The sequence below is a fragment of the Numenius arquata genome, chromosome Z (genome assembly GCF_964106895.1).
Source record: "Numenius arquata chromosome Z, bNumArq3.hap1.1, whole genome shotgun sequence".
NCBI lineage: Eukaryota > Metazoa > Chordata > Aves > Charadriiformes > Scolopacidae > Numenius > Numenius arquata.
The window spans coordinates 79,713,674-80,002,031 of record NC_133616.1 but is presented as its reverse complement, the minus strand read 5'-3'; positions in this window follow the sequence as shown (position 1 = coordinate 80,002,031).

Below are 288,358 nucleotides of genomic sequence, written 5' to 3'. Positions count from 1 at the left end.
AGTTTGTAAACCATGTACAGGTTTTAAATCCTTTATAAATGCGAAATAACTACTTCACTTTTTGCTGGATATTGTTATAATTTTTATTTTTCCTTTGTAGAGCAGAAACGTGGAGAGTCTCCAAGAAATAACTGGAATTTAGTAAACCTGTGCACTGGTTTATATTGCAACAGGTAGTTCATTGCAAGTTTATCTTGCCTCACATTCAGAGAGCGGTGCTTCCTCCTCTCCGTTATGAAATGAAATGGAAAATGTCCAAATGAAAATGTTCCAAATGTTTAGATTAGAAATCTCTCTGCATCACACTGAATTATGAGGGTTTAATTGGAACCTAAACACCTTCTAGTCCAGATCAAGGATATTGCTGTCCATCTCATTTCCTAAAACAGGTTAACAAGGGAAACTTGCTTAGACTTTGGTCCATTGCTGCCTCCTTCCCACAACTGTGCCCTGTTTCTTAGAAAAAATATTGGCCAAATGAAGATGCTTACATACTGCAAGACAGGCTATATAAAATGAACAGTAGCTATTTTTACTCATTTCCTAGGTTACACTCCACATTCCTTCACACCAGCCTCCTGCAGCTGGCCGTCAGAGTCCTGTTCTAAGAGTCAGTGACAAGCACCCAGCCACACATGTCGGAAACATGGCAATTGTCTGCTTCTTGTTTGTAATGGAAGCATATTTTATGAAAAATGAGTAGCTGGCTATATATCCTTTTTTTTTTTTTTCCCTGATCACAACTGTTGTAGTAAAGTGGTTTTTGCCTTCAATTCACTTCTAACTTTTCTCAATTTTGATGTCTATTACTAAAGGAGAAGGTGTGATTTAGAATTTACAGTATGAAAAACAGATTGATGCTATAAGCATGTTCAGTATTGTTTTTCTTTCATAAAATGCCACTAAAGCAGAATTTCTATTTGTCTTACAATTTGTTTTTTAAAGCTGGACATCACAATTTGATCAGCAGGGAAATCTACCAATACAATTTTGATATTGTAGTATCACTTCAATAGGCACACTCTGGGATTGGCTTTATTTTCTTTCAACTTATTATTCATAATTTCATCTCCATAGACTTGCAATGACATTGTTTTGTCTTGACATTATAGCATAATCTACATATATTTGCATAAAATAATCAGACACTGGTTGAGAGTCTCAGGCAAAAATTGTGCATGCTCTGAAGTAGCGTCTCAGCTTAAAATGTCTACAAGGTTTATTCCAACTGTAATTCAAAATCTCTGGATCTTTAATTGGTAGCTCCTTTGTGTAGGGATCACAAACCGCAGAAGTTGAACCTAAATTTCTAAAACGTATGTTTTATACCATCTATGTAATCTTTACCGAAGTTATTAAGTGCTATCAGGTATAACCCCTACCTGTCTCTGAATAGAGTAAGTAAGCCATATATGCTCTGAATCTAATTCTTCAAACTGATAACTGAAATAATACCATGTGCATGTTTGAACCAAAATTTTCTTCATCTGTTTGGTTGTTTCTGGGATTTTTTCTTAGAAACAGAAAGCACTCGTGCTTTTTATCTCCTGGTCAGAGCTATCCTGCCCACCCCAGTAAGGTTTCACAGAGTTTTTAGGGAGGCAATATTTACCCAGACAACTGTTTATGCTGAATCTTCAGAAAAAAAAAAAAAAAAAAAAAAAAAAAAAAAGCTTTATTGTGGAGCATTAATTCTGTACCTGTATTGAAACATGAACTCGCTGCATTGAAAGAAAAATTGTTCGGAGTTGCATGTTATGGTAAATAAGAGATATAGGTATGACTCTATATGGTAGTATATTCTACATTTTTACATTTGCAGTGTAGTGACCAAACTGGGACCTATTGGTCTAAATCAGCAGTAACACAAACTTTACAGTGCTGTCATTACATTAAACTGCCACTTCAACAGAGGTGAACAGATTTTTTGATTAATTTACTAACTTGGGTTGATGCAATCTGTGGAAGTGGAAAATACAGTCAGAAATATAGTCACAGGAAACCTGATATCACAGCTCCTATCTCTTGCTGGAGATCATCATGGATATTCAAATTGTCAGTGTTAGTGTAGAGTTAGTTAGTGTAGAGTGAGGTTTTGGAAGTGAAGATTCATAGTACCTGGTTAGTATTTACAGGTGACTAGTAAGACCAACATTTGCAGCCGTTCCATGAAAGTACCCAATTTCAGACAGGGTGGTAGCACCTGAAGGAGAAACTCTATTTTGAACTTATGGCAGAATCTTTGAGCTTCACTCCATGAACGTTAAATGAGACACATTTTTCTTTTTTTCAAACTATCAAGACTAATTCTATAATTTTACACCTCTTAATAAGAACAGAACCTCTGAAATATTTTTAGTTGTTTATGTGTGGACCCATTTGCTAGAAAAATATAGATTTCTGTCTGTTTCTCCCTTTTTTATACATATCTATTTATATAAATATAAGCATAAATAATAAATATAGATATGTGCACATCACAGTATCAGTTATCCTCTTCTTGTTTTTTTGGTCAAAAAGTGAAGGAGTTCAGGTATATGAAGTCAGACTACTTTCTCCATGTTGGATCCGAAATTGATTATTTTTATGTAGAAAAGGACCTGAGACTTATAGGTCTTTTTGCTGACTGTCACATCATAGTAAAAACTATTGCCCTGAAGTTTCTTTGTAAGGAGACAGACAACATGAAAACAGACAAAAGTCTGAAAAAAAGAACATTCTAACACAGGGAGGAGTTCGGATAAGACACAGAAGAATTTTGTCATTTTTGTGTCCTAGAAAACTTTGTCTTTCATCTGCCTCAATGCAGACTTAAATTGTCTTCAAAGAAAGGTTTTAAGAAACATCAGCCCAGGTCACCTTCCTTTACTCCCAGCTGCTCTAACTCAAACTTTTTACTGACATCATTACATTAGACAGGTAGAAGGTGAAATTCTGTGATGAAAGGCAGACTTGAGATAAAAAGAAAAAAGTCTATGTTTGTACTGGTGTGACCTCGCAGCCAAAATATCTGTTTGTAGGAAAGATAAAAATAAAAATTAAAATGGAAGCAACTCACCACATCTGATACTTAACATTTACACTTAATTAACATCACCATTACCTGGGCAAATTCAGAAAGAAAGAAAAAGGAAGAAACAATTTTAAGGGTATTTTGAGCATCTAAGTACTGATGATTTCTTTTTTCAATAATCTTCCAGCACCTTCAGAAATTTTTGTCCTTTTCCACCTTCATATTGCAAGATCTTAAACTATGCTAGATTTATGTTCCTCTGGGTCAAGTGCCACCCTATTGATCTATATTTGTACAGTATCTAGCACAATGCAGATTCTGTTCCATGGTTAGCATTTCTAGGTATCTGTAATATAAATAATGAATACCACTATAATGCACACAAAAACAGTCTTTTTTATGTCTTCTTTTTTTTTTTTTTTTTTCTTTTTCCCTTGAGTATTTTTGGTTGGTTGATTGGTTAATTGGTTGTTGTTTTTTGTCTGGGTTTTATGACTTGTCTAAGAAGAGGTTCTAAAAGGACATTCACCTTCAGTCGCATCTTCATAACAATGTTCCTGCAATTTAACCAGCCCAATGCTGAAATGCATTGTTTGCAAACATAAAACCTTTCATAATCAGGAAGGTAACACTGCAGCTGCATGTGGACGGATCATTGCATTTTCCAGGTTATGAAGAGGCAATGGCAAGTATACAATTCATTCAGGCTGCTTTTCTTGGAGAAGATTTTACTAAGTTAGCTGTTTTGGGGGGAATAATACACTGCAAATATTCTGTGCTTGGTGCTGGCTCTCTAAATTGCCTTTAGATGGGATTTCAGTGATTGCTACTTACAAACACCTAGGAAATGCCTAACTTAAGAACTCTGAAGCTACAGCTGTGGTCATCTGTCATCTGTGATTGCTCTGAACTATTTGAAAACCCTGTTGGTAGTCCTGTGGTGGTTTTGTGATAACATTTCTGCAAGACAAGGTCATGTGGAGATATCCAACCCAACTATTTTCAGGTTAGTTCATGACTTTCGCAATTATTTGCTATAAGAAGAGCCATGATGGAATTCAAAAACTTTCTTCCAGTGCAAGGATGTACAATCCAAACCTGCTGGACAATGTGTTTTATCATTATTGATTTATTCATAACATTTTGTTCTTAACCTCATGCAGGATAGCAGCATGTACCTACTAGCTCTATTTCCACAGCTGAAATAAAAAATTTACGCAAGAGTTCATGAGGCTGTAAAATTGATTAACCACAACTATAGTGGGTTTTTTATTTATTTTAATAAAATCCCAAAAGTTAAATAAGGTAGAAGTTAATATGGCCAAACTATGCTACACAAACATTATTCAGCATGCAAAATGACACATATAAAAATAGGGAAAAGTCAGAAATATGATTACGTATTTGAATGTAACTTAGCCATTTTTATACCTATATTTTGATGCAAATTTAATGGAATTTCTATCTTTCTTGTTATGCTTGTTTGTAGGGGATCAGCACCATTGCTCTAATGTGTGCCTGAAGCTGGAATGGACTTCCTGACAGACACAGGTGACTGAAAGATCAATAAAATGAACAGTGAGAACTGCTCCCCATTTCTTTCCCTGCCACAGTTTTCCTGTGACTCTAAGGTAGGTCCTAAATTCCCCATCCTCAGCTTACGTGAGATCCTGAAGACTCAGTCTCAGGAGCACTCATCAATTAAAGCTACAGCCCATGCTGAGCACAGAAGCACCCAGTTTAGCAGATTCGGGAGGAAAGAGTCGTAATATTCTCCGAAATTGTGACTAAACTTCAGGAAATGGGGAACCATGGCTAAAACCTTGGCTCTTGGCAGAAAATGCTAGGTGAAATCCTGAAGACAGATCATTAATCTGGTATCAGAATGCATCCAGTTTCTTCTAGCTCAAGTGTTCCTTATGAACTTGTCCTTCAGATCTACTTTTCCCAGTGACTGATGTCTGTCCCCACTTTCTTATTAGTGCTTATCATAATCATGCTTTTTTTACTTGGTTGTATGACTAAAAAAACACACTAAAAGTATGTGTGAGACATCACTTACATTCTCTAGTCTTACTTACTTAGTTACATATACATATGCTCTCTCTATATATATACTATCTTATCTTGTTTCCTTATTTATTTAGTACAATCCGCTCAGCGTAGGACAAAGATGTTGAGGACTATATGTTTTCCAGACATGTATCCATTCAGATACACTCAAATTTGAAGGATTTGATCTAAAATACGTTGAAGTGATTGGAAATTTTGTCATGTTTTTCTTTCTTTTAATCAGTGTTCTACAAGATAGAACTCATAAATTTTGCTGACAGATTCCTATTTGCATAATTTTTTTTTTTCCCACATGGATAGTAACACGTTACCAGTTTTCAAATAAAGGTACAGAACTTGGTCATTTCAAGGGTCCCTTTAGTTGCTGTTTCCAGCAAAGGTGTGGCGTGTATATGGGGAATGATATAGACCTGACTTCATAAATTTTCTTTCATTTTATACATATATATACACATAGATTTATATATGTATGTTATGCATTTCTCATTACAAATATATAGCAGAGTGGAACATTTCCAGTTTGCCTTTCAGTTTGAGAGAGAGACACTTTTTTAAGCTGCCAGATTGCTTATTGTTTCAAAATAATCAGCTCTTACAGATAAGGGAGATTTCCATCGTTGCACAATTAATTTTGCTTTAGCAATCATAGCACCTTTGAGTAACTATTTCCCATTACCACTATCTAAGTCATTTAAGAAGGAAAGGTTTTCTAATAGATATCTGGAAGGCTAATTTGGAGAGCTGAAAAGGAATGCATACCAGTCCTGTTGTAATAAATATGATATTATTTTGTAATCCCAGAGCATATGTGCACTGTTTCTTCACACATAATCTATTATTTGTTTCTACAACACCTGTTCTCCCCAACATAGGTGCATATGAGGGCTAAAATAATTTATATTAATCATTTCCTGATCATCCTTTTTTATATTTTTTTTTTTATTATTTCCTACATAGAAGACATAGATGGGCAATATACTGAATTTTCTAAATATATAAATACTTTGACTAGCTTCATTTCCAAGATAAAGTCTTTCATCTAAGCATTTATATACACTTATATGTAAGTTTTAATATATATACTCTACAAGGACAGGTTTGGGGTTGTTTTTAATGAAAGATACATGGACTTTTATCTCTTCTGCCTTAGTCCTTTTCATGGTAACTTTCATCTGCACCATTTCTGACAAAGCTCTACAGTACTGGCAGGATGGAGGACCTGAAATTTATTATAGTATTTTAATCTGGAAACCCAGTTCTAACTGCTGCACATCTTCTTCCATATTCTCTGTCCTTTTTGCTTACTAAAGGACAGCAAACATTAGTGGTGGTAGGTTAGAACCAGTGATACAACTTAACCAGGTTGTTTGGGGCAGCGACTCCTCATCAGGTTGTCTCTACTGCAGGTGAGAATCTTCGCCTGGTTTGCCAGACTCAGCCTATCCCAGCCTGAGTGAATAATCTGATTTTCAATCAACTGTTCATTAAAAAACCAACCAAAACCAAAATCAACTTGGGGAAATCAAAGCAGAAATAGAACTTACAACTAGATAAGTAGGTAATTGTTTAATCAGATGTTTGTTTTTGTGAACTAAATTCTTTGTTACCAGCTGTCCCACACATTTTTTGTGGAGGCAAATATCCAACTTAGGTCATGAATTTTACCAGAGGGCATCAGGATGAAAAATTTACTCTGAAAATGCAGTCATATTGCAAGGTTCCTGTAAACACAGGTATCTGTAAAGAATAATTTCGTACTTTAAAGTCCTGGAACACTTAATAGATTAATATCTTAATTGCTATCTTTTTTACTTATATGCTTCTTTTATTTTATTTTACATACAGTAAAATTAAAGGTGGGCAGAGTAAAGATTGGAAAAATTTGGAAAAATGGAGACGAAAGTGAAGTGGAGAAATACCAAGAATATATTTTCTTTAAAACCAGCATAAGAGTTAAACAAGGGGAAAGCACAGGACATTTAGAAAGCAAAGGTCAACAGAGAGAGTCTTTTTTATTAAAGTCTGTATTGCAACTAGTATCCTGGGGTCCTGATTCATGGAGATACTCAGGTACTTTTGTAAGAGTTATTGACAAAGAACATCTCAGTTCACAGGAAAGATAAATAAGCAACTGTTAGAAATTGCTCTCCCAACTCCTCTTTCCCTCAAAAAAACCACCCAACTATTAAAAGAGGAAGTTTAATTGTCATGAAATACTGCCAGAAATGTTATGCACTCTTCATTGTTAGTGGTAAGGAAATAAATCTCAATTTTTGCTTTGTTGTGTTGTGAATTATTTTCCTCCTTTATATCAATCCACCACCCTTATATATGCATAACATCAATTTAAAACTTTTGGCCAAAAATCCCCCAAAAGATTCAGAACAACTTTTAATGGTTTTTATTTAGCAGAAAAAATGAAAAATACATGCGATGCAAAAGTGGTTTACACTATCAATCTATAAACTGTAAAACTCAAATAACTCAACCTTTCAGAGACTTGTATTGTATAGCTTCCTTTTTTGTATGTTAAATTGAACTGCACTTAATTAAACACCAGTATTAGAATATTAATTTATTTTATCTTTTAACTAAATCTGGGGGGTTTTATTTAAAGACTTCTCCATTCAATATGTATATTATTCGATGCTTTTTAAATTAGTCTTGAAAGCCACTGAGTGTGTGTAAAGAATGTCTTTACATAACTTATTGCGTATTCACATCAAACCCATGCAGATAAAATTAACAAAGAAAACAAAACACTTGTAATTTTTAGACATTATTTTAAAAGCCTGATTAATGAAAAATTAATTCTATTAGATAGAATTGTTCCAATTTCCGTCACAACAAAAATTGTGCAATCTATATATTCAATACACTTTGCCCTCTCTGATGTAAATTAATCAAACTACAGTTTTCAACTATCCCCTTGGGAAACATCTGAAAAGAGTTCTTTGATGATGAGACATTTCCTCATGAACAGGCTAAAGCTTGCTTTCTTTCGTTCTTTTTTTTTTTTTTTTTTTTTTAATTATTCTTCAGATTCTTATTAGCTTCAAAATCTCCGGTCTGCTTGAAGTTATCCTTTTCCTCTTTCACAAGTAAAGCCTAATTTTAAGCTTGTTAGAGAAATGGGGAACTATTTCTTTCAAAAACAAGGTTTAGATTGGGGTTTAACAGGTTTCAAATACTTGTATATAAGTCTCAGAATGAGATTATGATGACTTGGTAGCTAAAAATTAGCAAGTTTCTGAAAAGACAAATGTATAGCTGCATGTTGCTTCTCCCAGATAAATATTGAAATGGAACATTGGGGACATTAAAGAAACACAGTTCATGTTTTTCCTGTTGTGAAATGAAAAGGAATTTGCAAATCTCTAAAAGGAAATAGAAAAGTCATCGGGAAATAGGAAAAGAAACAACCATACAGCACTGCCATCATCAAAATATCAGATTTGACTAATGGTGGTTTCTAAATGAGCATAGCACATAACAAGAATGTGTGATTACAATATATGAATGTGTGTTGATATAATGTATACATGTATCGATATAGGTAAGGCAATAGAAAAAAATAGTGGAGTTGAATCTCATTAATGGAGTGATGGAACTAGATTTCATAATTCAGACATATCAATCATTTTCAGTGTCATCATAAAACAACAACAGGGACTCTGCCTCTCAAATCTGGACAGCTTACTAAAGTACTATGAAGTATTTTAGCATGTAATTTGGTATTTGAGGTTTTATTTGTGCAAAGAAATGCACATAAAAAAAGGTCTGACTTATACAAAGACATTTATGATTAATATGTATTGAAGTTTAAGAGACAATGCTTAAAATTCCAAATGTGTTAGCATATTTACAGGTCTTTGGGTTTTATTTCATGATCCTGAAGACACTTACACACTTACATAGCTTTATTCATAGAAATAATCTTATTTGAATTCTGAAAGTAAAGAAATATCTATGCTTAACATTTGCAGAAGCTGAGCCTTGAGCAGTGGCTAAGGTCTGATATAAGAAAATAAGCAATTTAAATTAATTTGAATCCTAAACCCTTCAATATGTGTCCTAAATCCACTTTGGACTTAGGAATAAATGGTGTGATTTTCAAAGCTCTTGATTTTTCACAGTGTTCAATGAGTTTAACATCTATGAAAAACAGTAGGTGTAAATTTTCTTTTTTGTTTTGGATTTTGATTATTTCCTAAAGGCCAAATATGGCATGTATGTTGGCTCTTTTTCTGATTCCCGTGCTATCAGTACAGCAACATTAGTACATGTTTAGAGCTATGAATTGAAGGCAGAGGCTAGATATTGGAAAAAAGGTGCTCTAAATTAAAAATGTTACAATATTTTCACAACTATTTATTTCTAAATCCTTTCTCTAACCAATTGAAACATGTACAATTCTTACCAAATAATAAAGATAAGATATTATCTATTACAACATTGTACAGAAGATAAGCACTTCACTGTTTTGAATCAGAAGACATTAACAATCAAAAACTGCATATTGGTCCACACGTGATCTATCTTTCTGTTTCATTGTTATGTTTTTGCAGCACAGACCAGAAGAGTTTCAATAGCTGACTAAAACAGAGTTTATCATTCAAAAATCCGTTTTGATTCTACATTTAAATAGTTATTAGAGAAAGAGCTTTACAGGATTTATATTGTATGAAGTAGTGCTATATTTGACATTTCTAAGACTAGCGAAAATTAAACTCTAAATATTTCTAGGATTTTTCTTCAAACCTCACATTATATCTAACTTTTGGGGAGGAGGGGAAAAAAAAGTAAAACTAACAATAGCTTTCATTTAGAGTCCAGTACGAGCTAGGTCAATAGAGGAAGTACAAAATTAAAGAGACCATGATAATGAAAGGATACCTGTGCTATGGAGCCCTTAACCAATATTCTGTGTAAGATAATAATAGTATTAAGCCATCTTATGGCCGCTTGTAGAAGGAATTTGGCTTGGTGGAAACAATAGAAGTATGAGTAGGTCAGGAAAGTCAGAGGTCATGTTGTCACTGAGAAGTCTCTCTGATCATTGAACAGGGGGAACAGAGTGAAAAAGTAGCTCATAAAAAATAATAACTGAGAACTGATAACTCTGACAGCATATAAACACATTTACTCCTCTGAGAATTGTTAATCAATGTGCAGATAAGTATTTTTCTGCAAAAACCCTAACAAAAGCATGGGAGCTTTAACAAAGTCATGGGTAATCAGCTGACCTTATCTATAATGAATCATTCTTTGGATTCTGGGACGATAAGCATATATTCAGATTATTTTTATTCATGCAAGTGATCACAGTTTATCTCATGTCAACCATTGTTTCTTTCTTGTCTGATAGATAGCCTGATTAAATATACAGTTCGGTCCTTATTTTCTAGTCGAAACTTGCCCTTCAGTTTAAGGTTCTGGAGTTGACCTTAAATTATCTCAGGAGTTATTTAGAACTGCAGAATTTCACAATAATATTTCAGTGGGATGGATTCCTATAACTTGTTTACAAATGAATGTTTGTAAAAAAACAAACAAAAACCATCACACCACAACAATACACCTATGTAAGCGATGCCATCATTCAATGATATCTGCTCTTTGAACTGCAAAAACTCTCTTCAATAACTTTTAGGTATGGTCTTTTAACATGCCTGATGGGAATTACGAGGTTGAACTTGGACATCTCCACTATAGATATCTAGTTACACTCTTTTCATGACCCTTAGGGTGAAAAAAACACTTTTAAGGCATGTTTAATTTCTTCCTTATGATGATCTCTAAAGTAAGTTGGGTAAATCAAAAAATCAATCATTCTCCACTCATTATGAAGGGTGGCTTGGCTAACAAGCTGGGCAGTAGACATCTCCAGTGTGGAAATTCGAACTTAACTAACTAACTTAACTTAACTTAACTAACGTAAGCATTGGCTAGAATCTCTATCCCTTACTGGATGCGGGGGGAAACATTGTGACCAAGGACGAGGAGAAGGCTGAGATATTTAATGCCTTCTTTGCCTCTGTCTTCAATAGTCCGACCAGCTACCCCCAGGGTGTACAGCCTCCTGGGATGGAAGATAAGGATGGAGAGCAGAACAACGCCCCCCACCCCGTAATCCAGGAGGAAGTAGTTAATGATTTGCTTATGCACCTGGACACGCATAAGTCCATGGGGCAGGATGGGATTCACCCAAGGGTACTCAGGGAACTTGCGGGAGAGCTCACCGAGCCTCTCTCCATTATCTATCAACAATCCTGGTCAACAGGAGAGGTAGCAGATGACTGGAGGGTGGCCAATGTGAAGCCCATCTACAAGAAGGGCCAGAAGGAGGATCCGGGAAACTATAGGCCTGTCAGTCTGACCTCAGTACCGGGAAAGATCATGGAGAGGATCATCTTGAGTGAGCTCTCATGGTAAGTGCAGGGCAGCCGAGGGATCAGGGCCAGCCAGCATGGGTTTATGAAAGGGAGGTCCTGCTTAACCAACTTGATCTCTTTCTATGACCATGTGACCCGCCTTCTCAATGCGGGGAAGGCTGTGGATGTTGTCTACCTGGACTTTGGTAAAGCCTTTGACACCGTCCCCCATGGCGTTCTCCTGGAGAAGCTGGCGAATCATGGCATAGACAAATGTACTCTTCACTGGGTAAAAAACTGGCTGGATGGCCGTGCCCAGAGGGTTGTGATTAATGGGGTGAAGTCCAGTTGGCGGCTGGTCACCAGTGGTGTCCCTCAGGGCTCAGTTTTGGGGCCAGTCTTGTTTAATATCTTTATTGATGATTGAGGTAAGGGGATTGAGTGCACCCTCAGTAAGTTTGCAGATGACACCAAGCTAGGTGGGAGTGTTGATCTGTTTGAGGGTCGGAAGGCTCTACAAAGGGATCTGGACAGGTTGGATCAATGGGCCCAGGGCAATGAGATGAGGTTTAATAAGGCAAGTACCGGGTCCTGCATTTCGGTCACAACAACCCCAGGCAATGCTACAGGCTTGGGGAAGAGTGGCTGGAAAGCTGCCCAGCAGAAAAGGACCTGGGGGTGTTGGTGGACAGCCGGCTTAACATGAGCCAGCAGCGTGCCCAGGTGGCCAAGACAGCCAACAACATCCTGGCCTGTGTCAGGAATAGCATGGCCAGCAGGACCAGGGAAGTGATTGTGCCTCTGTACTTGGCACTGGTGAGGCCTCACCTCGAGTGCTGTGTTCAGTTCTGGGCCCCTCACTACAGGAAGGACATTGAGCTGCTGGAGCGTGTCCAGAGGAGAGCCACCAAGCTGGTGAGGGGTCTGGAGAACAAGTCATATGAGGAGAGGCTGATGGAACTGGGCATGTTTAGTTTGGAGAAGAGGAGGCTGAGGGGAGACCTCATTGCCCTCTACAACTCCCTGAAAGGAGGTTGTAGAGAGGTGGGTGTTGGCCTCTTCTCCCGAGGGAATAATGGCAGGACCAGAGGAAATGGTCTAAAGTTGTGCCAGGGGAGATTTAGATTAGATGTTAGGAAGAATTACTTTACTGAGAGAGTGGTCAGGCACTGGAACAGCCTGCCCAGGGAGGTGGTGGAGTCACCGTCCCTGGAGGTATTTAAGAAACATGTAGACATGGCACTTCAGGGCATGCTCTAGTGCCCGAGACTGTTGGTTTGCGTCTGTTTGTGGGTGGGTGTGGTGTGTGGTTGTGGGTGTTTGTTTTGGTTTGGTTTTGGTGTTTGGTGTTGTGGTTGTTTTGTTTTTTGTTTGTTTTTCTTTTTTTTTTCTTTTTTTTTGTTGGTTGGACTCGATGATCTCAAAGGTCCCTTCCAACCAAGAAGATTCTGTGATTCTGTGATTGACTGCTTCAGGTGTTGCTGGGCTCTTCTCATTTTAAAGCAGCATCTGCCTATTCTTTAAATGAGGAAAACTTCTGGGTCATCTTTTTAGTTCATTTATTTTCCTGTGATCCATCAGAAACAGCAAACTTAGCTGTTTCTGTTGAAATCTTCATCTGTTAAACACCAAAGGAGGATTCTTACATTGTATAACCTATTCTCTACCAACAGTTATTAAAACCACGAAAGGCGAAGGCTTTATCCTGTTACTCATGATGCAGACTTTACCTCAGGTAATACTGTTTTACATTCTAAGTTTGAAACAGGTTTTTGCACTAGAATTTTTTGCCATAGTGTTGGGGATAGAGAATGTCTTTTCAGTGTTTTGGTCAGTTCATAATTTTTCAAGTATTTATGAGAAAATTTAAACTTTCCTAAAGTAATAATCTTGACATTTAAAAGAAATAAACATCTTAAAATTGTTAATTATTTCAACATAATCGTAAACTAAAAACTGTTAACACCAGTGATCTCTCTATTACAGACTCTCTCTTTTAAGCTTAATTCCATCAATAGTAGTTTCTGCTTCAGTGAATAATTACTCTCAAGGAGAAACAGTTTTTCTTTAACAATTTTTCAGACATATAAAAATTCAAGAAAAAATTCTTATAAAAATCTAGCATGTAACCATTTCTAATGATAGCAGCTATTTACTGAACACATAGAAGGCTATCTAAATTATTGTTCATATTATGCACAGTCTTAAAAAAGAGGAAAAAGTAGCATATCATAGCATGTCAGAGAATTTATAAGCTCAGGAACAGGCACAATCTCCTAGAGAATTTTCTGTTCTACAGTGCATAAAGTAAGCTAAATTCAGATGAAAACATGAGTTTGTCCAAGTCAATGGGTAATTCATTGCTACCCTAACCTCTGGAGAAAGTCAGGATTTTATTTGACTTCTCTTAGTTCCATGATTCAACAGGAGACATTCACAGTGCTTTTCTGATTCAGCTGGTATCCAAAGAAAAGGGTTTGGTATCAGTTCTGTGGGAGGAATTAAACCTACCCTCAGGGATTTTGAAAGCCCTAAAATGAGTGTGATATAGTTGGAAAAAGGACACTAAAAATGTTTTCAATAGATGTATTTCATTTTTGGGTCAACATTAACACAATGTTAGATTCTTGCACCAACATCTCAATGGAATAGAAATTAAGTACATTCTTTTATTTCACACTATTGCATAGTGTACTAAGTCATATATCCTAATACAACTTGGAAACTTTATCTTTGAATACTTTATCTGTTTAAGATAAACAAAATACAATTTTCTTCTTTCTAAAATTATTTTTCATTTTTGTTATGTTCTGTATTTACCTCCTTCAGAATGGCATGGCCCTGTTTGATTTGTCACATATGAAAACCAAACAGGACAAAGGTGAATCTGTGTTTCATAAAAACTAGATTTATTTTTTCTAAAACTACATATTGTCAACAAAAAGAAAAGGTTATTTTGACAAACCATATGCTACTGTATTGGTATTTAATGAAAACTAAACCGGCAGAGTATACTACAGGTACTATAGGATGCAACATCCTTTAAAACAAAGAAGGGTTTATATAACTGGAAGAAAATCTGTATTTATAAATTGCAATACAGGGTTGCTATTGAATGGGTAAAAAGGATGGCTGAACAAAGATGAACACCAATCTTCCGGCATACCTCAAAAACATGTAGCAGGTACATGCATTTGCCAAACTTAAACAGTCTTTATTGATTATATGATTTCTACAAACTCATCATTAGCCATATCTGAACATATTTTCATAGCAATAAGGAAAGCTATACTTAACACACGAGGGTCATGTCCTTCCACTTTTCAGCAAGATGCTGGAGATTCTTACTGATATATTCAGCAAAGGCAGAATAATGTATTTCCATTTAATTTTATCCTCAGATTCAAGTCTGGGGTTTTTCTGTTGGTAGTGGTTTTTTTTACTATTCAGTATGTGACACTTTGGAGAATTAATGTTTATCAAAAGAAAAAAAAAAAAAGTGTTCCAATGAATAGGGGTAAACAACTCTGTTCTGATAAACAGACAAGTAAACAGATGTATTTTATGTATTTATTTTATTTTATTTACCTAGCACCCCATCAGAATAAAGACTCCATATAAAAGGACCATTAAATGATATTATGGGCCAGTACAATTTCTTTTTGATTAATACCAGTAACATGAGTAGAAAAGACACAACAGTCCAAAAATATTATTTTGTCAAAAATTAGTCTTGGAAATTCTTTTCTAACATCATTTTTTAAGTCTGAGTAAGAGTAACTATGTAACTTCATACCAGATTTCCTAACTTCAGGCTTCCTCCTTTAGTTATACAAAAATTGCTATAGTTATATGAAGGCAAAATTGAAATAATTTGATTTAATAGCACTGACTACCAGTAAAATATTCTTCTTTGTGTATACTTCAGCAAATCCCTTCAAAATTTCTACTCAGAAACTCTTCCATTTTACTTATAAGAGAACGCTATTATTTATAATTGATTGGTAAGGATTAAGTAGTTAAAGTTTTCTGAGGGTTCTGAATTTGTGACATTTTTCACCTACTTGAAAGTACTTGAATATAGTAATGATATCACTTCCTTGCTAAGATACTTACTGTGAATTTGCCTTTCAGGTCCTTATTTCTTTCATGTTGTCTCTGCTTCAACTGTTAAAATTAAGTGTACTGTTCGTTATAAAAATTATGATCTTCCCACTTCCTTCCCAACCCTGTTTTTAAGTACACTTATTTCTGAGTCAGGAACTGGGTAGGGAGTATCTTTTTTAAAAGGCAATTTAGTGGGTAGAAAGTTTGTGCAGAAGGAATGCCAGTGTATACTGTTATTTCCGGTTCGCCATCTTCCAAATGTCTTTATTAAAAAGCCTTTTAATAAAAGTTTGTTCTTTCATGCCTTTTCACTTGAGGTACGACTACTGAATCAATCTGAAAACAGCTCTCTGTTCCTTTTCTTCACTGCTCTTTCTCAAAGGGACATTCATTCCTACAGAGCATCAGTGAAATACAGACCTGAGGAACTACCAAGCCACGCTGTGAAGGAGACGTACAACAAGACACCTCGCTGTTTCTCCTACACATTATAAGCATGTTCTGCTCTAATCAAGGTATATGGATAGCTATTTATGTCATGTGAAATCAGCTTTGAAATACAGAATGAACTCAAACCCATAGAGACATTAGCTCATTATCAGGTGTCTCAAGCATCCTTTCTAATTAGAATGGGTACAGGGAGAATATTCATACTGCCAAGTGTGAAAATATATGGAGCAAACAATGTGTAATGTACATGCAACAAGAGATATGCATATTAATGAAAAACAAAAATGCTGTTCAGAGGTGAGGTTTTATAATCAAAGTCAATTACAGTAAGAGAGAGTTTTAAGTTCAGCTTTTGTTAATTATGCATGTTGTGTGAAAGAACCAGAGGTTAATTTTAATTACATATTTGTGTTCTATCTAATCTATTCTAGCTAAAATTTGAATACCATCACCACAGAACAGATGCTGTCCACTGTCATAAGGTAAGCTTTCATTTACTACCTTGGCATTTGAAATTTATTAGTGTTATGATGACTGACACTTTGCATTTATTTATGAGATTGATACAGTAGGAAGATAAGACTTGGCAGTACATTTTTTAAAAAAAGTATTTAAAATTTCCCAGTTCATTCAAAACAAGCAAGTCAGATTCAGAGGTCTGCAATTTTAAATCATAAGAGTGTACAATTATCGGAAGACATGTAAGTATTACTTTAAATCAGAAGAGGAAAAACAATGTTAAAACACAGTTACAGGGAACATAACTGTGCTTTGTATAAAGCTTCTTCTTTTTCTTTTTTTTTTTTTTTTTTTTGGTAATATTGTTTAGAACTTTACAATATGAGTTACTTATACATGCCCAGACACCAATAACTCTAAATTACCTTGTTTGGGTGTCACCTTGAAACTGCGCAGAGAGTTAGAGGAAGTGTTTAAAAGTTAGTCTGCGTGAGCACAACAGTGTCAATTCTGTGTTCAAAACATGCTACCAACTGTTGTGCCCAAATTGACAGAAATCAATAGAAGTGAAAGGTGAAAGTGATAAGAATAGGTCCAGTCAGGTTCACACTGGTCACTATCTCATTTACTTGATGTAGAAATGCTAAAGTAAAAAACACTATAGTTTTAAAAAGTGACAACAAGAGCCAACCACACTGAACAAAACAGGGAATAGTGTCATTTTAAATGCTCACTCTTTGCTAATTACAGTAAGTGACAAAGTTGCTACTAATTTCAGCATTGGGGAACAGAGGTTTTAAAAGAGAACCAAAGTCCCCATCAGGTTTAGTTTTACGGACCTGTTAAGTATAAGGATATACATCTGCACAACACACACATACACGTACACAGTATGTTGAATTGAAAATTTGCTTGACACAAAGATCCTCACTAAGCCTACTGATTTGTCAAAAATGAAAGCTTTTGTAGAAATGTTTTGATTTTATTAAAATCTATCCTAAAATAAAAAAAAAAGAAAAGGAATCATATGGTACTATTTTCCATTTTGATGTGATTTTTAGTAATTATTTAATTCAATTCAATTTCAAATTGAAACCTAAATGTTTGGTTTTTTCTGTTAACTTAAATATTAAGTTAAATATTAAGTTTATGCTAGAAAAGAAAACATCTTATCAGAAAAAAAATTTCAGTTTTAGCACAAAACCGACAGAAGATTAAAGTAGTGACCTACTAAAGTTTTTTGTCATGCACATCTGTATATGTTCATAAATATGCATTAAAGTTCTCAAAACTTTGATCTGAAGATGTTGATTCATTATGTGCTATCATATTTGAATTCACATAACTTTAGAATACTTATTTTTTTTTATTTATTTTTATTTTGGGTGATTCTTATGTTTTGGTCTTGTTATGAAATCATCATATTGGGGGTTTGTCTTGTAAAAACTTATTTCTTGGATTATTAGATTGTATTATTCTTCAAATAAATGATAGCTTATATGAATTTTTTTAAGCTGAAAAGGATGATATACTAAAAGATCTGAAGAATTTTCTACACTTTAAGGAACGTGTAAATAAGGGTATGTAGGAGGCATCCATTTGTTGCAATTATGATTTAAGCATCTGATAGCAAAATCTTGAGCAATTCACACATTTTTAGTTCTCTGGTTTTCTTGCAAGGCCTTCCTTCTCAAAGATTACTATTATTGTTTTTTTTAAGAATAATGTTAATTTAATCTGTGTCTTCTCCATGAAACACTGACTTGCTTTTTTTGTTTGTTTGTTTTGCTTTGTTTTGTTTCTAATCCAAAAGGACAAATGTTAACATGAAAACTTTCAAAAACACTTTTAATTGTAAAGAGCTCATCTTCACTTCAAGGGATCAGACACAGAAAAACTAATTAGGATGCCCTTAACCTTTTTTCTAAAGAAGGACAGAAGCAAAATCTTCCCACAAATTCCTTGCAAAACAGTGGAAAGAAAATTTGGTAATACTGTGAGTGGATTATATTATGCTTCTCTTCCCCCAATACTGCATCACTTTCCTTTCAAATAACAATTATCGTGCTCTCCTGTTGCTAAGAAAATATTGGTGAAGATCTTTTCCCACTGCTATTGACCATTCTCAGCTTCAATTTGCAGATGATCAGACTCTTCAGTGGCATCACTCGCTTTAGAAGGTAAAATTGCTTTACAGGTAGGGCCCCACTTGGAAGAGTTTGACCCATGAACTGGTGATGGAAATAAATAATTATCAGAGATGCATGAGATTCTTCATCGAAGATTAAACCTGTGACAAAACAAATTGATGGTTTTTTTTAATCCCAAGTTTCCCTGTGCTAGCTAGAAAGGCAAAAATAATGACACTGATATGCAAGCAATCTGTAATCAGACATAATTTGCAAGGGCTAGAATATTAATTACACTACCAATATAAGAACTCTTTTATGGTTATGTCCTCTTGATTTCTCTAATAATATTTATTGTCATAGAATCATAGAATCATTCAGGTTGGAAAAGACCCTTGGGATCATTGAGTCCAACCATCTACGCTATTCTACAAAGTTTTTCCCTACACAATATCCCCCAACACCACATCTAAGCGACTCTTAAACACATCCAGGGATGGTCACTCAACCACCTCCCTGGGCAGCCTGTTCCAGTGTCTGATCACTTACTGTGAAGAATTTCTTCCTAATGCCTAGTCTAAACCTACCCTGTTGCAACTTCAAGCCATTCCCTCTTGTTCTATCGCTAATTACCTGTGAGAAGAGACCAGCACCAATCTCTCTACAATGTCCTTTCAAGTAGTTGTAGAGAGTGATGAGGTCTCCCCTCAGCCTTCTCTTCCTCAAACTAAACAGTCCCAGCTCCTTCAATCGTTCTTCATACGATTTATGCTCCAGGCCCTTCACCAGCTTCGTTGCCCTCCTCTGCACTCGCTCCAGCACCTCGATATCTCTCTTGCATTGAGGTGCCCAAAACTGGACACAATACTCGAGGTTTGGCCTCACCAGAGCTGAGTACAGGGGCACAATCACCTCCCTACTTCTGCTGGTCACGCTGTTTCTAATACAAACCAGGATGCCGTTGGCTTTCTTGGCCACCTGGGCACACTGCCGGCTCATATTCAGCCGCTTGTCAATTAGAACCCCCAAGTCCTGAGAGTACAATTCTTTTTCTCTGTCAGATATTTAACATTTTTGAAAGTTATGCAGTTTGTCTTATTATCCTGTCCTTCTTATTAATTCTGCCTTTCCGGGAGAGGACAAAAATAGTGATTGTCAACACAAAAAGGAAGTAACAGCTACTTGATAGTGCAAAAGAAATAACATTTGGGTGAATAACCATCTAAAACTCTTTCCCGCTCTGAGAACTAGCTGCCATCATCTGCTCCTGCAGTGAGTTGCAGTTAAATATAGTCCCTGTCACATCAATAAACCCATTTACAGCCTGATTGTCAAAGGTACCTTCCAGAGGTGTTACCAATTTGTAGCATCCAAGTAACAAAACAGACTGCTTGAACCGCCACCAGCTTGTTACATTGAAATTCGTCTTTATGGGCAAAAGCAACACCTTGTGCATGCAAAGCCAGGAATTTATTATTAGGCTAACTGGAGCCTTAACAGGATAATCCATTATTAGTCTGGTCGAAATGACACTAACACTTCTATAACTCAGACTAGAGGCAGTTGAAATGATACATGCAGAGACCTTCCAGTACCTATCTCTTCTCTTCTGGTGCTATGCTCGCCGCTGGGACCTCTGGTAGATGGCCTCTGCCTGTTGAGGGATGAGGTGTCATCATCACCCTTCACAGAGGCATTTTGATGTGTTTTCCAGCATGCTTTACACTGGCTTTTCTCTTTTATCACAGGTTTGCAGTCCCACCCTATATCCAGCTTTCTATATAAAGCGAGTTGTGTGTTTCTATGCATTGAGTAAATGTTCTGCATCCTCTCTGCTACTCCTGGTTTGCCCAGCTCTCACGGTTACATTGCTCTGCTGACCACCAGCTGGCTACTGATTAGCTTTTTATATCCTTGGGACCTCCAGTATGATCTTCAAGTCTTCTGCTGTCATCCCATGCCTGTACTCCTCCATGCTGTGCACATAGTCTTCAACAGTCTTCCAGATGTTCAGACTAAGCATAGTAGCAAGAATTGGACAATTGCTTGTGTAGCCAAATAAGACAAACCCAGATATAGTCCCTGGTTACCTCAAAGCAAAGCTCAAGGCTTCCTGCAAGCAATGGCAATGCCATATTTTCTGGGCTACAAGGCCATAGAGGTGAGTAGTTGCTTCAGTGATTAAGAGGTAAGAATACACTGGGGAGCTGTATAAGCAGGGTAAGTGGAAGGATTATTTCGGCTTGGGTCTTTTTGTAGTGCTCTTACTTTTCCCTTCTATTCCTAGACCTGCTCAGGTATTAAGCTAATTGAGAGAAGTGATAGATAGAAGTGAAGGAGCTGGTTCAAAGAGTTGCAAGGTTAAGTTAGACATCTCTATCTTGTTTTGAAGAGTGTGGGATGGAAGATAACAAGGGCGTGCAGCAGGAAGATCATGGGAAAAAAAAATAAAAATAAAAATAAATAAAATCCCCTGAAACAACCCATAATTAAATAGAGCAAATAGAGAAGACATGACTGTGAAGGCAGAGAAGGGAAGTACAATCCATGGGAATGACTGACTAGATAGGCAACAGCCTCTGCTATTTTGGAGACAACTTCATGAAAAAATATTTTTCCACCTCCAAAGCCCACCAGATATGTATGTTTCCTCTGAGCAGCCCTGCCTAACCTGTGGGTAATAATCCCTTGCAATACCTGCCAAAGGTAACACAAACGCTCTGCAAGAAGGCATGCTTGGTAATGCGAAAGGCAAGTTGGCAGCTTTCTGTGTCATATCCTGACTGCGAACCTGCCCAGCTGGAGGTCGTCCCACAGTATTCATTTGCTTAAAATCCTTACTCATTTCTAGACAGGATTTCATTACAGTGATAATTCACTGATACTGTAGAAAAATCATGATGTTTATATAGAGTGATTTTCATGTAGGAAAAAAATAATTTCCAATAATTATTTTTGTATTTGAAGCTGCACAAGAAAGGCTCAAGATATTCTTAACAACATTCCCCAGTTATGTCCCTGATTTTAGTGATTTCAAATTGTAATTAGTTTTTTTTTTTGGTGGTGTGGTTTTTTTTTGTTTTGTTTTGTTTTGGTTTTTTTTTTTTTTTTTTAAGTCACAGTCAATATTCAAGTGTTGATGTTTAAAATTGGCTTATGTGGCCCTCACAGTTTGGCAATTACAGTAAGTATAATTTTAATATAGGGATAGAAATATTGACAAGTATTTAACCATGTATTGATCAGAGTTGGGATTGCTCACTAGTAACATTAAGCTTAATATTGCTTTGGGGGAAATGCTTCTCAAAAGAAAAACCCCATCCTCCAGAAAGAGTCACTGCTATGGTTTGCATTACATTTAACGGCAACTACAATGAGAATATTTTGACAGAAATCACATCTGTCTAAACATTTTCTGCATCCAGCTGGATGCTAGAAGTTTCCAAGGAGCAACTGACTGCTTGTAAAAAATCAGGAACAAAGTGAATTCTCATGCAACTGATGATATTTAACTCATTTATGCTGTGCATTTCAATTTCAGGATGCCACAGAAACATTTAAATGACAGCACAAGGAAAGCTCCAGTATACACATGATGATCCTAAGAGTCTGCTTATTTTTTTCTCCAAATGTAAAACAAACTTGTTTTCATTTTCAATTATTTCAAAGTCCTTTGCAAATGTAGAACTAATGTATATCATGCTAATATAAATAAAAGAAGTATAAAAGGCTTGATCTTCTTATTCGTACCTTCTGTGGCCTGGGAGCTTGGTTGGGTTTTGCGTACAATGATCTAACCAATTTTTACTAAGTACCCAGTCTTCTTTCTTAAAAAAACCACCTTTTAATAACGGGGTGATTGAATGGACAGAGAGACATTTTTGCTACTCTTGGGAAATAGACTGGTACCTAATTGGTAACCTGGAAATGTATCTCTATAGAGGTCCTGTTGGGACATAATCAGGTATGACAAAACCATCTACTTAATGGAAAAAGTTGTGATTTTCTCTAAGAAATAGGAATCAGCTTTATCTTTACTTACAAGGGAAGAAGCTATTAGGATTAAGACACCTCTCATTCCACAATAGTCAGGACTAATTTACTGAAGTGATAAGAACAAGCCATTGCAAGAAGGTGTCTGCAAAATGTCTTTGCCCTTGCACAAACTTCTTGCACAGTCTGTGTTCCATGGAAATACTACTCAGTTTTATTTCACTTGAGGGTGGGGAACAATTTTGTTTTAGGCTAATTTGAGTTTGTACTACTTTGTGAGATCTCTAAGTATTTGAAAAAACATTTATTGGGAATTTCTCCTTTCCTTCTTAGAAGGTCAGCATCATTTTCTTTAAGGGCTGCAGTGGGACTACCTGGCTAGGCTATCAACAGGGTGCAGAAGATAGCTCTGAAATCAGTGCTGTAGAGAACAGACAAGGAATAGAAAAAGATAAAAATGTTCATAAACTCTGTGTCACTCAGTGCTCTCCCCTTCCAGTTCATTCTATGGATAGATTTTCTTTGGTACAAATCTTCCAAAATTATTTCTTCAAACAGGTACTCCTTTTCATGTCTATACAATAAAAACTTTGCTAATATGTATAGATATTTTCACAATCAGAGTCCATTTAAGTAGATAAATTATGTCCAAAACACTTGTCCAGAATCTTATTATCATCCTTTGATTAATGTATGCTATTATAATGACAGCCTTTTTCGGAAAATGTCAAAGATAAGCTCTTTTTGAATGTGCTGGAACTAATATTGATTCTGTCTGATTAAGAAACTAAAAAGTTGTCTCAGAAAAATCCAGATATAGGGGCAATACAGTTATAGAATCAATACATTCTGGTAAAGAAAGAATATAGATAGTAAGATATTATATAGATGCTTAGATAATGTTGTCATCATTCTTAGAGATGATATCAGAATTCAGTTTACTTTTCTAAAAGCAACTTAAATGAGTAATAGTAACTTCAGTGGTATGTAAATTCACAGCACATTTTCTGCTCTTTCTTTTGTGTTTATTCTCCCTTGGTGCCTCTGCATGACAACACCACCGAGGATCTCAATTTTGGTAAAAAGCAGGTGGATCTGTGCTGTTAAATCATAATGCAACCTGTTGATGAACCTGCCAGAATTACAACCTTAGAGGAGTTCTGGCTCGAGACCAGTTTTTAAGTTACCTATAAAAAACTCAGCAAGTGAGAGCTGAGGGTTTGTTGAGCCCAAAGGCAAAAGAAGTGAGAGAGAAATAAAAAAGCTTGCTGGTATTACAAACTAGGTAAGGAGGAAGGCATATGTATAGCCTAACTCCTCTCGCCATTTAATCATGCCGCAGTTTGGACCACTTCTAACAGGAAAGTCCTGTACTGCTGCCCAAGGCTCCAGCAGAGAAGAGGCTGAAGTCTGAACCCAATTCTTCCTAACTATTGGGAGCCAATTTTCTGTAAGCTTTTTAAAGAAAAAATGGGAATGACATTTTGCCAGCCAGTGAAGCCCACATACTTCAGTCTTCTTGTGAGACTGAGATCAGTCTATCAAAAATGCCCTTTAAAACCCTACCAGTCTGCCATAAGGTCTTTGTCTCTGTCATCAAGACTAAAGGTAGTCCCATACTAGCCCACTACCAAAAAGAGACTACAGTTAAGTCACAGCTGAAAAAAAAAAGGCTTTAGGAGACCAGTGACCTTTTGTGCTTTTATTTAAACACTTCATTCTTTGCCTTCCTTAGTTCTTTTGTGGATTTATCCCTTAGTAAACAGCTCTGAACCTTTGTCACCTTTGAACATGCACTTACACTCCTTAATTACTTAGAATCTTTTGGAACTCATTCATTAGCACAGGATAGAAAGTGACAAAATATAAAGAATATGTAAGAACAGTTTTGCAATGCATCACACGCAGTTCAGTGTCAGGGACCTACAAACAGTTCCTGTGAAAAAATAATTACATGGAAGTGAATTTTAGCAGAACAAGAGATATAATTTACAAAGTTATTTTGAAGCAAGACACTTTCAAGATCAAAGAGCTATCTTTTTATAACTTTAAATATTTAAAAGAAAAAATTAATAATTTATTTTCTAAACTTGTATTTTTGAATTATAGTGCATAGCTAAGCCTATGCAGAAACCGGTTTGTTTTTTATTTTTTTTTTCTTTAGAAATAAATTAATAAAATATATTTAAAAAGTAATTTTCTTTGGAAAAAAAATGAGAAAAGGAAAAAGAAACTGCTGATATCTAAGTGAAATTTAATCTGTGAAATCATTATTTCCTACCATGTCATTTTTCCTACCAAAATTTCTACACTGCATGAGAAACACCAGGTATTGTCATGAAAACTAAATCTGTGCTTTTAAACAAAATGGGTGTGTTACCCAATGCTAACTACTGTCAGCTTTAAACCCACTGCGTATCCACTCTGACTTAACTAAACTGTCCTTCTGAAACCTACACCCCACTCCAAACATTACAGATTGTTGCAAGTTTTGCCAGACCATAAGATAAGTTATTTTATCATTCAGGTCACATTAGAGAGCTTGCCAATTTTCCCGAGTTGTTGATACTTTTGAGAAGGGAGTAGTTACAGACCTCAGTGAAAATGTGTAAAACTCTGAAGTAAAAATAAATAAATAAATAGATCGATAGATAGTTAAATAAATACAAATTAAACCTGCCTTAAGATGGTCAAGCTGGCAGCTAAAAACTACCCCAGATTTACAGGGTGATTATTTTGCCGCTTAATTCTAGCAACATAACGGGATGTTGACGCAGTTGTATGAAGGCAATGAAAAAATGTCACAACGTTGCAGGATACTATGGGCAATTATTGGTAAAGTTGATAAACCTTCTGAACAGTTTGAGCCTGCACAGAGGCAATAAACCCCAAATAGTCCATACATTGCAGGGAAGTGAAGGAAAATACAATCTTTTTATTTCTCAAACACTTATTGCACTCACTTCAAAGGTTAGTATTTATTGTCTTGTCCTATAATGTCTGTCCGAAAAAAAACAAACCCCAAAACAACCAACTAAAAAACAGCAAAAGAAACAAAAAAAAAGAAGAAATCTTTACTTTGCTAACCTAAAGGAGTAAGGCAGGACAGTCTGGAAACAGTGAGTTACCTGGACCTTGTGTTTTTTCTTTTTTTGGAAGAGGTGTAGAAAGAGACAGCACACTGCAGAAAAAAAAAAAATGTAAATGCTGGTTTATATGGCCTTCCAAAGAGTTTAGAACACAGGTCCTTGATTACTTAAAGAGTAGTTTAGAAAAAGAAATAACAAAATACCAAATCAGGCTGACCAAAGTAGCTTTTATATCTTTATTTTTCCATACATGACAACATCCTGTATATTGCTGTTAGTGCAGGGGGTTTGAGGCACCTGCAAATACATGGTGGTTAGTATTGCCTAAAGGAGATTTTATCCCACTGATATGTTATTTACTTAAAGTTGGCAACAAGCATAGAGAACATCTAGTGTGCATGGGGCTGACTGCTGTTTGGTATTCATGCATATGCAATTAATGCAGGAACATTCTCCATTACAGGCCCCACGAATGGATGAAATACCTGCCAATGCTTGTAATTGGACTTCATTTCCCAACACTGCTAAAGTGGCTGTAAAGTTAAATATTTAACCACTCTATGATTTCCAGAAACATGTAGGTCAATGAGAGGAAAACTCAGGCAAACAGTAAAAGATTATTTCTACATAATTGTATTTAAAACAACAAGCTGCTTTTAATCTTGTGCTTGCCAGCTCTGCCACGCTGCTTATTGGCTGTTAGATTTCACAAGTTTCAAGTCACATTATTTATTCATCGTAAAAACATAGTGCTCTGTACCTGCTTGCCTGTGTTGGTACTGTGATATCTCACTGCCTTTGAGTTGTGCATAGTACATGCCCATCAGAAGGTGCAGGACTGACACGCTCAGGTGTTTCTCAGCGCAACTCGGGGTGTGCTTTCCATTTGTTGCGGTGACGTGTGATGTGCTGCATTTTAAACCTCCTCTTGCTGTAAGGGAGGATACCAGCACAGCATCTAAACAACCATTTCTTCTACTTTGTTAGCCTCTCTTTAAGGAAGAGCTTAGACTTCCTGTTTATTTTGCAAGCTTCTGCCAGTCTGATGGATGGTTTGCTTTTCCATTTGGGGATAATTTCTTGGATCTCTCATGTCTTTACTCCTCTTTTTCAAGTTCTGAAAAAGAGGAACACATTTCAGAAATTTACAGTCGACAGATGGCAGGAGAAACCGGAACAGAAGGAGAGTGAAGTGATCAGAGGAGCAGCATAAGACCTCTTTGTTATAACACAGTGCTAACTCACCTTGGGATGCTGTAGCTCTTCTTTATCCTGTAAAAGTGCCCAAAAGCAAAGAGCTGCCACCTCAGTGTTATGAGCAAAACAGATATTCCTTACCTGTAGTCTCTCAGACTTGGGAACCTCCAGCTAAAAATTGCCTCTGAAAGGTGGTGAGCAGTCTTTTTGTCTGGGAAAAAAGCCAGCTGTGACAGGCAGGGACTGCAGCAGCCCATCATCACTGCATGTTACAGGCTTTCTGCAGAAGTAGGCACCATCCCAGGACTGAACAGGGTTTACTCTGCAGGTGCTGTCCATTCATTATGTACAGGATTTGAGCACAGGATTTGAATCTTTATGGGGAGAAACAATGCATTAATTAATGATAGTAATTAATCTTTCCATTGGACAGAGAAAAGATCCAAGGAGAGCATCAGATCTGTCAGATGTGGATGGTTCCCTTGTCCAGGAGGCACTATGAGGCAGCAGGAAACGGGGACTTGACCAAAGCTAGAGAAGGAGAATATTTGCAGAATATTTCTCAAAAGAAGTCAAAGGTCCCATACAGTCATATCCTTCTACTGGATCAACATCAAAGAGGATTACACTGTCAAGGCACTTTTGTTACTGCTGACATTAACACAAAAGAACAGAGCACTCAGTCGTGGATTCCTCTACAACTATACAACTATAGTTGTAATAACAACTTCTGGGCTGGGTGAAGTCATGCCCCACCAGGGAGGTGAATCTGCCCAAGCTCTGAATTTGGGTGCCATTAGCGGTTTTATGGAGGAGAAAAGTGGCTACTCCAGGGTGGGAAATTTACTGACAGTTTCACTAGGAATTATTTGCTTTGGGTCAGAAGATGGGCTGGATAAACTAGGGATGTTTATTCTGGATCTTTGAATTGGATCACATCATTACATTACATTATGACAATTAAGTCTCTGTTCATCTCCATCTTTTTATTAGAGAAAGAGAGATAAATAGACCAGCTATCAACTGGTAACTACTGAATTTCCCAATTGTGTTCATGACTTCAACGATTATCAAAATTTTAGGTATGCTGTGCACAAGTAATATGACCGAAAATGCATTTTTTATTCTTATAAAGAGGCTTTATATATAATGAAATCTTTCATCAGAATACTGGCAAGGCAGTAAAAATCATTAACAGAAAGTGGAAGAAGTCCAAGATATTAATCAGATACTCAAAAAGAGGATAACATGAAGGAAAATGTTACACTGGTTGGGAGGCTATCTTGTTTAGAAGAAGTTTTGAAACCTTATATGGATCATTTTAAAAAATAAGCGTGTAAAAAGTGGTTATTGGATGGCAATGTATATCAGCCACAAAAATCAACAGAAGGAATCAATGAAATAGCAATAGTGAGTATGAGTAGGATAATAATAAGACATTGTTTTAAAAAATGGTAAGAAGAAAGCCAGTTGTTAGTATGATGTTCTGAGTTAACTCACGGGGAGGGAAAGAAGACTGAGAGTCTGTATTGGAGAAGCAAAACAATATACCATTTGCCACTTTCTGGGCAAGCATTAGTTTCTCCACCTTGTAGGAGCACACGAAAGCTGGCACGTATTTGAACACAGCTCCAGTTTTCTGCTGGTAACTTTTGCAGATGTGCAGTAATAAATAACAAAGTGAAGGGGTTATTGGTAGAAGAATTTGAGCCATCTGGTTGAATGAACACAATCTGATAAGATATAATATTAGAGTGAAAAATAACAAAGAATGCAGACTGGATACTGCAAAAGCAAGATTCTGGAGGGGTGGCTTATGGACTTTCAGAAATCTCCTGGAAAAGAAAATGGCTTAATACAACTGAAACTTTAAAAAATGGTGGTAGACAGTGGAAATGGGGTATCAGCCTCAACCCAGGCATGGGAAGAGGTTTTAACTGGCACTCAGGGAGGGTGACTACTGACACTCGGTCCCCAGTTCCTTGTCATCCTGTTTGATTTTGCTGCTGTGTCCTACAGGTCTTGTTTCACTTCTCATTTTCCTTTTGCTGAAGTTTCATGCTTCATTTTGCTTTTACGGTGCTTAACTATTTACAGTGCATGGATAAAGAAGACCAGAAACCGGTGTGGAAACATAATACACAATGTATGAGTAGTAAAACAATTAGAAAACCATATTATGGTTTTTCTTTGTACAGAAATACTCAAATGTCAGCTAATACCACAGTCTTCCTCAGGGAGATTTTTTACATGATGGACATCAGTACGAAATGCCTTTAAAAACCAAATGTTTACTTCTACTTTTGGTAATTACCCAGATTACTCACGTTTCTATAAGTATTCTAGTTTTTTTCTGAGTGCCTGTCAAGAAATGAATTTTTGCTTTATTGTAAGCATTTAACTTGAACAATACTTTTCAGCCAGGAAAGTTTTCTTTTGTTTTTCCTTTGTGGAGCACTCACTACTTCTTACACTGTGAACCTTTGATCTCCCTCCCCCCAGTTTCTCCTAATTACTACACCAGCTAGAACAAACCAATTTGTTTTGTTGCAGGCTCTGTGTGATTATCTTCCATGGGCATGCATGTGAACACAGCCAAGCTACACAAAGGCTGATAAATGAGCCATTTATTTGATACAGTAATAATCAGATTTATCAAAGGCCTGTGCATTGGCTGTATTACAGATATATTAATCAGAAAGCTTGAGCTGAACTTCCTCAAGGTGACAACTTGCTAGGTCCTTCCTAAAAGCCTATTTTCTTCTGTGCTAAGTATAATACTTTGATAATTGTAATCTCTTGTGAACAACATTTAAGCCACCTTGAAAAGACTTTACGTTTGTCTCAGACCATTTTTTTTAGGCAGCATTCAGGTACTGTCTAGTGTTTTCCAGCAGAGTGTTTTTGTCTGTGTGGATGAAACTTATGGAGTGCCCTTGTCAGCATTTGCCCTCTTAACCTGCCATTTTAAAAGGGATGAGAAATTAGCACAGTATTCAAAAGGAGGAATGTGCTTGCATGAACCTTGCTTTACCTGCTTGTTTTTTGATACCCAGGTGATCAAAACCCCTTCTCTTGTGCTCAGAATTTTTAGATTATTAGTATGGATAGCTCCTTAGTTGGTACGCTGGGACTTTTGCTCCTTCTACCCAAATGAGTTAGAGGAGACTGCACACCTCACCCAAAGCTGTGGATTCTGCTGTGGCACCAGGTGTTGAAGGAACTCCTGGAAGGATCCTGCAGCTTCCAAAGGAGACCAGCACCTTGACTGCTTCTCCAGCCATCAGGTTTCACTTCTTTCATTTGGGGAATCTTGAAAATTTTCCAGTTTCTGCTGGGAGGCAAATTTAGATGTCTCTAAACCCTTTTGAAGTAGAATAACCTTGTCTGATTTCTTCTATGTAAGGATGAATATTTTATTAGTTGGTAACTAAAGATATGCATCAATTCGAATGCTGACCCTAATTCCACCTGCAGTTGTCCCACAAGGTTAGTTTCCTTAAATTTCATAAGATTAACTGGAAATATATCATATACTGAATGCCTTGCAGTATGTCTAGAGAAAAATCAAAGATTATATGTTGGGAAAACTTTTCTCTTGTAGGTGACCCTCAAACTAAATAGGCATGGGACTACCCTCATATTTTTATATAGACAATAAACTAGTTTATTTAGTATTTTACCTGTAACACTTGCAATTTTTGCCATTGTAAAAGGTAGTCTGACTTTTCATTCCAGTGATGAGTTTCGAATACCAACAGTGAATATGGAAAAGCAGCTTGATGTTGCAGTGAGAAAACAGTATTAAGGTATTTCTGTTTTTATGGGCTGTGTATCTTGCTAGCTCACTCTGCTGCATAAATTGAAGAGCTGAAGGAGGTTTCTTTTTGAAAAAAAATCACATTATGCTTCATTACTTATATGCAGAGCCCTTTAATGTGTCAGAACTCTTATTTAGCATCTCTAATATGATGCATAGAAAAGAAGAATACCTGCACCTGAATTTATTAGGTGAAATGTTAAGTTAAAAGGACAACTTTTTTTCAGTATCTTATGGCTTCTGTTTCACAAAGCTACATTATATTCGTAAATTCAAGTGTACATTTATTTTTCTTCAGACGGAGATAGTAAAATTTGACCAAGAATAGAAGTTAATGTTTAAACATTCTAACCTTAATACAAATGTGCAATTGCCAATAAAGTGCAATTCATAATGATATACTGTCATATCATATAATTTAGAAGACAGCTTAAGAAAATGAAGGCCCCGCTTTTAGAGAGTATATGGATCCACAATATAAATAAATAGTAGTTAAGGCTATTTCCAAAAGAACAAATAAGAGCCTAATGCACAAGTCTGGGATTTGAGGCATGTGAGCCTAAAATTGTGGTCTCAAACCTTTCCAGCTACTCCCTAACCTGTAAACACTTTGATTAGACAATTTCTTTGTAGGGTTAGGTTTCTGCTTCTACATGTGTGCGGTGCTGACCCTGTTTAAGTTTTACCTGAGATCCAGTAAAGTCAAAAGCAGCCGATCATTAAATTCTCTATAGTCCTAACTTATAGGCACCTATGTCTTATACTGGAACTTGCTTTAGTTTTTACCACATAGATTTTTATCCAATTAATTAAAGCATTTTACATCTTAATCTTGACTTTGTAGACAGATAAGCTGAAGAATAGAAAGGAAAAAATATTATTCAAGTCACTCAGAGAACCAGTAGCAGAACATGACTTGCAAGACTTCAGTATTACGTATTCACTTATTGCTGTCTACTATATTACTCTACTAATAAGAACATTTCTGTCTTTTGCACACAAATTAGGTACAATAATTTGACTGTTCTCACCACGGGCTGTATGGCAGAATATATTTCTAAGCATAGATGTGACAAGTGGAGTTCTGAAACTGCAAATTGTAGTTAATGAATGCTATATTTTCCTCTGCATGGAACTTGTTTAAAGGCAGCATTTTTAATAGCTTGTATGAGTGTATTTGAAGGTCAAAGTGTATATTTGAACCTACTCTCAAAATGGCTGGGTAGAAAATTAGTGAGCTGGTATAGGAACATGTATGAATATGAAATGTGTCTCCAGTACTCTGGAAGACTAACTGTGAAGGACATTGATAGATTGCCCTGGAAGTCTGAAAGCTAAAACAATAACTGTGCTCTGTAATCTTCACTGGAACTATTATTGAACTTTAGCATGGGTTTTCACAGATTAATAGGAACCACAGCCAGGTCACTTTCTGACTTTGTTGTGTCTTTCTTTGCTAAGCTACAGCGTAGTGGCAGCATCATTTTATATGAAGACCATGTGCTTCTGTTTTGCATACATCAGTTTTATTAAACATATGGTAGTAAAAAGGACCCACAATGCTGTACGTGGAGACTTGTTAAATGAACTCATCTTTGTTTCTTTCACTACTCAGTTTTAACATCTGGTGTTCATACACCGACCCAAAAGAAGTTGAAGTGAACTTTTTTCTATCACCTGAAGAAAATTAGTTGCGTAATGACAGTAGGTTGAAAACAAAACCAGAGAATTGATTTGTTCTGAGTGCCCAAATTTCCTAAAAGATGGGATAGGAGAAGTATGGTAATAGTCTTATTGAGAGGTTGGGGAACTTCAACAACCGGAGTTTTAAAAAACATGCTTTTGTTTGCACTTAATATAAAAATCATCATTCTTGCCTTCACAGTTGCATCTAGATGGCCTGGGTGACCTTTTGTGTTTCCTCCTAGCCCTGTTCTCCTAGGATCCTAAGGTCTCTACAAGACTTTTCCTTCCACCTGCCCTAACCCTACTCAACAGCTGCGCAAGGCTGCCCCTGCCTTGCTGCTGGCTGCAGACAGTGCCGTAGAGTTGACAGGCACAGTGCTCCCTTGTAATGGTAATTGGTTGTGCCAGCTCAGGATGGCCAAAACATCCTGCCTGTATCATGCCAAGAAGCAGAGCATGCTCTCCTGTTGCTCGTGTAGCTCATGGCTGTGTGCTGAGCCTGGGCACACAACCACCAAGATACACCAGCTTGAGTCATTTTCTGCCTTCCTCAGATATCTTTAAATCATAGAATCATAGAATGGCTAAAGTTGGAAGGGATCTTAAAGGTCATCTAGTTCTAACTTCCCTGCCATGGGAAGGGACACCTCCCATTAGAGCAGGTTGTTAAAAGCCCCATCCAACCTGGCCTTAAACACCTCCAGGGATGGGGCAGCCACAACATCTCTGGGTAACCTCTTCCAGTGTCTCATTGTCCTCACAGTCAAACATTTCTTTCTAGTATCTAACCTAAATCTCCCCTCTTTCAATTTAAAACCATTACCCTTCATCTTATCACTGCATTCCCTGATAAAGAGTCCCTCCCCATCTCTCCTGTAGCTCCCTTCAAGTACTGGAAGGCTGTTATAAGGTGTCCCCGGAGCCTTCTCTTCTCCAGGCTGAACAACCCCAGCTCTCTCAGCCTGTCTTCATAAGGGAGGTGCTCTGATCATCTTTGTGGCCCTCTGCTGGACCCGTTCCAACACGTCAATGTCCTTCCTGCGTCGAGGACTCCAGAGCTGGACATAGTACTCCAGGTGGGTTCTCAGGAGAGCGGAGGAGAGGGGCAGAATCACCTCCTTTGACCTGCTGGCCACGCTTCTTTTGATGCAGCCCAGGATGTGGTTGGTTTTCTGGGCTGCCAGTGCACATTGCTGGCTCATGTCCAGCTTCTCATCCACGAGCACTCCCAAGTCCTTCTCCTCAAGGCTGCTCTCCAGCCATTTTCCACCCAACCTGTATTTCTGCCTGGTTTTGCTCTGAAGCTCTAAAATCTCATAATAGAACAAACACAAATGGCAGAAATGGTTAAAAGACATTTTTTTGAAACTTAACATGTAATTAACTTTTTACAAGAAAGCCAAAAATTTGTGTTGCTTGTCTGATGAATTAAGAGATTGAATGCAAAACAATGTTATTTCTTACCCTGAGATATATGTGAAAAGTTTCTTCTCTTGGAATTCAACATAGTCCTTCAAACAACCTCACATATAATCACAGGCAATTGTCATTAGTGACCGCACCTTAATCTTTCAAGTATTCTAACTGTGATAAGCTTCTGTATTGTAAAGGTTTTGAAGTCCTTAATATTATATTATTCAACTAACTGCACTTAAGTCATAAAATGGTCTACTTTAACCTCAATAATCAAAGATGTTCAAAGTTAAAATCGAGAATGAAGGATACAAAAGAATATGAAAAGACCATTTATGCAAGCTAAAAAATCTGCTTGCATTTTCGTTTTCTTTCTGAAATACTTTACTTCATTTTGGTTTTAAGTCAGACACTCAGCAAAATTGTAAACCTGGGCATCTGAAATACTCAGAAAAATAGATGTGCATATATTTAAATAAATAATAGCACTAAAATATAACTGCATTCATGCAAAATAGATTTTAAGACACAGTCCTCCCAGTTTGCATAAAACAGTGTCTGTGTTATCTGAACAACATTTTTACATATGAACAGATATGAGCAGACTAGTAACATGGCTTCAAAACCAGGTACTCACAGCGCTCCCAAGCCTTGATGTTGTCCTGAGACAGTGAAACAGCTCTGCTTCTAAAGCTGTTACGATATGTTCACTCTGGTATGGACCTAATAAGTCCAGGTGTTTTTTGTGAAGAAAAATGACCTGATTTAGACTCCTACTAAAAGAATTCAGACCTTTCGGTAGAAGTGAAGGAGCATGTCTGATTATCTTTGCAGAACCACTTATGCACAATATCCTAACATTGTCACAAGGAACTCCAACATGCCTTGCAGAGTCCCCATCCCCTGACTGTCCAGAGCAGGGGTTGCCATGGGCCATGCTCTGCATCCTGCCCTGATGGATCAGCATGCTAAGGCATGTGGGGCTGGATGTGCCCAATCCCACAGTCCAGGTAAAGTCCTGTCAAGCCATGATCCAGGTCCCAGTTGTATGGAAATAAGTGAACAAGGAGCCAAGATTATTGTTATAATTTTGGTCTTCCCTCAAGGGAGCACATGGGTTCCGAACCTTTGTTAATTCAGAAAGCAGGAACAGAGAAAACCCAGGCTGCTGGACTGATACTGCTTTGTAAAAGTTGAGAATAAAGTAAAACTGTCAAAGATACAGAGAAAAAACAACACTGATATGATAAGGTTAAAAAGCCCTGGGAAAGAGAGGTGAAGATAACAACTCAGCAAGGTGGAGATTTGGCCCATAAAAAGGTGCAGTATAAGTCAATCTTTCCCTATCTGGGTGACAGCCTTGATGGCAGAGATTTAGTGTGAAACTGCACAGAGGGTAGTGAGTACGCTGCTGGTTCACTTAACAAGTTAGTCGCAGCTCATCACTAGGTGTACTAAGGATAAGTAATTGTTTCATGCTCATGATCACCCTTTCACGTCTCTGATCCTAATAAACGATACCCACATAAAAGATACTCATATATTTGAGTACAGCAAAGTGACCATTAATTTTCTTTTTCTTTTTGAGATGTCCGTTAGCTATAATTTGCAGTCCCAAGCTTCACAAGGCTCATTATCTAGACCTTATTATCACTGTAACTATCTTGGTCATATACTTACCTTTCTTCTGTTAAATTATCTATTTTTGTTTCCTTTCTTTCTTCTGACCTCCTGGAAAAATCTTTGAGAGCTTTTCTAAGATCTAACTGTAAGGAAAGTAATATTTCCTATGTATTGTTTGACAAATGCTGAGTATTTCATGACCTATAAAAATTTTGAATATGTGTTTAACTTGAAGAACATAAATGACTTAGCTGAAGTCAAAGGAAAGGTGAACCCTTGTTTAACTGCTTTGCTGTACTGAAATCAGCATTCTCAGGACATTTCTCAAGTAAAATAGTTTACACCTTGGAAGCCAGAACTTTCAGTGTACCTATATAGAAAACTTAGCTGAAGCAGGAAAATCTATATTAGCCTCATATATATATATCACACCAGGACACAATTTATTTTTGTTTTCCTTTTTTTCTGAAAAAAACAAAACCCCCAAAAACTACAAAAGGCATGCAGATGGGAAAAAATATCAGAATTTGGGAAGAGCTTGTATAAAAAGATGAAATTCATTAAGACTTTTCAGTCCAGAAAAGAAGACTGAAACAGGATGTGGTAGAGATAGGTAGAATGATCAATGGTACAGGGAAGGTCAATGAGTTACAGCTATTCTGTTTCTCATAATATAACAGCTGGGGGCATCAAATGAAATGAGAAGGCAGATGGTTTAAAACAAAAAAGAAGTTTACAAAATGCATAATTAAATTGGGGAGTTCATTGTCACAGGATGTTGTGGATACCAATAATATTAATGTCTTCAGAAAGCCATTAGACAAATTAATAGGAAAATATCCATTAGAAGATGTAAAAGCGCATAATTTGCATCTGTGTCTGGTTGCAGAAGTACCTTATCACAAATTCTTGAGGGTGCAGAAGATATATATGAAAAACATACCATCTGTCTTCCCCACTCTGATATAGCCATACTCAGGTTTTTTATGTTCTACATACATTTTAAAAATATATCATATGTAACCACAAGACCATCTTTAATTTCATCTGGTAAAAAGCATTTCATTGGTTTATTTGCAAATATCTAGTAATTCAAAAAATTAACAAGTTTCTTGATGTCAGGAAACTGTAACAAATTGACCAAAATGAAAAGAAAGCAAAGCATGAATGTCTTCCTGTAGCTACTATGAGTAGATAGCAATGAATTTAGCTAAGTTATTTTCCTGAATATTCCTTGAATATTTTTTTCTTACTGAACAGATGAAAGTAGAAAGATCAGCAATACTGGAGATTCACAGAACAATTGGCTAGGAATACTGAACACCAGATTAAGTAGAAACTCAGTAAAAGGGATTTTGCTTAAAATTATGCATGTTTTTAACAATTACAGGTTTAAATGATGGCAAAAAAACACCTATTCACAGATAAAACAAAGATTAAGTACTTTTACTCTGTTCCAGTATATCATTTGTAAGTAATTTCTTTCTCTGAAATGGGAATTATTGAGTAATTGCTAAAGAAAAAATAGTTACTACTCCAGATCTCTAGGTGGCCATTGTTGGTTTTTAAATATGTGCAATAAGTTTAAAAAATTAGATCTTCTAAGGTATCTGCTGTCACCACACCTAGAGCAGCATTTTCATTCTCTTTGAAAGGTGGTGGTGTACTGAAGCACAGGATGGAGAGTTGTGTGGTTATGAAATGTTTGTCTCCCCTCTCCAGCTATCGTATGAAGATAGCTAGGAATTTTGTCTAATCCTCTTTGTGAATCACACATTATGTAGTTCCTTCAGTTCCCACTCCTCTCCCCAGATGATCCCAGTTGTTGTTTTTCCACCAGGTGACACAGGAGTCTCTCCTTGTCTGGTCTTACTGTTGGGCTGGCCATTAAAATTAATCTGTCCCAGCAGAGGACATGGAAAAGGGACGAAATGCCAAGAGTCTGTGTGCACATCCTAACCTGAAATATAACTCTGTAATTGAAAGAATACCATATAACTCTAACATTCACAATATGATATAAAATATGCTATTATTAATATTATTTTTATGCATTTTAAGGTCATTCAGGAGCTCCTGGTAACAGAGAACTGGCATTATAATTGTCCTTATATCCTGGCAGTATCACATTTGCTAAATGGCTGGTATGTTCAGTCATGTAAGACAATAAGGTACTTAAATAATTTTTTATGGGCTGCACTTCCTTCCCATTTGAATCTTGCTGAAATTCAAATTGTTGATTTTCTCAACTATAAGGTTGTTTATAACCTGGGTCCCTGTTGCATATTCTCTCTCTTTGTAGTTGTTATTATAGTCATTAAAATCTATATCACGAATTTGAGCTAAATAGGTCTACAAACAGAGTGTCATGTACAGTCCCAGCATAATTGGCTACCGAAGAGACAAAGAAGCTGCCAATAAGGGTCTGATTTTTCACCCTGGGGCCTCTACTTATGTATGTGCAAATCATACATCCACACTTTGACCTGGGGAGCTTACTGGGTGGATATTCTGAGTGAAAAGAGTGGGTATACTCAGACAATTCAGCTGATATTTATGTATATAAAATTGTTTATAGTCAGTGAGTCAATTCTCTCAATATACAAAAGAACAAGATTAACAAAAAAAAAAGAATAGTTGAAAACGTGTTTGCACTGAAATAATTATTTTTTTGTCCTTACTTTTCTTCAATATTTATGATAACACAGTATATCCATCTGGAAAATTATAATAAAATATTAACATCCATCTATTTAAGTTGTTTATTGCCCAAAGACAAAATACCCTTGGTTGTTCACTGTCTCATGAGTTTAGGTTAATGGGATGGTACATAGGTTAATGAGGTATGTGTCTGGGGAATACCTACCTTTACACATCTTTCGTAATTAAAAAAAAAAACAGCTTTTCTGTTCTGAAATCTCCCTGTTCACCTATTCATAGTTATAAAACAAATTTGAATCCAAGACAAATACAATTACAATAAAGTAAACATAATATGGAAATTAAGATTGATAAATTATCTTTTCTTATCTGTATTTGTATCTGAATTGACCTCTTCTTGTTATTCAGATCACTCAGGTATTAATTTTTGCATTATTCAGAATACTCAGATATTAATTTTTGCATTAAAAGCACCTTCTCTTATTTTCCCTTCCAGTTGTGAGTCCAATGCTCTCTGAGCAGGTTCTTTTAGATATTCTGTATGAGGAAGGTTTAATGTTTAATCCCAAGTTTACTTACCTGGAGAAATTTGACATTATAGAGGATTTTGGTTTAGCAGAGTGATACAGCAATGCACTGAGATCACAACAAAAGTACAGTACATATAACAATTGCAGTATACACCTGGGTCACAACACAAAAGTGATTCCCTTTACCAGTCTCTATATGGCCACCATCATGATGTTGCGTGTCCGCAGTCACTGGGATTGAAGTCAGCTCAAGCCCATTGCTCGCTTCAAAGTTCATTTTGTTGGCTGTTTGATTTTTATACTCTATGTTGGACTGAGCCACACATACGTGCTAGGTCTGGCTGGTTTAGGATTGTAACACTATCTACTGATTATTGTAGGGAAGGACATTTACACAACCAGTTGACCCACGCAACAGATATAGCCTTTTATCTAAAACGCAATCCACCCTTGGGTCTCCTTCATATTAAGTTCAGCTTCTTTTATGACAGCTCTTTTGAGCTTCATGAGCACATCACCCTTGTCTGCCTTCTCTGAACCTTCTTCTACTGCACACGTTCTCTGACTGGTCACATCAGTTTATGCTTCATCCTTTTTCCTCTGTCGCATCTCCAGGAGATGTAGCAGGGAAAAAAACAAAAAACAACAAAACCAAACCAAACTAACCAAACAAAAAAAACTAAACAAGTACCAAAGACAACCCCAAGTACTGAAATTTCTCAGTCTGTTCCTGGGGTTTCTTATTGTCCTGAACTTATTAACATATCAAAAATAACATCTGAGACCCAAAATTAGCACAAGCAGAGTAGACTCTCCATTTGGCTGATGTTTAGTAGCACACACACAGGCTATTTCATGCTAGTTAATCTCTGTGCCATAAAATAGTCCCAGGAAATGTTAATTGACTAGGTAAGCACTTGATACCTCTGAGATTGTTCTTTCATGCCAAATGCATTTGAAATCTGCACAATATGTTGAAAAGAATGCTGCGTGGAGAAATTTTCATATTCTTACATATGTCACATAAACTGTATTACTTTTTTAAAAATTAAATACTGTAAAATACCACCCTGTCAATTTCAGCCGATAAGTAGAAGTTACTTTGTGTTTTCATTTATTTGCTAGGAAAACAAAACCAAACCAATTTGGAAGAAGGACTTCAGTGGGAGGAAAACCGAAACTATCTTACAAGTTTATAAACTGCTTCTCAGGTGCTTTCTATGTATGCTTATGGAGACATAGTTTTAAGCAATTAAGAGAGGATAAATTAAGAAGTTGATTGATTTCTAAAGTATTGCCCCTTTTCTGTTGCCAAATGTATTTTTACACCTTCCATTCCTCAAACCATCATTACAGTTACACTCAGCTGAACAAAATCTCTCTAGAAACTGTCTTCAAAGGGATTCAGTCAGAAAGTATCAGACAACAAAAGCAAAAAGATCAGTCTAATAAGACTCTGGGCCTCAGAATGCCACTAGCTTTTTCCCCACCTCATTACAAAATTAACAGTTTTATTACAATGGATGATGAACACACATCTTTCTGATATTTTTTATTGCTTGCTGATGGCAGTTCGAAGGAATACCTCCTGCTCACTCCCAGAGATGAAATTGCTAGTCAAGAATAATAGTGTATGCTAACTGAAGTCTTACAGGAGAAAAAAGAACCAAATTATGTTAAATATAAGTCACAACTTTCGACCATCAGGATAGTTATTAAACAGTGTCATGACTTTACACAATCAAATACAGTGGTTTCCAGACATTAATCCTGTTGAATATGACTGTACTAGGATTAGCTGTGATATTAGGAACAACTAATATCCATTGCTAATGTTTTCAGCCTACAATTTCATTTCATCTTTCATCCCTATTACAGATTAGACTGGCAAAGTAATTCACCCAGTAAGCTCATTTTGTTGGCATTTGTTCCTTATTCCTGTAGACATTATTTACAATGTACCAATTTCTACCTATATTATACTCTTGTTTTTAGTAGCCCAACACATTATAGCCAGTCATGTTTCTTTTCCTAAAATTTTCAGGTTTTTTTGTTTTCATAGAGTTTCCAACAGATTGCTAGAATTGCCATCATTTTAATCCAGTTCTGATACTAACATTTGAAAAATAGGTATTGAAACATCCATATAATATATTTTCTTGTTTGTTTGTTTGTTTGTTTTCTCAAATATAAGGCAAGTGTCTAGTAAATACTGATATAGTTCAGATGTGTATTAAGATATTTCATGTATGGTGTTACTTCTCATCCTTCCCTCCCTTGCTTTTCTTAGTTCAATTACCTAAATTCTCTTGCTCACAATGATTGAATTTTAAAAAGTCTTGATATGCTCACTCGGAGGATGAGAATCACTGCTTAAAAATTGCTAGGAAATTTTTAAAAAGTCAATATAAAGTCTAGCACAGGTCTACAACATTATTTATGTCAAGTATGAACTGTTGGAAAATCAGTAGAATTCCTTTCCAAACTATTCTGAAATTTATTCAGAACTTATTTAAATATTTTATTTACTACAAGGCATTGAAGAAAAAAGGATTTACTACCAGTAAAAATACAGTATTTCAGACACATATAGGAACTAGTTTTCCACTTCACTGTGCTTTGTTCACTATTTGTTTTTTCCAGAAAGCAGGATACAAATACTTCTTATTCAGAAAGGTATCATTTCTCCCAAATGAATAGTGGCAGGACCAGAGGAAATGGTCTGAAGTTGCGGCAGGGGAGGATTAGATTAGGTATTACGAAGAAATACTTTACTGAGAGAGTGGTCAGGCCCTGGAACAGCCTGCCCAGGGAGGTGGTGGAGTCGCCATCCCTGGAGGTATTTAAGAAACGTGTAGACGTGGCACTTCAGGGCATGCTCTAGTGCCCGGGATTGTTGGTTTGCATCTGTTTGTGGGTGGGGTGTGGGTGTCGGTGTTTGGTTTGGTTTGGTTTTGGTGTTCCGGGATTTTTTGGGTGTGGTATTTTTTTTTTTTTTGGGTGGGTTTTTTGGTTTTTTTGTTTTGTTTTGTTGTGGTTTTTTTTTTGTTGTTGTTGTTTTGTTTTGTTTTGTTTTGTTTTGTTTTGTTTTTTTGTTGGTTGGACTGGATGATCTCAAAGGTCCCATCCAACCAAAAATATTCTGTGATTCTGTGATTTGACAGCTGTTTCTCATGGGTGGAAATAATTAAAAAAATTAAAAAGGTATGAAGGTGAGGAGAAATCACCTCACTTAAAGGTTCTCTGATTAAAAAAAAAAAAAGTTTTATTGTGTGTTATGTTTAGATCTGACACACTAGTAAGAATAAACACTCTGAGGAGGAAAAAACAAAAAAACAAAGCAAAACAAAAATTGAAAGAAAATGTTCATGGAAGAAAGACAATATGAATCTTGAAATATCTCTGACTATGTCTGAGTACATACATATGTCTTGGATGAAAAATGTAAAAGTAAGAAATAATTATATTTAGAACAGGTGAGAATTCACTTGTATTGAATTTAACCAGCTTTTTTTATTCAATGAAGACCCGTGGCAGGACTTGTGGCTACATACTGGAAAACAAGCCTCTTAGCAGCCTTTAGTTTTCAGAATTATTCCATCTCCCACATCGTAGGAATGAAATGCACAGATAGATTTAATGTAGAGAGTACCTACGAGGTCAACTTTCAGAAAATTAAGTCCTCTTCATTTCTGTTTCACTGAAAAAACTTAAATTAGAGTTAGGATGGCTCTGAATTTTTTTTCGTCTCCAAGGGAAAAATTGCTTCTCCTGAAGCAAGAAAGTATTAGATTATTGTTGTGATTTTTTTCAAATGAATTATAGTTAACTGGTTATCCAAATTTATTGAAATTCAGAGTAATTTAGATTCCCCAAACATTTAAGTTTCTTTGAAAATCACAGTTATTTACTTCAGCATATTATCAGTCTCAACCCACTTCTTTCCTATCATGATACTGAGTTATTACAACCAAAAATATTTTGCAAATCAAACTGAAGTACACAGGATGTCACCAATGCAACACTGTGAAAAATTTAAACAGTGGGTCATATTACTGTGAACGGAAGTGCAAAATACTGCAAAAAGTGTGTGGATGAAGGAGTGAGCTGCTGTGGACCGACTGCAACCCCCATTCCTCACCCCTCTATGCCACTTGATGGCAGGCAGTAGAGGAGTTAGGAACGAAGAATGAAGTTGAGCCTGCCAAGAAGGGCAGGGGATAAGGTGCTTTAGTTTTTTGTCTTTGTTGCTCAACATCCAACTATATTTTTAATTAGCAACATGTTAAATTGATTTTCCCCAAGTTGAGGCTGTTTTGCTTGTGACAGCAATTGGTAAATGATCCCCCTGTCTTTATTTAGACACATGAGGTTTACATCTTATTTTCTCCCTCTGTGTTGTTGAGGAGGGGGAAGGAGAGAATGGCTGGGTGGATGTCTGGCAGATGGGCTAGGTCAACCCATCGTAGTCTTCCATGGTTAACAGTTAATTGATACTAGATTTACATTCAGGGCTTTTAAAATAAAAGAAATTTTTGCCTTCTATAGCTCTTCTAAAATTAATCACAGCAAATCCCCTGGCATTTCTAAATTTATGAAAACAGAGATATTTTTATCTATATTCCTAATGTGTTTTATAGGGATATGAGATAAGTCAATTTGGTGTTTAAGTGACCTCTTGCAATGAGATTCTTTTTATTTGAAGAGGGAAATTGCATTCTTTCAATCATACATCTGTAAATAAGTCCAATTTTAGATACTACCAAGTAGCAGTATTCAGGTGAGTGACTGCAACAGTGGAGCTTGAATTCTGCTCTGGGTACACTTCTGTACCACGCTACCTCTTTACTGACCTGAAAAACAGAGCGATAAAGGGTAATGGATGGGGCACAAGATAACGACAGACATTTGATATATAGTTATGATTTAATACCTATGTGCATAACTCCAGAAATATAAGCCTTGATATCTTCCTTTAAGACGCAGGCAAGCACTTTCCCATTCTGTAGAAAAATAGAAAGTATTGAAACATATTTCTATCCCAAACTTTCATAAATAGTATAGAGTTCACATTCTCATATACATTTTTCTCCAGTGCTAATCAACAAAATTGCTGGGGGGGGAAGAATTTTTGTATATTTAAAGTAATTTTCTCTGAGTGTGACTTTTTTGGTCAGTGTTTTTGTCTCACAGCTAACAAAAGCTGAAGTTATGCCGACTAAAAGACTTTAATAACTTTGCACAAAAAAAGCTGAACATGAGTTTTTCACACATTTTTAATTCATGGAGATGTAGAAGAACCATTAATACTGATTTCATTTTAGGACTATTTTTAATGTTTGAAAAATTGTGAATTGGGTGGGAGAGGAAGACAGAGTATGAAAAATTCCAAATACACTTGCTGCTCTGGTTGTGCAGGAGCCTTCCATTGTAATCCTTTCACATCAGAGGAATGGGATAGATATGAGGCAGAGCTGCTGCCTTTACAAAGAATAGAGATATTATTAGATATTATTCATACATTGGAAAGAGTTTAGTAATTTCTTGCATATCGTTGAAGAAAAACAGAAATTAAGTCTTTCTGGCTAATCAAAACAAAATATCTTTGCCTACAATAAAAAATATTTTTGCAGTAATATTTGTGGCAGATTTAAGGACAGTTTGGAAAAAAGCATGTAATGCAGGGGAAGTTATAAAAGCTAATTACATCAGACAAATATATTTATGTTTATATAGAAACACTTTGAGCCAATTGAATCCAAGAATACAAAATATCTAGATTTTTGAGTCAGTGGAGGACATGGTGATTACTCCAATTTTTTATTTATGACTGACTTAGCAACTTTGTTGTGCTGCATATACCATTTACGAGGACATGGAAAGCAAGAGATTTCATCAAAATGAAACACTTACTGAGGAGAGCAGTAGAACCCTTTAATACCAGAGGTAACTCTTAAAATTGTATTTGGGTAACAAAAGTTGTCTTCAAACAAGGCTTCAGGATTGCCGGGTAGTGAGAATGGTCAAGAGACATGGAAATAGGGGAATATAGCTAATTTTGACTAAAATAAAAATTACTGAGTAGACAAGTTGATTTCAGAATAAAGCAGAAGTTTTAAAACTTACATCCTTAGAGCAAATTTTGCTCACTTTGCTGCAATTGTCAATACTATTTATTAGGCTTTGGTAAGACTAATTTTATGAAGAAGTACCTCAGAATTATACTTTAATAATGTAACTTTAAGTCAACTGAAGCACACTATAAGATCAATCTGAGGAAAACTATCTAATAGAGCAAATACACTAACAGATAATATCGTCTATCATTCCTGCCTTGATTATTGCTGTGCTAGAAATGTATTCTTTGTATATACCCCTGAATATGTAATAACATTTTTCTAGATTTTTGATCAGTATTTTTCAGCTCCTAGACAATTAGGCCTTTGCAGTTATCCTATCAAAAATAACAAGGGTCTAATTTGAATGGTACACATTAAAATACACACAGTTCATAAACTATCTATTAGTATGATAATTGCAGTACCCTGTACTTATAGGCTTGGAAAGAACAGCTATTATTAGATATGAATCTGATAGTGGCATCACATAATACATACTAACTACCACACAAAAATACATTATCTTATATTAATTACGTGAATTACTCTGAAAAGATTCACAGCCTTTCTCTCTTCCAGAAAACATGACACAGACATAAAAGAAGATCTTTTTCAGTAGGAGACAGTTTAAATATCTTGAACAGGTTGTGTCAAAATCGTACACAGGCCTCAGGGTCTGTTATCTTCCTTCATGCCCAATGCAAGAGCTATTACACAGCCATACATACAAAGAACTACTCGCACGTTCCCCATTCCTCTGCGAGAAACATTTAGAATTAATTTTGAAAGACCATAAGACAGAAATATTCCTTCAGGTACTTGTCTCAAAACCTCACGTAGGGTGCTGAGTAGCACCATAGAGTGGGATTTCAGTAGTAAAGAAATGCTTCCCAAGGATGATGTGTGAGTTTCCCAGTCCTCCTCCACTGCTTCCACAACCTCATCGCATATCAGAGGCTGGAGGACCAGCGCAGGGAAGTTTCCTGTGGATGATTTCTTCTTAAGTGCAACAATGGGAAGTCAGCTGCATATTAACACTCAGTGAATGCTGAACTGTGATCCTCTGCGGTCCGTGGATGTGGGAAGGTTAATAATACCCACCATGCCCCAACAGGGAGTTGTTTAACTTTTCATTCTGCGTTAGTGCTATGGGAGGGAAAACTGCATTGCAGGTGAAACTAGGAAGAAAAAAAAAAAAGGTTCTTACAACTGATACAAAAACCTCAGTTGCAAAAGCCAACACCACAGTAAAGATCTGACTGTTCCAGCTGGGAAGAGTGGCAGAGATCATGTACAATGGAGAACATCCTCAACCTCTAGAGAAAGCAGTGAGATCCCAAAAACCACAGTGAGCTACTGCAGTGTAAGTGGTATTTTATGCAACAATGCTGACAGCTGCAATATTGACTTTACAACAATATAGGCTCTGTAGACAATGCACTCTGAGGTATAGTGAACCTCAGATAATCTCAGAAAGATTTCTGGGTTTCTACTAAAGATTGCCCAGACCTGTAAATACTTTCTAGCATGGAACAGATGTTTGGAAGTTGTCCTCTGAAAGATTGTACCTACTTTACAGGGTGAATTAAACCAGCAGATTATTAAGTAAAAGAACACATTTTCTCATAAATGAAATATAGTAAATTAGTACCACACTCTCTTGATTAAATGGAAATGCCTGAGATTAGTAGTGTTGGTTTATTCGCAGAGAAGGAGCATTAAAATCTTTGTTGAAATGTACCTGTAAAGATTAAGCTTTATTTTAAGTGTTCTCAACTCCTCTTGCAGTTCAACTTCGAGGACAATACAGGAGTTTAAGTTCTGCCACTGCCTTCAATAAACCCCAAATTTCACTGAATATGTTCAATGAACATCTTTAATATTGAGGCTATGTACATATTATTATAAAAGTATGGTTTATGTTTCCTATTCACCTTTCTTCAGGAAAAAAACCCACCGCCCCACCTCCCAAAAAAAACCCCCCAAAACCACACAAACTTCTTTTTCCATAAGTCAGCACCATCTTGGCTTGCCAGTTTTGATAACGTTTTTAGATATTTTCACAGGTTCCTAACCTGCCTGGGTCTGAGGAAAACATTGGTAAGCCTATAGAAAGTTTGTATTTCAATGTATATCTATGGAAATAAATGTTATTTATAAAGATTCATGGTCATTTACAGAAATTGTCTAATTACACTCATTTGAGCATGTCTTGTATAACTCAAACATGCCTAAAGGAAAGAAGGTTTAGGGCTGGGAGTCTGTCAGATTTTGCCTACTGAGCTGTCTGGATTTATTTCATTTTAGGTGGGATAGTTTAAGACCTAAATTATGAAAATATTGTGCTTGTTTATGAAATTAAGGGCTGGTGGTGTGTTTATAAACTCAATTGCAAGCAGTTATTCATCACCGCGCCCAAGTCCTCAGCTAACAGATTTAGCAGCCATTTAACTACATCAGTGCGGTAACAAGCCTCAGATAATATATTCAGCTACTTGGCTGAGTTTATTAGCACAGGCCCTGTGCTGGTTTAACAGCAAGCCTACAGACCAGTGCTGGTATGGAGGGAGGGCTTGCAGAGCCTGTCTGTGGCCAGCTGCACAGACACCTGCAAGAGGACAAATACCAAAACGGAGACGAGAAGTGTTTCAAAAATAATTACTGATTATAATTCTGTGGCTGTGTAACAGGTCAAACTAAAGGATAATAGTCTTTTATGTCCTTCAAAACTATGAATTAAATTGCCACTTAGGAATACCGCGGCTTCAATGGAAATACTCCTGTGAGGGAGAGCTGCAAGAACAAGGATGTAACCTTCTGCTGTGGGACCAGTGTGTCATTTTAGTTCTGCCTTAATGTATTCTCGTATCAAGAGTCAGGGGAGACAAAATGAGAAAGAAAGAGGTTGAAACACAGGAAAATTCTAGGTCATTCACAAGTTCATCACCAGCTTTATTTCTGCTGGGTCTAACTCTGTACAACAACATGCCCCCCCAGCTACCTGATTTCACTACAGCTGAGCCAAACACTGAACTCAGGCTTTTGATGACTATCTGAGTTCTCAGTCTAAATTACTGTCCAGTAGTTGAATGAATTATGAAACTACTGCACTTTAACTTACAGAAATTGTATTTGACTTTGGTTTGTACCAAATTTTCACTGTTGCCACAAATGTAAAATCTTGGCTTGTAAGTGTCAGTAATAGCAATTTAAAGAAATATTAGGGCTTTAAAAGCTGCTTCTGCTTTGAGGAGGGAGCTTTCTCTGTAGCATCTCAAAGTTTTAAGGAGCCATGAAAGAGGCAGTCTGATCACATGCAAATATAGCATGTTTTTAAGTAGTTTTACAGTTTAATTTTACAAGCAAATCCTTCCCTAGTTACTATATTGAATACAGAAACTTAAACAGTTCAGATATGTATGGTTATGGGAGCTCCAGGAGATCCCAATGAGCATCAATATCATTGTTTTGTGTAACAATTGTAGGATACAAATAGAATTTTTTATGTTTACATCTTTTGAAATTATCATTTTCTCTTTAATCTTATGTTGTCATGGGATTAAAACCAAACATAAATGAGAAGACCAGGAGATTTGTCACTATGGAAAAAGCCCAACAGCATTGTAGAGGACAGAAATACATAAGGTTCATATATGAACTATACAAGGATAATAAGAATAAATGAAATATACCATTAAATGCTGATTTAACCTGTAAAGGATGCCACTCCATTCAAACAGCAGAGTAGAAATGAATTTTCCTTCCATTTACTTTCACAGTCTCTCTTAAGAGAGACAGAAGCCAAATAATGCTTGGCTCAGATTGTAATACTCTCTTGACTATTAGAATAGGTTTGTTACTAGAACAAATGTGTATATCACTGTTTAAATATTTAAGTAATTTAATTTAATGGCATAAACATTAGCTTTAGTGTCATTGGATACATATTGGAAGTGAAAGAAGAGCAAACTGAAAATGACTGTATTACTGGTGTGTGAAGGATGGTTCAGAGAAGGCAGGAGCAATGCATTTTACAACATTCTTTTTTTCTTTTCCAGAATTAAAATGCTCAGTGGCCTTACCACATCCCCAAAACTGCCAATTGCAGTTTTGCAGACTGCTATTGGGTAATGGACCAAGATCTTTACCATAAGCCTACTGCAAAACCAAGTGCAAACCTGGCTGCTGAGGTTTGCATGTCATCAAGCTTTTAACAGTTAGAGTAGTTTATGGCCCATCTAAGCTATAAAAAATGTCTGGCCAAATGAACTATCCATCAACAGAGAAACACAAAAGTAGACATGTTTCAAATTTCATGAAATACAGAGGACCATAATGCAGGAAGTGCTGCTTACAGAAGATATTTGGCAGAAATCTGTGACAAATGCACAAGTCTGCATGTGTCAATTATCAAAAACAGTTAAACCTCTCAAGCATTTTGAAATAAAACTGCAGGATGAAGAGGTAATTAGAAAATGATGCAGCACGTCAGGGAAGAAGTGACAAAAGCACCATGCAAGCTGTCCCCATTCTGCCTGTGTGAGAATAAGTATGCTCTTTCATTTAACTTTTAAATCTAAGTGTCACTATTTCTGGGAAAAAAGTGAAAAGTAAGGCAAGAGGTATTTCTCAGTGCAAGCTCACAGAGCAACATGTTCACCACGCTGTCCTTCTCTAACAGATACTTCTAGGTCTCTGATCCAAAAAATATGATTCACACATACCTATGCTCCTCATGTTCCTCTCTCTCAGTGTCTATTTTTAAGCTCCGTCTATGTTAAAACAACAGACAGCCTGAATTCAGCCTGTTTGACGCAGTATATGAAGGACGAGTTTTTCTAACTTATTACACATATGTCTACTGAAATCAGGCTTCAAATGCAATGTAACTTATTTCAGAGAGGCTGATCTTCAGTACTAATATTAATATTTGTTTAATATGTAGACATTCAGCACACTAAACATGAGGCTAAATTTTATTTAGGGAATATCTTTAAACAATCCCCATTCTTTCAGTAAAAGACAAGGGAGCAAAACCTCTGTTGCGTACTCAGTTACTCCAGTCCAGGAACTACATTTACCTCTTCTGGAGCAGGCCTTTGAGATCCAGACTTATTCTGAGCAATATCATGATATTGAAGTCTCCACTAAATTTTCCTTCTGGGAAAATATATCTGAAAACTCCCAGCTCCTGGAGCCATCACTGTAAAAATTTACCGAAACTTTCTATGGACCTATCTGGATGGTACAGGTAGGTTTTCTTGTCATGGAAACCAGGCTGTAGGGTCAGAGGTTATGGAGCTGTTACACATGTGTACAGCATCCCAGGACAGAGTCAGGATGTGGGACAACTGCCCGAGCTGATACCAAGCCACAGTCACAAATATGCTGTACAAGGTGTGACTCCAGAGAGCATTACGGATTTGATGGGTGGACGGTTCGGTGCATAAGGAATTGGCTGAATGGTCGCACCCAGAGGGTGGTACTCAATGGCTTGAAGTCCAGATGGAGAGCAGCGACAAGTGGTGTCCCTCGAAGGGTCCGTGCTGGGACCGGTACTGTTTAACATTTTTATCAAAGACATAGACAGAGGGATTGAGAGCACCATCAGCAAGTTTGCAGATGACACCAAGCTGTGTGGTGTTGTCGATACACCAGAGGGATGGGATGTCATTCAGAGGGACCTGGACAGGCTGGAGAGGTGGGCCCAGATGAACCTCATGAGGTTCAACAAAAGCAAGTGCAGGATTCTGCACCTGGGGAGAAACAATCCTCGGTATAAATACAGACTGGGGGATGAGGTATTAGAAAGCAGCCCTGAGGAAAGGGACTTGGGGGTGTTGATGGACGAGAAGCTGGACATGAGCAGGCAATGTGCACTTGCAGCCCAGAAGACCAATCACATCCTGGGCCGCATCAAAAGAAGTGTTGCCAGCAGATCCAGAGAGGTGATTCTGCCACTTTGCTCTGGTGAGACCTCACCTGGAGTACTGTGTGCAGGTCTGGAGCCCTCACTATAGAAAGGACATGGACCTGATGGAGCGGGTCCAGAGGAGGGCCACCAAAATGATCAGGGGGCTGGAGCACCTCTCCTATGAGGACAGACTGAGGGAGCTGGGGTTGTTTAGCTTGGAGAAAAGGAAGCTCCAGGGAGACCTCATAGCGGCCTTCCAGTACCTGAGGGGGGCCTACAGGAAGGCTGGGGAGGGTCTGTTTACAAAGGCCTGCAGTGACAGGATGAGGGGCAATGGTTTTAAGCTGGAGAAGGGGAGATTTAGATTGGATATTAGGAAAAAATTCTTTACCATGAGGGTGGTGGAACACTGGAACAGGTTGCCCAGGGAGGTGGTTGAGGCCCCTTCCCTTGAGATATTCAAGGTGAAGCTCGACGAGGCCCTGGGCAACCTCATCTAGTTGGGGGTGTCCCTGCTGACTTTGGGGAGGTCGGACTAGATGACCTTTGGAGGTCTCTTCTGGCCTGGACCAATCTACGAATCTATGAATATATGAATTATACACATCTTCAGCACCTTTGTCAGCTCTGAAACCAGATATTCATCATGCTTAGGAGTGAGCTCCACTGTAACTAAGTTATTAATAATTCCTGCAATTAAGTCTGCCTTGAAAAGGGGAATCTCGTAGTAAGCAATGGGGAAACTACTGAAGAAGTATCACAGCAGCACCTGGCTGTGAAAAGGTCCAGTCTTTACCTCTTCCCAACTCTAGCTTGAAGAAAAACCCTGCTGGATCTTTAAACAAGAAATTAATGCCACAGATCTAGTTGTATCTGTTTTCCACAAAAATGTTTATCAAAACTCATAATTGCATAAACCATACTTGTAAACACTGTCTCTCCACTCTGTTTTCTGTTAATATTACTCTTTTTTAAAACACGTTTATGTTGTCAATTCACACAATTCACTTTTCATGTTTTACCTTTTTTTTCTGAAAGCTTGGATAATTGTCTATTCAAGGGGTGAGGAAAAATTTCTAGGTCATCTAATTATTCTTATCACCAGCAACAGAGTTTAAATCATGGTTAAGTGATGTAGTTAGATAAGTGACTACAACCTCAAACACTTCCTCCTGGTGTCATACCCACTAACTAGTGTCACTACAGTAAACAGCAGTTAATTTCATGCTATTGATATTTGGCAACACTATTTGTTCTGTAAATACATGACAAAGCAGCTTTCCTCAATTTTAGAACAAGCAGGAGGATTTCTGTTGTTTTTCCTCTTGGTTTCTTATAACATCACCATTTTAGGCTAGATTGTGTATAAAAGACCTTGCAACCTGCAGAAACTGAATAACCCTCTGCTGACATTTACAGAAAATGTTAAATTACCGGGACTTTGTACACTGCAACAACCCTCAATTACTGATTTGTAGGAAAGCACATGGTACAGAAAAATATGTATTGGAACTGCCTGAGGCCCTATGAATATATAAGAATGCAAGAACATTTTGTTGTTCAGCATCTGAGGCAGAAACATCTTTTAAAGGTCATGCAGTCTTTTTTTTTTTTCTCACTCCTTAAAGATTCTTTTCTTCTAGTTACATTTTCTTATTTTGTAGATTCCATATACTAAAGACAGGATATAAACAAAGAAAAGCTTATATAAACAAAGAAAAAAGAAATAAAGCATTAGAGAGATGCAATGCCTCAAATAGTCATAGATTCTTTCTCTGTTTCTTATACAGTGCCAGAATTTTTTTCTTATTTCTACCTAGAGAAGTCAATAGTTTTTAATAAATGAGGATGCCCACTGTTGAACAGACAATCAACCTCTTCCTTTACTATGAAAGATATTTTTATAATTTTACGGTTCCCAGAGAGTATTAATTAGTATCCAGCCAAACTTCACCACTATAAGGAGGAAGAAAAAAAAATAAAAATCCTGTAGAAATTCTAAGCTCTACTATGGAGGAAAATACAATCCATGTAACCATCAGTGCTGGATGACAATATATTGCTATAGAATAAAGAACTTTCAAAGGCTGTTTATTCTATCAGATTTGGTAGTCTGCCACTTAAACTAACCATTTACCATGAAATAACATATTTGCATCTGGACATTACTTGAAACAAAATACAGCAGAAGTAAGTGCTTGTATATTTGGGAGCAAATACATGTTCAAGGCAGCAAGAGCTAGATCCACAGAATTACTGAAGTGCAAAGACACACCTGAATTGAAAAATTAAATTGTCAAATCCCTGGTTACTTAACATCTTATCTTTGGAAACAGCTGATCAGCTGATCTGAATAGAGTATCCCTCTTCTACAGGCAAGAGAAAGCACTTGCTGTGCCTTGAGGTCAACGTGCTCATCCCCGTGAGGCAAGAGGTGTGGTTTTGGTCTTGTCATGACAGAAGGGGCTCACCTCTGAGCTTCTCAGCAGTGGGAGGTCCCACCACTTTGCATGTTGGGAAACCATGAACATAGGAGAGACATTTCTTGTCTGGTGAACCGGGATCAGAAAAAAGTACTTGCAAAACTCATGACAATGCATCAAAGTTGTCTGCTCTGCTGGGCTGAGCTATGTCCTACACATTTCCCACAGCTTAGTTAAGCAGATGAATGTTCAGACTTTCACGACAGCTTATTTAGGCACCTAATTCCCTGTATGTATAGCTCAAGTGGGTTTTCATTAGCCACCTCTAGAGAGAATTCTGTCAATAGTAAAGGTCCTTCAAAGCTAGATATTACACTGCTTAATTGCTGTAACAGTAATCAATATGTATGACAGCTAGGATTTAAAAAAAAAAATTGAGCCTAAGCTCTTTTGCTTACTGTACTATTAAATAAGCAGATTTGGAGTGCCAATGGGATGTTTGGTACAGACGAGAGCAGAATTTTGTGTTCTTTAATGTAATAGATGTCTATAGCTGTATATGCACTGTCCATATAGGTTCATACACGGCTACAAAATCTTTTCTCTAGTAGGACATTTTTTATAAGTTTTTTCAAAGAAATGCAGCAACAAAAGTAAAACTTAAATAAATGAGATTAAGAAAAATCAATAAGATACCAAGGACACAAGCAAAAGAAGATACAAGATTTCTAGCATGTCCAGGAGAGAAGGAATAGTGGAAAGAAAATGACAGTTTCCATCTCCAAATACGATGCTTGTTTTGGCCATGCCTAACGCCGATGTGAAAATCAAATGCTACTCGACTTTTGTGACACAGTTATCCTCCTTCTTTTTTGTGTGCCTTGATCAAGAAAGTAAAGGTTTATAGGGTTTTTGTTTAGATTCTTATCCTTAGTTTCAAATTTTACCAGTCCAAAATGAACATGAACACTCTCCTTAGAGCTGTGATTTCAAGCTACAGAAGCCACAAGGGCATGCTGAGCTATGAGTTTATGTTCAATTTACATCCCAAAGGTTTTGTTCACCAGCAGAACACTTAGGTATTATGCTATTCTAATAGAAAGTTTAGATTTAGCCACCAGAGAATGGATTTGCCAAGTCCAGGCCAGTCAACCTTATTTAAACTACTGCCAGGTGACGGAAATGTATATGGGTTTTTTTCATAACTTTAGGTTAGATAGGCTTAGTTAGTGTACCTTTGTGTAACAGAGTTGAACCTCTAAATCACGAATACCACTCTGTCTTAAATGATCATTGAAGGATGCTTTGCCTGATGCTAACTTGCTGTGTAGCCAACATTAATATTCTTTCATTGTTCCCATTATTCCTGTAGAATGGGAAATATTTAAACTGTAGGTTATCCCTGCTGGTGGGATGTTTTGCTTAGGGCGGTAATCATTCAGTCACTCAAAATCACACACATCAGTCCTCTGTAAGAGCGAGAAGTACTGACCTTCCCGTTTAGAGGGAGAGTATTGGTTCAGTGCTGTTTCGTGCCTATCAGTAGAAACCTTCCTTGTTTGAATTAGATGGATATTGGAAGTGTCCTACCTTTGACTTTAAATCAGTGGCACAGACATCTGTTAGATTAGCTTGTTTGGCTTCTTCCCAAATGAGAACTGCAGGGGTGGAAAACAACATGAGTTCAGATTATTTGCCTCAGAGAATCGTTGTTTTCAATTTTTCTCTCTGTCAGTTCCAAGCTGTGTTTTATGTGCAGTACAGTCTTCTCCAATCCTTTGATATACTACTGTTTGCATTGCTCTGAAACTGTGTTTAAAGACTCTGCTTAAGAGGTTAGCAAGAAGCAGACAGCTAAGATATTTGGGAGTTTTGCTAAAGGAGCTACTGTGCTCTCTAGGGTTTCAAAGTAGAAGAGTGTGGTCACTACTGGTAATTACTTTTGCAGATGGCAGATGCAAATGTGATAGATATTTAATAGATACAATTAGTTTTCTCACTAACAAACAGACAAATAATGCTTTTTGCCTATCTGACTCGGGTTTGGTTTTGGTTTATCCTTATATTTCTTACCTGCAGTTTGCTTAGTAGGAATTAATGTGACTTTTTTTTTTTTTTTTAAATGCATTTGATGCCATTCTTTACCATTTAAAACTCTAGCAATTCTAACACGTTTATAAGGGCAGAAGATACATTTTATGCTTCAAGCACATATGTTCACTGGTAAGCTTGAATGTGATATTTTACAGATCTCTCGAAATCTAGTTCTTCTTTAAAAGTATTGCCTGGTGTGGAAGCTTCTCCCTCCTATGTGGTTCTCATCTTTACTTAGAAGGGACTGCTCTGAGTGGTGCAGGCTGCTGGGGGCAATCTGTGCTTCTTAGCATAGTCCCTGTACTGGCATTTTTAGGAGTAAAGTGAAAAAACTGCCTGCTGGCAAGAGGCTCCTCTTGCTTGGGAGAATGGTAGAGGTCAATTTTTATTTTCTGATATGTAAGGACATGGTTCTAGACCTTTGTTCATTTTGGCCTCTGTGAATATGCTACAAAACTTTAGACATTTTAATCTTGCTTTATGCAGCTAAGCTTTCACCATGTAGATTTCTAAGGGTGTTATCTGGAGGACTTTCTAGCTGATTGTCTCTAACATTCCTGCGACAATTCCCCACAGTGAAACTGGCATAGATGTTAATGCTGAAGGCAGGCACTGCAGGATGTGTGGATAGAGCTTTTTTTTTTCCCCCTGCTTTATTGCTGTTGCAGTACATTGAGTAACAATTTGGTGCCAAATCAACTTTAAAATGTTGTCTATGACATTCATGTAAAGGCAGACATCGCTCCAAGTTCTCAACTTCTCTACTTTCTAAATAGACTCCTCAGTACAGTCTCAGGTTGGCTGACTTCAGCTGGTTAAACATTGCCAGACACAATCTGGAGGCTTATGAAGCTTGCACTTTTATCAGCAGTGCTCTTCCATACAGGTCTTCTATATTTAGTTCCATTTCTTAGCCTTCTGTGATGTGAATATCAATCAAATCTTACTCTAACAGATCTGCTTTCATACAATATCCCACACTATCGATTCAGTTGTGTTAGAAGATCCACTATTTTAATTCTTTTTATTTAAAAAAAAAAAAAAAAAAAAAAGATCCTGCAGGGTTTTGCAGTTCATGTGAATGCTTCCACAGCCAGTGGCTGGAGGTCTTGAACTGCTTAAGTTTTAAGCAGAATCTAGGAAAGGTTGGAATCCCACATTGGGGTCATTTCCTATGCTGGGGAATTTCAAATTGACTGTTTCAGCCCCAGTCCTGCCAGAGGCGACTGTGCCTTTGTCTGAGCAATCACACTGCTAGCCAGTCTATCAAAGATGAAAAAAACTTTCACATTCAGCCTTTGCAGAAGCAATCTGCATTAAGGAAGGATTCTGTTAGAGGTTTCTGTGGTGATATTGAGTACACTTGCCTTTACTGAAGACTGTCAGTAAAGCCCTTAGCTGGGAACATGAGGACTAATGTTTCTCTCCATAATCAGATCTACAGAAAGAATCTTATCTCTTTGTAGGAAACAACTTTCCTTCACAAAGCCCTTTTCTCCAGAAGTTTTTATTAATTCCAGCAGCTTCAGCAATCATGGTAAGGCAGTCATAGATAGACTGGACAGGAACTGACCTACTAGTCACCTAATCTGTTCCTTCCCTGAGCTCACTTAAGAACATGGTTTCCTTCTTACATTCCTACATTTGCTATCATTTATTCCACAAAAAGTGAGTGAGGAAAGCGGAAATCTTCACAACTTTTCTGCTCTGATTGCATGAAGTCTTGTAAGATCTATGATAATACCAATGCATGCAGAGTTAGGAAAAGTATGCCAATGTTAGATATGGTTTTGTGGTTATGGAGGATATTATTTCTCACAAAAAGGTGAGCAAAGGATAATTCACAAATAATATTTCAAAAAGGAAATTATAGGAGGCTTAATATAAACACTATGTTCCTAAACTGCCACTTGTAGGAAAAAATGAATGACCAAATAAATAAATATATAAAATACTTCCAGAATTTCTCGTATCCAGTTTGCCTATCATCCAGTTGCTTCTGAGTCTCAAAATGGAGTAATGAAAATTGTTTACTTTCTTCTGTACTGTTGCAGCTTTCCTCACTGTTATTTTTTTTTTTAAACATTATGCACCAGTTTGGATTTTCCCTGTTGTAGCACTGTGCAGTGGTAGAGCAATATCTAAATTGTTTACAACTTGTTTGTTTATTTGTTTCTTCTCTGTTTCTGTATTCAGCTTCACAAAATATTTTTAACATTCTTTTTGTGTTTAACTATCCAATATGCATGTAATCCCTGGAACAGCATATAAAATACAGAATATATGTCAACAAGTCATTTATGACTCCCAATGTAAAATGACTTGTTATCACTAGCACTGTGACTGTGCTGCCTCCTACAGTATACCAAAGACTTTTCCCTACTTTGAGAGTTGATTTATTTGAAAACAGAATTGGGGACTTGAATATAAAAATATTTTTTACTGCCATGTCCATTAGGTGCAGAAATTGCAATCTGTGGAAAAGTAAATCCTATCTAATCTTTCTAATCTAATCTAATCTAACCTAATCTAATCTAATCTATTCTAATCTAATCTTTTTTAAATATAATAATTGTATGCTTTATCACTAAAGGACTTTGATGCATGTATTTGCTGTCCTTCACAAGTAATTTTGATTAGAGAGTATCAGGGAATATACTTGTCATCAAAAGACAATATGACAGTTATGTCTCTGGTACCTCAGCCAATTTTTGTTCAGATAACTGTCCTGGTTTCAGCTGGGATAGAGTTAATATTTTTTTTCTAGTGGTTGCTGTGTTTCAGATTTGGTATGAAAGGAATGTCAATAATGCCTATCGGTTTAGTTGTTTCCAGGTGATGTTTGTATTTTTCAAGGACTTTTTTCAGCTTCCCATAAAGGCTGATAAGGAGCATAGACAAAATGATGGAATGGCCAATGGAATATTCTGTTCCATAGACATGATGCTCAGTATATAAATGGGGTTGGCCAGGGGGAGGGGAGTACTGGTGATCACTGCTTGGGACAGTGTCAATTCATTGGGTGGTAGAGTGACTTCTGTCATTATTATTATTGCTATTAAAATTTATTGTTTTTATTTTCCTTCTCTGTTATTGCTCTATTAAACTACCTCAGCCCACCATTTTTTTTCTTCCTCTTTCACCTCCTTTTCTCCCTCTTCTCCCTGTCCTTCTAGGGGAAAGAGAAGAACTGTGTGAGTGGCTGCATGGTCCTAGCTGCTTGCTGGCATAAACCCGTGACAATGACAATGTAATTATTTTGTTTCAGAATAATTAGGATTACATTAAAATATCAAATGGTGAATTGATCATATTTCTGTCCTGACTTAAATGTTTGAATTCATGAATGCAAAAAACAGTTAAATTATTCTGGTTACCCTGGCATTACTTTCATCTGCAAAATAGTTTTCTTCAACAAGAAACATAACATATGTATTATAAATAAATTTGATAATTGAAGAACATCAAACGTTTGAAATACAACTTAAATGTAAGTATTTGACTTCAATGTCTTTTAAATAAATCAAGATTATCTTAGCCTCAAATTAAAATGCCACAATTTATTTTTGCATCATATTCTGAATATGCAACCATCAGAATCCCAACAATTCTTTGCTTTCCATTGCTTGCAGGAACTATCACTCAAGTTAGAATACATATTCATCAACAATGCAAGAGAAGCAGCTATAATAAGCCTATTTATTTCACTTGTCAGGGTTAGGGGATTTTTTGACCTGTTTTCTACAAATTACTGAAGGCTAGCCCAAAATTCAAAATGTTTTCACTTGGTGCAGTTGGGATCAGTTTTACTTAATCATTTTGGTCATTAAAATGCACTAAATTATTTCTTAGACAAACAGTTGACTTCATGCCTAAACTATTTAAGGATTCTGAGGACAATTTTGGAATGTGACTTGTGTATATTAGCCATGTTAAGAAAGTTCTACAAAATTAAATAAATTGTTTAATTTATAGAACTTTTCAGAATGTTGGATCACACTCTCTTTTTTTTTTGCTCATGCTTATATAAGTCTTCCCCTGGAGAAAATTGGTCATGAAAACTGTCATTTCAATTGCTTTTCCACTGAAAAAGCAGACAACGTAGAAGTCTAGATTCCCATCCACTTCATAAGAAATTGGATATGGGTGTATTAAATAAGTCTATGGGGAGAACACAATAAGGGCATTCCTCCAACTCACAGAGCCAAATTCAGCTCTGTGGCATGACTGCATCACTAAAAAATTATTTCTTCATTGGCAGTTGTAAGTGATTGGGGCAAGGCTGACCTAAGACCAACGTTTCCTGTATGTAAATACCCAGGAGAATGTAGTTCCTTGGACAAGACACATCATCAGGCTGCAACTTCTGGTGATTAGTTTACTCAGTGAACACTACCATCAGTTCAAAGTGGATTCCTTAAATACAAGCTAGGGCATTCCCCCTTAAGTAGTTTCTTATCCATCTCACGTGCCAGGTATTAATTCCCAGCTTATCCAGCTATGGTTTATTTTGTAGGCTGTAAACAGCTCCCCGGGAGGAATCACAATGTGTAAGTGAGGCATCACAGTAACTGTTTTTCTGCTATTCCAACTATTTTGTTTAGCTTTTTTAAGCGTACAGCATGTTTGCTTCCAGAAATTATACTCTCATGTCTTCAAAAGAACATTAAAGGCAATATTCGTGTCAAGCCAGCAGTGCCAGCTGTTTAATTTGCCACAAAAAACTATGAAATTCTTCAGTGAGTATATATCATCATTAAAGTTGCAACAGACAGATAACAAGGAAAAGGGATTTTAAAAAAATTGTGGAAGAGAAAGCTACCTTTCTGGGAAATATGTGAATCCCGTACATTATCACATTGCTCTGAACAATGATAAGTTAGATTTAAAACCAGATCTGTTAAGCAATCAATGACACTAATCTTTAGAGCTTTCGAGGAAAAAAAAAAAAAAAAAAGCACAAGTCTTTACCAGTTCACTGTCGCATAAGTTAATTAAAGTGTCGAGTGACAGAGGGAGGTGTTGTGATTCAGCAGTTAGTGTCACAGACTGATTTTGTAGTTAGGACACTACTAAACGTAGTCGTAACTGTAGATAATGCCAAGGTAAAGAACATTCTATAATTCCATTGCTCATATCCCTGTAGAAATTAAAACACAAAGCACTTTATCCCCATCACAGTGGAAACAGAAAATAAGGATGCAATGTTCCTTGATAATTACACTTATCTGTTACCATAAGTATACCATAAGAATTGGAATTAGAATTGGAATTGGAATTGGAAATGGAAATGTATGTTATAAAACAGTCACTGAGATGATGCCTCCATTATATCGGAGGATAGACTAACATACATGGCACATATGGGTTTTTATTACTTTGGGTACTATGTAGAACTGCCAAGTAAGGCTTTAAATATGCAAATTTTAAGGTAAAATCTTGGAAACATAAAATGTTGCATGCAGAAACAAGAAGATACAAATTACTGATATTTTGTGAATATAAGAAATTTCCTTTTTTGTATGCTTAATTGGTTCAGCAAGGCACAATGTATGTCTTCAGGTGTTCCTTCACAGAAACATTCTCCACATATTTTTTTAGTTTAAACATAGGCTCAAGAAGAATAAAACAAAGCAACTCCTTCTTACAGAAAATCCTGGGTATTTTTTTACAAAGCTGCAGCTGAGGAAAGCATTCAATGAGTCATTACTTGCAGTGGCGAAGGGAAAACTTAAGTTATGTTTGCTAATCTAGTGTAGTCAAAAAAGACCTTCTAAATAACTTAGGGTTAAGAATGGTTATAATCTTGTTTCTTTTACTCCCTAAGCAGAACAACCATAAAAACCACCTGTAGTACCTTGTTGGGTGGTCCTCCTCAATCTTTCTTATAGCCATTGAAAACCTATGAACTAGTGAACCGCATAATAATTATTATTAAAAAAAGCAGTTGCTATAATAAGTTAAAGATTATTTTTTTTTCTGCTTTAGCTCTTATGTTGACACAATTTTTTAAACTTTGACATGGTTTAACCCCAGACTGCAACTAGGACCACAGAGTCATTCACTCAGTTACCCCATGGTGGGATGGGGGAGAGAATCAGAAAAGTAAAAGTGAGAGAACATGTGGGTTGAGATACTGAAAGTTTAATAAGTAAAGAAAAACTTGAAAATAGTAAATAAACACATTTATAATCTTATATACACAAAAAATAAAGCAAAAAGCATGCAAGCAAAGCAAAGCAAGGAATTCATTCACTTCTTCGCATTGCCAGGCAGGTGTTCAACCACCCCCAGGAAAGCAGGGCTCCATCACAGCGACTTGGGAGGACAAAACACCACCACTCCAAACATCCCTCCCTTTCTCCTCCTTCCCCCAGCTTTATATACTGACTATGACTTCGTATGGTATGGAATACCCCTTTGGTCAGTTGGGGTCAGCTGTCCTGGCTGTGTCTCCTCCCAATGTTTTGTGCACTCCCAGCCTACTGGCTTGTGGGGCAGAGTGAGGAGCAGAAAAGGCCTTGAGTGGTTAGCAATAACGCAAAACATCAGTGTTTTATAAACGCTATTTTCATCCCAAAACCAGAACTTCACTATCCCAGCTGCTAGTGAGAAAGTAAACTCTATCCCAACCAAAACTATGACAAAACTTAAGAACAGTACAATTTATGTTTTTTCCCCATTTTATTCTATACTGGGTTATGAAAAATGTATGTAGATATATGTGAAAGGACTGCCCTGTTAGTTTATACTTTTTTAATTTTTAATTACATATTATCTCACATACAACATGATATTTAAAGGGATACTTATTTCTTATTTACTGAGCAGGTTGTCTAACATTAGAAACGTGGCTGCTTTTACTGTACTCACATACTATGGCTCTTGCACAGCAAGGCTTGTACAGCCTATGTTTTATGGGTTGCTCTCTTTAAACTCCTTCAAGAAAAAAATTAAATCTCATCAGTCCAAACCACAGCAAATGTTAGAATGTTTCTTCTCAGAAACTTTTAAGCTTCTTCCCCTACCAACATTTCATATCCTGTATGAAGTTCCTTAAAAATTTGCTTATAAATTCTGTTTTTCAGGACAATATATTCCAGGTCATGTATTTTATTTTTTTTTTGCAAGGTCTTCTTTCTAAAATGGCTTGAAGACAACTGGAATTAGCTAAAACTCCTATTAGAATAGTTGAATATACACAAAAAACAAATAACCAAACTCACACAAATAATGTTTGAAAGTTTTAGCAAGTGCATTATAGTAACTTGATCTTTCATTCAGTATAAGATTAAATGACTACTAGATATCTGAGTATAAGCATTATCTGCTACATATAGAGGTGTACTTATACAGAGTTATGAGGGCTGGTTTTTTGTTTGGTTTGGGTTTGTTTTTTGTTGTTTGTTTTTGGTGGTTTTGTTTTGTTTTGGTTTTTAATATATAAAGTGGTATAAGCTCCATTTCTTGTATATTTCTACCTATGCAATCCCCAAACTTCAAGTCTTACATCCAAGTTTGTTTGGCATTTGCCTTTTTTCACAAAATGTTCCACATACCTTAATGTACATCGTACCAAGAAATGAAGGTGTTGTGCTCCAAAAGCTTTTGAACAGCCCCAGGGGACTGCATGAAAACACCAATAGTGACCACGGACTAAAGATAATCTTCCCATTCTCCAATCACCAGATTACCTGAGTTATCTGGGGAGTTTGGCTTTTTGTTTTGTTTTGTTTTCCCAAAGCCAGCCTATTTGTTAGTGTTTTTGTATTTTCCCATACTTACATTTTTGTTAATTATCTTCTCCTTTTTCAGCAAAATCCCTCTTATGATGTCCAAATGAATTCCCAGAAATTCTTTCTAGTGATCTTTCTTCATTAAATTTTAAAAAAGAAACACGCTCCCCTTAATAAAGATACAAGATTTACTGCAACTCTTCATGGACAAACCCAAATTGTATGAAGTTTCTTATGGAAGAAGAAAATTTATTGAGATAATTTCCTATTTATTATCTGTCTAATTCACTTGGCACACCTTCTTGGAGTTCATCATATTTTCAAAGTTGGAGTCAGTGACACTGTGCAGAATATGTTTCCTGGCGGATTCAGTCTATCAGCCATGAATTATTGGACCTCATACCTGTTCTCCTGGATGAAATATTAATTCTGCAGCTCCTTTGGATATTCTCAGCCACGTTTTTTGATAGTGGAAATGATTCAAAGAAATTACAGAGCTGCTTTGCAATGATTCTAATGATTACTGGAGTCTGAAAACAAACCTTTTGTTTCCCTGTCTCCACTGCTTGAGCCACCAGTGATGGAAATAGTAGTGCCATCCTAAATATTGCTTGATATGCAAGAATACAGCATAGGATTTTCACATTTGTGACAAAATTATCTTTCCCTGAGCATCACTTCCATTAGTTTCAGCATAAAATCCACTATTTGCAAATACTGTGTTTTTCTACTTTTATAAAGATGGAAAGCATGGTTTTGCTAGGAGATTAAGAGACAGAGATCAAGCTTCCTGGACAGACAAAAGTAAAGCAAATACCCCTATCTTAATCATCAGATAAGAGACTATGATACTCATGAGTACCTAAAGAACAAATATATATATTTTTTTATATGATCATAATTGAGTGTGAGTGTACATATATATATATATACTGAGCTTTAGTATTTCCTTAAGGAAAACAATTTCTTTAAGAAGGAGACAGCTTACTTCCACCAGTCCTAGAAACTTCTTTTCTGTGGCCTACCTTCAAAGTAGAAAGATTGTGACAGATTGCCTTTTGTGCTCAAAGTTAAGATATAGAAAGTATCAAAATGGGGTAGCTTTGTCTAAGCTGAACTTGTCTAATCAGAAGAAAAGATGCTTGTGATGTTATAGAATGTCCAAGTGACGAGTGGTGTTCCTCAAGGGTCGGAACTGCCACCAGTGCTATTTAACATCTTTGTCGGAGACATGGACAGTGGGATAGAGTGCACCCTCAGCAAGTTTGCCGACGACACCAAGCTCAGTGGCACGGTCGAAACGCTGGAGGGAAGGGATGCCATCCAGAGGGACCTGGACAGGCTTGAGAGGTGGGCTCGTGCAAATCACATGAAATTCAACCAAGCCAAGTGCAGCGTCCTGCACCTGGGATGTGGCAATCCCAGGCACAAATACAGGTTGGGTGGAAAATGGCTAGAGAGCAGCCCTGAGGAGAAGGACTTAGGAGTGCTCGTGGATGAAAAGCTCAACATGAGCCAGCAATGTGCACTGGCAGCCCAGGAAACCAACCACATCCTGGGCTGCATCAAAAGCGTGGCCAGCAGGTCGCGGGAGGTGATTCTACCCCTCTACTCTGTGCTCACTAGACCCCACCTGGAGTACTGTGTCCAGCTCTGGAGTCCTCAACACAGGAAGGATGTGGACCTGGTGGAACAGGTCCAGCGGAGGGCCACAAAGGTGATCAGGGGATGGAGCACCTCTCCTATGAAGACAGGCTGAGAGAGTTGGGGTTGTTCAGCCTGGAGAAGAGAAGGCTCTGGGGAGACCTTACAGCAGCCTTCCAATATCTGAAGGGAGACTACAGGGGAGCCAGAGAGGGGTTCTTTGTCAGGAAGTGTAGTGACAGGACAAGGGGTAATGGTTTTAAATTGGAAGAGGGGAGATTTAGACTAGATACCAGAAAGAAACTGTTTCCTGTGAGGGTGGTGTGGCACTGGAACAGGTTGCCCAGAGAATTTGTGGATGCCCCATCCCTGGAAGTGTTTAAGGCCAGGCTGGATGGGGCTTTGAGCAACCTGCTCTAGTGGAGGTGTCCCTGCCCAGGGCAGGGGGGTTGGAACTTGATGATCTTTAAGGTCCCTTCCACGTCTAACCATTCTATGATCCTATGATTCTGTGAATTCTTCACAGATGGAGAGCTACTCAGTGATCTGATACACTGCTGAAGGGATCTGTCTTTTCTAAAGCCACAGAGGGTTGTCTGAGTCATGTATACATGTACCAGATGGAACAATGCACAGGAAAATACGTAGTTTGTCTAATATATAGTATACTGCTTTGGTGTTTTCTTACTTGCAGTGTGTTGAGAAACATTACTGAACATATAGAGCCATGTCCAACAGGCTTTGTTTTCCAGGCAATAAACAACAGTGGCAAATATTAACATTTAAAGTAATAATGGCATGTACAACCCTCATGAGGATGAGACTGTAATTCTAACATAACATCAGGTTAAGGCATTGTGAAGCAGCTCGATTATATATCCTGTCATATACAGGACACAAACACAGATTCAATTTGGTCCTGGGTGAGCAGTGATAAACATTATACAGTCAATAAAGCTTAACTTAAGAAGCTTCTATCTTCAGGCACAAACAAGAGTCACATACAAACCTCAAGGAATGTTGCTGTGTGTAAGAACAGATTCTTCAGAAGGGTTGGTCACTGTGAAGTGTCTGTCACTTCAACACATTTCACTGAATATATGAACAGAGGAACATTGCTTTACGTGACCTTGACTGATGTATCTGATACCTCCACTTCCAATACAGTTTAGTACAGAATAAAAATACTTTCCTTTCCTCGAGGGAAAGAGTGAAAAAGAAGAAAAAGGACAGTCTATACTTCACAGGTTTTATTGAAGTGAACTTTTAAAACAAAATAATCAAGGGAAAGTGTTGAATATTAACCTTTAAGAAAAAAGAAAGTGCTAAATTTTTAACCAAAACTGAAACAAGACTCTTTTAATTATATATCAATACTTGTAATACTAGTATGAAAAGCAATCAACAGAAAGTAATCTGATGATCAGACATCATAGTTTTAGGTTACATTTTTTGCAGCGTAATTTCCATGAAGCACGTAGAAAGATATTGCAAGATAGACTTAATTTCCTCATTTCCCTATGGGCCAGTTTAAACTTTCCTGCAATATTTTGTCTCATGCTCATGCTCAAAGGTAAGAGATATTTCATTGATTTTTTAGTTTTTAGGTATACCTATAAACTACTATTATGTGAATATATACATACATGTAAATTTTTCTTCTCCCTTTTGAAGATAATAACGTAGGTATATTTTGACATAAATGTCTCCACAACAGTAAATGCAATCTGTTAAAATTAAACAGCGACTTATAATCACGGTCTTATATTTGTATATAGATATATGTATATATTTGTATGTATATATATTGTATATATATTTTGCATATAAATCTGCATTTTTAAAAAAATTATACATTTAAAAAAGAAAATTTCTGAAGTTGGTGATAGAATATATGAGAAAATTTTATCATTTTTAGGAAAGACGTACTATAAGGTGAATGGCTTGATTTTATTCTTATTTATTCATATTTGCTGCCTTGTCTACAGCTTCCTGTTGGGGGTATTTCCAAACAGAATGTAGGAATCCCACTTTATCTTTCCTCTTACTGTACTTTCCAATATTTGTCAAAGTCAGCGACCAACTGTGTCATTGCCATATATAGCACCTCTGCTCTTAAATCACAGTGGCCTACTGGAGTACATGAAAGTTCTGCGTCCTTGGGTATGTCAGTTGTCATTGAGAGCAGGACAACACTAAAGTATATCTGACAAGCATTTGATATTGTTGATCTTCCCAAAAGCATTAACTCAGCATCTCTGCTTAGAGATCTTCTAGGATGAAGTCCTTAGTAGTTCTTTTACTAAACCTTATAAAAATAGGCAGAGAATACAATTAAGTATATAAAGGACTACTAAAACCAAAGCAAAACAAAAATGAAGATACTGAAAATGAGACCATTGTGTGAAAAAATAATTTCCTCTCTTATAACAAACACATCTACCAGCTTTCAATGCTTTCATGTCAGATTAGTCAAAGAAAGGTTGGCAAAACTTCACCATTATTGACCTTTTATTGGTGATCTTCATTGGATATCTGGAATGATTCTACCTCTAAACTTCAGCTTTCATATCCATACTTGTTTCCACTTTGATTGAATTAAATTTAAAATACTCTCAGCTTTGCCCAGAAAAGGCAGGGGAGCTATAATTTACAATAAGCACATTTTAATTCAGATGTGGAAAGGTAATCTAAAAACTGATTAAGGAAACTCACTTAGGGGATTTTATGTGCACAGCTTATCATCTTCAGTAGCATTTAGCAAGGTAGAAGGTGTGATTCTAACCAATGCTGTTTCAAGGAACTGGCAGGAATACCATACACATAGCTGGCATGGTATCACCAGGAACATGGATTTACTTTTTGGATTTTTTTCTCAAGAAAAAATATTCAAAGCATATATTTTTCCTAATATGGATATTGGGAAAAATTTTTACACAAAAAGGGTTATTAAGCACTGGAATGAGCTGCCCAGGGAAGTGGTAGAGGCACCATCCTTGGAGGTTTTCAAAAGACGGTTTGACACAGTGCTTTGAGACATAGTTTAGTAATGTGAGGGTTTTTCTTGTGTGGTGTCGTTTGTTTTTTTGTTGTTGTTGTTGTTTGTTGTTTTTTGTTTTTGTTTTTGTTTTCTTTTTTTTTTCAATCAGAATTAGGTTGATGGTTGGACTAGATGATCTTAAAGGTCCCTTCCAACCTAGACAATTCTATGATTCTGTACATACTTGCGGGATTTATAGAATCGTCGAATGGTCAGAAGGGACCTTAAAGATCATCTACTTCCAAGCCTCCTGCCATGGACAGGGACACCTCCCGCTAGACCAGGTTGCTCAAAGCCCTGTCTACTCTGGCCTTGAACACCTCCAGCAAAGGGACAACCACAACTTTATGGAAGGTGAAGCATAAGGAGAGTGTACATTGTTTTACCAGTTTGCAAAATAATATTGCTATTAATGGCTAATAACTCACAGCTTTGCAGGGCAGGCAGTATAGCATGTAATAAGAGATATGAAGTGTTGGGCGTTGTAGTGAGGTACCCATGCTGGTTTATATTCAGTGCTTCTATTGAATTTCTAGGGAAGATGTAGTGAGAAGATCTGCTGCTTTGTGAAGAATCTGTAGTACTGCATACTGATGAGGCATAACACATACTGTTTTTAGCACAACAACAAAAACTCTTGGAATTAGAACAAGCATCAGCTTGAAGTTAGTGAAAGACTTGTTTTGCTCACGAACACACAGTCTCAGTCCTTCAAGCCTTTTCTTTGATCTGGGCCTTCAATCTATCAAATGTCTGACCTCTTTATATAGCTTATGTGATCAGATGCTAAAACATTTCTGCAAGTCAGCATTCATCATCAGTGTGGTTTCCTCTGAATCTCAGCAGGCAATTTCTAATGGTAGGTTCATCCATGTTCCTCAACTGGTGGAAAGGAGACACAAGTTTTCATCATCCACTCAAGTGCCTTCAGAGCTATTTTTTCACTTCTTTTTCTAGTTGTAAGTGATTTTGCAGAGCAAGGACATTGGTTATTTCTAATTTCAATGTGTGTTAAATGTCACATGTTAGGTACTAAAGAGAGTAGGGAAACATCTGTTTGTAAAACCTTAATCACCTACAGTCCAAGGACAATAAAACCTAAGAAGAGAATTCATGTTCAATGAAAAAATGTTATAGATTCATTACTATTATAATTTAAAACTGGGTTTGAAGAACTGATCATAAATAAAAAGATAAAAACCAACAACAATACAACTAATATAGACTCTGGTGCTTCAAAAGTCCTCAGATGTAGGTCTAACAAAGTTTTAGTACAGAGTATAACAGATTAAGTCTGAACTTTAAATTTTATTCTAAAATGTTGCAGAGTGAAAACTAATAAATCCAGACTCTTCTTTGTAGTAAACTAATTTAATTTATTATTTAATGAGAAGTTTTTTACCAAATGGAACCAGGAGTAAATATTTTTAAATGACCACAAAAAGGAGATATTTCAAGTAGTACACAACGAAACTATTCATCCTCCTGAAACAATACACTATGGATGATAAAAGTGGACATGGATTGAAAAAGTGACTAGATTCCCTTGTGGAAGAAAAATCCACCAAATACCTTTATTGTTTAACATCTGACTTGTTCCATGTCCTCCTCCTGGCATCTGTCAGCAATCATTTCTGGAGAAGGGATGTTGGTCTGGATTAACTTTTAGTCTAGCATCATATAAACAATATGATGCTTTTACTGTTTCTTAAAATACTAATCAGGATATAGGTACTCGTGTGGAAAGAATGACTGGCATTCATTGCCTGTTGTGGTGTTCCAGGAGGGCCTGAAGGAAGACTTTGCTGATTCGGGCTATTTCACAGGTGACAACATGCCATATCACCCTGGGAGATATAGTGGTCACAACACCTTGCCAGGCTTTGATGGCCTTTATGTATCCAAACAAAAATGTCAACACTCAGTCCTTTGGGAATGATGACCTGGGCATCGCACAGAGTTAGGATGTTTCACTAAGACAGCTGGCCCAGCCCAATGTAAAAATTCATCAGCTGAGCTTGGAACACAATTTATGAGTCTTGGCAGTCAACATTTTGGCAATGTGTTTGTGATAAGCTGTAAAGCAGTTTGTGTTTGGCTATCAGCCTCTGTCAGTGTGGGTGTTTGTTCCAGTTTTTTCAAGCCAAATTGGTCTGTTTTCTCAAGATCACCAACACAGACCAATCCATGTGCAAGTCTGTTGCAAAATATCTTACAGCTGCAAGAGAGGAGACTAGACATTTGTAGACAGTAGATCTTGAGAAGTTTTTATGTGGAGTTGAGTGAAGTTTTCTCAAAATTAAAGAAAAATAGTTTTAATGTATTTTATTCTCCTAATTTAGTTAAAAATTGGTGGAATATATTTTAACGGGTGATTGAAACACCCTGAGAAAGCAATTTTTTTTGTTTTAAAAATAACATCTTTTCCTTAATTTCTGTTTCACTATGAAAATAAAATCAGGACAAAAACACTGGTTTAAAAGAAGCCATCTTATATATATATATCTGAGCTAATAATCCAATGCTAATCATTACCCATGCACATGTAATTTCCAGACAGAGAATGCTTTTAATCTGGATGAGCAAGTCTTAACTTGCTAAGTACCACCTGGCTTTTATTTTTCTCAGATTTTTTAGAAAGCTATTGAGTTACATGGATTCTTATATTTCACAGAATAGATGAAACTGGAAGTAGAAAACATGGTCCAAAAAAGTTAGACTGAAAAGAAAAGTGAGCTGTATTTTTCTTTGCCATTGCATAACCAGTATTAGGTAAAGTGGCATTTCATGCCAGCCTTGTGGACTAAAGTCATGGTAAATGAAAATGACTGAATTACCTTACTTCAGGTTGAGATTAATTGTTCCCTGAAAGTGCTGTCGTCACCATGCCTTTCACTCCTAAAATTCAAGAAAATGAGGTAGTTATGTTCTTCACTGTATTTTTTTTTTAATTTCTGAAATGTAAAATTTTATTTTCCTGAGTATAATAAACAAACCAGAAGGCCATTTCCACAATTGCCAACAGTAGGAAGTATTGATCCATCTCACGTCGCTGCTCCATTTCATTTGGTTCTATTGCACATATGCCATACAGTTAATATATAAGGATTAGTCCTGTTTCCAACATCTCCATCTGGACAGTCAGATGTCCAGAAATGGTAGACCACCATCCAAAGCAATAGAATTGGTAAACCCACATTTGCTTGGTGCAGAAATTTCCAGTGTTGCTTTGGTGAGCTCTGATATTAAACAATGGTTTTGGCTCTGTCTGCACATTCTTGTTCCAACCCATAGCTAACCTGTCTGCCTGGCACTGGCTGAGTGAGATTGCCATGAGGGCAAGAAGTATACGTAGACTGCAGCCAAGAACACAGAGCCATACCAATGCAAATGCCAAACCCAGCCACATCATAACTATGGCATTGCCTGGATCTAGACAAAGAGCTATCCAGAGAGACTGGGACACCCTTCAGCTTTTATAGTGTCTGTCACTGTCTTTGGAGAAAAGACTCATTTAGTAGCAGCAGTTGACAGATTAACACGGAACGGAGTTTAGACTAAAAAGTGAAAAAAGAAAACGTACAAAACCAGTAAAACCTCTTCAAAAATAATCTTTTGGCTAATCCGCAAGTATCAGAATTGTCTTTACAAGCGCCATATATGACATCTAGGTTTGGAAAGAAGAGTCCAAAAGCAACTGGACCAAACTAATCACTGTGTGGAATAGCTGAAATATATCAATGCTACAGTATGGAGGTATGGATAGCTAAATATTTATTTTGTCCCAGAAAATTACTGGACCAAACTCTGTGTGAATAACTGAGCTAACCATTGATTTAATCTAGTTTGTTTGCCGGTATGATTGATTTAGACGAAAGTTTGTACCTTTAAAGCACTAAGTTTTTATTGCATATCATGTATCACCGAGGATCTCAAATAAAGAAGGGAATTTTCAAGCCAATTTATGATCATACGGGGTTTTTGATGTGGGCCTTTAGAAAATATTGTATTTTGAGTAGCTCAGTTTAGGGAACAGCTGTTTTCAAAGTGAAGCTGAAGCACCTGCAGTCCTTTTGAAAGAAAATTGTTTGGAGGGATATTGTAAAATAATTTGGTGTCCACTGCAAAGCACATTCCTAATACCAATTTCATAAATGTAAATATTCTAATCCCAGAAGTGCTGCACTGACCTTTCATATTGATTTTGTGCACTTTGGCAGGAATTTGAGAAAATATGAACCATGAAGTTTGAAATACAGTGATACATTTCTCCACTTCAAAAGCAATAACAGTCACTTTTAACATGTAAAAGCTCTCTTGGGACAAAAACTCTTCACTTATGATAAATTTTCTTTTCTTTTTGCTTTTCTCTCCTCTCTTAAAAGAAGACACTTAAAACATTTCCTATTTCTCCATGGGAAATGCAGGAGCATAAGAAGGCAATGTTCACCCTTAACAATATGAAAAATAAGGGATAACAACAGTGTGGGAAATTATCTGTATTTTCCACCCTTTCCTCAGCCTGAGCAGAACATCTGCAACGCATCAATAAGACAAAGAGAGCATCTCTGGAGAGGTCTGTGATGGCACTTATTCTTAATTGGAAACTGTTTTCCATTTCTTCTGAAATCATCATTCCGCAGAACGTATTTCTTTACTGGTAGAAATCATAAATGTTATTTTACAAAGCATTTACAACCAAGCCAGCTAAAAATGTAATATAAAGGAGTCTCAGCTTCCTATTCCACCTGATCCAGGCTAAGCAAATGACACCCCAAAAGCTTTCCAGTCTTTGTTGTCTTATGTTGGTTTATATATGTAAAAATTTGTCACATCATTTTCTGCAAAGATAAGGAGGTATATAAAATTTTATATGTATCTCCGAGAGGCAAAGAAATTTACCTCACAATCTCCTAGGTACATACTTCTTTCTGGGGAAAGATGAAGACATTGATTCTATCTTAAACAGTACTTCCCAAACAAATTATTTTCAGAACAGTATTCATTATTTAGCAAGGAGATTGTGTGGATGATTAGATTTTTTATTATAGTGTCCTTTTTTTTTTTTTTTAATAAAACCCAAACTAAAAATATAGAACAATAACCAGAGTATTAATTTATTGTCTCATTATTTCCAAAATTTTTCTAATCTAGTGCCTTAAGTATCAAATTTGTATCTGAAATATGCAGATTTCCATGCAAAAAAAAAAAAAAAAGTTTTAAAGTTGATGAACTATGAGAGCTCTACATACATGAGGAGGATATACCTCAAAGTACATGAAAGCCAATGGAAGAAAATTTATGTCTAATGGATCAGGCTCTAGATGCAAACTCAGCAACAGACATCACTTTTCCTAACCACAGGTCAGTAAAAATTTGAAAGAAGGGCACAAGCCAATGATTTCCAACCTTCCCTGCATGGCAGATGAGAATCCTGAGGAAGAAACACAGTGTCATGTTTTGTTCTTTTTTTACAAACACAGGCAAGAGAAATGGTGTCTTCCTGAGACCATTATATCACAGGATGGGTTTAGAATAATGTTCGTTAGCTTAACACCAGCGTATGAAAAATATTTGGGGATATCTGTGAAATCAGTTCAAACAAAAAAAAGGAGATTGCCTAGGTTTCATGATAGGTCCATGTGCCATGAAATCAAAGTGGTTAAAGAAGGAGCATGATTCATAAAGTGAGAATAATATCAATAATATTCATGCCAATTTAATTTGATTGTAATATTTGAAACAGGAAGTGTTGATTTTTATCTTTATTTTGTTGCTGTTTATTGGGGTTTTGGGGTTTTTTTTTGGGGGGGGGTGTTTTTGGTTTTGCTTTTTTTTTTTTTAAAGGGAGTGGTACAGTCATGTGAGATTTAAAACCTTATAAGGCCTGTAAAACCTTCTGTTCTACTGAAATGTTCTTAGTACGTATTAATATTCTGAAAAGATGCAGCATATCAAGTTCTTTTTGTGCTAGATTTTTATGAGGTATGTTAATGATGATAGAGTGTGAGATATTTCTTAACATCCTTCTAATGGGGAGGCTACAGAAGAATGTGCTTTCATTGCCATGAAATCCACACATTCATTACAAAACCATTTATTGGCATTCCCTGTTTCATCTAGACCATTGCCCTTTATACCATATTCTCAATATTTTTCATCCTTCCTTTGGCCTCCTCTGCATGGAAACAGAAATGTTTACTGACTCATAGCGTGGGTTGTAAATCAAGATTAGCCTCTAATCTACACAAAAAAAAAAAAAAAAAAAAAAAAAAGAAAAGACTGTGAACGGATTTGCAACAAAATCTACCAGAATTTAATTTTATTACATGAAACAAACAACTTAAAAATCCTATGGATATGATAGTAAAATATCCATTATATGAAATGATGATTCATAAAATGAATGCCTAGAATATATGTAGACAGCTGTTTGACATAATATCTTCCTCAATAAAACAGAGTTTTAGTCCAAAGAGATCCTGTTTATTTCCAGCCTTTGAATACTTCTGACTCAAAGTCTTCTTCATTAGCAAAGGCATTGTCTTGAGGCTGCCATCTAAATATTTGTAATTTAGGAATGTTTAATGTATCAAACATTTATCTGTGGCTGTTACACTTGAAATGAGAATAGGGATGGTAATATACATGCAATTCAAATTAATATTCTCTTTTTTTGTTGTTCAGCTAGTGAAGACTCAAGTCAAACAAAGGGGAAAAGAGCAGTTTCAAAGCAATGGTACTTTTACTAATGAGAAAGTAGAATTATACGGGCATCGCTGGGTTCAAAAGATGGCACAGTTCACAGACATTTTAGGCTCTTAAAATTATCAAATGAGGTAAAAGGAGAAAAAACTTGCCTTATTAATGAACTAAGTTACTTGATGAATGTAGTTAAAAGTCAAAACTACAAGAAATAATTTTTGGACTTGGTTATTTATTATGGCATCATTTGTATGGAGAAAGGTTGTTAATACATGCAAAAGACAGCATATACCATCCCTTCCCAACAAACTTGTTTCCATTATTTAGCATTAACAGCTACATGGAAATATTTGGGGGATTTTAAGGCATTTCTCCTATTAATATGTGGTACCCTTGAACATGAACACCTATTTTCTAGTTCCTGAAGAAAAAAATCTATTACTCTGATTCATGGGAAGAAATGATGAATTAAGAGCTGAGCTTGTCTACAGCAAGCTGGTTTACCAGGATCTGTGGATCCTTAGGGACCACTGACTTCTCTGTACTGCTTAGATTTTAACTTAAACACATAAATGCATATCGTTCAACTACCATTACATCAAGACTGACGCCACAGCACATAGCAAGAAAGCATGGAAATTGTGTGTTGAAAATCACACTGAGACAACTGTGGCAAAGTCATCTAAAGAAGAGTAGTGGCCAGGCCCTGTGATTTCAACAGACCGAAGTTCACACATCAGCTGGAAATTGACTCCTTCATGTTACACACCCCACCTGACTTGGAAAAAAGTTTGCAACCTATAGTGCCGTACCACACCTCTCAGGAGAACATTCAGAATAATAATATATTGATAAACAGTTCTGGGACCACAGAAGACGATCGATTGTACTCACTACTTTATGAGCATGCATATTTAAAGACAATAATTTCTCTTCTGTTCTGAGCACATAGGTTTAGTGATGCTTGTGCCACATGGTAACTGAGTCTGTGCTATTGACACAGTTGAATTTATAACACTTTACCAAAGTCAATTAATTAAATATTTGGGTGAACCTATGAGGTGACAGGCAATAGTAACACATTATATAAATATTCAAGTAGTTAATAGATGTAAATATTGACAGAAATAGCAGAAAATGAAGAGAAGCAAGTTAAAACAAAAAAAAATCATTTCTGTTTTATTATCAATAATTCACAATCCATTTTGGTCATTTTAGCACTGTGTTTGTAGCTGAAGGAAAATATTCTTTTCAAAATTTAGAGGTTCTCATTCTTGGGAAAAAAAAAAAAAAGTGCCATTTCCACTTGTCTGGAACTACCTCCTGTTTTACACTAGGAAATGAAACTTTAATTTTTCTAGAGTCTGCGTCTATGAAGGATGTCAAAATCTCAGGCCAGACGGTCTTGAATTCAGTATTTCCTATTTAGAAATAATAAACCAAATTTTATTTTTGCTGTTCAACAAATCATGCATCCTGTTCTCAACTGGTGAATTTCCACTGACCTTGCTGGTCCATCATGGATCTGTAACTGTGTGAACATACCCACTTCAGAGGAGACTACAGTCTCTACCAATGTTAAATTATGCCGTGGTAAAAGGTTTTGTTGAGTCTACTCAAGCATTAGTTCTTACTGTGCCAAGCAACTAGCTGCTCTTCTTCATAAACCCCACCAAAACTCTTTGGAATTTATTTTTTCTGAGCAAAACCAGGGAAATAATGTTACATACTAGAATAAGGACTTAGTCCAATGATTTATTTACAAGAGAAAAGGACTGGGTGACAGAGAAGCTGTAGGTTTTTTTTTTTCCTGAAATAAAAATGTGTTAATCAGCTAAATAAATTAATTTTTTTACTTGATCACACATGGAAAGTAAGTTTATAAGTACAATACACAAATTCATATCCAACATTTGTTACTTCCACATGAATTTCATTAATTTCATTATATCCATGAATTTCAGTCAACTAATTTCAATTCATTATATTTGTAGTGAATAGGAAAAGCTTTGGGACATTGCAGACAAAGGCAGAGAAGAGTAATGAATTAAATGTGTTTGGTGGTTGACCCTGGATGGATGCCCAGAGCCCACCAAAGCCATTCTGTCAGTCTTCTCAGCTGGGCAGGGGAGAGAAAATAGAACAAAAGGCTCATGGGTCGAGATAAGGACAGGGAGATCACTCACCCACTACCATCATGGATAAAACAGACTCGACTTGGGGCAACTCAGAGCAGGCTAATGAGAAATAAAAACTAAACCTTAAAGCATCTTCCCCCCACCCCTCCCTTCTTCCCGGGCTCAACTCCCATTTCTCTCCCTCCTCCCCCCAAGCAGTGCAGGGGGGATGGTGAATGGGGTCTGTGGTCAGTTCATCACACCTTGTCTGTGCCGCTCCTTCCTCCTCAGGGAGAGGACTCCTCAATCTCTGCCCCTGCTCCAGCATGGGGTCCCTCCCATGGGAGACAGTGCTCCATGAACTTCTCCAGTATGAGTCCTTCCCACGGGCTGCAGTTCTTCACCAACTGCTCCAGCGTGGGTCCCTTCTACAGGGTGCAGTTCTTCAGGAACAGAATTCTCCATCGTGAGTCCCCATTGGGGTCACAAGTTCTGCTAGAAAACCTACTCCAGTGTGGGCTCCTCTCTCCACTGGGCCACAGGTCCTGCCAGGCGCCTGCTCCAGGGAGGCCTTTCCATGGGGTCAGAGGCTTCTTTGGGCACCCACCTGCTCTGGCATGGGCTCTTCCTCCTTGCCATGTAAACCCAATACAACAGGATTACTCACAGACATGTGGGGACTCTCTCTGATGCATGGGGATAGGGTCTTACAAGTCAGAAAAGTTCATTATTGAACACGTACAGGCACAACTATAATACAAGAACATGAAAATAATCATAACAATAATCAAGATCATGGGAATTACAATTTATCACAAAATAGTATGAAAACCATGAAGCCCCATGATATTACTGCCAATTCAAACATTCTGTTATTACAGGACAGTTACAGGAACATGTTTTCTACTCCAGAATCATTTTACTCACTCTTTATAGTGAAAAAAGAGACTACACAATTTGTAGAGAAATATAGCATTCTTAAGTATTATTAACCTTATCCATTTTCCACCCATAATGGATGATTGATCATTTTTGCATCTTAATTCACACCTTTACAACTATGCAGGAGCAATTTTTTTGTATTTCCTATGGTTTTTTTTGAAAAGTTATTGACAGGAGAAAAAATGACATTAGAAGAGAAAGTTGAAGCTTATTTTATTTTCTTTTTCTATTTTCTAAATTCCCCTTTCAGAAGAATGGAATTACTGCTATTTTCTTTGAATTCGCATAACTATGGAAGTATTCACACAGTAGGAACCCTATTTAAGTTTGGCTTTTGGCTATTTTAAAGGTGGAAAAGGGGAAGGAATAAGAATATTTACTTTCAAGTCAGCTACATCAGCTATTAAATGAAGAAATATCTGAGAAATGCCTCACATTAGTCACTGTATACAGCTAATAAATATCCCTCCTTTTGTTAAACACATAATTACAGAGTTCTCAGAACTATGAAATCTTTCAAAATATATGATTAATTATAGACATTCACATAGCCTGTTCAAAGAACGCTGTGATTATACTGGTGTTGCTTGAAGGCACTGAGAAAGGAAGGCAATGATTTCAGGCTTTGTAGTCTTTCATTGCAATAATAAACAGAGCAGGAAGAAAGCAAAGCCAGTACAGCAATGCAAAGCTACTGAGAAGGTGCTCCTTGAGGCAACCAAGGATTCTCCTGACATGAGAGAATTTCATAGGTAGACAAGGCTCCTACAACCAGTGAGTCTTTGTGGTTTGCAGGAGATATTTTGGAATGAAGTAAAGCATCCTGGGCTTCAGGATACTCTAGGAAAAAAAAAAAAACAAACGACTTTTTCTCTAGGAAAAAAAAAAAAAATTCCAATCCACTTTCCAATTGCTTTCAAAGCATCCTAAATTATGTAGATGTCTAAAGCACCCATGTTCCCAAGAAGGAGATGAAGAAGACACTAACATATAAACATCTACTGTCCTTTCCCTCTGGTTTCTAAGTATCAAAGAATGGTTAGCTTGGAAGGGACATTTAAAGATCATCTAGTCCAATCCCCCTGCCATAAGCAGGGGCATCTTCCACTAGATCAGTTTGCTCACACCCCCACCAAACCTGACCTCGAACCCTTCCAATGATAGAGCATCCGGACAGTCGTTCCAGTGTCTCACTGCCATAAAAATTATCGTCCTTTTTTCCAATTTAAATTGACCCTCTTTCAGTGTAAAACTATTACCACTTCCTCTGCCATTAGAGGCCCTGGTAAAAAGCCTTTCTCCATCTCTCTTATAAGCCCCCTTTATATATTAAAAGGCCACAGTAAGGTCTTCTGAGAGCCTTCTCTTCTCCAGGCTGAACAACTTCAACTCTCTCAGCCTGTCCTCATAGGATAGCTGTTCCAGACCTCTGACCATTCTCATGGCCCTCCTCTGGACTTTCTCTAACAGGTCCGTATCTCTTCTATGCTGGCAATCCTATAGCTGGATGCAATATTCCAGTTAGGGTCTCCAGAGAGCAGAGTAGAAGCAGGGAACTACCTCCTTTGACCTGCTGGCCATGTTTCGTTTTATGCAGCCCAGGATACAATTGACTTCCGGGGCTGTAGGACCCTATTACCAGGTCACGTAGAAATTTTTGTTCCCCAGTATCCCTAAGCCCTTCTCCACAGGGCTGCTCTCAATCCATTCATTTCCCAGCCTGTATTGAACTTGGGGATTTCCCCAACTCAGGTGAGGACCTTGCACATGGCCTCGTTGAACTTCATGAGATTCACATGGGTCCACTCCTCAAGCCTGTCAAGGTCCCTCTGGATGCCATCCCTTCCCTCTAGTGAATCAACTGCACCACTCAGCTTGGTGTCACCTGCAAACTTGCTGAGGGTGCACTCGATCCCACTGACTGTCATTGATGAAGATATTAAATAGTACTAATCCCAGTATGGAACAGAATGGGCAGCTCCTTGTATCATGGTTACCACTTCTGCAATGTTTGGAACCGCAGAGGTTAGGGGTGCAGTATTGGCGTTTAATTTTCAATAATCTACTATAAAACACCATTGTCCTGTTGGTTTCTTTACTGGCCACACCGGTGAATTGGAAGGCAAATGAGTCCTTTTATTGATACCTCTTTTTTCCAATTCTAGTACCACCCCGGCAACTCCAGCAAGTGCTGCGGCAGGCAACGGATATTGTCGAACATTAGTGATTTTAGAGGGAGGTAAAGGTATGGAAGTTTCTAATAAACTCAGTCTCACTGTGCCTAATCCCTTATCATGCCCTGCAAAACTCAACACAGTTCCATCTGGGAATTTCCACATTCGCCCATGCAGTACGTCAAATCCTAGGAGATTAGTACGCGCGGCACTGACCAACACTCCTGTCCTGGTCAGTCTTTTTTTCCCTGGCAACCAGAGGTTAATTTTTGTGGTGGGGCATGATTTTACCACACCATCAATTCCTGTACAGTTGACCCTGTGTCGGGTAGGATTTATGCCTAGAAGTTGTGCTGTTTTTTTAGTGATTGTAGACATTTGGGCTCCAGTATCAATCATAAAATTTACTGACATTTTTCAAGGTCCAACAGGAATGGTAATAACAGGTTCGGAGTTTTTATTAGAGAGCCATTGAATTGCTAATACCCGCCAGGCAGGGGGCCTCACTGCCCTCCCTGGGGATAGGGCTTTTTTGGCTGGGACTCTGACAAATCAATCAAATTAGGTTCTGGTGCAGAAAGCACAATTTCCTCACGACTTGGGGACTTTCTAGTTAGACTTTTTTCCCCAGCCGCATTATTTTTTCTAGTTAAAGATTGGACCAGCATACGGAGATCCTCTGTAGGGACTCTGTGCAAAAATTGTCAAGGCACCCCCAAGTCTACGGCTTTACACCACAACTTGGTTTGCTCCTTATCAGGCTTAAACCTTCCATCAGATTTAGGGGTTTGAGCATGAGTTCGGACTTGGAGAACCTTTTGGGTGAGATCAGAGGGTTTCTCACCAGTTAGACTGGCCCAGCCCATTCGGCACCCATAGGTGTCAATTTCTTGTACATATTCATTCCAGGTGGGTATGTAGTGTCGCCGCCTCCACCTACGACCATCACGAACACCTCGTATGTGGTCTTGAGTGCTGACTACAAATGGCTTAAGGCAATCAGAAAGACCATGGAGGAGAGAGGCTAATTGATCGGGGTTGATAGGAGCTGACATTGGGGATTTTCGAAACTCTTCTCTGTCATACATGGCTTGCAGATAAGCTGCTTTCTGTATTGTTGTGGACAGATCGGAGTAGCCTGTAGCTCTAATTTCTAATGGCTCTCCCCTTTCCCATGGATCCATAACACCTGCCCAATATGCTGCTCAAGCAGTCAGGGAATAGTTATGGTCTCCGGGCATAGTGGTTAAAAACACTCCTGGTCCCCAAGAGTCTCCTGCTTCTTCTTCACTTAACATAATTCTGCCTCCTCCCTCAGAAGAAACTCACCATGCATACTCAACAGCTGACTCTCGTGGCCACCTTGAGTATTTCTCCTTTATTTTTGCCAACTCTGTGGGTGTCCATGGGACAGTACACACAGTGGTATGGATTTCATCATCATCATTGACCGCTGTTTCAGTTTTAACCAGAGGTAGTAAAGGAAAAACTTGGGATTTAAAAGTGACAGTCTCTTTGGCTTCATCCTCTTCATCATCACCACTGTTAGACCAAAAATCTCCAGTCTGGGTTCCAGAATTTGGACTACGCATTAACTTATGAATTTGCTGGACCTGGGCAGAGGGTTGCATCTTATCTAAAAGCCCAGTCACTTTCTCCAATAACATTTTAAGTTGGAGATTTTCACTCACGATTCTAGCAGTCTGATCTCCTATTTTCTCATTTTCACTCATGAGTTTATCAACTTGAGTTTTTATATTTTTCTCCTGTCTCCTTCTGAAAAAACAATGATGACTTCAGCACCCCATCTTCTGATTTCAGAGTTGTATATTCTACAGCAGAAATCAGATTAGGAGCAGGGGCTTCTTTAGCTTCTTGTAGTGCACAAGATAAACAGGTGCCTAGAACTGCACAAATTACACCTTTACCTTTTCCTGCTCTGAGCTTTTGTGAAACCTGACATCGTTCAATACGTTCTACTACTTTCTCTTCATCCTTCCAATATTTTTGCGTCCACTCATTCCCAGCCTGGGAAGGGGCACAATCATATTTTTGCAGCAGTTTATCCATAGCAAACGCTGTTCGTTGTGAGAAATTTTTTCTGTTGCGTCAAGAGGCAAAATAGTTTTGGCAGAAAATAAACCCCCTTGCGTTCTAACACTCCTCACCGAGGTGGGAGGCTAGGGCGGCTGGGTTTAAATTCTGAGTGATGCCCAATTCACCACTATCAGTCCAGTCACGTTTAGTATATTAAACTATCAAGATTCCGGATACACTAATAGCGGACTGCACCTTCAGTCAAGTCGTGCTCATGAACTAGCATGGCCACTCTCTAGTGTTTGGTCGTGTTCAATGAGAAACCGAAATGGCTAGCTACCTAAGCAGTGCAGTTTATTTAAGCACCAGGTATAAAGGTTCTTATGGTTTGACGGTGATAAACACACTGTCTGCAAAGCACGTGCAAGTAAAAATATTGTTAATGGTACAAAGTGCACAACCAAGTCACAAAAAAATACAGCCTGGCTATGAATGTAAAAGGTAACCCTCTAGAGAGATTTCTAAGTTCCCCGAGGAAGCACTGGGTATAGTCTAAGTCTTACCCACAGGCGTCCCTATGGGGGGGAGGAAAGGCCCAGCTTGTTGACTGGTCCCGGGAGTTGAAGGCAGTCTGTGATGGGGTCCTCCCTGACTTGTTCACGACAGTGTCTTCCCCAGCATCCCCCCTTTCTCGGGGTATTTTTATACTATTTTTTACCTTCAAGGTGGAGTTTGAGTGACTCTAGTCATAAATATCTTTATTATGATTGGTGTAAAATTCTCTCGCCTCACATTTAAAGGTATAGTTTATGAAAAATTCAGGGCGCAGACTCAAGGAGTGGTCACACCTTGGAGGTGGGTAGCCTTCGGGCTGGAGGTGTGTTTTGGTATTATAATGACACTATAATCAGCAAAGTTCGCACAAAGGACAGCATTTCATCAAAATTTGACAGACTGTTGGCTCAGGGTAGCAAGCATGCTGCTTATCAGTTCCATAGAATCACCTTGTTCCTATATCTGCTGTGTAATCACAGAGCTTGGCCGTGGAATCTTCACTCCACTCCATCCTCTGTGTTGCTTTGCAAGCAATATTGTTCAGGGAATCGTAGATGTAGCGGATTCCTCACATACCAGCCGCTGCTGTGTTCCACCCTGGAAACGTTTCGATTTTATACCTTTCCTTAATGTGTGAACAATGTTATATTTTAAATATAATTTTATTTTAGGAATTATTCCACACACCTGAAGGACACCACTCATTACTGGTTTCTACCTGTACACTGAGCCATTGACTATGACTTTTTGGACGTGGCTATCAGCCAACTCCTTATCCAAATCCAACAGTCCAGAAGTTCAGGTAGATGACATCTTTAGTTCTTCCCTTGACAACTGATGTAATTTCTCCACTGTAGAAGACCACTAGATTAGTGAGATATAATTTGCTCTTGGGAAAGCCATGCTAGCTTTGAATCACCTACCTGTCCTCCATGTGCCTTATCACGGCTTCTAGGAGGACCTGTTCCATGATCTTCCTAGACCACGGAGGTGAGGTCGGTAGTTCCCAGGGTCCTCCTTTCTACCACTTTTAAAAGTGGGTGAAATGTTTCCCTTTTTCACCAGGGACTTCACCTGACTCCCCATGATTCATCATGGAGAGTGACTTGGCAACTACATCAGACAGTTCCCTCAGGACTCTGGGCTGCATCTCATGGGCACCTCATGCATCTCCCATGGGCCTGCATAAGTTCAGGTTACTTGGGTTTCAAACCTGATCTTCTCCTGTGATGAAAGGGACTTCATTCTCCCAGTTGCTGTCTTGATTTTTAGAGACTTCAGACATGTGAGAGTATAGATTACCATGAAAACTCAAACAAAAAATTGCTATGTCCTAGTCCCATCCCTACACATTCAGGTGGTGTCCCTATATTATTCCCAGGATACACATCCCTGGTTCCATTGCTTGTGCACTTCCTTCTTATACTTTGGTTTGACCAGGAGGTCCTTATTTACCATGCCTGTCTCCTGCCTTTTTTGTCCAATTTTTTACATTAAGAATTTAAAGCTTTTGTACTCTAAGAAAAATGTCCCTAGAGAGCTGCAAGCTTTTTTCACCTCCTTTGTCCCTGAGGGCAGTTTCCCAGGGAATCTCATTCACTGGTTGCTTAAACAACTGTAAATTCACTCTCCTAAAAATTCGGTGTCCTGACTCTAGTCTTCACCCACCCATATCCCTCAAGACTGTGAATTGGCCATGGCATGGCCACCAGGCTGCCACCTGGGACACCCCACCAGGTGGGGCAGCTAAAAGGTTTTCTATTTTGGCTTGGGCCCTGATTTTTACCCATAAGTTCTCAACCTCTTCATAACTGTTTTTCAGAGACAGCTCTGCTTAGTCAATCACGTTTTTACATAGAGAGCAACCCAGCCTTGTCCTACGCTTCCTTCCTTGTTTCTCCCTTCTGAACAGTTCACTGCCATTGACTCCAGTGCTCCAATCACGCAATTCATCCTCTAATGTTTCTGTGACAGCAATTAAATTTTAGCTTTCTAGATGCACAATGGCTTCCATCTCCTCCTGCTTGTCACCTATGGTGCATGCATTGGTATAGAGACCTTCAGCTGGCCTATCAACCATGTCATCTTTTTAGAGGAACATGCCCTAATTCCTTTGATGTGTTTCATAGGTGTTTCCCTTTTAATTCCTAATATACCAGCAAGTCCTGACTTTTATCTGTTGATCAAAACTCCATCTCCTTGTTCCTAAATCTAATTTAAAGATCTCTAAAGTCATACCACCTTGTTGGCAAACACTCACTTGTCGCACTTGGTCAAGTAAACCATCAGCTTCCAACAGACCGGGCTTCTCAAAAGTAGATTCATGATCACAGAAGCCAAAATGTTGAGCATGACACCAGCCATGCAATTCCCCCGTTCAATTCATCTCCACCTTCCTAAACCCCTTATTCTAACTGGGAGGACAGAGAGAACACCACCAACCCTCCATACCCTTTTAACATTGCTCAAAGGGACATACAGTCTCTTTTGATGGTTTTAAATTACATCTTTGCAGTATCATTGGATCCAATGTGTAGTAGTAGAAGCAGATTATAATCTGCAGGGTTCACCAGGCTCAGCAGTCTGTCATTGACATTGCGAATGCAAGTTCCTGGTAGGCAGCAAACTTCTCTAGAGAATTTATTTGGGCAGCAAATGAATGCTTCAGTGGATCTCAGTAAGGAATCTCTGACACCTAACACTTTCAATGCTTTTCTGCTGGTGGATGGTTGGATCAACTTTGCATGGTTAGCTTCTCCTGGATCCTGTCCATTCCTCATATGTTCTCCACTAACCAGCCCCAGAGCACCTTATCTGTTATGCAGGAGAAGTTTAGGGGAAGGGGTAAGGTTCTTTTTTCTTCCCCAAGCATAAATGCAGACATTATTTAGGACTCAGTCTCTTTCTGCATAGCAAAATACATATTTCTAATCAAACCATCTAAATAGTGACATAAAATAGATTAGAATGAAAGAGGATTATCACAATATGTCCTAATCACATCTAGCATATAGGCACAACTACAGAGAGGATTTTCTTACAGATATACATGTAAGCATGATAATTTCGGTATCATCACTATATACTTTCTCTATTTTTTCCATCTTTTTTGCTTTGACAAAATAAACTGTGCATGAAAAAGGCTGTGACCAAGAAATACAGATTTGTATATGGTAGAAGAGTGAGCTGATTTCCTCTGTCTTATAAAGTCATATAGTATTATCTTACTATGCACAATATGACTTAAAGGAATTAGCAGAGAATGCCAGAGTAATTTTAAGTATAGGCTAATTTAATACAAGTAGAACAAGGAAGCACACTCTGTTTCTCTTGGCTTTCTACCTGATATTATTATGAAATCTCAGGAAAGCAGAGAAGACAGCTAACTCTTTGTCTGGGGCAGACTCGGCTTTCTTTATATCTCCTGATGACTTCAGTGATAAATTCTGCTCATCCGCTCCCTACCTCCTTTAGTGCTGCCTCAGTGATGCCCTCAGAAGACTGTCCTTACCTCCCTTAAAAGTATATTGTAAATACCCCTTACTACCTTCTGGAGTTCGTTCTTTGATTTGTCATGAGCAGGTGTTTGCAAAGGCAAGATTTCTCTCCTCTCTGTCTTCTTTCACCTGAAAAGTCTTCATGCTTTCAATCATTCAGGTTGGGGCAATCCCAAACACAAATACAGGCAGAGTGGAGAATAGATTGAGAGCAGCTGTGAGTAGAAGGAATTGGGTGTGTTGGTGGATGAGAAGCTCTACATGAGTTAGCAATGTATGTTTGAAGCCCAGAAGGCCAACTACATCCTGGGCTGCATCAAAAGAGGCATGGCCAGCAGGTCAAGGGAGGTGATTCTACCCTTCTGCTCTCCTCTGGTGAGACCCCACCTGGAGTACTGCACCCAGCTCTGGGGCCCCCAACAGAAGAAGGACATGAAGACCTGTGGGAACGAGTCCAGAGGAGGTTACAAAAATGATCAAGAGGGTTGGAGCACCTCTGCTATGATGAGGACAGGCTGAGAGAGCTAGGGTTGTTCAGCCTGGAGAAGAGGACACCTTATAGCAGCCTACCAGTACCTGAAGGGGGCCTATAGGAAAGAGGGGGAGGGAATTTTTATCAGGGAGTGTAGTGATAGGTTGAGGGGAAATGGTTTTAAACTGAAAGAGAGTAAATTTACATTAGATATTAGGGAGAAATTCTTTACTGCGATGGTGGTGAGGCGCTAAAACAGGTTGCTCAAAGAAGTTGTGGATGCCCCATCCCTGTGAGTGTTGAAGACCAGGTTGAATGGGTAGTCAAATGTGTCCCTGGCCATAGCAGAGGAGTTGGAACTAGATGATCTTTAAGGTCACTTCCAGCTCTTGCTGTTCTATGAATTGTATGACTCTATTGTTCCCTGTGCATCCTTTTATTGGTATCTCTTCACCCTTGCTTCTCCCTATTGATTCATTTATTTAATTTGGCCCATTTCAAATTGGCCCATGACATGATACCATGCTTCAACCCAGATTGGCCAAGTAGAACAGTAGGTCCATTTCTCCTGTCTAGCAGCCTCTATTCCTTTTTCTGTCTCAGTATAGTTTCTGTTTATTTTCATGGTGTGAAGAGGTTGACCCGTTCTCTGTGTGTAAGATGTCATTATGTAAAACATTTTTCTACACCTCTTCTACTAGTGAGAGCCTGACAATTCTTTATTTCTGCAGTTTCTAAGTATAATGCCTCTCATGGGAAATTATAGCTCAAAATGCCGATTGGCAGTATGTGGCAAGGGGTAGACATGCAACTATATATATATATCCGGCAAAACTGAAAAGTTAAGCTCTCCTGTTGTAGATTACAAAACTGGGGAAAGTTTTAGAAGTTTAAAGTCATAATACATTATAATTTGTCCTAAGACATTTTACTACAGTGATATGCGTGTAAGTGATTGAACTCAAGTTCCGTCTTGGGGTACACTCAAATTCACGCTAGATGTCATCTCTATTTTAGAGCAAGTGCTGTCTTCACATCAGCAGCCTTCTTCCCTCACCTTTCCACAGAATGGATTGCTGACAAGTTCTCCTGTTGGCACCTTAAAAGGAGAAAGAATGAAATATATATAGATATGGCTTTTTTTTTTTTTTTTTTTTTTCAAATTAAAAGCCTCAAAAATGATCTGATACATTGTTCCAGGACATAAACTCACTTGGTGTGAAACAGTGACATTTCTGAGTACTTTCACATACCTGTGGGAAAGCAACTGTTATAAATGGAAATAAAGAGCTCAAGTGTTAAAATTAAGGCGCTAATAAGATACAGACCTTTATTTTTGTACACAAGCTGTTTCAAGAAACTTTTTTGGGTCTGAAATTGAGTCAGTCAATCCAAGGAGAGAGTCAAAGTGTCTCTGAAGCTACCTAGAACTTTGAACTGGGAGATCTGTACACAGTACAAACTCTGTCTTCCAGTTTATCGTCTTTTCAAACTGAGCTAACAAAGGCATACACGGAATGTGCAAAATCCTTCATAAATGGTAAAAGGAGAAGAGATTAGCTGCAGTTGCCATGTTTATATAAATATTATTAAAAATTTCCTGGGTTTTCTTGAAGTACAACAGCGCATTTATTAAGTTGTATGTAAAGTGTTATCCTTGTGAATATCTGAGCTTGACTTCCTCTGAATACTTGCATTTAACACTTTCATGTCATAATGAGTTTGACATTTAACAATTTATAAAATATAATTAATTTTAGAAGTTTCATATCTGTTGCAGTTTGCTTTTACTAATAGTCCCTTCAGTTAAGTGTTCATGTTTTCACAAAGTTAAAGTCCAAACAGCCCCTGCTAATTTCCTGTTTATTTTTTGCTGAACAGTATTTCTGTTCACTTCAATATTAGGTTAGCCTTATTGTGCAGATAGGTAGCATTAATTTGAGACATAGACGAAAGCAATATTCTCACAATAAACCTTTAATTAAGATTAGGAGATAAGGGTTGTGGTACTAAATGAAGAAAAATGCTGAAACAGCATTTTAGAGAGGACTAACATGTATTTATGCAACAAGACTTGTGCAGAGTTTGAAGGGAGTATATTTTTCAGTGCATATTTGTACTCTCCCATAAAACCCAACAACCTTGTTTGTATTTGAAGAGCACTTTCCAGTATCATATTCCACCTTAGTTTCATGTTTAATTTTTAGTAATTTGTATCAAACAGAAAACCTGATTAATAAATTAATTTTACTGCTATAAAGCTAATGCCAGCTGGTTGTTTGTTCAGGGTTTAATATTAGATATCAATCAAAATTACCCATGCTAATAAACTGCTCATATAAGTATTTAAACCATGAAGCAGAAGTAAAGGTCACCAAAATGTGCCTTCCTTTCTAGTAGAAGTCTATGAAGAATAATGCACCAAGTTTTCATGGAAAATCTGTCAGAAAAGTATTTACATTTGCTCATCACAGTATAGCAGATATCAGTATCTGTAATTTTACCCATGAATTTATAATGCCACAAAGAGAAGAGGAGGCTGAGGGAAGACCTCATTGCCCCCTACAACTACCTGAAAGGACGTTGTAGAGAGGTGGGTGTTGGCCTCTTCTCCCAAGGGAATAATGACAGGACCAGAGGGAATGGTATGAAGTTGGGGCAGGGGAGGTTTAGATTAGATATCAGGAAGAATTACTTTACTGAGAGAGTGGTCAGGCACAGGAACAGCCTGCCCAGGGAGGTGGTGGAGTCACCGTCCCTGGAGGTATTTAAGAAATGTGTAGATGTGGCGCTTCAGGGCGTACTCTAGTGACTGAGATTGTTGGGTTGTTTGGTTTTTTTTGTGTGTGTATGGTTGGACTCAATGATCTCAAAGGTCCCTTCCAACCATGAAGATTCTGTGATTCTGTGAAAATCCTTACAAATTTTGGATTACAATTTCACAGTTTGAAAGCTTGAACTCATACTAGCTGACTAGTTGTCTGTAGGCAGACAAAAAAGCAAAGAGAAATTTCCTTTAATCACAAATGCTGAAGACATATCATTTGACACAGGTTGTGGGTCTAGCCTAGAACTGGTTTTAATGATTTTAATGAGTTCTGAAAATCAAAGATGAAAAACATTCATTTTCTCACTGTTATTTAACAATAGAGAAAGTCAGGAATACTTGATTCCCTTCTGTTCTTTGCTGAAAATGCTGGACTACCTGTGATTTATTTGAAGCTGGTAATTCAATATAGTAATGAAAAACAGGTGTTTTTTATGTTTTACTCATATTCTGTAGTTACATCTAAGTTTTTTGCTCTGATTTAATACCAATGCTGAAAGCATCAGTAACACCTTACATTTTAAATGCCTTTAAAAAATGCACTTATACAGTGTATCTGGCCCTATGATGAGTTGAAATATCAAGACAAGCTAATCATGGGTTTGTAAGGATTTTGCTCTGGATTTCACAATATTAAGAAATGAACAACATTCCCAGGCTGCTTTTCTTTTGCTCTTGCAAAGCCCAGTGAGACAAGAATGACATTTTGGCTAGCTACTGCTAAAGCAAGTTTTCCATGGCATTTATAGATAATGGAAAAAATTTGCCTGCTTTTAAATTTATGCTCTAAAAATTGCTGAGATTAAAGTTGTGCTTTAGAGATGTATTGCTTAGAGGAGGAAATGGCTGTGTGACCGGCAGTCTCTGACTGTACCTACTGATTTTGTAAGTAAACAAGCCATGGTTCTCTCTCCGTATAAATATCCATCCATAGCAACAGAGCATGTATAAGTAAGATAAATCATAGAATCATAGAATACCAGGCTGGAAGGGACCTCAACGATCTTTCTTGGCAAAAGCACTGTCTAGACGAGGCAGCCCAGAACCCTGTCCAGCTGAATCTTAAACGTGGCCAATCACGGGGATGCCACCACTTCCCTGGGGAGATTATTCCAATGGCTGATTGTTCTTATTGGGAGAAATTTTCCTCTTGTGTCCAGTCGGAATCTCCCCAGGAGTAACTTGTACCCGTTACCCCTCCTCTTTTCCATGTGACTCCTTGTAAAAAGGGAGTCTCCATCTCCTTTGTATCCACCCTTAAAAACTGGGACATGGTAATAAGGTCTCCCTTAAGCCTTCCTTTCTCATGGTTGAACAAACACAATTCTCTCAGACTTTCCTCATATGGCAGACTTCCCAGTCCTTTGATCATCATGTTTGTCCTCCTTTGGACCACCATCTTTCTGCGAAGTGGTGACCAAAACCAAACACAGTATTCCAGGTGTGGTCTGACAAGCCCTGAGGAGAGCAGGATAATGACTTCTTTATCTTTGCTGGTGATGCCCTTATTGATGCAGCCCACCATCCTGTTGGCTTTCTTTGCTACAGCAGCACACTGTTCACTCATCTTGAGCTTGCTGTCCACCAGGACCTCCAGGAAAGGGTGGAAGGGATGTGGTCCCATTCCACAGAACTGCTCCCCAGACAGCTAGATGCCAGCCTGTCCTGCCCTCCTGGATTGTGTTTTCCCAGGTGCAAGAGCTTTTACTTCTTGTTGAACTTCATAAGATTCTTGTTAGTCCACTCTTCCAGCCTATCCAGGTCTTTCTGCAGGGTGGCTCTCCCTTCTGAAGTATCCAATTCCCCACTCAGTTTATCATCAAACCAAATGAAGGTTTACCATGACATATTCACAGCCTCATAACACAACAGAAAAACTGCACTTCTGTCTCTTATAGTCTGCCTAGACTGGTGTGCTGTGTTTGAAATTGCCATGTCTAACATTTTGGGAGGGAACATTTGGGACATTTCAAGTCAAGTGCAATGTCTGAGCCAGACTTCTGAAGGTACCTGCACTGTCTGCATTCGTGAATGCTTCTATGTATAATTTGGAAATGGTGGGTCCCATATACAGTTTCAAATACATTTTTCAGACATGCAATGTCTGCACATGTTCAAATACATGTTTCAGACTGAAAAAGTAAATACGCATTCTCTGCAAAGAGATTCACCAAAAACTGAATGAGATGTACAAGTTTTCACACAGTCTGTTGAATGAGTTATATTCCACCCATGCTTTCAGACTACTTCAGTGTTTCAGTCATGCTCAAGACAGAGCTCTTCCACCTACTACAGAGCCCAAATCCTTGTTTATGTACTCACTAGTAGGCAGGCAGATGGGCTCAAATTAAATCCTGGCTGTTGCAGGCAGCAGGAACACTGTCCTGCCCCAGGCCCAGTGGTGTCGTCATCTCTAGAAGCTGGGATTTAGATTAGCTAAATTCCCTTTTGATGGGAGATGACGAAATGAGCAGAAATTGATGATTAAAAGAGATAGTCACATCTTAAGTATGGTATTCTTCCTGTTAAGAGTGTTGCCACTAGAAGAGCTAGGAGAGAGAACAAGTACATAAGAGAAATTTACACATTCCCAGTCTTCTGGGAAGAAGCAGAACTGAATTCTCAGGGTTTAATCCAACAGTTGCCTCATGTTAAATTCTAAAGATATCTTAAGAATATTTTTAAGAGCTTGATTTCCCATTTCCCTGATCACAAGGCTCATAAAGTGTGGTTGCAACTCTAGGACGTCTTCACTCCAGGCTCTGTTGCTACAAGAGGATTCAGCTCCCTACGTAGGTTCCAGGGCCTGGCTCCTAATTGTAAGATTTGACTTGTAAGTATGAATGTAAATGGGAAACAGGAGACAGGGAAAATCTCCTTAGGGCAAATCTTTCCATTTTCAAGAAGCTTCTCTAATAAATACAATATTATGGCCAACAATATTGTCAGATCTGACCCCATGCTCTCAGTGAAAATGTCTGCTTTCTCTCCTTAATGTCATGCCAACAGTGGGTATCTATCATGTTCTGAATGCACAAATTTGAGATCCACAAGCAACTAAATTAGGCTTCTGTGCACTCAGTTTTCCACAGTCATCTACTGAAAGATATTTTATTTTTGGCTACCCAGACTTTTGTCTTAGCTCTCTTTTAGGCAGAGCTATAAAGCATCTCTGTTACCATCGTATTTTTGAACTACAATCTTGAGATTTTTCATGTGGGAATTGAGAATTACAGCATCATTTAAGTGAAACCATCTTCACATATCGGGAGAGCGGCACAGGAACATTAAAGGTCTCTATTTTGGTGTATCACATAAATGTCAGGTCTGAAAAAGATGAGCGTGACTAACCCCAGTCCAAGACCCTTGCTCTCAAAGGGCAAGCCCTTACCACTTTACTTTTTTTTTTCAAACCTTACTCATGCTTTTATGATCTGAATGACAGAAGCATGAGGTTCATTTGCTTGTTTTACAGCTTTAAGAGTAGGAAAGGGCAAGCATTTTGTGGGTGATTCTTACAGAGGCTGGACTACAAGAGAACTGCAGGGGAAAGGTCACTGGGGCAAATAGTAGAGGAAGCTGCACAAATGAGTGAGCAATGATGATGGTTTTGGTATGATAGAGACAGTAGCAAGGAAAGAAACAGAGCATCGCTCTATGCAAAGAGAGCAGAATGCCTCATACTCCTGTTGGAAACAATAGGCACAATTAAGCCACCACTGAGGAGCAGCATGTCTGTCTTTGGACCCATAACTATGAGTGCAAACAAAAAAGAGTTAAATTAACAAAATCTCAAAGAAAGACAGAAAAGTCATGTGTAGCTTCACTGAGGCTGAGGACCACAACACGAAACTTAATTAAGTGGCTGAGACACAGGGTGGACGTTTATCAAGCCCTTAATATGCTTTTAACTTCCTGGGTTTGACACTCCAAGTGTAAATCAGGGATTACTGAGTATTAGAGGGAAATCTGCTTGAGCATGGCAACAGAGTTTACAGTTTGATAAATATTCTAGCTGAGTATTCATGGTGAGCAGTGTCTTTTTCAAGTATGTGCACAGCCTGTGAATTGATTATCTCCGCCTAATGTTCTTCTTTAGGGCTTCTACTCAGCTGCAAAGTGGCAAACAGTTGATCAGAATCAAGGATTTTATAATAGATGAAAGCAGATGTCTGGCTGAGAGATCATGTGCATGAAGACGTTAAACAAAATAACTAACAGACATCTACCTATTTTATCACCAAAAAGCATCCAACCCAAGAAGCAGGGAGCAGCTGGCTTGCTGATTTGTACATTTTTGAAAGATAGATTTTTTAGCAACAGCTTAGTCTTTCAGTAAGGAGCTTTCCAGTGTCAGATTTTTAAGTCAGTGCACGTCTGGCAAGATCACTCTTGAGGGTAGGAGAGACCATCCTGATATGGATTACCATGTGAGGCTGACATGTCATTTTATTTTCTTCCCCCCTAGACCTTACCCTGGCCTTTTTCTTTATAGCTCAGAGAACAGGGTGTAAAATATAGTAACTTTAGAAGTGGATCTATTGTTACACAGCTGCAGGGTGGCTAGGTTACAAGCTGCAAAACTGGGAACAATAATAGTTTGCCAATATTAAAAACACTGGCCTACTTTGGGGTTCTGTAAATACCTGGAGCTGGTTTGGTTTCTACAAAGGTACTGATACTTTATAATTGTTAATGTGCTGAAGTCTGAAGACAACCCCAAAATTCTGGAAATTCAGTTTGAAGAGTGAACATATGATACAAGAGGGGGCAGTCCATGCACGTTAAAGGTCAAATTAACATATTTTCACGCTCTCATCTAATTTTTTAACATTTTTGAAATGCTAAAAAAAATGTGTGTGAAAATTCTTGTACACATGAAACCTTTGAAGACTAATCTTAATCCTAATTTGAAGAGTAACCTTAATTAACAAGCATTTGAAGAGTAACTATAATTTTACAGATTATGTAGAGTAATACATTGTGCTACCTCTATTTTTTTTTTAAATCATCAAGGGTTTTAGAGATTTGTAAGCATTTATTTTGCAGGATTATTATTTATTTTTTTAATTGCACTTAATGAATCAGTGTTATACAAGAAGGAAGGCTACTTTGAGATGGATAAATCAGAATGCAAGGTATGGGAGGAAATATTACTGAAACCTAAGAAACCTAAAACATTGAAAAATGACATTATTCTTATTCATTATTTTTCTACATTTTAAGTTAATGAGCTGCTATTTAGAGTTATTTGGTGCACAACAGGATTCAGCAATATACTATAACGAACAAAACATTTTGTTGTACAATTTCTTTTTAAACATTGATGTATACAATATTTGTAGCCTAATTACACATTTCTTGGAGTTTATTTTATTGTTCTGTCTGGAACACTTTAAAGACAGCTTTGACACACAACTCAAGTCCCATTGCACAATAATGCAATGCTGCCAAGCAAAGGAATGCCAATGATTAGACCTACTCTACAGCGTGGTTAAATAACCATATTTTCTCTAATAACAGCTACAAGCTGTTCAGAAGGGACAGGTGAGGCAGGAGGGGTAGAGGTGTCGCCATCTATGTTAAGAAATGGGTACAGTGTGAGGAGATGTCCCCAAAGCCCTCCCTGGGGTCAGATGAAGAGATATTTGAGAGCTTGTGGGTGAGGATTAAGGGGCGGGCCAATATGAAGGACCCTGTAGTGGGTGTTTATTACAGGCCACCTGATCAGGATGGGGAAGTTGATGAAGCCTTTTACAATCAGCTCAAAGTAGCCTTGCAATCACAGGCTTTGGTTCTCATGGGGGACTTCAACCACCCTGATATCTGCTGGAAAGGCTACACAGCCAAGCATCTACAGTCCAGGAGGTTCCTCCAGTGTATTGATGATAACTTCTTAACTCAGCTGGTGGAGGAACCAACGAGGAGAGAATCACTACTGGACCTAGTGCTTACAAACAAAGAGGGACTGGTGGAGGACATAAAGGTTGGGGGCAACCTTGGTTGCAGCGACCATGGAAAGATGGAGTTCAGGATCATGGGCAATACGCACAACCCAATAAGTAGGACTGAAACCTTAGATTTCAGGAGGGCTAACTTTGACCTTTTCAAGAAACTGCCAGGAGAAATCCCATGGGATAAGGCTCTGGAAGGTAGGGGCGCTCATGAGAGCTGGTCGATATTCAAACATCGCTTTCTCCAAGTTCAGGATCGGTGCATCCCTAAGAGCAAGAAAACAGGCAAGGGAAGCAGGAGACCTGCGTGGTTGAGAAGGGAGCTTCTGAAAAAACTCAAGTGGAAGGAGGAAGTTTACACTGACTAGAAGAAGGGATTGACTGCTTGGGAAGATTATAAGTATGCCATTAGAGTATGCAGGGATGAAACGAGGAAAGCCAAGGCCTCCTTGGATTTAAAATTGGCAAGAGGTGTCAAAGTTAATGAGAAGGGTTTTATCAACTGTACTGGAGGCAAAAGGACAACTAAAGAAAATGTGGGCCCACTGTTGAATGAGATGGGTGCCATGGTGATGGAGGGTACAGAGAAGGCGGAGTTGCTAAATGCTTTCTTTGTTTCAGTCTTTACTGCTCAGGCCAGCCCTCAGGAGCCACAGAATTCAGAAGAATCAGAGAAAGTCTGGACAAAGGAAGCCCTTCCCTTTGTGCAGGAAGACCAAGTTAAGGAGCAGTTAAGTGAACTGGATACCCACAAGTCCAAGGGTCCTGATGGGATGCACCCACGAGTGCTGAGGGAGCTGGCAGAAGTCATTGCTGAGCCGCTCTCCATCATCTTCGAAAGGTCCTGGAGAACAGACGAGGTGCCCGAGGACTGGAGGAAATCCAATGTCATCCCAGTCTTCAAAAAGGGCAAGAAGGAGGACCCGGGAAACTACAGGCTGGTCAGCCTCACCTCCATCCCTGGAAAGATGATTGAACAATTCGTTCTGGGCATCATCTCAAAGCATATGGAGGAAAAGAAAGCTATCAGCAGTAGTCAACACGGATTCACCAAGGGGAAGTCATGTCTGACTAACCTGATAGCCTTCTATGATGGCATGACTGGTTGGATAGATGAGGGGAGAGTGGTGGATGTTGTCTACCTTGACTTCAGCAAGGCTTTTGACATGGTCTCCCACAACATCCTCATAAGTAAGATTAGGAAGTGTGGATTAGAGGAATGGACAGTGAGGTGGATTGAAAACTGGCTGAAAGACAGAGCTCAGAGGGTTGTTAGGGGCACAGAACCTAGTTGGAGGTCTGTAACAAGTGGAGTCCCCCAGGGGTCAGTACTGGGTCCAGTCCTCTTCAATATATTCATCAATGACCTGGATGAGGGGATGGAGTGTACCCTCAGCAAGTTTGCTGACAATACAAAACTGGGAGGGGTGGTTGACACAATGGAAGGCTGTGCTGCCATACAGTGAGACCTGGACAGGCTGGAGAGTTGGGCAGAGAGGAACCCGATGTACTTCAATAAAGGCAAGTGTAGGGTTCTGCACCTGGGGAGAAACAACCCCATGCACCAGTACAGGTTGGGGGCTGACTTGCTGGAGAGCACCTCTGAGGAAAAAGACCTAGGAGTCCTGGTGGACAACAGGATGACCGTGAGCTGATAATGTGCCCTTGTGGCCAAAAAGGCCAACGGCATCCTGGTGTGCATCAGGAAGAGTGTGAACAGCAGGTTGAGAGAGGTTATGCTCCCCCTCTACTCTGCCCTGGTGAGGCCACATCTGGAGTACTGTGTCCAGTTCTGGGTTCCCCAGTTCAAAAAGGACAGGGAACTGCTGGAGAGGGTACAGCAGAGGGCTACAAAGATGATTAGGGGGCTGGAGCATCTCCCTTATGAGGAAAGGCTGAGGGACTTGGGTCTTTTTAGTCTAGAGAAAAGAAGGCTAAGGTGTGATCTGATCAACGTTTATAAATACTTAAAGGGTGGCTGTCAAGAGGATGGGCCTGGTCTTTTTTCAGTGGTGCCCAGGGATAGGACAAGAGGGAATGGGCACAAACTTGAATATAAGAAGTTCCAGCTAAACATGAGGAGGAACTTCTCTACTTTGAGGGTGGCAGAGCACTGGAACAGGCTGCCCAGGGGGGTGGTGGAGTCTCCTCCTCTGGAGACATTCAAAACCCGCCTGGACATGTTCCTGTGCAACCTGCTCTAGGTGAACCTGCTTTGGCAGGGGGGTTGGACTAGATGATCTCCGGAGGTCCCTTCCAACCCCATGTGATTCTGTGATTCTGTAATATCCTCCTTGTTTAGTTTTTTACTATGAGAGTATGCAGGGTATTTATGTATGATTTGTATACACGTTTACATCTTTCTTCTCCATCTCTCTCCAAGATAAAACAGATTTTGCACCTTAACTAGATGATACCAGTATCCTAATATTTAGTATCTCTAAAACCTGTGCTTTTAGGGAAATGACAGGCATAAATATTTTTTGTTAACATAAAATATCAAGCTGTTTCAAAAATACTTAATTCCTTCTCCTCAGGAAAGCAATACAGCCTGATGATTAAAATCTACAGCTGCTGTTAACTGGCACAGGCACTAGTCATGGTGTTGTGATAGCACTAATAATGAAATGTTTGGGTGAATGTGTCATCATTCAGTGTAAAGAGGTACCCTGGGATATCCAAAGCTAGATATTAGAAGATTATCAAGTTTGAGAGACATGTCATATTAAAAGTATATAGCAAGAGGAAACAGATAACTTGAATGTAGATAGTAATGAAAACAAACAAACGCAAAACAAAAAAACAACCAGCCAACCAAAGACCCTCCATAAGTGAAAAAACCCAAACCACCCTTACATTATGTCCCCAACAAAATTATTTCTTTCTCTTAGATATAGTTTCTAGTACAAGTTTGTTGACTAGCTGAGGATAGAAAATCTTACTGATGTCATTCCATGGAAAGAATTCTGGAATTTTAGTTGATAAAGATATACTGATTATCTGTTGGATAACAAAAGGTCTTTAACAACAAAAAAGTGTAATTAGAGAAAGGAGAGAGATTTCCCTGGTAGTGGTTTTGGTGTTGTTTTGTTGGGTTTTTTTCCTGGTCAATCTGAGGGATCAACCATGCAGACCACACAGCAAACCACGCAGATCATGCAGCAAACCATGCAGATTCCTATAAGGGTGCTCGAGGAGTTGTTAAAGAAAGTTTCAAAATTATGTTCTGATCCATAGCTAAAGGCAATAATCTCTTCCCTGTTGTGCCACAACAGGACGTTAATGCTTTGGTCCGTGGTAACAGTGACAGCAAATCTTGCTCTGACAGTCATTTCAGTAAATGATCACTGTTGTGTAAACACCCAGAAATTTGGGGCTGTCGTGATTTAACCCCAGCCGACAACCAAGCCCCACAGAGCCACTCGCTCACTCATCCCTACGGCAGGATGGGGGAGGGTGAAACAAAGCAGAACAAGGAATTCATTCGCTGCTTCCCATGGGCAGGCAGGTGTTCAACCATCCCCAGGAAAGCGGGGGTCCATCGTGCTTAACCATTACTTGGGAAGACAAACATCATCACTCCAAATGTCCCTCCCTCCTTCCCTCCCTCCCTCCCTCCCTTCATTCTTTTTCCCACAGCTTTATATGCTGAGCATGATGTCGTATGACATGGAATATCCCTTTGCTCCGTTGGGGTCAGCTGTCCCGGCTGTGTTTCCTCCCAACTTCTTGTGCTTGCTGGCAGGGCAATGTGAGGAGCAGCAGTAACTGAAACATCCGTGTGTTATCATCAATACTGTTTTCAGTACAAACCCAAAACATAGCCCCAGACTAGCTACTATGAGAAAAATTATTCTAGCCAAAACTGGCACAGGGATTTATGGAGAATTTGTAATCTCATTTTAATTACAGAGGTACTTCTCCTTATAGGAGATTTATTTATTTATTTATTTACTCCCAGAAGAACAAGCAAAGTGTACTATACAGGTCAAACATCTAACACCTTCAGGGAGCCACTATGACTAATACAACCAAGATGTTATTTATTTTAGACTTCAGCCTTGCATTAATTATTATACCTGCAGAGACCTTCAGTACTAGGCTTCACTGAAGTCACTACATAATTCAGGAGTGGTTTTACAGTTGTATATATGTGTTTACTTATACCTATTTTTTTCCCTTTTATATTTATACAAACATAGACTGTGTACTTCCAAAGTACCTTTGCAAAACTTTATTTTGAAGGTGTTTACTTGCAATGATCAATAAACAAACTGTGTGTAACAGTGTGAAATTATTCTTCACCCCACTACAAAAATATATAAATTAGAATCACATAACAAATTTGAAAACAATCTATACTGGAATGCAAAACAGTTTATCTTCTGATGGGAAACACTTTTAGGCATCTAACACATTCATTTTTATTCTTCCCCAAAAGAATTCTTGGGCAAAAAAGTTTTAGAGCATCTGCCTAATCTTTTTTTTTTTTTTTTTTGTGGGCTTTCAAGATGTGCTTAATTTATCCAGAGGCAGACTCCAGGTACATCATGGTAATAAGTCTAAGAGAATATGCATTATTCAATAGATTGCCCTATATGCAAATGAACAGAGCATAAACATTTTAACCTAAAAATGCTTTTCCTTATATCATAGTGCACTCTGTAACTGCTCAAACTGTACCTCTGAAGTGCAGAACATAATATTGTCTTTAGTGAATAAGTTTGAGTGGCTTTTTGAGACAACACAATCTCATAGATCAAGCTGTGGTCTAAGAATAAGAAACTCTGGATCTCTAATCCTGGTTCTGGCTTTCTACCAGAAGAAAACCATAGCCCTTTTGCCTCTCCTTTGCTTAATAAAAATGTAAATTATATTATTGCAAAACATTCTTGAAAATACTGGTTAAGGCACATATGTGTTTAATTTACATATATGAAAGATTGTAACATATGTTTCTACATATATGTGTGTACTTAAAGACATATTATATAGTCAGATTACTTTATACACTACAACTATACATTATAGTTGTATTACATTTTACCATAGGTATAATTTCTTTAAAAATCAAAATCGATGTTTTCATTGAGAATATCCTCTAGTGTTTTTTACAGATGTAAACTTACATGTGTAGCACATTTTTTTCTCAGTCACAACAGTACAGTATGTTAATCAAGGATTTCCTTGAATAGCAGGATGAACATAAGGACTGACAACTGTATATTGTTCCTATTTAATTAAAGATGGAAAATTAAGGAATCTTCCCTAGAACTCTGCTGAGATTGCATACAAAAAATTGCTTTTTCCTGCTCCCTTCATTAATTATTTCTGAATATATCAATAGGAAACTATTGTATTTGTTCTCATTTTTATGGCAATCTGATTGAGGGGAATTTTTTCTTTTTTTAAACTAATTTTAACCTTTTCCCCTAATAGGCTGTGTAGAATTCTCTTTAATGAAGGACATGTTTTAAAAGATGCCAAGAAACCTTCCTTCTCCTCATAACATGTTGAAAAATATAGGTAATCATGTTATACAACATTGAGCACAATTATATTCTGAAGGTCAGAGAAGAATATATAGCACTTCAAGTTCATCAGAAAGTACATCTGGTGATGCATCTTTCCCAGTCACTTTCATCATCTCAATAAACCCTACTAAAAAGCTCGAAAATGATAGCCATCTACAGAGATTTCATCATCCCAGTTTATGATAGGTTGAAAACCAAGAATAAGGACAGACAAGACACTAGAAATTTAAGATTCCACCTTTTGCAAAACAGTGAAACAGATCAGATTAGCTAGTTAGGTTAGGAGGTTATTTTTTCCCCTGATACATATTGCTTCTTTTGAAAAATATTGCCGTGTTTATCAAAATGCCAGTTAGTTGCAGAGATGTGGACTAAAATAAAATAGCTGGAGCACAAAAGACTGCTTAGCCCATGCACAGAGAAAAAAAAACGTGAAAGATACTTCAGGGACTCTTGGTGATGTCTGGACTCGTGTACCCATAAGAATGTGCTCTTTGAATATTCTGGGGCACGAACACAGTAAGAAGGATGATAATTGCTAGAAGAAAATCCTAATGATTAGAGCATAGGAGGCGGGATGTGACAGGCCTTTTAAGAGTCCATTGCAAAACGGCAATGGTGAGGTTTCAAAGCTCTGTGTTCTTTCTATCTCATTTGATATTAATGGGAGTTGCAAGTGCCAGCTCCTTCCAGGAGTAGGTCTCAAATTAGCAGCAGCCTCACTTCCTCGTAGACAGAAAGTACTCATGCTGTTGGCATGCGATGAAGAGGAGTAAAATTGACTCAGGAGTTAGAGATTGTGATCCTCCTCGTATCAAAGGCAGGATGATAAAAGGAAAATTGTTGCTTTAAAAATCCTCCTAGAAGATGGAAAAAGAGTGGCAGGAACTGGCATTAGTTTTTTCTGAGCCTATAGATCTCAGGTAGTTCATTTGCCCTGCTCGTATGAAAGCAGATATTAACCTTCCAGATATTCTCTTTGTGACAGCTGTCAGTGCGTGTGTTTTTTAAGACAGAGATCTAGTTCCATATTAAAAAATAAACACACTATAAAAAGTCCCATAAGAAAAGAACCTGAGGAGAGAGAAAAAAAAAGGCCTCTCTCTAGGTCCTGTATTACATACCTTGTAAATTGTCTTTCTTTTTGGTCTGTTTTGCCTCTTTTTAGCTCTGTATCCTTCCAGAATGTAACACAGTAACTCACTCTAGCTATTTTCTGGTATTTTCTTCCTTGGCATATATCTTCTTTGGCATATATCTTCCTTTGTATATACAAATATATAAAAAAAATCCCCATAAACAAACCAAATTCCAAAAGATTTAAAACACCACTCTTAAAGTGGAACATCTAGACAAGTACTACAGTTTATTATTTGCTGAAAGTTGGATTTGATAAGCTGTATTTCCATTTACAACCCTGACTCTTCTCTTTCTTGCTGCAAAAGGTCTCAATCGGTCACAAAATTATTGTCTGCCATTTAGTTAAGTGCCTGATATGACCTGAGCACTCAGGTTGATGTACTTCAAGGTGGGCTCTGATGTTCCATTCACCAAGTGAAATATTTTGATGCATAAACACTGATTCATCTGGCTTTTTTTAAGGTTTTATAAATACTGTGGCCGTTCCCTGAACAAAACCAGCTCTAGAGCATTGTTGTTGCCATAAGCACTCTGGTTACAAACCCATCTGTTCATGTCTGCATTTTTATGTGTCTGGATTCTTTCTTCCAGGCATAATATGTACCATTACCACTTACGCTTAATAAATTATCTTTCTTTAAAACTACCGGCAAGTTTCTGGTTTGCTGCTGTTGATGAAACATAAGAAGGAACAAGCAAATTTAAGTTCAAGCCTTATTATTGCATACACTTTACACTTTTTATAGGATTTTATTTTAATTTTATAAAACTGAAATAAACATCTCTTTGGATAAGAAGCAAAATCTGTAGCCTTGTTGCTCAGGGATAGTAAATAATAAGATTCTTACATAAGAGAGAAAAGGATTCAAGATTTAAAATGCCTCCAGAAACCTCTGTTCTGCTTACAAATTCAACCCCCGCACTGCAGTCCTCTAATGAAAAATAATAAATTTTGTAGGCACTTCTACCTCCGACAAAAATCCCTAATGGAAAAGAAACAAATATCAACACAATCCTTCCTGCTGCGCATGTGTTTAAGTGAACACTCTTCACCTGTGGTAAGGTTCATACAAGTCTTTAGTATTCATTGAGATAAACCACTTTTCTCCCGAAAGCTCCAAGCTACTAGTTCGTTCATTTTAAATCCCCAGCTGAAAAACTTAAAGCATGTGCTGGACATTTTAGCTACTTTTCTTTTACCTTACAACTAAAAGAAGTCCAGAGTTGCACCTTTTGCAGTTTCTCTCAAACAATTGTGTGTTACCAGTTTTCATTTTGATTAAGTATGTCAGGCGCGGTAATTTGCATTCTTTTTCCCCTTTCACTAGTCTGGAAAGCTTTGCATCACTGCAACGTTGGCTATGTTATAAAAAACAAAAGTGGAAAAATGTGCAGCTCATAGCCCGTTGAATTTGTCATTCAGCAGATGAAAACTGTGAATGTCAGTCATGCAGCTTTGTTGTTTTCAGACACATTCTATATAATAACTGTTTGTACTTAGCTGCAAGTGCATCTTTTAAAGATGATTTTAAAAAAGAGACACATTTTATAGAAACCTGCAAGAACAGAAATTATATTACAGAAAAATCAACTCCTTTTGCAATGTTCGATCATGGATTAGTAAAAATGTTGCTAAGTGGAGAAATTTGAAGTACTGCAAGTTTAGTTTGCGTGGGAATACAAATTCCAAGTGCTTACTCAAAACTCACTTGGTACACCATTCAGGAAGTCCAACCCAGTAAATAAATTCAACGTGCAATTCTACTAACTCATCCTATCTTGAGTTTAAAACATAGAGCTGCCGTCCATGTGCACAGGTACATGAAAGTCATCGAAGAGATGAAGACAGGGTTCCACCACTTGGCGAGCTGAACATTAAGGCTCTGAGAAAATCTGATGGGAGGGTGGATTAGTCAGTAGGTGATCTTTACAAATTCAAAAAATTGATTGAACTTTTAGAGGCTCTCACCAGACTAATTTTTCCAATTCTGTTCCCACACCGCTGATGTGTATTAGTTTAGTTCAAAAAGAAAATCAGGACCTGTATGTTTCATACTGATTTTCTGGATTTTCCCAGCCTAGAAGCATATGTATTCTTCTTGAGGAAACCAGATCTCAAGGATGGGACCATGTGTGCTGAGGATGTTTTTGAATACAGGAAATGTCACCTTGTCCTGAGGAGCCAGCAACAATGCAGGTCCCAAAGCTCAGACACAGGTATGACTACTGAAATGCTACGGAAGTGCAGAAATGCAGTGTCATTAGCTCACCTTCCACACAACACCACTCGTCTTTCCTCCTCTCTTTCCCTGTACTCCTCCTCTGGCCCCAACTCTGCTGTTTTTGTGTTTCTACAAGTTCTTTTGAAAGAACCTGTAACTTTGGAACACAGGTCAGGCAATTACTCTATCTTTAATTATATTAATGAAAATTGTGGGAACAGAAAGAGAAACTTAACAACTCTTTGGTATAAACTTGTACTTTTTACCATTTTAAAAAATACATTACACTATTTCTGTGAAAACACAGACAAGTTAAGCCCTAATGACTTAGTTCTTCAGATGGTCTCGTACAATTTTGGTACAGTTAAGAGAGGTAGGACTGGAGGAAATCAGAAGCTGTAAGCACTGCCTTCTCCTTCTTATCTCATCACATAACTTAAACCAAAAATTTCACCACCCTGTTGTTTTCTAATGAGTCTCTACACCACATGTTTATTGCCATTCCTAAACCCTGGCATGATCTTTTTGCAAACTGTGAGGAAAGACGACCACTCTCAACTATCCACAGCACCCTGGGACTGTTGTGCCTCCAAAGAAACAGTGGGCTGCCCTGTCTGCATTTTCTGCACTTAGGACTTGAGAACAGGAGAACAGGCGTTATTTTTTTCTTACTGGAAATAATGTCTAAAGTGCAAATATATTCATGGACATAAATTATGCAATGTTTTATGCATATATGCATATGTAGGAGATATCACTAGGTATTGCTTTTTTCACTTTTTTTTTTTTTTTTTTTTTTACTGTGTTAAACTTGGAATTTCTGTAGCAAACTCTATCACTTGTTTGCTATTCCCATCCATCACTGAATGAAATGGAAGGAAGGACCTCTGTAGCTATTGGGGATACTTATTTCATAAGACAGCATCTGACCATTAGTTCCACTAGAAGTAATGGAGCAAGGAAGCTACAGAGAAGATTGGGTAAGCTCCAAATATCACCAATGTGGGCAATAGTCAAAACATTTTGTGAGCTTGACTCCTCACAAACAGAAGTCGTGTGAGTTTAAAGAGCAAAACTTTGAACATATTTACCAAAGGTCACATAAGAAGGTACAAATTTGTATTGAGAGGCACTGGGTTTTTTTTCATAGATTCTGGGTTACATGTCTGGAATGATACCCTTTCCAGATATACAGATATATAGAAAAGGTGAAGTTTACAAAATATCAAATGGACTGTATTGGTGGGGGACAGGAGAAAAAATACAAAAAGAAGGAAAAAAACAAAGGAAGAAATCTTCAACAAAATATTTTACTGGAGCTAGAAAACTTAGAATTATTGAATCGATGCGTAAATCAGGAGCGAAATGATCTATTCTTCTTTTTCAGAGTCTATGTAATTTCTTGCACCATATTGATAACATTATTCACAAGAAATATAAGAGGCAATAAGCTTAAAAAAAAATAGGCAGCAAAGTAATACCCGAAGAGAGTTAATCCTTCTGCATTCCACCCTGGTTGTCTGTACAAGAAATTACTGGTATTTCAGGAACAGGGCTGAGGAAGGCTGAGTTTGATTATAGTTCTTAATCAACAGAGCATCTGGCTGTAAAAGAGCTTAAATGCACACTTTCTTAACTCAACCAGGGATCTGACACAGTAGAAGAACATAGGTTGCATGAAAGAAGAGAGAAGAGTGGAAAAGGGATGAAAGAAAAGATAAGATGAAGGGAGGGAAGAAGATGCCAAGGAGGAAAAGTCAAGCAGGAACTGCTCCAATATATGTGACTGAAAGGTGAAAAAATAGGAAGACTGTAGAGGAAACTGCACCAGAAGGATATCAAAACAAAGGCATGCAGCGAGGGTAGCAGAGTAAGGGAGTTAGCAGATACCTGTTCTTTCCACATTTGAAACAAGACACACAATAACAAGTGAAGGTAAAAGCTACTGAAGTATCTTTAACTGTAACATAAAATGATCATCTTTAACATTTTTTTGCCTTTTAGATCATGGAAGTTTTGATAAAAGTAAACAAAAAAAATAACAAAACTGCTCTCTTTCTTTTGATTGTAGGACTAGATCCTGAAGCATTTTCAGTGTTTGCTTCAAAACGCTCACCAGAGGCAGTTTGCCATCACATCAGCACAGTCTGAGAAATCCCTTTCCTTACTTTGCATGGTTGTAATGCTCAGGTCAGTCCACATTCCCCTTCCTTCTTACTGCTTATGTAGAACAAACATACACAAGAATATAAAATACTTAGATAATTGCGAGAAAATGTGTATGGGCACTTTTGATGAGGGAACTGTTTAATCACTAATATTAACAACTATTGAGTATGTGAAAAATTTCAGCAGAAGGGAGCTGAGCACCTTGAGTGGTTTTGTAGCAGGGAGTTCGCACTATTGGAATTAATTCATGGTATGGATGTGCGAATTACATTTTTTTTTTTTCTGCTAGTTGGATAATAATGCAATAAAACTTTCTGATGTGTTAATGTGTCAGATTGGAATGTGTTGAATTGGGTGATGAGGATGATTTAATAACATATTTGCCAATAGTGAAGTTGGCCTGCCTGTAACCAATGATTTGAAAACACAGTAAAGGCAATGGACCATTAATGATGATGAAATGATGTAACTGAACTGATTGAATAGGATTTTGTGAGCGATGATAATATAGAGATATAATTTACACAAATTGGATTGTTTGAGTTCTCAGAGAGTACTTTTATTTTTAGGAGATGTCCTCATGAATTTTTTCAAGAACTTGTTTGTCATGTTTTTGTAAAGTGTTAAGATAGTATGCACAGAAAGCTAGCAAAACATTGCTTTGCAAAACACAGCATTAATTCTAGTCACAAAATGATGTTAACTATGAGTATTGATTGCTTTTGAAATATGTCTAAATCTTTTTGTAAAGACTTTAACTCAGTTAGTCAAAATAACAAATACTAGTCAGGCTTCAGGAACATAATCTCAGTTTAATCCGTCAGTTGGTCATTTAAATAATACTACTTTTGATTTAACAAGTTATTTTATTTTACTTCAGTTCACTCTATTACTCCCTTCAGCAATTATTTTTAACCGACAAGGAACAGCACTGGCAAGTGTTATATATATATATATGTATAAAAACCATGCACAGCAGTTGTTTTCCAACCTGTTTCTTATGCCAGTTGTATTGCAAGAAAAGGAACTGTTATTCTTATGAAAGTATGCCAAAATGTACTTTTTACAATGTTCACTAGCTTTTTCCACTCTACAATGAAACTTAGTATTTTCTGGACAAAAAAGAGTGCCCTATGTATTCTTTCCTTTAGCAGTATTAGGAGACATTGAGCAGAACTGTCCTGCTGAGGAAATTCATGCTGGCTCCAGGGGATCAGCCTGGGAGCAGAGGAATGGCACCGGGGAGCTGGCAGCTATTGTACTTTCTACGTGAACGACAGCAATTTTCCAACCTGTTCCTAGCCAGGTGGAGAGAGAAGAAAGGAAACAAAGCTGCCAGCAAGCCAGGCACAAGCAATACAGCTCCTCAGAGAAAAGGTCGCTTTTGCCGCAGGAGGGAGGCATGCTTCCTGGGTGTTTTTTAACAGACAGAGCTCGCAGCCCAGGCTTGTTATCTCTGCCTATTGAGCAGCATGAATATCACCATTAAGGTGTAAGTCTTCTGTTTTGCAGGAAATGTTACTTGTTTGATACTTTTACCATCATATATACTCACATTTTATCGAAGAGGTGCTGATAACTAGAATAAAAAGTAATATCAACATCTCAATAAATAATTCTAAAATAGGCTTAAAATTATGTTATTTAAAGGATAAAACTCCCGTATGATCTGATTAGAGATTAAGAAGGTGATGGCTGCCTTTTGATGTGACTCTTAAGTAACCCAATGACAGCATAAGACATACCTGCATTTAAAAATAACCATTATTTCCAAGCAGAAAGCAAATATCTCATTCAGAAGTTAGAGGACCATATAACAAAGTCTAAGCCAGCCCAGAAACCTCAGTGTAGTGGTTAAAACTTCTCATCTAAGTGGAAAGAAAGCAAAGAACAAGATGATCTGGTGGCACAGCAACATTAACTTCAAACATGAAACAAGACTTCAAACATAAGAGAGTTTCTTTAAGAAGGATGTAGAAGACGAGGTTTCACAATGTAAAACCTGGAAAGTAAGTCCTGAAAATGAACATTGGGATAGACCTTTAGCTTTTTAAGCAACTGTGGAAAAGTTATATTTGAAATACTGGTGGGGTGAGGAGGTTTTTTGTAAGCACAATATCTGAGGGAAGAAACGTATAGCAAATTTAGTAAATAATACATACACTTAGAGACCTGAATTTGAGACCTTTGCATTCCAAGGACTACTTTTCCTTGACAAACGTTAGATTGTGTTTTATACTATCATGTCAAATCAGTCAGCAAAAGCTGGACAAACAACACATACCACAATGAAAATGATACGTTACTATTCCAGTGAAATACATGCAATCAAGTGCTGTCTTACAAAAGCCAGCAAACAAAGAGAAACAAGTACCTTCTCCCCCTTTCTGCAGAAATGAGACTTCTCATGCTTTTCCTGAGAATAATACAAACAAAAAGAAGTCTATGACTAGTCTCCAAGCCAAACTCTGTTGAAAGACATGACAACATTGCTATTGATAAAACGGCATTAGATCAGAACCTGGAGAACACAAGAAAGTGACACCCTGCAGATGTGAAAGTGAAGAAGACTCACCCGTGGATAAACCATAAACAAATGCTAAAAATTAACTTTCCAAAATAAACAACTTTTTAACCTTTCTGACTAAGAAGAATGGACAGGAAAAGCAATAGCAGAAATACAAATCCACCAGGGTGTATTACATTGAGTATCTCAGGCTTATAAAAATTTCTGTCAAGAGTTAAAGAAAGAAAGTATTTCTACTTATTTACTAGACAAAATAAACATGTTAACTATGAGATATTAGATGATTCTTTGGCATACCCAGGCATTTTAGAAGGAAAGCCAGTAAACTAAACTACCAAATCTGATAATATTAAAAACTGAGGTAACAGGAAAAATATTAAAGGATATAAATATTAAGGTATATTAGAGAATATGCTAAATGCCCATGTTTAGGGATCACTGAAGCTGTATGTTTACAGATGACAGGCTATATTACAATTTACAATAATTAGATAAAGACCATTAAACTACTAACTTCTAGGGTAATCTGAACTTGTTGAAATAAAATACTACCAAAACAACATGGAAAGTACTACTATGAAAACAGCAAATATATTCATAATGGCAACTATAAGTGCAGAAATGTAAATGGAAGTGTTAATAATATAGCCAGTAAAAGATAGACATGTTTATCTGAGTACCAATAATGTAGTTTTTGATATACTGTATCTATTGAGCATAAAGTGTGAAATGCTTTGGGGGAGCTGATAGCATGAAATAAGATTAATCAACACACAGCATGAAAAGCATCTGCTGTATAAAAAATTCTCCAGTAGAACATTAGCTGAAGTGTAGTTAAAAAAAATAAATAAACAGACTTGAATTCAGATTACCAGTGTACGGGAAGTTACATAAAGGCAAAGTAAAAGAATGTTAATAAATGTAGATTAAAACAAAATTACTGATTTATTGATGAAAACCGTCTTGGCAAGAAGACCAAAAACAACTATGGCAAAGAAAACTGATACTTAGCATAACTGACAGTTTAACACTGCTTTTCTGCTGCGAGGATGTAAGCCATGCACCCTACCAGAGAAAATCAATTACTCCTAAACCATGTATTTATGGCTCAGAAAAGGTGCTTCTTAAAAGAAAAATTGAGTAATCTGGATCCCTCTTACTTTATCATCTGTGCATGGCACCACAGAATGATTGAGATGCACAACTAATCACATGTATAACCCCATTATATCAAGTGTGACTATACATAAACTGCATGTACAATGTGGTCTATTTTAAAATATATCTATTATTTAAAATAGACTATATGTATCAGAAACTCTGCTAATAGTACTCTTACTTGCATGAACTGGCATAACCGTTTCACAATTTTTGAGGGACACAAGCAAAAAAACCACAAATACTTGCTTTTAATCATCTGATTGATTTTAGTGGAAGAATTACTATGCATATACTGCACACCATGTAAGCAATTGGTAACATCTTTAAAATCAAATATAACTCAAATAACGGCTTTATAAGACAGTCTCTTTGCTTTCAGTGGGAGGGGAAGCCTGACAGACTTCTGCTTTCACACCTGGAATGGCCTAAAATTGGACTTGGAGAGAGAATTGTGCAAGTGATTTCACCTCCGGAAACTTCAGGACTCGTTTCGACACAACAGTAATTGCTGCAGTTCAGGGATCTCATCAGCACAGAGTTCATCAGTGTGCAATTATGAAGCTGTTGGATGCCGTATTATGTAGTAAGGCATGACTTAAAGTGAACTTAGAGACTGTCTTTTTGTGGGCTTATCTGATGAGCCAGAACTGCAAGCCTTTAAACCTGAATGACTGAGCATGGACATGGAAATGCCGCAGGACAATGTGTTACCTAAAGACTGGTGAAAACACTTGAGTTGACCTTCTTGTCGGGTGTGGAATTGAAAAACAAAACTTTTCTAAATGCAAACTGAAAAAATTATAATATTAATGTTGCGTCATCAAAACAGGGAAGATTACTGCTACTGATCACAGCCTTTTGGTGGGCTGGAAGCAAGAAGGAGTGTCAAAAAGCGCTTTTGTAGCTACATGGGGGAAAGGACGAAAAAGGGAAAGTTACATATAATGGGATAAAGTCACTTGAAAGAAGGAAATCAGAGCAATTCTATAATTAATGCGAAAAAGCGTATTGGAGGGAAGGATCTAACTCTAAACTTCAAGCACTTTCTGGAAAGCTGAAGAAGAACCAACAGAACTGCTTTGTCTGTGCTCAGAAAACAGTAAGTAAGATGCTACCAACTTTGATTTAAGGAAGCTTAATAGTGTTAATCAGTAGGGTAATGTTCAAAACCTTAGGCTTATAACACTGGAGAGTTATAACCAACAAGTTTTACATCAAGTAATTTTCTTCTAATATAGAATGGATAGAACATATATAAGTAAGATTTACCTTAACATAACTGAAGTTGGGGTGACACAGTGATATCATCTATATAGCAGTATATAGAAAAGGTCAAGGATACAGCTTTGTTGCTACCATGCACTTGTGTGTTTCATTAAATTGTTGAAACGGTTTCTGATGCAGCTTTGCTCCACACCACTCAGCCCTCTCCCAGGCTTTTCCTGGGCACACCTGACGGTACAGCACAGGGCAGTCCCATTAGATGGCACGAACATGAGCAAGTTTTGTGAGGAAAGAAATTTTAATTGTATGGATGAGACCTGAGCCACTTTTCCCTTATGGACAAAGAAAAATTCTTGACCTGTTTTATTTATTAGTACAGGTGCAGCCAGTAAATCCCACTTACAGACAATTAATGTTCTCCCAGAGCTAGATATAATGAACCCTGCTTTCCTAAGGACAGAGGTACTATAGCTGATTGATTTTCATGTCTAAGAAGTTGCAAAGTGTGACTAAAGTTTTACTCTTGGGTCATGCAATTATATGGTCTCCTTTTCTCTCATTTCCAGCAGTACATGAGCTCAGCTTTCTTCACAGCTGAGGTATTTGCAGTTCATCTTCCTTTATCTCCTTCCTATTTCTGTAAAACTTAAAAAAGTGTAATAACATGTGAGACCTCTATCTATTTGTAAAGTTGTGGAAAATCGAAAGTTATTATTGAATGGGAAATAGTGATAAGCAGACAGTGATTAATAATTACCAAGAAACCAACTCAAATATAAAAAAGCAGAAATAGGAAAATATGGCATATATCGCTCCTTTGACAATATAATAAGAAGATGATTTCTGCTTGTCACCTTCCTGAAATCCACACTGATAAGCTTATTTCACAATAGTTAGTAAGTGTTTGGAAGTTACTATAGTTTCCAAATACCTCCAATCTCATTTTCAGATTCTTAAGACATTTCAACAGCAATACAGTCTTTCCTGAATATTCTGAAAAACAACCTCAAGAATCATTTAAAAACAATAGCACAGATCAACACTGGAGTTATACTTCATCTGTATGAATTTATTCAAATGTTAACTAACCATCCTTTTTTTATATTTTAGGTACCTTTCATGATACTTTTCAGTCAGTTATGCCGGTTAGTCTGGAGGATTTGAAGACTTGACTTCAATTGACTGAACGTTTGTTTTACCTATATATGAGAATGTGCCCTTTTGAGTTTGCAGAAAGGACAAAAAGACTCAAGAAATATCTTTTCCTTAATGTTTTTCATGTGATTTATAACAGTTATGCCAGTATTTTAAGTGTTATTAGCCAAGACTTTTAGAACAGTATATTACATTCTTTGCCAAGAAACTATGGTATTTTTTTTCTTTCTGTTTTATTAAACAGGTCTTATGGTCCACATTAATTTAATTACTTGCTTCTGAAGGCCGAATGATTGTGAAGGTAGATGCAAATATGGTGAATATGATCAAATATTTGTGCACCAATAGATTTTATTTGTTCACACAGACACATTAACGGCATGAAAAGATTGTGGATCTTCAGAAGCCCTCAGTCTTATAGATTTTTTTTCTTGCAGGTGGTCTTTCAGGCCTTCAGTTTAAAAATCCTTGCCCTGAGACAGCACTTTTTAATCAATATCAAAGCATGTTCCATGGATGTGCTCAATAATGCTCTCAGCGGGTGAGGCCCCGTGTGCCTGCGTGAACTCTAAGGTCACAAAAAATTAAATGGAAGAGGTACCATCACAGGTTATGTTAACCACAGGGTGAAGTGTGCATTTGGGATAACACATAGTTTGTTTTTCATCTCCACTCCAATACCATCACTTTGAGAGTTTTAGAAGGAGGTTACTATTTGCTCAAGTGCATTTTCACAGAATTAAATAAATGATGGGATAGAAACACATTTTTATTTAAAAAACAAGGAATGGCCATATTTAATAGTGCAATGTTCAAATAATAAATTAATCTTATAGTTACAGAAATTGTAGCTCTTGCTTTAAAAGCTGAATGGTTACATTTTCTCTCAGAGGTGCTGCAAAAGGCCAGCTTCGGTGTAAAAACTCCCTGTATTTCTACATAAGGCTGCAAAATACTGAGGCAATACCAGAGGTGGAAGAACAATTAAAATGAGCAGCTTCATTACACAGGCTGATACTGCAGTCCAGTGCCTGACAAATAGTTCTTTATTTTTTCTCCCTATTGCGATTGTTGCAAACACAGAAACATATCTTCTTTCTTACTTGTTCTGGAAGAGACAAGAGAGAGACTCATTAAGCCTCTTTCTTACCCCTAGGAGAAAATGGATTAGCTTTATGTCTTCAGAGTCAATCCCAATTTAATACATGTAATGCTTCCTGTGTCCTTTGTATGAGATTGGATCTCTGTAGGACCTATACTACCTCTCTGCTTGTTTTTGATTCCAGAAATGTAGAGGACTTTGGATACAGACTGCAACTTTTCAAAGGGAAATGTGTAGATCATGACCTATGGGATTAACATGGGGATTTAAGGTCTACAGTATTACTGTTATACATATCTTCTATTGGCATCTACCACATCAATGAAACATAATGAAGACAAGCAGTATACTTACCACTATTTGATATTCTGTGTATTGTAAGAGGTAGCTTTGAGATAAACCTAAACTGTCACCAGGGCTGCCAAACTGCAAACAGACACATGAAAACAAATCTTGTGTTTTCTAACCTTGCACAAGGATTAGTCATTCTCTAAACTGTTGATGTCAGGAGGCAAAGGTAGATTACATCAAACAGAATATTTACATACAACATGAAATTTTAGAAAAGTGATCTGTGCAAGAAGGTAGCTGTTTGTATGTATAAATGAAGTTCATTTTTCATGTGCATGAAAAATATCAATTCAGCAGCAAATTTGCTAAATCCTCAGTATGCAAATAAACACCTAGTCCATTCTGGCAAGTGTCTTCCAATTCTTTATAAAAGATCTATTAAAATAATATCTTTTCATCATTAGTGTTATCAAAATTGGGTAACATGGACCATGTTGTAGGGAGGAAGAGTCCAAACCATTAGAGAAAAGAGCTTAATCTCCCCTTGCTCATTTCTGGAGTCACTGCAAAACAACTAACAACCCATTCTTGCCACTCCTTGAGGCTTTCAGGCCACATGGAAGCTCAGCTCAACTGAGAAAATGATCAGAGATAGTCTCACAATCACTGCTAAATTAAATGGTATACATAATTAATATTCACATACATTCACACTTCCTTTTCTTGGCACCTCCATTGTATACAGTCTTCAAAATGCAACAACGTCAAAAAGCAACAACTCTATATTGAACTCTAAGTAAGGAGTATGTGTTTACTAGCTCTTTTTGAAAGTGTGTTAGCCTAATTTTGGACCTGTAGCATATAACTATGAGAATGTTTTATACAGGAAGAGTAAAGCTTTCTGAATAGCTTTAACTGAAATTAAAACTAGAATGACAGCAAAGAGTATTAGTAGCATTTTATGTGTATAGTTTCTGTATCAAAGTTTTGTAATAATGTTAAACCTTCAAATATTTTGAAGTCCTACCTAGTGGTCACATTTTCTGTTACTTAAAATAAAACAAAATTTAAAAAAAAATTACCTAGATAATGAATACAGCTCGAGTCACACATAAGAAAATATTTACTTTCTAATGGCAAAAAGAGGGAAGTGAAGAACACCCTAATTTTTTAATCGTAGCACTCTTTCTAATGTTTTCCCTGTTAAGAAAAGTAACTAGCAAATTTGTGAAATTATTCAGCTAAAATATAATCTCATTATAGTTGAATGCATCTATAAAACAGATATGTTTGTATATGAGATCCAAAATAACCATCAACTTTGTTCCTTTTGTTTCATCTCTTTTTCAAAAATAAGTATTTATTATATTTGAAATTTGAATTTTTGATATTTTACTTTTTGAAGCATAACTCACAGTACAAACATCCTCTAAACCCAATATCTGATAAATTTATCATTTCAAACAAATAAATCCAAGCAATTTAAAATATGTTTTTACTTTGAAAAGAAATATCTATAGAAGCTTGTACATATTTTGACAACCCTCTGAGAACTTCTCACTAAATAGTGAGATCATGCATCAAACCTTTTTGCTTTTTTCAAGTTTTGATTCTACAGGACTGATGTTTTAAAAAAATTATATTGCTTTTTGTATATCTCTAATATTTGTTTTTAGATATCTGGAAATCAAATAACTTAGCATAATACTGGTAGCTTACTGCTCTTCCTATAGTATTAGCCATAATCCTCAAGTTTTTTATTGAAGATTCTGTTGTTTATAATTTTAATTTTTTTTTTTTTTTGATCAGTGGGACAATTTAAGGAAGATGACTAACCTTTTAGTCAATGACTTACATAGCAGGCTTATTCCAGAATTGACTTTTTTTCATATTAGTGTAAACAAAAAAATAATCTACTGGAGTCCAAAGAGTGTCATTGAATTAAAATTAATGTTTTTTATAGGAATTTGGATCTCAGAGCTTGTAGTGTAGAACCAATACCCTATTATAGTAATGTTATTACTGAATGTCTTTAAAGTAAGTATAGATTTTGTTACATTTCAGTGTTTATGCTAGATCAAGAAGTCTGCTATACAGTATATACTCTATTGGTTTTGAGTGGCAAGGGTTTCGTAGCAGGGTAGCTACAGCGGTGGCTTGTGTAAGAAGCTTCCAGAAGCTTCCCCCGTGTCCAACACAGCCAATGTCAGCCAGGTCCAAGACAGACCTGCTCCTCGCCAAGGCTGAGCCCATCAGCCATGGTGGAAGTATCTCTGGGCTAATGTATTTAAGAAGGAGAAAAAAAATGCACAACCGCAGGCAGAAAGAAGAGTGAGAATACGTGAGAGGAACAGCTCTGCAGACACCAAGGTCACTTGAGAAGGAGGGGGAGGAAGTACTCCAGGTGCTGGAGCAGAGATTCCCCTGCAGCCTGTTGTAAAGACCATGGTGAGGCAGGCTGTCCCCCTGCAGCCCATACAGGTCCACAGTGGAGCAGATATCCACCTGCAGCCTGTGGAGGACAGCACGCTGGAGCAGATGGATGCTCAAAGCAAGCTCTGACCCCATGTTGCAGGCTGCTCCTGGCAGGACTGTGGCCCTATGGAGAGAGGAGCCTGTGCTGGAGCAGGTTTGCCAGCAGGACTTGTGACCCTGTGGGGGACCCGTGCTGGAGCAGTCTGTTCCTGAAGGACTGCATCCTGCAGAAGGAACCCACACTGGAGCAGTTGGTGAAGAACTGCAGCCCATGGGATGGACTCATGTTGGAGAAGTTCATGGGAGCACGCTGGAGCAGGGGCAGAGTGTGAGGAGTGCTCCCCGGGAGGAGGAAGGAGCGGCAGAGACAAGGTGTGATGAACTGACCACAGACCCCATTCCCCAACCCCCTGTGCCAGGGGAAGAGGTGGGGAGGAGGGAGAGAAATGAGGAGAGAAGCTGAGCCCGGGAAGAAGGGAGGTGTGGGGGAAGGCGATTTTAAGGTTTAGTTTTTTTTTTCTCATTACCCTACTCTGATTTGATTGGCAATAAATTAATTTCCCCAAACTGAGTCTGTTTTGCCTGTGATGGTAATGGGTGAGTGACCTCCCTGTCCCTATCTCAACCCATAAGCCTTTTGTTGTATTTTCTCTCCCCTGCCCAGCTAGGGAAAGGAGTGACAGAGTGGCTTTGGTGGGCACTGGGTGTCCATCCAGGGTCAGCCCACCACAAGTACTTAGCGTGTTATTGGAGTATGGTGGAAAAGCTTGCGGTACCACATACAATCTACTGGTTGTACTGGCTGAGATTTTTGCTCTTCAGCTTCTGAAAATAAATCCAGTAACTTCTCAAATCAGTTTCATGATGTCTTGAGTGTTCAGAATCTGCTCATTTTTGCTGCCGCTTCCAGGGACAAGAATCATATCAGTGATGGCAGTAGTGCAAAATATTATAAAGTGGTTGTACAGTAAATGAAAATATTGCAGTAAAGTCTAACCTGTTATGTTACTGGGAAAAAACCACAACACTTTTACTACTTATAATAACATTTTTTAATATTTAAGGTTTAATTTTATGCCAGTAAAATGACATCTATTAATTTCTTCATAGAACATTGCACTCTACTGTGTTTTATCAGTCTTTTTTTCCTTTTCTCTTCACCACTTCACATCTACATTTACTTACCGTGTAAAAATAAATCTATTTTCCCAGAAATGAATTATTTTTTTCATAAATTTACAGTCTATCTCTTTTCTTCTCAAAAGAAAAGACAGTTTTTGTTTCTTTCTTTGAGACTGAAAACTATTTTACTGAGGAAATAATTTGTTATTTAATAAAGAAGTCAGAAAATTAAATTGGATCAGAAACAGAGCAGTTTGATTTGACTTCAAAACAAAACTCTTTATTCAAGTTTTGGCAAAAAGTAAAATGGAAAGGGGGGAAAAAAAAAAAAAAAAACAAAGCCAAAAAAACCTTAGTACAACAAAGAATTTCTTGTGGTCTTCATCTTAAAAAAAATAATTTCCTACCACAGAGCATGCTTTGAAGCATTATATACCCCAGACTGGGGACTTAGCTGTGCCCTGAAGCTTATTTTTGTAATTTTAATCTATTCTAAAATATTCTCAGCTTCATCATTATTTGAAGAAGTATGAGTAAAACAAATTCCAGTATATACAGAAAATTCACATTCCTAGGATAACATAATGTGCTTTTGTCTGGCTCACTGTCAATGCTATACAGGGTTTTTTAGCAATATAAAAATTTATGAGCATTTTAGTTAATATTTTCCATTTTTAATTCAGGGAAATTATTCTAGAATCAAGCTATAACTTCAAATCATTCTGTTAGAAGAAGAATTTGGCAGCGCCAACAAAATTCAGACACTGAGTTGATATTGTTTCAAGCGACTGAGATAAAAATCTGAAATAGAAAATTCTCTTTGGTAACTAAGTGAAATCTTGCTCACTGTAACAGTCCTCCCGAGACCTGTCGACCTTCAGGCTACTGTGTTTGCCTCAGTTCTTTTGCTTAATATTTGGTTGATTTATCTGTTTGCATTAACAAATTGTTTTGTTTAAGTTCTGCTTAGTAATCAGGTAGCATTTTATTGAATATTTATTCCTCCAAGGCATAGTAATGAAAGTTATTATGAAGGTACTTTTAACATCAAGATGCTTATAAGGGAATATTTAATTTATTTAATATTGCAATTAGAATAGTTAATTGTAATTGTAACAAGCAAACAATTATTCTCATTTTTCTCATCCTTTCTGAAAGAGGGTATTACTATGGTTCTGATGTAAGAAAAGAAGCTCATTAAAACATATTCAATTTATTTCCATATGTATATCTGAAATCTCTAAGAAATTGCTGAGCTGAAACATGACATTAAAACTAGCTTACCAAAACAAAGAAAACTAAATACACTTCCAGTAACTGATTTCTTCAACTGAAACATTTTATTGTAATTCATAAATTTTATGGCTACAAGAGATCAAAATGGATGGTATTTCCTGAATTGAAATAGAGTATCAGTTTCAGAAAGAACAACTACATTCAATATGGATTCAAAAATATTCATCAATCCAGAATGCACTATAGGACTGGTGGACTGTTAAAATAGTAGTTATTTATGTTAGAATGTGTAATTTATCTATAATTTATTTCTGCTTTATATTCATGTGGCTTCAATGTTTTGTCATCAGATATTTTTATACTTAGAAAGTGCATCTTGGTCGTGTGTTTTCCTCCAGACTACTTATTAAAAATATTTAAAAATGTACTGTCCAGTTCTTTTGAACCCTATTACAATCAACATAACTCTTTGATGGTAATTCCTCACTTGAAGCAGAATCTTGAGACCTATGGCTAGGCAATTTTTAAGATAAATGATAAGTGGTAAATGAGGGTGTAGAGAAATATTTTAGGATTTGGGGAAATATAAATTTTGACATTTCTAAGACAAATACCTTTCACACACCTTATTACATCATCAGACAAAGCTTCAACTTCATTAAAAATCTTCAATTAGTTTGTTGAAATCTTTTCACTAAACACTTATTTTGATTGGCATTTGTTCTATAACATGCCTTATGTTCTTTATTAATTGTGTCCCAAATCAGAACAAAAGCCTAATCAAATATCACTTCTTTTGATTGAAATCATCCCTTTGTTGTTTTCTCTTTCTGATTCAATTATTTCACAATGTTCAGCATCTCTAATTGAAATATTCTACATTATGGACAGCAAAAATCATTGTACGGAAGGCTAATCAGTGAGTATGTTCTGGAAGAATATGTTCTTTTTAATAACTGACAACACTTTTTTTCTGCTGCGTAAAGTTAACACTTTCTGGCAATATGGGATATGAAGCATCAAGAATAGGAAAGTTGGATGTTTATTTTCAACTTATGCCAAAAATAGTGTCCCATTTTTCCCCCTTTGCTGATAATGAGTCTAGTATATTTTAAGTCCAATCAGCTGATTGCTAAGTTGTCTGTCTAGTACTGTCTCATAATTTCAGTTGGACTCTTCACTGTTATTTTCAGGTGCCTGAAAATAGAGGTAACCACATTCTTGTTTTTATCACATCTTTATACTATAATATGATCAAAAGAAAAATTCAAGTAATATTGAGGCTACCTGTACCATTCCAGAATTTATATTTTGATGACAGCGTAGTAGAATGATTCATATGGGCTACTCTCTAGAAAATGCATTATAAACTTCTTTTATTTGCTTCAGCTCTCCTTCAGTAACAAGCTGAAGACAAGGTGAAACTCAAGTACTAAGCACCACATCAAACTGAGCGGAGTAACAGGAAAGCTGCTGAGAAGTCAACAACCATCAGTCTGCAAAAGATATTCTGCAGTACTGAACAAAACCTGCCAAATTATGGCAGTTGTAGATCCGCTATCTCAGGAAAACAGCAGCATACAACGATTTGGTCAAATAAAGTAGCTTATGGCTGGACTTGAACCAACAAATATATGCAAGAGGGTTTGTTTTATTTTCAGTTGGATTTGGAAAAAAAGGCAATCCCCAAGCACAAAATTTACCTCTAGAACCAGGATTTGTTCACCTTAGAGGTCGTATTATATTTCTATTCATTTCTCAGGAGGAGAAAGGAATTAAGAAGGAAAATTAAATTCTGTTTGAATTGCTTCAGGATCATTGCCTAGTGTTGGTGTAAGCTTCATCCAGAAAACCATTGAGAATAAATGTCTCAGAAGAATAAGCTATGGCTATTGTAACATTGGTCTGTGTCAAAATTCATGATAAATTACAGTATGAGGTTTAAAGATTTTCTATAATCAGCAAAGAGATTGTTAACAGAAAGAAGGCCAAGAAAATTGGTGAAATTCTGTTTGTTTTACAGTTGGTGCTCTGAATCTTTCTAACTGCAGAAAACTGTTCACATCCAAAATGTTCAGTCACCTTACTATTTGAAATAATTTCTTATTATCAAAATAACTGGATGTTATTTTGGTTCAGATAACAGTTTCCACTGCTGCAATCACCTACAGATTGCAATCACCAATTAGATCTGTTTAACAGTATCAGTTTTTCATAATCTTTCATTACTTTATGAACCTTTGTGTTTCAGTGTTTGATGAGGTTTTGGTGTTTGTTTCTCAGAATTTCATCAAAAAAAAAAATTGATCCTCATAAAACAGGTGTTTTTCCTTCAAATGAATTTTTTTTTGTTTGATTCATTGTTAAATTTCTTAAATGAACAGCTCAAAGTGATTTGAGTAATTCAGGTCAACTAACAGATCTTTTGATACTTATCAAAACGTTAGCAATCTATTTTTTTTAATAACTTCTCTGTGTAGCTGTCAGGACATTACAAACCATCACCTAAATGACAATGGTCCATCAGCCAAGAAGATAGTTTCTGCAGACAGTAGGAAGAAACAATCCTGGAATATTTTAATTTAATGCTTTCATTTTATTTATTTTCTACTTGGAGAATAAAGAAAACAAACTTACTTTTCTGCCTTAAAAACTATATAATTAAGGCTGTTGGCTTTCATCACATTATAAAACACAAAGGAATGTAACAAAGTTATGGCAAATTTGTTAATCTCATATTTGTGTTAGAGACTTCTTTATCTTTTCACCCAGGAACAGGCTGATAATGTGTTGGCAAAGAGCTGGCATGGTGTCAAAACTTTCTACACTTGCTTATAAATTAATAGAGATTCTTTAGCTACTTATTTCTAAGTATCACCTGAACTATATCTGGTTAAAATGTCATGCATATAACTCTTACAGACTGCCCAAATTACTCATCTAAATTTACATCAAATCACCATGAACATTACTCTATTATTCTGCTACCATACTGATAGAGTTATTACAATTGAACCTTGGCCTAGATTACTAATGAAAGATTTTATTCCAATAAATAACCCAAATGATTCTGACATAGCAATACCATTATTTTTTTAAAGTTTATTATTAATTATAAGTAACAGTATTCATACTATACCATTAGTATGTCCTTAATATATTGCTATGTCAAATAAGCATATGCTTAACAAGGCAGGCTTCTTAAGATCTGGTTTTATGAAGGATTTTTTGCTCTGAAACACTGTTACCCTCAAATCATCAGACAATAAGAAGGTGTATTGTATTCATAAAAGGAATAGATTTCTGCCTAAACCCCAGACAATTTCTTAGGAAACTGAAGAAACCAAAGCTTTCTACTTGAATAAAGACTAGAAATAAATAACAGCAGTCCTGATGCAAAGATCAGACACCAGGAGTTCATAGATGAGCGGTAGAAAATTTTATATTACCAACATTCTTGCTTTAAGAAATACAATGAAAATATATTGTCACAAGCCTTTGAGTCTTCTTGTTGGTAATACAGGAAAAATTTCCTTTGTTGGCGGGAAGTCATTATCTCTACTATCTCCTTAAAGCATTTCCTGCATCTTGGAAGGGTTAATATTAAACCAGCAGTTGTCTAGGTGATTAACTCTTGTCAATCAGGCATGGTAATATCTGCCAGGCTGTCAGCCGTGTCACTGTTCAAACACAAAATCAAGGGTTATGAAGCTATTGGAACTACTACAGTCCGGTGTCAAATGTCCTCTCATGGGGTTCTTAGATGTGTTAATGAGGAGAGGGGATAGACTTAATCCCTGCAGGATATTCTACATAAGGGCAGCGGAAGAAAGAGCTGCTGTCTATCACATCACGCTGTGATCAGCCTGAGAAAAGCCTAGTGTAGGTGAAGTACTTCACCATCCACTCTTGGCTACAGCTCATTATGAAATCCACTGCTACATTCAAATAATGTATGTCACCCCATCCTGTTTATGCCCAGAGGGCAGTAAGTGCTCTTTTTATGTGTTCTTCATCTCACTCTCTGTTCAGCTGCTGGTAATATCCAAAGAAATGTGGATCATGTAAGATTTTTGCAATCTACATGATAAGTTTGATCAGGTTACCTGGAACAACACTTTCCCTGGTCACTTCCTATACTTATCCTGGGATGAAAATAGCTCCTTGATCTACTGTAAAGTTCCAGAAGGAGAAAAAACAAACAAACATAAAAAAAAAAAAAAAAAAGACCTGCACCTGAAATACATGGATTTGTCCAGTGCAGAAGAGTGTCTGTAGTTAACGGGGTATGTTCAGTTAAGTTCACTGGCACCCTTTGTCAAAAGTTATTTGAAAGAAATATTGCTACAGTATATATTCCATTTCTCACTGTCAATACAAAAGAAATTTTGTGTTATGAGGTCTCACGTAGCATGGGCAACAGTGATTCATTGGCTTCTTCATTAGTATGTCATATTGGAGAAAGCTGTCTTTGCCTGCATGTGTAAGAGACTACTGCACGCACACATAGATAACAGGTACAGATATATGCAAGGTGTGTGAACTCTTACTGTGGTTGTCAGAAGATGGGAAGGATGAACAATCTCCAAAGAATATTGTGCTTAAACGAAGATAATAACTACACCCACCTTACTCCTAATGAAAAGGCATGAATACACTGCTCTTTTTTTCAATAAAGTAATCAGGTATCATCCACACTCCATTAGGTGACAATTCTAGCTTTGATTTTGTATGTAAACATTTTCAGGTTTGGTAGTTATTAAAATTAGAAACATAAGACTGGAAAGAATCTCTCCCCCCAGGTCTAGCTTTATATTACAGGCAGTTGTATCTCAGTTTTTTTTGGTCAGAAGCTAATTGAATTGCATCCTAAACTGCAACAGTCTCTTGCTGCTTTTCTTCTTTTGGAAACTATTCCTCACCTCACCCGATACTTTTTCAACCCAAATTTATTCATTCATTTGGTATTCATTAGCTTTTATACTAACAGCCCCTCCTTCGATTTTGCTTACTTTGAGAAACAAGCATTTTAGTCTCCATTATCAGAAAGCATGATAAAGCTACAAGCAGCTTTTCTGCGTGTTTACATGGGAAAAGACGCCTCTATTCCAGAGACTGTTTAACAGACTGGTACTGTGTTTGAAAAATGTTAGAGACAGGTTAGACTTTCCACGGGTGGTTAAGTCTTCTGTGACAACACATCTTTTCTTTTTTTTTTCTCGTTAGCTGAGTCCAGCCAATGACCTCCACTCTTTGTCCTTAAAAGTATGATGCTACCTGTTTTCTGGTAACTACTTTTTGTCTTAATACTATTGTCCCTTTGCCAAGTTGATGCAGATTTTCCACTCCTTCCCCATATATTTAAGAATACCGTCTCTACCTCATCCTAGGATAGACCTCTTTATTTTCCTGCGACAGCACTGGTATAAACACCTATCCTTAATTTTATTAACTTTGTCCAGCTTGAGAATTTGTTTTTCTTTCAGGATACTGTACCTCCATTTCAGGTGATGTAGATGTCCCCCAGTATTTATAGTAATGCTATCTTGAGTAGACTTCCTGTACATTGAATTTTATATTTTTACCAAAATTCACATAGATTAGATCTACATCATTTACTTTGTCTAGAAAAAGAATACCACATTAGTCTAATATGATCTAACTTTGGTAAACTCATGTCTTATATAGTGGAATTTCATACCTGACGCAGCATGAAATGAATTCTAATGGCTCCCCTAGTGACATTAGACAAAAGTAATTGTTAAGATAGAAGATAATTTTATCTCAGTAGAAATTCATGTGAACTGTAACATCACTAATTTTTAATTTTTATTATCTATGAATTGATCCTCAAAAAATGATCTTTATTTCAGTGGTATTATAAAAGAAAAAAAAGAAAAAAAGCTTTCTATAAGAAATAACAGTCATCAACTGTGGATCTAGACCAAAAAAGTTTTAGTGATGACAAACATAATCTGATTAAACTCTATGTCATATTACTTCAGGAATAAACAGTCATAAATAAAAAATAAATGAAAATTACTTTTAGATTTCAAACTTGAGTGACACTGTCAGATTATGTTGATTTATCTTAAAATAACATATCAATTTAAATTGTAGTATATATTTACATCACTACAGGAGGAGAATTCGATTTATACTACTGCAAGAGAAGGAGATTAACTCACAGTTGTTCAGGAAATCCCTGAATTGAACATGTTTGGATGTGAGAGTATTACGGGGATGTGCATCCGTGGGGATGTGTCCTTCTGTTGTGTTCTCGTCTAGGATTTTGTACTGGCTCTGGTTGGGACAGAGTTAATGTCCTTCACAGCAGCCCATATGGTGCTATGTTTTCTGTTTGTGACTGAAAGACTGTTGATAACACATCAGTGTTTTGGCTGTTGCTGATCAGTGCTTGCACAGTGTCAAGTCTTTCTGTTTCTCCTACTTTTCAACCCAGCAAGTAGTCTAGAGGTATGTACGAAGCTGGGAGCAGACACAGCTAGGACAGCTGACCTGAGCCAGCCAAAGGGATATTACATGCCGCATAGTGCCACGCTCAACAGTAAAACCTAGGGAGGTTTGGTCTTCCGAGGCTGCCACTCAACGATTGGCTGGGCATCTGTCCACTTGTAGGAGGTGGTGAGTGATTGTCTTTGCATTGCTTTTTTTGGCTCTGTTTTTTCCCTCTTTCCTTATTGGTTAAACTGTCATGTTTTATAATTGCCTCAAGGTATGACTCTTCTCACTTTTACTCTTCCTGTTCTCTCCCTTGCCCTGCTAAGAAATAGAAAACTGGGCAAGCAGCTGTGTGAGTGCTGAGGTGCTGGCTGGGGTCAACCCCCCACAATGTGCCTCACTGCCATTACTGGAGAAAGGATGGTTTGGTCGCAGATAACAGCAATAATGGAACAGCTACAATATGCTGTGTTGCGGTTAGATGGCATAACCTCAGAACACAGCTCAGCATGTCGGATAGTCCAGAGTAGTCCCAGTCCAACCAATGTTTCAGCAGCCAAATCAAAATACATCAGTTATTATCAGCCCACTTACAAAAATGTACACTTACAAGTCATAGAGTTATGCAGATGGTTAAGACAAAATACACAAACTTTATAACATCTACCCCTGTTTCTATAACTCTGTGCTCATCCTCTCAGTGCTGCCCAGTTCCCACCTTCCTCCACCTCCTGGTGGTGGGGATGGTGGCAACTAGGACAACTCGTCATCATCACAAGCACATCACCAGATGTGTGCTGTTCATGGTACAGATTTCCTCCATCTCAGTCCTGGGCCAGTTTGGGGTTAATGTGATGTGTATTCTAATACAGTCAGATTTCTTAATTCTTCCATCTTTGTTTCCTAGATACTGTTTGACTATCTTCACTTGTTGACTGCTCTTAAAATTACACAATAGCCTTCCAGAATTGACATAAAGTTAATGTTTGTTACCTAGTGACCATGTAGGTTTGCAAGAATTTTACTGTATAGGGTCCACACAGAGCTAAGCTAAAACAAGTTAAATAATAGTGAGCTGCTTCCTAGCCACTTTCAGTCACAACTAAAACAAGGTGAAGTCAGCTTAGGCCAACGCAAGCCTGGGTAACTCCTAAGACCTGCAGTCAGGTTAATCACACAATTGCAGGATGGTAGGGGTTGGAAGGGACCTCTGGAGATCATCTAGTCCAACCCCCTGCCAGAACAGGGTCACCAAGAATAGGTTGCACAGGAACACATCCAGGAAGGTTTTGAGTATCTCCAGAGAAGGAGACTCTCTGGAGATACACAACCTCTCTGGGTAGCCTGTGCCAGTGCTCTGGCACCCTCAAAGTATATGTCAATGTCATCTCTACCAAGCCACAAGCCAGAGGAAATACAGACTTCAAAGACCTATTCTCCATCAGCCCAAAGAAAAAGAAGTGCTTCTGAGGCATCCTGCTGGCTGCTGTTTGGACCACACATGGACGTGTTTCAGCACGCTAAGTTAATGAAGTTAATGAAATTCAGTGATGTATTTGCTGTCTTCACTGTTAGCAAAAGAAAACGCTTTATATAATCAAGGCTTTTTTTTTTTTTTTTTTTTTTAAATCTAAAATTCTAACCCATAAGTGTTCGGTAATGGAGTGAAGGGAAATTGGCTCAAAAAGCTTATTTCACACACACACACACACACACACACACGAGCTTATTATATATTTTGTACCAGGTTGGGTAAATTCAGTTGTTCTTTACCTAAGCAGTTCAAAAATAGCAAGGAGAGAAAAACTGCATTACTTTGACAGTATATCTAAAAATATATTCCACCACATGGAATACAGTAAAAAAAAAAAGAAATATGTCTGTTGAAAGACAAGCAAGATAGAGAATATAATTTGTGCCACACTATAATAGACTAAAAGAAAACAAAGAACAAAGCAACAAAACGGTAACTTAAATCAGCTTGGATGAAGAAAAAATGAAATGCTGTCCAGCCCTCTACTCTGCAGTTTGTAGACACACCAAATGTTGGAAAAGGTTCCCACCACAAAGGAGTGAGGGACTCTCTTGAAGCACAACATGCAGCAAAGAAAAAAACATCCTTATCCTTTCCAGATTCATAATCTTTGGGAAACAGATATAGATTCACTTCTCTTTGTGAAGTTCATTGTCGTGGTTTCGGCCGAATTTACCAAAACCAGACCGACAGATGGCCCTTCCCCCACTTCTCCCCCCCAAAAGAAGAGAGAGGAGGAGAAAGAGATAAGGAGATTCAGAAGTTTAGAATGAACTAAACTACTTTAATGAAGAATTAATATTAAAATAAAAATAAAGAAGAAAATAATGAAATAGATACAATATATACAAAACCGTATCAAGCTCCCAGGATGACAGTCACATCACTGGCAGGCACTGGGGAAGTCCCAGACTGGACTCAGTGACGAATGGGAACTGGATTCCAGCTCTGGAGTCAGGAACACACGGATCGGGATCAAAGGCAGATGAACAGACAGAGTCCTCTCTGGACGTCGGCCATCGCAGGAAGGGGGCTGACCCTTTGATCCCTCAGCCTTTATACTGAGCATGGGGCAGATGGGATGGAATACCCCAGTTGGTCAGGTTTGGGTCACCTCTCCTGTCCACTCCTCCCCACCAATGTGACCCCTCTACGTTTTTTCCGTTTCCGACCCTCTAAGGGGGCAAATAACGAAATTGGCCGACCTTGGTTGTTACAGCAATAAGTATAAGCAAGGGCCTCCCTGCTCACCATTCCTTGGCATGGAGCACAAACATTGGTCTTATCACTCTGAGAACGAGCAGTTTTCTCCACAATATGCCGTTAATTTCAGAGAGTTAGAGGAGGCCTAGCTAGGATGTAAAGTTACAGAACAGAAAATTGGTTCAGTTTTACTTCAAACCGGGACATTCATGAAAGGCTAATGGTTTAGTTTCACCCTGTCTGATCTTAAGGAACCTGTAGGTATGCAGTGTAAAGGACAGAATTATAAAGTCACAGAAAATAGGGATTCCTTTTGTCCAGACTCCTGAGAATACAAATTTCCTTCATTTTTTTTTCAAACTGGCTTTATAAATTCCACGTTGAGCTGTTTGTATCACTTCGAAGTTGAGATAGCTTGGCAGCGTAATGGAATGCCCAGTTACTCATCTTTTGAAACACAGACAGATTGTCTCCCATTACACCTTTTGGCTCAACTGTACAATGCAAAACTACATAAGATTGATTTTATAGAGACATGTCAATGTTAGATGAACACTTCAAATTTCTCTCATCATTACTGAATGGTATCTTTTGTTCTTAATTAAATGCATACAAAGCAGAACAACAAAACAAGCTACAAATAGTAAAACTATAATATTCCCCCAAAATCCTTCATTAGGAAAAATAAATAATATCTAAAGTATGTACAACTATTCCAGACAAACATCTCTTTTTAACATTGAAGAAAGACCATTTTCATAGAAAAGCAAGCTTTACTAGCAATCAGAATCAGGTGCCTCAGATGATCGAGAATTTCTTTTGAGCAGGCCAAGTATATGCTATCAAATGTATGTACAAATGTAAGTTAAGACTTTTTTTTTCCTTGCCTAAACAATTAGGTTAGGACTTAATCATGACTTTAGGCAAAACATTATAACTCCTGCCTTTACCTTTAAAAGTCCACTTCTCTTTCCTAGTGTTTTGATCATATTTTTTCATATAAATACTGAGTAAAAACTCCCTCCTGAAGTATTTTCTAGGAAACATGGCACAGGAAGGGAACAGAGGATGCTGGCAAAGGATTAACAAACTGACAAAGTATTTCACTAACAGATATGAGTATCTGCCAGATCTCTGACCAGGCTCCCACGTGAGTTTCTTTTCTTCCACATCCTGATGACAGCCTGTGCTTTTCTGCTCCTGTATTACTCATCCTTTGTTACTCTATCAATCCTTTGTTGTTACCTTTTCTTTCTCCAGAACTCTAATAAATTGTTCACCACAGTATAACATACTATTGCACTAAACACTTTTTGCTTGACATTTAAAAACATCACCTTCTTCATTTTGGAAGGTAGAGCCTTGTTGAGCTAAGAGAACAAGATGATCAGGTTATAGGAAGGAATTTTCCATTTGGAAGTCACATACATTTAAACTTGTAAAGTCGGTGCTGTCATCATCACTAGACTAGAAAAAAATGGAGTCTGCCAATCAAATAAATACCTTTCTTCTTTCTGAAATTCTTGCCCCTCCATCTTCCCCCAAAATCCTAAAAGTTCCTTCTAGAAGTATTTTGATTTTAATGGGTTCAGAACCAATCTAATCTTAATTTCTTGAGAAAGTGGTTTTTTTCTCTTATCTGCTTAAACTTTTTCTATTATAATAAGTAGATTATTTTTATTTTTATTTTTATCAGTTTATGTGTAATAGTAAGCGATACTAGATCTTTGTATCTGGTGTTAATTTTTCTTCTGTCTTTCATATAGTTACGGGTTTTGAAATAGCAAATACTGCCTGTACATGTGTAACTCCTTGTATTTAAGGTCTCAATAAAATTTTAAATCAGAAGGTTTTGTTTAACACACTTTAATATCAAACCTTTGAATAAAAAACCACATAAGTACAAATAAACCCGAAGCTCTTTGCTTTAAATAGAAATTGAACTCTGCATACTGTAGACCATAATGAAAAGCATTCATCTGCAAGACCAGCTTGAGCATTTTAGTTGCGATTTACAGGTCATTGACTTCTTCATTATAGGCAGCCCTTGGGAAAAGTAGTTTCTAATACAAAGGCACCTACAGTAGCCAAGCTGCAATATGTGAGCACCACAGCAGTTTGCCTGTGACTGAAGGGTTTGAATATGCATTTAATAAATATTTGCTTTCCAACTTGATCTTACTAAACAAAATTAGTTCCTACTGGGAGAGGAAGTAAAAGAATGGACAAATAAAGCCAGACAACAGTTTCAATGCGTTTCAAAGAGCCATATTTTGCAACATTAAGCTTCAGTGTAGACCCATAGCATTTTTATGGGTACATATGGCTTATGGTATAAGCACCAAAGACCCATAGTATTTTTATGATCAGAATACTTTTTTTGACAATAAATATATGGAATGGACAAATTTTCTCAGCACCCGAATTGTGACAGAGTAAAATAAGCAGTGTATTTCATGCTCAGTAATATTATTTCTGGCTATGTCTATCTTTTTATAGTTCTATACCTTTCACAGGAAAGTCTGAGTACTTTCAGATTTTTTTCATCAAAAAAAGTCTTCAACATACTGCACTAAAAAAATCAAAGCAAACTACTGGACGTCAGAGGGGCAAAGTTTTATGCAACTTCAAAATGACTGCACATACATATATTCTGTTCCACAGCTTCATCAGGTAACCAAAGGGATGAAGGCAGGCCAAAGGCCTGTGTGAAAGGCAGGCCAAACCGTGTCCCTGATGAGGTTTCTCTGTGAAGGAAGGTAATGCTTAGATCATAAAAAAACCCAACCCTGTACTATTTAGCATAGTCCAGAGGTGACGATACCGGTGCTTCCATACCAAAGATTACATTTTAGACAGCAGCCAGAGTTTAAGTATTTTTCTCATTCCTCATTCTCTATCATTTTTTGTCTGTGTATGTGTGTGTGAAGTCTCTGAATAACAATTTATTATTTTTTTCTAGAACATCCTGGATCAGGTACAGCAGATATTCTATCACATAAAATTTACAGAACAAGGAAACCACAGTTCTACACCTCACAGAGCTTCAGAGCTTTCCAGGATATTTTATGCTGACTGGGATTCAGACATGGAGGTAAACGATAAACGAGAATTTTTTTCTTTCTAAATGTAGCACCTTGAGCCAGCACCCCTGGCGGCAGATTTAAGCGAGGCGTACATGCATGAACAGTCACTCACCGAACAGACCAGCTCCAGTGCAGGTAAGTCCTCACTGGGCAAGGGCATTGTGGGTGGGAGAGTGGAAAAGAGCTCATTTTTTGAGGCTTTTTGAAGTCAGGAGAAGTGGCAAGCCTGGACCAATACCCGGCAGCGTCTGGGGGCAGAGCCAGCTGAGGAGGCATGGGGCAGAGCTGGTGATACCGAGTGTAAAACATGGTTCCCTTTTGAAGAGTGTAATATAGTTACTAAGTTGGGCGATACTTCCGTTCAGTTACAATGCTATGCTAGCAAAATAAGTTACAAATTTGCTTAGATAAAGGGGAAGTCTCAAGACTCTTTGTCCCTGAGCACAATAGATAAAGAAGTTACACTAGAATAAGCTAGTTTTGCAGTATTGTGCAGTGAAGAACTTTTGAAGCCAAGCAAAAAGAATGAGTCGGGCACGCGCGAAGACTGAGTACGATTAGCAGACACAGTAAGGAAGACTACCGATGACCACCAGAAGACCTTAGAAGACCACCAAAGGACATAAATACACATGCGTTAAGGACATTTACATATAGAATCATAGAACCATTCAGGTTGCAAAAGACCCTTGGGATCATCAAGTCCAACCATCAACCCTACTCTACAAAGTTCTCCCCTACACAATATCCCCCAACACCACATCCAAATGACTCTTAAGCACAGTCAGGGATGGTGACTCAACCACCTCCCTGGGCAGCCTATTCCAGTGTCTGACCACTTTCTGTGAAGAATTCTTTCCTAGTGTCCAGTCTAAACCTACGCTGTTGCAGTTTGAAGCCATTCCCTCTTGTTCTATTGCTAATTACCTGTGAGAAGAGACCAGCAGCAACCTCTCTACAATGTCCTTTTAAGTAGTTGTAGAGAGTGATGAGGTCTCCCCTCAGCCTCCTCTTCCTCAAACTAAACAGTCCCAGCTCCTTCAATCGCTCTTCATAAGATTTATTCTCCAGGCCCTTCACCAGCTTCGTTGCCCTCCTCTGCACTCGCTCCAGCACTTCGATATCTCTCTCGTATTGAGGTGCCCAAAGCTGGACACAGTACTCAAGGTGTGGCCTCATCAGTGCTGAGTACAGGGGCACAATCACCTCCCTACTTCTGCTAGCCACGCTATTTCTAATACAAGCCAGGATGCCATTGGTTTTCTTGGCCACCTGGGCACACTGCTGGCTCATATTCAGCCGCTTGTCAATTAGAACCCCCAGGTCCTTTTCTGCCAGGCAGCTTTCCAGTCACACTTCCCCAAGCCTGTAGTGATGCATAGGGTTGTTGTGACCCAAGTGCAGGACTTGGCACTTGGCCTTGTTGAAGCTCATACCGTTAACGATGGCCCATCGATCCAATCTATCCAAGTCTCTCTGTAGAGCCTCCCTATCCTCACGCAGATCAATATTCCTGCTTAATTTGGTGTCATCTGTGAACTTACTGATGATACACTCTATGTCCTTATCAAGATCATTGATAAAGATGTTAGACAGAAATGGTCCCAACACTAAGCCCTGAAGAACACCACTTGAGACCGGCCACCAGCTGGATTTAAGTCCATTGACCACCACTCTTTGCGACCGTCCATCCAGCCAGTGCTTGATCCAGCAATATCTTAATAAGCTCTAAGAAAAGTAAGAATATGTTAATCATTTCTTGGAAATCTAATGGATATGTATATTTTGATCACATGTAACCTCTGTAAACAAGCAATCCAGTGCACACACATTAGGAGGAGTGATCCCCTGTGTGCCTGGTGCCACAATAAAGAATGCCGGCTTTCTGAAACTCCAAACTGAGTCTTTCAGAGTTCCTATTTTGCTGACTTACGGTATCACTGGCACACCAGGCGGCAGATTTAAACTAGGCGTACACATGCCAACAGTCACTTGCTGAAGAGACCAGCTCCAGTGCAGTAAAGTCCGCATTGGGCAAGGGCATCGCAGCCAGGAGAGCCAGCAAGCGGCTCTTTTTTTGAAGCTTTTCGAAGCTGGGAGAGTCGGCAAGCCTGGACCAGTACCCGGCAGCTTCCGGGGGTGGAGCAGGCACTCCCAGTGGCAGATTTAAATGAGGTGTAAATGACCACCAGAAACACTACACCCATACAAAAACTTCTACTATTTCCAGCCCTACCGTGTTAGAGTTGTTCAACCGACACAGGTTTATTTTAGTGCTGATTCTCTGTGAAAACTATATTTCATTTGCCTTTAATTATGCAATCTTAGATGATACTGTGTTACCAATGTATAAAATTACATAAAAAGTAGGCCCATTACAAAAAAACTTGGGAAACTCATAAAGCTCAAAATGCAAACTAATCATCCAATTACAAAACCAATTTCTTTCTCTCCTTTCATTCCTGTAAAACATTGAGACATGTAAATCTGATGATTTAACTGAAAAGCAAACCGCTATGTATTCATACAGATTTAAACAGAAAAAAAGCTCTTAGAAAATGAGACAGAGTTACCTGAACTCCATGACTGGTTATTTTGCTGGTGGATTTAAAATCCGAAACAATAAAGGCCACGAGGTACGTACTCATCTTGACAGTGGTATCAAAATGATCCTCAACAAGCCAGGGATTTATATTCACAGACTTCACCTAAAAAAAGAGCACAGTGCATCACCCAGTGCGCTCACTACCTGTGAGGACCCTGGCACCAAGAACTGTTGTGTTTCTTCTCAGTTTAAAGATACTACATTTTAAAGATAGATGCTACATTACAGTTTAAAGGTACTACATTTTAAGGAGATTACATTACATTGCAAAGATACACTGGAAAGAAGTCATGCCCATGCCCACCCTTCCCCACAGAGAGAATGAGAACATACATGGAAATACATTGGGGCATTTTCATTCGTGTTACTTCGACACTGGTAAAACCGGAAAAATGAAAACACCGCTCACTGTCTCAGTTTTCCTCAGTGTCTGCCAGCACACTGATGGAATTAACCTCACACAACCTGAGCTGATCAGCAGCTGTATAAATCTCAGCAGCCACTGTTACACACAAGAGAAATGAACTCCAAATCGTGACACAGGTACCTCAGGTATCTAATTTAGCATAAAATGAGTCACATGTTGGAGGTATCCATTTCCCCCCTGGGTTTCAGATTGCCTCAGCTAACTAACTTAGACCTGCAACACGTTTAGCCGCACTGAACTGTAACACTGGAACTCACACCTTATTCAGTATTTTATCCACTTCTTTACAAAAGAACTGAATTTTTTTTATACCAGCTTTGAAATTTTTTTCTTTTTGAAAGGTACTTGGGTGAGAGGTGGGAAGTGCTGTTCCCTCTTATAAGGGTTAGTTTCCTTGCAAACCAGCAACTAATAGAAGAACTTAGGAAGAATCTCTTACACCCAAAGCAAGATCAAATGTACAAAACGCAGTTAACCCTATATATGCACGCGTATTTATAATTGCAGACAACATTTGTAGCTACTACATGTAAGGCACTTTCACTCTGAGAAGTTTTTTGAACTCCAAAGTATTATTTTTTTTCACAGAGAAGGTCCTGCTTACCCGACAATTAAGTTAATACATAGGAATCATGTATCTCTTTGCATATATTTCATCATTAATCTTAAAATCTAAGATCAACATGGAAAGCATTCTGTGAGTAACAGAAAGATTTTGGAGACTATGTTGTGCTGATCATTCTCACACTTCTGCTGAGAAACAGGAAACCATACGATGCATTACTTTCTTCATTTCTTTTTAATTTGTGTCAAGACTACCAGCAATAGCACCACACACTCTCATAAAAGAACTGAGGTAATGTAGAACAAAAAATAGAATAGAAGAATAGAATAGAATAGAATAGAATAGAATAGAATAGAATAGAATAGAATAGAATAGAATAGGTAGGAAGGCACCTTTAAAGGCTGCCATGAGCACCACCCCCTGCCATGAGCAGGGACACCTTCAATTAGATCAAGTTGCTCAGAGCCCTATCCAACCTGACCTGGAATGTTTCCACGGATGTGGTGTTTACCACCCCTCTGGGCAACCTGGGCCAGTGTCTCACCAAACATCCTCAGGTCACCATTCCCAGTAACAGCAATTGCCTGGAGATTCTGTTCTCCTTTCACTTTTGTGTTTCAAAGTTCATCAGTCAAGAGCGCATAATCAAAAGTATCCACCTACAATTGGCATACTGGACAGTGCATGGTGCTTTGGTCCCCTCCTGATCTTAACTGAAAACCTGGCTTTGAAGGCTGGTTCATCGAAACACAGGAAGGCCATTCGCGCAGCTGTCGGCTCAAACTGTGCTGCTGCAAGCAACAATTTGCAATTACACAGTAACTACAGGTACTCCCTGCTTTTGCATATCATAAAATCACAGAATCACTGAATTTTTAGAGTTAGAAGGGACCTTAAAGACCATCTAGTTCCAACCCCCTGCCATGGGTGCTGCTGCTTGGGCCCCAGAGGGCCCTCTGTGGAGGCCCTGCGTGCCCTGGGAGAGGCCCTAAGGCTCTAAGGGAGGCCCCTTCAAGACCAGGCTGGATGGGGCTTTGAGCAACCTGGTCTAGTGGGAGGTGTTCCTGCCCGTGGCAGGGGAATTGGAACTCGAAGATCTTGAAGGTCCCTTCCAATCCAAAACATTCTATGATTCTATGCTTGGCCCTGCTCGTGCCCCTGAGAGGGCTGGAGAGGCCCTGGGGTTCCCTGGAGAGCAGCAGGGCATTGCCCGTGCCAAGGACAAGCCCAGCAGCCATGTCCAGGTATGAAATGGGCCATGTTGGAACCCTCTGCTCCTCCACCACCTGCTGAGCAGAGCGGCAGTTCCTCCCCGAGGCACGCTCAGGATGCAAGGAGGGCTGGAGAGTGGCCCCACCAGTGGTGGCAGCCCCACCAGAATGCCAGAGGCATTTGTATGTGGCTAAGAGCCACGTATATACCCCAAGAGGGTACAAAATTGAAATAATTTGGGGAATTCATTCAAGTGCTGTTTGAGATTTCTAAGATTGCGGGTGGTGAGCACACGGGCTAAGATATGAGACCTCAGTGAGACACACACAGATCATAGGGTCTAATTTGACAGAAGATAAAATACAGGTACATGAATGTACAAACATATATATTTTCTTATTGGATTCCTTAAAAACATTTTTTTGGTAAAACAGCATTTATACTACAAACAAATAATCATACCTTTAGTCAGTCCTTTGCTAAAGAATTTAACAACTTCCTGTTTCATCACATAGGTGCTATATACCCAGGACAAAAATGATCCAAGGGCTGGAGCAGCTCTGCTTTGAAGACAGTCTGAGAGAGCTGGGATTGTTCAGCCTGGAGAAGAGAAGGCTCTGGGGACACCTTATAGTGGCCTTCCAGTACCTTCCAGAGGGCCTACGGGAGAGATGGGGAGGGACTCTTGATCCGGGAGTGTAACGGTAGGATGAGAGGTAATGGCTTCAAACTGGAAGAATGTAGGTTTAGATTAGGTATCAGGAAGAATTTTTAGCTATGAGGGTGGTGAGGCACAGGAGCAGGTTGACCAGAGAACCTGTGGATGCCCCTTCCCTGGAGGCGTTCAAGACCAGGCTGGATGGGGCTCTGAGCAACCTGGTCTGGTGAGAGGTGTCCCTGCCCATGGCAGGGGGATTGAAACTAGATGATCTTCAAGGTGCCTTCTACCTAAACCATTCTATAATTCTATAATTCTGTGACTTCCTCTGGCAACAAGGTCCGCCAGAATGTGGAAGATTACCTGTCTACAGTTTGAAAAAACTGAAAGCAAGGAAGACTGACTAAAGATAGACGTTGGCAGGGGTTGTTGGCAGAGACCAAAATATTGCTGTTCATTCCTGAGTGGTGTCTTCTTCTGCTGGGAACAAAAGGCACATTCCAGAGAATCGTTTCCTTGCAAATCCCACCCAAGATGGGATCATCAAGCTCTTCCTAGCTCTCTCTAGGTACTGAGAGACGCCTGCAGGAGAGGGCTGTGTCTGGAAGGACATTCCCATGCCATGCTCATCATAGATATTGCAATCCCTGAACTGGCACAAAAGAGTCTCCATTTGATTTAGAAGCATTTGAGATTGACTACTGATCAAGCTCTTTATTACCAAGAGTTCCTGCCAGCCTCACACTTAGGCACGGCTAGGCAAATCTAACTGTTTAACCCTTGCAGCTTCACATCTGACCTTCTGCTTCAGCGGGCATGGCTGTGAGTCAGTGGTTTGCTGAAATGTAAACTGGGAGCTCTGCCTTACAATCCCCGTGACATTGGTCAAGCACCTTCTAGGTGGTGAATGTCTCAAGCTGTACGAGTTTTCACTTCTCTCATCTGCTTTAACTGATCTAACTCCTGGTGTAAGATGGCATACTGGAATAAGGCTTTTAGGAAGGTAAGACTTACACCTAACAAATAAGGCATAAAGATCAGTAAAGTTACGAGTACAGCTTAAGATGCTGTACTGTTTAAACAGGGTGAGGATAAAATAGGAAATTAAATCTGTATAGCACCGAGATGTTACAAAAACATGTATTTGGAGATAAGGACACATGGGTTGAACTTTCTTAAAATTAACAAGAATATAAATACAAACAGTTCTGGCACACAAACAGTCTTTACTTACATAAACTGTAGCAAAGCTATTCTCCTTAACCAGATCAAAGAAGAAAGAAGGAAGGATTTGTCTCCTTCAAGGAAGAAGAATCAGTGGGGTATGGTGACAAACAAAGATTATGAATTTCTAAGATTTGATCTTCACTAAGAAAACCAAGACTGTCATGTTCATGACAAAGTTCAACATTTACAGTTTTGAAGTTGTTCACTTCTGAGTGTGCAAGGTGGTTCATCTCTCTAGAATACATTGCTATATTCTCCTTTGCTTGCAAAACCAAGCAGATCACAGGAAAGACAGTCAATATGTCAACATCCGAAATTAGGATTATGAATAATCATAGTTGAAAACATAATTAATTCACCATATTCTAGCATATTTCCCATGTTGGAATAATTTTTCTTATATCCTGCTGTCCAGTGCCCAACTGGTTAAAGTAATTGGTTAGACATATGCAGCCTTTGCCTCTACTCTCTCTTCTGCCTGGTTTTAGGAAATCACCCTTATGTATGCATCCTTATGTATGAGTAGGAATGGCAGCATTTTCTGAAGCAATCCTGGTAATCTTTGAGTTTTTCTATCAGTTCAGGAATTCCTGTACATTCCTGTGCTTCGACCTTTCTTTAAGAAAACCAACTGACCAACCAACCAAACACACAAACAAACCAAAAAAAAAAAAAAAACCAAACCAAAAAAACCCCACCAAACCAACCAACCAACCAAAAAAAACCCACCACCAAAACAAAAGACTTTTGGGTAAGATTACATTTTCAGGGATGATCTCCTTCAGCTGATTCAGGAGTAAACCTGAAGTGGCTGAGCAACTACTCAAGCTTCCAGGCTACAGCTAATACTTGAAGAAAATTGTTGTCAACATCAATAATGGTGTCAGTCAGGTAACTACACACTAAACCTGAAGTCTTGAAATTGAATATTAATGTTTATTTTTTTCTGTAACTACCAGGCTAACTTAGTCATAGCAGAGATGCCACCAAACTTCACAGTCTGAAGTCCTTCTTACTTCCCATAGTTTCTGTGCTACCAAGGCGAAAAATAGTATGTTTAAATCAATGGTATTCAATAACAACAGGGCTTTTAATTGATTAGAGCTCCAAAACTACTCACAGACTTTCTGGAGGCTTCGGAAACTGAAGTATTTGGAGATTAAATGACTGAGTCTGGACCAGATACGCTGTGTTTCTTATGTAAGTGGATTTGTGCAAGTTTGAAAATTAATATGAATCAATATAATATACCACAGTGGAATGTCATCTTTGTTACATAGACAGGTGTTTGGCAGAGTATGGATGTGCTGAGCATGCAGGCAAATCGTCCAGGAAAAACTTGGACTTTGCCCTTGTGCAGCCCTTGGGAACTGTGAGTCGAGTGTAGGGGACAGCCATACTCTGCCAGGGGACTTGTGCCATTCGATGGCAGTGGCACAGCTGCAACCCAGCTGGCAGCCACTGCTGTGTAGAGCCTGAGCAGTGCGGCGGGTATTTTGTGGACTTAGCAGCCAAACTCTAATGAGCCTAACAAGTAACCATGGGAATAACAAAAGGATCATGCAGTACAAGGGGGACATAGCCCTGCCAAATTTCAAGAAAGATGAGAACATTTTAACTTTTCAATTAAGCTCTTACCTATAACCCTTTCTCTACTACCTTTCTGTGTATTTGGGTATGCAACTGAAAGAGAAGATTGTCATTGAAAGGGTTACCTGGGCTTACCTATAAAAGTTTGTCTCTGATCAAATGCATTATATATTGTACTCCCACAGTTTGCTTTGTCAATCTTTCCTGTTTTGTTTGGTTGGTTTTTTTAATTATTTTTATTTAAACTAATGAAGTTTAAAGCAAGTCCATTTATCACAGATGCTATCCACCTTCCACACAGTATGGCTTTGAAAACTCTCAAGCTGTGATCTGTTGATTATGGCAAATTTACTTCAAGGTTCTGGTTTAAATAGGCTATTACTGATGAAGAACTGGAGAACATAAAAAAAAATCTAAGTATAGAACTGGCAACCACTTTCATAGATGGAATGGTACTGATAATAGACAACAACAAGTCATAGATCAAATATAAGTTTTACTACATTATATGATTGAAAATAATGTTTTACTGCAGTAAGGCAGCACAACAAATAAATATACTCTAATTTGGGGGAAATATAAAAAAGGTGTTCTGCTTCCGTTATAGATTATAGGTGGATGTATGACACAAAGAAGATTAGATCAGGAACGGCTTTGGTTCTATAGCATAAAGAAGCACTAAAACAAAACAAAGTGAATCAGAAAAAGTCCAGTCATAGCCCTTTGGTGAAGAGAGAAACACCAGTCAGATGTGAATTTCTGTAATTATTTTACAAAACCCTGTTCTTGTCACGGTGCAACAGCAAAACTCACATTACAACCATATTAATTTTAGTTCATGCAGTTCTTTAAAAAATATCTGTAACATCTGAGGTCTTCCATCATACACAGGAAACAAAAAAAAAAAAAAAAAAGAAAATTCTGGTCTCCTTCAATAGAGGCTTAGTTCAATACAATTATTCCCAAGTTCAAATAGTCTAGTATATGTTTAATGGAGGTATGGCAAATCTTTTGATGTCTTCAGCTTGCACCTCCACCTAAGGCTTTTGTTTGAATTTAATTTCTTGGACAGTTTCTAAAACACAGGATATGAAAACAGAAATCACAAATAAGTAATGAGAAATACCAAAGACCTGCTGAAGGCATAATCTTCAGTGACAAGGAAGGCTAAGTGCAGTCACACTCAGTTATAACAGGACTCCACTCAGCCACAACACCTTGTATCTTTCAGAGATGACTGAAATCTAAGTTGTCATTGTCATATGCATCTAAGAGGGAAATAAATATTTTCTTTAGTAGTATGAACACTTATGGGAAATATATTCCAAGTATCACTAATAATGTTATAGGTGAAACCTTCCACATTCGTTTGGGGAATTAAAAAGCAGTTGTGTCTCAAAAAACAGCTTCCAAACATGCTGAGTTAGTATATTTAGAACAAAAGCTTGATGATGAAATGAAAAACAGAGGCTTACTAACTGGCATGTAGTCCTGTGGGGCATAGATGTTTTCACCCTAGAACTGCATATGATGCAGTGATATGATGAACAATATCAGATGACACATTAGTAACACTTTGAGACTATATTAGAATGATACATATTTTCCACGTAAAAATTTGAATCCTATTGTGGATCATACTAATGTTCGTACTTTAGTCCTTGGAACTTAATGAATTTCAGGAGCAACATAAATATTTCTCAAAACATCTATCCAGTGTCCTCAGTCACAGTGAAGTTCTGATGGTTTCACCTGTATTTGGCCTATTGTATATTGGCCTATGACTTACATAAATGTGGATTAAAGAGGGAAAGAAGTACATAAAAACACCTGAAAGCATCAGAGACATAAAGGCACAGATATGATTTTGGATTGATTTTTTTCACTAACAGGAACATGAACGTGGCTTAAAACTGTAGCATTGTAATGTATATAAATAGATGCATCCTGATGTATATACAAATGTTAGGAGACAAACAGCAACACCCGAAACATTTGATTTGTGGTATCCTTTCACATTTTACTTGCCAATTTTCTATAATTCAGATTGTGACACATTGCTTACAGTCTGTGTGTCTTACTGTGTGAAGTAAGATCACTGAAAGAAGTGGTAAAACCTAAATGTACTAGCTAAAATAGATACATCCAGTATGAATTTCAAGGCAACAAACTTTTTTCCTTAGATATCAAATCCAGGAAACAGTTTGTTGCTACAAGAGAAGTCAGAGTATTAAAAAATCATTAGTAATTGATTTAAGAAATTTAGAGATAACCTATCTGAGGGAAGATGATCTTCATCTTACCTTGATGGCTGCTTACGTGGTCCCTGATTAGACACACAGGTTGCTAGATCCATACAGATCACAACTGAAAAAACAACAGTAAGAAAAAGTGTTTGTAAAAGACCAACGTGTACAAGAACAGAGATAACTTATAATTGACCAAATTAGAGCATATTTTTCACAGAGATAACAGACGGCTTCCCAGCTGAAAGGCAACTCATAGGAAAATGTCCAATTGCTCCAGTGAAACTGTGGACTGTTTCAAAAACAAATGCAAGGCAATTCTTTTAAATGATAAATCAGTTGACCCAAGCTTTATTTTTCAGATACAACTGAACTGTTTAGGATTGTGTTCCTAAGATACTTAACCCTTGCTAATTAAGCATGTTCATAATTTTTAAGTATGTATGTAACACAGACAATTCCTGTTCAAAGAATTGAAATTTAGCAAGATTCTGAAGAAATGAAATAGTATTTTGGAAAGAAACTACAACAGCAAGTGTTATTAGCCCTATGACAGTTAAAGGAAGAATTAAGTCCGACATAGAGTAATATGGGCTTTATGTTGGTTTATGTTTCAATTTCAAGGTTGTTTCAAAAATATTTTAGGTTTTCTACAGACAGAGGACCAAAATAAATGAAAAATATGTGAATTTGTTTCACTTCAAAGGGGTTAGAATGAAGATATTTCATTCAGTGGAACTGTAATACCAAATAAATAATATATTTCTCAGGGAAACAAGAATATATGCAGTACATGGGCATATTCCTTTAGGATCAAGCACTTCTTTCAGAACATTGCACTATAAATGTATATTGCCTGATCAGCGCTTGTTCTGCCAGAAGTTAATTTTGATAAATATCCACAAATAAAAAGAGTCATAATCTGAGGAAGAGAAATATAGTAATGATTAAAAACAACTGCTTAGAAAGATGCTTTTATATGCAAGGAAATTTTTCAGTACCCAGCTTTTTCTAATATCTGACCATTCCATCTGACTATTTCTAAGGTCATGACCATAAAAAAGATCCTGAACCATACTACTCCATGATCAATAGAATTTTTAGTAGGTCAATTATAAAATAAAGTATAATAAGTGATCTCCAGGAAAAAGACTTTTATCTAAACTATCACTGTCTAAATAGAACTTTCCTTCCTTTCAAATCTCCCTTACATAAAGTTATGAAGAAGAAAATGTAACTTCATTTACCAAGATTTTTCATTTTTTACCAGGAGGATGAGAATTTCTTTTTATTGCAGAGAGTGAAAATTCTTTTAAAAAAAATGAAAAAGTAAAGGACACCAACGAGAATGAAGTGGTACACTCTGACCTTGCTCTATACACTCTAAGAAATCTTCTTCCTTCTTTCAGAAAAAAGTATCAGTAAGAATGGACACTGGATTTCTTCTCTCTAGCAGTAAGACTTTTCCTGGCTCATCATACTTGTCAAAACCCTGAATTTTTATTGTATTACCTTTTTTCAGGAGGGAAATTAATACTGAGCAAATATATATGCAATCAGTCACTGATTGGTTGAGTGTGAAGCCCTGTTCTCTTTTAAAGTATATGCACATACAGATAGTTTAATATGGCAAATCCAAAAGATCCAATAAAAATATCAGAGTAGGTGTCTCATTGGAAAGAGAAGTTGGAAATTTATTTGAGGGTAATATTCTATGACAATTTCTGAAATCATTGCATGTGGTGCCTGTGAAGTGTTAAAGAACTATAACACTTTCCCCTGAAATGGCAGTGTCCCGGTTTGAAGTAAAACCGAACCAATTTTCTGTTCTGTAACTTTACATCCTAGCTAGGCCTCCTCTAACTCTCTGAAATTAACGGCATATTGTGGAGAAAACTGCTCGTTCTCAGAGTGATAAGACCAATGTTTGTGCTCCATGCCAAGGAATGGTGTGCAGGGAGGCCCTTGCTTATACTTATTGCTGTAACAACCAAGGTCGGCCAATTTCGTTATTTGCCCCCTTAGAGGGTTGGAAACTGAAAAAACATAGAGGGGTCACATCGGTGGGGAGGAGTGGACAGGAGAGGTGACCCAAACCTGACCAACTGGGGTATTCCATCCCATCTGCCCCACGCTCAGTATAAAAGCTGAAGGATCAAAGTGTCAGCCCCTTCCTGTGATGGCCGATGTCCGGAGAGGACTCTGTTCATCTGCCTTTCATTGATCCTGATGCGTGTGTTCCTGATTCCAGAGGTGGAATCCAGTTCCCATTCGTCACTGAGTCCAGTCTAGGACTTCCTCAGTGCCTGCCGGTGACGTGACTGTCATCCTGGGAGCTTGATAGGGTTTTGTATGTATTGTATCTATTTCATTATTTTCTTTTTTTCTTTTTTGTTTTGTTTTATTTTAATATTAATTCTTCATTAAAGTTGTTTAGTTCATTCTAAACTTCTAAATCTCCTTATCTCTTCCTCTGTCCTGTATTGTGGGGGGAGGGGGGAGGGAAGGGCCATCTGTTGGTCTGGTTCTGGTAAATTCGGCCGAAACCACGAAAGGCAGTTTCAGAGTCCTAGGTAAAATAATCCAGTAAATACAGGAACTAATTTATTTCTTCTTAATGTCAAGAATAGTAGACAAAATCACACCTAAAAAGTCATATAATTTTCTAACTAATTTCAAATTAATACTGAACACATTTAAATCCTCTACAGTCCTATGTTACGTGATTTGAACTGTAATGATATATGTGCATATATTCATATAAAGCTGGTAAAACCATGTTTGTGAGGGTTGTAGCTCAGAATAAACAGTAAAGACCATACTCAGTTATGCTAATGTGTAAGTTGAACTCTCTTTTCAAGATTTTTATGTAAAACTGAATGAACCTCAGTGAATCTAGTGACTTCTCAACCCAGCAGAAAGTCAAGTGCCCTTAATCCTACAGTATTCAGGAGAAAAAGTTGCAGGATCTTTCCAGTTTGTGGGAATAATGCTCTCTGACTGCATCCTGATTTGCTCTCTGGGGTGTCCCAGAGCCACTGGGAAACCAGTCTTCTAGACTGACACAGGTCTTTTACAACTCCTGTGTCTGGACCTTTCATTGTGGGAAACAGGGTGCATTAGGAGGATGTAAACAGCAGATGTGCAGTCTGATAAGCCAAACTTCTTAATGCAAAATAAACAAACAAACAAAACACCTAGATTTTGCCAAAAGACTGATATACAAACATGCATTCCAAGACGAAAAAAAAAAAAAGTGGGTTTGTTGGTGTTTTTTCCCCCACTTCTTGTTTTCCATGTTATTTTGGGACAAAGTAGAACAATAAAAAAAATTGAAATGAGAAAAGCGGCTGTTCTTGTTTGTGGGTACTAGTCCTCGGACTAGATGCAGGAACTCTGAAAACAGCAAGTATTCTTTATATCTCCTTTTTTCCTGATCTCACCTGCAGATATCACACTTCCTGTCTAAACTACACCTAAACTGAGACTGCTATAATCAGTTGGACCAGAAAGAGCATTTCATTATAAAATGTTTTCATGTTCTAATACATTCTCAACGGGACTGCAGATCCCACCCATTTTCTTTATACACCTGTGTATATAAAGATACAAACATATGTAACGATATAACTATGTATATAAAAAACCCTCGACCTGCTGGCAACACTCCTCCTAATACAGCCCAGAAAGCTGTTGGTCGCCTTTGTTGTAAGGGCACATTCCTGGCTCATGTTCCACCTGTTACCCACCAGGACCCCCAGATCTTCTGCAAAGCTGCTTTCCAGCCTTTTGATGCCCAGCAGGCAGCGTTGCACGAGATTTTTCCTCCCCAGGTGCAGGACTTCGCACTTCTCCTTGTTGAACTCCACAAAATTCCTGTCAGTCCATGTCTTCAGCCTGGTGAGGTCCCTCTGGATGGCAGCACAACCCCCTGGCGTATCAGCCACTCCTCTAAGTTTTGTGTCACCAGTGAGTTTGCTGAGGGTGCATTCTGCCCCATCAACCAGATGATGAAGGTGAAAAATCCTACACAGTTTACATAGACACCTGAATCACCTTAAGCACGTAATTCTTTTGGCAAAAGCTTGCTTATACAACCGAATTTGTAATACAGATGGGTCTCAAAAGCTCTCAGATCTTCACCGTGTAATTGCCCTTGTAAGGTTATTTCTAATCTGGAAGTTAAGTTTAAAATTTATTTAATAATTGACACTACTGGTCCTGTATGATACTTTTTAATCAGTGGAAAGAAATAGACTTTTTAGGATATAAATCTTCTTGTCTGCCTCATTTGTCTACTACAGCAAGAGATGATCAGTGCTCTAGAAGTATCTATTTAATTCCAGTGACTGTACAGGTACCTGTGACATCTAAGTTTAAAGTCAATCTATCTACTGAACACAGACAGCAAAATTTCATAATTGAAACAGCAAGTAGCAAAAATACAATTTGGAAACTGTTAGAAAAGGCTGCTAATAATGACGACTGTTAATGCTGACAACACAAATATGCTGAGGCTTTATCATAAAAAGTATGAGCTAGTCTTAAATCTCACTTGTAGACACTTTCATTTATTCATATATATATATATGACCCAAACAAGTCTAAACATGAATCTCTGAGTAGGTCTTAATCTAAAAATTCATAGAGAACACAGTATCTATAGACTAACCTATTCAGTAGAAAGAATTTAGCCCTCCTTACAGATTTGCTGTGGCCTGTTGACTTCTGAACCCAAATCTTTTGATTCCCAGCAATTCCAGAAAAAAAAAAAAAAAAAAAAAAATTCCTTTCTGTGTAATATGGAGCACTAGGTAAGCCGAAGTCATGAGTGTCTGTAGCAGAGGAGTCAATAGGAATCCTTGATATCTGTACCCATGGCTGGAGCAGTTTTCCAGGACAGTCATGGAATTATATTTCCATATCCTCTGGGTCCTGTCACTGTGTGCTCTTAGTTGAAAACCAGAAAGGCATCAGAACCTGCAATCATCTTTTCAGAGTTTCGTAATGATCTACTGGGATATGCTGTATTTTGCTCAAATTATATCAATTTCACTTGTTTACCTTTATCAAGGTCATAATCTGCTTAAGAGAAAAGAATTCTGCAGGGGTGCAGATCAGAAAGCTCTGAAGTGATCATTTTGAGATGAGGTGGGATTTTTTGATCTTGTTTGAATTTAAAAAAAATCTTGCTGGGAAATAAATAATGTCATGAAGTTAATAAAGTTAAATAATTAGCAATTGAATTGAAAAGACTGCTTATACTCCCTTACAATTAACTTACTGTCACATCTGCTTAACAAGATGTAATTTTCACCCACACATACCTTTTACTTCTAGTCTGTGGCTTTTGTTGCACACAGTTTGAAAATAAAGGAGTGTGAGATGCAATTCTGAGATGAAGAATGCTTAGGAAAGATGTAGTAAGAAGCTCACTTCACAAGAGAATGTGAAAATGTGTCTCAAACCAAGATACTCCCTTCTATAGCTTAATCTTGTGTCTTATAGTTACGAAACATCTAAATCACATTAGCTTCTCTAAGATATGGTCCCTCAAATTATGCATTACTTGAATAATTTAATGCTCTATTTTTCATGTTGGGAAGTACAAAAAAAGGAATAAATTTTTGTTGAGAAAGAATATGAAAGATGTGCATTTAAACTGTTATTTTTCTCTTTGAGATAATAAATTGGCAATCAAATGTACTGAGTGCAGTTATTCTGATTTCTTAATAACATTACCAGTTATGTAAAGCCTCCAAAGAATGTGTCAGAGTATATTCTAAAGGACTCTGTGAGTCTAAGTATATTAAAAATCTAATGATTTTCTATTTCATAAATGTTGAACATTATAATGAGAGGTAAGAGACTTTATTCAGCTGACTTGGCTTATTAAAATATCATTTATTGGACTTAACACTTCTTGCTAAACATGCTAATAACTTCTTATAAAATATATAACTGGTTTCTGGTGTCAAAGTAAGAACAGAAACTGGGAAATATAATTAAATTAGACTGGATAAGAGTTTTAGAAGATTATTTTTTAAAAAAAGAAGCAATGTCACAGTGAACATGACATGAAATGATAACGTAATTGAAATACAAAGATGTAGGCATTGGCAGAAATGATGACAAAACTCTGTGCCTAATTAAAAACATAGGCAACTTCATGGTGAAGATAGGAAAGAAGAAAAAAAAAACAAACAAACTGTAAAGGATGGAAGCAGCAATCCTTGTTCTTATTCCATCAGGGAGACACTGCATCTACAGGAGTCTGTCTACTGATTCTTATAGGAATTAAATCAAGTTCCTTGGGAGAGGCAACTTAACCAAAAGAAGTGAAATTTATGACCATAAAAGAGTGGTCTACCTTTTGTCCTAGGAGTAGAGAAATAAAGAAGAAATGAAAGCGTAGCTATAGACATTATTAAATTAGATATGGATTTTACAGTGGAGGACATGCAGTGAAAGATTGTATGAGGAAAAAACAAAATAGTAACAATGAGACAAAGAATGAAAAGAGAATGAAATTGAGGAATTGTTGATAGTAAAAAAAAAAAAGACAAAACAAACACATGAAAATGTGTTCAACCTTTAACCTATTCTTCCATTTAGCTTTATCAGACATATAATGTGTTAAAATAAAATCGAGTCTATCATGGCCCAAAGCTACAACAAAAAAGTTACTACCAATAATTCCATCATGAACTAATACACTGACTGAGGTTGTGTCCTGGCTACGGAAACTGTATCTTTATCACCTATGCTAGATTTGTTCCTGAAGAGACCTGTTAATTGCACATACATTATTCTGGAGAATTGATTGTTCTATTCTGTAAGCACAGGAAAAGAAATCAAGATCAACTGGGGCCTTATCTAGCCCTGGGAATAGCTAATGAGGCTTGACTTTTCAGTGCTGTGCGACTGCTTCAATCATTTATATGTGCAGGAGTATAGAATACTCACTATGGTATGTCTGCACAGTCTGGAAAACAGAAGAAAACTATGCCATAAAATACTATTGATCAACATACAAGAATTAGTTTGCAGCTAGAAAACATGGAGCAAAGCTACTTATCACTGAAAAGACAAATCTCTTTCTTATCCATATAAAACTTGGTGTGGGAAACTCCAATGCCTAGAAATGCTGACCAGTCCCGTTCAGCCAGGGCCTACACCAAAGGCCACATAAAGCAACTTGACAGAAACACAGAACAAATGTTCTTGGGATATTTGTTCATATCTCCTGACAAATACACCAGTTCACATTACTATCACACAATTTTTGACACCTCTCATATGGTAAGAAATGGTAAGCTCAGGCAATTGCTTCCATATAGACTATTTTCTAACAATCATAATTTTCAATAGGGTTGCAGACACATCTCTGAAACCAGCTTATTCTATCAGCAGTTCTTCAACAGGAAATATCATGAGCATCTTGGTGACCCTTCTAGAGAGGTAGCTATTACCATGTCTTTGAGTTGTTAAAGTCTGTATAGATGTCACATTATAATTTTATCTCATTATATCACACAGCCTTCTTTCATTCAGCATTGGTAGATGCATCAACATTATGCATATGCATTATCATGAATAAATTCTTATGTTTGTAGAATAATAAAAGTTAGCACACTGCAGACACACTGGCCATAACCTATGTGAGAAACTCAGCAGCTGCTGCACAAGAAAAACAACTTAAAATACATAAAGACAATCTAAAAATCTAAAATAAATAAATAACAAAAAAATTAAAGAAATTCTATTGTAAAGTTAGGACAATAGAGCCTTATTTTAAAATTGAAATTCTGTCAGTAATGTCACTAGCTTATTAGAAAGCAGTCATCCAGATTCAGCCTTACTGTAATCCTGTTAGGGCAATAAAATTACACCAGATATTAATTTGCCTCATTATGCCCTCTATTGTGATAATCTGAGACCTCACATTTTAATTGCAATAGACGAAATTTTAATATGTAGAGGTTGAGAAAGAAACTATGACCTTTCTAGGCTGCTTTGAGTACTTAAAAATTAAAAAGAATATGTTTGCATTTGATTTTTCAGAGTTAGGAAAGGAAAAAGAGTGAATCAGTGGTTATGGATAATCATTGTTGATCTCACTCTTTTTATTAGACAAGTTGGTCTGTAAATTTGCTCAGGCTTTCTGAATGAAAAAGGGGTTTGCATATGCTAATATTCTTCAGGTTGCTTTTTTACTTGTTAACAATATAGGTTTCCTATACACAGGCACATGCTGAGTACTACACCTGGGAAGGGGAAATAGAAAACATAAACGGGAACAGAGAAGGTAGCAGTTCTGCAGAGAAAGTTTTGAAGTTCAAAGTGGATATTGAATCACATTTAAAAAGTCAACAACATGACATTTTGACATAAAAAGTAAATGTTACCCTGGTATATTGAAGGGTAATGTTACATATGGAACATGGGATTATTCTTCGCTTCTCAGTTCTGGATTAATCTGAGATGGAATATTTACCTTTGTAAACTCTGTTGTAAGAAAGATGCAAATTAAAGATAATCCACAGAAAAGTAACAGCAATGCTAAAAGATTTGACTATCCAATACACAAAGGGAAGCTGAGGGGCCTGGCATTGTCTGATCTAGAAAAGAGAAAACTATGAGGTAGGGGAGAAACATTTCAGGTTTTTTTGTGGTACCTCTTAGTTATTGTCAGAAAAGAGTAAACAGCACAATGTTTTTTTCATGGATTTATTTAAAAATGAGCGAGACATTCCTTCAGAAAACATCTATATTGTTTGGTAATTATTTCCCAAATTTCAGTGTTTTTATTTCTCTCATTCAAAAGAGAAGTTTTCACCATAATTTCACTTAATGAGATTTTTACTATTAAAAATAATCTGAATTAAGAGATGAAGATTTAATTTTTTCTGAAAGACTGAGCTAAAATGGAAAAAAAATTATTTAATGGAAGTTTTGAAAGTCTTTATATGCATCTGAGGTTTTCTGGAAAGCAGATCTGATGGTCTTTAATATGAAATGAAATAAGTATGAAATTATACTTAGGGTTAAGTATTCCACAACGCCTAACTTTTTTTTTTTCTTAAGGATAACATTAGAAAAGACCAATAAACTGTTACCTGTGTTGTCTGTGAGTAAATCACAGATTTATCACCTTTAATCCCAGATTTATGATAATGCATTGGGACCATGCTTGCTTTGTTTTACTGATACACAGACTTTTGATCACTCCCTTCCAATGCAGTTCCTTAACATCTACGGTACCATCTGATTTGCAGAGATGGGAGTAATGTTTTCCCTTGATCTGCTGATCTTTCTAAAGCACAGCATTCAATTAACGTCCTTTATTGCAGGGGTGCACTGTTTATTCAATTCATCTTTCTGTCCCCAAGGACCCTTGGTCCTACACTGCAAAGCATCCAGCTGATGACCAGCCTGCAAGGGAATATTGCATCCCAGTTGCAAGATTTTACTCATCTTTGCTATCTCCATGCTTCTGTGAGTCTTGTCCCTGAAGTTTAGTCGTGTTTAAGGGAGGAAATACTTTATCAAATGTCAAATACCAATATTCGGAAAGAAACTGAAAGAACACACCTTAGGGCACTGACAGAGTATGAAGCAGAACCTTGTAACTGATCTACTGGTGTTCTTCACTACCCTCTGTTTTTTTACTGCTCAGAATCCTTCTATCTGTGAAGAACTCTGTCTCTAATTTAGTCATATGCATGCCAGACAGGACCAATATGCACTCCTTTGGGGACCTATTTGGATTTTATTTTATGTTTATTTCTGTATGTGCATTTCTTTACAGGCCCATACCTTTGAGATTTTGGATCAAGGAATAACACCTGAATCACTGATGAGATCACACGCTCTACTATGAATAATTTAATTTATGCTGTGTTTGATTCCTTAAATCTAACGATATAAGGATATATAAAAGCCTTCCTTCCCAGATGACAAATTATCATCTCAGCATAAAAACATATGATGCCTGAAATTCAAAACAACACCCAAGATTGTGCTTTAATTTCTCAGGCACCATGACTTGCCTGGAATGAAACACAGACTTGACTACACTCGGAGTTACAATTTCCTGCCAATCCATCAGCTGGGATTACTCAGCTCACAGCAGTGTAAAGATTGTCTACTAGGAAATGTATTTTAGAGAGATGAGATCCTCTAAGAACACAGTGACTGTCAGAAGAAAAAACCTAATATATTATGACAGCTTTTTCTGGAACAGGTAACCTTCAAGCCATCAGACATACTCACCCAAGATACATTTTCTTATTAGAAATCCTGTCCAAACAGTACGGTGACTTTTTTTTTTTTTTGGTAGCTAAGGTATTTACTGTTATTTTTCTAGGATCAATACTGTCAAGATGAAGAACATGAAATCTAAGCAGTCTTCCTAACATAATCATGGCTGTTAGTCCAGTTTTGATTGTAGATTCTTGCTGTTATTAAGCATGCATAGTTTGAGAAGTGACACAGTGTGATCAACTGAGCTCAAAAGTTGGAGGTTAACTTTGTATTAGATTTCTTCAGGATCACAGAAATATTGTACCAGTCCTCGAGATTCTTTAGGCTGCAGACAGCACAGAGAACTTAGTTTTCTGATACTCTATGCTTCTCACATTGTATAGCTGTCCATCTGTACAGCAATTACTATGACTTCTGCCAAATTTTATACTGTTCCATCGCCTGCCCAGCTGCTATTATAACCTACTGAGTGTTTAAATCAAGAAACAAGTGAAAAATAACATGCCTTTGGGCAATTCCAATGTGCCTGTGTCTACTTAGAGACACAGAAGTAGTATATGATAGCAGAGAATTCCCAGAGCCCAGCACCTTTACAAGCCATAACTCCAACTATTCCCTAAGCCAGCACTGTAAAAGCCTTCTAAACTGAGGATGGCTGTGAAATTTCATTGAATTTAGTGGGTGAAGAACCAAGCCATTAAAGTTCATTTCACAGAGCTATTTGCCACTTTCCACACTATATGGGTTTTGTCTTTTTTTCTTTCATTACACCTGCTTGTAGTCTCTCCTTTCCTTTCCTAGTGTCATGAACAGGTTTTCCACAAAATAAAGGTCTTACGTCCAATTGAAAAATTAAAGCAACCCCCAAGGAGAAAACAAAAGTACTTGCACTTATTTGTCATTCTTTCTTCAGTACTCCAGTAAACAGTCAAGCAAACAAACAAACCAAAGAAATAATCCAGATCCCCAACTTGAAAACATCCATCTAAAATATCAGTTTGACCCAGACAATCATTATTCACTGTCCCACTGTCTTACTTGAGCCCCAGGTGTTATTGCAGACATGAGACTGCATTGAATTAGAAAAGAATTTATTCCATTGTTTTCACTGTATGATGTGCAACCCTTATCCAAGTGCAGGTTGGATTCTGATCCAACTTATTCCAGCCTATACCCACTGAATTTTTTTCTGTGTGTTGTTGCAGCCATGCAGATTTTGAACTATCTGATCTAGTTTGATCTGATCCAAAAAACAGCTCAACATTTTTCATTACTGAGAAGCATCTAAAATCAACTATAAATCTAAGCAGAAAAAGTCATTCTTAACATGTTTCCTGATTTAAACATCCAGTGGATTAAAGAAGCAGCTGGGCAGACTGAAACTGTTTGCTGATATGCCAGAAGAAAATGGATGCCACCTGAGCTCAAAAATAAATCTACCTCCATGTCCAGGATCACTTCCTTCTGGCCTCAAAAATGTAACAGATAAAAAGATCAATATTAAATTTTCAGCGATGTAGTTTTTCATATTGAAGAGCACACTCAATCTGTTAGAATCTGATTTTCAAGAGACTGTAAAGACTGGCAGAAGTTCAGCTTCCTTTAAAGAGCCCTGTGTTAGTACAATAAGAATAGGTAAATCAGGTACAAAGTTCTTTTAAATATATGAAATTGCTAATCTGGTGCTTTTCATCTTCCCTCTGTAGCTAGATTTCCTCCCCAGAGATGTTCAGATGTCCTAGCAACATACTTTCACCGCACTGATGTCTTTTTAAGTGACTATCCATCACCTTATAATTAAAATGACAAATGCACTTACTTTAGTTGCTGCCTTACAATTTTAAATTGGTTTAGAAAATTAGCAATGGAAACAGAGATTTATCTGACGCATTTTGAGAGAAGGCCATTTCTCCCAGTCTCACAGACAAAATGCTCAAAGATGAAATCATTACATTACATTTAACATGCAGTCCAAAGTTTTAATTTGACTTCTATCATTACCTTCAAGCAGACAAGAGAAGGGAAAGCAAATAGGCTCCAAATTACCAAGATCTTCCAGTCAAGCTTCCTGCCACAGATGAGGTAGACAGTTGCCTGGCCGGGGCCGGGAGCAGACTGATAAGAAGGTCCTGTTTACGTTGAGGACTCATCTGGGGACACGAAAAATAAAAAAGGAAAGGGAAAAATGGAGTAGGTAGAACCTCAAGGGGAGGTTCTGGAAGTTGTAGGTCCCTTCCAACTGAAAGTATCCTCTTCTATTCTAATTTTTGCAGCTTGGATCACTGTGAGCACATTTGCACCAAAGTCTTTCTCCCACCAAGGAATGGCTTTTGCCAACATTAGGAGCTGTAGAGGTGCTGCGTTCTTGCTGGGTAGGACAGATCATCTCACCTGAGCAACCATGGTTTGGTATCTTGGTGAAAGAGGAACCAGATTTCACAGCACATATGAAAAGTCTTCTTCTCTAGGCTGAGTAGCTCTCCAAACGTGTCCTTTGTCTTAGTGGATTGAACATCAGCCTTTTCTTGTGGAGAAAAGTCCACCCGTGACATGTTGCTTTTGATAATGAAGGTGTAAGAGGTGAAAGCAATGTAGTGCCACTAGTAGGGTGATCTTCTGCATCAGTGTCCAAGGCTAACAACCAGAATAATGGCAGAAGCCTGGCAGCAGAGTGAAGTTGGTGATAGTGATGTGGTGTTTCCAGACAGCACAGCCAGAGGCAGTTGGATGTAGGCAGCTTTGGGTCTTCTGCCCATCCTGACCACTTAAGGAGACAGAATAGCAGGGAAATTGGTGTGACAAGAAGGATTGCTTTTATCCTTATGGAAACAAGTTAGGATTCATCACAAATATACTACCATCACAAAGATGGTAGTATATTAAAATACAGGTAGAAGATCAAGTATTGTGTTAACAGCAGAGATACAAGTGCTTGGAATAACATCGTGATCAAGCACTTTCCTTGCATTATGTATTGATTCACTGATTTTTGTTTCAGGTGATATCTGTGTATTTTTCCAGTCTTTTCCTACTGTAGTGCAAATGTTAAAAACTCACTGTGAGTGGGTGCGGAGAAATCTGATCTGCAAGTACTGTTTTCATGCAGTGTTACCCAGCAGCTATGACAGAAAATGAAAATACCTTACAGGATGAGTTTTCTCAAGAACAAAGAGAATATGAGGATTTGGTATATTTTCTATAGTTTAAAAGCTCTGTCGTAAGTATCTTGATGTGTAAAACAATCTATTTTTTTCAAATTTCCTGAAAACCATGGTTGGGATGTAACCTGTATCAGTTTGGGCATAAGTATCTGAAAAACACTTGTCTGAAAAACTAATTTAATCTGTCTAAACTTTTTAAGGGAGTGCCATAAGTAAGGGAGTAAGGGAGATAGTCTTAGCTATTTTTGAGGGAATGATATAGGTAACAATGACCATAAATAGGAGGTCAATCCTGAGAAATAAGGAGAGAGAGAAAAAAAAAGAGAGAAAAAACCAAGAGATGCATTTTAATAGAATGTGGGATCCTCTTATTCGATTAATAACATTTAAATAATGATTTAAGTATTCAACATAGCATAAAACCAATTATGCCATATTAAACACTTACTTTTAAGTCAGTTTTAGCTTTCACTGAGTCTTGATTCTGGACAATTGTTCCACATAATGGCTTTCACAGCTAAGTGATTATTGGATTCCATTTACATTAGATAAAAGATTCTTTCTGCAGTGTTTAAAGTCTTTATGTCTTTTAAGTATTGTGAAAGCTATGAAAAGATAGTTTATTTCCTAAGTTCTCATAACTCAAATCCATTTTAAAATGCATGGAACCACAAACTCAGTAGATAATTACAGTTTCTGAAGATAAAGAACAAGTCTTTCAGACCCTGGAAAACAAAACAGTGCTTTTTCTTCACAATGTCATCTTTGGGGCTTTCTTACAAGTTCTTTGAAAAACAGAAAGTTATCTTCATTTTCTTGACAAGTTGAGAACAATGGTTACAAAGCCAGCCTGAAAACAATGTTGCAGGTAATGCCATAGTCAGGGGAAGTTACTTATTTTACATAGAAACTTTCTGTAGAAATGGAGATATCAGTATGTGATGATATCAGTGTAAATATCTCAATTAAATTAAATATGAGGCTACCTGTGAGATAGTAACAAAGAAAAGCAAAAAAAAAAAAAAAAAAAAAAGAGAAAACCCTCAAAAATACCGTGAACAAAACAAATTAAAAGGGAGTAATTGAAAGTGGATTAATATTTCAGAGGTGGTTATAGTATATTCATAATTCATTATGATAATGATTTCAGTTTAACTAAAACAAATGTTTCGATTGATAATGTAAATGTAGTCCAGTGGGATGGGAGAAAGTAAAACAGATCAGTTGAGTAGGAAGAGTGGGATTTGATAAAAAATAGTGGAGTTCTGGTGAGGGAAGGGGAGAAAGGAAAGTAGGATTTGCTCAGTAACAGACCTTGGATTAGGATAGTGGTGGATATGAATTTATGAGAAGAATCGATCTGGGGCAAGATGCAACAAAAGGGAAGAGGGAAGACCAGAGTAGTAACAACTTAGATAGTAAATTTGACAGAAGTGAACATGAGACCTTTTGAGTATCCTTTATATTAGGAAACAGCTGCAAAACCTACTGTTATAGTCTCGGATCACCAGTGTTGGGGAATCAAAAGAAGATAATTTACATGTCAGACATTTAAGCAATGAGTTAAAAGCCTTCAGTGTTATTAGTAGGTAAGTCAAGTTGATGCACTTTTGCTGAAACTGCTGTAGATCCAATTCATTTTTTTTACAATACATAAACTAATGCCAAAAAAAAAAAAAAAAAAAAAAAAAAGGATGAAATTTTTATTCCATACTCTGAAAAGTTATGTGGTTGAGGAAAAACTTAACTTTGTCCTTTTGTTGATATGCTTTATGAAATAGTTTTTCATTACATACGCACACACCATTTTTTTTCCACCATATATTCGGAAAAAATGACGCAGTGTTGGAATGAATCTGAATTGTCCAGCAATAGATGTTGCTGGTCAATTCGTTGCAGGAAGGAAGAATCTAAAGAAAGGAAAGAAGGAAAGTTGCAGGAAGGAAAGAATTCTAAAGGAAGAATCAGAATGATTGAAGATGTCTATAAAAGGGGAAAAAAACCAAAAGGTAAAAATGTGTTTGATTATGACAGATGAATGTTTTGTCAGATGTATGGATCATTCTTTGCTGTACAGGTCCTGTAAGATAACAGATAACCTGTCTAAATTAACTTCATTTTCTGATGATCACTGACTGGAAAATCCTTTTAGTCCTGATGTAAATATTTTCCTGATGGAGAATAGAACTGTACGAATACAAGGATCCTAAATACTTTGTATAACAATTAGTTCCAAAAAATATTATAGTACATTAGAAAAAGAAATTAAAAAAAAAAAAAAAAGGAAGGAAAAAAAGGGGAAAAAAGCATGACAAAAGGGAAAAAATGCAGCTTTTTGTGGTGTGTCTGTGGGCATGTGTCTGAAATCTACATCAAATTGCTGTCTCTGTACAAACAAGCTCTTTCTGTATTTGGCAGAAAGAATGGACCTTTTGCAGAAGCACTTGCTAATTCGTAGTGAAGTGTTGATGTACACAGTCCCAGACTGCCTCTTATGAAATTAGCTATATTGGAAATCAAAATCAAATTAAATGAGATGTGGAAGGTGAAGAAAGCCCATGGGACCGTAGAGATGCTCTTGGTGGCATAGCTAGCTTCTTCCATTCTCCTTCTAGTACTTTTTTCCTTTCTTCTCTCCAAGAGAAAATAAGATATGAACTCATGACGCACATGTTCAAAAAGGGTGTCCAAAAAAGACTGCAATAATCAGGTGTACTTTTCTGTGTGTGTTTGTGCATACACTTTCATACACACAGAGTCCTGGATTTGTGTAGGCACCCACTTCAATATGCATATATTTGGTATGATTCATTACAAAATAGTGTTACAAATGATATTTTACTTGCTAACTAATTTTGCCCTGCTGTCTCACTATAGAAATTTGGAAATGACATAAGCTGCCTAATGGAATTCCCATCTGACTCTGTGTCTTCCTCACATTTACTGAGATGCTTAACAGTGTCACTATGGGTAATTGTAAAAAAGCAATAAGATTATTCATCACAAACAGTTAAACCTAAAAGTCAACTCTCCATAAGACTCTCTCTTCTTCACTAATATTTATTTATATAGAGAGGAATGTAGAGAAATATTTTACTAATATTTTCTGCTGTTGGTGCAATGTAAAAGTGCTTGTGTTAGCAGTTGATCATCATTTATTTCTGAACTATAAAAATAAGGCTTATTCCAGATTCTAATCAATATTAAATGGAAATACAATCATCCAAGAAAAGACCACAAGCCCCCCTGCACCAGCAATCACTATAAAGAAAGAAATATGAAGTCCAAACTCAGAAGAAAATATTTTTATGCACAAATATTGAAGCTGACTACATATTTTCCATCCAAAAAGATATTCTTCATAAATAGTCATAAACACTGATTGTTAAGTGCATCTGAATACTTTGAAATAATTAATATAGGGTGAGGAAGGTCATGAAAGTTCTATGAAAGTCTTGAAAGTTCATGAAAGTCTTGAATCAGATCCTGTCCCAACCTCTTTCTGGAACAAGGAATATCTAGCTTCACTATCATTAATAAAGTTAAGTAAATTATGGAGAGTATCAGAAGCTAAGTTTCTTGTTCATACTTCAGAAGTTTTTATTTGATCCATCTAGCAAAATCTACAAATGAAGTATAATCTTTAATTCTATAAGCAGAATCTATAATTCTGCTATAGAATCTATAATTCTATAACCCAGAAAGCACATAGTCTAGTTAACAAAGACTGTGCATATTCTGACCAAGGGCAAATAAGTATACTTCTGCATTTTATGCAATTTCAGTTTCTCTGTGTATTTAACCTGTACCTATAGATAAATTACCAGGCTACTTAGGCAATCCTGTGGTAAAGACAACAATCACAGCTACATTATCTTAAGAAAAATTTCAAAAGCTCTACATAAAAAAAAAAAAAAGAAAAGGATAGGAAAAATAATGAAGGAATGTGGCTGCTATATTTGCTACAGCAACTGTAGACTGTGAACTGAACAAAAAAGGTCAACATTAGATGATAAGTATCTGAGGTCGGCATGGCTTAGAAGCACTCTAAGACAGTATTTCAGTGGTTAATTCTTAGGGTTTTGTTCTCAGAAGAAGCATGCACCATTTTTATTCACAAAGCAGAAATATTTCTTTGCACTGACGGAAGGTCATTAGACAACATTACATGTTAAGTGAAGACCCCTTGCTGTGCCTACCAATCCAGCAAACCATGAACTGGTTCCACATTGCTATGAATGCCAAGAAATCTTCAGACAGTACAGAACCCTCTTTCATGCAGATGTTAAGCCAGTGAACACAGATGTTAAGCCAGCTTCAGTGTGTAGTCTGAGCCCCAGGAAGAACATCACAATTCAGTACAGTGCAGTCAATCATGCTTGTTTAATCCTATCCTGGAATTCAGAAATAAATTCACAGATTGAGGACACTGTATCAGACTTAATAAAGACACAGGAGTCCTTCTGCATTCAAAGGATATGCAGATAACAGAGGCATATCATTCATTCTGAAATTATTACTCTATTAGACATTTATCTGTGACTGAGTGCTCTAAAACCATTTAGTAATGCAGTACTAGCTTCAGTTATTATTGATATTATTGCAAGATTAACCTTTAATTAATCCATGGTGCAAATATATTCTATATCCACAGACTGTTCTTAAAGATTTTTACCAACACATTTCAGAAAAAATAAAAAAAAAAAATGTTGATTATAATTCTTTGTAATCTTTATATTACTTTGTAATCTTGATATGTCCCAGCTATGTCCTCTGCCCCAACATTTCTACTATATGTATGTAATGCTTTTGGCCAGGATAGAGTTAAATTTCTTCAGTGTAGCTTGTATGGGGCTATGTTTTGGATTTGTATTGAAAACAGTATTGATAACACACTGATGTTTTCTTGTTGAACAGTGCTTACACAACAGTGAGGTCTTTTCTGCTCCTCAAACCATCCCCCCAGCAAGTAGGCTGGGGATGCACAAGAAATTGGGAGGGGGCACAACTAGGACAGTGGATTCCAACTGACCAAACGTATATCTCATACCATATGATGTTGTGCTCAGGAATAAAAGCTACAGGAAAGAGGGAAGAAAGGGAATTCAGAGTGATGTTTTTTGTCTACCCAAGTACATGTTACACATGATGGAGCCCTGCTTTCCCAGACATGGCTGAACACCTGCCTGCTGATGGGAAGCAGAGAATAAATTCTTTGTTTTAGTTTGCTTGCTCAGATAGCTTTTGCTTTATCTACCAAACTGTCTATCTCAGCTTGTGAGATTTTGCACATTTACCCTTCTGATTCTCTCCTCTACCCTGCGGGGGGCAGTGAGTGAGTGACTGTGTGATTCTTAGCTGCCTACCAGAGTTAAACTATGAAAATGCGAAAGTGGTGTAACTATTTGTTGTGCCTTATAGTGATTTTTAACAAATTCTTCTCATAAATTACTTCTATATAGCTGCAGGTTATCAGTGTTGAGTAAAAACTATGACAAACAACAGATTTCAAACATGCTCTCTGAAAAGTAATTTAGAAAAAAAACAAAAGAATTTAGATTTAAAATGTTGTTATATATATATGCGAGAAGTAAAATTGCTGTCTCTTAGAAGAAACTTCTTCATGGACATGGTAAAGGAATTTCATACAATGTGGCCACAAAAAAATCTGTGATCATAGGATCAGCATTTTCTGAAAGACAAAAATTGAAGTCTTTTAAGTGTTTAGGATATTATATTTAAAGGCAATATGAGTTACTGTCCTGCCTTCATGAGTATTGATGTGTATGCCACTAATGCACAAACAAGAATGGAGCATCTTGAAGCAGCAATAACATCTAAAAAGCTTTCAGCATAAGGTGCAAAGGCATTAAACAATTCAAAGGCATTAAACAATTCAAAGGGTAATACAGATCATTTACCGTTATACATACCCGTGCATCTACAATGCCATCTTAATTTAGAGTTTAATTAAGTATCCTGAAGGATGGTGACATTATCATTCAGTAGTTTACCTGAGATTCAAGGGTTTGCTGTAACGATTTCTAAATATTCTAAGCCAGTGTACTGTCAGACGTGAATGTACTAGCTGAGGTTCTGGTCCATTTTTGTCCTTTACCTTTCTGGGGATATCACTGTAATCCTGTGTCGGTCCCAGTGTAGATATGAGTATTCAACTATGTTCAAAATGTGGGGGTTTTTCTTATTTATTACGTTTGCAAGACTGTGTGTATTCCTTTGTTTTTCTCTTTTTTGTATATGAATATATATGTGTGTAAACACTAGAAGGATGATGTTTGAAGAGATGATTCAGATATATAAAAAAATAGAAAAGTGGCTAGGGTTTTTTAATTACTTTTTCTTCTCTGCAGCATAGCTTGCTTACTGATTGAGAACATTATTTATTTCCTTAATGGGCTTTGGATTACAGATTCAGAGAGCAATGACACAGCACAAAATTTACTGAATATTCAGTATTTTTCCTGTTTTTTTTTTTTTGTTACTGAAAGTAATCTTTGAGTTTCCCAGATGGCTGTATCACTGGAGAACTAATTAATCCTGATATTGTATTTTAGATAGAAGACCATAAATTCTTCAACCTCCTTCTGCAAAGAGGGCTAAGTGAAACAGCATGGAACACTTTTCCACAAAACATTCTATTGCAATATTCCATATATGAAGAAAAGCAGCAAGTCCTTCATTCAATACCTTCTCTTGTCTTTTGCTCCATGAGGAGACAGTATCTGCTTCAAGGTAGTAGATAATTATGGAATATGTTAAAAGAACAGATACACTTCATAGCCCTATGTCACAAAACATATCTGATAATTCATTTTGTGATCTTAGCTTGTTTAGTTTTTCTTACTATTGCTCATTATTGTATTTTAGGGAACAGTATATAAGACACAAAAATGCAGTAGTTCCTTGTCCTTAGACAGAAAGTGTCTGGGAAGCAGAGTTCAAGACAAATTTCTCATTTGAAGCTCACAGAAAGGAGCTATTTTTGGTAAAATCTTCTCCACCTTCAGTTGTTTATACAGTAAACAATAGCTTCAAATACTAATCTTGTACAGTCTGTTTCTTGCATTAAATACTGTTCTTGTTTTCTTTTTGTGCTCTAAAATGTCTCAAATTAGTCTATGTCTTCAATGATGGGTTTTCTTCTAACTATTCTTTCACTTGGCATTAATGACTGACTAGATACAGATTTCTCTTATGTTTTTGTGGAATTTTTTTTCTCTCTTTTTATATGAGTATTTTCAGTATGGTAGCTGAGCTGAAGGAAAGATATGTGTTGAATATACATACAAAACTCTAATGACAGTCTTGTGGTAATGCAAAAAGCAGTTTTGATCTAGTAAAGATGTGACTATTCTCCAGTAACATTGAACAAGTTTTTGTCCTACTATGTAGAACTGCCTATACATATACACCATATATGTATAAAAGTATTACATTGTTCTCAAATGGAAATACTGCAGACTAAATATTCCTATATGATCCAGGCTGAAGCAGCTAAAAATATTTGCACTAGACCTGCTCCTGTACTTCCATAACTTACTGGATCATTTCCTTTACTAGGAGAGATGTACAGAGCTTTAAAGAGGGTTTCAGCTAAGTGAAACCCTACAGTGTAAATGATCTGTAAAATGAGGAAATCCATACTTTTCCCTAAAGTTTCATTGAAAGAGCTTGAATCACATAGAAGTGGTGACTGAAAGAGGACCATGGTGGTTTAATCTTTCCATTAAGCATGGAAAATACTGTGCCTTGAACAAGAAAGATTAAAGTGAAACAAAATAAACACACACCCTTGTGACAGCGCTATGGAAATGACTGAATTTTCAGCTTACTACCAAAACAAAAAGAATACACTTCAGACGTATTCAGTTACGTGTTTTAGTTTTCTCAGGCAAATTGAAATACTGAAATAAAATATCCTCACAAATACTTTGTTTTAAAAATAGTTTACAATTACTTTAAGTATTAGTAAATCTTCCTAGAAATGAGAAACTGTTAAATTGTTTTTTCTCAATTTTAGAAGGGATGTTCTTGTAGTCCCACATAATTTTGTATTTTTATTATACAGTATGAATAAGTGTTTTATCTGAAATAATTTTTAATTAGTAGTTATACTGAAGAGAAGTCAAGTGTAGGCAAAAAAAAACCCTGAAACAAACCAACCAACCAAACAAACAAAAACAAAACCAAAAAACCTGCTACAATAGGATTTTAGGGGGTTGGAGAATATTAAAGGAAGACAATGTTAGACCTAGAGTTCTTCCTCTTGGCAGAGACAGAGAAAGATCATGTAGATATTTCTGCCCACATTTCTGTGGAGTTCATACTAATTAGCTGACTATGTGCTTAGGCTTTTTTCTTCTGAAATAAGTGCTCCCTTAAGCTAAACAGACAGTGGAAACTTCTACAGACAATTCTTTTCCTTTTCAGTATACTCTTCTCCATGGTAAACCAACATATGCTGTTTTCCAAAATGGTCCCCGATCTGTTGGCTTCTGGGCATATTTCAAAATCCAATGAAAGGAAGTGCTAATGAGGATAGCATTGGTAGAAATGGGCTGTCTTCACAAATTGCCCCTTTTAATTAAATGAATTATGAATATATATATTTTTAATAGTTTGAGAGATTTCAACCTCAGTTGAAGAAAAAAAATAACAACAACAACAATAATAATAATAATACACACACACAACCAACTTAATACATATAACACTTGGACTAGTAAAAGTAGTATCAATTTATTAAGGGTTAGTCTGGTATTATTTGTTCCCACTCAAAATGGAATGAACAGGGTTCCTGATGATCCACACAATTAGAAAAGAACAGGTAGACAGAACTATATATAAAAGTTGAAAACTACAGGCATTGATTCTCATTGTTCAAGTTAATATAGGTATTAGGTTTTGTGCTAAAAAGGAATAATTCTGACTGAAAAGATAGTATGAGAGCAAAACACACAAAAATTCTGCTAATTGTTATTTGCTTCAGTCAAAACCACAATTTGAAGCCATAATTAAAGTTTACTATCATTCCAAAGGGAATTTAAGGAGATACTGTATGTTACAGCTAAAGTAAACCTCATTTAAAATTGTACTGCAAATCTGTGATACCATGAATTTAATGATATACCAAATAATTTGGGTTTCAGTTTATTCCCAGTTTAAAGAGAGAATTAGAGCTATAATTCTTCTGTATCAAAGCTGAACCGTTGAGGACATCTCATTTTAAAAGAAAGTTAAAGGAATAGAGATCTCTTTCATATTACAATACAAAACCAAAATAAATTCTAAAGACAATAGACTAAAGCTGAGGAAAACCAGATCCCTATAATTTTTTTCTGAATTTTACTTCATGTTGGTAATATTTTTAATGACTGGGACATAATACCCCTGAATATGCACTGCACATTTGAAGAAAGACCAATGCAGCAAATTTGCTGTTTATTAATTTCAGGGAGAGATTAAATCTCTTTGAAAGCATTCTATACATAAAGTTTATAAATAAAGTGGACTGCTTTTAATTTTTAATGGGTTGGAGAGAAAAAAATTATTTATAGATATTTTCGTACTATTTTGTTTCAACCTTAATTTTAAAGGTTGTATTTCATAGAAGTTTTAATTTCATACAATTTTTTGGTCTTTATGGCAAAATTTCCACTGACTTCAAGATGGTTATGTTTCCATGATTTTCTGTGGGTGCTAGAAATTCAGTTTCTTTCTCTCAGTGGGAAAGTTATTTCAAATTGTACAACTTAAATCATACTTGTATTTACAAGTATGGCATGGCCATAAGGCCTGTGAAGGCAACAGTATGTTGACATATGAGCATGAATAAAGCTGCTTATAAATAAATCAAAGACAGAGGTGAAAATCGAAAGCATTTATAGTAGTTTAGGTGTTATGTGGCACTTGTTTCTTAAAAAGCATACAAAAAAAGAGTATAAATATCTTGGGACTGATGTTAGAATCCATGGTCTGATAATGTTTCAAATTAACATTAAATTAGCTAACTTAGAAAAGATATGGAAAAAATTCTTTACAAATAATATTACCGATGTCTTTTATTACACATCCCTTGTCATACACTTTTCAATTATCACCTTGTCCAGTGGTCATTTCAATGCAATGCTACAATGCTGTCTTGGTTATTTTCCAGCCAGATGGTCACATACACACATTAAGGAACCATACCTTTATGCTGATTACGGTTATAAAACTCTCTTTTATGTTGTGTTCAATGAGATTGCTGGTTGATAAATGTCATGATGTCAGCTTCAGTTTCTGAATATTAAGCCCTTATAATTTAGTTTTAATTGGTGCTCCTAAAAATTCAAACACAAAAAGAATCTCTTAGAATTACATATCATATGTAAATGTAATTATGTTAATGAATTTGGATTAGTTTAAGGTCTACATATCTCTGTCACCTTCTCCTTTTCAAGAGTATGTATTGAATCATGATGACCACATTAATTATGCCTAACTATAATAATAAATTTTATTGGATCAACTTTGTTGTTCTCGTATACCATGTGTTAGAATTCTAGGAAAAAGCACTTAGTCACTAGTATGTAAAAAAAAAAAAAAGGTGACTTAAGGGAAGTGAAGACTATTAAGGATTCATTAGTGTCGTTCTTTTCATGTTTGTGAAGAAGGCTTTGAAATTAAATCTTTCTTTCAGTGAGAACTGTCAGTGAAACAGTAAAACTGGTAGGTTTCAGTTACTTCAGCTTTGCTTTGGGAGGTTGATCTCAGGCCCAGTGGACACAGTTTTCATCTCAAGTTTGATTTTCATTGTCCACAACATCTTCTCTGGGATTGCAGGGGATTCTGATAAAAACTTAAAGAAAATATTTTCTTTATTGTACCTTGTAAATGATCAGAAGGGGAATAGCTGACTGACAATATCCCTTGGGAGAGGATGGTTCTAACATTTTTACTTTTTTTTAATTGGACTTTCTATTTCCCTGTTTGAATTAGTTCCATGATACAGATTGATACCCAGGGAGATACACAGACCAACAGAGAAAAGAATGTAGGTGTCAAAACCAAAATAAACAAGAAATTCTTAAAACTTCACTTCTCTCTCTCTTTCATCAAGGTTTTTGGTACTTATTAGGATAAAAAAGCTGATTTAGGATCTGTTTCCCTTTTCATTCTGCTATTCCTCTGTTTACAGTCAATCAAAACATTGAAAAATTATATATAGTATATTGAAAGATCATATATTGATTTCTAGATCAGAGGTACATTTTTGAGAGTGCAAATGAAAGACAACTTCATCTTTACTGAAGTTAATGTTAAGCAGGAATACTCTTATTGACTCAGTAGAGGCAGAGTTAAAGCTATAGGAAAAGGAAAACACAAGACAGAGATACTCTATTTGCATTAGTATATTCTTCAAATTACTTTTCCAGCAGAACTTTGTTAAAACACAGTTTTCCTCAGAGAACATAAATATTTTTTATGAATTTAGAGGTCTGGTGGCAGAGAACATCAATGTTCTGAACACTCACACAGGTTTCCCAGAGAGTTTGTGGAGCCTCCATCCTTGGAGTTATTAAAAAACTGTAGCGACATGGTCCTCGGCAGGACCTGGACTGCTCCAGGTCACCCTGCTTGAACAGGATGATTGAACAAAATGACCTCCAGAGAGCCCTTCAATTCTCAATCATTCTGTGATTTTGAGTGTATTAATTTAAGGCCTAAAATGTAACTGTATTGAAGTTTAGAGTGTTTTTGTTTTATGGCTTTTAGTTATTGAGACTATTTTCCCTTCCTAATTCACCTAGGTGTGCTTCATGTAGTTAAATCAATTCATTTTCAAAATCTAAAACTTTAATTCAGTTTATTTTAAAAGTACTTTGTCTTAATGTCGTCACAAACCCTCAATACTAATAAAATGATTGATGTCATGTACATGGCATTGTTTGGTACTGTGATCATACTACATTTATCATGAAATTATGAGCAGAACACAGTATTGCTGTCAATGACACAGTGTCAGGACTACAGCACAGAACATTCCATCAAAATATGTCTCAAAAAAGCTTTCAATCAGAAAGTCCTCACAGCAGAAAAGTCAGTGTTGTAGACTGAAGTACTGGTTTTAGATAACAAGGTTAACCTTGTTAGACTGCAGCTACAGTTTGCACATTTACATGGGCCGCTGAAGTATTTATGCACCTCCCCAGCCAAAACATTCATGGTCAGGTTGAAATCTGGCAGCCTTAAAGGTGGTAATTTCCAGCTCTTCGGGTCTACCTCTCATCTTCTGCGCTGAGGGAAAAATAGTATTCAATATAGTGGTTTTGCACCAAAATAGAGGATAATGTGTGGATAAACTCTGACCCTAATACATAGTACTTCTGAATCTGTTCTAGTGACATATAGACTGTATGTTGACCAATACAGTGGCTATTCATATCATCCTTTTTTTTTTTTTTTCTTTTCCCCACCATGAAGACCATCACATACTAGAAGTGTTTAGTGCCTTTCTCAAGGTAGAAGCCAGAGCTGACATCAGAACCACAGGTTAAATCTGCCCAGGACTGGAAAACACTCAATTAGATTGCCTCATGTTTACATGAGGTATACTTTTTTAAATATACTTCAAAATGTTAATAACTAAAGAAGCACACTTAACTACTTTTGTAAATTTAATAATTAAACTATATAAAATAAATACTATATTTAATCACAATATTTAATCTAATCATTAAATTATTTAAATTGGAATTGAAGAGTTAAAGGGTAATCTTTGAGGAGTAATAATTTTTAATGGAATTTAATCAACACAAAAAATAACACCTTCGTCTAAAAATATTTTTAAAATCTGATTGCTAAGAGGTTGACCTTTTATTTGTCATGAGATTTTATCTAAAGTCAATTAGGAATAATGACCACTGATATTTAAAATGAGAAACGTGACATTTTGTTTGGACATTAATTTTTGAAACATTTTCTTTATTCTCTATAAATGTTAATAATTACAGAGAACTAAATCCTTTAGAAATTATCATTTTAGTATAAAAACAAAAATATAGAATGACACCACCCCAAAAGCAAAAGCGGTCTTGTGCAGATGTACTAACAGACAATTATGTCTCTTAAAGAAAATAAGACATCCATAGATGGCTGAGACCAAAAAAAAAAATGTGAGAACGAATCATTCTATACTTTATAAATAAAATAGTTTTATAATGTTGAGAAAACATGGAACTGTTAATATCTCATTGGTTTGATTCTCTAGAATTTCATTTATCTGTTTTGCAATATATAAAATAATTTATAAATTTGAGTTAGGTATCATGAATCTTTACTAGGGGCAGGTCCTGCCTGACTAACCTAGTGGCCTTCTATGATAAAGTGACTAGGTCAGTAGATAAGGGACGACCTATGGATGTGATCTATCTGGACTTCTGTAAGGCCTTTGACATGGTCCCTCACAACATCCTGCTTGCCAAATTGGAGGGATACGGATTTGATGGGTGGACTGTTCAGTGGATAAGGAATTGGCTGGATGGTCGCACCCAGAGGGTGGTACTCAATGGCTTGAAGTCCAGATGGAGAGCAGTGACAAGTGGTGTCCCTCAAGGGTCCGTGCTGGGACCGGTACTGTTTAACATTTTTATCAACGACATAAACAGAGGGATTGAGAGCACCATCAGCAAGTTTGCAGATGACACCAAGCTGTGTGGTGTTGTCGATACACCAGAGGGACGGGATGTCATTCAGAGGGACCTGGACAGGCTGGAGAGGTGGGCCCAGATGAACCTCATGAGGTTCAACAAAAGCAAGTGCAGGATTCTGCACCTGGGCCGAAACAATCCTCGGTATAAATACAGACTGGGGGATGAGGGGTTAGAAAGCAGCCCTGAGGAAAGGGACTTGGGGGTGCTGATTGACGAGAAGCTGGACATGAGCAGGCAATGTGCTCTCGCAGCCCAGAAGGCCAATCACATCCTGGGCCGCATCAAAAGAAGTGTTGCCAGCAGATCCAGAGAGGTGATTCTGCCACTTTCCTCTGCTCTGGTGAGACCTCACCTGGAGTACTGTGTGCACGTCTGGAGCCCTCACTATAGAAAGGACATGGACCTGATGGAGCGGGTCCAGAGGAGGGCCACCAAAATGATCAGGGGGCTGGAGCACCTCTGCTATGAGGACAGACTGAGGGAGCTGGGGTTGTTTAGCCTGGAGAAGAGGAAGCTCCGGGGAGACCTAACAGCGGCCTTCCAGTACCTGAGGGGGGCTACAGGAAGGCTGGGGAGAGTCTGTTTACAAAGGCCTGCAGCGACAGGACGAGGGGCAATGGTTTTAAGTTGGAGAAGGGGAGATTTAGATTGGATATTAGGAAAAAGTCCTTTACTGTGAGGGTGATGGAACACTGGAACAGGTTGCCCAGGGAGGTGGTTGAGGCCCCTTCCCTTGAGATATTCAAGGTGAAGCTCAACGAGGCCCTGGGCAACTTTGTCTAGTTGGGGGTGTCCCTGCTGACTGTGGGAGGGTTGGACTAGGTGACCTTTGGAGGTTCCTTCCGGCCTGGACCAATCTATGAATCTATGAATCCAAAATTATGATATGAATCTTTTTGTTCTACTGGTTCGTGCTTCTTTCAGTCAAGCTTCCTAGTTAGCCAGAAGAGCAGAAGAGAATTTGAAGTACCACTTATACCACTGCAGAACAGTTTTTGTTACATTTTTCTCAACTCTAGAGATATATTGCTATAGTGCAGACACACAAGCACTCTCCCTAAATCTACCTAAACTATTTCAGAGCTACCATCTCACTGAGGTCAAAGGTGTTAGATACTCCTTCCTGAAATATATCATTCCTTCACTCACACATTTTCAGTTAATGCTAACAAAAAGGGAATTTCTAAATGCATACAGCCAAATAATGTGCCATTTGGAAAGCAAATGTTTGCCTTTAATTTGTTAGGACATGCTGATGTAAAAATGAGAGATGAAAAAAGTCAATTACAGGCCCTCTGAGCACAATGATTGAGAAATATTTGCACACTTTTCCCAAATATGTAGTTAGGTATTCACATGCAGTCAGTGTGAAGGCTGCTCTGAATTGCTGTCACTGTGTTGAATATTAGCACTTTATGCATAAAACCTCATGTATCTCTGTGGTGATTGGACCAGTGTTCGCAGCATCATTTGGTGGCAGAGTTTAGAGATTTATTTAGTCATTTATCTCTGAGGAATATGACTATGCTCCAATAAAAGGTTAGTTTACAAAATAAAAGAAATATTTATTTTTCATTGTATTTTTTAAAATTAAATTAAATTAAATTAATCTGAAATTCAATGTGAAAAAAATGTTACTGTGACAAAGACATTTCTAATTTGAGTCACTGCATTTTGCCCATGCAGTATGAACTTGTTCAAGTTATTTTTCTCAATCTCAAAAAAGTACTGCTCAAATAATGATAAAAAGGAGTAAGAAAAAAAATCCTGGCTTTCTTCCATGCTCAGAGTCGACCTAATCACTATATTTGAAGCAGATCATATATTCAGTAAGTTGAGCTGAAAGGATGTTTAGGACTTTTTTTCCCTTCCCTAGAGCTGGAGCTCACCTGCTGGAATCTTCTTATTAAATTACTTCTAATTGATTCTTTGTCATTGCATGGGACTACTGACATTGACATCAGTTCCTTTACTTCAGTTTACTTTCTTCAGTTTAAAGTTGTTCTTTTCCTTATTCATCCCTCTCTTGCCCCAAAGGCTACTTCAAAATGCCAGTCATTGGGATGACAGCAGAAATAACTAAATGAACATTTTCATGACCATTTTAGGTCATTCATGTGGGCCTATGTTTATACAACTCTGTCCACTGCCCAGCTGACGATGGCATATGCAAATCAAGAAGAATATACAAGTGAGAAACAGAAATGCACGTTTGTAGAGTTATGGTGAATCGCAGGTTTTTTTTATTAAAGAGATTACTTTCTCCAACAACAAAAGAGAAAGAAGAATATCAAGCAGAACAACTGCTATACTATGTGCGGGAGTAACCAGGACAGCAGAAAGAAGCTGCAAGTGGCTAAATTATTTCACTTTTCTCCAGGCTTATGACTAAATCATAGTAAAACCCATATTGCTTGGAAATGCCCCAGAATTCAAAGCCAAGATAAATCCATTTGAACATGCAGTTCAGAGTCTCTTAGCGAAATTGTGATATTTTACATGCTCAGTAATGAACTATTCTTTGGCTCTGCAATATGAGATAATGTATTAAAATCTGGTCATTGAGAAATAAGTGCAGCAATTTTTACTTTTTTATTCAAACATCTACAACTCTCGTGATTTTTGCAGAGAGCAGCTGGTATAACGTTTCATAGCACTGCCTGTGTATTAGCCGATACTGATGCAAAACCTAGAGAGATGTATAGGGTATGGGCTCCCTATAAACGCGAAAAATTAAAAAAAAGTGCAATGAATATAGAAATTGAATACCTGTAAGTCATGTATAAAGAAAATTCAGCATCTATTTCAAGCAACAACTTCTCCTAATTATGAAAAATTAAACATTACAATAAATTTGTTGGAGTTTGTATTCTGCATCAGTAAAGATGTCTACATACACAGAGTGTCTAACGTGCACAGCTAAATGCAAATGCCTATGTTACTATGTGCCTATGGACACCATCTTTTTTTTTTGTCAGTGGGTGGAAGGGGAAGATTGATTCAACCTTTAATTATTTTTTATGTTTCTTTGGCTCTTTCTGTACCTTTTTCTGTTCATGCATTTCTTTGAAAATATTTGTAGACCACTTATGTCACCACTTCTGTCTACATAGGTCACAAACACATACAGTCTTGAGAAGATGACTAAAATATTTGTAGATGTACACAATACAATATGATCACATATGAGTATAGCATACCTCCCATCTAATTCATGAAGATTCCATTTAAAAAGGTGCTGAAACCTGAGAATCCACATTGTTTTCAGCAATGAACTTCAATATGAGAAACAGAAAACTCAACATGTAAAGCTAAGCATACATTAACTTTCTGTGTCAAGGCAGGACCCTAATGCAGTGCCCGTTGTAGATGACTGTCATTAGCCTCCCTTGGCATGTATTAATAGAAAAAGTATGCTTAATCTGCCTTCTATGTTTTGCACTTTAAAATATGTGTATTTTCAGTGTCCATTTTATATTTGAAATAACATTTCACACATACATGCACATACATACTGCTGTGCATTCATTCACTTGGACTGAATGAAGTATAAATAACAACTGTCAAGAGAGGGAAAAATCAAAAAAACACACATTAAAGAAAACCAATAACTTTATAATCACAAGTATTCAATCTATGATAAAAGCATTAGTTAACTCTGTGTAAAAAAGTATTGTATCATATTGAAGGCTTATTGTTATAAATGCATAGCATGACTGAATTTAAAACAGTGGTGCTTTAAGTGAAGAATGAGTTAGTCCCATTATAGGATTAAACTAAGATTATCAGTCAAATGAACAGAAGTTATATTTACAATTTGTTTTATTTTGCTCTTTGCATATAGCCAGTACAAGAAAATTAAAAGGTTCTCAGCCAAATAGTGTTCTCTGTGTGAATGAAGTGAAGGAAATGAAACTGGGTTGTTGGGGGTTGGGTTTTTTAACAGTTAACCTCCTGAAGAGAGCTCACCTAATGAGTCAGAGAACTTAGTCATGTTTCAGATGCCAAGTTTTCATCAAAGAAGAGGGATCTAACAAAAAGGCTGTTGGCTAAGTCAAGTCTTCGGGTTGTAGGCTGCTTGCTCTTGCTGTTTTAGCCTGAACTTTGCAAATCTTGCCGTGAACAGCAGTTTGTAATTCCCGTAAACCATTTATGAGTGTGCTTAAATGAGTGTCTTTCCAGGAAACAGTATGGACGTGCATGCACGTGTCTGTGAGAGGAAGCATTTAAAGAAAAGCCTTACACTTACAAGTAGAGTCTTGATCATCAAGCTCCATCGGATTTACTATTTTCACTTTGTTTATATTGTTGTCATTGTTTTTATAAAGAGGAAGTCTGTTTAACTTTCTCATTGGCTCTGGGTAAACTTTTAAAGATGAACATTACTCTGCATACACAGTGTATGAAAACAGAAAGATGAACCCTCAGCAAATGGAAGCATATGCTGTACTTTTCTACAACAGTCTGATTCCAAGTCATGGCTGTGTGTTCCTGAGAAACTCTTATTTCTCTTAGTTTTCACTTCTGAGGAATCAAATTACTTGCTTTCTTGAAACAGTAAATTCAACAGCTGTTGACAGAAGAGAAAGATTTTAAGATATATATTTCTGGATAACATGCTCCCAAGAAATGTAAAACTAGTAACACAAAACTAGTCAATTAAGCTTAATAGGTTTCTTCAGAGACGTTGAAGATCCTCTCCCTTTCAAAAGTCAAAACATAACTTAAAATCAATTTTTTACAGAGAAGCTGCTTTTCCACACAGCCGGTCTTGAAGAAATTGGGAGTTAACCAGCTCTTTACAGGTCAAAGCTTGCCCTGATATGCTGGTAGAGGGTACACTGGGAATACAATCCTCACCTGCTACACTAGTACATTGCTACCACTTTACTATATGAAGACAGACAAATCACACCACGTTTCCAGCCCCAGAACACTCACCTGTAGCTTCCTGAGTCTCATAAAAAAATAACAGAAGGGAAGCCCTCAAGACGAGAATAGATAAAGGGACAAGAATTCATATTTTCCTCTTTTTCCCTAGCACAGCACATGACCAACTAGAACTCCAGTTCACCCTGTAATATGTATGAGCAATACTACACAATATAACCATGGCAAAGAACAGGACATTGAACTATCATATCACAAGTTAAATCTTTGAATTCTAGAAATTATTTGAATACTTCATTGTCTCTGAGACCCTGTCCCTGATTGTTATCCTAATAATAGGTGAAGTTGAAAAGTAATTTCCTCAATACCAAATCCAAGAGGTTCCTGAACCTATATGTAGTTTTCTGCAGTAAAGTATGATTAAATCTTTGTGCTCTGTTAAATGGCAAACAATTCTCTTCATATTTTTAAGGGGTTTTTCATATCAACAAAGATATCAAAGAGATTGAACTGCATGATTGGAAAGCAATGTACAAAACTGAATACAACTTTCTGGTGCATTAAAATGTTGATGATTGAAAAACAAATTATTTATTTACATTATATTAAATAAGCTATTAAAGAGGTATGTGTGAAAATATTATCAGAATTTGTACATAAATTTATATTTGTTGTATATAATTTTGCATGAAAAGTGGTTGCTCAAGTAAAATGATCATCCTGTATATATATGGTTTTGTGCTTGTTTTGGTTGACGGTATAATTTCAGTTTTCGCTTTTCTCAGCCAACCTTATTTTGATATACAAGTACTAAAACCAGAAATTACTTAAAATCAATATGTTAGCTTTACATTAAGAGTACCTCATGCAGAAATGTTACTATTATCCTTTACCCAAACCAGTTCATAATATTAATTTAATTCTTTCAGAAAGCTGACAAAAGGTGAAATTAACTATTTAGGAAGTCAGATATTTATTAAAATTCTGATAGTGGTAACTTTTAATGATTGTTATTTATTCATATCTCATAATAAATTCTCTCCAACATTAGTGACAGACAGTTGGGGAAAGTAACTGTTTCTCCTTTATGAGAAGGTACTCCTACAGTACAAACAAAAATAATTTTCAGCAACATTCTCATACTTATGCTTTCAGCTAACAATCTTAAATAACACCCCATGTATCTTTTTGTTAACATTACAAATCTGGTCATACTTCTAAGATGGATAAAGGCCAAATTCTGTACTCATAGTACATGGATATGCACATCCCTGTGTAGACTAGTTAGTTCAATTATTCCAGTTTTGATATTTCATAAAAAATGCAGGCCTGTTAACAAGTATGTCTTGGTAGTGAGGTTAAGAAGTGAAAAGAGCAAGGAACAGCTGCAACAGAAGAAATTAATTCTATGCATAATGATGATAGTCTCATACAAAGTGTTTGGACACATGTACAAGTGACTGGATGTTTAACTGAATTTCTCCTGAGGCTGGTGGTCTACTATCACTGAAAATTCATTCTTTCTCTTTTCAGAATATTTTGTCTCCTGTTTATAGTATCTAGTTGGATAAATTAAGATATTTCAAAGATCATCTCAGGTTTTGGTCCTATTCAACACCACTGGCTGCAATAATTCTGAGCTGGCAATATCCAGGGAACAAGGTAGACTCCAATTCTGAATCAACTAAAAATCCCTTTCCTGTAAGAAAACCACGCTCTATTAGCCAGATTTACACTATCAGAAATCAAAATTTTCCTGAAGTTGAATTTGCTTTAAAATGGCAAAGTATATGGGACTGCAAATTACTTTTGTCAAGCTATTCGTAACAAGCCAAAAAATGCAAGAGGTTTCTTTTTACTTACTGTGAGGAACACATGTAATCCAGCTAAGATAAATGATAGTGTTTAGTTCAATGGATTCCTTGGCTCTGGCTCACTAGCACTCCCAAGACTATTTATTGTTGCAGTTTACAATATTATCCATTTTATAGTCTTCTAAATCATTTTCTTATCAGAAGATGGTCTCTGAATTGGCAAAAAATATTGCAGTTGTGTAGTTCATGAAAAAGTCATTAGAAGATGCAGAGGACGCTGAAACTAGGAGCAAGAATGCCACATTACATAACTATATAAACCCTGCATAATATATATTTACTGGTGATGAGAACTGACACTTCCCCATGAATTCAAAGGGGTCCAAGGATACTCAGCACTGATTAAAATTAGATCATAGTTATTTTATTCAACCTGAAAAGCTTACAACCTTTTAAAAAAAGTGACCTTTTCTTTTTTATCAATGAAGATTCCTAGTAAACTGTTTTCCTCCACAAAAGTTGTTTGCATAGTAGGGAGCAGATGGGATTATGTTTCCACTGTTCATGAACCGTTCATTAGGTTAAAATGATTATTAAGAAATGTCAGTAAGAAGAAAGTTCTTGTATTTCAGTTTTGATAACCTGGGGATAATGATCAATAGCTGTTTAACATTACGGTAAAAAATTGATAGGAAATGGAAATTGTGTTGCAAGTGCAAATATACTGCAATTTTTAAACCTTGTCAAACAAAACATGCAGAGATTTTAATTTTTTCTACTGTCTGCTGACAGTTTCAGTATGTTATGTTCTAGCAGACTCAAAGGAAAAAATTGCTTGTGATTAGTTCAGTGAAATACTGAAGTGGTATCAGGCACAGCTAATCATATGCACACACTGTTTATAATTTGTTTTGGAATTACACAGAAAAAGGAAACTGTATACAGGAAGCTTTAATTTCACACGGATTTACTCGTACTGTGTTCTTTTGGGAGAAGAAAAAAACAAAATCAGGAGGTTGTTACATAACACAGTAACATATCTGCATCTCTAATAGTGAAATTTCATATTAAAAAGGCATTGTGGACAGGTTATATCAATCTGGAAATACATTAAATGCTTTGTTATATTCTTTGCTGTGAATGCTATGTATTTCACATATCAGAAGTAAATATAAATATAGTAGTAGTAACTTTTATTGCCATGTCTTCACATGAGCCTTTACATCATGAAATCAGGTCAAATATCTCAGATTCTCATACCTAATACTTAAATCCTGTTTCCTCTCAGTAGTTATAACAACCTGGTTTATATCAGTAAAATAGGGTGAAATACTGGTTTCTTTGCTTTTTAAGACTGTTGTACAGCTTTGATTTTAGAAATATTGAATCAATAGACAGACATGGCAATAAAAGAACCCAACTTTTCATAATTTGAAACATAATGCAGCAACACAGAGCAAGAACAAGCATAATAAGAGGAAATCCACTGCAATGTCAAATCTGAAATCTCTAAGCAGATCAAAACAGAAGATTCAGAACAAAATTAAAATCTTTCAACAATTTATTTTTTTCTAAATACAGAAATTTCCCTCATCACCACAGTATGTAGGCAGTTACCCTTCCTCCTTTGCATTTTAAAATCAGACTAGTTGAAAAAACATAAAGAAATACCTCTGCTGAATTGAATTGGTTAGAATCCAGTGTTTCTGTAGTAGCTGCTTATGTGAAAATATTTAATACACTTCATATTTTTGTTGAAATGCTCTTCAGAAGCAAAATTTTCGTACTGTAAAGGTATTACAATTTTTACTAGTGATTAATCCATTGCATTCCGGTTTGAATTGCCTTAGCTTTATAGCAATTTTTATCTATCAAAAGATTTTGTAACTACAGTCTCCTGGGCTTGCATATTCATATTTGTTATTCTCAGTAGCTCATCTATACTTTTGATACAAGAATAGATCTGATTCCTAACAACCAGTCCCAGAGATTCTGCAGATAGGCTGATAGTTAAACTAGTTTGTTATCAGCAATTTAAGGACATTGTAGGACAGTTACACTTTTATATACGGTTATTGAGCTGGCTAGCATTATAAGCAATTTTCTGAATCTTCTAATGGGTTTAGAATAAGACATTTGTCTGGCTAGAGTAAAAGATTTGGCCTTTGTTTTTTGCATTTTATCAGAAAACACGTGGAAAAAGAGAAGAATTGAAAATTTCCTTAAATACAACAAAGTAAATATTTCCACTTATGTGTGAAATCATATTTGGGAGAAAGAACTTGACATCCATTTTTAGGCCAGAACTAAATGCTGCCAGCAATATATATAAACAAGGCAGATAAAAGCATCACTATCAATTCTCTAATGAAAAATCTCAGCTTCTGACCCTGAAGTTTCTGCAAAGCTGGTAATGTGCTTAGAAGCTCCTCACTGGGCAACTGCTTAGGATTTTAGATGTTGCTGAAAGGTTTTGTGAATATTCTGGTGTGAGACGTTTTTAATAAGGCTGGAAGCAGCAAGGGAAATGCGGAAGTATAGTTCCGAACTTCTGTGGAGCCAGGCTCCTGCTGGTCTATGCTGAGTTGGGGGGAAAGGAGCAGCTGGCTTGGCTTCTGAGGGAACTAATTCTCTGCTTCTACTGCATTTACACTCATGCCTTAGGAGATCTCAGTAGATGTTGTAAAGACTTTGGAGCCTCTGCAGGTGCCAGGATCAAGTCTTCCGGGATTTTGTAGCCCCACTGTGGTCCTGAAAGCATACAAAAGGAGCTGTTGCTCACAAAACATCACAGAGCTCCTAATCTTAAAATAGAAAAGTAGAGGTGTGATATGCCAACCCATTCTACCCTTCTTGACGCAAAGAGCTTTAATAAATATCAGTTACATGATCACTACAGCCCTCAGAGAGGAGTAAGTGAAAGTCAGCAGCAGATGTACAGGAGTATGTTCACACATCCCCCTCTGTGTGCATTTGTGTATCTTAACTTGTCCCCATCACTGTCCTCCTCTAAAAGTAACCATTTCCTCTATTCACGTAGTTCTAGCTGCTTCTGCAACAGCTCTCCAATCTCTTCCAATCCAAATGCCTGGTCTAAGCGTGAGAAAAACAACAAAGTGCAGAACACAAGAAGTGACAAGCAACACGTGGCCAAAGACATGCCTTGAACTATTTTCATTACAGCCCAAAGAGGGTGTTGAGCACACTCGATGCATGCCAAGTGTTCAACACTCATTTCAAACCAGACCAGCATATGGTTTTGGGTTTGTTTTAGTGTTCGTTTGTTGTTTTATTAACCTGAAGCATGTAATTTTGAAGTCATTTTCTTTTAGAGACATGGCCATAGCAGTAGTAAGGGCTATGCGGGGAAAGGTATTTGATTTGTTTTCTTTCAAATCACAGATTATGCTGTTTCTCAATCCACTTGCACTCTCTCAATTCTTGTCCAGCAGTTATATAGTTGTGGTGAATACTCATATCATAAAAGCAGTAACCAGAGCTAAAATCTTCCAGATAACCAGTTCCATAGCTCTTTCACTTCAAAGTAGTAGGCAACTATTATTAAATAAGAAAAAAAAAAAGAAAAAAGAAAAAAAAAGAATCACAGCTTGATTTTCAAATCCTAAGGTTTGATATATAAAAATGGATAGCTATGGGCACAATGGAGGAGAAATCCCATAAAATGTGTAATTTTGACCCGCAGTCATTTAGAGACAATAAATGTGAACCCCTACTGTGACATTTTTATGGTGCTACATCTTTAGGGTAGAATAAAGCTTTAAGAAACACCTCGGAGTGATATAACTGATCATCATATCATGCTAGATTGAGCTGAATGTAAGTGTCGTGCTGGCAGTGCTCTGATTGCATTGCTTCTGCTCTTACCTAGCTAACAGATGTCATTTTATGTCAGCAGGAGACTCTTCCACATCCTCTGACCTATTTACTAGTTCCAATTTGCATGTTGCCACTGGGCAAGGCATTCACAAACGTTTGATAAGCTTTTATTGATAGGCTACTGAAGCTCTGATTTCTCAGTTATTAGAGCTTAATATTGATTTAGCTGGGTTCTGGTCAGATGTGTAATAGTGCTGAGGTATACAAAGACAATTATTCAAAATAAATGCATTAAAAAACAGAGAAGACACTGGAAGTCTGAGTGGCTCTAAGTTCTTGTTTCCTTATCAAGCTACATCTTACTGACCACAAAATTAACAGCTAATGCTCTTGCTGTGTACAGGGAGCCTAAATTTCAGTATGTATTTGGGAGCCAGTTTTATTAAAATTTCTTTTATACTTACACAAAACATTGCTAAGATGGTATCTCATTTTTTATGATGCAAATGTATTTGGTGTGTGTCTCTTTTCTGACAGGCTACTGGTTACAGTAATGGTTTTTGTAGAGATGTTAGACATCTTTCTGGGTGCACCGGTTCATTCAATATTTGGCAGCTCAGTATTGACAAACCCTAAACTAAATAGCCCCCAAACTACTATAATATCTCTTCCCTGACTGTCAGTTCATCATAGGATTGATTTTAGCCACAGGCAATTCCCCTGAGCTGCATTCTGCTGAGCTGTCTGCATGGGGTGTGAGTTACGCCATTTAGCCATAAGTGAACTGTGGACTGATGGGTCCTCTTTGGAGTGACTGGAAAATCGGAGGCTACACCATCACAGTGAGACACGTGTAACTTCAGTAGAAAATTGTTTATTCGTTGGTAGGGTCATTTTAGTTTTCACACAATGTGCCATGGATTGACTTGTTGATTGTGCATGTGGACCAGATTTTCCTCATTCTGTGACAATTCTTCCCAGAGTTTCTACTGTTTTGGTGGTGGTGATGCTTGTTGCTTTTTGCTTCACTTAGCCATTGCGATTCTTTCAGCTGCCAGAATTTTAAGATAGAAATAAATAAATAAACCCTTTCCTATTTCCTCCCAAGCACTTGACTTCTACTGCCACTTTCTTAGATTCTTTGACTTGCTTCCTACTAGTTGGGTCTTCAGGGACCTTCTGAATCTTGCAGTCTGGCATGACAGCCCTCTGTTCTGCTTGGCCCGTATGTGGCTCGTGCTCTACGGGCTGTATTCAACAGCTCCTTTTTCTTCCTCTCCTTTCTAAAGAGTGATCCTTTCTAGTTTTCTCGGATGCTTTTGCATTGAATACAACTATAAATAATTAATTAAATGCTAATTATAAATCTTTTATACTTTGAATTTGTTTACACAGCTACTAGGAGGCTAGAAAAGACATGGTTGTTGCAACATCTCCTCCCTCTTCTGTCTGCTATCCTGGAGTTCTTCCCACCTTCAAAGCTAGTCTGTAATATTATAAATCATACAAGAATTACGTGAAATAGTGTAGTTGACAAAACATAGATTAGAGAAAGCTGAGTTCCAAGCCTTTTTGCTTTTTATTTTTCTGCAGGCCCTGACTCAATTTCTGGGGACTTACATAAGCACAGGAATATTGTACAGGTCAGTGAGATGTTACTAGCTTGAGGCTGCAGTATGATCATAATGGTAAGGAAAGAGAAATAGTTCTGGAGGAATATGTGATGTCTGAAATGGTTAATTAAGGGACTAACTTTTTGCCCTGGTTCCAGTCAGAGTTGCAACCTGCAATATTTGGAATATTTCTGCCATCTGACAGGAGAGTCTGCTGATTGCCCTGTGGGCTGGTGGAGGCATAGGAGTGCCTCTTTGTATGCCGTCATACAACTTTCAAATGATTATATATATTATCGTATCTACTGCAGTGCATTCTGATTACTGTTTGAGTTTGTAGCCACTCAAAAAAAGTGTTGAATATGATTTTTTTAATAGTCATTCCTACAGGCAGAATGCATTCATTCTCAATAGCCAACACTGCCTTCCAATTTTCTTTGACTACAAAAGCAACTGTCTATATATCTTAAATATCTTGAGAGATTTTGTATACTTCCAAGATTTTTGTTAGGTTATCTGGTAAAGCTAATCTGCATACTACCAAAGGAACTCAGAGAAACAATGGCAGGAGAAGCCCAAAAAATACCCTGACTACTCTCAGACCCATCACAAAGTCAATCAGTCCACCAAAGGTCCATCTGCAGAATGAGCACAATGGGACAGGGGAAACCATTTAAGAATTCATGAGAACTAAACATCCTGTCCCAACCCCTGCCAGGGCTGTCCCAGCAGAAACATCAGCCCCAGTTTCCCAATGTGAAACCCACCACCATGGTGTATGTCTGTGATCTGTGTGGCCAGCCATATATACATGTACATACATGATATATAAGTGCGATTTGTGCATTCTCCATGCCGGGAATATATCTTCAGCTTTGCTGCTGGTTGGACCTGGGAACATTGAGCCTGCCTTTTTTTCGGCCTGTTGGAACCAGCACAATACAATTTTCACGAAAAATTTTGATGAATGTTTTTAAGAAAGCTAGTAAATAAATATCTGCTGTGCAAAACATAATAATCAGATTCGGTCTAACAGGTATGAATCAGCTGAATTTCTGCCAGATTTTTTTTTTTTTAACACAATTCAAGAAAAAACATTATATTTTTAGACAACTTCCTAACACCTGCAATATCTGTGTTTAGAAATATGAAAAAAGAAATTTGCCAAGGAACTTAAGACTCACACTGTGGTTTTCTGTGATTTACCGGTGCCTTTTTTTTTTTTTTTTTTTTTTAGTTAAAAAAGTATTCTCCATTTTGGTTATATGATTTTTTGATAACAGATTTCTGATGTAATATCCACCCACTGTACACTGAAATTCCTATCTTAAGTTAGCCTGTGACAGTCTTAAATGATAAGCACACAACTGTTCAATTGGTACAAATTGGCACCAGTATGTCAATTTTGAGTATGTTAGTTGCTTTGTATCACCTGAAATCTGTCTGAAAATCTTTAAGAATCACTCATAACATCACTGTTGATTTAATAAAATGTATTATTTAATGTTTGTCTGTATAAGGAATTATTTTATTATTTAACATTAATGTACTCAACATTTACATATGGTTTAATAAAACAGCATGCCATGACACTGTATGAAGAGATAGTATCCTATGGACTGCAGCAAAAATGATATAAGAAGCAATTCCATATCAAAATATTTCTGATTCTAAAAGCGGTTCAGTGGGTTTTTTTGGAAATCAAAATCAAAATACTCCTCGGAGAACTCTTTAGATTATTTTGTTTAAGACAGGTCATGTGGAAAATTACATAGAGTTTCATTTGTTTTCCAAGTGTATCTTCAAGGGGAATTTTCACTTATATCTTCTTCTGACCACTCTGAAGAAAGACAGTTTTTTAGTTTTTTTTCCTGTGAAAAAGGGAAGAAGGAGGTTGATTTGTTTATTTGCAAGTAATGGACGAAATCTTCAGGAAGAGTGAATCAGAACAGTTCAACTGTTAATGGGTATCATGCTCTGTGGCCGCGAACTCATTTTCAATCCCCTTAAACTTATATACTTACACAAATGAAAGTCCATTTTAATTTGACATGAACATTATCTTATATAAGATTTTCCACCAGACATTCACTTTTTTATTAGTGAAAGAACATGATCTCAGAGGTTTTAAATACATGCAAATACCTTATCAGAACAAAATGTGTAATCATCATTCAGACACTTTTGAGATCATACTCCTAAGATTATTAGAAGGGTTGGTCCATAATAAAATTATAAATTAATCTAATAAAAATAAAATATTTGTGCCTGCCTTCCAATTCTAATTCATGAATTCCAATTCATTTTACATCAGCAAACAGATCAATCAGGAATTTTACAGCTGTAATAAATTAACATTACTAATTTTGCATGGAAAATCTTTCTACTGTTTTCAAGTAGCTAGGCCAATCTACTTCAAATACACATATTTTTGGCTAAATTCACAGTGAATGCATTTAAGTACCAGATATAGATTTTCTACGAATTTGGGGACTACTTTGAACTATTTTTGAAAATGAGATCCTGAAACACCAGTCCCCACAGTTGAGTGTATTGTTGTCACCTATTTTCCTGAGTGGTCTCTCATTTTTAAAGACAACAATAAACTTTCTTTTAATGTATGCATCTTAATTTTGTGTATGAAATTTTACTACTTATCAATATATAAGTAAATGAAACAAATAAGAAAAAAAAAATTACTTTTTCCAGCTGAAATCTATTGTTTCTGTTGTTTCTATATCACAACATTTTATACAGTAAATATTGAGATATTGCTGTTTGGAAGCTGCAATGATAAGTATTTGTTCACATATATATCTCTATACTTCTACTGGAGAAGACTACAGGAGGACATTTATTCTTACAAAATACATTTAAAATTTATTTATATTGGCTTTATTAGTATGTTTAACTTGACATCACCAAGTCTACATTGATTTTGTTTTTCTTTAGGACAGATTATAAATTGAATTATCTATTTCTGAAATTCTAGTGCATTTGGAGCTATGTGAGTATTGTGTGCAAAGGAGACATTCAGCCTTGATTTTGTGACATGATGTCTAATTGGTTTATAGATCATCTAATTGATAAGTACCATGAACTTTGGATTATTCTAATTATTGACTATCGATAACTGGTTACACTCACAAGCTTCACTTATCACTGAACAGAAAAATTGCAAGAATTCAGAACAAGTAAAACGTGTATCAGAAAAGAGAAAACTTTAAACAAATAAAACGTATATTGAGCTGGTTGCACGAATATGAAGATACAGAAATTAAAAGGTGAAAGATTAAAAATGTAAAAGAAATACAAAAAAAGAAATGTAAAAATGTAGAAGAAGAACCACCTAGCATAGTTAGGGGTTTTTTCAGCAAAGATTTTGAGATGAATAATCTGTCATATGAAGCCAATCATTTGTGACTATCATTAGTTAAATATGTCAGTTTATTTTTCTGGTTGAAAGCAAACTATTGTTTTCAACATTTACACCATCTAGAAGAGAAAATAAAGATGGGGATGACAAAAAGAAAAGAAAAGAAAGTTCTTCTGAAAGCTTACAGAAAATTATTTTTTCTATTATCTTTTAGATTATTAGATTATTATGGAAAAATATTCTACTATTAACTGCCAGAAAATTACTGAAACCTGTGTATGTACTTTCTAACAACAGTTTTGAAGTAAAACTAACAAATGATTAAACCATATTGCTCCAACTCTTTAATTCAACGATGGTGCAAGTTCCCACACTTAACTGGATTCTTAAGTCTCTGCTCACTCAAAATTCCACTTGAATTTAAATGTGCTGCTCTGATCTGTGAGAACTGCATCCAGCAGACTTAGGATTCTGCATGCCAGTACAAATCCATGCACTTCTGTTGGGCTGGAAGACCCATTGTCATTTCAGTCTCTATTTTGGAAATTGTCTTATGATTTCAACAGTCCATTTCTTGACCCATATGGCATACTACCATTTTGTGTTTCTGATTAGATTGTTTTAGGCAGAGTGGTTTTGTGTTAAAGGATATGTTGTAATATGCATGTGCAAAGATGTGTGGAGAAACATCTTCACTTCCAACTTCTGCTAGATTTTAAAATTTGAGCCTTTTGCTTTCATAAAATTGAACGTTAGTCAATTTTGTTTCCATGGAAGTGTTCATATATAAGTTACTTTTAATCCATTTAATAATAAGAAAAATAAACAAGATGCATTGAGTGTTTCTTGGAGAAAATATCTCCAATGACACAATATCTTGACCGTATTTCTGTTTTGTTACTTCCATTATTGAAACACGCAACTTTGCATCCTCAGGCAGAAAAAAATTTCACTGCACTCAGGTTGAGTTGTTACATTAGAGAGTGGTGAGGTCTGACTGTTCACTTCAGAGTCTAGTTCTCACGTCACTGGTTCTCAATATTCAGCGAGCAGTTCTGGTAGCAATAGCGTGTTGCAGTTACTGTAGTACTGCAGTAGCACTGTAGTTACTGTACCGTAGCACTGTAGTGGCAAGTTGAAGTTATTACAGTCACCTTTAGTTTATTGTAAATCATGTCACACCATTGTCCCAAGTACCAGAAATATTAATACTATATAAAAGAACTCATATCTTTCCCACTTTGTGAATTAGAAATTCCTGGATGTTAGTTAGCTTTGTAAGAAGGGTGAAGAAATACTTTACAAAAACTTTTAAATTAAATGTGAGAAACAAAATGGATGAAAGCAGTTAATATTATTAAAATAACGTTCTTGATCCATTGGACTTGTGTTAAATGATGAACAGCTCTGTTAATTTACAGAGGTGTTTCGAATTTTAAATGACATTTAGTACAATCAGAAATTGAATTCCTTTCATTAATATTTCATTAAAAATGAAATGCAATCAAGACTTTTGGACATTTTAAATTAAATTTTTAAATAAACATTTTAGATTGCTACATCAACCTATCCAAAAATTGAAAGTCTGCTGCCACATACTCTCTGTGTGAATGGAGAAGGGAAAAGCTACACAACCAAGGTTAGGAACAAGTGCATTACAGGCATTGCTGATGTAGAGAAAAGCTAATCAGTGTTAGCTTTTCCTGTCAGGCCAGTAAACATACTGTTGGTAGATTTAGGTTGCTAACATGACCTATGATGAAACAGGTGTTCTATATCTATTTCACATATATCTTAATATGCACGCATGATATGAGGTTGTACTTTACACTTAAACATAGTTACTCACAACAAGGTTTTCCTAATGGTCTATCAAACTCTTCCGTCCAAGTCATTGTTACAAATTTACCTAAGGTAGCCCAGCAAATACCACTACACACTTAATATACTCAACTGCAAAACAGTTCTTTTACTAAATCTTTTGTAATTATTGTATGCAGCTGATAATGAGCATTCTCTTTTTCTAAATACTTTAGATAGGTAAGATAAAACTATGTAGCAGTTCATAGTCTAAATTATATTATGTAAACTGTCAGTTTAGGCATTCAAGTAAATCTGATATGCACATTAGTTAAGAAAGCAGTGATTTGCATTGGCTATGACATGGGTCCCTAAGTTGTCATTGTGAAATGTTTGAACACTCACAGACCAACATTACTTTGTACCACTAGCAATTATTTTTATGCAAATAGTGTATGCAAATATGAATTTCATTCCATGACAAAAAAAAAGCCGAAGTTATAAATAGAAAACATGTCACTAGTCAATCTCTTCCTCATTTAATCTTTTCATTATACTTTGTTGCAGATATGCCGTTGCTGTGTCCAACACCAGCTGAAGAGCAATTTGCAGCAGTGAGCTCCTTATGTTTTCTTCCTCTCTGTATAACCCACAACAGCATGAGCCAAAACTTCATTCAAAATAAGCTCCTTCTGCAGTAGAGTATCATCTTTACTACAGCAACCTGAGCTTAGTAGGTTCTTTTCTGTTCCTATCTTTCACCTTAAGTGACGCTTTAGCAATAGAATTCCTCTTCGTAAACGCCTGATACAGCTGTTGCATCGTCTACCACTTACCATGCGTTTGAGAGAAAGTGCCTCTATTTACCAGACAAATCATATTGCACAGCAAGCCTGAATGCTCCTGCCAAATGAATGTTTTTCCTCTTTCATTGGCAATCAAAATGCACAAACATATAAGGAAACGTGTAAGATTTATGTATTTAAACATGGAGCTTTAGTGAACACTTTCTTTTGTTCTCCTTAGATACACCAAAAATACTTGTGTGTATATATATATAAAATATATGTTTCCAAATATAACCTATATTCCAAAATATTTATTTTGAAATTAAATTGGTCATGCATGTAGATATACCCTTGCACACACACGCACAAGCACATACACACTGACATACTATTATTTTATTTGAAGCAGTAGGAGGACCTTAAGGTTAGGGTGTTGGTTTTTGTCCAAATACTGGCAGAGCTATGTGTGACCAGCTTTACATTCTGTACATAAAAGTACATACTTCTAACTACTTATATGTTCAAGCTGCTGTAAGCAAAGATAAATGACTTGAAGAGCATGGGTTCCAAAGGGCTTTTAATCGCCAAGAGAAATACAGGCAGGCATGGGTTCCTGGAGACCGGACTCTTTCTTCTGACTTGCTCAAGAACACAAATAAATATATGTAAATTAATTTTTAAAAAATATATAAAGGAATAAAAGTTAAGTTGAACATCCCCTGCCAAACCATAACGTGAGAGGTGGCAGGACACTTTCAAAGCAGTGTGCAAATCTATTGGCACACAACATTCCCTTGTCTCAACCTCCACACACCACTTTGAAAGATTTCCCCAAGGTTTTTTCTGGTATTTTCTTATTTTTAAGAAAGCACTAAGCTTTCATGGTAGAAATGAAAGAAAAATAGCAAAGACTGAAATAAAATGGGCTGTGTAAAAGGAGATGAGCATAGTAACTCTGGCTGGACTAACAGATTTTGGGGTGGGAAAGAAAAAAAAATTCCCTAGCGAATATTTCATATTCTGAGAAAATATTTTTCAGATGTTCAAATGTCCAGAGGATAAAAGATACCTTTCAGTGAGAAACACTTTGGCATAAGCTGAAAAAGTTGAAGCTAGTCTGTTATTAACAGCTGCTGCAGATGTTCCTGTGTGCTATAGACATAGGACAATTTTGCATGAATGACAGGGGATAAGAAGGGCCTTCCTGTCATAACTCCTGAGCACAACCTTTCAAGGTGCCAGCATAACTAATGGACAAGTTTGAGGACTCCAAGAAGACATACCAATGCTGTGGATGGTGACCATATCTCATAAAACTTGTTTGATGGTCCAGGCTGTGATCAAAACATATCAGTGGCAGTGATGTTAGTAGTTAGTGTGGTATGGAATGATAGTAACATTTCTGAAAGGAATGTAAAGATTGTTTCTGAGCAGAAGCAACACCTTTGACCAAATGTTGCCTGAGCCACCAACTACATTGCTCGCTGCAAAAAAAATGCAGATAAATCCTCAGATTTTGTCACATTTGGTTATCGTACAACTAAGTATTTCTATGCTTAGATTCAGAGGTAAACCATTAAACCCTGTATGACATTTATGGTTTAAATACAGAATGAGAAGCAAAACTGCAGGATGAATCTGGTCCTCCTTAAATGGGTGAAAATTATTTTTTTTGTAATTCTATATAGTCTAAAATTTAGCCATGAAAGAATATCTTTCTGCAAGAAACAACAGGTTTGCAACTGCGTTATCGTATTTACTGCCCCGATCATAGGTGAAATTCTATGGGACTATTCTAAAAATTACACTATGATGTGACAGAATCATGATTTAAAATGTCTCTTCAGCAGAGATTTATATTCCTTAAATCTGTGGGATATTATGAGAATATTTTGCATAGTTGATAACCACACAGGAAACTTAACTTTAAAAAATGATCAGAATAAAACAAATATGCCCTGTTTTTAAACATTTTCTTCTGATCTTGCTAAACTTGACAGCAATTTACATTTTTCATACTTGAATTCTTTCTGAAGATAATTCAATAATTAGTTTTCTGAAATCCTTTGTCTATTTTGTTTCATTGTTGCAATTTCATGTGTAGGTTCAGACTTCAGTGAAAGACCATGCAAGTTTGTATTAAAATATTTTAAAAGTCACTCTAAACAATATTTTCAATGTCTTAATATAACAAATCAGTTGTAAAATGATGTGTTAATCTCAGACTAAAGTCATTAAATGGGAGGTCACCCCTAAGACACCCAGTGTTACGGACATGAGCCAAGGGGTTCTGAGGTAGTAGAAGCCAGGAGAAAAACACCAGTGAAATACCTCAAAGGAATTAAGGGGTGTTCCTCTAAAAAGGTGACACAGCAGACCGCCCAGCTGAAGTGCCTCCACACCAATGCACGCAATGGGCAACAAACAGAAGGAGTTGGAAGCCACTGTGCTGCTAAAAAGCTATGACCTCGTTGCCAGTACTGAATCGTGGTAGGAGGAATCCCATGACGGGACTGTGTCTATTGACGGCAGGCTGTTGAAAAGGGGAAGGCGATGAAGGATGGGCAGAAGTGTTGCCCTCAACATCAAGAAATAGAAAGAGTGTGAAGAGGTTTCTCTGAAGAATAGCTGCGAGCAGGCTGAAAGCTTATGGGTAAGAATCAGAGACCAAGGCAAGAAAGGGAAACTGGTGGTTGGTGTGTAATAGCCACCTTATCAAGGGGAGCCTATTGAAAAAACCTTCTTATTCCAGCTACAGGAGGCATCATGTTCACAGGGTCTTGTCCTGCTGGGGGACTTTAATCATCCCAGAATCTGTGGGAAAAATAGCATGGCGAGCTGTAGGCAATCTAGGAGACTCCAAGAGTACATTGAGGGTAACTTCTTAAGCCATGTAATAGACAGCTGTACCAGAGGGGTTGCGATACTGGGCCTGTTAAGATATGGGTAATGTCAAGACTGGAGGCAGCCTGGGCTGCAGCGATCATGTGCTGGTGGAGCTCACAGTCCTGAGGGAGGTGGGTCAGGTGAAGAGTAAAGTCAGGACTCTGAATTTTAGTAAAGCAAACTTCAAGCTCTTCAAGGAGTTAGTCAATAGGACCACCTGGGAAACTGCTCTCAGGGACAAGGGAGCAGAACAGAGCTGGCAGACCCTTAAGGATGCTTTTCATAGAGCACAAGAGCTCTTGATCCCCAGGTGTAAGAAATTAGGAATTAAGGGCAAGATAACAGCACAGCTGAGTCGAGACTTGCTGGTCAAACCAAAGGACAGAAAAGGAATGCACAAGCAGTGGATGCGGGGACAGATATCCTGGGATGAGTATAGGGACACTGCCCAGTTTTGTAGAGGCAGGGTCAGATAGGCCAAGGTGTAGCTGGATCTGAACTTGGCAAGAGATGCAAAGAATAATAAGGGCTTCTACAGGTTTGTCAGCCAGAAAAGGAAGGTCAAAGAAAGTACACACCCCCTCATAAGCAAGACTGGGAAACTGGTAACAAAGGATGAGGAGAAGGCTGAGGTACTCAATAACTTTTGCCTGTCTTCACTGGCAATTACCCTCCCCACACCTCTTGAGTGGATGGACACCAAGACAGTAACTGAAGGAACAAAGTCCCTTCCGCTGTAACAGAAGATCAGGTTCAAAATCACCTGAGGAACCTGAACATGCAGAAGTCTACGGGACCCTATAAGATGCATCCCAGAGTCCTGAGGGAATTGGCTGATGTAGTTACCAAGCCACTCTCCATAACAGTTGAAAAGTCATGGCAATCAGGTGAAGTCCCTAGTGGCTGGGAAAAGGGAAGCATTGCACCTGTTTTTAAAAAGAGTAGAAAGGAGAACCCTGGGAACTGGTGACCTGTCAGCTTCACCTCTGCCTGGGAAGATCATAGACCAGATCCTCCTAAGAGCTATGCTAACGCACAAAGAGGAGAGGGAGGTGATTTGAGACAGCCAGCATAGCTTCACCAAGGGCAAGAGTGGGTCCAGAGGAGGGCCATGAAAACAGTCAGAGGGCTGGAGCACCTCTCCTATGAGTTAAGGCTGAAAGAGTTGGGGTTGTTCAGCCTGGGGAATAGAAGGTTCTGGGGAAACCTTATTGCAGCCTTTCACTATCTAAAAGGGTCTTATAGGAAAGATGGTCTTTAAAGGTCACTTCCAGACCAAACTATTCTATGAGTCTAAGATTTTATGATTCTGTTTTAATTAGCCCTCCTTACTCAAAACATGGAAGAGTAACAACCCGATTCACTGCAGTGAGTGTTTAGGTTAACTGCCTGGTTTCTTTAAAGTTGTGTCTATCAGAAGAAGAAATAAATCAGTATGGATATTCTCCAGTTGCTTCAAGAAAGCCAAAAGAGTTGTTTTGATGACTGGAATAATTTTGCTTTTATCACCATTTTGTTTCTGTGCAATTACGTTGGTATTACAAGACTTCTTTAAAAACACTCTAACTGTGGTCATACTCATTGCAACACTAGACTACCTCTTGCATTGCTGGTCTCAGAAATTTAGCTTTAGTACAGTACTATGAAAATAAACTTCAGAACTAGCTGAAGATTCAGTGTTATCCCACCCTCCAGAGAGCACATGGTCAATTGCTGATGGTATTTAAGAAGTCGCAAAGATGACTGCTTAGTTTCAGATTCCTTTCTGTCCATCCCATCTCTGGTCTGGCACGTGACAGCATCATTGTTAAGAAACAGCTCTGTTGCTTAAATGCAAGATCAGAATACACACAAACCCCATTAAAGTACCACACTTTATTGGCAAGGAATTTTAATAGTCCTATAATGTAAAACTTAGTCTTATATGGCTTTCAGATTTCAGTGAATTAATCTACTTTTATTCTTTCAGAAAATTTCATCTAAAATTGTTCTGGGTATTTGCATAATGTTTTAGGCACTTCTATTCACATTGTTATTTTTTGCTTTTTTTGAAAAGATTGTAAAATAAAACAATATGTATTGTACTGTATTGTAATTTTTATATAATTGTGAGGATATATACAATGCTGTAATATGCTTTTTTATTAATTTATCACATTAAGTTAGAATACTAGCTTATTCTCCTTATGCAGCAGTATACAGATCTATCTGTGGCTGTATAACTCAGTCATCATGGTTTGTTAGCAGCTTTTCAGTCTTCTTAAAAGAAGACCTGACCTGGAACGTTTCTGGGGATGGGGCATCTACCACCTGTCTGGGCAACCTGGGCCAGTGTCTTGCCACCCTCATCATAAAAAACATCTCCCTTATATCTAGTCTGAATCTCCCCTCTTTTAGTTTAAAACCATTACCCCTTTGCCTATGGCAACAGGCCCTAGTAAAAAGTCTCTTCCCATCTCTCTCTTATAAGAGTACTGAAAGGCCACAGTAAGCTCTCCCTGGAGCCTTCTTTTCTCCAGATTGAGCAACCCCAACTCTCTCAGCCTTTTAGGTAGCTCATTACTAGTTTACAATCAGCTAAACCACTGTGCTGCAGAGCAAGTAGTAAGAAGGGGATTGTCTTTTGGGCATTAAAAAAGTTGTAAGGTGGTTTCCAAGGCAACTATGACATTACAAACCAGTATCATTTCAGACCTCTTGAATTTATTTATTTATTTGTGCCTGCAGCTTTGCCTCTGGCATAAACCTTTGCAACTCAGTTGAAGCTTATGATACATGTCATGCTTTTTTTCACTGCCAAATCTAGATCTAACCAGCCAGCTTAAAAAGGAGAATTCTTATAGCTGAAGAAGAGGGGGGGAAGAAAATCCTTACTGTCAAGCTTGCATCTAGAAAGAGATGGACGCAGAAGTGAATTTCCAGTTTTCAGAATATAGGTTTTTACCTTGCATACTAGGCTTAGGAAACTCCACAGTGGCTTAGTTTAAACTTCATGTAGTGAATTGCTTGTTTTACACGTCAGTGGAGGTTGTTACAAAACGACCGCTTCAGGACTCAAATTGTTCTGGTATGCAGAAAATATAGAAACAGCAATATATGAACAAAAAGAAAGGCTGAGGACAGGAGAGCCTGAAAATCTTGTTAAGGTCTGAAAGGTCTCAGAAATAAATTCTGATTATTTACTATATCTTCTGTGGAGATAAATCTGTGTGGAATTGAATGAAGTAGAAATAACAAACTATGCTCTTTAGTGGAACAGCAATCTTTACTGCTCTCTCTTGAGTTCTTGAGGTAAGGGAGGGAAAAGAAAAAGAGGAACGTGATTTCTTTACATGAAGCTGTGTATGGAAAAGTTTTCTAGGAAGTAAAAGCAGAACTCAACTGGATGCTGAAGCTAGGATTATACAAACATAAAGGTTAGTATTTTCTTTTTTTTTTAATGAATAATGTTATCTATACAGGTCTTCATATAGATAGTGAGAGACAATTCAGCATACAATAAGCAAATCATAGAGAAAAAAAAAAAAAGAAACCTTAGGCCTAGACTACATAAGCTTTTCCTAAAAAAAATATAGGATTCTTCTATTTTGATGCCTACCTACCTACTGCTGTTTATCTCTTTACTCCTGTTTTGTAAATTTCTGTTTCAGTTGTCACCACAGTCCATATCATACAAAATTCAGCATACAGTTTTATCTTCAACAACAAGATACTGAAATAAATTGCATAGATTCTGAAATACTGAATGTGATGGCAACGTAATGTCAACCCTGTGTACGGCCTGCCTTTACAAATTGCAGATCTTCAGCCATCTCATGGTAGAATTGGGGAAATGTAAGTAATTGTGGTAATTGTGTGGAAAAGTCAGTTTTTTCACTAGCAACTATTAGTACTTGTCTTTTTACTAGCTCGGAAGATAGGATGATATGACGAATCAAAAACATATGCGTGAACTATGTATACTTAGTATTTTTGACTTTGTAAAATGGGAAAGATCTCAACTTACAGAACGAGAAATTAATACAGTCAGGTTTTTATTAAGGAGGAAGTCACCTGGGGTGGTTAGGATGAAATTATCCTCTCATTTGTTGTTGAAGAGATAGCAATGAGGATTAGTGCACCAGTCACTGATATACTTGGTTTATCTTTGTATCTTCTGCCTTTCCCTTGAGTACAAGACTCCTGAAGCTTGATACATTTTTTAGACTTGTTTATACAAAGGACACATCATGGTTTGCACCTCACTTATTTTAGTTGAAAGAACAGAAAGCTTTAATTGTTAAAAAACTCAGAGCTAATTTACCTGTTCATAATGTCTATAAAAACATGGATTATCACAAGGGGAGGAATTTGTTCAAACTGCTTTGTCAAAAGATACTGCACTTTCTTTCATTAAAAGAGGCTGTTTATCTGGGGAGGGTCCCAGCGTTTCTTCCTGAGCATTAAGAAGACAATACATACTGATAGTTTTGCTCCACATTTCTGTGATAGTGGCTTTCATGCCTTCTTGTGGTACCAGCACTGCTGTACAAAGTCCAAAGAAAGGCAGATAAATCATGCTCTATATCTTTTTTGTGCAATTCCCCTTAAATGTATTGTTCTCACTCAATATTAGATGCTCCAGTTAGAACAGTCTCTCTTGAATTCTTGGTTACTCACAAATTGCATTTTGAATTAGACTATCTTTTCCCTTCTCACTCGTCTTGTTAGTCGTTTGCTAATTTTTAACCTTTCAAAAATTCTTTCTTCCTCACAATGTAGATTGCAGGAGTGCCCAAGATAGTCAGGTGCTCATAAAACATAGGGAAAGGTGCACAAATCTAATCTTGTAACTCGATATTCATTTGCCTGTCATAAAATGTTAAGGTCAAAACAATGTCAGAATTGATTTTTCATATGGCAATGAAGATATAGAATTATAAATCCCTCTTTAACTGTATATCAAAGAAGTTTTTAAATATAGGTTATGACCACATAAACACACACACACATTTGTATGTAAGTTGCTTTATCAGTCAGATATTTAAATAACTATTTTTTTTTTAAGCATTTAAAAGAAATGCAACCATAAAGGATGAAGGCGAGTGACAAGTAAGTACAGATTTAACTTCTTGATAAATGGTGACTTTAATGCGAATCACATGTAAAATGACTTCAGCTGCACAGAGTTTTTGTCCCCAGTCACCAATATTGAAAAAGGAGTTGAATCTTATGAGAATCATTCTTAACTCTATAGATGGCTATGTGTTGAGGATGGAGGATGTCATCTGAGAAGAATAGTGAGTGAAAATGAATGTCATACATACATGTGCAGTGATTTTATAAGATCAAGACATAAAGAAAGAATAATTTTGATTAATAAGACATAATTAATACCAAAAGTAACACTCTCAAAATTATACTGTTTTCTTGCTTCAGAAAGGTAGTATAACTTTTTTTTTTTTTTTTTTAACTTTAACTCCTTTCTCCTCCTCCATCTCTAGTCATTATTCACTAAACCAAACTGGGCGTCCTGTGTTGGGTTTGGTCCTGCGAGACTCACTTAGGGCTTAAAACCACAGCTCATTACTCTGTGTCTCTAATATGTGTTAATGGGAAGTGAAGTCTGTTATTTCAGAGGTTCTCTGCCAGGGCAAGAACGCTTTCAGAAAAATATTTCCTAATATCTATACCCCAACAAAGTATTTTAGAGTGCCTGCAGAATATTTTCTTTGGATCAGTTCAGTCTTACAAAGACATCACAAAGCAAGCCTTCATGGACAGCGTCCAAACTCAAGTCTCCAAGAAAAACATGGAATAAGAACACTTTTCCATCTACCTCTGAATCCTCTGTCCAGGAGTGACAAAATAGATGCCTAAAAGGAAAATAGAGAATCTCCCTGATAGGAATTTCAGACAGAAATCTCCCATGAAAACATTTTCTTCTCTCTATTATAGTCAAGTCAAACATTGAATAAAACTCCTTAGAAATATGAAAATAAATGTTCTTTATTGAAGGCAATGTGATTTTATGGTTTAACTCCTTCCTTTCTCCTAGATTTTTCTGACTAAGATTAAAAAGAGGAATCTAAACTTAATCCATTAATCAGGAAATGGACTAAGAGTTGGACTAAAAAAAGCCCACCTTGACATCTTTTCTCTGATTTTTTCTTTAATTACTTAAATTACTCCATCTTCCTACCTCAATATCAGTAGCATATAAGTAATATAATTTGCTACAGTTTCTCTGGGAGAATTGCCTAATCTGTGTCGCCATTTTCATCTGGCTGATGTTCTTTGTCACCTGGATAATTCTTTGTTACTGAATTTTCTTGGCAGTGCTACTGTAGAGTTCTCTATATCCAATACATCTGTCTCCCTTGCCAGTGTACAAGCATGCTGATTTCTTGCCAGAATCAGGATGGAAGTAACACTCTTGGTAACCTTAGACTGAAATGAACTGTGATCAAGATAATAATAGTATTTTTTGTGTGTTATTCTTCCATATGTTTGAAAGAAATTACCTTATTATCACTTTTTTGGGGGGGATTTTTTTTTAAATAAAAAGAAAAATAAGCTAATCATCTTTTACATACAAGAACTGCAAAATAACTGAGGACCAGCTGCCCTTACTCCCCTTCCTTATAAAAATCTGAAATATAAGGCTACACCATAGTTACACACAGATTCTCATTCACACTCTAAGATTCTTGTATTCTGGGTTGTATAGCAGCTCAGTGCTGAGTTCAAAGCAACTTGGAATCAAAAGGTTCACACACAGGTTGCCAGTAGAAAGTGTTGGAGAAATGCTCTAACCCTTCCTATAGAACATCAGCAGTATCACAGACCCTTTGGTCTCAGAGAAACTATTTGAATCAGTGTAGGCACTTCGTCATCTCAAAGCATATGGAGGAAAAGAAAGCTATCAGAAGTAGTCAACACGGATTCACCAAGGAGAAGTCACGTCTGACTAACCTGATAGCCTTCTATGATGGCATGACTGGTTGGATAGATGAGGGGAGAGTGGTGGATGTTGTCTACCTTGACTTCAGCAAGGCTTTTGACATGGTCTCCCACAGCATCCTCATAGGTCAGAAAGATTAGGAAGTGTGGATTAGAGGAATGGACAGTGAGGTGGATTGAAAACTGGCTGAAAGACAGAGCTCAGAGGGTTGTTATTAGGGGCACAGAATCTAGTTGGAGGTCTGTAACAAGTGGAGTCCCCCAGGGGTTAGTACTGGGTCCGGTCCTCTTCAATATATTCATCAATGACCTGGATGAGGGGATGGAGTGTACCCTCAGCAAGTTTGCTGACGATACAAAACTGGGAGGGGTGGTTGACACAATGGAAGGCTGTGCTGCCATACAGTGAGACCTGGACAGGCTGGAGAGCTGGGCACAGTGGAACCCGATGTACTTCAATAAAGGCAAGTGTAGGGTTCTGCACCTGGGGAGAAACAACCCCATGCACCAGTACAGGTTGGGGACTGACTTGCTGGAGAGCAACTCTGAGGAAAAAGACCTAGGAGTCCTGGTGGACAATAGGACAACCATGAGCCGACAATGTGCCCTTGTGGCCAAAAAGGCCAACAGCATCCTGGTGTGCATCAGGAAAAGTGTGACCAGCAGGTCAAGAGAGGTTATGCTCCCCCTCTACTCCGCCCTGGTGAGGCCACATCTGGAGTACTGTGTCCAGTTCTGGGCTCCCCACTTCAAGAAGGACAGGCACTGCTGGAGAGGGTACAGCAGAGGGCTACAAAGATGATGAGGGGGCTGGAGCATCTCCCTTATGAGGAAAGGCTGAGGGACTTGGGTCTTTTTAGTCTAGAGAAAAGAAGGCTAAGGTGTGATCTGAACAACGCTTATAAATACTTAAAGGGAGGGTGTCAAGAGGATGGGGCCGGTCTTTTTTCAGTGGTGCCCAGGGATAGGACAAGAGGGAATGGGCACAAACTTGAATATAAGAAGTTCCAGCTAAACATGAGGAGGAACTTCTCTACTTTGAGGGTGGCAGAGCACTGGAAGAGGTTGCCCAGGGGGGTGGTGGAGTCTCCTCCTCTGGAGACATTCAAAACCCGCCTGGACATGTTCCTGTACAACCTGCTCTAGGTGGACCTGCTTTGGCAGGGGAGTACATTATCTTCAGAGGTCCCTTCCAACCCCATGTGATTCTGTGTTGTGGAAGTAATTTAAGCCTTTAAATCTTCTTTTCCTGGAGGCAGAAAACTGGCTGGATGGCAGATTCTGGAACAGTGAAAATTTCAGACAGACTCCCCCAAATGGGTTAAGGTGTTCCCCAAGTATTGTCCTGTTCACATTTGGAAATTTTTTCTTTCTCTGATCTGGTGCATCCACACTTCTAGAGTGGAGGGACCACAAATCAGGGACTGGGGGAACAAAGTCCCTTCTGCTGTAACAGAAGATCAGGTTCAAAATCACCTGAGGAACCTGAACATGCAGAAGTCTACGGGACCCTATAAGATGTATCCCAGAGTCCTGAGGGAATTGGCTGATGTAGTTACCAAGCCACTCTCCATAACAGTTGAAAAGTCATGGAAATCAGGTGAAGTCCCCAGTGGCTGGGAAAAGGGAAACGTTGCACCTGTTTTTAAAAAGAGTAGAAAGGAGAACCCTGGGAACTGCTGACCTGTCAGCTTCACCTCTGGGAAGATCATGGACCAGATCCTCCTAAGAGCTATGCTAATGCACAAAGAGGAGAGGGAGGTGGTTTGAGACAGCCAGCTTCACCAAGGGCAAATCTTGCTTGACCAACCTCCTGGCCTTCTATGATGGAGTCATTACATCAGTGGACAAGGGAAGAGCTACGGATGTCGTCTATCTGGACTTCTGTAAGGCCTTTGACATAATGCCCCATAACATCCTTCTTCCTAAATGGGAGAGGTAAGGTTTTGATGCGTGGACTGTTTGGTGCATGAGGAATTGGTTGGATTGTTGTGTCCATAGGATAATGATCAACGGTTCAGTGTCCAGATGGAGATTAGTGATGAGTGGTGTCCCTCTGGAGTCCATACTGGGACCAGTTTAATATCTTCAACAATGACGTAGACACTTGCACCCTCAGCAAGTTTGCAGATGACACTGAGCTGAGTGGTGTGTCTGGTATGCCTGAGGGACAAGATGCCGTTTAGAGTGACCTGGGCAAGCTCAAGAAGTGGAGCCATACGAACATCATGAAGCTCAAAAAGAGCAAGTGCCCCACCTGGAGTACTGGGCCCAGCTCTGGTGCCCTCAGTTCAGGAAACATATGGACCTGTTGGAGCCAATCCAGAGGAGGGCTACAAGAATGATCAGATCAATGGAACACCTCTGCTACGAAGACAGGCTGAGAGAGTTGGGGTTGCTCAACCTGGAGAAGAGAAAGCTCTGGGGAGACCTTATTGCAGCCTTTCAGTACTTAAAGGGGGTTTATAAGAAAGATGGATACAGACTGTTTAGGAGGCCTGTTTCAACAGGACAAAGGGTAATGCTTTTCAAATGAAAGAGGAAAAATTCAGACTAGATATAAGGAAGACTTTTTTTTACAATGAGGGTGGTGAAACACTCGTCCAGGTTGCCCAGAGCAGTAGTAGATGCCCCATCCCTGGAAACATTCCAGGTCAGGTTGGACGGGGCTCTGAGCAACGTGTTGAAGATGTTCCTGCTCATTGCGGGGTCGTTGGACTAAGTGGCCTTCTACCTCAAACCGTTCCATGATTCTATGATTCAAAGTGCTAACAGCGAATTATTTTTAAAGATTAATTCAGCAGTTCTGCCCCAGTAGTCTTTTTACTTCCAAGAGAGTACAAGGAAAAGGATAGTTGTGAGACATAAAATGGTAAAGAAAAATGCATAATATCAGTTAATATTGATATTGATACCAATATCTTACAAGTAATAAATACAGAAGTCACCTGCATATACAGTAGACAGAATAAAAGGAAATCCTAGCTCCATTAGGACACCGTACTCTGCTAGGTTGGACATGTGCTAATAGATTAATTTATGCGCCTACTAGCGAAAGGCAATGTTAAAGAAAGATGCTTGGCAGAAGGATAAAAAAAGTAATCAAATACAAATTGTGTTTGAAATGCCTAAAATCATGAAACTTGGTAATGAATACTAGAAGAAATGGAATTCCATTATGAACATGTAATAGTAGGTTAAAGGAAGAAAAAGCTTAGGCTGAGGCAAAAATTTGAGAAACTTCCAAAATAAATGTTAAGAAAGGAATACCTAATAATAGATATTTCTTGTCAGTTCCTGATAATTAAGCAAAGAATGGAAAAGTTTATTGTCTCAGTGCCACTTCGTATGTGTGGAAAAGTGCAGAAACAATGGAAGGGCACTGCTCAGTGTTCAAAACAGGAAAAAAGATAGAGCTGTTACACAGACACGTAGAGACCCTTAAGTAATAAAGTAAATATGGACAAATGCCAGGGCTGGGGATAAAATCTTCATAATAATCATCATAACAGACACACACACAGAGTGATAGCTAAGACCAGAAAAACACAGCTTATTAGCTACATACTTCTACTGTGAAGATAAATGAAGAATATTTTCATGATGTTACTAATTACACAATAATAAGAAGCTTTTTTTCCCCTTCTTTTTCTCTCTTTTTCTTTTTCTTTTTCTTTTTCTTTTTCTTTTTCTTTTTCTTTTTCTTTTTCTTTTTCTTTTTCTTTTTCTTTTTCTTTTTCTTTTTCTTTTCTTTTTTTCTTTTTCTTTTCCTTTTTCTTTTCCTTTTTCTTTTTCTTTTTCTTTGAGGTACAGAAACACACAGTACTTAAAGAAGAAAAGCTAGTACATGGTTTCTGGAGAAAATTCCTTCCCAGACCTACACGCTACTTCTCAAGTTATATGTACTGTCTAAATCTACCCACTCCCATGCAATTGAATTTGTAAGTGAAATTAGATTTGCCCTCTCTCTTCTGTATCACTGACTTCAACTCTCTGTAGAACTGCTAGTACATTCTTCTTTAATGTATATGTCTATATGTTAAAAAGTATACAAGAACTCAGATCTGGTAGTTAGGGATGTGATATCAACCTTTTGCTAGACATCGTGCACGATATATTATTAATGCAAAAAAAAGCTTTGGCTCAGTAATATCCCATTACCTGACATTGGCAATATATTTTAAAACACTACTCTTGGGAATATAACCTGAGATTGAAACATTGAAAAAAATTATGTAAATGCACTGTGGTGGAAGTTACATTTTAGAGAAAAAGGTTAGATTTCCAGTGAAAATGACGACTAAACTAAAAGCATTGCTCTTATCAAGAAGTTGTAACTTATGCCAAGAGCAGTAAACCATCAAATTTTCTGGTTAGATCATTTGAATTGCAACAGCTTTATGAAACTGCAATGCAGGAGTGATGTTCTGAACAAAATCCTTTCAAAACATCACACATCTGGACAGCATGGTGTAAAGGAAAGGAAAGTACTGCAAGGGGGTGGTTAAGAAACAACTACTGGAGCACAACTTCAGGAGGAAGAAACTCAAGTCCTTTAAAACAAATTATGAATTCCACTTCTGTAACATTACATCAGAATAACAGAATAATCACCCACTATTCCATTAATTGTATTTGCTTTGAATCTACATTCTTATACATAATGCAAATTGATAAAACACTCTTAATGTGAGTCTTTAAAAGACTTTGCTTTGCTGAGGCGTAACTACTCAGCCTTTGTAAGAAGTGGCATCCTTATAGGGCTACATGTTTCCAAGGCAAATGGGTGAAATTCTCTTTTAGTGCTAGCCAAACAATATCTCTGTGCCAGAGGTAAAAGAAAGACGTCTCTGAATATTTATCCATTTGAAGTCTTCTTCATCAAAATGTGTCATAGCCTCACAGCCACTAATGAGTATGTCCTAACCCAGTTTTGGGCACTATTGTTCTCTCTCTGTAAACACGATGATAGCAGAGATTCAGAAATTTAGATGAAAAAGTGTAATCAGGCAGGGTTATGTGATGTAGGATTTCAAAGTTCATTTTCAAAAGGACATCTAAGCTCATAAGGTTTTATTGCTGTTGGTAGGGACATTTGTCAGTCAGCTAGTAATGTGAATTTCAGCTACAGCTACTCCATAGTCCACAGAGTAACATTTTGAAAAATAGCTTATTCCCCTCTGAAAGTTCAATTTGATTATCCATGTGACTTCTGAAAATGGATTGCAAGGCCCAGATTGCCCAGGTCCTTATGAGATGTCAGCATGGGTGACTTGACTAAAGACACATGGGAAATCTGTGTCCAAGGAGAGAACTGAAGTCACTTGTCCAAATTTGTGGCTATTGACACAAACAATGCCCTTTCTCCCACAGACCAGTTATTACTATTGCTTAATAGGACCTGTTCTTTTTTAATTACTATGTCATATTTGAAAAGTAATGCCACTTACATATGTAAAAATAAAGGATTTGGAAGGAATATTTCCCTTTGCATGGTACTCTCTTTTGTGGCAGACTGTCTCTTGTTTATCCAGAAATGTTTTTCTTAACAAATTCCTTCTGTGTCTCAGCTTAAAAAAATATTTGACTATATCAAATCAAATCAAATCAGCATTATGAACACTTCTTAATATCAGTGGAACTCATGAGAAATCTTTTCTTCTAAAGTATGTCACAGATTTTTTTGGGGTATCATATTGGTGTCATGACAAATTGGTGAGTTAATATAAAGAAGAACATAGAATTTTACAGGGATTTGTTAGAAAGGTATTTGTTAAACCTATCAGAAGACACAAAGATGGTTATGATTTCTTGACACCTTAATAACTGAGGACAGAGACTGAGCAAAAAAGGAAATAAGAGAAATTATGAAACAATTAGTAGAAAAGGTTCTGTGAAACAATTATAAATTACTAAGAAGTTAAGGCAGGAGGTGGGGCAAGCAGCAAATGAGCCCCCTTTGTGTGCATACATAAAACTTTCTGCAAAGTCACATTTTTATAACTGCATGCAGACATTCAGATGCCTACCAGCTTGACAGAGCACTTGAAAGAGTTACAGCTCCATTCCTCATCTGTCCTTTCCTCATTTGCCCCATACATACTACTGTCAAAAGCCATTGAAGGTTTTCATATGACGATTTCCATGGCTGGTTTATGTCTCTAAGGACATAGTTTAGTTGGGATGACCAAATGACCTCAGCATTTCTAACTGTGAAAAATATTTTTAGATTGTGTCGATGTGTGTATCAATTTCTTACCGTGCTGCAAATCCACTTGATAACAGTAAACTGCCTATCATCTTGGTCAGCTGAGCTGCCATTTTCCATAATTAAAAAAAAAAAACTAAAATCCTTGCCCTCTGCCAGCAATCTCAGAACCTGACAGACTGTAAACGAGCCCTTTGGTTTTCCAAGCACATCTGTTGCCTGTATCATGTTAAAACTCATCCCAATTTACTTGCATGCTTTTAAATTAACTAAAACAATAGTCATAAGGACAAGAGTTAGCAGAACTCAACAACCAGGTATTATCAGCATGATGTAACTGTGTGATGTTCATCAGGGCTTTATGTCTTTTATAACCTGCACATGCTGATCTAGAACAAACTGCAAATTATAGTAGTTAATATAAATGTACTGTGCTTGGCTCCTCAACCTGGTTTCTACTAGCTGTTCCTAGAACTGGCATCAGAATAAGATTAAAGAAATTCCAAGTGCAACTATATTGCCTGGCTTTTGGGGTTTTTGTTTTTTTCATTTGTTCCTTTGGGGGAAGGGAGGCAGGTGTCTTGTTTTGTTTGGTTTGGGTTTTTTTTTTATACTTCTTAGTATCCATCTATCACAATGAATTGGTCAAGTGTGATTTTGATTTGCTTCATTTTTTATAATAACTCTTTTCCTCCTTGTTCATATAGTCCTTTTCTGAACAGCTTAGAAAACATTTGCCTGAAAAAGAAGCAGAAATATATCTAGCTATAGGTATGTGTATACACTTGCTCACATTTATATGAAGTTGTTGCTTTTGAATTTGGCTTTGTAAATATGCTCAACTACTAATGAAGTTGCCAGTAAACTCCATTTACCTGAAGGCCTAAATTGAATTCAACATGAAAAGCAGTTGAGTGCAATGAACTACCTAATCCATTCTGTAAATGCGCTTGCTGATTTTAAAGAGAAAGAAGACTAGGAAAGTGTCTAAGGGTTTTAGGATAATGAGTTTTGTTGGTCTAAAATGATACAGTTAAAAAAATTAGTGAGCTGTTAGTTATAGATTTCATTTTTTTTCTGCACAATGCTATATTGTCTCCTCTAGAAAAACTTAAACTGATTATTTCCAAAACTGTATTATTAAGAAGTCTTTCTCTTTTGTCATTTTTTACAACTGACATTTCCCTGCATCTGGAACCTTTGTTCTGTATTTGCTTTTTCTAGACATAACTATATAGGTGGAGATTACCAGATATTTTTGTAGTATATTATTTAGAAACACACTTTAGAGAGTCACTGAGAGGCATTTTTATGTAGATAGTATCAGAAGCCACATGACAATGACCACTTGGACAATAAATTGTTGAGCAAGGGGCTAATGAAAAACTGACCTGGGAACAAAGACGGTATTGCTTGTTCTAAACTAGTGTTACTCTAATCTCATAGAACGTGAGAAGTTCTGAAGAGTGCAACAAATAGAAGAGGTGACAAAATGAGAACCAACTGTCCGTAGTGGCTGTGACTTGACAGAATAAATTAACTATGGGTTACAGAATAAATGGCGAGGCAGGGCAACAGAAGGAAGAAAACAATGGGAAATAAAGCTCTCACCTAACATGATCAAGAATGTGCACCTTGATCCAAGAAACACCATCAGATCTTGGACTCCCCTTCCGTGACACATAAGATATTATTAAATCTCACTTAATCATACTTTTTTTCGCTTGCCCACCCTGGGAGCTACCTATGCTCATCTCTTCTAGGTGGTGACTGTACTAGAAGTATTGCCACAACTGGGCTGGCCAGATTGGTGAGTAGTAGTGATCCCCAAATTGTGTGCAACAGGACTATCAATACAAAAATCTGACAGAGTGATTCATCCAGATGAATATTCTGCCCTGGAAATATGAAATATAAAAGTCAGTATGCATCCCACACTGAGTATTATGATATTTTGTTCCATATAGAGAAGTTAGAACTACTTAAGACTATTATGCATCAAAAACATACCTTTGCCAAAGTTATTTAGTTTTGTGTTAACTTTTAAAAATTTATGCTTCTAAATTTCAGAATTGTTTTTCTATTTATGCAACATTGATGTCTCTTTTGCATTTGTGCACCCAAACTCATTACACCCATTGAATTTCCAGTTCTGCTTTTTTCTCCCTAGATATCCTTCTTCTGACATCCCAGGATGTCATCAATGCAAATATTGAGTAATCACTGCTAAAGTTTTCAGTGACTCTTGTAACTTGATAGTTTCTAAAACCTCTTTAATTCTCTGTTTTATCAACTTCTTACCTCTCCCTGTCAAGGCTCATACAATTATATCCTGTTCTAACTCATGTCTTTCCATATATGCACTTTATAGTTTCTATAGTCATTCTTATCTCACTAATGTTTCCTTGTCTTCTAGACATAAAATTCACTTTTCATATTATGAATAAGCCTCTACTACTTAGAAAAAGGATAATTAGTAATAGGATGATCAGGGAGGTGAAATTTCATCAGGAAAATTTAATTAAGATAGGCAAAATTATGGATAAAAATTTTACATTTAAGAAAACCTAGATAATAAAATGCCAGATTAAGAGTAACATGCACAGTTGTTAATATGTATAAAAAACAGAGAAAACACAACCACCACACATGCATGTACAGTAAAAATCTCAAACAATTCTCAAATTCATGGTACTTTCAAAAGTTGATTCCAAACTGTCTTTAGTTTTCAAACCATGTTTAAAAAAAAAAAAAAATAAAAAAATACTAAAAAAAAGAAGATCTAGGGAAGAGCAAGAATTATGATTACAGGTGATCATTTTTGAAAGCACATAGAAATTAAGGTCCCAACCTCCTCAGAAACACACTAAATACACTATATTGTGCAAACCTGTAGTACCAGCAGCATAACAGGGTAATTTAGCTTACATAATCATTGACTAAAGTGGAACTTTAGTCTATGAACTAATGAAGTTAGAAGAGTTGTTAATGTTACTGAAAGGTAAGGAGGAGCCTGGGAGCAGATTACCAGTGCCGATGGGTAAAAGTGCTAGCAAGGTCTTGTGGCCTGTTGCCTCAGCAGAGGTGGAGGATGGTAACCCATGTGGTAATGACATGAGGGACAGTGATAGGCTGGATACCACAGAAGGGTCTGAGCATGGTCAGGGAGGTGCTGGGCCTCACCGCCCCATAAAAATGGCAAGAAAACTAGCCCAGCTAAAGTGCATTTACACAAATGCACGTAGTATGGGCAACAAACAGGAGGAGCTGGAAGCCATTGTACGGCATGAAAGCTATGATGTAGTTGCCATCACGGAAACGTGGTGGGATGAATCGAATGACTGGAGTGCTGCAATGGATGGCTACAAGCTCTTCAGAAGGGACAGGCAAGGAAGGAGAGGAGGAGGAGTGGCCCTGTATGTTAGGGAGGAATATGAATGTGTGGAGATAAATGAGGGTAATAGTAGAGTTGAGTGCCTGTGGGTACGAATCAAGGGGAGGACCAGCAAGGCTGATATTGTGGTGGGAGTCTATTACAGACCACCCAACCAGGATGCAGAGGTTGATGAAATGTTCTATAAGCAGCTAGCAGGTGTCTCGAGATCACTTGCACTTGTCCTGGTGGGTGACTTCAACCTACCAGATATCAGCTGGGCACTCCATACAGCTGAGAGGGAACAGTCTAGGAGATTCCTGGAGTGTGTTGGGGATAACTTCCTGACACAGCTGGTGAGTGAGCCAACTAGGGAAGGAGCGCTACTTGATCTGCTGTTTGCAAACAGAGAGGAACTTGTGGGGGATATAACAGTTGGAGGCCGTCTGGGGTACAGTGATCATGAAATGATAGAGTTTCTGATTCTCAGGGAAGCGAGAAGGGGAACCAGCAGGACTGCCATCATGGACTTCCGGAGGGCAGACTTTGGTCTTTTCAAAAGTCTGCTTGACAGAGTCCCTTGGGAGGCAGCCCTGAAGGGCAAAGGAGTCCAGGAAGGCTGGACACTTTTCAAGGAAGAAGTCCTAAAAGCACAGGAGCAGGCTGTCCCTGTGCGCAGGAAAGCGAGCTGTCGAGGGAAGAGACCGGCCTGGCTGAACAAAGAGTTAAGGTCACAGCTCAGGGAAAAAAGGAAAGTTTATGTCCTTTGGAAAAAAGGACAGGCGACTCAGGAAGATTACAAAGGTGTAGTAAAGTAATGCAGGGAAAAGATTAGAAAGGCCAAAGCTCAGCTAGAACTGAACCTGGCCCTGGATGTTAAAAACAATAAAAAGAATTTCTATAAATATATTAATAGCAAGAGGAGGACTCGGGAGAACCTCCACTCTCTCCTGGATATGGAAGGTAACATAGTGACAAAGGATGAGGAGAAGGCTGAGGTACTGAATGCCTTCTTTGCCTCGGTCTTTAGCAGTGGAGTAGGGTGTCCCCCGAGTACCCAGACCCCTGAGCTAGCAGTTAGGGGCGGGGAGCAGGACGAAGCCCCCGTAATTCTAAGGGAGATGGTGAGGGACTTGCTCCATAACCTCGACATAAACAAGTCTATGGGCCCAGATGGGATTCACCCGAGGGTTCTGAGGGAGCTGGCAGAAGTGCTTGCAGAGCCACTTTCCATCATCTACCAACAGTCGTGGCAAACTGGGGAGGTCCCAGCCGACTGGCGCCTAGCAAATGTGACGCCCATCCACAAGAAGGGTCGGAAGGATGATCCAGGGAACTACAGGCCTGTCAGTCTGACCTCGGTGCCTGGGAAGGTGATGGAACAGATCATCCTGAGTGCCATTATGCAACACATGAAGGATGCCCAGGTGATCAGGCCCAGCCAGCATGGGTTCACAAGGGGCAGGTCCTGCTTGACAAACCTGATCTCCTTCTATGACAAAGTGACTCGCTTGGTGGATGAAGGAAAGGCTGTGGATGTCATCTACCTAGACTTTAGCAAGGCCTTTGATACAGTGTCCCACAGTATCCTGCTGGAGAAATTGGATGCTCATGGCTTAGATGGGTATACTCTCCGCTGGGTTAAAAACTGGCTGGAGGGCCGGGCCCAGAGAGTGGTGGTGAATGGAATGAAGTCCAGTTGGCGACCGGTCACGAGTGGTGTCCCGCAGGGCTCGGTACTGGGGCCGGTTCTCTTCAACATCTTTATCAATGATCTGGACGAGGGGATCGAAAGCACCCTCAGCAAATTTGCAGACGACACCAAGTTGGGTGGGAGTGTTGATCTGCTGGAGGGTAGAGAGGCTTTGCAGAGGGATCTAGACAGGCTGGATCGATGGGCTGAGACCAACGGGATGAGGTTCAATAAGGCCAAGTGCCGGGTCCTGCACTTGGGTCACAGCAACCCCAGGCAGCGCTACAGGCTTGGGGAAGAATGGCTGGAGAGCTGCCTGGCAGAAAAGGACCTGGGGGTGTTGGTCGACAGCAGGCTGAACATGAGCCAGCAGTGTGCCCAGGTGGCCAAAAAGGCCAACAGCATCCTGGCCTGTATCAAGAACAGTGTAGTGAGTAGGACCCGAGAGGTGATCGTCCCCCTGTACTCGGCACTGGTGAGACCCCACCTCGAGTACTGCGTCCAGCTTTGGGCCCCCTACCACAGGAAAGACATTGAGGTGCTGGAGCAGGTCCAGAGAAGGGCAACGAAGCTGGTGAGGGGTCTGGAGCACAAGTCTTACGAAGAGAGGCTGAGGGAGCTGGGGCTGTTCAGTCTGGGGAAGAGGAGACTGAGGGGAGACCTTATTGCTCTCTACAAGTACCTGAAAGGAGGCTGTAGAGAGGTGGGGGTCGGTCTCTTCTCCCAAGTTACAGATGATAGGACAAGAGGCAATGGCCTCAAGTTGCGCCAGGGGAAGTTCAGGTTAGTTATTAGGAAATATTTCTTTACTGAAAGGGTTATCAGGCATTGGAATGGGCTGCCCAGGGAGGTGGTTGAGGCACCATCCCTGGAGGTATTCAAGAGAGGAGTTGACATAGTGCTTGGGAATATGGATTAGTGTTGGGTGGTGTGGTGGTGTGTGTGTGGGTTGCGTGTGTGGTGGTTTTTGTTTTTGTTGTTTTTTTTTTTTTTCATTGGTTGGACTAGATGATCTTAAAAGGTCCCTTCCAACCTCTGTGATTCTGTGATTCTGTAAATGAAGAATGACTTATTTACTAAAAGAAAAATAGCAATTAGCAAGCAAAAATTATTTTCTCAACTTCATCTTTCTTGCCCCACTGTTAAATATTTTACATCAGGAAATATTTTTTGTTTTTCTGCAACTAAGAGCTGAGTCCTACACCACTCAAACATACTGAATAATACATCAGTCCTTGGTCATTCTGGGTCAATGGAACTATTTTTGGAGAAAAATACTATTTACTGTGAGAATTTTGCAGTTTACAATATATATAACTGGGGAGTTTGAATCTGAATTATAAACTAAAGCTTTTGTTGTAAGGTGAAGCACAAGCCCCACTGTACCCTAGAGAAATTAATATAGTCATATTAGTATTAATATAGTTCTATTAATATTGTCCTAAAAATAAAAAGTACCTTATGGGGTAAAGCTATTTCAGGCTTCACTTAAGTGCTCAGAAATTCCTTTTATTTTATCTTCCTTGTTCTGAGAAAATGTTAAAATACTGACAAAGTGGTTCTCAAACATGCATTTATTTTAATATTATAGATGTCACTCATACCTATGGTGTAATTTTGATATCCCATGTACAATTCTGTAAAGATTAGTTTTACATGAATGTAAACTTACAGTGAGATTCAGACATTTATATTGCAATAAGTTGAAGCCTGAATTTAAATTGAAATGGAAAAGAAAAGCAATTTTGGAAACTGTCAGAAAAGTTAAAAAAAAACAAGCAGACTTCAGTTCTTGACATAAGCTGGTTGCAACAGGAACCTGCCATGGAAATATGTATTGTCATAGAGGATTCTCTGGTCCCCTCCTCCACTGCAAGCCCTACTGCTGCTGATCCAAATTTTCATCTTTTTTTTCTGACTGCCAGCAGTGCATATCAAAAATATTAGCTGCTGCTTAGTTCACATAGTGGCAGCACAGTACTATTTAGACTGTCTTTTGTGTAAATTGGTCTCTATAATCATTCTATTTTTTTACAGCTACTATAATATTTATAGGTTGATCTAGTGAACCACAGTGAAACGCTTGCATTGCTTTATAGAGTAGTGTGAAGCACCACTAAAATCTGTGGTAAGACTGAAGAATTTAAAATGGACTGGCACATTTCCTCTATGTAAAATATAAAATAAACTAAACCATGAGTGCAAATGGTATCTTTAAGTTCTTTATGCATAAAACTTCTGTGCAGAAGTAATGAAGGAATGAAGAACATATAGAATATTTGTAATTTTAGAATAAAATTTTAGTGTGTTGTCACTAAATCTTAAATAATATTTTATGTTCCACTGTAATTGCCATTACATATCTTTGTGAACCTGTGTGTCACTTGAATCAGCAATGCAGAGTTTTTTGCTATTCTCCTAGAAATGACTATTTTGTTTTAAAATGCAAACATGTTTTTAACAATAATGTGTACTTCTGTATCAAGTTGCTACAGAAAAATAAAAAATTAATTCCATATCAGAAATGTAGAAGGATCCAAGCCCTACTCAAAGAAATTTGTTATAATTAAATAGCAGTTTTCTTCTGGTTTTAACTGAAAACTTTTATGATGGTCATTTGTAATAGGTTCCAAGCTGAGTAATGAAATTTGCAGACAGAGCAACTAGCAGAGAAGTTATGTAGAGAACTGTATTTCCTTTGACTCAAAACGGTGCAGGTTTTTTCTTTCTGTTCAGCTCATGCTTTAAAATGGCTACCATCTGTTTGGTTTGTTTTTTTTTTTTTCTGACCAGCAGTTTTAAAAGTTCGGAATATATTTGAACAAGTAATAAAACCAGATCACAGTGTCTGTAGAGCTGCTTTGACAAAGCTTTTGTAATTTATACTGCTAATGTAGATTTCTAAGTCTAAAAGCCTTGTCAAATTATCTGTAAATTCTGTGCAAATTTTATACTTGTTGCACCTATACTTTTTAATGCGTCCCAATTCATAATCTTTTTGGAAGGACACTCAGGATTCAACCAGCTATGCAAACTCTGGTTTTCCAGTCAACTTCTTCAAGACAAATGTTGGTGAAGCAAACAAATGAAAAAGGCTTAGGAGAACATAAAGAACAAAACCTATTTCTTAACTACCAAAAGTGGAAATACTGGCCCTTTGTTAAACAGGAGAGGTGAATTAGTCATGAATAATGCTGAAAAGGCTGTCTTTACCAGCACTGTTTGGCCCCAGGCCTTAGGAACTGCAATGCAGGTTGATGCAAACACGGACCCACCGCCAGTGAAGGAAGAGTTGTTACATGAACTATTACAGGAGCTTGACCCCTACAAATCAACGGACACTGATGCTGTCCACCAGAGGATGTTGAAAGGGCTGGCTGACATCGTTGCAAGGCTGCTCTCCACAATCCTTGAGAAGTCATGGAGATCAGGGGATGTCCTAGAAGACTGGAAGAAGGTTAATGTCACCCCCATTGCAAGAAGGGCTTAAAGGAGGATCCAGGAAATTATAGGCCCAACAGTCTTACTGGAGTCCCTAGGAAAATTATGGAATGAAACCTGTAGGCTATCACAAGTCAAATGAAGCATGTGATTGGGAAAAGCCAGTACAGATTCACCAAGGGCAAATCATGCTTGACAAACCTGATTGCCTTCTACTACAAAGTAACCTGCTCAGTTGATGTGGGACAAGTGGTGGACATTGTCCACCTGGATTTCTCCAAGGCTTTTGACATGGTTACCTGCAGCCTTTTCCTAGAGAAACTGATGTGTTACAGTCGAGAGGACTGGTCTGTGTTGTGTGTGGGGAACTGGTTGACAGCCTGTACCCTAAGAGTGGTGGTCAATTGCTGCTTTTCAAACTGGCAACCTGTCACTAGTGGGGTCCCCCAGGGATTGATATTGGGCCCAACACTGTTTAATATCTTCAAAAGTGATCTGGATGATGGAGTTAAGTGTACCCTGACAAATGATGCTGATGATACCAAACTGAGTGAGGAAGTGGACACCTTGGAAGGGAGAACGACCCTGAAGGAAGACCTGGATAGGCTGGAAGAGTGGGCTAACAAGGACCTTATGAAACTCAACAAGAACAAGTGTAAGTTCTTGCACCCAGGAAAACAAAATACAGGAGTGCAACACCAGCTTGGATATACACATCTGGAGAGCAGTTCTGTGGAAGGGGACCTGGGGATCCTGATGGACAACAAGCTCAAGGTGAGTGAACAATGTGCTGCTGTAGCAAAGAAAGCCAACAGGATGGTGGGCTGCATCAACAAGGGCATTGCCAGCAAAGATAAAGAAGTCATTATCCCACTCTACTCTGGGCTTGTCAGACCACACCTGCAATACTGTGTTCAGTTCTGGTCCTTGCTATGCAAAAATGATGTGGAGAGGCTGGAGAGGGTCTAGAGGAGGACCACCATGATCATCAAATGATTAGGAAGCCTGTCATATGAGGAAAGGCTGAGAGAATTGGATTTGTTCAGCCTGGAGAAAAGAAGGCTTAGGGGAGACCTTATCACCATGTTCTAGTATTTAAAGGGTGGCTACAAAGAAGGTGGAGACTCCCTTTTTACAAGGAGTCACATGGAAAAGGGGAGGGGTAATGGGTACAAGTTACTCCTGGGGAGATTCTGATTGGACAGAAGAGGAAAATTTTTCACTCTGAGAACAATCGGCCATTGAAATAACCTCCCCAGGGAAGTGCTGGATTTCCCATCATTGGACATTTTTAAGATTCAGCTGGACAGGGTGCTGGGTGATCTTCTCTAGACCGTGCTTTTGCCAAGTAAAGTTGGACCAGATGATCCTTGAGGTCCCTTCCAACCTGGTATTCTACAATTCTACAATTTTGTCATTTAAAAATGCCTCAAACAACATTACATTTACAGATCTCTAAGCAACAAAGTCCTTAATACCTTTTCCTCTGTGTCCTATCAAGCTTCTACATCCCAGATGCACACTGAGATGATCTTATCTCAGTCTGTAAGGCCATTTAACTCTTAGTCACAACTTTCAGGCCTGGGAGAGAGCATTAGGAATATCTTGTCCAATCTGTTACCTAAGCTGCATCATAGATGTCTGAAATATTTTGCTTGAACTGCAGCACATCTTCGGGGAATGTTCAGTCTTGACTATGAAAAGTGCAGCTTCGTAAAATCTATGACACTCCTTGGCACGTAATTCTCATAACATTCAGCATTAGCATTATGACTCTGCGGCCAGCCTGGTCAGGTTTTCTGCCTATGCTTCTGGGCTACATATGCTCAGTATGTAGTCAAAGTCTAGACAAAAAAATTATTTTCTAAATTTATTTTCTTTTTTGAGAGAGAAAAATTGCACTTAAATTTTATATGCTTTATCCTGAGTTTTTCCACTGCTACAATGTCAATATTTACTCTTTAAAAAAAAAATAAAAATTGTACTGCATCCCTAAGTACATTGAAAATAAGTGCTCAAACTTGTAAAAAGGCAAGCCAAAGCTGGTAAAAGTATGGGTACAATGACAACAGCCTGAACTACAGAGAAAGTGTTTAGAAGTTTCTAAACGTTATTGAAACAGTGAATTTCTGAAGATATTTCCAGAACTAAGCAATAGAATAATGGGTCACTGAGTGCTAACACCACAGCTTTTACTACATACTCACTTGCCAAACTTATCACCACTGATGCAAGAGTGAAGTGTTTAAAAAATCAAGGAAAGCCTTGAAGTCTAAGCTACTTTTTTAAAGGCATGAAAATTAATCAAGTGAGATTCATGTACTAGAAGAGGAATCTGCTTTGTCTAATACATTACACTAATAGCTAACTTTCTCTTTTATACTCATATTCAAAGCTGGATAGCTAGATAACCTTCCCATGTCTTCCCCCTGTTAACTGTGTATTGAGACCATTTCTGCTTGCAGTCTGTCTTGCAAGAGATGGTGTGGAAGGAAAGATACGAAAGAAACCGCCTTAAAATTAAAGAATGATTTAGTGAAAAGAACATTTTTTTTCCCATCAAGACACGTAGAAATTTTTATTAGCTCTTGTTTCAACAAACTGTTATTCCCATGTTCCTTAATATACTATGTTAATATTACATATTAATATATCCATAGTAATATGATATATATTAGATGTTAATATAGCTATAGCTATTTGCAAGAATGCTTAGAAAAGAGAAATGATATTTCAAATATTTTTTCTCACAGTACATCAAAATGGGAAAGGGGCGGGGGGGAACAATTAAAAAAATGCCCTAGAAAGAAAACCAAGGTGATGCCACAGAAGAAAGGTGACAAACTGAGGTGCTGAATTGGTCTATTTATGATGTCTGTGCTCTTGCCTGTGCCCTGGGGCATGGAGACCTCAGGGTTGTGCTGAAGTGCCATCAGGTAGGGATCATGTCATTCGTGCTTTTGCCAGAGCCCTGTCAGCAAGTCGGCAGCTGCCACCATGGTCTGATGACCCTGGTGTGAACAGCAGAGCACTCTTCACTTTTCACATCTGAGCTTGGTTAAAGCTGACATCAGATTAAATAACGGCTCATCACTGCTTGAACCCAAGCTGCAGAGTAATTAAGAGTTCACAGTTATGCTCTCAGTTGATCACGAGTGAGGGAAGGAGAGAGACTTCAGCCTGGCAGCCGGGACCTGTAAGAGCGTCACTCTGTGATGAAGAGGCTCGCTTTGACTTTCCCTTCAAACTGCTGGGTATGTCTGGGGGTTTGGGGCCTGCTTAAGGATCCACTGAAGCTGGCGAAAGTCTGGAAAATAAAATCTACCACCTGCTGTCCCTGAGTGTGTGGGAGTAGAGGAGGAAAGTGAGGAGGCGCCTTGGGGCTTCCTGGTAATTTCTTCTTCCAAAATGTTCAGCATCCCCTTCTCTCTAAGCAAAAAAAAAGTCCTTTTAAATGTTCTTTTGTTTATAACGGGATTCATTGCTAGTGTGCAAACACAGATGATGTTTTATATAATTTGTAAATAATTTATACACATATGTTATTGTGACTATGGGAAGACACCAACAAAATTGAATGATTACAGAGACTGAGATACAGTACCATAAATGCCTACAGAGAAATGTACTTTGAGTGTGTATGTAACATACACCTCTCCATCAAAAACCTGCTTCTGTGGCCTGTTAATTTAATTGGGAAAGATTACAGGCTTCCACTCTACACAGAAAAAAATTATGCACAGTAAACTGGAGAGTGAAATCCATGAATTAATTTCTCTATGAATGTAAACTTTAAAATTTTCAAAACCAGTTCCCAATATCTGTTCTTATTTGCATATATTTGATTGCAAACTTCACAAACACTGTGACAGTTTTGTTATAAAGCTGTGATACAAAAATAATCAAAAAATAAATTAGGCTTTTGAATAAATGTAAGATTAGAATGATTTTAGTAGAACCTTTTTAAACAGGTCTTGATCTACCTCCACAGCAGTATAATATCTTTCGTCTTTAAAGTGAGAGTTTATATAGTTTGTTGACATGTAATAGCATACAAACGTTTTACATTTAGTGAAGATGTATGTTACAGTTGTTTTCTTTCAATAGGTTTAGTTTTGTTGTTGATAACATTTAGAATTTGTTGAGTATGTTAACACTGTTGTTCACATGATTCTTGTGGAACAATTGCTGCTTGACAAACCTAGGATTGTCAGCTTGGAAGGAAATGTAATTTTACTTTCTGTGGATGAGTTTGTCTAATTTTTCCTTATTATTTGTCATCCTCAGCATGATCACTTTTTATATGTTATAAAACAGGAAGCCTGAATTCTAAAATGCAATTTAATAAAGTTTTCATATCAAGTTAAGTATTTTACATACCTATTTGTTTAATATAATGAAGAAATCTGTGAGGCTTGTCTGCTGGGATTTGTATGTAAGCAATTTGCAAGAAAATCCCGATCATTCTAGTTTTAGAGTTATAGGTGTTATGAAAAGATATAGATATAGTGATGTATGCTGTATATGTATACATATATACAGTAATGGATTAATTGAACTAATCATATTCACAGCATCATTCTTGAATCTAATGATCAAGACTTCAGTTCATCCAGTTAACAAAGTGTAGAAATGGGGTAGATTTATAACTTAAACAAAACCTAGCCCAATAAGATATGTTAGCACATAAACCCACAGATTTGTATCTGAGTTTTGCTCCAAATGTTTGATTTGATCCACATCAAATAATTCTTTCAATTTCCCACTGCAGAGGAGAGCATTATGCTGCAGATGACTTAATAATTTAGACTGGGTGGTCTTCATTTTCCATCTCTTCCATGGATTCTTCACCCTATCCTAGGCAATTGCCAAACACCAACCCTAAAACTATAACAGTGCTTCTTCTATCAAGAGTTTTAAGAAGATTAATTAATTTCTGAAAGCAAAAGAATATGGTGTAAAAAGCATTCTTAATTAAATTTGACTTTTTTTTTTTTTTTTTTTTTCAGATTAACTACATAAAGTTTACCCATAAAGTAACATAAAGTTTTTACAATGGTCTAAGTGTGACTAATATAAAAACAAGTGCCTTCAGTGAAAGTTACTTGAGCAGTGCAGAGCAGAACTCTGAGTCTTCAGTCCTCTATGCATGGTTCTTGCCTTTCACGTTTACCTATTGTGTCAAATCATGTGTGTGTGAGGGGTCTTAATATTACTAATAAGATGGAGCAGGAGATCTTGTTTCTTAGTTTAGAATTGCAGGGCTCCCAGCATTAATAGAACATTTTTCCTTCTGCTTAAGAGGGAGGGGGAAATCACCTTACTTTCTTGAAGTCTTTCTATTTGTGGTGTGCGCTTCAGGTCAAAATAAGGGCATGAGATTGCTATTAGCTCTAGCTAGTAGAAGAAAGAAAGCAATAGGCTGCAGTCTTCATTAATCCTATGTAATGCAACAGTCAAGAAAAGAAGGTTAGCAAAAGGTTACATCCTATTTATCAACTCAGGATTTCAAATTTCAGAGATACGGTGTCAAGAAACATTAGGTCTAGCATGACTAAGGAGGTGGGTTAGCTACTGTTTCGTGCTTAATGCGATCAGGTTTCTGTTTTTTTTTTGTGCTTTAACCTGAGTCTAGGATTCTCAGAAAGTCTAGGAAGTTACACACCCAACCCTCAGAGGAGTATTCTTGGTGTATTCTTTGCTTATAATACTTTTAAGGTCTTTAAAATATTGTAGCCTAGAGATGGAGGTGATAGAATTAATAATCATAAATTTTGTAATTTTATTAAAACAAAAGTAACAGGAAAGTTATAAAACAGTGTGTTGTTTCTTAATAAGACAAAATCATATAGCTGTGATCAACAGAAGGTATACGCGCATGAGCTATGGCCTTGACAGAAGCCTCTGCTGACTTTCTATTCCATTCCACACAAAGATCTGCATTTCTTTCATTCCCCAGTTCTAGCACTAAAATGTACTCTCTTGGGACATTTAATTCATCCTGTCACCTGTAGCGCTGTGACTGCCATTGTGTTCTAGGAAGAAGCATTTATTTAGCAATACTTTTTCAGCATAAAGGGAGAGAGAATAACCTAAACTGCCACACGTATATCATAGCATGTTTTTGGAAGTCCACTACTGCAAATGTGTCTATGTGCATAGTAGCGATTTTTCAGCTGTGACTTGATTTTGTATTATAGCATCTTTTTGTTTAGACTCTCGATGGCTCAAAGTACTCAGAAATCATATTCAGTCAAGAAGCCTAACAGTTAAAAAAAAGGCCATTTCTTTTTTCTAGTGCACTTTTAGACAATTTAATATATCTAGAAATCCTCCAGTTATGCACCCAGAATTGCTGACATCCTGTAATAATTAAAATGCCCTAAAACTTTAAAGTTAAAAATATTTTTATTTCTTAAATTCCAAATTGTATTATTTAAAACTACCTATATAATCTGAAGGATGATGAAATATTGAAAAAAGAAAATCTTTTTGCTTTCTGCTCAGATTCTTAAGATATATGGTTTCATCTGAGGGTTCCCCTTCATTTCAAAAACAGAAAAATGAGCAGCTGTTCTCATTCATAGTAGAAAGAGGAATTACTTTATTTTTTAAAGTCTCTGAACTAGTTCTGTACCATCCCAGACAATTAACTATCCCTTACGATCTTCAACATCGTCCTGTAAACGTTCCATCAAGTATAATTTGGGCACAGAAAAAGAATCAGGGAGTTGCTGAACTACATCTTTAATAAATGATGTCCCTGCAAAGTTACTCAAGTGTTACTGTCAACTAAGCTTCACATCTCTCATCATCCTTATAATCAGCTAGCTGCTGAAGATCATATATAACACAGGTTTGCCATTTGCAAAGCTTCACTTGAAAGACTGATGCCCTCAGTGGCATAAATTGTGACCACAATTCTCAAGCAGTGAGACTCGTAAGAAATATGTGCTGACATCACATTTCTGCATTTTACTATAGAACTGACATTTATGCCATTTATTGCCAAGTGAGAGATGAAGTAAAAATAAAGAACTAATGAAAGATGTCATTAAACTTCCAGGAAAGTTTAAGTCCTGAATTTAAATGGAACCGTATAGGAGATATATAGGAAATACAGTACCAGTCCACCCCAAAACCTCAGGGATGAGAAGGCAGTGGTCCTCTACAGAAGGACCCTTGAAATCCTGTGAAAAGAACATAAACGGGAAGAGATTACACAAACATGATGGACTCTGAATGCCCTACTCTGAGTGTGATTCAGGAACATGGAGCAGGGTCTCTGGGCTCCCTAACTCCCACCAAATTCCACAGATTAATAAATTATTGTATATTTATTTTTTGTTAATGGAGGAAAGAGAACCGATTGTGTGAGGAGGAGACATCCAAAGAAACTGACAATGTGGATAAGTATTTTGGCCTTCACCAAGGAAGCTTGATTTCCATAACAGAATTAAAATAATAACAAATTAAAACAATTTCTGGGTTAGGCTTGGGAATTTGGAGTCGTAGATTGTTAATCCGCAGATTTTTGTCTGAAGATCATGTTCTCCTTTTCTGGAAATGGTGGACCAGTGAAAAAAGCAGTAAAAAGGAACATAAATTCTTTCTCTTTCTCTCTCTCTTCCCCCCTGCCCCTTCTCCCCAACTTGTCTCAGATTGACATCTGAGACTTAAATTGAAAATAAATGGTCTCTCTTATACTGGAGAAGGTCAAATTTATTGCATCCTTGGAACACTTTCCATAATGCCTGTATCTCACATCTGAGCAGAGACATCTTCTGCATTACAGGGTATGTGTCGTCTGACTTCCTCTCCCTTGGTTAGTCAGAATTACAGTCTCCCTAATATTGTGGAGAATAAAGACGACATGGAGGTACTTGGTTCAGCCAGGCATGGCCTTTATATCTTTTTATTATCCCAATCCATCAAAGAACTGGCAGAATCTCTTACGTAGTCTTCTTGTGATATTTGTGAGAGTGGTTGTTCATGTAGACTGTAATAATAGATTTTGCAATTTCACACTAACTTCAGTTAATACAAACGTGACTGCTAGGAAGAGAATTTCCATTGTAAGAGAACAGTAATGCACTTTCTTTTGTGTGTGCATGTCTAAAAATCTTGTTTAAATAATGCTTTCTTCTCTGTGCCAAGCAGTTATACTTTCAAAGATAGTTGCCTGCTCAGTATTTTCTTCACTGTAAACTTTCGGCTTCTATTAACTGAATGAAAGCTCTGAAAGCTTCACAGTCTCTGCTACAATTGTGAAGTGCTCTTCTGGCCTGATAACAGCAATGTTAACAAAATTTGTGTTTGACATGTATGACAGTTTTTGCTGAAGGCTTATTTTTAAGGCTTATATTCATTCAGCAGCAATTTGAAAGTTCTTGTTAAATGGTAGAGAGCTCTAGGAAGAAGAGAGTGTTTTAACCAAGTGAGAAGGTTTTATAATGTTAGGATACATACATATATATAAATTATAACAGGGGAGAAGTTCAGAAGGCTAAGGTAAGAAACAACCATATCAGCACTCACAAGGGTGATTCATTAAATTAGAAATGATGTAGAGAATGTGTGTTCAGTTTCATAGGGTCAGATGGATTTCACCTGAGCGTGCTGAAAGAGCAAGGCCGCTATGACCTATGAAATAGCATGCGGCTAAGGGAGGCTCCATGATGCCTGAAGATGGCATCTTTAAGAGGAGCCAGGAAAAGTGTTTGGAGAAGTATGGTCTCATTAATCTCAGTCCTTGAAAGATCCCAACCATGTTTTTTTTAATCCATTCCAAGCACACTAAGACAATAAGATAATCAGAAGTAGTCAATACAGATTTGGCAGTAACGAATCATTTATGACCACACCGATCACAAAAGCTTGTGATGATGAAGAGTGGTCATGCAATATGCCATGATTAAGAATGCCTTTAACATTCTCCAATAGCATTCTCATTTGGAAGTTGAGGAGATATGGACTAAAAGCACAAACCTTCAGGTGGAGTGAAAATGGGTTGGACCTCCAAGCTCAATTCAGTGCTTTGACACCCAGTAGTGTGTCCCTAACAAGCAAATTAACCCAGGGCTTGCTGCTGAGGCCAGTATGGCTTAATACTTTAATCATCAACCTAGACAATGAAGAAGGAAGTACTCTCACCAAATTTTCAGCTGATAATAAATTTGGGCGAAATAGTTAATGTGCCGAATGGTAGAACTTCAGTCTGCAGGAACTTTGAAAATTCTACTACCAGTCTTAGAGAAACCTTATGAATTTCAACAAACAGAAGTGCAAGGTTTTGCATCTGGGGCAGAATAACCTTGTGGTGGAGATTACAGGGGCACAGGTGGGTACAGGCCAGGAACTAACTGGTTGGGTGGCAACTCTGATGAAAAAGACTAGGAGGCTGAGTGGGCATCAGGTCAAAAATGAGTGAAAAGCATGTTCTCATGTTGTGTAAAGAAAACTGCATAGCCAGCAGGTCAAGGGAAATTATTCTCTACCTCTGATCAGCGCTAATGAGGCCATAACTGCAACACTGTATTCAGTTTTTGTTATATCATTTTTAGAGCAATGGTGGATTCTTCCACCAGGGTGTTACCGAAACTGTTAGGGCAAGGGTGTACAACCTATGGGGAGAAGTTAAAGGAGCCGTTAAAGGTCTTCTTCATTCTGGGAGAGCGCAGGCTGGGAGTAAAAAGGTCTAATAGCAACCTACAAATAGATATGGAAAAGTTCCAAAGATGATGAAGATACACTTTTATGGGTAGCACCAGCTGACAAAACAAGGGCCAGTAGCCACAAAATGTAATTTAGGATGTTCAAAAATGACAACATAAAAACCTCTAGGCATGATAGTAATGCACTAATAGAAGAGCCTAGCTGGAGAGGTTGTGAAATGTCCATCCTTGGAGCTTTGCAAGACTTAGATGGACAACCACAGATATAAATTTAGAAATAATCTGTGGTTTGAATGGGAGGCTAAGTAACTGCCTTTACTGCCTTAAGTAACCCTTTATTTCTTTTAGAACATCTAGACAAATACGACAAGTTGGTAATGTTCATTTTGTTTATTCTTTATGTAACTTGCCCTCACACTTCAGAATCTCATTGAAAACATACTTGCGTTCATTTGAGACAGCCTATCACCTTGTAAGGAAAAATTTCATTATGGGATCCTCTCCAAGATTCTCTAGAGTTTCAAAGCAAATGCATTTTTTTCTCATAGAGGTTGTCTTCTCTAAATATGTCTTTGTCATGAAAACAATTCTATATTAGATGAACAAGCTCAAATAACATTTATTTTGAAGCACTCCCAGGTTTTTATTTGTTGATAAAAGTTTTAGTTCTGCACTAAAACAATAAATAAAGATGTAGAATATATTTACATGTAGTAAACGTTAATCTCAGTTAAATCAGCCAGCTTTGGTGGAGCTAATTGAGATTTACTGCCTGAATTCATGGTGCCAATGTAGATAGTGAAATAATTCAGGTCAATTCAGGATTTATAAATCCATTGTAAATCAGTCTCATTTGATGCAATTAAAATTGTAATTTGGATTATTCTCCCTCCAGAACAGGAGGTTCTACTTTGGGTTTAAATGGACACTTTGTATCACAACACTATTAAATTCAGATTAAGGAAAAAAATGACAAAAAAAAGATTTTTCATGGAGAAAATACAGTAGTTCTGCTACTTGTTTATTTCTGTTGGTATGGAAGAGAGTTTAATGGAGAGCCATTATCATTTTATGTGCAGGACAAAACTAATGGTGGTCTTGCATAAACATGAAATAATGACTTGTATTTGATGTCATCAAAGTGGTATTGACAGCGGACTACACAAAAGAAACCAGGAAAATATACATTAAATCCAATCATCAATTTCTAAAAATTCAGCCCAAGAATCTGTTGATGCAACTAAATTTGAAGATTTTAACAAAATCAATACTTCCAAGAAAATTGCTTTTTGAGACTAAAGACAAAAAAGAAAAAAAGAAAGAAAGAAGCAATGTCTCCAGATTCACAAAGCTGTCTAAAGTGGCAATGCTAAAGAAAAGTGTGAAATTGTGAAACTTCATGTAAATTAATGGCTTACATTGATCTAGAGGGGGACTGGTAAACCTCAATTTTTTCTGATCAAAAGTGGAGATGTAAAAATTGAAATTATTAGAAAACAATTGAATTTACCAAAAATAAGCATGTTTAAGAAGTCTAACATAAGTATGGCTAGAATAAAGAGCTTAAAAAACTTACGGGAAAGCTCTCGCACTCAAACTACATACATCATTTGGCTTGCCAGCCAGGAAGAAAAACGTAAAAAAACTCTATCGAACTAAATAGTATTTAAAAGTTTTAATACTTTTTCTCTGTAAAAAAAAATAGATTAATCCAGACAAATTTGCTTAATGTTTTTATGGTGTCCAGCAACTTAAACCCCAAACCTCATGGATCATATACATCTTGAGTTCAGATCCTCATTTGGGAAGCAGCCAGCTTGACCATTCAGCTTCACCTTCAGTGCAGGCCTCAGTCTATTTCTGACCTTTAAAAGAAGATCATTATGTGAAATTGATGAACCTGAGAATGATTATCTTTTGTAACCATCATCATGCCATACAACATTTGATTATTCTTCTGCTTTATGAATTTTATACATCCTCTGACACTTCCAATTATTCAGTTATTGTCTTGTAAGTGAATCATCTGAATTTAAAATGATGAAATATTAAAGGTAAAGCAGCATATGCGTATCATTGTATTCTCACACACGCACTACCCAATAATATGATCTAATCTGTTGACAAGAGTTTCAGGGAGTTTATTCCTATAGTCCTGACCTGTGCATGTGTACCCATGCAAAAAATCTTTGTTTTGTATGCCTAAAAGTATTTAATAGCCACATTTTCTTTGTGCATTCAATCAGCATTCAATTCACTGAAACTTTGAATATTTCAACATATTTTGAACTGATAGTACAGTAACAATTTGTACTAATAAAAAGGACACCTATAATATTCTATGGGAAGAAAAGAAATAAAAAGTTTCTATTTCTGCTACAGAATGCTTATAGGGATTCCAAAATAGTTTGCAAGAAAAGTGTTATTATCACCCAACTCAATTAGAAATTGTACATTGTTGAAGTCTGTGCCCCATTAATTAAGACATATCTCACAGGAAGGACAGTACAGGAAAACACTGGTAATAGTACAAGACTGAATGCCAGTGAAGTGGGGCACTCTATTCTCGAGTAACATGATATTTCCAAGGTAAAGCCTGTTATGACAGAGATCCATCTTAACCAAGGTGTTTTCCTGTTTTCTCCTGTCTGAAAAACACTACTGTAACTTTAACAGTCAAGTGGATAAATAGCTACCATTCATTTCAGCAGGTGAATCATAGCAACTTATAGTTTGAACGTGTTCTGAAATGATCAGCTTCTGAAAATAACTCTATCTGTAGAGGAGGATTTCTCTGAAATTAAGGTCAAACTGCTCCTTTCGTCTGATGGAGAGAAGGAGGCTAGTAATCTCTGCTTGACATTGCTCTCTTCAGAGTAAATCCTTCCATCATTAATTTGTTGATACCTCCTGTGATCACAGCACAAACTAAAGTTTTTACAAATTATTACCTTTACATGTTGACTCTTGTGCTTGAAAGTAAAGATCTTTTTGCCATGTTTCCTATTATATACACAATGATAAAATACTGGCATAACATGAAACTAAGAATTTTTCTTATGCAACATATATTAATAAAATTAAATTTTTCTTTCTACAATGTATAGCAAAATTAAAACCTGGAGAAAAGAAAATACCTGTATCTTTCCTTTGACAAGTATTATCCACTACCACAAAAGCCAGAACAAGTTAAAAGCTCAAAGACAGCAATTTAGAAGAGGTTGCAACTTGAAGAAAACCTGTTGTCCTTGAGAGGTTAAGAACATCCCATCAACATTCAAATAGAACAAAATCTTTGGGCAAGATCATGAGTTGTGTTGATGTTGGAGTACTCCCGATGTGAAGACAAATTTGTATTTTTAATTGACTAAATTGATATTTTTCAAGCTTAATCTGCATTTTTTTCTAGAAATGAATCACCAGTGAGGAAAACAAGTAAATTTGCTACCATAGATGACATGCTTGTCATATAATAGGCCAGAAATTTTCTGTGAAAGACAATCATTAAAATCAAAACATTTTGTGATATAGTGTCAGTTACAATGATACAAAGCAGATTTTCAACAGAACTTGCTCCATTTTCATAGGGAAATCTTACAAATCAGGTTCTCATAGACCTAGAAATCACATAGCTTCTAGGATTTGTAAGGTAAAATTCAGTTTGTGGAGGCAAAACAAGGACCTCGGAACTCTCTTGGCAGGATATTCCAGGTAAACATTGCATAGCCAAATTTAACTACTACTGTCAGATGGGTAGACTATGTTTTGACAGAAGTTGTTGGGTTTGGTTTTGTTGTGGTTTTTTGTTGTGGGTTTTTTTTTTTTTTTTTTAATAGAAGCTTTTTCTTCCACTGAATGAACAACTGCAACATGAATTTAACCCTTATTAGTATTCTATTCATATATATAAACACATAGATACTGGACCTCCTCCACAAGACACAGTTCTGTAAGATACAGAAACTTTGTGGTTCCAGAGACTTCACAGAACTACTGTTCTTCCCAAATTTCTTATTTCTCTGCAGGTCAGGTTTCCAACTTTTTGACTCACTCACTGTACCTTTACATTATTCAGGGACAAATTCACAAAACCTGCTCAATTTAACATGTTTTTTATACTCAAATATTAATGTATATCACTTCAAGAAATGGAAAACCTTTTCAAATAAAAATTGCCTATTATTTAGGCTCTCTCACAGCTTTTGTTCATTTGGTATATTTTGCAAAGGCATGACATGATTGTTTTTCAGAATGACTGCTTTGGGAGTTTTAATTTCTTCTGAATCTTGTGTTTACTATACATTGTATATCAGTTTATTCATTCTAATGCTGTAATAACATAATTGCTGTATTGTAAAATAATTTTTTACTTGACTCTTTTAACCTGCCTCAAACACTATAAAATCCCAAGTCTCAAACATAATCTTCAAACAGTATTTGTTTTTTTTTTTTTTTTTACTGGTGTTCAATGAGTATAGGAAGACAATCAAAACCAAAAGATCACCCATTACAAGCTCTAGATTATCTCAGACAAAAAAAAAAAAAAAAAAAGAGAGGGGTTTTTATGCATTCTTCCTTCTACAGTGATTTCATTGCTATGTATAAATAACTTACCTGACTATAACATTCTGTAACTTTTTCAAAAAGGAAGATGTACTTGCTGACTTTGATGATGTCAGCCAATGATTATGTATCCTTTAACATTCTAGGCAGGATCAGGGGCAAACTTTTTAACATATCTCTTTCCTGTGCTTTAGTTAATATCAGGGGGTGATCTCAGAACAGATAACTTGAATTCCTTTTGAATGACACTGTGCTGGAATATCTTTTCCAGTCACTAATGGGTATTCAGTCCACAGGAACAGTTGGAGCTAATCTGAAGTCAACCTTTGCAGCACGTACACGGTGGTCGTCAGAGCCTCAGCGCTAACCATTTCTATCTACAGGTCCTCTCCTATTGTGCAATTATTTGGTAATGCAAACCTCTTTCTGCTACTGCAGCCACATTTACTCCAAATATATTAATGCATGTGTGTATATGTCCACAAGAGTTGCATGATATAAAACAAAATTGCACTTTCCCAAGTCAAGGATTTTAAACTTTTCAGTTTTAAAACATTTATGGTTTTAGCAAGTACCTTCATCAGATTTGTAGCTTGTTGATCTATAAATCAATAAAAACTTGAAATATAGCTACATTATGCTTATTACTGATGTTCCTTTATTCTAAGAACTGATTCAGAAAAAAAACCCTTGTCCCTTTTATGCTACAAGAATTGCTGTGTAACAAAAAAAAGAGCAAATTTTAACAGACTGGAAAAAATAAATTAAAAAAAGAAAACCTATTTTTTTTGGTCTGAGGTCCTAGTTATTTCTTGCATTTTTATGATGGTTTTCCAGTTTGTGAGCTTTTGACTGAACTAGCCTTGTATCTTGGTGCATTTTACAATGCTTTAACCATAAATTTAAAAAGGTTAGTATTGTTTACTACTGACCTGAAGAGCAAAAAACACAGAGGATTTTCATGTGTTATATTTCTAAAAAAACCACACATATCTCAGTGAAGGAGTTGTAAAGAAATTTCCTAGAGAATAATGTGAACAGTTTCCAAGTCAGTTCTAAGACACTTTAGGAGTGTGCTGATAAAAGATTTGTTTATAAGTATAAATCATCATTACTGTCTTTATTCTGAAGGAGTAGAACAAGTTGTTTGGGTGATACCTTATGCAAACTCTAGATTCCAGCATTCGGGTATCAAACAGATAAGATATGATAACTGGAAGTCAACATTCCCACAATATTTATTTCCTGAGATACATCCCATGAGTGAAAAAGGTTTTGATATATTTTTCTCCTTAAGGGCTTATTGCTTGGATTTTTTTCTCATGAATCAGTCCTTTTGTGCATTAAGCCCAAGAACTTCAAGCAGAGAGAGGCACATGACAGCCTCCTCATCTACTTTCTACGCTGTTCCATACTTTTTTATCCATGTGAGTAAAAGCAGATTAATTGGAATCACAAAGTGTGTAGGTGATTGTGCTAGGGGAAGTTTAATTTTTCTCCTGCTACATTTTGTTTTAAAAATCAGATGCATTCCTTTGTTTTAAGGCTTAAAAAAATTCAGAAATTTGCAAAACATCCTAAAAAATAAGATAGTCATGCATGTTTGATATGTAGGTATGTTTTAAAGCAGAGGGCAAAATTGAAAGTGACTCCCAAAGCATAAGTGTCTACCTAGCAGAATGAAGTGTGGTAGATTGGATGGTAAAAAATTTACTTATTATCATCTAAGTAGTAAAGGACATGACTAATAAACCCTAAACCTATGTATTTATAAAGTAGTATGAGATTCCACATTAATTGAAAGGACATAAATGTTCCCAGTTCCAATGCAAAATCACTATTTAAACATAGAGCAGTAGTAATTTCAACTGAACACATTAGCTCTCTAACATAAATGCTGAAGCAGAAATGAAAATTAATTGCAAAGCCAAATAAAATTTGAAAAACATACTGCAAGATGTTCCTTTGAATTGCATCTTTGTTTTTTCCATACCTTTTTTATATGCAGAACAGTTGACTTTATTTCCACCTCTGTTTCAAAGCTCACCGAAGACAATGAAACAAACTTTTGAAATTTGTAGAGTTCAGTTTACTTGTCTTCTTTTTGATATAAGTACTGGCCATCTTGTCCTGGACACCAGGAGAAGAAACATAATATACCAGAAATATCATCTGACCAGCCTACAGATTTATTAAATTATATCAGGGAATAATCCAGTAATAGCACATCCCGCATAGATCATAATTTATTTTATAACTATTACCATATGGTAAAGACCTGTTCTCAGTTACCATCACCCCATTCCGTCTCCCACCTCCAATCTGTTAATGTGAGCAGTTTTTGAACACCATAGCCTTCCCCCTCATAATGTGACAAATGAGCCAAAAAAGATGGAACAACTCTTTACCATATTAAACAATAAATTCTGTATGATTATTCCTCCAGTACTTTCTGAAATTTCCTTTTCCTAAGTTGTTGGAAATTCCAGTCTGGTGAGAAAAGAGACTGCCAACTGAATAAATACAGACAGTAAGGACTTGCCATCTTGAGAAAAATATTAATTTTGCTGCCTAATTAATCCATTTTACTTAATCCAGCAATAAATAAATAAATTAATTAAAATTAGCTGAATATAACCTAGTAGTACACTTGTGTTCTCAAAACACCACATAGCATGGAGCCCAAAACAAAGTTCCCAAAGCTATCATTTTGTCAGGAACTTTGAAAGGATGTGAAAGGCTTATTCCAGTTATAATAAATATCTGTCAGATTTTATGGAACAGATTATACGTTCTCTTTCAGAAACACCAGCATTAATTATTTACGAATGCAATCTTTTCAGTCAGATTTTTAAAGCCTGCCCAAGTAATAACAAAGAACATTTGCAAGTAACATTCAAATCAAAGTAATAAAATTTTTTTAGCTATTTCTTCTGAAGTTATCTTGCTTCTACAATATCTATTGCATAAAAAATTCTCCACAGTGAAGTGAAAATTTTTCTCAAAAAAACCTACCCAAACCCCAAATATTGTAGATCCTAATATCAGAGATTATTCATCAAAGAGATCACAAAAGAGATTATCTAATGGATGAAAACATTCCTAAAAGAAAAAGAATCATATAATCATAGAATCATAGAATGGTTTGGGTTGGAAGGAACCTTAAAGATGATTTAGTTCCAATGTCCCAGGTTGCTCAAAGCCCCATCCAGCCTGGCCTTGAACACCTTCAGGGTGTTATAACTTGCAAATAAAAACTAACAGAGAGACATCACAACATGCAGATATTAAACATATTTAAAGAAATACAAACCTGGCCTAAACTGAAAAAAACATTATTTCTTCAGGGTTCATAATGTGATTTCTGAAACAAAAATATCTGGATGAATGCCAAAACAGTATTTAACCTAAAACATATAAACTTAAATACATGTACATAACTCACAATAAGACAAGGAATTAATTTTTAACTTATAAAATTAACTAAAAGAAACATCAAACATTTGAGTAGACAGTAGATTTGTCTCTTTGACTATAATTCACATAGATAATTCTGTTACTAGAGATTAAAATAGTCTATTAATAATTTATTAATAGAGTTGTTTTACTTTATATCTAAGAATGAGTGTTGCATTTCAGGGGAATACATTAATCGCAATTAAAGAGGTGTAGTAACTGAATCCAGTATGTTTTTTTGAGTGATGTTTAGACGGATTAAAGCCAAGTCATTTGGAAAACTAAGAAGTGATACAACCACCTTTATTAGTTTTTGAAACATAACCATCATCCTTGACTCCTTAAAAGTATTAAGAAAAACATTTATTTTATGTCAAGTATGCTTTATAGAGCAAAGATTCATATGGTTTGTGAGTATCTGAGATTTATTCTAGGATGCTGTGTTATTACAGCAAAAGCTGCCTTACTGTTTACATTATTTACACTAATACAATGAAGTATTTGGAAACTCAAACATAAGTACATAATTGCCCTAATAAGACATAAGATGTAAGCCGTAATTGCCATTACATTTGTTTCACTACTGCTTTCTGGAGTTAAACAACATTTGACAAAACCTGTAAAAGATGCCAGTATGTCACTAGTTTTCTTTCTTCTTTTTATTTTTTTATTTATTTTGTTTGTTTGTTTGTTTGTTTTTATACAAAGATGAACAGCTGTAAACTTATAAATGTCTGTACTTGCATTCTTTTCTATCATACTATAACCAATTCAAATAAACAAAATGTCTGCAAGGAGAGCCAACACTATCCTCATTTTAAGTGGAAATAGAATTTTATACAAAGCATGAATTATTTTTTAAAGATGAACTGAGCTTACTCCAAGCCATTTTCTGACTAATTTATTTATTCAGAGTTCGCAACATCTGAACTCCCCTGAAGAATTGCTCCTGTGAAGCATTAAGTCTTGCCTGCACTTCGAAATGCTAGCTTCATCATGAGTTACCAATATCTACTCAGCTGATGTGGATTTTTTTTTTTTCCTTAGAGTGTGACAACATCTCCATTTGAAGCACATCAGTACCGAATTAAAAGCAGATTCTGCCAATAGCTATATGAGAATCACCTCCAAATGTGATTATAAATGATCCTTAAATGCTGAGTTTACTACCAGTAATCAGCTTATACAAGTGAGGAATTTGTGTTCTCTTCCTACAGCCTCTCAGGATCTGTCAAGGTCAAAAAATGTCAAAGCTGTACATTAGAGATACTCTCACAGCAAATAAGCAACGAAAATGCTCATTAGTGGTCTTCAAAACTAATTTATGACAAAAGAACCCTTTGAACCAATTGAAGTAAACACATTGTCAGAGGTGATACTGGTAAGCAGTACAAAAGCACATCTGTTTGGTTGTATCACAGAGACCTGCAGCACATTTTTTATGTCAGCATTTTGTTTTCCTGTTCTGCAACATGTAGATACTCGTCTACCTCAAAAGGACTTTGAATACTTCATGAACAGTTGCCCTGATGCAAATACTGTTTTTTCTAGAAGCACAAATAATATGACACTATATTTGTTAAAAAAAACTCCAACAAAGCAAACCTTGAAAACTTATACATTGTAATAATACAAGACTCCAGACAGCTCACTAAAGAAGGAATAGGGTTTTTTATAAACATTTCAGCTCTTATTTTGGAGGAAGACTGTGAAAAAATTTTATAAAAATACACATATAAACTTCAACAGAGGATACATCAAGCTCAGTCAACTGTCTGTCTTTTTATCTCCAGTTTCCAGCCATACATCAATATAATTTTGTGAGCTTCTGTTATTAAGTATAGTTGCCTGTCCTTACTGGCTCAAACTTACACTAAGCCTGTAGCTAAAAACTTCATTATTGTGGAAAAGTTCTACACATAACAATACTGTGGAAGATTGCTTTCACTGTTACAATTTCCTTCCCAAATCTTTGAAGATGTTTCAGTTTACAATAAAATGTATTTTGGAGCTTACTGCAGAAGAGAGCATTTGAAAATAAAACCAAACCCTCTTTTGAAATAATTGCAATGTTGTGTTGAAAATATTTCTTACTTTGCATTAAATCTAAACTTAGATTTCACTCAGTCTTTCCTATTTTGTTCAGTTGTAAGAGCTCTCTTTGGTTTCCTCCATCCCTAACTATCCTCCAGTGACCTTTGTGTCCACACCCATTTTTAAATTCTTTAAATTTACAGCAGAAATGCAGTAGTATATTTACACATATTTCTATATACTTATTGTTATCAATGAACATATTTTTGACTCCGAACATATTTAGTAGGTGAATTCTATCCAACTCTTCAGCCATATAGAAGGGAGTTCGAGAAGGAATAAATGGTTCATCTATCATCTAAGACAGGTGACAACTGCAGAAACTTTTTCCTAAAAAGTGTGTAATTTAGAAAATGCTGGTTTATCTTCCAGCAATGGTACAGTTATACTAGCATTGATATATCTAGCACTGTATAAACACCAGTAAGTGTTCATGCTCAGTGAAAATTGAAAGAATAAATCCCTGAAAGAAAAAGGCAACTTTTAACCTCTCTGTCCCTACTTCCATAGCTTCACATAACTTTCTGCACAAATCAGCCAAGCATGTCTAAAAGTCAACGAGGAGACAAAAGAGCTGACGTAATTTTCCTTAAATCACCTTCATTTCAATGAAATCTAAATGTCCCCTCTTCCAATTTGAAACCATTACCCCTTGTCCTGTCACTACACTTCCTGACAAAGAGTCTCTCACCAGCTGTCCTGTAGGCTTCCTTCAGATATTGGAAGGCTGCTATGAGGTCTCCCTGGAGCCTTCTCTTCTCCAGGCTGAACAACCCTTTGAGTGCGGCCATCCAGCCAGTCCCTAATCCACCAAGTGGTCCATCCATCGAATCCATGAGTGTCCAATTTTGAGACCAGGATGTTGTGCAGGACGTCAAATGTTTTACATAAATCCAGGTAGATGACATCTGTTGCTCTGCTCTTGTCCACCAGGTCTTTGGCAGTACTGGAAAAGGCCACCAAATTTGTCAGGCACAATTTGCCCTTGGTGAAGCCATGTTGGCTGTCTTCCAATACCTCCTTATTTTCCACGTGCCTTAGCAGAGATTCCAGGAGGATCTGCTCCATGATCTTGCCAGGCACAGAGGTGAGAGTGACAGGCCTATAGTTCTTTGGGTTTTCTTTTTTCCTTTTTTTGGATATCAGGGTTACGTTCCCCTTTTTCCAGTCAGTGGGAACTTTTCCAGATTGCCACAATTTCTCAAATATGATGGAAAGCGGCTTAGCAACTTCGTCTGCCAGCTCCCTCAGGACCCATAGATGGCATTTGTCAGGTCCACGGACTTATGCACCTTCAGGTTCCTTAAGAGGTCTTGAACCTGATCTTGTCCTACTTTGGGCAGTTCTTCATTCGCAGAGCCCCTGGTTTTACCTTCGTGACTTGGGCGGTGTGGTTAGAGCCCTTGCCGGTGAAGACTGAGGCAAAAAAGTCGTTCAGTAGCTCAGCCTTATCCATATTCTGGGTAACATCTGCCATAAAACATCAAGACCTACAAATTGAATATTTTAGAAATCAGAAAAACAGAATAACATAAGACCAAACTGACTGGATTCTGGATTAAAGCAAAAGTCTACATAGACCAATATTGTACTTCGGATATGGCGTTTTCAACAACAGATGTTCGGGGAAGGATATAGAGCAATACTTTTTGGTGATACCCCGCACACTAGTGGTTTCCAGGTCCTTTTGAATTAGAGGTGATATCACTCTCCTGAACTATATTGGCTGGATTTTTCTACCATTAATTCTAAATGGGTCTGAGCTCACGCAAACTTCTAATTTGCACTGTGTCTTATGAAACACTATGGCAGCCAGCACTGTCTCATGTAGCATTGCTTTTTGTTATTTCAAACCTCCCACTTGCTATCTCCTGATCCTTATTCATCCTCTTGCAGGATGCTTAAAATTTTATGGACTTTTAACAGGTCCTAAAATGTTTATTTCCACACTGAAGAGTTTAGGTTATTTAATACTTTACCGTATCGAAGCCATATTCGCAGTGTTGTTGCTTATGAACCTGTTTCAATTGTGCTATCTTCTTTTTGAAAACCTGGAATAGGATGCAGTATTGCTTGCCTTAGGCTATGTGTTTGGTACAGTTCTAGCTAGGGTATCCTGATGCTCTCTGTATTTCTGCAACAGTTCTTACCATTTTATTTATTTTCTTAAATTCTGCTCACGTGACATTCTTATAGGTCTGCCTATTACAAAGCCAAGGTCTAATTCTTAAATAACAATATTTACTTTACACGTATAATTTTATCCAAAAGATTAAGGTTGCTTTACCACCTCATATTCTTCTTTAGATTTCTGCAATTATCTCGTCCCCAGTATGAAAACTGATTATGTTTCCTGTCTTTGAACCAGTTATTTTATCAATGTTTATGCCTGTGGGATCTCCCATGTACACTGACTCATTTGAAGAATGTGAACACAGCTATGAGGAACACCTTTTAACAAAAGACAGATCTGTTCTTCTCTAATATTGTTTATTTATGTGTCCCTTATTTAATATTCTTTGGAATACTTCCCATCAGTCTCTCCCATTGGTAGTTGTGTTCTCTAAACAACCTCTACAGGGGCCACAAAGGAAGACAAACATTCAGAAAGAGTGAAATAAGAGTTTGGCATTGACTTGCTACGCAGCACAAAGCAAGATATGTAATAAGTAAGATGTTCTTGTGTCACGGGAAACTGTAGGATGTATTATAATTATGAAAATGCACTTCAGATACACTGCCCTAGCTTCTTTTTTTCCTCTTCAGTTAAAAGGCTTTAGACATACACTAGTAGTAGAATTTGCTATTTCTCTACAATTCTTTGAATAAGGAATGAAAAAAAGCTCATTCTTTTCTTCTTGCTTCTCTTGAAATAGGGTAGTGAGGTAAGATGCCATCAACGCTACATAACACATGCCTAAACCAAAGCTTCAGGTTCTAGCACAAGACTGATGTTTCCACTTGGATTACTCAGAAAAGAAGTGAAATCTAAGTCACAGGTCCTTATTAAAATGAGACTGTTTTATTTTGCATATTTATTTAGCGAGAATAATATTTAACACTGCATTATAGGCTATAATAACTCTTTCTGAACAATAAAGAAACAGTAAATGTTCACTTAAGATAAGTGATTGCCTGAGCACTGGTGATGAGACATTTACTTTCTACAAATTGAATATGGTAGTAACTAGTAGTATATCTTCTGAAATTGAAAAAAAAAAATCCCAGCTAATAACAGCTGGAATAATCTCAGAGACATCATACTGCTTGCTTCAAAAAACATTTTGCAGACTTAAATTCAAAGCAATTTGGGCTGAAAAGGAACACGTGAAAGCACAATAAAAAGAAATTACATATAAAAGGAGAAAGCAATATCCATTTATTAACAATTCATCTAATACAACTTAACATATTTCAGCAGCTATTCAGTATAAGAGGTCAAAATATCAACATCAAATACGGACAAACACCATTAGGGGGTTTTATAAGCATATTAAGAATGAAAATAAAAAAACCTGTATAGTCAAGAGTATCTAATATTTCTTTGTGTCTGTGAAATGAAAAAGGGGACTATATGCATTTGATATCTCTGACTTTGGAAAGTAATCAGCTACAACTAGTTTCAAAGAATTGAAGTTGGGATACTTTAAGATTACAATATTCCAGAAAACTAGAGCCTGGAAAAATTGATCCTGAGGTAAACAATAGGCCTTATTTAAGAAATTCCTATGACCTTGAAGATATGAAAAGTCTAAAGGTACAAAAAATGTAAATCAATCTGTTTTTTTGTCCAAGAAATTTTGGTCAATTTGTAGAGGTAAGTGTTGATAAAGTATATCAGCATTTTTCAAGGCACTTATTTTAGTTCCTCATGATGTGTTTCACCAAGTTTCTATTTAAATTGATAAAAAAAAAAAAAAGAAAAGGGTTCATTAAACGGTTTAAGAACTAGTCTGTTGATGAATCTAAATGTTGCTAGGGAAGCATCAAGCATCTGTGAGTAAAAGCATGTACTAGAACATTTCTATAGATATTAGTTAATTGTCCAACGCTACTGAATAATTGCCTGACTAATTTAGAGGATGAGAAATTTCTTCCTGAATATGGAAGATCAATGAAGGGATCAGACCAGAGAGAGATGATTTGTCTGATTCTTCTGGAAGGTGACCACTTACAGGACTGTGTTAAAACATGTCCTAATTTCTGTCCATAGAATAAATTCAGATTTTTAAAGACCATGTTCTTTGTCTAACTCAGATTTTTTAGGCTCAACAAATTGGAAATGTGACCTATTACACATCATAAGCCATCCTAATAATCTAGTGGTCCATACTGGCTTCAGATGCCATGAACTATTAAATATTCTAGGTGACTAAAATAATAACATAAATAATATACTTCACTACAAATTTCAACAAAATATTGAAGTCGCACTTGCAGTTTTTTCCAACCACTCTGGGAGCTGTCAAAATCACTCAAAGACAACAATACAAGGTCTGATAAAAGCAGAATTTTCATACAAAAATGGACTTTTTTTCATGAAGATGTTATTGATTTTTAAAGCAATATCAAATGAAATATCACTATATGTAATACCTAATATGAATTAAGTAGCCCCTCAGAAGTGCTTCTTCAAAGGGCTTTAGAATTAACTGCTCTATGGATTTGTCTTCCACCAGAGGGAGGACAACAATAAATACACAATCGAGTTTCCCCTAAAAAGGAAGACTGGTTTACATTCACCTAAAACCATCTGATACAAACTGCTTCATACATTCAGCTTTGTATAATTTACTCATGATTCTCCGGAGGCCAGCCTGGGAGAATGCAAACTGTGGGGAACAGATTTTAAGTGGAAAAGCAAAGTAATCTTCAGCAACAAGATTCTTGTTTGAATGAGATAGACAGGATAGGGAAAGAAGGTACTATTCTATGACTGAATATGCCATCCATTCAAATTTTGGGAAAAATTGCAGATATTCGATTGTGGGAAAAAGATGAATGCTAATGTGTAACAACAGCTGAATTTCTGATATAGAATGTGGTCCAGGGGAAACAGAAGCACAAACTACACGTAAAACTCCACATTGTGGATTATTATTCTTTATAATGCTCGTGCAAATCGCATGAAGTTCAACCAGGCCAAGTGCAGGGTCCTGCACCTGGGACATGGCAATCCCAGGCACAAATACAGGTTGGGCAAAGAATGGCTGGAGAGCAGCCCGGAGGAGAAGGACTTGGGAGTGCTCGTGGATGAGAAGCTCAACATGAACCAGCAATGTGCACTGGCAGCCCAGGAAACCAACCACATCCTGGGCTGCATCAAGAGAAGTGTGGCCAACAGGTCACGGGAGGTGATTCTACCCCTCTACTCTGTGCTCATGAGACCCCACCTGGAATACTGTGTCCAGCTTTGGAGTCCCCAACACAGGAAGGACATGGACCTGTTGGAACGGGTCCAGCGGAGGGCCACGAAGATGATCAGAGGGGTGGAGCACCTCCCCTATGAAGACAGGCTGAGAGAGCTGGGGTTGTTCAGCCTGGAGAAGAGAAGGCTCCGGGGAGACCTCGTAGCAGCTTTCCAATATCTGAAGGAAGCCCACAGGAGAGCCGGAGAGGGATTCTTTGTCAGGAAGTGTAGTGACAGGACAAGGGATAATGGTTTTAAATTGGAAGAGGGGAGATTTAGATTAGATATTAGGAGGAAATTCTTTACTGTAAGTGTAGTGAAGCACTGGAACAGGTTGCCCAGAGAAGCTGTGGATGCCCCATTCCTGGAGGTGTTCGAGGCCAGGCTGGACAGGGCTTTGAGCAACCTGGTCTAGTGGGAGGTGTCCCTGCCCATGGCAGGGGGGTTAGAACTTGATGATCTTTAAGGTCCCTTCCAACTCTAACCATTCTATGAAAAAATGAAAACATAGGTTTCTTAAAGACCAAGGCTACATTTATTCCAAAAGTTTTTAACATTCTAAAATTGTCAATTGCAAAGCAAATGTAAGGTAATGTGGATAAAGCATTTTGATGATCTTATTTACAACTTTTCTTTCACAGGCATTAATCCTGATCACTAGATGATATCCAAATATAGGTTCCAACCCATCAATGAAAAGAATTACTTTACAAGAGAAACAAAAGATCAACAATAAGACATACAACACTTGGCAGCTGCACCTGTTTGACAGTATAGCTCACTCATAACTGCATTTCAGCTGAATTAGCTAAGGATTAAGTGGATTCTTTTTAGGACAGAAATTAATCACAGCCTAATTTTTGATTGAATAATGAGACTTTAAAAGCACTTTGACCAATGCTGCTTTGAATTATTACTTTTTGGTTTGGGTTTTTTTTTTCTTTATATCAGCATTGTCTTTGACAAATAGATAAATGCATCTTAAGAAACTGAAATGTTTTACTACCTATCATCACCACCACAGGTTTTAATCTGAAATTCCCTTTCCCTGTTTTTTGTTTGTTTGTTTGTTTGTTTTTTAATGGAAGATGAATCTTACTCCTTAAGATGCAAACAGGAGTCCAGGAATTTTTTCGGGTTTTTTTTGTATGTGCACAATTTACCTGGTTGATATATCAGTCCACATAAGTACATTGTTTTTTTCCTCTGACATTTACCTAAAACCATTACAGGAATTTCTTTGGGCAGCAGGATTATTACTGGAGCTGTAAAAATGACCCAACATACAAACAATGAAATAAAATTCAGTCTATATTATCAGCCTTCCCCATACCAAAAAATAAGCCTTGTCTCATTAGTTTCTGCTCAGGTTGAATACTTTAAATTTTATTCAAGGCAAAAATGAAAAAGCTAAACTTATATTTCCTGTAAAAACATATATAGTACAAATTATAAATTAAATTATCTCTGTATACCAGAAGTAAAAATCTGAAAATAAAAAAATACTTAGGTTAACAAGACCCACTGTATATCAGATTGTTTTGCTTTTTCAAAAGTCTGTGTTTTTCAACTAATTCCTCACTAAAACCTTAAGTAGAATAACTTAATTCCACCAATTCAACATCTTGTGATACAAGACTTTTTCTTTCAGCTAATCTAAATTCTAGTGTCAAATATCAACCTAAAATGGATTTTCAAAGGATATTTAAGGAAGTTAGGTTCATCCATGTACATGTTCTTAATTTTAATCTTCTTAGGTTGGGAAATTTATTATTCACTGTGTTATTTTCGTAAACCAAAATAATTAAATGTACTACAGGTGGACGGGAGGAAAAAGAGCAAAGAGAGAAACAGCCACAAAATCACAGAATGGTAGGGGTTGGACGGGACCTCTGGAAATCATCTAGTCCAACCCCCCTGCCAGAACAAGTTACACCACAGCAGGTTGGATAGGAACACATCCAGGTAGGTTTTGAATATCTCCAGAGAAGGAGACTCCACAGCCTCTCTGGGCAGCCTGTTCCAGTGCTCTGGCACCCTCAAAGAATCAAAACCAAAAAAACTACAATATATTTTATTCTCAAAAGAAACAGAAACCACACACAGAAGACTGTCTTTAATTCATTTTCTATTAAGAAAAAGTCATTTTATTATGCTGTACATTCTACAAGTAATTTCAATAGTAAAATGCAATTTAGTTTTACTACCAATGGGCTGTACAGTCTCTTAAACAATGGCCATGTTACAAATGAAACATATTGTTTATCGTGGGGAAATTTCAAGCAGTAAAAGATGATATTATTGTGAAACTGGTCATCATTGTGCAGATACAAAAAAACACAAATGGAAATTAAAAGAGCCACAATGATGGATGATGAGAACATAGACTTCCGATTTTCATTATGCACATGTAGGGAAAATACTTTAATAAATACTTTGCTCATTTGTTGAAAAGTATTTGGAGGGAAGGTTTTGGATTTAACCTGTCTTACTTTTAAGATGAAACAGTTTAGGTTTTCAAAAGTAGTATATTGATCACCTTGCAATTTTGAACTATTCCATAAGACTGACAGAAACAAATAATAAAAAAGAAAACCTGAAACAAACAAACAAACACAATTCTGAATCTGAGAGCAAAACAGATGTTGCTTTCATTTAAATAGCATTTTCACCAAAACAATCAGTACCTTGTGAAGGGAGGGAGGTGTGGAATGTGTAACAGCATAGGCATACACAGCATATGGATAAACTACACCACATCTGCTGAACAGATGCAGCAATGGGATAATTCTGAAATCCAGCAGTAGTCAAGCTTAAGATGCCTTATCCAATTCAGTCCAAGTTCCCTTGGGGATGCGAATGCTATTCATTGGCATGATGTGTAATTAAGGGATGGTATAAAGTTTTAGCTTTCTGTCATTCTTAATGCTCTTTCCCTGCACTTAAAAAATAAACCTCTCTGTTTTTCATCTGTGCCAAAGACTTACTTGGCACTGGAAACAAAATGGAATGACATGGAGTCAAACAAAAAGTGAGTCCTCAACAGTGAAACCAAGCAGTTGTGTTTGCTCTGCCTGTTGTTAAAGAACCTTGGAGATGTACCTCTAGGTAGAACCAGGTAGGACCTTCTGGTTTCTGCAGTCACACAGCCAAAATGATTTTGAAATAAGATTATATTCACAGGCAGTGTATCTGTCCAAATCCATTAAGAGAAACAATCCTCAACCACCACACACACACAAAAAATTTCAAAACAGAAATAAAAAAAATGTCAATTTTCTGATAAATGGAAAAAAAAAAATAACAAGTGTTTCTTGGCATCACCTTCTCCAAGATATTTTATCATCATTCATTGCTTTCTAAGCCATAACAATTGCTTGTCTAATATCACGCAGTTGTAAAATTAAGGTTTGTTGAATGCAAACAGGCTGAATAAGAGAGCCTAAGAAAAGGATGTATTTATTTAGTACTAGCACAGCCAGAACTTTATATCCAAGGTTGTTTATACTCCAAACAAGACTTCAGGGTACCCATCTGTAGTAACGGTAGGAACTGCAGGCGGTCAATCTGTCTGGAGAACAGAGGAAGGTGGAAACTAATTCCTCAGTATCTAACAGTGTTCCAGATTCTTCCAGTTGAGCCTGGTCTCTCACACCTGCATTAAGAATTATTCCACTATGATAATATTTCTTTTCATTAATATTGATTAAGCACATACTATTAAAACAAATACAGTCAGTTTGTTTAAATATCCTGTGTAGGAGAAACAACAGCAGTTGTCAAGAATCTGCATGTAAAGCAGCCAGCACCACTCACAAAACAATATCGTTCACAGCTACATTGCCATTACATATGGTTGCCTTATAAAGCATCTTGACAACTTGATAACCAAGCGCAACTTGCTTTGTCACCTCAGTGGACGCTTTTCTAAAATACCATTCTAAATACTTAATTGAGAAGTAAGGTGATTTAAACACTTGGTTGTCTGTGGGGTCCAATGATATCACAAACGTATTATTGTTTGCCTTCAGGAGTATGACTTCTCAGAATATGCAGATTTTTTTGCTAACTGAGATTATGAAGACTAGCTAATGATGTTACTCTCAAATGTTGGGGTTCAGAATTCAGCAGAATTCACTTTCTACCAGAACCTCACTGTGACTTGACACAGTTTGATAGAACAGAGAATTTGCTTTACAAAACTACTGAGTTTTTTGATTGCCCAGTGTTTGGGATACTACCATGCAGAAGCAGTGATTACTGTCACTGGGTCTTTGCTTGTGAGAATTATCTAGTGCACAACTCAATATAAAATTTATGTGTGTTTTCACAGAAAAAAAAAAAAAAAAGAAAAAGAGTTTTAATCATCCCAGTCTTAATTTAAGAACCACTTGATATAAGACTAAGACTAACTTCATACTTCAAATAAAACTCATCAGTAAGTTCCAACTTTGGCTAACTGATATCTGTAGACCCAATGAGAGGTGAAACTCACCAGCGCTGAGCAATGGGCTGGCACATTGGCGGAGACAGGAATTTGTTCGCATGTGACTGATTGCATCTGATGATTCACAACACTCCTCCATCTGACTGATTCTGACAGAATTCTGAACTTCTTTTTACATCTCAAATGAAAAAGTGTCATAACAGATCATGCACAACCTGATTTCAAATAATTCTGTTTTCTATTTCATTCTTTAGTACCTGGTGTAAGCAAGACATGAGAGATACGTGTTAAACTTATTTTATTGAATTCTTTCCTTTTGTGTGTGTGTCTATGTGTTTGTGTATTGGAGTAGCAGAATGAGCCAGAAAGATTTATAGACTTTATTTTCTGATAAGTCTTACAAAGGAAAAGGTCAGAATTTTCAGCAGCCTGGAATCCAAAAAGTAATAAAATGTACAGACAACTCTCTCTTAAAAGTAATAACATTTAATATTGTTTTCAGGAGTATCTCTTACTATAACCTTCTTTTTAAAATTCCTTCCCCCCCCCTCTTTTTTGTAGTTTTCACCCCACTACATTTGATAGTTTAAATTTAAACATATTCTTGGTTCGGGAAGGTATACAGACTTTCTTAACTATCTGTTACACTATTTTAAAACTTTTTGTTTCCATTGAGAAAAGGTAGTTTGAAAATGTCAGACCTTCAGTTTGCCTTTAAACATTCTCAGAAAAAAACAGAAGGTAAAGAAAAGGTCTATGACATGAAGATAGGACTAAGTGAAGCCAGGACAAAAAGACCCAAACAAATAGGAAAAAAAAAAAAAAAAAAAGGCAAAAGAAAAAGGTATCAGTTCTATCCACCAGGTGAAATGAATTAATTAAATTAAAAAAAAAAAAAAGTTCCATGGAAAGACTCATCCTAAATCTAGCAGAATTCTATAGGATCTTATCCAATTGAAATCTTCCTATCAACAATACCAGAAGATTACTAGGATTGAGAAAGTGAGATGATGATCCAATTTCACATGAAAGCTGTTTGTAAAAGCTACAGCGCTACTATTAAAGCAGGACCTAAACAGCAAGACAAATTAAAATGCAGGTCTGCCTACAGCCATACAACTTAACTTCCTGGTGGATAATTTACATCAGATTTAGACAGGCAATCTGTGTTTATTAGTTGAAATAAAACCAGGATTAATCAGAAACCAATACAGGAAATGAAAACACAAGTGAAACAAAGAATAACGTGAAGGATTGAGTGTAACTTGAGAAAAAAAATCAAATAAATTCAAAACTAAAGTAAGCAAAACTGAGAAAAGCTGATTTCAAAATTAATGTAGAAATAAGAAATAAAAGTATTTTTAACATTTACAGAAATTAAAATATAATTTACTAAGACACTCTTCTTATTTATTTACAATTCATATAGGCAACATCTACACTGCAAATTAGTTATGGTTGGTTCTACTACATTAGGCAATCTATTCCACAACATTTGTTGCAAGAGAAGCATGTGGATGTTACTACAAGGCTGATCAGGTACATTTTACCTCACATTTGCTCCAGTAGTGTTTAAAAATAAACACTGAAGACTGAACAGATATCCTTCTGTTGAATTTCCTCTGCCTTGAACCGTGCACGGACCATTTTTGCAATATAAAATTAACACTGGATTTCCACAAGGACATACAGGGATTTAGAAACTTGGGTCAAAACAAGTAATCACCAGGCTTTCCCCCCCTTTTTTTTTTTTTTCTTTAATATCAATTCAACAGTCTTATAGGGAACAGTCTGGATCTCTGCAATTTCTAAGGGCTTGGAATAATTTGCTACTGTCTCAACTGTCACTTGTACTCCTGTTGTTTTTCAGGACAGTGATAGTGTTGCAATTTTTAGCAGAACTCTGTAGTTTATTTTGTGCTTTCTTGGGTTCCATGCCTTTAATTGAACCACAGCTTTCTGAAAAGAGGTGTTTAATGAAATACCAAGGAAGTACAAAAGAACATTGGTGTGCAGATTTACACAGTAAGTTAGGTAGCCAGGTAGATGAGATTTTTTCAATTCCTACTTCTGGAGATATATTAATTATTTCACAATACTAGAATTGGATATATACATACAGGATCTAGAAAAGAGATAGGGAAAACATCCACATTGTTTGCATCAAACTAATAAGCCAATAGTTAGAGTAATATATTTAGGTACTTTTTCACAGAATCACAGAATCGTCATGGTTGGAAAGGACCTCTGAGATCACCGAGTCCAACCTTACACATACTAAACACCCCCACAATCTCAGGCACTAGATCATGCCCTGAAATGTAACATCTACACGTTTCTTAAATACCTCCAGGGATGGCGACTCAAACCCCTCCCTGGGCAGGCTGTTCCAGGGCCTGACCACTCTCTCAGTAAAGTAATTCTTCCTAATATCTAATCTAATCCTCCCCTGCTGCAACTTCAGACCATTTCCTCTGGTCCTGTCATTATTCCCTTGGGAGAAGAGTCCAACACCCACCTCTCCACACCCTCCTTTCAGGTAGTTGTAGAGGGCAAGGAGGTCCCCCCTCAGCCTCCTCTTCTCCAAACTAAACATGCCCAGTTCCATCAGCATCTCCTCATATGACTTGTTCTCTAGACCCCTCACCAGCTTGGTGGCTCTCCTCTGGACACGCTCCAGCAGCTCAATGTCCTTTCTATAGTGAGGGGCCCAGAACTGAACACAGCACTCGAGGTGAGGCCTCACCAGTGCCAAATACAGAGGCACCATCACTGCCCTACTCCTGCTGGCCACGCTGTTCCTGATACAGGCCAGGATGCGGTTGGCCTTCTTGGCCACCTGGGCACACTGCTGGCTTGTGTTAAGCCGGCTGTCCACCGACACCCCCAGGTCCTTTTCTGCTGGGCAGCTTTCCAGCCATTCTGCCCCAAGCCTGTAGCGTTGCCTGGGATTGTTGTGACCGAAATGCAGGACCCGGCACGTGGCCTTATTAAACCTCATCCCATTGGCCTTGGTCCATTGATCCAACCTGTCCAGATCCCTTTGTAGAGCCTTCCGACCCTCAAGCAGATCAACATTCCCACATAGTTTGGTGTCATCTGAAAACTTACTGAGGGTGCACTCAATCCCCAATTTTGTCTCGCAACTCTTTGATTGCTATAATAGCAGCAATCCCAGCCTGACAATCAAGGTCCTACAAAATTGGACATCTTCCTACAAAATTGGAACCTTTCCTGGGAAAGGCTGTGCTGCTAATGTAATTCACATTTTAGATGGTGATATCTCAGCAGAATGTTTTGAGTAGAGGTATGTGTGACTGTATGTGCAAATAAAAACAACCAAGGTTGAAAAGAACAATACAGAGAACAATTGGAAGTACAAAATACTGTACAAAATAAGAACAGTGTAAGTTAGCCATTATCAAGAAAATATTCACAAAATTGATATATAACACAAAATATTTGTTGTTATGTGATGGAAAACAAAAAGAAATGGTTATTATATTGTAAATTAATTTTTAACTTTCCCTTAAACAGCCCTTTTTATGACAAAGTGGGACAAACTAGTACAAGTTATCCCTGCTGTACAAGGCAAATAACCTTCTGTTGTGCTATGCTGCCACTGAATGTCATTATTAAGACCCAAAGGTTTTAGTGGGGTTTATAAAGTCTTCATTGGAATAAGTTACCTTGGTCCATAAAGAAAGAGGTGTTATTGCTGGCCTGACTCTGTTTATTTTCATATAGCCAACAATGTATCGTATGTGGTTTTATGTAGAAACCCCCCTGGTGTACAACTGAAGAGGACGTGAACAAGGAACAGATAAACAACATTAAACTCCTTTGGGTGTTACCACAGGACGAATACCAGGGAAGAGGAAACACTAACTCAGCTGTCTTCTATTAGATAAAAAAGAATATTTTGATCCCTTTACATGGAATGTTGCCCAGTTTGGAGGAGATGAGAACTTCGTACTTCTTTTCCTCACCCATTAGCTGTGAACTTCCCACTGCACCTTCCTCTCTATTAATCTAGCGTACCATTGCAGAGAAAAAAAAAATTCATGGTATTTTCCTCTGATAAAAGAAGGAATTTATTGCCTTTGCCTTCTTCAGTAAGCTTCCATATTCTCACTTGTGGCTGAAAAACTGCAAGCCCTTTGAAATCTCAATGTAAATTTTTATTCTGCAGAACCTGAAGAGCTGTGTGGGCAATAGTGATAAGAGGCAGAAATGTGCTTACCATCTTCCTCTGATACAACATGGAGACAAAGCCCTGCAAGCTGAAAGATCTCCAAGATCCACTGATTTAACATGAATACCACTAAGTCTGTGGATTTTCCCAATCCCAGCTGAAGCATCTTTTTTAGAACCCGAAAAACATAACAAAATAAAGTTTTTATTCTCTCCTAATTCACACTCAGCTCTCATTTGCATTTTTAAATACATTATTTTATCCTGAAAGTTATTTTTCTTCCCATTAAATTACCTGTGCTAAATTTATCTGCTGACCATTATTTTATGTACATTATCTAGGTAGCATAGGCATCCCATAAAGTTGCTGTGTTGTTTTTGCAGTAAATCGCAGACCTGGCTATGAATTAAACAATAAGTAGTATGAAATAGTATTCTGCTTCTCAGCTTGGATTAAATACCAGCTGCTTTGATCAAACGTGTAAAAAAAAATCTATTACTTTCTAATGAACATAATGTTCTACAATCAACTTGATTTGTGTTATGTAGGGAATTACAATTTTCCTCATTGTTGCTGGGAATGATATATTCCACTACAGCATCAGCCAGGCCTCAGAGATAAGAGGCTTTAAGAGTTTAATTAGAAAGGTTTTTAGTCTTAAAGATATGCAAAGAAGATTAACAATAGTTGGCTTGAAAGCTACATGTGATCTCTGATGACAACTGCTGCTTTGAGGCAAATACTTGTTTTCTAATTAAAACCCACAGCACTAAAAATACTTTGAAGAGGCCTCTGCAGCCTTTCTTATTCTCCAGTCGCAGTGACAATCAAAATATTGACACTAATCTGGATCTCTGCACTCAGAGGTGCTGACGGAAACAACTGAGATTTGTAGCATTTGTCTATGGAAATTTCCCACAGACTTTGAGCTCCCTGCCAGTTACAGTAATCACCATTATCCATACATGATCATTACACATGTGAGCCATCACTAAAAGAAAACCACACGCATCAGATGTTTTTGGTGTAATTGATAAAAATTCTGGTGTTTACTATGCAATTATTAAAGATGAAGAGTTGGGATGATCTAACTCTATCATGGGAACTGTTGTTAAATAGTAAAAACATGCAATTAGTAATTAATAAAATATTATTTTGTCAGTCATGAGCTTTATGAAAATGCCGCTGGAAGGACACAGAGATTTTGTGAACTGCTCCATCAGAGTAGAAGTCTTAGGACAAACACACTGCAGTTTATAATATGGGAACACCTAGAATCCTAACAATGTAGTTCACAACTTGAACAATAATTATATACAAAGTTAAAAGTACTGAAGAAGGGATAAAAGCTTTCTGAGACAGGAATGGTGAGATCAAATCTGAGAAACAGAACGGGGAGAGAACAACGGTGATGCAGTCTAACACATCTGTATATTAATTTTCTAAATGAATTTTGTAGATATGTTTGGGAGAACACAGTACTGAACCAACTTCGTATTCTAATCTTGGATTCTTCTCATATGGAGAGTGATTGTGGCAAATACACCTTGTTCACACTAGACATTAAATAGAAGTCTTTAACAGATGTCTTCCTGGCACTGTGAATACTGCAAGAGTTATAATAATCTTGGCAGCTAAACAGTCATAATTAGATGTCAAAGAAGTCCCATTTGAATAAACAAAACTTTTTTATGCCACTGTGTACTCCAAATATTTTATCATAGTATGCTAAGTGTCTGTTCTGAAAGGAACAAGATGGTAAAGGTTTTGATGATGTAAAGTGGTGTGTCTTACCTATGAAAACTGTTAACTTTGTTTCTCGAATATTTAGGCAGCCATGGAAAAAGCAACAGCTCACAAGGAGCATATGTCTTTACCTCAGGCAGCTGATATCGGCATTGTTAAAAAAACCCCAACAAACAAATAAAAAAAACCCACAAAACCCCCCCAGACCTATTTCTGTATTAAAAAAAAAAAAAAAAAACCAAAACAAAACAACAAAAAAAAAACCCTAACTTAATACTAGCCAAAGACATAAGAAGTAGCTTACTTCTGTAATGGGGGAAAAAAACAAAACAAAACAAAACAAAAAAAACAAACCAGAAAAAAAAGAATAGGTGTCAGAGGAAGCCTTTGGACTTTACTGTACATTTCTTCCCCTCCTACACAGGCACCATACAACTACAGACAGCGAAGATGTGAAGAATACTTTCTTCGGTTTCTCAGATGACTAGTTGTTCCTAAAGCAACAGAAGAGCAGGAGAAAGGTGAAGAGGGTAGATCAACAAGAACTGCAAAACAGATGCTAAATGCATCATTTTCAGCACCGGAGAAATGCTCATTCATACTACGCAGATTTACATCTGCATTACGTATTTGACCTCAACCTGAATTGAAGTCTTGGCTGCAAAGGCCTCCCCATTCACTACTGTTTTATCCAAGTTAAGGTGGTGAGGTATTTGGCCCAGACAATATACAGTAACTTACTAAAATTTGCAACTACCAAACACCAGTGTTTAATACACCAGACTAGTATCTATCCATTTTGTTTTAAGGTGCATGTGTCAATAGTATTAATTCAAAGTTAAGGCTAATGTGTTTGAAAGCATGAATTTCAGGTGAAAGGCTGAGGAGAAGGCGGCACATGCCCTCAACAAGGCTAGCTTAAAGAAATAGCAAAGTGGGCTGAGGAAATCTTTTTAGCTGAGTGGTGCCTTACCTTGCCACAGAGATACCCACCCATGGGATTACCCTGAGTCCATATGGAAAGATAATCTACTTGATGGAAATTGACCACTTATGGCTACTATCTCTGATGAGAGAGCCAGATACACGTAAATGTTCATCTTTTTATTCTGTTGCCTTTTAATCTAAACATCTGATTTTAGCCTGCAGTGAGGGAGGAGCTTCACACAGCAAGGGCACAACACTTAGTTAAAACATGTCAAATACTAATAGTACACCAATTTAATGTCAAATGGAGGAGAAATTTCAGTTGGCACAAGACCGCCCTGGGCCTTGCAATAGTCTCAGTCCAGGAGTAGTACCTTAAAGGAGATAGAGCACAGGGTTAGTCCACAAACACTATTTGAACATAGCTTGATTCATTCTAATCAATGCTCAACTCCTGCTGACAGTACCCTCACATGGTGTACAATAGCCTGATGTATTTCCTCAGTACCGGCAAACATACTTGAAATACATTTCTTATGTCTGTATGACTATTTCAAGATCGGTTTTCTTCCTCACTTACCAGTATATAAGTTCCCCAGCACTAATGTGCACTGGCTGGTCCTATAGATCTCAGCCAATATGGGGCCACCTATAGCATTTCTTTCTTCTTTTCTCTTTTTCAAGTAGAGACTTTTTATGTATGCTAACACCCCAATATTAAATTTGCAGAGATGGTGGTAGCAATTTTTTTACCTACTCTTACCTGCTCATCTTTCCCCTTCAGGTATATGTCACTCCCCCGTTCCCTTACAAATCAGATGAGCATAATTCTGTTTACTAACTAAATTGCTGGACTGTTGGCATAAATTAGGAAAATTTTGAAGGAATTTCTTAGCACATCACAAATAATGTTCACTTTGTGTATGAATTGATGGGAAGGACTTGGTGAAGATGATAGCAATCATATCACTAAAATTCAGAATAACATTCTATACATAGAGCACTGGCTTGCATGTAGCAGGCAACTACAACTCAGGCACTTCCTAACTTTAGCATCATTTCAGACCATAATTATCTTTAATGTAGATGTAATTATACCTTGCGTAAAACCGATCTTAAATCTCTTTTTACTTAGTAATGACTATGGAACTTAGGGTTTTCGGTTGCCTAGGAAAAAGGTTATGAAATCTAAAAGGAGAATTCAAATGCTGAAAAGAATCACCAGGTCCACATGCTTCCTCAGCATTGGCAGAACCCTTTGTACTGTTGGCCAAGTGATTAAGCTATGAATGACTATTGTTCACAGCATCACAGGATTTATTCAAAATGCACAGAAGTTTTCACATAACCAGATTATCATTTTCCATAATGGCAGTGCCAGTACATCACTTTACTCTTTCTCATTAATGATAATATCTGTCTTGTTAAGAGAAAGCTAGTATGGAATTGAAGATTCTATATATGTGAAAACCTGGCATCCCCATAAATCTTCAGATCATAAACACCGATGTTTGGTTCTGTGCCTCTTTCATGTCATTCACAGAATTACAAAATGGTTGAGGCTGGAAGGGATCTCTAGAGGTCATCTTGTCCAACCTCCTGCTCAAGCAGGGTGAACCAGACCCAGTTGTCCAGGACCATGTCCAGATGGCTTCTGAATGTTTCCAGGGATGGAGACTTCACAAACTCTGCTCCAGTGCTCACCCTCACAGTAAAAAAAGTGTTTCTTTTAATTGTTTATTAACTTTAATTTTTTATTACCTGGATTACTTTTGCTTTTTAACATAACAATTATTTCTGCATAAGTTCATACACGATGATCCCACCTGGAGTACTGCATCCAGCTCTGGAGTCCTCAGCAAAAGAAGGACATGGACTTGTTGGACCAAGTCCAGTAGTGGGCCATGAAGATGGTGAGAGGACTGGAACATCTTTCCTATGAAGACAGGAGGAGAGAGTTGGGGTTGTTCCACCTGGAGAAGAGAAGGCTCTGGGGAGACCTTATAGCAGCCTTCCAGTCCCTAAAGGGGGTCTACAGGAGAGATGGGGAGGGACTCTTTATCAGGGAGTGTAGTAATAGGATGAGGGGTAACAGTTTTAAACTGGAAGAGAGGAGATATAGATTAGATATCATGAACAAATTTTTCACTATGAGGGTGGTGAGACATTGGCCCAGGTTGCCCAGAGAAGCTTTGGCTGCCCCATCCCTGGAGGGGTTCAAGGCCAGGCTGGATGGGGCTTTGAGCAACCTGCTCTAGTGGGAGGTGTCCCTGCCCATGGCAGGGGGGTTGGAACTTGATGATCTTTAAGGTCCCTTCCAACTCTAACCGTTCTATGATTCTGCTATTCTATGATATAACTATTGAGTAGAATGAATATTTGGTGTGTTTTCTAGCATTCAGAAAAAAAAAAAAAAAAAAAGACAGAGAGACAGGGAAAGAGAGAGGGAACGAGAAAAAAAAAAAAAAGTCTGTTGGAAACATTCACTGACATTATTACAGAACCAGAAGAAAAAGAGGATTTCCCGCTAGCTGAGTTATTTCTAATATGTGAAAGGTGGGTGTTGTGGTTTAACACCAGTCAGCAACTAGGACGATGCAGCCACTCGCTCACTTCTCCCTACCTCCAGTGAGATGGGGAGAAGAATCAGAAAAAATAAGGAAAACTCATAGGTTGAAATAAAGACAGTTTAACAGGTAGAGCAAATGCGGTGCACACAAGCAAAGCAAAACCAGGAATTCATTCGCTGCTTCCCATGGGCAGGCAGGTGTTCAGTCATCCCCAGGAAAGCAGGGCTCCATCACACATGATGTTTACTTGGGAAGAGAAACACCATCAATCTAAATAGCCCTGCCTTCTCCGGCCTGTCCTTCTTCTTCCTCCAGCTTTATATACTGAGTATGACATCACATGGTATGGAATATCCCTTTGGTCAGCTGGGGTCAGCTGTCCTGGCTGTATCCCATCCAGCTTCTTGTGCCTTGCCTGGTCCCAGCCTGCTTGTTGGCAGGGTAGTATGAGAAGCAGAAAAGTCCTTGATTGCATAGCAACAACCCCAAATATCAGTGTTTTACCAACACTATTTTCATCCCAAATCCCAAACTTAGCTCTATAGAAATTGCTAGTAAGAAAGCCAACTCTATTCCAGCTGAAACCATGACAGTGGGCAAGATGGGAAAGACCAAGAAAGGCAAGTCTGAGTGACTCAAACAACAAACGTATCCCCATAGATTTGTTTCTCACTGTAACAACATGTAACTGCAAGAGAGATATTCCCAGTCTAGGAGCAATATATGATGTTCAGTTGTGATACTGCCTACTTCCCCTTGATTTGCCAGACGTATCACATTTGGCTGATTCCCCACTGAGTTACAATTTAACCTAGCATCCTAAGGCAACCCTGCACAGAGTAAGAAAATATTCTTGGCTGTGTTCTGCCTCTAGTTAATTTAGTACTGAAAGATAGGAAAAATAGAAACATGGTACTGCATAAAAGGAGAAAGATAGAGAGTCAAAAAACTTTCATAGAATCATAGAATCATAGAATCATCCAGGTTGCAAAAGACCCTTGGGATCATCGAGTCCAACCATCTACCCTACACTACAAAGTTCTCCCCTATATCATATCCCCCAACACCACATCTAAACGGCTCTTAAACACATCCAGGGATGGTGACTCAACCACCTCCCTGGGCAGCCTGTTCCAATGCCCGACCACTCTTTCTGTGAAAAGTTCTTTCCTAATGTTTAGTCTAAACCTACGCTGTTGCAGTTTGAAGCCATTCCCTCTTGTTCTGTCATTAATTACCTGTGCGAAGAGACCAGCACCAACCTCTCTACAGTGTCCTTTCAAGTAGTTGAAGAGAGTGATGAGGTCTCCCCTCAGCCTCCTCTTCCTCATACTAAACAGTCCCAGCTCCTTCAAACGCTCTTCATATGATTTGTTTTCCAGGCCCTTCACCAGCTTCGTTGCCCTCCTCTGCACTTGTTCCAGCAAGTGCAGTTTTGCTTCAAGTGTGTGATGAAGACAGGATGAAAGAAATCCATCACAGGTGAAATTAATCATTGAAATAAGTTTCTTTTTTGTATAAAAGCTATGCATTAATTACCAGTGGAATAAGTTGTACCTAAAGTTACAGAAAGTTTATAAAATATGTTAAACTTCTACATAAGTGTGTTGGAAAGCAGGTTGAGTTTCAGAAGATGAATTTTTTGTGCCTGGTACATGTCTGTACTAATTTTACTACATAGTAGAATACTATGCATTTTTTCAGTATAGTTATACTCTGGCACTTATAAGATGGGGTTTTTGGTAAGCATCTTCTTCTATATCTATGAACATTTCAGTCATTGACTGCACTTAAATCATCATAAATAAGATCTTTCAAGGATAAGTCTTCTAGTTTTTTTAAAAGTGACTAATTTTCAGTTTTACATTACCTTTTTTGGTTTTGAACTTAAAATCAAACAATTAAAAGAAAACACATTTTAGAAGAATTCTGAAAAAAAACAATTTTGACTGTCAACCTTTCAGTCCATAACAAGGAAAATTAAAAACCTATGAAATGAACAAAATAGCACTCAAAATTTGTAGGCCTTATTAAGTGATCAATTAATTAACTGAAACAGTGTTTGTACAAAATAAAATCAGTTTGTATATTTGTATTTCTATAGATACCTTTATTAGCATTATATAAGCACCTTCAGCTTAACAGGATATTGCTGGCTAAAGTTTTGTTTCTGTGTTTGATACTTTCATGAAATTCTGAAACCTTTCAAAGTGGCACAAACATCTAATATTACAGCTATATATGATATTACAGTATATATATAACTTACATGTGTTATGCCTATGCACTAAATCTTAACAAATGGATAATTTACTGGAATGAATCCTAGTATCAGAATGGTTATTTGGATTTCGGGTTTTGAAAATCACTGTTTTAAATACTTATTCGAAACACCTTTTGTTGTTTTTTTTTCTTTTTTTTTTTTTTTCCAGTTGGTTTAAAAATATATAAGTAAGATTGTCCCAGTTTGAAATAAAACCAAACCAACTTTCTGTTCTGTAATTTTAAATCTTAGCTAGGCCTTTTCTAACTGTCTGAAATTAATGGCATATTGGGGAGAAAACTGCTCGTTCTCAGAATGATAAGACCAATGTTTGTGCTCCGTGCCAAGGAATGGTGTGCAGGGAGGCCCTTGCTTATACTTATTGCTGTAACAACCAAGGTCAGCCAATTTCGTTATTTGCCCCCCTAGAGGGTCGGAAACTGAAAAAATGTAGAGGGGTCACATCGGTGGGGAGGAGTGGACAGGGCAGGTGACCCAAACCTGACCAACTGGGGTATTCCATCCCATCTGCCCCACGCTCAGTATAAAAGCTGAGGGATCAAAGGGTCAGCCCCCTTCCTGCGATGGCCGACGTCCAGAGAGGACTCTCTCTGTTCATCTGCCTTTGATCCCGATCCGTGTGTTCCTGACTCCAGAGCTGGAATCCAGTTCCCGTTCATCACTGAGTCCATTCTGGGACTTCCCCAGTGCCTGCCGGTGATGTGTCTGTCATCCTGGGAGCTTGATACGGTTTTGTATATATTGTATCTATTTCATTATTTTCTTCCTTATTTTTATTTTAATATTAATTCTTCATTAAAGTAGTGTAGTTCATTCTAAACTTCTAAATCTCCTTATCTCTTTCTCTCCTCTCTCTCTCTTTTGGGGGGAGGGAGGGGCACGGGGAAGGGCCATCTGTCGGTCTGGTTTCAGTAAATTCAGCTGAAACTACGACAAAGATTAAAGAATCCAAAACCACAATGTGTAATTAAGTAGCAAGTTATAAATTAACTAGATATTTAAACTATCAAGTAATCATTTGTAGTTAAAGTTTAAGAGAAGGATGTGACAAGAGTTAATACGGAGTAGAAGAAAAGAAGCCTAGATGATATTCTCATATTATTGGAAAAAAATCAGTCAATTTGGGCAAATTAATTCCTTGGGTTATTTTAGAAAGATTTTTCTGATGTCTGTTCTAAGCGCTAAGACAGCAATTCTGTTAAGGAAGACAGAAGAAATTAGCACTAGCACAAATGATTTCAGACATGTCTGAAGGCAGAGAGAAAGATTAGGCAGGGCCATGACAAATGCAATTAAATGTTCAGGTACAAAATACACGCCTTATTGAAAAATTTCAGTGAGGATAAAAAGGTACTTCCCTTTACCTCTGATTCATTTGAATTCACACACTTGAATTAAAAAAAAAAAAAAAAAAAAAAAAAAAAGTGTAAGAGGGATGGAGGATTATTTCCAAAAATTTTTTGGGCTTTTGTTCTAGTGATTCTCTGCTCTTGAAAAATTATCAGACCTGATCTCCGTCATCTTTGCCCTTCTAGTCCTTGGCTCTGATTTTTTTTCTCTCCTCATTATTTATTCATTTCTTGTCACTTGATGGGACACTTACCCACATCCCATGTTAGTTGGTATCAGTTATGTGTTGCCTCACAAAAAGTAACTACTCCTGGGAGCTCACCAGTGAGGTCACCCACTTGAGATCATGCTTTTCCTCCATGCCTAATAAGTAAAACCTAATGTAGATAAGCTCAGCTCTATTTTCACACAAACACAACTAAAATACTCTCAAAAAGCAGTTCACTGTGCATGCAAAATATAACCATTGTGAGTCAGGTTCCTCAATGCTTCCCAGCTGCCAGAAGCAATGGTGGATACATGCCAAATTTCACCTTAGCTTTGATTCATAAAAATGAGTGAACTCCGTACCATGAACACTGTGGAATACAAAACTTCAGTGTGCTTTTAGAATTTCACGTCAGCCACTTTGCATTTTAAATTGTTTTAACTTATCACCCTATTTACATTATTTTAAATCTATGTGTTGCAGAAGATTTCAAATATATTCATGTAACTTCCTTCCTGTTTAGCTATTCTCAGTATTGGCAGAAAGTATATTATTACTAATATATTAATGAACAACTCAGCCCTAGTCCTTTAATATTCTCAGCAACCAAAACATGAGTGCACTCTGAGACAAGATTTGTCATCTAACGTCATGCATGTTGGTTTTGAAACCAAAACACAGGATGGCAAAAGAGGTACATACATACACATGCTAAAGACTACACAAACCTGACAACTCCTAAGAGTGTCATTATCATGTATTAGTTTACCACAAATTAAACAATGCTCCTCCTCCAAAACTGAAAGGTTAAACGGTTGAAGAATGTACCAGCATCGTGAGCTTTACCTTCTGTTTTACTAAGGATAATATATGTTAACCATGACCATGAATGCAATGGGACTGTAACAAATTAAAATATAACCAAGGTAGTGCTAGATTGTACCAAATGAATGATTTCTTAAACCCAAGACAAAAAAATATTTTTGAAAAACAATCTAGAATCCAAATAAATTCTCTGCATTATTCATAACTGTGTAATTCTTACATGGCTGATTTAAGTTTACACAAGAGACCAATCTAAATATTTCCATAGCATCAATTTCTAGGAAAAAGATTTTCCTTAAATCTGAACTGTCCAAATTTCCAGCATGCCTACAATATCCCTGCAGTTCACCATTCTCCAATTTATGGTTATATAAACCAAACTGAGTATTTTTGAACAGAAAATCTATGGGTTTTAAGTGTCCTGCTTCAGAAAGCATTAAAAAAATTTCATATGTTGGTCAGGTAGTTTAATTATTTGTAAGGAAATATATTAAAGAATAGCAATTCTTTTAAATGACTTTGTGATATTTTCATTATATGTTATGCTAGGAGCAAATGATTTTCAGTGTATATTATGCTAGGTGCAAATGAAACATTCTTTCTATATGGAAAATCACAGTGAATATCCTGTTTTTTCTAATGCTCCTGTAGCAAGTACTTTTTGTATAATCAGAAGCCTTTTTGTCCCCCAGGATCGTATGCAAACAAATATATTTAAAATGTTTGCTTTTACTAAGAATGTAAGAATGAACCAATGTTTAGTGCAAATATTCAATCACTTACTTAAAAAAAAAAAAAAGCAACCCCCCCCCCAATTATAAATAGAAGATACACTATCCTCCACATTGCAAAAGATAACCCAAATGTAATAGGCATTAATGACAAAAAGAAATTGATAAAATTCTAGATTTTTGAGCGTTGTTAATGAAATATGACTGCTTCAGAAAATGTGAAATGCAAATATCATCATGTGTATACAACAGATCAACTGACAACCATAAAATATACATTTGTTTAATTTAAATTTCAGCTAAACTGTATAATTCATCTCTGTAAATTATATATTTCAAATAACATAACACTAGAGTATAAACTTCCAGAAACGTATTCTCACAAATAGCAGCAAGTGCATAGTCAAAAGACCAAGAACAATCTATTGTTATTAGATTCAATGTAATTAAGCTTGGCACAGCTGCTCAACAATATGCATGCTATAAAATAAAGAAGTAGGAAAACCAGCAGTGTAATACTTTGGTGCAAAACCACTGAATATGCTGTAAAAACACATTTTAGGAGCACTTTGGTGGTATTTTCAGCTTTTTGGACTTCATTGCAAAATGTTTTGCGTCCCCAGTGTACAAAAGATGTAGATAAATTGGCATACATTCAGCAAACAGCCACCAAAATGCTTGGGGAGTGGAGCACTTGTCCTGTGGTAGTCTTTTTTGAAGTGGAGGAAAAAAAGATATCTGGAGGCTATTGAACATCAGCCTCCTAATGCCTATGAGAGTATTCCTGAGAAGACAGGGACTTTTTACTGATATGATTTCTAACTCAAAATACAGAAAATAATAATAAAAAAATACATATGAGGATAATTGCGGTCACCAAGACAGGTTGTTTCAGTGTTCAATTAGTCAAAGCTCACGACAACTGGCTGTGAATTTAGCATTGACCCTGTTTTGATCAGCATTTTTGACTAAACAATTTCCTGAGGTCTTTTCCATCCTGAATAATTCAAGGATTATTCCATCATATTGAGAAAAGTTAAGGGGAAGATGAGGAAGACTTGGAGTTATTAAGAACTGATTTCTTTAAAATCTGAAGCATAAAAAAATTTCAACCTAAGAAGGTGACATCTGTCTACATTTTGCTAGGAAGAATAGTGCCTGTGCTCAGGGATCAGGCAACATCCATATAAAATAAAAAGAAAATGTGAATCAGCTGGAAAAAGAGGAGCAAGAACACCTGTTGGAAACAAAAAGGGACTAAACTATAGCAAGTCAAGAGATGAGATGCGCAAGTCAGGCTAGGTGGCACGATAGAGAAGGGGACTCTGTGGTGGGAACTGGCGATGGGAAGTGAGTATCAATATGACTGCAAGAGGCTGTAGGAGCACTAAGGGCAAATAAGACTTCGAGAAGAAGAGAAGATATTGCCAAAGAGAAAGTCACAGTTTACTACATCTTGTGGAGTGAAGGACAGTAAGCAGTGTGATTCTGCTACATATGGTATTTGAGATTAACACAATAAATCAAACAAAGATGAAAAATAATGTGATGCTTCAAAAAAATTAAAAAATCCAGCATTTTCAGTAAGTAACAAATCTTGGAGGCATTGATTCATATTTTTTTTAGTTCTGTAGTGTCCCCCACCAGAACTGATGCGAAGATTCTTACTCATGATGTATGGAGCAATTACAGAAATTATGTCAAAACTAGAGATTGGTGGATGCCAGAGATTAAGTATTGAGAAAGTTTTATCAAAACCATTGAGTATGAAATATTGAGAAGCATGTGTGGTTGAACTGAATAAGGAAAGACACTCTATTTTTATCTATTGACTGATGATGATATTAATTAGAACTCATTTTGTACTTTTTAAGCTATGGTCACAAATGAAAAGTTGAGATAAGATTAGAAGAGCTTTACAGAAATATGAAGAAAATTCAATTCTAAATAACTAGTATAAAAATAACTTCACTGGGAAGAATTAAGTAAATTTATATGCTCCCTACCAATTAGTCTTGTACTCTGTGCACTGGTAAAGTTTATCTTTTTAGATAATTCACTAGATTGACAACAGACTTGACTTAGTTGGAATACAAAATCCAATAATCATTCTCTTTTTAATTTTTATTTTTCATTTGAGCTATGTTAAGATATAAGAACTCCTCTCTCTGGGGACACAAAATTGTGTTTCCTTGGAGGCATAAATCTTAGAAATGCTGCATAATCTAGAAGAAGCAAGAGATTTTAAAATACAAGCATATCTCTGTACAAGCTAAATCACAAAACATTTGCTGAAATAAACTATAAACATTAATAGTTAATTTTTTTTTTAATTGAGGCACTGGTTATGGTTGGAACTAGCTCTCAGACTGTCTTTGCAATACTGAGGTCACTCCTTTACTCATTAGCAAATCTTAAATAAATTACTTTTTCTCTGAACTAAGTGTTCAAACATCTGCATAGGTGAACTCTAGTGCAATTATCTCAACATGGAATCCTATGCTCTGTTTGTGTGTTGTTCAAATTTATTCTGATAGTTTTAAATCCTATTTTAGAAATCCAAGACCTTTGTACACAGCATTATATACAGTGTGCTATGCAATTAAGCAGCATGTGACATCAAAGAAATATTATTTATTTTCCTTGAGCTAACAGCAACTTAAAAAAATTAAAGAACAAACTTGTGGAGCTTTGTTCCTTTTAGTAGTTTAAGAATTTAAAATAAATTACAAAGAAATGTCAGTAAACACTGGATATTATAACATCTTGTCACTTCTAAATTCGAGGTTGTGTATTTTTGCTTAGAACTGATTGTTTCAATTAAGCAATGTTCCCATTCTCACATAATTATCTCCATATAAGTTGTCATTTTACTTTCAAATTGCAGACTGGAGACTACTCAGCTCCTAACTAGAAAGAACAGTTGTGTTTTTCAGTAAACAAAGATATCAAGAACTGAAAACATCCTTATGCCACTTGCCAAAAATACTGTAGAATGTGCTGGGATTTTTAGCAATCATTCTATTGTTATCATTGATGAAGTATGCTATCAAATATCATATACTTACATATTTTGGGCAAATTCTATGGATTTCTAATGTTAACATCTGTAAAAGAGATTATTGAAGAAAGATTATGCATTGTAATTACACCAATTCTGTTAAGAACATATTAAAAGACTCATATTTTCCAAATATTTAATTCCCACAAAAACTAAATTAACCACTGTTATAATGCTCTTCACTGATATTTAGAATTTATTTGTCAATCAATGAAACGAACACAATACATCACTCTTTCTCTTCCATATCAGAAGCTGCAGACCACACAAGACATTGTTCTACACATCTTTTAATTTTTCTAGTGCCATGTGGCCAGGAACACCCCAAAGTTAATATGCAAAATATTATCCTCTCCTTATAGTCAAAAAAAAAACCCCAAAAAACCCCAAAACCCAGAACAAACAAAAAAACCCAAAACAAAATACAAACAAACAAAAAATCAGGACAAAGGAGGTATACAGTGAAGCACAAAATCAGAAATGGAATACTGTTTTTTTTGTTCTCAGCACTCACCATGCACAGAGAAATTCAAACACAACTCCAGGAAAGGCAAAATTCTAAGGTTAAGCAGAGAAAACATCAATATTATACTCAAAACTTGATACACACATACTGAGTCACAGGAACCCTGTTTTCCAGAACCTGCAAGACTTTGATTTGAGGTCAGGCTTCAGAGGCCTCTATTGTCCCTGGGTGCAACTAGCAGGGATCCTTACACTGCAGCCCATCAGTTTTGTCTATTTTATTAGTCTAAAAATAAAGACAACAACAACAAAATCTAGTTTTGTCAAGAACACATGACAATCTCCATTTTGGATTATCTGTTTGTTTGCTAAATAGCCAAATTTCTAAAGGACGATAGGCAAAGCAAGCACACTAAATGTGACTCATCTACCAGTTATAAGTAGTTGTCTGGTTTTTAACCACTTGCATAAGCATTTAAAACTTAACAAAATAAAGTACTAACACCTAGAATTATAATACCACATTACTAAGTCAGTTTTTCCTAAAAATATTCAGGTACACTAAGTATATTTATCACCCAGTTTATGAATATAGAAATGTAAGCACACTACAAAGTTGCCTGAGACATCGGAGAAGTTTTGGTAAAGCCAGGATCAAAGACCCTCCTGTGATTTAACCTGCAGCCCCTCTTGTTAGCTTCAGCTAATCCAGCCAGTTGGCTAAATGTTAATCAGCACTACAGAGCAATGGCTTACAATGTTGTTGAGAGAAAATATTAACATATCCATGGCAGACTATCCTTCTCCCCCGCAATTAGCATGCTCCACTCTTTACCAAGAGGCCACGTCAGAACTAGAATATGAAATAATACAGTGCCTGTGAAGTGTTTCCTTATAAAATTATTGAGATGACATCCAGCAGGAAACGAGCAGTCATTTTGGTCATTACCATGTCAAATTGCTTATAGAATAGGAGCAAATTACTTCAAACAAATGACTACACTGGGGAGGAGGCTCAAACATTTTTAGCTCTCCTGGTAAATCTGCGCCTGATGTTGAAGACAGCTGGCAGGGTTTCACTGCACACCTTCTAAGCCTCTCAGGAGGAAACGATAACATTGTTGGCAGGAGCGCCTGACAAAACCATTTTAAGTGGGATGATCAAGCAGCTTTAAAGCCAAAATGCAATTTCCTCGCTGATCCTCCACATTAGAATAGCATCTTGGCTGCACCCTGAGTCCTTTTTTGAGCCAGCAAATATCTCCTTAGGGAGAAAGCATGTATCAAACAGTACTAATAATCATGTTTTTACTGTCTCATGGACCATTTCATGGGTGAAGAGAGCTTAGTTCACTAAGAACCTGATTCCAGGAAAGCTCATAAGCTTATGCTCAACTTCAATCACATGAACATTTATGTTGAAGTCTCAGAATAACTTGCACTTGAAATTTAACATATGCTTAAGAGATTCAGTCAATTGGATCTCAAGGAAAAGAAAAAAAAAATAGATGTTAACATCATACTAGTCTAAATAAAACAAGTTACGAAGGTTGAAGAGATAAATAGGGAACGCCATGAGAAGCTGATGTACTGGATGCAGTCAGAAAACACTTAGAAACTTTCTACTTTTTTCACTGAGATTTCTTGTTCAGCAAATAAAAGTTTCAATTCTAGAAGCACTTGCACAAACTGAACGTGGGATTGTATGCAAATTTACATGCACGTAAACCAGATAGGCATGCCAGTCATGAACGTAGGCTTCTCTAATTTTGATTTGCATGAAGGTATATTCTGGTTTGGGTTCTGTATAAGGAGCTCAGGTTCATACAAAGCAGTACAGACTAACTTGTACTGGTTTTGCTGTGAAAAACTAAGTTTAAATGTCTTACTACCAACAGACTGACTCTCTTTTAGCATCATAAATTGTGGAAAGACATTCACATTTACATTTTCAGGACTGATTAGGAGTATTATAGCAGTTATGAATCATTTTTCATGCTAAGCTTTAGAGTATTGAAAGGGATATTGAGCATGACTTTTGTACATATATGTACCTAGTGAATTTGTCTCTTTTTATATTCAACAGGAGCTTTGTGCCCATATCTGGGCAAAGTTAGAACTGTAATTCTATAGCTCTACACTGATGCTGAAACAATGTGTTCTAATCTACAAAGCATATCCATTTTCATAAGAGTTAATATATATCTCCAAGGGTTTTCCTAATTACATTAAGCCCATTTAAACCTCTGATTACTGCTGTGAAAATGCGTATTCTTTAAAGGATCAGACAGAGCAGCTTCCAGAAGCAGATGAAGGTACTTAATTCAGTTTGCATTTTCATTAATGCACACTTCAAAATAATTTAGAGACATACTCAACAGTGGCAATTCCCCAATGTTTTTATGAGATATGTCTTTACTTTTTTTCATTATCATTATTTAGTACTTGTTCAAAGGTAAAAAAGCATTATTTTGCAACTTCACATTGTATTTTTCTGATACAAAATACTCATAATACTGTATATATTTGGAACCTGGTTTATTTGCCAAACTAGTGACAAATTCCAGATAAAAAGATGAATAATGTAATGCATCTTTGCCTTACATTCCTTTAAGAAACAGATTGCTTGCCAGTTTGCTTCTTCTCAAGTAGATATTCTGCCTGGCTACTTGAGGAGATCGGTTAATCTTTATCTTGGGCTCCACTTACATCTTTTACAACCCTGAAAACATCCAGCAGTTATAAAGACCCTGGGACACTGTCAGTGCTGAATCCTACAGTGAAGAGAACTTTATACCTGTACTTTAAGGTAGCTTGGATTTATTCCTCTCGAAAAGCCAATAACCCTGTAGTTAGTGAAGAGTTCACGTTCATAAATTCTTCACAACATCATTCCTGGCAATAAAACCTCATAAAAGGAGAGGGAAAACATTCAGATTTATGTTCTGATTCAGCACAAAAGTTTGAGAACTGAATTCATTGTAAGGACTACAGAATTTGTGAGAAGAGGGCAACAACCAGAAGTCTTGAAAATAGTTAGGTAAACTTTCACCCCCTAACTAGTTATCACAGGTTATACATATGCATGTTAGGCTTCAGGTATGGGAAGGTAAATGCAACGTATCAACAGTGAAGTCAGTACAGGAAAAAAATCAATTTTCCAAAGGAAAAGAAGACTGGGAGCTCAATTCCTTTAAGCTTTTAATAGGTAATGGGATCCCAAGTCCAAAGAATTACTTACATATTTAAATATTTTGCTTTTACTCTTAGTTGATCATTTGGTTCTTAGTTTATCGATTTGGCTTAGGTTATAAGTAAAATAGATTGTGCTGCTTCTAGTAGTGTGTTATAAGGATTTATTAGATCTAAATGAGCCATATGTCACTCTGGTAAGTGTCTGGGATGACTTATTTGTCTCTGCTATGCAACTGCCCTTGGACCAAAACATGGCACATACAAAAACAGACAGTTTTTTTCCATTCAAAGGTTTGAAAGCAACCTAAGACCAATTCTTACACAGACAAGTAAGGCACTTAGTGAAAACTAGTTTTGATGTAACATATTAAAAAATTACCTTGTATCTGGTGTAACCTACCGTACATTGTTAGCAATGTATTAGAGAAGAAATCTGAAATGGTGTTCTAGTTCAGGTAATCATATTTATGTGGAGTTGAAAAGTATTGGCACAGACTTGCTGTCACTCAAACAAACAATAAACTATTTGACTTCAGCAGAACAGCTGTTACCTCAGTAGTTGGTGATGACAAAGACCCGCAACTTTTGCCCTGCTGTGTTAACTTTGGTTTCAAAGCATAAAGGTTTGAAGGAGTTGGAAATCATTGGAAGGACACTAAAACAGGGAATGTTTATGCTGAGGAAAGGCTGTGGGAGCTCAGTATGTTTAGCCTCAAGAAGAAAAGGTTAAGGGGAATCTAGCTGCAGTCTTTAGTTGCCGTAAAGAGAAGAACACAACACAGGAGACAAAATGACTCAGAGAAGCACAGCTAAAAGATGAGAGGCACACCAGTTGCATAAAATGAAATTTCAGCTGGATCTACATAGTAAGGAGACCGTTTTCACCATTAGGATGATTAAGCACTGGAACCAGTCCCAGAAAGGTGGCAGAATCTCTGGGATTATTTTTTTTTTATTTCTTGACCAGACAAGGTCCTGAGGATACCAATCTAAGTTAGAAGTAAGCCCTCCTTTTACTAACACGACCCCAGAGGTCCTTTCTGGTCTACACTATTTTATGATCAAATCTTGCAATCCTGCATAGTTCAGACCCTCCTGAGACCATGACTTCTTATTCATAGCCCTCCTCTTATGAGTATGTTAAACTTAAAAATGAAGGTAGTCCTGTTAGAAAACACTCCTTGATCTAAGAGAGATCAGGATCCACACCTTCTTGTAGGGTAAGCAGTAAATTAGAAACTTGCCTAAATATTTCCAATTTTTGGTGTCTTCCCCAGAACATCTGAGAGGAGAGGAGGTTATTTAAATATTTCATTTCTATCCAACAAGGCCTTAGTGAAAACATGAATATATTTATTAATAATTATATGTTAATTCACTTTTGGCTAATTCTCTACTGAATTAGTTGAAGTATATTTGCTATCAGGTGCAAAGACATATTTCTCCACGGGGAAGTCTGAAAAAAGTACTGTTAATTAAGAACTGTTGAAACTTCATTTTCCTGACACACAACACCAGGAGCCACTACTGCACTTTGTAAAATACATCACTCTGCAATGGATGTTTCTTTTGAACAAAGGTGAAGGGGAAATGAGACTTGCACCAAATATTATATTGTCTGTTGGAATTGTTTTGTTTTGGGTTTTTTTTTCACAGGCAAAATTTATTTGTTATTAGACTGTGTCCCTTTAGTCAGTCCCTTTAGAATTCTACAGAGTAGGGAGAAATATTGATACCTAAAAGACTCAATTTCTTGGTATGGTTGGTTTTTTCAAGACAATAATTAATATATGCTAAGCCGGTGTAAGTCTGAGTGTAAGATTAACCTAATGAGTTAAACTGTATGTAAAAAACCAAGCTTACAAGAAGTAAATATTTTCAAAGTTGGGTTCTTCCAAGAAGGAAAAATAAAATAATTGTCCATTTTTGAAAATTTAGATCATAGCAGTTTTTAATGTGCTGCAAACAAGTGAATGATTATGTAAGCAGGAGTAGAAAATAAGGAAGCTCTATAAAGGCAAATTTCCCATATGTAGTTTGCCTTGTCACAATTTCAAAGTTAAAAAAATGATAATTTCTAATTATAGTCTTCTTCTAAACTCCATGAATCCCTCCAGTTTGCTTTAGGCTATTTGAATATTTTTATTGCAGTGTTGTGTGTTAAGTAATGTAAACCTATTATATAAAATTCATGTTTCCTATTATAATGTCTAATACGTTCTCCTTTTTAAAATAGGTAGATGAACAGTAGCATTTGTAGATTAATCTGAAGAAAAAACTTCTTATATTGAAATAAATAGTTCTACTTATGTAGGAATGTCACAGTGGCAAGAGAATTACAGATTATTACTATAATCAAGTTCTAATCAGGACTATGTTGCTGTGATGCTTGAAAGTTATTCTAAGATTTCTAACAGAAATTGTAGCCATTCTGGGGTACAACAATCTAAATAGGACTGAGGAAATATACATAAGTCTGAAATTTTTTTGTCTGCATATATTCACATAACACTTGATATAATACATGTGTATCACTTTGCAAAACGTCTTAAAGTTTTTTTTTTTTAATGATTGATGTTTTTTCTTTTTTTCTCTAGCTTTTCCTCCTCAGAGAAGGTATTTTTAAGTAAACCTGAAAATGTTCTCTGTTATAAATTGAAGGTATTTTTTATAGCAAAAAGAATTTTTTTAACTTTTAGAAGTGCTAAAACCATACTTTTAATAATAATAATATAATTTTGATAAATACTGGGTGGTTTTCTACTCAATAATTCAAGGCAAATGCAGCTTGTCTGACAAAAAAAAAAAAAAAAGGAAAGTTTAAGAAATAACTTACTATTTAATTTTGGCATAGTTTAAAATAATACAGGTTATTCTAGAAGAACCAATGCATAAAAGGTAAAGTTTAACCTACCATATTTTAACCTCTGTAGCTAAAAGGTTATGACCATTTTAATATCTTTGACATAATACGAGGATTCAGAATTAAAAAAAAAAAAACAAACCAAACAAAACCAAACTCAAAACATTGAAAATGAAAAAACAAGAATCTTCATTTGCTAAGTTATAATTTTTTCTTTATAAATATTTGAATTTCATAGTGTATTCTCTTCTTGACTCTATATGAGCAACACAGTCAAAAACTAACTTTTAGAGATCGGCTTCTTTCTATAGAAAGGAATTCTGCTTGTTCAAGTAGTATGATTTTGCAAACAGACTCATGATTCAGCAGCCTGAGTGATGTTTTGTCAAAACAGGCCACACACCAAAACAGCTTTGAATTTTTTACTCATAAATCCAGTCAGCTAGACAGAGCTGAGACAATCAAGATTTCTGAGATGTCTTTAATTATTAAAATCCTCTGCTTACAGACAATGCTCCAAACAAAGCAATTTCCAGCATGTGCTAAAAAAGATTTATTGTTCATTAACATTAGTTTTAGGTAAGTTAGGAACTTTAACACGCACTAGTGATATGAAGCAGAAAATGGTGCAAATAATTTTTTTGTTTACTTTATTTTTAGTTAGCTTCATTTATATTAAACAAGCATCTTATTACAAATGGACATGCTCTTCATTTATGATTTTCTGTCTTGAAAAGGGCTTGTAGTGTTTGATTCAGGCCAACAGAATTAAAATTTTGAATCATTGTTCAATGATTCAGTAAGTTCAACTTCTTCAGTAAGAAGTTTATTTTGAAAAAACCCACAAGTATTACAATTTAGGAAAGGATTTCTCTCCCTGTGACTAGGGAGTCAATGCTATTCTCAAGATAACAGAAAGCAGCAAGACTTGTTCCTAAGAGTATCACTAAGAAGCTTAGATCAATTATCTTTTCCAGAGCAAGCTCTAGCTGCTGTTCTTAATCACATGAAAGATTTTATTTGTGTAGGTGGTTCCATTGAGTTGGGTTACTGGAAAAAATTATATCTGTTTTAAGCTATATAACTTGGGAGTAGCCTTTCAATAAAAGGGTTGCCTGTGTTTCCCAAACTAATGAGCAATTTGTTTTAATAGCTACTTAATTATCAGATGTTTCTTTTTAAATAGAAGTCTAATAACTCACTGAATTAGACCATAATTAAGTAAGAAATTCTTTTCCAATGGTAATGTGTTTTCTTTCCTTCTCATTTCCTTTAATTATTTCTGATTTTCCCCATCTCTTTCACGGCTTGATCTGGTATATATTCTCTTACTATTCGTTGGACTTTAAACATGGTTAACTACTAGTCTTCTATAAAAATAAATAAATAAAGTTGGAGGCTGGTAATTTAAACTTCCTTCTGCTTAATTGGGTAGCTAATGGGAGGAATTTGATTCAGAGCTACACAAGTACTGCAAGCACAGCTTTTGTATAGCTCTGCCAATTCAAGTACATTTTGCTGGGCACTGGAATGTTGGTATGGCCAAATTAATTAGAAAATCAACTTCTTAACAGGAGAAGTAAATTAAAAATCATTTATTTCTCTGTGGAAGGGCAGGCAAATAAAAATGTGCCTGTCTAGTTCCCTGTGGCCCAGTAAGCCTTGGGCTATTGGCGGTTGGCATAGATTCAAGTAGCCTTCATGCTCTTAGCTATCCAAATTCATTGGATAGTTTCCTACTAAAAATTGCTGAAATCAGAAGCTGGATTAGGAAAATTCCATATTGAATTTTCCTAGTGCATATTTGACACTAGTGCATAGTTTTTAGGGATTATTTTAAAATATTAAACACTAATATTGGCACCATCTGCCCAAACAGAACAAACGTACTTCGTTTCTTATTACAGATAGGACAGGTCTTCTAAGTACTGAGGAAATCAACTGACCTAGCTCCATTATTAAGTCACAAGAAGTCCTGAGGAACATGGGTCCCTAGCTAAAGAACAAATTTAAGGAGTCTGAGCTGAAGTACAGGGTAATAGACACGTAATTTAGTTGAGGCAGTTCGGCAAAAACAAAAGTCTTGTAAGAGCCTTTCCTGACTGAAAAGATTGGTTTAATGTCTTTCTCCAAAGCAGAATTTAGACGGGGAGTTTGCTCACTCATTCCTGGTTTGCAGAGGATTACCCTGCATGATTTCATGTCTTAAATTGCCCTCCTTTTTGTTTGACTGTTTAGAACAAAGTTATCTGGAAAAGTCTGACAGACATTGCCTCGTCTGATGGTAGAACACTCTGAGAACTACTGGGAGCATCCAATGTTGTGGGTTGAGACAGTCTAGCAGTGGACAGTCTAGTTACTGTGATAACACTCTAAATGCCGTCTTGTAACTTGATTCAGCCTTAAACAGATGCTCAGGACAATTAAGTAGAACCTAATCTGAAACTCTACCTGCCAAATAACTATGAATATCTGTTCCTTGAGTAAGTTCAATTACCTGGCTGTTGGGTGTTCAAGAAATAATATTGTACTGCTGCTCAAGAGAAGCTAGGTGTCTGGGTAGGTTCTTCTATTGTTTTTAGGAAGAGGATGTACGCATTGTAATCCTTTTTACTGATAACCTGCAGAGATTAAATGTCAATCAGACACTGTTAAAATCATGGAGCTGATGGTGCAGAAATATTTTTTCTTACTCTTTGAGGAAAAGGAAAGCTACAGAGACTATTTGGCTGGCTGGAATGTTTCTTTTTCTACCTCATTAGCCCCTGCAGGACATGGGAAAAGAAATCAGAAGACTAGTCAATTCTTTCTAGCTAAACAGAAAAAATGCATGTAAATTTCAACATGGTCTATGAAAGCTATCTCTGTACCTGAAAATTTACATTTGGTGAGCATGCATATGTTTTCAGTAAAGGGATAGAAAATCCACTGCTGCTCTTTCACTACTGAAAATGTTTACTGACGGTTTTCCATGACCTGTTCCACCACATACAAAGCAACTGTAGAAGCTATATAAATATTTTCAGACCAGAATGACGGTTGGTACAGCACTGTCCTCAGATAAAATCACAACACAAAAAAATAAGGTTTCAGAAACTCAAAGCCTATTTGGTATCACGTGTACTTAAAATCCCTCTTTACTTTCCCTTCCTTTTCCTATTTCCCCATGGATCAAAAAGCAGCTAAAACTAAATCAAAGACACTTACAGAAATGCTAACGTTTAACATTTGAGTAAATCATATTACGTAGGCACGTGAAGGTGCCTAAATATGAGTGTATTAATATTGTATTAAATATGTGTATTAAACATGAGTGTATTACTAACCAAAGATGTACAGTTGACATTTTTGAAAAAAAGCTGTAAAATCCCTACATTTTTTCCTCCTTTTTTTCTGGAATAGTCTTCATTTCTCAGGAGTTGCTTCAATCTAATTCTTTGCTGACATCAAAAAACTATCATTTATCACTACATATTGGGTGCCACAATTTGCTATGGTCCTGCATGGGAAGTACAGTTGGCTATAGTGACTTGTAGCTTGTCTTTCATCAACAAATATAGAGTTTGGATCAACACTTAAGGGTCTGTGTTACAGGAAATTATCTCAAAAACATAAGATGAAGAAATATCCTCTAGAAGGTTCAGATAAAATAAGTGGATAAGCAAGTTTGTTAAAGAATATCTAAAGAAGTGACTTTCAGTCTTATTTAATTTGTGGATTTTCTTCCGGACAAGGTGCACATTTTTTTACAAAGGTATGCAGGCAGTTGGACTAGTTGATAGTTTTAGGTCTCTTCCAACTGAAATATTCTCCCTATCCTATCCTATCCTATCTTATCCCATCCTGTCCTGTCCTGTCCTACTCTACTTTTTGTCAACTTTCAGACCTCTTAAAAAAAGTAGGGAGCTTGTAAGTGAAAAGTTAAAATATGTTGCAATTGAAGTTTCATACCCCCAGAGAGGATGAAGAATGTCCCTTGTGTGAATTCTCAGAGTTCAAGTTTCTGAATGAAAAATTCTTTTGATCACTCCCATTCCTGTAAAAAAACATGAATTAATTTCCATCTGGTTCAGAGAATAATCCATAACTATAAGAACATGAGACCACAGTTTCAAAGGCAAAACACTTTTTCAGTGGAACATGCTAAGGTTTTCCTTTACACCAAAAATGCTGGGGTAGGATCAGATATTTTTCATAATCTGGATGTACTTACCTCTTAGTGTCATCACCCAGAGAGCATATTTTATCCAGACGGCTTCATTTATTTTGAACTGATCTGGTTTTGGTCAACGTAGGCTGAAGGAATTTACTGTTTAGTTCCTTCATAGATTCATATATTCATAGATTGGTCCAGGCCGGAAGGGACCTCCAAAGGTCATCTAGTCTGACCTTCCTGCAGTCAGCAGGGGCACCCCCAACTAGACCAGGTTGCCCAGGGCCTCGTTGAGCTTCACCTTGAATATCTCAAGGGAAGGGGCCTCAACCACCTCCCCGGGCAACCTGTTCCAGTGTTCCACCACCATCATAGTAAAGAACTTTTTCCTAATATCCAATCTAAATCTCCCCTTCTCCAACTTAAAACCATTGCCCCTCGTCCTGTCACTGCAGGCCTTTGTAAACAGACTCTCCCCAGCCTTCCTGTAGGCCCCCCTCAGGTACTGGAAGGCTCCTCTTCCCTCAGCCTGTCCTCATAGCAGAGGTGCTCCAATGCCCTGATCATTTTAGTGACCCTCCTCTGGACCCGCTCCATCAGGTCCATGTCCTTTCTATAGTGAGGGCTCCAGACCTGCACACAGTACTCCAGGTGAGGTCTCACCAGAACAAAGTGGCATTAATTCTGCCTTCTTTTCAAGTAGAACATTTCTTCAAAAAGACTACGTTCGTACTGTCTTCCCAGGTCTTGATACATGTCTGGGATGCCTCCCAATTCTTCTTTCTCACTTTCTCTCTTCTCCTCTAAAAATAAACTTGAGAATGAAAACTTGAGTGTGAGAGCTGGAATAAGCCATAATGGATTCCAACAAGTTCTGCACACTCCAGATGCTCAGGGCTTCTGGACTGCAGGCTGCTTTGATAAGTTTGGCTATTATTTAGCCCAAAAGTAGTCCTGGACAAATGGAAAGGAGTCAGAAACTTAAATTTTTGCCCCATTTCTGTCTAAACTATGTTCAGAATTCTTCAGTATCAAGTTCACGCTTGTTGAGGGAAAATGGAAACCTTGAAGTAGCAGAGATAGGCTGGATTGGATTAGTTTTGTTTTAAGAGTAAGCTTCATATGTCATTACACATAAGTTCTTTTAAATACTTAATCTTCCTTCAGGAAAAATAAACTCATTTTTTCAGAAAAAATAATATAAAAAAATCCATAACTTACATGCATTATATGATTGTACTTTTTTTCCACAGTGCATATGTATTGACACACAATTTTTGGTATTTTAAAGACTAGCTTAGTAATATGCTCATGCAAGGAATAATATCTTCTTTCTTACTTTGCTTTGTTGATTCTGATGGAGGTTAAGTTTAACACCAAAAGGGTTTTAAACGTTTTGTTGTGTTTGTCATACAAATGGATTATTGTTGCACTACTGGCTGTTCTTAAAGATATTTTACAATTGGCATGAGATAAAGATTAGTCTTCTCCATCTCTGGTAGTTTTTGTCACAAGGATGGGTTATTTCATTTGTGTGTGTGTGTAATCTATTTTTGTTCTCATTACTTTCTCATTCCTCTGACAAAAACTATGATGGGTACTGAAAATTGCACAAATTAATCCATTACCCTGACAGAGACTGTAAAATCATTAATTTTAAAATGGTTATAGAATAACAGGGTAGTTTACTATTTTGAGCTGAATTGCTTATAAGGTGGAAAAGGTGATACTATCAGACTATTATTTTTATAAATTATCATAGGAATTAATAGATATTGATGCTGTGAGGATACACAACACTAAGCCTGCACCGCCTGCTTATTTAAAGGAAAAAGCAATACATAGCACTAAAAATAAAATTAACACTGAACAGAATCAGAAAGTGTGAAACTCCACCAAATTAATTAACAGTATAAACAGGGAGAAAAGTAGGAGACACTATCAGTTAGTGTTGCAGTACTCAAAAGCTAAGTGCCGAGATGCAAAGTCTGGAGAAATAGGCTTTAGCAATTTCAAAGTACGTTTTTTCTTCTCTCCTAAATTTTACCACTGCTGCAGGAAAGTTGGCAGGCAGGAACATATACTCATGTCTTAGCTGCTGAGTGGCAAGGTGTTAAAGTCAGATATAAAATAAGATGGGAAGAAGTCATGGCAGTTTAAGCTAAGTAGCTGGCCCAACATTCCCATTTACCAAATTTGTGGAAGAGTGCAATAGCCATCTTGAAGAATTACTGTGGATGGAGAAGGGTGGCAAGTTCTTCCTCTGGAAGTGGACCCACATTGCTGATTTATATGCCCAAAAACTCAATACAGTAAAACAGGAGAGTATTTGTGCCTAAACTGAAATTCATGACAACCAGTTCTCTGAATATTTGTAAGGCATTAAAAAAATAACGCAGAAAAGAGGTGAAATCCTCTTTACTGTGTGGAATTTATTCCCTATCTCACATTTTCTCTCTATTTTACAGACTCACTGAATCACAGCACTACTTAGGTTACAGAGGATGACATGAGGGGACTGTTTAGTTTGAGGAAAAGGAGGCTGAAGGGAGACCTCATCACTCTCTACAACTACTTGAAAGGACATTGTAGAGAGGTTGGTGCTGGTCTCTTCTCACAAGCAAATAGCAGTAGAACAAGAGGGAATGGCTTGAAGTTGCAACAGGGTAGGTTTAGACTAGACATTAGGAAGAAATTCTTCACAGTAAGAGTGATCAGACACTGGAACGGGCTGCCCAGGGAGGTGGTTGAGTCACCATCCTTGGATGAGTTTAAGAGTCGTTTAGATGTCGTGTTGGGGGATATGGTGTAGGAAAAAACTTTGTAGAGTAGGGTAGATGGTTGGACTCGAGGATCCCAAGGGTCTTTTCCAACCTGAATGATTCTATGATTCTATGAGACCATCTAATCCAATGCCCCTGCTCAACCAGGGCCGGCTAGAACAGGTTGCACACAACTGTATCTAGTTGGGTTATGAATATCTCCAAGGATGAAGATTCCACAACCTTTTTGGGCAGCCTGCTCTGGTGTTTGACTGCCCTCACAATAAAAAAGTTGTTACGTATTCAGATGGAATTTAAAGTGTTTTTTTTTAATTTGTTCCCACTGCATCTTCTCCTGTGAGTGGACACACTGAGGAGAGTCTGGATCCCTCGTCCCTCCCATCAGTGTTACTGCTCACTCAACTCCCACCCAGGTTTTAGCTTAACACATAGCTTATGTTAAGACCTGAAGTTTGCTGGAAGCAAAGCCTTCAAGTCAGAGAGTAACATGCACTTAGAACACAGTGGACAGGAAGGTATAAGGACTGTTCTACAGACTGACAATCAGGTATTTATACACATGGATAAGATCCCCCTGAGCCTTCTCTTCTGCAGGATTGAAGTCCCAGCTCTCTCAGCCTCTCCTCACAGGACAGATATTCCAGTCCCTTCATCACCTTCATGGGCCTATGCTGAACTCTCTCCAATATGCCCATGTCTCTCTTGTACTGTGGAGTCCAGAACTGGACCCAGCATCACAGATGTGTCTCACCAGTACCGAGAAGAGGTGAGGGATTGCCTCTCTCAAACTGCTGGTAATGTTATGCTTAATGCAGCCCAAGAAGTTTTTGGCCTTCTTTGCCACAGGAGTGCATCACTGGCTCATGGTCAATTTGGCATCCACCAGGACCCACAGGATGTTTTCTGCAAAACTGATTTCCAGGTGGTCAGCCCCAGCATGTATGGATGCCTGTAGTTGTTCCTCCCCAGGGGTAGGGCTTGGCACTTCCCCTTATTGAACTTCATGAGTCAGCCAGCTTCTCCATCCTGCCTACGACACTCTTAGCAGCACATCCATATGGTGCACCAGCCAGTCCTCCCAGTTTTGTATCATTAGTAAATTTGCCAAGTATGTACTCTGTCCCACCATGCAGATTATTAATGAAGGTGTTGGACAGGATTGAATCCAGTATGGATCTCTGGAATACACTACCAGAGATTTACCTCCAACTGGACTTTGTGCCACTGATCACCACCCTCTGATGCCCCTTGTGTCTTCTTGACGTTCTTGAAAATTGAAGTGACATTTGCTCTTTTTGAGTCTTCAGGAACCTCTCCCAGCCTCTATGACCACCCAAAGATAATTGAGGGTGGCCTTGCAATGACATCAGCACCTCCTTCGGTACTGATGGGTGCAATCCACAAGGTGCCATGGACTTTTGTGTGTCCTGTTTCTTAAGTATTCTCTAACCTCAATCTTTACCACCATGGGTGCATCTTCCTTGCTCCAGACTTTCCCCCTGCTATCTGGGTCTGGATTCCTAAAAGCATATCTTGCTAGGAAAGATTGAGGTGGAGAAGGCATATATTATCTCAGCCTCTTTCATGTTCTGTGTCACCAGAGCAGCTGCCCCATTCAACAGTAGATCCACAATTTCTCTAGTCTTCTGTTTTTAAGTACCTGTGGAAGCCTTTCTTACTGCTTTTTGCATCTTTTGCCAGATTCAACTCCAGATCAGCCTTGGCTTTCCTAACCCCATCCCTGCAAAATCAGACAGCAGCTCTATATTCCTCATGCTGCACCTGCCCCTGCTTCTGTACCCTCCCTTATTGTGTCTGAGTTGAGCTTGGGGGTCCTTTCTCACCCGTGCATGTCTTTTGCTGCTTTTGCTAGCTTTTCTGTTTTTCAGGATGAGCTTTCATTGAGCTTGGAGGAGGCCATTCTTCCATCATGCTTGGACCCCTCTTCTCTCTAGGGCAATATCCGATGGGGAATGGAAGAAGCTTGCACATGCAACTCCCCCACAAGAAGACAACGTCCACACAAGCTGTATGTGAAGTACTCCTATGCAGGTGAGCTACTGCATTTCCAGAAGAGTGTTTAACAGGTTGGGGAAAATCTCTCCTCCTTCTTATATAGATCTCAGTCTAGTCTCTAAACTAGAGGCTGGATCAACCCATAATAAATATTGTGTTATAGATTAATGTCGGAATTTTTTATGTGGTTTTTATGTTAATCATGGGTATCTAGATTTTGGGACATTCCAGAAGTCAGCTAGAGAGAGAAAATCAATATTTCTGTCCAAAATTATTAACCTAGAACAAGGCCAACTAGTTATTTGCACAATTTGTTCATTCATCAAACATCAAGAACAAGAGAGCAGCAATTTGATGCACCAGCACTAGAAATATATTCCAGCTATAGGAGACAAGAAGAAATACAATGATAGTTGGAAACCATGTGATGGAAAATGGGGGAAACGATATGGAATGAAGAAGTCAATTCTGGTACCACTGACAGGTGGGGAGGAAAACAAAAAACACCAGATGAAACCCTGCTCCACTCATCCCACTAGATGAGCAGAGCAGAACTTTCTGAAGCTGGAGGGTTTCAAACAAGGGAGAAGTGAAGTTAAAGTGGAGTTTCAAAGGGAGTTGGAGAACCGTGGACACCCAGAACCAGGCAATCTCACATTCTCTATTTCTTCTGTCTTTTACACTCCACATCTTGGGTAGCAATATCTTCCCTTGGTCTTTAAAGGCTTTAGCGCAAGCATAAACTGTTAAATACTTTATACAATGAAGAAATATCTGTAAGTACAGGAACTGAAAAGATAATATTCATTTAGGCTATCATGGATTGCCATAGGCTCCTTGTTTGTTTAAAGTGTTCTTTCCAAAATGAATTGTTCCCCTTAAATAAAATGTTGTTAGTCTTTGTTAATTCCACAGTGGAAAATTATTTACAAGCAGTGTTAGTCCTGATTAAATGGATACACTTACAATCTTTTCAGTTGCTTTCTAATTTAACCAGCTTCTTTTCCATGTTCAGATTAAAAATACAAATTTCCTTTTACCTAATACAAGTTCTACATCACTGCTTCTTTTTCAGTAGCTCAACTCTTCAGAGATTCTTTTCAAGAAGTAAAATTAACAAATCACTTGGAAAACTTGAAAGATGCAAATAGTCACAGAAAGAAAATGGTGTTCACTTTTTTGAATTTAAATGAGGAGTATTGTGTGGTAAAACATCTGAGTCACCTTATGGAATGGGTAAGTAATTCCATACATGTACATTGTTTAAAAGCCAAGGGCTTTTTAAGGTCTTGTCTGTCCCATTTTTTTTTTTTTTTTTTTCTGTAATAGTGCAATTATAGAAGTGATTCTCAGCTAGTGTTTTGTAGATTAAGACAATCATGAAATTAAAATTTGCCTCTGAAAAAGCTTGGGATACATAAAATATGAAGATACACACTAATATGAAATGAAAGCTGATCTATAAAATAGTTAATAAATTCCATTATTAGGATTTATGTTTTATTTTATCAACATTTTAAAAGAAAATATTACCTACTGTTTAATTACCATGTTATGGTATTTTCAATACCATTCTGAAAGTAAACAAAAATTGATTGTCTGCCTATAGTATTTGCACACTGAAACAGTCCAATTTTCAATACTGTTTTAGCAGGTTTTTTGGTTCAATTACTTTTTCCATTTTCACACTGACAATTTCTGTGACAGTTGTTAGCCACAGAGCATTTTTTCCCTGTTTGGATGAAATTGGTTACATTAATTTTAAGTTATTAAGACTGTAAAGAAAAAAATTATATATTTTTTAATTACAAAACTCTGTCCTGTTTGGGCTGAATCCTGCATGGAAAATTGTGTGAGGAACCTACAACTATGCAATAGCACTATTTTCTGCTTGGGGGCTTTGAAAAATAGTTTCAGATGTAAACTTCATAAAACTCAATCTTGTAGGTATCACTGAAATTTAAAGAAGACATTTTGGTTAAGAAAAAAATAGGAAGAAAATTATCATTTTTATAGTCATTACAACTTGAAAAGAAATTAAGATATGCTACATGTGTATGTTTAATTTACTTTAATTTCCTACTTCAGTAGTTTTGATTTTATGTCTGATTTTCACATCTGCTCCATGAAAATGTTCTGTTTGTCTTCTACCCTCACCAGATGTAGTATCTGTATTTTTCAAACTAAGTTTTAGGTGTTAGTTTTAGAATAAAGAACTTTTGTTTCTAGAATATTCAGCAAGAACAGTCAAGCTGGACAGCAATGAGTTCAGACAGCAAAATTCCTAAATGATTTTTTTAAATATTGTTATACCTCAACATTTAAAAAAAAATATTACTATACACCCAAAGTTGGTTTAAGCCATCACTGTATAACTATAATAGTAATTGATGATGTGTAAGAATAAAGAATATATGTATTGTGTTTCGAGGTCATCAAGGAGATGACCTACCACCCTCCACCCATCACTACCATGCCCCATCCCTCACCCCCACCAATGTTCTGACTTGAATGAGGTGGGAATTTTTATGTTGAGTCAGAGAAAGGAGCTGAGATTCCCTCCATCACAGCCACTTATGTTGTTTCATTAGAAAGTATAAGCTCCAATTCAAACTTCTTATTAAGAGGCATTAAAATATAGTACGTATTGAGTGATTATTATTTCTGCTGAATTAAACATTTTAGTATTTTTATGTTATTTAGTTGATTATAAGGTATGAGCAGAAAGGGCGGTCATTAAATTCATGGTCATTCCAAGCCCTGGAGCTCAAAAATATTTCCTTTGTGAAACTGTAACCTTTTTCTACTACATAACTTCACATTTTTCTTCTATATCATAGCTATCTCTGAATTTAAATAAACTATTAACACTGTTTACCATTCTTCCCCAGAGGTAATATGAGCTTGCAGAGCAAAATGCTCTTTTCAGTGTCTATATTTCTATGTCCATTTTTAATAAAATGACTACTTAACTTGAATAAATATTTTCTTAATATGTGTCTAGGATTCCCGAAAAGTAAAAAAAAAGTCAAGCAAAAATTAATAGCATTCTATAAAAAACAGGAAATGGGATTAAGATGCTTGGTACAGGAACTGTTACTAACAAATGTGATTTGTCTAATCTGCACATTTGATTTATTGATGGATAAATCTGATGTAAGAGAGATGCGGTGAACTGAAATGAATGGGTAAACACTCCAGTAGCTACATTTGTCTAACTTCATGGCCTGTATTAATTTACTAGGCTAGTCCAGAGAACATAAAGTTGGGTTTCAACCTTAAAATGCATGGCTATAGTATAAATGTTTGATGGATTGCAGATTTGTTTGATTTGCGCAGGAGGCAGCTATCTGCGTTTGAGTGGGAGGATGACAACGTGTGCTGCTGAGCCAACATGGAAAGCTTCAGCATCCTTGAGCCTCCAACACCTCTTTCCTCCATCTGCAGCTGAACTGAGTCCTGTATGTCAGTGTACAGGAACTCCCACACTATCCATCAGTGATGGACAAAATCCCTTTATTTCAGGTCCCCTTTGTAACATTAGGTAGAAAAGACTTCAGACGACTGGTAAGCATCGCTACCTGTTATTGTTAGAGATAATGTGTGCATGTCCTCTCCTACCTCTCCTCCTTCTCTTACCCCTTTCGATTCTGCAAAAATCAAACCCCAAACTCTAGTAAACATGAATGTACTGGCTGTCATTTTTGGATGATGAATTTCTGTAAACATTCTTAGAATGGTAGTAAAGAGTTAAAAAAAAAAAAAAAAAGAAAGTAATTTAATTTTCCCAATAAAATGTCTCTCAAAATAGGGTCCAGAGGAAAAAAATACTCTTTTCTCTCCCCCATTGTTGCAGAAGTAGAAAGGCTGATATAAAAAGCATGAGGCCTTGGAGACCACAGAGTTAGGATCAGAGTTAGACTCTCAGATAAGAGAAGATATACTTTTTCTTCTTTCTATCCATCTGGCCATACCTAAACTAAGAAACACTTGCACAATCTTGGCTCTAGCCCCATCTTTGTTTTGTGTTAGCACAAAGCTATGTATCTATGTCCTTTTCCCATGGAAAGGAATGACACAAGTATGGATTAGATAACACCTGCAAGACATAATATATACTAGAAAACAGATGATCCCGTTGAACAAAAGAGCAGGGCCTCAAAATGTGTTAAGGTATACACTGGCTAATTGCAACCTTTTTTCCCTCCAGTAATGATTTGTGTAGAAGAGAGATTTGGTGACTGACACACAGTCATCTTAGTATCTTGCCTGATAAAGAAGGAAAAGTGTGTGATAATAGAAAACAATATTTTCCATGATGCAACTGCAGTAGGTAAAATTTCTGTGGTCAAACATTGACAGAACCATGGTGCCTGTAAGTAGGAAAGGAAGAGGAAAAGTGGGAAAGAAGCAGCCTTATGATGAAGGTAACATTGCCAAATACTGTGTCTAATTCAAAGCACCTATCTCAAGAAGGGCATGGCTCAGTCAGAAGTTGCCCAGAGGACAGTATAAACTAAGGATTTGAAAAAAAGGGAGTTTTACTAGAAAAAAAAATAGACATTTTGTGAGAGAAAAAGAGAAAATAATGTTATAAAAATATTTTTATAAGCTTAAGGATATTGAAACACTTAAGAATACTGTCAATATTCTGCTTTCCAGTGTCTGAGGAGGACTCTGTTTGTTTGCCTTTGATCCAAGTTCATGCATTCCTGACTCCAGATCTGAAATCCAGTTCCTGTCCATCGCTGAGTGCAGTCTGGGACTTCCCAAGTGCCTGCCAGTGACATGATCGTCACCCTGGGAGCTTGATACATTTTTGTATATATTGTATATATTTCCTCATTTTCTTTTTATTATTTTTTAAATATTTTCTTTGAAGTATTTTAGTTCCTTCTAAACTCATAAATTTCTTTATCTCTCTCCCTTCTCTCCTTGGAGAGAGAGGTAGGGGAGACCATCCTTTGTTCATTACAGTTGCAAGTCCTCCCCAAACTACAACAATGGTTCAAACCAGATAGCAATGAAAATTTACTTTCTACAACACATTCTGCGAGTGAACTAAGACTTTTACAGAAATCTGCTTTAAGTGGAAAAATAATTAATTCGATATAGATAATTTCATGTATTTATTACTGTTTTTTGATGTATTCATTTTTTAATCAAAGTTATTAATTATAATAACTAATAATTTACTAGAGATTTTACAAGAAAATTTTGGAATTGCTCTCATTAATTTTATTTAGATTATATCTGCCTGAAATTGGACAGAGTAATCCAGATTAAGGAAGGGGAATAGAATGACTAAACCCTCAAAATCTTTATTTTTCTCTTCTCTTGCATTGTTCTGATGAATCTCTGAACTTTCACAGGATCATGTTTCCCATGGCTGGCACACGGATTATGAACTCTATGTCAACTTAAATACCACTTTGAGTGACAGTTTGTTCAAAAGATAACATCCCATTATAAAGTGCCATACCAATAAAATGTTTGTGATCCATGACAACAACAACAATAAAAGTTGTATCTGCCTGAAAACAACAGCCTATTTCCCTCCCCTCCCACCCCCAACCAAAAAGAAAAAAAAAAAAAAAAAAAATTGGAAATACTCACTCCTTTGTTCTAGGAGTATCTAGTGACAAAAAAAAATCAAATGGACTAAATCGTTTTCTGAATCCCTCCTCTTACCCTGCTTATTTCAGCCCACAGCTATTTTTACACTGGTCCTTTCAATTGCTCACATGAGAAGAAAGAAGTCTTCTGACACTAGACTCCCAACAGAGTTAGAAATTTTACTACTGAACTACATCATAATCCAGGTGATTTTCCCACGCTATCTTGGCATGATAGAATCTATCAGTTACATAGCAATAATGTTATGTATATCATCTGATGAAAGGTGAGATCTTAGAGGGGAAAAATATGGTGATGAACAAGCATGAATAAACATTACTGAATGCGCATAGACATCTACTACTTCAGGTGTTACCATTTTACACAGTGACTTTTCAAAACAGAATCAGGTACTACCAACCAAAGCTAGATGTTAAAAATAGATGCACTTGGAAAAAAGAGAACAGAAAGAAATGAAATGGTGCCATCAGAAGTGCTTACCTTTAACAAGGTCAGAAGCAGCTCGAGGAAGGAACTACAATAGAAGATTTAAATCTGAAACCTTGCAAATAGCATTCATGAATAAGGCTGTGAAGAAGGATCTGTCTGGATGATTTTCTTATAATTCATCTTGAATATTACAATTGTAGAATTTAAAAGCACTCTGAAGTCATTGTCTCATTGCGAAGCAAGAAAAGGTAATGTGGTTATATTATCATGTTATTTAATTCACTGTTTAATAAAGAAAAGAGTTTGATGGGGTTTTTTGTTGTGGGTTTGCTTTTGTTATTTTGTTTTGGTTTGTCGTGTTTGTTTTTGGTTTTTTGTGTTTTTTTTTTTTATCTAAAAGATGGTCATTATACCAGGTTTAAATTAACTTGATGATGCAATCTGAACAGATTTGGACTTCTGATTAAAGTCCAAAGGTTTTGGACTTCAACTTAAAAAGTTGTGTTCGGACACAAGAACGACAGAAACAAAAGGAAAGACAACAGAAAGAGTAATTAAGAGAGCATTGTCCCATAACCTCCAGAAGAATTTCAAGTAGCAACTTAAGTTTATTCTCCCAGATGGTAGGAAAGATGTAAGAGATATTTCTAACCCTATGGAGTTACTGCCAAAGCTTCAGGGGTGTATATTGTTTATTTGTATGTTTAAGTTTATTCCTTGTTTCTCTTAAGGTTAGAATATATTCTTTTTGTTCTAAAAGCATTTTGTTAATTACTATGTTCAGAGTGCTTGAATTAGTAAGAAGGTACTTTTTTTTTTTTTTTTTTTTTGCTAGGTTTGGGGATTAAAAGAACAGATATATCTATCTCACATAGAGGAATATAGTGCAAAATGCCCAAACTCTACTGTGCTCAATTCAAAACTGGAAACAATAGAGGCAGATTAACAATTTCTTTTTTTTTTTTTCTTTTTTTTTTTTTTTCAATATGACTAGATTACTTTTAGATTGGAATAAGAATGCTGGAGTGTGCTCTGTAAATACATCGGCTTGGGTATGTGCTAATTTATGCATCTCATCTTTTGTAGCTGTTTCAGTTACTTGGCAAAGAGAAGGGTACGCAAATTTACACTCCCCATCATCTCATTGATCAAGAACACAAGAGGATGCAGGCTAGATTTAAGCAGAAGTTAACACCTTTATTAAGCTAATAGTGGAAAGGGACAGTTTCTGAAAATGATTTGAGGCTATTCTGCTTGTGTCCTATTATATCAAAAATTCCATTGTTGCAATATAAACATTACTGATGTGTCAAAGGAATTTCTTAATGCATTCAATTACAAATGGTTAAACATCTGTTACCTTTTGTGCATGAAAATTTCTGACTATAACCTGCTTCCATTTTTTTGGTTTTTATCAGAAGTTGTTAACAGCACATTCCCATTACGGTAGAGATGAACGTTCCATGTGTAATCTGTTTAGAATAAATATTTTCCTTTTAAAAGTCACCTTTAACATTATGGGTTGTAGAACGTTTTGTTTTTTCTCATTTTCAACGGAATGTAAAAAATCTCGGTTACAGTCAGCAATTAAAAATCACTTTTGTCAGAATAGCAATTTTTTACACTGAAAACTGACCTGGAAGTCTTTCTACACATTTTCCACATCCCATTTTTTAGGTTTTTTATAAATTTCATTTTCATGACAGCCATATTTGTATCAATACAAAAATTACATTGATACTTCTACAGAAGCAATGAATACCAGAAAGCATATAAAAGTAGCTTAACAGGGTTACTGTGGTCTATCCCTAACAATTGCATTTTGCCTAGACATTCGACAGCTTGATAACATCTTTTAGAACTGCAGAGACCATGTACTCTCCTTCCAAAACCACCTCATTCTTTGCTATTAAATACTATTACTTTACACTTGTAAATTTCCTTAGTACTAGCATAACAACACTTAAGAACATTCCACTGATGAAGGCACAGTATGTGTTCATTTAAAAACAGCAAGCAGTCTGCAGTAATTAAAGAATGCTTAGTCTTTCTATTGTCCGAAAATCTCCCATGTAAGGAAATAAAATTTTCTGGCCCATCACTTGGCCTTAGTACTGTGGTTGTGGGTTCATGTTCTTCTTCCTAGATGTTTCTTCAGTTGATTTGTTATGTTTGACTGGTCACACCTAACTTGCTTTTAAGTCTTGTATATACATAGATATTCAATTTATATTAGCAAATAAATATGTGAACAGAACTACACAAACCTGGAAATACCCAGGTGTAAAGAGGCATTACATTTCCACCAAAAAGAGAAATTGTGAATGCAGTCTGTGTTCATGCTTGAGAATAAGTCTGAACACTTAAATAATCCAAATTTTATTCAGACTCTTGAAAAAGATTTAAGTCTATAAATATTCTCTTCTCCTATTTCATTGTATTTCTACAACATTCTCCTGCCTGAACCATTAAAAGAGATTATCAGTTCCAATAGTCTAATATCTCCATAATTTCTAAGAAAAATAATATCATGAATATCCTGTCTCCTTATTTAAATCAAGTATAATAACCCTATCCTCTGAAGGTGAGTAAAAATGCATTCTGAAAGATCAGTTTTGAAAGGTCAGATATTCACAAGTGAAGGTCAAATGTGGTAGTCTAGTTACTAACTCCTTCGTAGCTGAACACGCACAAAATGGTTGTTCAAAGGACGTGATATCAGTTTAAGACATGTAGGCTGTATGTACTCAGTGTTCATCAGAATGAAACACCAGGACGCAAACAGTGGAGCAAAACCAGAATAACGTTCATAATTACTGGGTTGATGAAATGCTTTTTCCATTTAAAATGAAAAGCAGTGAGGACTTTGCTCCTTGCAGAGTACTTAGGTTAAAAAACCACATAGTTCCTATTTCAAAATCCTCTGAATTGTCCCCATATTAGCAGAACAGCATATATCTGAGCCTCAGTATATTTGAGAACCTGACACTTAGTGACACTTTTAAGCTGTAAGTTTACATTTTGAGTAAAAGTGAAATCTTAAAGTAAATGGGTCATCTAAGACTTGATTTTCAACTTAACTGACATTTTGGCTTCTCATTTTAAAGCATAATAACATTGACAATGTCTAGTCATTTTTGCTGCGGGTTTTAAGAAAACTTTCCTTCCAGATTTACAAAACCAAATATTTGGGTTTTTTTCAGATCAGTCAGGATGAGCCTTAATTTATAGGAAATAATATAATTAAAAATAAACTCAGCAAGAGCAGATAGAAAATCAAGAACAATTCCATGTAAGACAATGGGATTGCAAGTGAGGATGGTGTAGCTACCCCTGTGGTGATACAGGACTTAAATTGAAGCTGTCATGCATAAGAAAGTCACACAGAAAGGTAGGATTTGGCTCCATTGTATAATTTACACAATATTTAACTTGTCTAATTATGTTGTCGGAGTGGTTAGAACAGTTGGAAATGTTCAGATGGTGGCTTGAAATACAAAATAGATGTTTTGTTCTACCATTTAAAAAATAATTGTGTCATTTGAGTTGTTATTTACAACATTGAGACATCATACTGTGTCTGTGAGATTAGTATAAATACTCATTAAAGGATCTGAACTGTGAGTCTGGTTAACCGATTCATTATCTCCTTCTGGTGTAACATGATTAGGTCTGATTCTATGAAGCTCTGATAGTAGCTAATATGAGCTGAATTTTGTTCCCTTATAAAAAAAGACATCCATGTGAAGGCATCGTACATAGGCCAAGGACCTTGAGATTAAAGTTTCCCACCATTTCCTTAAAAAAGAGTCTTGGTCTCCAAAGCCAAGGATTTTAGATGCAGAGTAATAAAACCAGAAAAGAGTATAGGTGTACTGAGAGAGACAAATTGGATAATGGGCCTGAACAAGAGTTTTGATCTTTCCAATGGTATCCTTGAAGGGTGGACCTTGTCATCCCACCCTGTCCTGCTGCCTTGCTTTTCAGCCCATCAGCTTTCAAAGGGCTTTCTAGGTTAGGAAACAATTTATCATTTCCGCTCCCCCTTGTATCTCCTCCCACAGGTGTCCAGTCTCCTTTCCATTACTCTGAAGTTTGCCTTTTGGGTCTGTTCTTTTTTGCAAGGAAACCTTCCTCCTTTCTGCAGGGTCCCCAAACAACATGCTTATGGTTCCCTAAGTGCCTCTCCTCTCGCCTGTCCTGGGCTGTATTCGAGGGCGTGATCTCAGCAGAGCTCACGGGCCTCCAAGAAAGAGGTAAAACATGGGTGAATTTCACAGAGAATTGCTTTGGGATCACATCACGTTATTTATTCAACTACTTATTTTTAAGAAAAAATGCATCCTGGGGCAAAATCTCTCTTTCATCTTTGTCCTTAGGAAAGCACCCCAATGACCTCTGTTAAGACAATACAGTGAAAATGGATGCTATGGGTTATTTAAAAAAAACCTTATTTTGTTTTTATGGTTGCATTTTTTCTTTATTATTTTTCTCTGCTATCATTGCATTACTGCAAGGGTCTTTGTGGTTCTTTCTTCCGGCAATTTTGTGCATATGTCATTATTTTATGCCATTTCCACTCAGATTTTTAGAAGAAAAATGTGCTGTGTTTTATTTTCCACAATGACAATGTTGTGTTAGGAGTAATGAATGTACTTGAAATTGTACTGTTACTGAACTCTTTAGCTGTCACGTTGCTCCTAAAAACATCTCCAGTTAACGTAGGAGAAAAATAAGACCTATATAAAGAAATTAAATTTTGCTTCCTCGGCTTGACTTGTTCTATGATTCCATTTAAAACAGGACATACCTATCTTCTTCAAAGAATGTAATCATGTAGGATAAAATTTCAAACATTTCAAAATTCAATAAAACATTTATATGTGTAATATGTAAAACTGAAAAAGCTGAACAGATCTGCAAAATCGGTTTTAGTTTTCAGAACTTTGAGATTCTAGCTTTTGGGAAAAACAGAATTAATTTTTTTTTTTTTAGCAGTCTGTAGCCCTACTGATGTTAAACTTTTAAATCTAGGAAAAAGCAAACAAAATTAAACAGTTATAGAATGGTCTGTTTCAGAACTATAGAATATATATAGAATTGCATAGAAAGCAAAAACAACGAAGTGCGTTGGTAGTAAAAATCTCTCTTTCTTCACATTAAGATCACATTTCCCTCTTGAAATAATAATAAAGTATTAAATATTCACTTATAACTTCCCTAACTATAATCTTCTGAAAGAAACCTATTATCTGAATGAAATCTTTAAGTCAAGTGCGTTTTGGGACTCAGTTTAAATGTTTTAAAATTCCGTGAGTAACATATGAGATTTAGTGGAGTATGCAAACAATTGATTTCACAAATTACTGCATAGCACAACAGTTTAATAAACAACACCTGGAATGTTTCTAGATGTCATAAAGCTCTGAACGGACAGCATTGAACACCGTCACATTCAGCATGAGCCCCAGCCACAGCGGCAAACTGAGACCTCAGGTCAAGCTTCACTCAAATAAGTGGAAGACCCTCCCAGTTATTCTCTGGGGTTTTTAGAGCACATACAGGAAAAGGAAATTCCTCTCAGGGGTAGCCACAGAAGCTGACAGTTAGTATGATTTCATCAATGAGTTTATATGGATTGTCTGGTCTTCCCAATTCCTCTGAAGAATATGGACAATTTTTGCAAACAATAGTTAATTACTTGCTATGTGTGCTGTTCTACACAAGAACCTCCTTAGTTTGAGTACACATATGCCTACTTGGGCATGTAAAGTCAGGGTAGTGAATAGGAAAACTACAACAGGTTAAATTTTCTTCTTTACATTAGATATCAACGCCTGAAAACTGTTAGTGGCTTTTATATGGCATGAAATGGCCATTCATTTCTTATTTTCTTGTTATTTTAAGCAATTGGTAACAAAAAACTAGTTTCATTAAGATATGAATGTTATATTCTCTATTACCTAAAAGAAATACATTTCTTCTTTGTATTTAGGAGGAGAAAACAAATGGAGCATGTATTTCTGCAAGACTACAATTGAAATTTAAAAGCAGCTAGATAATGTCTTTACCAGATCTGATAGCTGAAGTTACTGAAGTGAGTAAAATTTAATTTGGAAGCAGGAATTTTCAAGAATTAAACCTACAGAATTTTAATATCATGATTATATTGAAACTGAGGGATATGGTGCAACCGAGGGACATTATACAGATAGATATAGTGCATTGTAAATGTAAATGAACTTTTTATATCAAAACATCCTTAGTAAAATCCAGATTCATTGCATCAAGAGTTATATTCAACAGTACAATAGTATGGTCTGCCATCCACACAATATTAGACATTTATCAGTGTGTCAGAATGGGGACAGGATCATTTCCAGTAGACACTCTTCTAACAACTAATACTCGTTCTTGTGACATAGTCAAAATATCTTCTGCCCTGGAAAGTACATGTGTTCTGGGCTCTCACCTGGAATGGAAATAAGAAAAGTTTTCATCAGCTTGCTTTGCCCAATGGCGTCTTGTATGTACATGCATGTATTTTCTTTTTTTTTATGTGTGGCAACATAAGGGTTTATGGTGGAGTATTCTGCAATTCTTGCTTGCCTGCAGTTTGGACACACTGAGTTTCTTTCTGCAGCTACAGCAGGAGAACAGACAGTAACAATTGTCTTCTTAATGAGTCACATAAAATGGTTTCTCTCAGTTCAAATGGGCTTGATATCAACGTGCAACTCTGTCGGCATCAACAGAATTTCTCTCATATTCACTAGGTAACATGAAGACAATTAGGCCTGCACATATTGGCAGTCACACATTCCCACTCTCAAAATGTTAACGCATAGATATCACTGTAAATAATTATTGAGACTTCAAAAGACTGTAAATCTCATGTTAAGACTTTTATATTTAAAGTCCTTTTATCTGCAAGATTTTTATTTTTTGTAGCAGAAATTGGGCAGTTTACACTTGCTATAGCTCTGAGATTATTGATAATGTATATTAAAGACATTTCTGTATACTTATATATATGTAAGCACATATATATGTATATATAAACATGTTAACTCAGGATTTGCCAAGAAGTAGTTAATTGGAGGACTGAATATCATGTATTTCCTACACATATATCAGATTAACAGTTTTCCTGAATCAAAACAGATCACTCTTTTCCCTCATAAGCCTAAAAGTCAAAGTCTATTAAGGTAGTTCCATGAACTCAAGAAAATATTTTTTCTGCATACTTGTGTAGTAGTTTCTTTAGTCCAGTGCCCATTTCACAGTAGAGTTACAAACTCCAGAGCAGGTTACAAGGGAATACTGAGGGACTTCGATTTATACTGCCACAAGACATAACTTTAATGCTGTTCTTGCATTTAACATCTTTCTTCAGTTTTCTGGAGCATGAGTCCTATAGTGTACCTCATTGAACTTACCACTACCTAAGATAGAAATACATTTACAGAACAGCTCCCAAGAGACTAAAATGGAAAATCCGTTTAATGGTAGATGTACTAATTTATAGTATGCCATTAGTATAAGCTTTTCCATTAACTCACTGAACACACTAATACCAAAAAGGATGTAAACTGAGTTGCTTCTCCCCCTCCCCAGTTTTCTCTAGATTTCTATTTCTGCAGCATAATCAGCTTTCAAAGAAAATATTTTGCAATAGCAGTAAATGATAAAATTATTTTAGAAACATGTAATTGAAAGGTATGTTTCAAAGTCAAAGGGATTATTTTCACTGTGATATAGGAGAGCAAAGCTTTAATTAGAAAGATCTCATGTAGCTCTCCTTTCAAGCCAGTTCTTCATAACGTAAAACATTTGCATACATTTCATCTTACATTGATCTAAGTTAAATTTTTTCTAGTGAAGCTGATTTGAGATGAATTTTCGACAGAAACAATTTGAGAAGACGGGATTTTATTTATTTATTTATTTATTTATTTTTAAATTTTTAACAAGAGGTTAAATGACAGAGTAAACGAGAGATTGAATATCTGGGGAGTTAGTATAGAAGGAACAAATCCTTTTTTTATTTTGCATTCACACAATTTTTGGTCAGAAAAATGGACAACCATACAAGATAACATGAATTTTTCTACTTTGTACTTGCTTCTACTTCTCTTACTGCTAACTAATTGGAAAAAAATTGGAAACAAAAAAATATTTTTTTTTCTTTTTAGATTTGCACAAATATCCTTCCGATTTCCATTTAAGAAAATAAAACTTTTCTTTTGTTTTTCGTTATTTGTAAAGACCTTGTCCTTGCCAACAAGGAGGGGCTGGTGGGGAATGTCAAGTTCAAGGGTGGCCTCGGCTGCAGTGACCATGAAATTTTAGAATTCAAAATTCATAGTGCAGCGAGGAGGGTGTGCAGCAAGCTCACTACCCTGGACTTCAGAAGAGCAGACTTTGGACTCC